The 203,026-nt window shown below is 44.8% G+C and overlaps 2 protein-coding genes across 8 annotated transcripts; one reads left to right on the top strand and one right to left on the bottom strand.

Moving 5' to 3' along the window:
* The first annotated feature begins 5,723 nt into the window (after positions 1–5,723).
* On the top strand, positions 5,724–118,166 carry DMXL2 (Dmx like 2). Of its 7 annotated transcripts, none has more exons than XM_033168079.1 (44): positions 5,724–5,831; positions 22,729–22,851; positions 23,699–23,770; positions 25,043–25,121; positions 26,653–26,809; positions 28,612–28,678; positions 40,844–41,022; positions 42,467–42,656; positions 45,021–45,195; positions 47,221–47,469; positions 49,252–49,529; positions 51,442–52,135; positions 54,502–54,623; positions 55,460–55,549; positions 58,165–58,282; positions 59,662–59,781; positions 61,497–61,724; positions 62,222–63,898; positions 64,332–64,442; positions 65,122–65,291; positions 67,836–67,933; positions 68,555–68,720; positions 70,853–71,117; positions 72,702–73,777; positions 76,726–76,917; positions 78,503–78,579; positions 80,033–80,160; positions 82,319–82,567; positions 88,266–88,447; positions 90,844–90,974; positions 92,729–92,814; positions 93,812–94,013; positions 94,851–94,968; positions 98,186–98,248; positions 98,675–98,761; positions 99,693–99,814; positions 101,367–101,520; positions 107,967–108,027; positions 108,601–108,728; positions 109,977–110,054; positions 111,518–111,609; positions 111,709–111,761; positions 115,274–115,491; positions 117,833–118,166. In XM_033168079.1, the coding sequence occupies exons 1-44, from the start codon at positions 5,745–5,747 to the stop codon at positions 118,040–118,042; spliced, it is 9,222 nt and encodes a 3,073-aa protein (XP_033023970.1). In that variant the 5' UTR covers positions 5,724–5,744; the 3' UTR covers positions 118,043–118,166. The 7 variants fall into 7 exon arrangements, with proteins under 7 accessions (XP_033023970.1, XP_033023969.1, XP_033023972.1 ...); XM_033168078.1 differs by having other exon boundaries at positions 80,030–80,160; positions 117,833–118,165; XM_033168081.1 differs by lacking the exon at positions 98,186–98,248.
* A 4,728-nt stretch (positions 118,167–122,894) lies between these two features.
* On the bottom strand, positions 122,895–159,916 carry GLDN (gliomedin). Its single transcript, XM_033167890.1, has 10 exons — positions 159,475–159,916; positions 149,392–149,443; positions 145,131–145,148; positions 142,736–142,834; positions 141,682–141,828; positions 140,607–140,735; positions 133,088–133,171; positions 132,577–132,702; positions 129,126–129,276; positions 122,895–124,357 (listed from the first exon to the last, which is right to left on the bottom strand). Exons 1-10 carry the CDS (start codon positions 159,820–159,822, stop codon positions 123,838–123,840), a joined length of 1,674 nt encoding a protein of 557 aa, XP_033023781.1. The 5' UTR covers positions 159,823–159,916; the 3' UTR covers positions 122,895–123,837.
* Between the last annotated feature and the right edge of the window lie 43,110 nt (positions 159,917–203,026).

Below are 203,026 nucleotides of genomic sequence, written 5' to 3'. Positions count from 1 at the left end.
GAGGACTCTAAAAACAAGCAAACCTCAAGCTCAGGTGGAAATGTGGAGAACTGAATTTCAGATTGGAAAAAATGAGAAATGAAGAGAAACAGAAACTGACAGATTTGCCCATCCCAAGCAGGTGCCCCCAGTTTTTGCATCGGTTACCAAGGTCAGCTCAAAATGGTGGAGCCCCTGCCAAAAGAACAGGTATCCCAGAGAGTCTTTCTTCTCAAAGAATTTGCCAAGAGTGTAAGTTGCGGCAATTATCTTATGACTGCCACAGAAATAAAAATTCCTGGCAAGCCTGAGCATCATTTAGTAACAGAAGACTGGGCTCCGCCCCAACATCCTTACTGTGCCCACACGGGCAGGAGACTGACTAAATCTATTGGGTGCCCTTGCTAATGGAAAGCTCATGAGCCAAAAGGTGGAGGGGAGAAAAAACAACCGCAAGAGCACTTTTTTGCTAACTAAGTAGAAAACAATGTTTAGGTGAGAGGTTTGCAAATCATTTTGCTCTGCTTCGAACATATTTATTGGTTCCAACTTCTAGGGCCGGACTGGGAAAACCTCAGACCCAATAGATGAATTTGGCCCTCAGTCTGGTCCTTGGGACCAACCCTGCTTTGCCCTCTCCTTGGGTGGTTTTGCCTTGCTAGCGTGTGTCTTTGAACTCCAGTGATGCTCCTTGCTTGCCTGGATGGATTAATAGAAAGGGATGGGTGACTACATATAGAAACAAACTTCCCATAGGAAGGCAAAGTCAACATTCGTTTTTCTGCCCACTTTTGCAGAAGGGAATGTGACCCTCCAGCTGAATAAAGTTCCCTACATCTGCTCCAGGGCATTATCTAAGGATGTGGTGACCCTGCCTTCCCCCCACAGTCCACTTCAGCATCCATCCCATGAGAGGGTGGTGAACTCTCCTTCTTTGGAGGCTTTAGGCAGAGGGTTGGACGCCATTATGTCATGCAAGATCTAGCTGACGGTTCGACTAGACAACCCCGGGGTGCCTTTCAACTCTTATGATTCTATGATCCAAGAAACGGCACCATGAATCACCACCAGAAATCACACACAGACCCATATCTAAAGGCTGTGAGCTATTTCCATTCAATAGTATTGTCTTTCTGAGCTAGCAACAGATGAATGGAAGTGACGGGTCCCTGGGATTCACAAATGTGAGTCATTGCTTAACGCTACACTCATTCTGTGACAAACCTGTGCGCTGAACTGCCCTTTATTTGCTACCATAGAAATTTGATTTTTTGGAAAGATCTGTTTCCAGGCACTAGAACCTCAGCTCTCTCTTTGATGGTTTAAAAGAGGATTAGACAAAACTGACGGAGGATAAGGCCACTAGCCATCATGGCTGGCTATCCCTTGCCTGCACTGTTGGTAGGCAGTAAAACTTCTGATTACCAGTTGCTGGAACTTTGCCAGAAAGGGAGAGCAATGCTGTGCCCTGGTCCTTCTTGCAGGCTTCCCACAGCATCTGGTTGGCCACTGAGAGAGGGAACAGGATGCTGGACTAAAAGGGACATTGGCCTGTTGCAACAGGCTCTTCTTATGTTCTTTGATCTGCAAATGAAGATCAAGCTTCAAGGCTTGGTCATGGACAATGTAATAAACGCTGGAAGTGTAAGCAAGTAGAAGGGACATTTTTTCATATGTGGTGGACGTGCCCGAAAGTAAAAGACTTCTGGGAGCAGATATATAATGAATTGAAAAAGGTGTTGAAAAACACATTTAGTAAAAAAAAAAACCCAGAAGCCTTTTTACTGGGTATTTTAAACCACGAAATCCCAAGAGAAGATAGAATATCTTTATGTATGCCACAACAGCAGCAGAATTTTGTTAGCAAAAAACTGGAAGACAGAAGAAATGCCAATGATAGAAGAATGGCAGTTGAGTTCAGTGGAGCTATAGAGCCATGTGCTTTGTGTGGGGACGCTCTCCAGCCCACTCCATTGGCTACAGGCAGGATAGCCAACTTTAAAAAAAGAAAAGGAAAAAATAATATTTAAGTGTTTAAATATTGGTCTGATTTAATTTAGCTCATTTCAGTGGGCAGCACAAGTTCCTATTTTTTCTCCTGTGTCTTGTTTAACGATGTCTTTATGTTATTTCTTTCTTTTCAATCACCTTGGGCATTTTTTTTTACTCCATGATATTATTAATATTGCACAACCTTCACCAGCAGGTTGCAGGGTTACAACAATTTCCACTCCATAATTAAAAACAGTTAAAAGAGATTGTGGCCACAGAAATCAGATAGTCCCTGAAAACATACGTCTCGGAGGGTCAAAGACCGGAGTAAAGAGGTCTGTTTTCAGAATTCCTGAGAGCTTTTTAATGAAGAAGCAAAACACAGCTTTGTAGAGAAGGAATTCCACAACTCAGCGGCTGCCACAGAGAATGCCCTCTCCCAGGTCTGTAGCGAAGGTTAACCACTTTCTGTATTTATTTTTTAAAACGTATTTATTAACTTTTTCAAAACATCAACAGAATACATAAAACAAACCAATACAATAATTACAAACACATTACAAAAATAAAAATAAAAACTATTACAAACAAACTGCAAAAATGAAAAACAAAAAAATTGTTTAAAAACTGCTTCTTCCCTTAACATTGTTATTTGACTTCCTCACGTCTGCCCTTCCTGCATTCATTGTCATTCATCTTTAGTAATTTCTTTACATTATACAAACCATATTTTTTTTAAAAAAAACTTATCCATTTCTTCAACTATTATCCCAATTCATTGTATCACATTTCCTTGACACTTAACATAATTCTAAATCTGCAGTCTAACTTTTCTTCCAAGTTCCTTCTAGATTTCAATCTTACTGTACTTTTTCAAATAAAATTTAAATTTCCTTCCATTCTTCTCCCACTGCGTCGTCCCTCTGGTCATGGAGTTTCCTGGTCATCTCAGCAAGTTCCATATAGTCCATCATTTTCATCTGCCATTCTTCAATCGTTGGTATTCCTCTGTCTCATTCTGTATTTAATACTGTATGTTTAAGGGTTGTAAATGTATCTGTCCACATGTGTCACTCTATTTAGAGGAGCAGCATTATGGTGCTTTGTTTTCTGAGCAGCAAAGCTGGGAGCAGATCTTGTAGGGCTCACAGCAGAGATGGTCTCTGGCCCCTGCTTGCCACTATCAAAAATCCAGACCAAAGTTCAGATGACAAAAACTTCCATCAGTATCAGTCACAAGATAGATGGAGCTGAACTATTGGTATGGAGAAGTTAACATTTAAATCAAAAGTACTCAAGAGGTCAGTATAGAACAGATAAGTTTGTTTTTGTTTGGTTTGATTTTGTGACCTAGGTCAACATCCAAGAACATGATTGATCTCCGCCGTTTGTGTTTAAATGGATCTGGTTAAAGTTATGTTACCAGACGTCCCCGTTTCCCTGGGACAGTCCCCAGATTTAAAAATCAGTCCCCATTCAAAATCCATTGAAGTTGAAAAGTGTCCCCGGATTCATTGAAAAAATCTGGTAACCTTAGAAAGCCTCTTGAGTTGTTCTTTTTCTTTCCTTATGTGCCATCTCCCTTTTTTTGAATTTGTAATATAAAACGGAGATTTGTCTGTTGTTGTTGTTGTTGTTATATGGCACCATGCCTGATTCAGGTAGGTAGCCGTGTTGGTCGAAAAAAATTAAAAAATTGTCCAGTAGCAGCTTAGAGACCAACTAAGTTTGTTCTAGGTATAAGCTTTCGTGTGCATGCACACTTCTTCACATATTTATTTTGACTATGCCTGATGATTACTGTATAAGTTTTCATCCGTGCCCAACGTTTGTTATTTGTTTGCATTTCTCCATCCGTCCCCCCAACAATACAGTAGTACCCCGGGTTACACACACCCCGTGTTGCGGACGTTCGAGTTGCAAATGCCTGCAACCCGGAAGTGTTTTCAGAGATGCACAGAAGCGTTCTGCGCAGAAGTGCTCAAATCACGCTACTTCTGGGTTTGTTTTTTGTTTTCTTTCCCATGCGTTCGTGATATGCGCGCCCGTGTTACGTACCATGACCCGGAATGGATCGCGTGCATAACCTGGGGTAACACGGTATACACTTTTTTTTGAAAAGTTGGTTACAGCTATTACATAACTGACTTGGCTGTTAAAAGAGTTACCCAACTCAACTGAACATCCTCCCACAATTCACAACAACGCAAAGCCAGCCTCTTGTCGCATTGCTCTTGCCACTATTTCCTATGAAAGCCGAACCACAGACAAGCTTTTCACCCATTCCTCCAAGCAAGAAAGAAAATGTGCGAGCAAATTTATTGACACCTGCACGAATTATGATAGCTAGGAAGTGGAAGGGGCAAGCAGAATATAAAATGGAAGAATGGTATAAAGGGTGTGGGATATAGCTATTAATGATAAATTAACGTGTGCCATTAAGGTAAGACAGGGAATACACAGGAGAAATGATTTTGAGGAGATACGGAAGGTGTTTGTAGAATATGTACTGTTAAAACGGAAAGGGATCAAACCATCGCAAGAGGTGTTGAAACTTTGGGAGCTTGGACGGCTACAATGGAATGGTCTTGGTGGTGGGGTGCACATTCTTATTCTTATTTATTACTTATTACTTTGTCAAAATAATAATAATAATAATAATTGGTGCTTTTCCTAAAAAAATGTTTAGGGGTACTCTCATTTTGACTCAAGAAAATCACATTTTATAGTTCAAATCGGGAAAAATAAATACAGAAGTACCTCGGGTTACGTTACCTTCGGTTAACGTAATTTTGGGTTTCGCCACATGCACATGCGCAGAAGCGCTCTATCGTGCCATACGTGTGTGCAGCGAAGCGGTGCCTCTGGATATGGACTTTTCAGAGTAAGTACAGACCCCTGGGACGAATTAAGTTCATATCTGGAGGGTCCACTGCACAGTAAATGGACAAAAGTACAAAGATTTACAAAATGTTGACAGGTATGAGTCCCCCCCCCCCAGAAAAAAGCACTGATGATGATGATGATGATAATACATTTTTTTAAAAAGAAAATGTGTGAGCGTGTGTCTCCTTAACAAACCCCAGCACCCTCAACGAACCACAACTCGCAGAACCCTTAAGGAAACTACAACTCCCAGAACCCTTTGGGCGGGGTGGGAGAGAGGAAAAAGAGCCGCGGCTGTTTTAAAGCGGCACCGTAGCGCTTCAAACGCTCGGCTGTGCGACCGCGGGGACAAACTCCCGCTTGCCGAAGAGGCGGCCATCCCTGTTGTTGTTGTTGTTGTTGTTGTTGTTGTTGTTGTTGTTGTTGCTGCTGCTCTAAATCCCACCCACTCGGCCCCCTTTCCCCCCCTTCGCGCATTGCGTTTCTCCCTACCTGGCGGGTCCCCCTCCCCCCCCGGACTCACCTGTCTGGAGCCCCTCCCTCCCTCCCACCCTCTGACGGAGGTGGTCCATCTTTTCCCCTCCCGAGCATGCGCACGCCGCTTCAGTCCCATCACTCTCTCTGACCTGCCCGCCTACCGCCGCTGCCGCTGAGCGCGCGCCCGCTCGCCCGCCACCCGCGCGCCCTGGTTGCGAGAGCGAAGCTTCTCCCTTCTTCTTTTTTTTAGCTCTGCGCGGGAAGGGAGGAGGAGGGGGGGGCCGCAGGCGGAGGAAAGGAGCGGAAGCCATCCGGGTCTCTCTGCGCATCTCCGCGCTCGCCCTCTCCCCGGCGGAGGGGAGGGGAGGGAATCCCTGCCGGTTGGGTGGCCGTCGGAGGCCGCAGCAGCGATGCATCTGCACCAGGTGCTCACCGGCGCCGTCAACCCGGGAGACAACTGCTACTCGGTGGGCAGCGTCGAGGACACCCCGTTCACGGTGAGGGCGGCGCGGCCGGGACGGATCCGTCCTGAGGCGGAGGGTCAAGGGAGGGAAGGCGAGGAGAGAGAGAGAGGGTGGCACCCAAAGGAGATGCAGAAGAAGGCACCCTCTTCGTCCTGCCAGGCTTTCTGCCCTCGGGGTCTGGGTGGGGCACTGAAAATTTCTATTCTCTCCCCCCACCCCTCCAAAAAAACTAAGCTATTTTTGGTCTGGTTTTCGTTCCCTGGTGTGTGCGTGTGTGCTTGTATATGCTATATAAAATTATTTTCACAGTGCGGTCTGCAAAATTAGGCTGGACCTTGCCCCAAAAGGTTTTGAATCTTTATACTACAATATACTGTACTGTACAATATAATGTACAGTAATGTAATGTTGTTATGCTGTCTGCGTACTTGTCCACAAAATTCAGCCGGACCTTGACCCAAAAGGTTTTGAATCTTTGTACTATAATATACTATAACATAATGTACTGTACTGTAATGTATAATATACCTGTGGGTGGTATTCGGTGCTAGTCCAGCCCGAAGTAGGCCAGCTGAAATTAATGCACACCTAACATATCCACTCTTAGTTAGATGCAACCCAACGTGGATATCCCTCTGACTCAGTGGTTCCCAACCTTCTTTTTTGGCCATGCCCCACCTAAGCATCTCTAAAATCCTGATTTTCCCCCTGCCCATGACATGTAATTCTTATTATTCAAAAAGTGAACTATTCATGTGGAGTAAGCCAAAAAGGCCATTCACTGTTAATAACTCATTCTCGAATTGCCCCCCTTAAAAATCAAATTGCCCCCCTGTGGGGCGTGTGCCCCAAATTGGGAACCATGGCTCTGACGTGTCTGAAGTACGAATCTCTACATATATACCATAATAATGGATGTATCTATATATTTATCTAAGGTGTGTATCTCATCAGGGAGGCATGCCTCTAGCCGGTAGAGTATGAGACTCTTAATTTCAGGGTAATAGGTTCGAGCCCCACATTTGGGCGGAAAGTTCCTGCATTGCAGGGGGTTGGGCTAGATGACCCATGTGGTCCCTTCCACCTCTATGGTTCTAGGATTCTGTGACCTGCCCTTGCTAACTAAAATAGTGTACCTGTGTATGTGTGTCCTATTTATTTCCTTTTAAAAACAGCATTATATGTTTGTGGCTTTAGTGACAAGGTGAATAGTGGAGCTGGCGGGTGCTTCCCAACAGGGTGAGGGAATGATAGGATGGTTGGGGTGTGTGTGTGTGTGTGTTGGGGGGGATGACAGCGTTGCCAAGTGGTCACTAAACCGCTCTGGCCTGCCTCCTTGCCTCTACATGAGCTTTGAGCCACAGAAATCAACAACTGAATCATGCATCTGCTTCATGACTGCTGCTAACAGGCCTGCTTGAAAACTTCACAGTCTTACGGTGGTGGTGGTGGGGGTTGGTAATATATTTTCTCCTTTCCCACTAGTGGTGTTGATGTTTTTGTCTTTAGGCATGGGAATGCAGGAGTTGTAACTTCTAAAGTAAAGTCCTGTGGAAATAAGTAGTGTTGTTGGCCAGTCCTTGCTGACCTTCTAGCATGAGCTGCCTAATCTCTTCACTCCTTTGTGTTTGTTTTTGATGTAATAATGTCCTTAGTCCTGCTAGTGGGTGAGTGGCAAAGATTTGGGGTGGATTTCTTTCCCCAGAGTATCTTGGGAGACAATGGTGGAGGCAACGCGCATAGTCTTACTTTCTTGATGCAATCGGTGGATGCACATTAAAACTCTTATCAGTCTTTTATGTGAGAAAATGGTGTAATGCTGAAAATACCTCGGTCCACCTTGTAATGGAAAGGTTTGTGGTTGCAACAGCCTGCTTAAATCAGGGATAGGAGACCTGTGGCCCTTCAGCTGTTGCTGGACTCCAACTCCCATCAGCCCCAGCCAGCATGGCTGACGATCAGCGATTATGGGAGCTGTAGTCAAGCAATACCTAGCTGGCCGAAGGCTCCTTACCTGTGACAAATATTTCGTGGGCTAGCTGTGGATGAGCTCTGAAGTTGAATGGAATATATAACTCCCTCAGCTAATAATAAATGAAAGTGGGAGGGATCTTGCACCTAACAGCTGGTGCAAAAAAGCGTTGCTTTTTAGGAGTTTTTGAGCAGTGAAAACAACAGCAATAATAATAATTAGCGTTTGGAGGAGAGGAGACTGGGCATGTTAATCTTTGTGACATACACAAGCCTGAAGTAATTTTTGTCAAAATTATTCTGAATATAGCATCTATTTCTCAGACACTTTGGGGGCCTGTTGAAAAACCTTTCTATGCAGAAATGGTTTCACACAGTTTTGCCCTTTTAATAACAATTCTGCCAAGAAAAGAAAGTATAGGTATTCACTCCAGAGTATTTTCTCTTTTCTGCTGCTATGCAGCTCTACTGACGTCTAAGGACACTGCACAGCCACTGCTTCCTGTGACATTCATAAAAACCGTAATCCGTAGTATTTCTTTCATCACAGTGGAACTCAAGTTCAGCTAATAATATGTGGGCTGCATATTGTGTAGCCATTTTTGTCTGAATGCTTTCTCCAAATTTTGATCATTATAAAAATGAACAGACTCTTTACTGCAGATCTGTGGGGTACTGTTTTAATGCCAGTTTGCTAACAGCACTGAAGCAGGCCAGAGACCGTGAGGCTGAAGGAGAGGAGAGATGGATTGTATTTCATAGATCATTCTTGGCATTGCTGGTTTTCTTATATGTATGTTCTGCTTAAGGAACTGGGGGGCCTGAAACCATGATTGGAAAGTGTAAAATAATTGTATTAGATGTGTCTGTTGTAATCTATGCCAGCCCAGGTTGTAAATGACAATGCCTCAAGGTCTTTCTTTGCGGTGATTCTCCTAAAAATGATATTTTTATAAAATAACCATTGTTTGTTGAGTGGCTTTATTGTTTGAATGCAGTAAGCTATCTCATGCCACAGAGACTTTGTTTTCTGGTGGTCTGAACTATCAGACTCTCAGTGTTTAAATTATATATTGTGTCTACAAGCAATTAGAAAGAAGGCAAGACATTGGCAGTCACCATATGAATGATTGCAGCAAATAGAGATCCTTATAATTAAGGAATTGCCCCCTTTTATCACAATCCCTGTCTCTCTTCCCTATTAAACCAGAAAAAACAAATGCACCCAACCCTCACCTTTTTGTAATATCCAGGTTTACCTGCCACAGTCTCCTCTATCCTACAAGATGCTATTGAAAGTAATTCTGCTGGCCCATCTATATACATTAGGGGTCCCCAAACTAAGGCCCGGGGGCTGGATGCGGCCCAATCGCCTTCTAAATGCGGCCCACGGGTGGTCCGGGAATCAGCATGTTTTTACATGAGTAGAATGTGTCCTTTTATTTAAAATGCATCTCTGGGTTATTTGTGGGGCATAGTAATTCGCTCATGTTTTTCCCCCCTTCAAAATATAGTCTGTCCCTCCCCCCCAAGGTCTGAGAGACAGTGGACCGGCCCCCTGCTGAAAAAGTTTGCTGACCCCTGATATACATGATGCTTTACAAAGAATCTGGAGTTTCAGTTAGGTAAATTAGCTAAAGGGACTCCTGGGAAAGTTCTCAATACCATACTGTTTTGAGGCAGCAAGAAGAAATCATTTCAGGTAGAGCTGTGTGGGCAAAGGTCATTGGAAGGGATGTGTTGGGAAATAAGTGGAGATAGATAAGGAAGGCCATACAAGGGGTGGTGGTTAAAGATGATGAAGATTGCACAGGATCAGGGAGTGGACAGGAAGCCCTGGAAGGGATTTTAGGAGGGGAGTTGCAAGGTCAGAGCAACAAGAGTGGAATCAGAGTGCTACATGGCTGCAGTTGGATGAAGGTGAAACAACTTAAGTAAATCTTCATCTCTACTGAGAGGTGCTTTGACATTTGCCCCATATTTTATTCTTCCACGCAGGACATTTCCTTTGTCAATATGGGCTTACTGATGTCGAGTTCTTTGTGTACGTCTTCCCCAGTAAGCCTGGGGATCTGCTTGCAAGGTACCGACTGGAACCACCACACAAATAAAAAGGTGGAGGAAAGGTAGCTGCAGGCAGTCGCAAGTTCTGTGCTGCGGACCTGGAATTTCCCCTTCTATCCCACTGAGGACAGTCGATCCTGCTGACTGCAACCGAGTGGGTGGGATTTTTGCAAAGGTAGCAAGCATCCCCTTCAGCAGAACAGTGTAGAATGCTGATCTCTGGTAGTTTAGGGATATTAATTCCTCCGTCAAACAGTAGCGTGAGCAGAATGATGATGCTACTTTGTGAGGGTATTAAAAACATCAAACAGTCATGCTGCAACTGATCCTAAGATGGCTAGACTTCCCAGGCCTATCATTCATCCGTTGTTTGGACATCATATTGGTGGTGCAAGCTGTGCCAGTTACTGTTTTTAAAACAAGTTAGCTTCCACCTTCTATCATTGTGCATGACTTGGGAGTCCTTAACTTTCAGCATCTCTGTCCTGTGCAACCTGACAGAAATGAGTGTTTTGGGAATAGTGTAGTCATCCCTGCGATTGTCTTCATTTCTGTTTAGATTTATAGTGAGGCACTAGTGAGCCTCCTGATGTTATTGAACTCCCAGTTTTCATAAACCCCAGCCAGCATGGCTAATGGTAAAGGATTGTGGGAGTTGTAGTCCAATAAATCTCTGGAGGTCCAGAAGTTCCCCACCTCTGCATTAGAACACCAGTGACCCTAATGCTAAGTGAAACCATAGGAATTTTCTCTCTTGCAGACATTGGGAATTACTCAAGGCAGTTTTCTTGAATGTGTTGTCAGTTTAGCCAAGGAACAAGAAAGCAAAGCTTTTTGCACTTTTCCCAGTGTCTCTGTGTGAATCTGTGTTTGGCTCTTGAGATATATTCTACTGCAAGAATATCGTTTCTGCCAGCCATTTGCAAAACAGTGTCCTGGTTTACATGTAACGATCCCAGTCTGATAAACTAAGTTTTATTAACCTGTGAATGAGTTGTCTGCCCTTGCACTGACACCTTGTCTCTCTGCTTCCCTCCTTCCTTGGTGCATTCAGCTTAAGCCTCAATTAAGCAAAGCTCTCTTAGTTTCTTAAACCACAGTTTCCTGTGCCATGTGAATTGGGAAACTGGTTTAAGAAACTAAGACAGTGTCACTGAAGCTGGGCAAGCTTGTTCTGAGGTCAGTGCAGCACAGCTTATCAGACCAGGATTATTACGATTGAACCTGTTGGAAATCAAGAGCTTTTAGTGATCGACAAAGGAAGCTGCCTTTTACCGAGTCAGACCATTGGACCATCATGCTCAGTATAGTTTACACTGACTGGCAGGGTTTCAAATGGATGTCTTTCCTAACTCTGCTTCGAAGTGCTTAGGGACCAAACTTGAGACCTGTTGCATGCACTCTATGAGCTATGGTTCTTCCCTGTTCTTCTGGAATTTGGGCAGAACAAATACTTGCATGGGAAATAGTGCAAATCAAATGACCGATAAAATATATAACATTGACCCTTGTAGAAGACAGGGACCCTGAGATTACCCTGAAAGTAGCGAAATACTGTGTAGCAGCCATAAAGCTCAGAGAACAAGCGGTGTTATCGCTATGAACAGAACCCTAAATTGCAATTTTTAGGCAATATTTTAAATGCCCCGATTCTAATCTATATATTTTAAATGCTGCTGTATATGTGTATATACGTGTATGGTATTTGCTGTGCAAATTTTAATGTATCACTTTTGTATTGTTGATTTAGTGAGTTGGTCTGTGACCGTAAAAATAAATTCATTCTTTATATAACATTGCTAATGTGTGGATTACAGAGCTCATAAGGTTATTAAATTACTGGATGTACATTAACTGCGCTTCTGGGTTTTCCACTGTCTATTATGGGCAGGTAGCGTAAACCTGCCTGCTGTTACATAGCAAGATATAGGAGTGGTTGTTCAGTGAGTACATCTGATGATTCACTCTCCTGCCAACTCAACTTCATCACCTATAAGCAACAGGTGCTTCTGTAGCTTTCATCCAAAGGCTCCAAAACCATTGACGCAGTCTTTGCCAACAAGGTGTCACTCAAAGACTGAAGTGTCCAGGTACTGCAGACAGTTTAATTTATTGGAAATCATTCTTTAGTACTCAGCTTCCAGGTCCAAGGCTTCCCATACCGTGCTAGGATATCAGGACAGCTAAATCAGGACAGCCACAACGTCTTTGTCTGAAGATGAGCCAGTCAAAAACTAATCAGGTGGATAAAGATTAAGGAGAAGGTTGGAAGCGTGGGCAGGGCAGAACAGGAGAGTATGGAATCGTGAAATGTAATGTGTCATAGCTAGTGCTACAATATATTTGGCTTTAAGGCACCCCAATATGGAATACTCCTACCAGGCAAATTTGGCTTGCAGCAACTTAAAAAAAAAAATCACTATCCAATGCTTTTAATAGTTTATGTAGCTACTTACTGTTGTTATGTTGCCTTCTCTTTCTGTTTTGTGAATTTTAGAGGGCCTTTTGCTGCCGTGGCCTTAAAAATGTATTATTTTGCTTTTTTATATGTTAATAGGTTTGGATATGTTTTATAAAGGAACAATATGATGATGTACCTGCAGGTAGTGAAAGCAAGCTGGCTCATTTCAGGCCCTCATTAGCCTTTGTGGTCCTGTTCAGACATACTGTTTTCCAAGCTTTTAATTGTGGTGAAGAAACCGGAAGTGTCTTACAGGCTTGTGTGGCCTATCCTCTTTTCTCTCTTGAACAAATCACCCTCTTTTTCGGTGTTGTACTGTAGATAGCATGGCATTATATCTGCTCTGAGATTAAAGCAAATTGTGGCTACTTTTAACATGGTTTTACAAAACCAGCTTCAAACCATGGCCAAACATAGTTAATGTTAGTGTAGACATAATGAAACTTTGGTTAACACTGAAGGATATTGTGTGAGTTAGAGAATATTCCTAGTCTCATAACAGTAGTTGAAAGGTATAGAATTTTTACATCACCAGACCCTTTTGCTAGATGTCACACGCTTAATGCTGTTTATTTAATGGAGAATATAGTTTGTTTGTTTTTTACTTAAGTTTGTATAGCACCTTTCAGCCATAGAGCTCAGGGCAGTTCACAACAATTTTATAAGTGTTGTTAAATGTTCTCCCTTTTTAATATATTTCCATCATGGAATTCCTGTTTTTAAATTAATATCCGGAATATAAGTGGGGACGGGGACGGGCGATAGATGAATCCTTTAAATTAGCATTACTTTTGGCAGACCTGTGCCAACAATCAGCTACCTCTGTAAAAACAGAGTCCTTTTTGGACAGCTCCGGTGCTGAAAACTGTCTGAAGAAAATGATTTCATAGCACGGAAAGACAATTGGAAAGTGCAATTGCGCATTGCATTAGAAATTAGTCAGGGTGTTCTTGAATAAAGAACCAACATAAATGATGCTGTTGCTGGAGTAATTTAATAACGCGGTGTTCTGTTATGCAGGATAAAAAAGAACATGCTGTTAAGTTGTCCCTATTTTGTATACTTGCATGTTCCAGAATTATATGGATTTTGCTTCATTCAAGGTATAGTTAGTTTGGTAAATTACTTTGTGTTCTTAAAAATTTCTAACTACTGCAGACTAGTTTAGCACTTTGCTACAGTCTCAGGTGGAAGTTCTGCTGGAAGTGTCCCAAATCCTCTTCATCAGTGCTTTGTAAAGTCCATTCACACCAAATACTCAGTTACAAGTATCTAAAAAACATCAGCTTTACAGTGTTGGGGTGTAACTCCACCGACATGAACCCTTTCTAGATTTGAGGTACTCTTAGAGGCTCTCTTGCAAGAGTGAACTTCTGTGAATACCAGATATAACACAACCTTTTCTACAGTTGCCCTGGACCTGTGGAACTCACTTCCTCATTGAGCTCCGATTTACATAGCGTTTTGTAAGCAGTCTGAAATCTTGCTACACAGTTCTGAATTAATGATTCTTTTCAGAAGTTTTAGTTGGTAACTTAGGCTAGGAATGTGCATTGTACGCTGCTGTGGAAATGATTGTTGAAAAGCACAGTAACATTGCTGGACTCAATGGATCTTAAACACTTAGGTATGTGTTTGTATTTATTTGATATCGATGGGATTGAAGCACCCTGTACCTGGATTGTTCCCGTAATGCGGAGGAGTCCAGGATGCACAGTTTATCCAAGTTTGGAGGACAGCTTCCATTTACATGCAGCTTCTCTCCTTACTCCTGCCCAGGAATATTAAAAAAGAACCTTGGGAGAGGCTTTAATATGACCCACATCCCTGAATGTCCTTTAACTACCCACCACCTAGAGAGGTATTCCACCTGTGGAAGAAGAAGCTCCATTAATTTGTGATGCACCATCTTAATATGTCATGAATGTTCACCCAAGTAGGACCCAAAAATGAACCTACATGGTTTTGAAAAGGTTACCTCCAAGTACCCCCTGGATGAGTCACTTAGTTAATGCCCAGTTTTTCCTGGCAGCATATTTGTTTTGCTTTTGGAAATGAGTTGAGGAGATCAAGGGTATTTTGAAGTCACCATATAGAATAGCAGTGGCAGAAGTGCCAGAGAGCTAGGAAGAGTTCCCTTTCCATTGGCACTGAGTGCCGCGTATTGAATTTTTGAACTACGGTATTTTATTGAGTATCATTTGATCAAAAGGTTGGCTATTAGTCTTTAAATCAGCCACCGTTAAATTTGTCCATAGAGCTGCCTCATATTTCAGCACTCACCTACTAGCCATAGTCAAAGCAGAAGCATATCAGCAAGTGAATCAGCTGGTGAAGGAAGAATGGTAGGATTCTGTCTCTCCTTTGTGCCCAGCATACAAAACAAGTGTGCTGGTAGAAGAGGTAAGCCCCCACCTCCATGTCCAACATAATATACTCAGAGGGCTGCTGAAAGAGGGATGTGAGCCCTCGGTCCCTCCTATGTGAGCCTTCACAGACTGGTAAGCATTTCTGTAGGCTAGCCACTCTTATGGGCATATTTACAAGGAGACTATGGATTCTCAGAGCACTGTGCTCCTTTGAGAGGAAGGGCGGGATAGAAATTTTATAAATGAAATAAACAAAAAATAAATTAAGAAACACTGGCTGGGCACTTTCAGTTTTTTTCCAAGATGGACGTGCAGCCATTGGTAGTGCTTGACGTGCATCACTTGGCTCCTAGAGCACGGACTGATTTGTCACTATGGAGCTTACCTGAAGGCAGTTCTTACCTGCTTCTGGCAAGTGGAAAATTACATGCCTGTGAGCCATTTAAGATGCAACACTTCTCAGCCCTTTTTATTTATTGAAAGATTCTCTGCCTGTGCTTATCTGGGTCTGGCTACCAAATGCAGCTAGATCTTTGTCACTGCCTTGGATCGGGCCAACAGGCTTCATCTTAATGCAAGCTTTGGCAAAAAAGAAGAAGTGCAGTTTTTCTTACATTTTGAGAATCCTGCAAGTCATTCCGGCTCCTCTGGCAGCTTGCAAACTCCCATCTAGTTTTCTCTTGCAGGTAGCAGAGTGACTAAAGCAGAGCAGACTCTGTGTGTGGGTGGTACTTAAGCTTGCTTCGTGTTCCTTGCCTTTGTCAGGGCTTTAAATCTGCAGAACTCATGCGCCGCTATCGTAATTGCTGCAGGAGACTCTGCCCAGCTTCTCCTCAGCATTTCTGTGTTTTGGGAACCATCTCGAGCTTCTTTCCTTCCTTCTACCCTTCCAAAACACTCCAAGATGTAATTGAATATTAACAGGGTACAGTGCTTTTTAGCATGATTTTAAAAGCAAAAGCCAATGTTCCTGAATGCTTATAATGTTTTTGCAGCCTTACAAATAATTCCAGGGAAAAATAGTAGTCCATGCATTTTTAATAGACTTTGTGCCTACGCATGCTTGTGCAATTTGCTTGCAATCTTAACTTCTTATGTAAAGCCTGGTTGCTTGAAGGTAATTTATGGTCATCATGGAGGACTAAGCAAGTGGTCCCCCCCCCCAAAGCCTGGTTTGCTGCACCGCAGTCCTCAAGACATTCAGGATACCGGGAAATGAACATTTGCCTTGTATTTGAAGAAAGCCTGATCACTGGTTTCTAATGCATGAGTCAACATGGACCAGGTCTCGAATGTGGTCACTCTAGATCAAGGGTAGCTAATACATTGCCCTTCAGAGGTTATTGGACTCCATCTTTACTCAGCACCAGCCAGCATAGCTGGTAGTCAGGGATTGTGGAAGTTGTAGTCCAACAATGTCTGCAGGGTGCTGCTGTATTGGCTGTCTCTGCTTATATAAAGGATATGTGATAGGGCACAAAAAGATCCTGTTGAGATACTAGAAAACTGTATGCAAACCTTGTTAGATATGCCTTCTCTCATTGACAGTGAAAACGCACTGTGTGCAATTCAGTTTGTTTAAAATATGGGGGGGGGTCAAAGGAAAAAACAAAGGATTTTAAGAGATTAAAAGGTTTGGAAGGTTAAAAGTCATTAAAAAAAGCTTTTTAAATGTGGAGATATAGCTGACAGGAAATCAGGGTGGTGGCTGCAAGGCTGTTAGCCTTTGTTAAAACAAATTTACGATGCTAGTTCACAAAATTCTATGGTGCAAATTCCTGGAGTCGCTGGAACACATAAAACAACTTTGCCTTCAATAAGAGGGATTTTTAAAAGAACAAAAAAGGAGGGGGGAGAAGCTAGCAAATCAAACCCCCATCATGTAATTGAAAGGGAATATGTGGAGCTCTGATAAGCACATCTTACCTCGGCGCCATCTTGCCCCTCCTTACCCTATGCATCAACTGTATGCATCAGTGGCTAAACCAGAGAGTCGCATATGCATTTCCCTTTTGCTTTCAAAGATAGCCACGGTGAGCATTGTGTGTTTTCACCAACCATGGTTAATACAAAATCACAGTTTACAAACCAGGTTTGCAAACTGGCCTTTTCCTGATTGTGCCAGTGCATATGTCAAGCCAACCATAGCTATTTCCAAAAACAGAAACACAAGAGTGGAGGAGTGAAAGGAAGTTGCACAGGAGCCATCAAGTGCATAGAGGGACAATAAGGCATGTAAAATAGCTTTATGCATGTGGAACAGATTCTGATCCTGTAGTTTGATTTTCTGTGCACAAGTGAGAAACATTTCTCTCTTTGTCCTGGCAAGGAGCTCACAAGGCAGGATGGGTTGATGCTGGAGGCTGCAGCACCATGGATAGCTCCCACTGAGCCGCTCGCTCAGAGGTACAGTACTCCGAAGCCTTATGAGCCTCTACAGGGATATGCAATTCACTCTCCCAGTCTCCACACCAACAATGGAAACTCCAGAGGCAGGCACTGTATAACAGTATAGGAAGAGCCTACTGGATCAGGTCAATGTCCCATCTAGTCTAGCATTTTGCCCTCACAGTGGCCAGCCAGATACTGGTGGGAAACCTGAAAGCAGGAGCTGTGTGCAACAGCACTCTCCACCACTTGTGACTCCCAGGAACTGGCTTTCAGAGACATACTGCTTCCAAAAGTGGAGGGGGAACATAGCCATTGTGGCTAGTAGGCTTTGATAGCCTTATCCTCCATGAATTTGTCTGATCTTCTTTTTAGAAAGCCTTCCAAGTGAAGATGCCCAGGTGCCAGGATGGCGCCTCACATCTCCACCATCTGGAGGTGCATCCCTGGGGATCCTTGAATCTTGCCTGTTTTCACACATTAACAGCACACCCTGTAGAATTCTATCCGTTATATTTCATCCGCACAACCAGAACAAATTTCAGAAACCAAAAAGTCACACTGGCAACTAGACATTCGTGTTTTGGCAACTGTAATCCTGGGTTAAGGAGCCATTTGACACCTAGCTTTTATAATCTGAGTTTCTAACACTGCTTCCAAATGCTTCAGTGCCTGATGTGGGTTTCTGTGGTGGGAGCCTGGCTGTTTGGCCTCAGAAACTGAGAGGTTTCTGCCTTTGGCTGAGTGCGCTTAGGCTCAGTGTCAGGAGCTCTTCACAGTAGCCTCAGTCTTGGCCTGCTTCCCCATCCCAACTCCAAACTTGAGGATGGCAGCTTGACAGGAAACGTGTTTCTGCAGGTAGAACAACTGGATCGTGGCCAAACTCCTGTTCTGTTCTTCTTTTCTTTTTCTGTTGTCGATCTTTTGATCCACTGAACTTAGCACAATATATGATTGAAGGAGAATGGCTGTGACTCAGTGGTAGAGCACATGAGTTGCATGCAGAAAGGTCACTGCTTCAATCCCTGCCATCTCTGGGTTGGACTGGGAGAGACCCCTGTCGGGAATCCTGGAGAGGCACATGGACCAGTGGTTTGACTTAGTGTAAGGCAGCTCCTATTTAAGCATTTAACACAGGATTATGGGTTTTGTTTTTCAAATATCTATATTGTCATCTCTTCATAACTACTATTGGAGAAAGCAGTGTGCGTTGGCTACTGGTGCTGATTCAGGTGTTGAGTTTGTTCTGTACCGTGCATGTTATGATTCTGTAGTTGGGAATGAGCAGATGGGAGGAATTTTATTACCCTCCAGGATGGGAGTCTGCTTTGGTATAGATCCGGGCCCCTCTCAGGTGAGAGATGTGAGAGGATAATTAGCTGGTCCTGTGGGGATGGGAGCATGAGGCCATTAGTGCTTCAGAGATTAGGAGAGTATTTTCCATCTGTATGTTTGGAAATGACACTTTGTATGGAAGTTCCAATATTGTTGAGTGTGAGTGGTTTATGCCTAAGTGGTTGGTAATGTTTCAGGTAGCGAATGATTGTGTGTGAAATGGTTGTTGAGTGAGATGGGATGAAGGATTATATGTACGTTGCGCTGTCAGAAAAGTTATATTACACTGCCTTCCAGTGATCTCTGATTTTACTTATTTTTATAATAGGTGTATGGATAATTTATATGCATTTTGCTATGTGAATTATTTGACATTCTTTTATTGTGCTTTGTGTGTGTGTGTGTCACACACACACACACACACACACACACACACACACATATATATTTATCTATTGCAAACCACTTTGAGATCTTTCACATGGTAAGTGGTCTATAAATTGAAACAACAACTCTGCACTGCTTTTAATCCATAGAGCGCTGCATCCCAAGGTGGAAATAGTGGTAATATTGCCCTTGTGCACATAGATGTTCTGGCAGGGTAGTTCTGCAATCTTTCCTCCTTTTGAGAGCTCTAAGCTGTTGGCTCCAAAGGCAGAACGGTTGTGTTACCTTAGTATACAGTTCTCCTGGATCAATACCAGGCATGGGCAAACTCGGCCCTCCAGATGATTAGGGACTACAACTCCCATCCTCCCTAGCTAACAGGCGGACCAGTGGTCAGGGATGATGGGAATTGTCACAAAACATCTGGAGGGCCAAGTTTGAGGAAGCCTGATCAATACGCTGGAAACAGCATTGCATTGTTACGGCTACTTTGTGCTGCTCTCCCGTCTCCTTAACTGTTGGGGGAGCAGCGGGGTGCTTTGCCCCTCAAACAGAGTGCCCCAGGCAAGAGCTTAATTTCAAGGTTGATTAATGATTATTAGGATGGGATGTGCTGGCTATCTAGCAACACCTTTGCTAGTGCCTTTGAGAGATAAAAATATGAAAGGGGTGTTAACCTGCTTGTTCATCTTGTTTTAATATCAGGCATCAGTGAAGCAGTGTGCTCAAAATCTATGACTTCTTTTAAAAAAATAAAAAAAGCAATTCATCATACAACAGTTCTTCTTCTTTTCTTTAGACCCAAAGATGTTTTGTCCTTTTTGTTTATCTTTTTACTCTCTGAACTTCCCAAAGAGAGGATATTACAACTGGGAAAGGCTATCATTATTTAGCTCTGATGGTCAGGAGCTTAGATGCTTGTAGCAAAGGGTATTTTTTTATTATCACCTTTTCTTTAGAAACATCTTTACTGTAATGAGATTTACCCAGAAATATGGTCGCTGCAGGTAAGTGGTATATTAAAGATAATACACGTAATAACTTGGAAAAGAACATGTAGTGGAAGAATGTCAGTGGAAGCAGACTTTTCTCATATACTGAAAATAACAATGCTGTAGTTTAATAAGACCCAAGTTATACAAAAGAAGAGTCCTGCTGGATTAGGCCAAAGGCCCATCTAGTCCATCATCCTGTTTTTGCAGCAGCAAACCTTTGGGAATCGTGGAAGCAGGGCTCCTCTCTACATAAAATATTTTATTTATTCACAGGTGATAAATTTCCTTCTCTCCTTCTCTCTCAGTACATTTTGAAACATCATGGAAAAGTCCATTGTTTTCATTCGGCTGCTTCCTCCAGGGAATTCTGGAGAAAATGGAGGCAGTAGGATGTGTACAAGCCAGACTTATACATAAGCATCAGTGTGCAGCATTGCTTTACAGTGCTACCTCGGGTTACAAACACCTCAGGATACAAACACTGCGGGTTGCAGACTCTGCTAACCTGGAAGTAGTACCTCAGGTTAATAATTTTACCTCAGGATGAGAACAGAAATTACGCACTGGCGGTGCAGTGGCAGCAGGAGGCCCCATTAGCTAAAGCGTTACCTCAGGTTAAGAACGGTTTCAGGTTAAGAACGGACCTCCGGAACGAATGAAGTTCGTAACCAGAGGTACCACTGTACATTCAAATGAGCAACTGCACATGAATGGGTGGGGAGCTTTTTTTTCTGAAATGTTCACCAGTGCCTTATTTATGGGGGTGGGGCTGCAAAGAGGAGCAAGTAAGTTGTAGCCAGATATCATTGGGCATAGTATCAGTGATGAGGGACCTCAAACCCAGAGACTGAATGCATCACCCGATCATTGGCCATGCTAGTTGAGGCTAATGGGAGTTGGAGTCCAACATAAGGTTACCAGATTTTTTTCAAAGAATCCGGGGACACTCCCCCCTTTTTTAAAAAAAGAGAGAGAAAAAGTTACTTTAAAAAAGTAAAATCTTCTCTTCTGTGGTCTCCTCTGTCATGTGGCCTTCCTCTGGGCCCTGGCCTGCTCTCTTGGAGTGCTAGCCGCCATGGAGTAGGCTTGGGTCGGGTCTGGCCTCGGCCACGTGTCCTTGCCCTCCCAGTGCTCTCCTACCTCTCCTCCTCAGCGGCAGCGGTGCAGCAAGGTCGGGGCTCCCCTCTTTTCTCTCCTTCCTCTTTCTCTCCCTTCCTTCTCCTTCTCTTCTCCTTCTCCCTGCATCAGTCCAGGGTGTTCCTGGCCCCGGAGCACCACTGGGCAGTCGGTCGGGTGGCCAGGCGCTCTCGCTCCTGGCTCAATTTGGGTTGTGTGTGTGTCAGCGGTTCCCCCAGCTGACGCGCCGGGCATCCCCGGTTCCCCCTTGGCAGTGGTGGCGGCAGCGGCAGTCTCAGCAGCCTGGAGCCAGCCTGGTAGCACAGTTGGCTCTGGCTGGCTTCAGGAGCTGCTTGCTGCCGTGGTGCCTGCCATTCTGCCTTGCCAGAAGTCCCCATATGATGTGTCTTACGCCTTTGAACCAATCACACAACATTCATTCCCTACTAATAAATCTACAACACTTAAAATATAAATCCGGGGACATTAAATGAAATCTGGGGACATTACCGTAAATGAAATCCGGGGACAGATTTGTAAATCTGGGGACTGTCCTTGGGAAACGGGGCATCTGGTAACCATAGTCCAACAACATCTGGAGGGCACCAGGTTAGGGAGAGCTGCTGTAAGTGATACTGTTGAGATTCTGCAGATCCTCAGATTATGGTATTGGGCACCACAAAACTAAAACTTGGCCGTGTTTAAATTTGGACCCCGGGTGTGAAAATTCCAAGCATTGTCTGCAGGCTATGCCCCTCAATGGCTCTGCACAAAGAAGGGTGATTAGTGAATGGCATAATTAATTTTTTTAAATACTGTTTTTATTTATTTTCATGGTGCAGAAGATAAATTTTGAGAAAACTATTGTTACAACCGTAAACAACAAGTAACTATAAAACAACAGACTTTTATCATGCCATGTGTTAAAGTTTCATTTGATTGCTCTAAGAGATCACACCACATTTTCCCATAAGTTCTGGGTGGATTCTTGCCATAGTCTGAACAATTTATGTATTCAATAAACATTTGCCCTATGTTATAAAAGGAATATGGATTGTGTTTGCCCTTTGCCGCTCTCACCTGGCATGTTAGTTTCTCAGCCAATGCTATTGACCGTACTCTGTTATACCAAGAATCAATGTTCAGCCCTTCACCGGTTTTCCAACATCTAGCTATCTCCATACAAACAGCCATCCATAGAAAGGCTAAGAGGTCATCTTTAGGATAATTGCGAGCAGACGGGATCCTAAGCTAGTGCAGGGGACATTTCAATTGTTTTGTTGTCTATCAAGCTTATTTCTTGTTGTATATCAAGCTTATTTCTTTGAAGACAGCATTCCAGAAGGGTTTGATAATGTCACAACACCACCACATATGGAAATTTGTTCCCTTGTGCATCCCCTCCAACATTTAGGGTTGACTTCCTTACATAATGGTGTAATTAATTTGTTAGCCTTTTAAGGCACCATCAGTCTGTGGTTTTTTGGGGGGGTTCAGCAGACTGACATACATGCACCAGCTTACAGTAAAAGGTAACAGTAAAGGTACCCCTGACTGTTAGGTCCGGTCGCGGACGACTCCGGGGTTGCGGCGCTCATCTCGCTTTACTGGCCGAGGGAGCCGGTGTACAGCTTCCGGTTCATGTGGCCAGCATGACTAAGCCGCAGTACTGAAACATAAATGAATGGTGGTGTTCAAACAGTAGTATTGTTGATATTTCTACTTCCTGTGATGATTTGGGGCGGGGAGATTGGAACCAGGTTAAAAAGAAAATACACATGTGTACAGTGCAGTACTTGAAAAATTAAAAATAATGAAATCCTTTTTGACGCATTTCTTTTTAGGCATACGGCTCCGGATGCGATATTGTTATCCTGGCAAATGACTTTGAATGTGTGCAAATTATTCCTGGTGCTAAGCATGGAAACATACAAGTCAGCTGCGTGGAGTGCTCCCAGCAAGGAAGGGTAAGGATTTCAGAGCACTGGTTGGTTCTCAAGCTTTCCGCCCATGGGTCACCTGAAAACTGCTGAGGATCTTGGCAGACCACTTTATCATTTTTCTCTGCCTCTTGTAGCAATTCTAATTCACTGTGCTGGATGCTGGATGCTTTTAACAGCAGCTTTGTTGCTTATTTTTTTTCTTGTATGTTATTTGATTGCATTGCAATTTGAATTCCAAAGAATTCTATGGAATTCAAATTGGAAATGTTCTTCACAGACATGCCACAGGCCACCTGAATGTAGCTCGCAGACTCTGGGTGGTCCATAGACCACAGTTTGGGAACCCCTGGTTTTTAGAACTTTTGAGCAGTGGGAGACAGGAAAGTGTTCTATTTTAAGAAAGAACAAAAGAAAGAAAGAAAGAGAAAGAAAGAAAGAAAGAAATCATATTAAATATAGGAATTAAAATTTTAAGGGTGCACCCTGCCTTAAGAAGTTTTAATTGGCAAATCATATCTGTTTTAATGAATTAATTAACAGTTAAATAAATTACTCTGCTTCATGAATTGAGCACAATTTGGTCTTTTATGATATGCTACTGGCAGTCATTCTGGAAATTACACATGTAAAGAATAGTCTTTCTTTCTTTCTTTCTTTTTGAAAGAACAGAATGTGGTTCATTGTAGCATATACCTTGAAATCCAGTGTCTGGTACAACAGCCAAGCGATGTTCGTATAAATTTACTTTTCCTCTGAATCTATCTGCCCTTGTACATAACACTCTGATGAATGCATTGCTATCTATAAATAGTAAATTATTCACAGTTAATTTTTTTTTAGAAGACTAACTTCTTCACTCAATCTGTTCTAGATTGCAGCCTCTTATGGAAATGCCGTGTGCATTTTTGAGCCCCTTGGGGTGAATTCTCATAAGAGAAATTGTGTAAGTATTTATGACTTGATATAAAATCCACATTTTTTGTTTATCTTGGAGCAGGTAACATCATTACTAGCAGTTAGCACAAGACAGGGAGGCCAACCGTATGTGGTGGAGTCAGAGCCAATGAATGCTAGTTTTGCTCCTATCCTATACCTCTGCTGAGTTCTGTAAGGACAACACTGAGAGTGACTCCAGGGGTCAGCAAACTTTTTCATCAGGGGGCCGTTCCACTGTCCCTCAGACCTTGTGGGGGGCCAGACTATTTTTTTTTGGGGGGGGGTGAACGAATTCCTGTGCCCCACAAATAACCCAGAGATGCATTTTAAATAAAAGGACACATTCTACTCATGTAAAAATACACTGATTCCTGGACCGTCCGCAGGCCAGATTTAGAAGGCGATTGGGCTGGATCCGGCCCCTGGGCCTTTGTTTGCCCACCCATGGCTGAGACTAAGGAGGAGGAAGCTGACAGGCAGGGGAACACCGTGGGCTGACTGCAAGGAAGGAAGAAGGCGGGCAAGTGAGGGCTGGTTGAGGGCAGACTGCACTTGGTGGGGCAGCCTCCACTGCCGTCTCCAGGCAAGCCTCCCCAGCCCTTCCTCTCTCTACCAACCATGTCATAGTCTCTGGCAGTTTCACCTAGAAATGTCAGTCGATGGGCGTGGTTGGAGGAAAATGGTGCCATGGGTCAGATTGGACCTCACCCCCCGGGGGCACGATTAACCCACAGACAGGAGGTTCCCCACTTGTGGCTGTAAAGGATGCATTAAGTTTTATTTCCTTTTTTGGTGGTCTTAACATGTCTCATCATTGAATAGATAGAATGTATTTATGATTATTTGTTTATTTTAAAAAGAAATATATTGTTTTGTACATGAGAAGAACTCTTCTCCCTGTTTCAGATCTTTAGTTTTGCTCTTTGTCATGAAGGCATGGGACACAAAATAACTTCCCTCCTCTTCTTTAATGAATCAACTATTCAGGCAGAACAGCAGGAGTGCAAGCAAATTTGTTGGCTGTGTTTATGCCACAGCCATGGCTGTGATCTGTTATTTGAAAAGTGCATAATCTGGGGCGTGTTATTGGTTTTAATTGTCACCCTTGAAGAATGCTGTTTGACAGCAAAAGTACCTGCTTAATCACATCAAATGAATATTTTAAAAAACAACAACCATGAAATGTCAGTTTATAGCTATGTGAAGAAATGATTGCTCCTGTCCTGTGTGGTGTGTATTTTGCCCCCTAAGAATTAACTCTGTAATGTTTGCGCTGCAGCAACTGAAGTGTCAATGGCTGAAGACAGGGCAGTTTTTCCTCAGTTCTATGACCTTCAACCTAGCATGGGATCCTCAAGGTAATACAAAGTCAACATTAAGTCAGTTCCCATTTCCTAATATGCTTTGTGGCTATGCAGCATGTTACTGTGAGGGATCTTCTTCAGGGGGGTTCTTTTGTGATTTCCTCTAATATTATCAAGGTACTTTTGCCTCCCTCCAGTGTGTTATTCCGTTCGTTAGGAAAGCAATTGAAAATTGTTGTTTGTTGTTGTTTAGTCATTTAGTTGTGTCTGACTCTTCTTGACCCTATGGACCAGAGCACGCTAGGCACTCCTGTCTTCCACTGCCTCCCGCAGTTTGGTCAGGCTCATGTTGGTAGCTTCGAGAACACTGTCCAACCATCTCGTCTTCTGTTGTCCCATTCTCCTTGTGCCCTCAATCTTTCCCAACATCAGGGTCTTTTCCAGGGAGTCTTCTCTTCCCATGAGGTGGCCAAAGTATTGGAGCCTCAGTTTCAGGATCTGTCCTTCCAGTGAGCACTCAGGGCTGATTTCCTTCAGAATGGATAGGTTTGATCTTCTTGCAGTCCATGGGACTCTCAAGAGTCTCCAGCACCATAATTCAAAAGCATCAATTCTTCAGCGATCAGCCTTCTTATGGTCCAGCTCTCACTTCCATACATCACTACTGGGAAAACCATAGCTATAACTATACGGACCTTTGTCAGCAAGGTGATGTCTCTGCTTGTTAAGATGCTGTCCAGCTTTGTCATTGCTTTTCTCCCAAGAAGCAGGCATCTTTTAATTTCGTGACTGCTGTCACCATCTGCAGTGATCATGGAGCCCAAGAAAGTAAAATTGAAAATAAAACTGCCAATATCATAATGCTGTCATACAAAACAACAGTAAGACTGCATTTAGAATACTGTGCACAGTTTTGGTCGCTCCATCTCGAAGCAGATATTGTAGAGCTGGAAAAGGTTTAGAAAGTAGCAGACAGATTGATCCAGAGAATGGGATTTTTCCCCTACAAAAAAAGGTTGCAGCATTTTCGACTTTTTAATTTAGAGGCATGCCAAATAAGAGGGGACCAGTGTTAGAAACCGAGATATGAAAACCAGGAGCTAAATGGCACATTAAACCTAGGTTATGGGCCAACAACAGAATGTCTATGCTCACTTTTTTATAACAATGCAAAGCTGAAAATGAATGAACTGCAGCTAAAAATCTTATGTTCATTTTTCACATGCTCTGCTTCTCATCTGAAGACTGCAAAAAACAAAGCCACGCTTCCCCTGCCCACCACCCTAATATTCTTAAGATTGTTTCTTCTCTATTCTTCAGGCTTGACTTATGTTCTTAAGTGTCTTTTTTCGGGGGGGAGGGGCCGCTCACCAACGGCCCTAGCACATGGAACTGTCTTGAATATAATTATACCGACAGTAACAAAAGCAGATGCTTATGTTAGTGCAATAGGAGGAGAAACCTGTCCTCCACGATTCCCCAGCCCCATATTTTCATTCACAAATGTTGGAAGAAGCAGTAGAATGTAAAATGCATGCAGGCCAAATATTGTTGTCTACTTTGCTTAAATATCCATTGCTTCCAGGTAACCGGCTGCTGACTGCAACAGATTATTTGCAGTTATGGGCCCCTCCATCTAGTGATATCCTAGAAGAGGAGGAGGAAGATGATCCTGACTTGGAGCTCAAAGATGAGAAAATCCATCCTGTTCTAAGCGACTGGAAATGTGTCTGGCACTGCAGGTAAGTTTGTGCGAGAGTATGATTATGGAGGACGCATGTGGCTTGCCGATCGGAAGGTTGGCGGTTCGAATCCCTGTGCCGGGGTGAGCTCCCGTTGCTTGGTCCCAGCTCCTGCCAACCTAGCAGTTCGAAAGTACGTCAGAGTGCAAGTAGATAAATAGGTACCATTCTGGCGGGAAGGTAAACAGCATTTCCGTGCGCTGCTCTGGTTCTCCAGAAGTGGCTTAGTCATGCTGGCCACATGACCCGGAAAAACTGTCTGCAGACAAACGCCAGCTCCCTCAGCCAGTAAAGCGAGATGAGAGCCGTCCGTGACTGGACTTAACTGTCAGGGGTCCTTTACCTTTATGATTATGGAGGAAAGGCAGGGACATCTTACAGTCCCGTCCCTAATTGCTCTTAGAACCTGAAATTATTTTTACATAAGCAGCTCATTAAAAAGCCGTATATGATTTTTAATGAGCTGTGTGTTCTTTATGCTCCAAGTATACTACTTGAAAGCCCAGTACAGAATAGCAACAAGTTTCTCTGCATACACATTTGTTAGCTGCAAAGTCTCCAGTGCATTCCAAACCATATTGACTTCGTCTTCCACGGAAGCATAATTGAGCACAACAAATCTCTAGTTGGTTCAGACAACTGGGGATTGGATTTGAGCTGTGGGCTTGCACGCTTCCTCTTCTCCCTAATGGAGCCAGATTCTCTTCCAGTTTTTTGCTTAGCGCAAACCATTGTTTACAGGGATGTCTGAATCAACAAACTATGCCCTCCAAACCAGAATTAGAAACCACAGATTGAAGAGGATTTCCATGTTCAAATTGGCTGATTGTCAAACTGTGTCTTATGCTAAACTGGAAGCGATGCTTCTCAAGAGAGGAGGGAAAGGGTGGGGGAGGCAAGGGGCTTAAAACCTACAATTTGTTTCTGGTCTATGGGATCATATAAAATGAGGTTCTTAGTAGTATACAACGCTAGTCCTCAAAGTTAGCTTAGCTTCATTGATTTCAGTGGGTCTACTCTGAGAAGAACTTGGTTCAAAACAATCCTCTGTCAGCTGATAACTTCTGTTCCAAAGCGTTTTGCCTAGCCACGGAGTTTTGTTATAGTCAATAGTTGTTTCCCCTCAAGATGCAGTCTTCTTTTCATTTCAAACAATGCTCACAATGTCGTGCCTAACAAAACTGGTATAGAGCCAGAAAACATGGTGCCTCTTGTGTATCTGGGAGTTGGCTTCATGTTGCTGCAAAGTCCAGGGTGCAAGTATATTTGGCTCAGGCAGCTCATACTGAATGCTGACATGAGATTCTTCTTTTTTACAGAGAATGCGACAACAGTCACAGATATGCACTACTTTATTCCAACACTAAAAATATGAGTTATGAGGCCTCTGGGTTGCTAAAGGGATAGAGCACCATTTCATCGCTTCACTGAGAGTGCCACAATACTTGATCCTGCTTCAGTAATACAATTGGCTTTTAAAGTTAGTAATGTTATGCAGCAGAGATGTGCGGCAGATGTAGCCTGTAGTTGCCTGTGGTCCTCCAGATGTTGGTGGGCTCCAGCTCCCATCATTCCCAGCCAGAATAGCCTGTGATCAGGTATGGTGGAAATTGTAGTTCAACAGCACCTGCAGGGCCACTCATCATTGCCATACGGCAATTGAAGTATTTTTAGCTAACTTCTCCTGTATGTGTAATGAGATGTCAATGGTCAGGTGGTTAGGCTGCCATAGCTGCGTCCATAAAAAAGTAAATTCCCCTTCAGTGGAGAACTGCATTCTTTTTTCTTGTTTTGCTCTTTAGAACGGCCGTGTCCGTACATCTGATGGAATGGTCCCCAGATGGAGAATATTTTGCCACAGCTGGAAAGGTAAGGATGAGAAGGAGAGTGAATTGTGCTTCTGGAGTGTGCCAGGAATTGTATTAACTCTGCTCAGTAAAATAGAATTGTTTCCTCGCGTATATCCATCCCATCCCAAACCCAGTGAGTCTTACTTGCTACTGAGGAAGATAATATTCCTTCAGGCCAATATTAGTACAGGCTTATCAGCAAGCATAAGGTCCAGAAGTTGGAATACCAAGGTGCATGAGCAAGGCAAGAGGTTCATAACCAAAAGGAAGAAAGGACGATGTCCTGACACTTGACACTACTCTTCTGCTCAGTTTTGAATGACGAGGCAGGGCAAGCTTAAACACGAGATTGTCTCCCCATAGTTCTGCACACCTACGCTTCTTCTGGACAGGTGCATCTGATCTCACCTATGAAGCCAGCACCCGGTTCTAAACAACAAGTCCTGCCCCATCCCCGGGGTTCCACCTTCTAGTTCCCCAATCTGTTCCTTCTCCTTCTTGTGTCCAGGGCTGCCATACCATGCCAAACCCTGATGGAGCCGAAGGGCCCTAACCTCAGGAAAGGAAGAGAAACATAGGAAGCTGTCATATGCTCAGTATTGGCTACTCTAATGGGTCTCCTTTGTCTCAGGCCTTTGCCTTTCCATTTATTTATCTGTTTATCACCATCAATATACATGGCTTATCTGGTCCTGATCATTTTGATTTAGATGCCAGGGAGATGAACTTAGGATCGTCTGGGTTCAAATTGTATTTTCCATTCTGACACTGACCTCGGGACCATGCTGAGAAAGGGAGTGGAATAGGAAAGGGAGGAGATGAAGTTTCATGTGTATCATTAAAATATTTTTTTAAAAACCCATACTTAAGCGGTTTCCATAGTCCAGGTTGTGACTACAGGTGGGCTTTGGGTCTGAAAAGCTTGGGGTGGGTACCAGTTTAAACCATTCTTCTGACCTGAGGTCACCTAGTGACCTTCACGACTAAGTAGGATTTGAACTGTGGTCTCCTGTGTCCCACACCTCACCATTCTCTCCATGTTGGGTGATTTAATCACGATTAAAAGAATTTTCAAATGTATAGTGGATTATTCATTCAAACCTTCGGATCCCTGGATTTTCATTTTATTTTTAGCTTCTTGTCTTTTGTTGTCATTCAGCTTGATTCTATTTTAGCAGTTTCCCCCAGGATTAAATAATTTGCTGCAGTTGGTTGTTTTAAATGCACAGGCTTCAGGTTTGTGGGACTGGCTTTTGATTTTTTATTAAAACAGTAAGGACTACCGACGAGAACCAAATAATGGCCAGTGACTTGTCAGATCTAGTTGCTTACAGCATCCACAAGCCATACACTAGCTGACCTGGATAAGCTGTGCCTTTATATTGGTTAAGTTACTACACAGATTCGGGATTCTAAATGCCCTTTGCATCCTGATCTACTGCAAATCCAGTTATCTGCCAGTAGATGCCACTGAGCTTTCTACCATCCCCTGTACTTAAGTACACCCTGGTACAATTAGGTAAAGGTAACTGTGACCCCTGACCATTAGGTTCAGTCGTGTCTGACTCTGGGGTTGCAGCGCTCATCTCGCTTTACTGACCGAGGGAGCCGGTATACAGCTTCCGGGTCATGTGGCCAGCATGACTAAGCCGCTTCTGGCGAACCAGAGCAGTGCACATAGAAACGCCGTTTACCTTCCCGCCAGAGCGGTCCCTATTTATCTACTTGCACTTTGACGTGCTTTCGAACTGCTAGGTGGGCAGGAACTGGGACTGAAAACAGGAGCCCACAGCGCCAGTAGATGCCACTGAGCTTTCTACCACCCCCTGTACACCCTGTACACCCTGGTACAATTAATGAGCATTAATTCATGAATTATTAAATAGTTGCAATTCTATTTGTATTCAGTTAAGTCCCCATCTGCACCATACCTTTGAAGCAGCATCGTGCATCTTTAAACAATCACAGTTTCCCCCAAAAGGTTCCTGGGAGCTGTAGTTTTTTAAAGGTGATGTTTGGACACCCCTCATGGAGTTACAGTTCCCAGAGTTTCCTGGAAAGAGGGGTTGATTGTTAATCCAGTCTGGAAATTGTAGCTCGTGGCGGGGGGGGGGGGGATAGGGGGTCTCCTTACAAGGCTTGTCTCCTGAGGCAAAATGAGAATTTGGCGTAGTTTGGCCTCTCGCAGTTCTCCTGCCTGAGGCGGGTGTTTTGTCCTGCGTCGTGGGCTCTGATGGAAGCCATGAGCATTTTGGTTGGTATGGCACTGCTTTATATGTGTAGTGCAGATGAGGCTTATACAGAGTCGACCCACTGAAGTTAATAGGCCTACATTAGACGTGTCCATTAAAACAAAACGGTTCTCATAGCAGGCTTCTCATAGGCATCTGTTGGCCATTGTGAGAACAGGATGCTGGACAAAGTGGACCGCTGGCCTGATCTGGTAGCCACCTCTTATGTTCTCAATATTGCATTGAATTAAGAATTTTGTTAGTAGTAAGTGATGTAGCAGGAGGTTGTCAAAGGCTCTTTCATTTCCATCGACCTCCATCTGTTGTGCCCCATTGTGTGCAGCGCCAGAGGTCTGTGACTAAATAACTGAAGCAGATGGGTTTGGAAGCCATTTTCTGCCTATGCCAGAGACGGTTGCCATTTTAGTTCTTGCATTGTGGCTCAATCAGTGATTGCAGCACTACGTCTGGCTAAAACATACTGTTTGTTTAATTGTGTCTCTGCAGAGATGATTGTATTGTCCTTCCTCTCTACCCCCGCCCCCCCCCAAATCCCCTTTCAGGATTTATTACTTTTAGATAGTACTTTGAGAGCTCTGCAATCTCTTCTAATAATTTATTATCCTAACTTCATTCCCAAGCCATGTTCCCAATATAAAAGTGCAATTGCTTCTCAGCATTTTGGCTAGGATCGGGGAATATCAAGTTATTAGAAGAGGGTAGCTAAACCTTGGGAACCAGGTATGCTGTAGCCAAATGACATCTTCCCTGGTGAGAATGTAATGAATGGAAAACCAAGAAAGAGGGACAGGCTCTGTATTCTCCAGTTGTCAGGGTGCTCAAAAAGGGGGTGCAGGAAAATGACCAGGAAGAAGCATTATAGGAAAACGTTTCAAGAGAGATGAAAAGGAAGGGTGGAAATGTTATTGCGTCTTGCTGCTCAGCAAGTTGCTGTTATCCAAGGGAAAACTTGCAAAGGTATAAGGAGTTGCCTTATGCCCAGTCAGATCATTTGTCCATCTGGCTCAGGGTTGACTATCCTTTGGCCTTCCAAATGTTGTTGACTCCAGCTTCCATCATCCCCAGCCAGAGTGGCAAGTGGTCAGAGATTATGGCAATTGCTGGCCAGCCAAATCTGGTGATTCACAGGTTGGCTACCCTTCTCTAGCCCATCTGCTCTGATTGGCAAGCATTCTTCAGGGTCTTAAGCTGCTACCACACAAGCAAATATTGTGGAATAGTCACATGCCGTTGACTCACTTCTGCATCATGTTTTGGACGAAACATTTTCACAGGTTTTCTTCCTTTTGCTTCTGTTTTGTTTGTTTTGGCCTGTATAGATTGCTCTAGACCAGAGTTTCCCAAGCTTGGGTCTCCAGCTCTTTTTGGACTACAACTCCCATCATCCCCAGCTAGCAGGACCAGTGGTCAAGACTCACTGTTTGGGAAGACCCAAGCTTGGGAAGTCCTGCTCTCGTCAGTTTCGTCTGTATTGTCTGTTTTTCTCCTCAAGCAGTCAACTCTCTCACTTTAACCATTCTTTAACCACACTGAGAGCCAGTGTGGTGTAGTGGTTAAGAGCGGTAGACATGTAATCTGGGGAACTGGGTTCATGTCTCCGCTCTTCCACATGCAGCTGCTGGATGACCTTGGGCTAGTCACACTTCTCTGAAGTCTCTCAGCCCCACTCACCTCACAGAGTGTTTGTTGTGGGGGAGGAAGGGAAAGGAGAATGTTAGCCGCTTTGAGACTCCTTCGGGTAGTGATAAAGCGGGATATCAAATCCAAACTCTTCTCTTCTTTAACCATTCCCTTTCCATGTAGCATTGCCTTATAGCTATGACTATTTTCTTCCCCCTCTAAACTATAGTGCGTATGTGTTCAGGGTGGGGGGGTGGGGGTGGACTTTCAACACATACACAACGGTCCCAGTGAAAACTACCTTCCTCCAACACTGCCTCCTTGGTCACAATGTGTTAGAAGTCTGGAAGCAGAGTTGCTATTTCACTTCCAACTTAAAATTGAATGACATTGGTTTGGGTACAGCTAAGTATGGAAGCTCCTCAGGACAGAGGTCTCTCCCAGTCTGCTGCCTGATCTCCTTTAACTGGAAATGCCAGGGATTGGGGCCCTTGTGCATGCAACACATCTGCTGTTCCACTGAGCTAAGAACTCCCTTAATTTTGAAGAAAAGGCAATAAAAATTGATATAATCAAAGGGAATGCCATACAAGGAAAATGCATGGGAAACGGTGGGCATGGGGCCTGAATATTGAATGCAGAAGATTGGGTAGGAAGATGAATTAAAAGGGGGGGACACTCTTTCTTCTTCTTTCTTCTTTGGCAATCACTCATAGCCAAGTAAGATTGTCTTCAATAAACACGGTTTTAACAATGAGTCTGTAAGTGACTGTGGAGGCCACACGTCCTTCCACAGTGGGGACATTCGTTTCTGGGTGGGAGTTGATCACAGTGTGGATTTGCCGAGCGTGCCTTCCTCCTAGCACGTTTCTCCCTTGTGTCCTGAGTTCTAGTGTCTTCCAAGCCCATGACACCTTTGGTAAAGGCTGTTCTCCAACTGGAGCGCTCGCAGGCCAGTGTTTCCCAGTTGTCAGTGTTTATACTACATTTATTTAAGATTTGCCTTGAGACAGTCTTTAAACCTCTTTAGTTGGCCACCAGCATTACGCTTTCCATTTTTAAGTTCGGAATAGAGTAGTTGCTTTGGAAGACGATCATCAGGCATCCACACAACATGACCAGTCCAACAAAGTTGATGTTGAAGAATCATTGCTTAAACACTGGTGATCTTTGCTTCTTCCAGTACACTGATATTAGTTCGCCTGTCTTCTAATAGGAATAGGAATAATTTATTATTGGCCAAGTACATTTTCCAACATACTTGGAATTTGTTTCGGCTACATTGCAATGTAAACATACAGACACTGTTCCTCTCACAATGTTGTTGTTGTTGTTCAGTCGTTCAGTCGTGTACGACTCTTCGTGACCCTCTCACAATACAAAGAAGCAAAGAAACCCACCCATAATTTACCTCCCCTTCAGCTATACAACTATGAATTTAACAATTTAATGGCACAAGGGAAAAAACCTATTCTTGTGCCTGGCCGATTTTGTATATGAAGTCCTGTAGCGACGTCCAGATGGAAGGAAATCAAGCAGATGATGACCGGGATGTAAAGGATCTGCTACAATTCTCTCTGCTCTCTTCCTAACTCGGGTAGCATAAATTGTGTCTATTGAAGGCAAGCTAACACCAATTACCCTTTCTGCAATTCTTACAGCTCGTTGGAGCCTTTTCTTGTCTCTCTTGGAGGCTGTACCGTACCAAGCTGTTATAGAATTACAGAGAACAGTTTCAATGATGCCTCTGTAGAATTGGATCAACACTTCCTGGGACAATTTAAATTTCCTAAGTTGACGCAGGAAATACAGCCTCTGGTGGACCTTTTTAATAATATTACTGATGTTGCTTGACCAATTTAAGTTATAAGAAATTATAGAGCCCAGGAACTTAAAGGACTCTACTACTACAACCATGTTACCAAGAATGGAAAGTGGTGGCAGAACGGAAGAGTGCCTTCTGAAATCAATTACCATTTCTACTGTCTTTTGGGCATTTAGTACCAAATTATTTTCGGTGCACCACGAAACAAGATGGTCTACTTCCCACCTATACAAAGATTCATCGTCCTCCTGGATAAGCCCAATAACTGTTGTGTCATCAGCAAATTTCAAGATCTTAACCGATGGATCAGTTGAGGTACATTCATTTGTGTATAGAGAGAAAAGCAGTGGGGAAAGGACACACCTGTATTGATGGTATTGTTGCTCAATATAATTTTCCCCAACCTCACCTGCTGCCTCCTGTCCGTTAAAAAGCTGTATATCCATCAACAAACAGGGGCAGGTACATTGAGATGAATTAATTTAGAAAACAATTCTTAAGTGATGTGTAACATTTTTCGGAGACACTGTTGATGGAATCTTTCGTGGAGTTGCAGATGGCGTTTATAAGTGGTCCATGCTTCAGGTTAAGAACAGTTGGAGGTTAAGAATGGACCTCCAAAATGAATTAAGTTCTTAACCCGAGGTACCACTGTAGTAAGGTTGGTAGTACAATAGCTTTGTAAACAAGCGTCCCATGGCAATCGGCAAATGGTAACAGGGGCAGGATTGTGAAATCTGGAAGCCCCTAGTTATGAACCGGCACATGGGCGGTGGATACAGATTCATTCGTTCTGACTCAAGGAACGAGGCAGTTGAGCAGCTCGGCAGCTGTATCCATGACTGAGCATCCCTTTTTAGGATCCACTCTGCTCACCCCGAAAAGGGGGAGGGGCTAGAAAAGTGGGACACTAGACCCCTGATCACCTGTCTTTCAGAAGAAAGTGACTTGATGTATCAAAGGGCACTAACTATCTCTTTGGCAAGTGCAATCTAATAATCATTTCATATGATCAACATAATGACCTTAACTCCCATCTTCTCGGCGATTTCTAATCTTAGCTGCAAAATTAATTTGTTTCTTGGGGGGTGGGCGGGCAGCTAAAGCGATCCCTAAGGTGCTATTTGTGCCAGATCAGTTGTGGATGTAAATCTATGATTTGTGGTTTATGACTTCAAAATTGCTTTTCTATTGCCAGACGTCGTATCAGTTCCATGTTTGTACTAAGCAGGCTGGCCGTTAACTAAAATATGGCTGAGAGACTTCCGGCGGCGACGCCATCGTCGGGTGGTCGAAGGCTGCTTCGGGTCCGAAGCGCCTTGTCCATCCCGGGGGTTAGGAGCCGCGCTACCGCAGCGCGCGGCTCCGGTTGGGGTGCGGGAAGAGCGTCCCGCACCCTGGGCTCCCCGGCTGCGCCCGCGGAGGCTCTGAACCCTTCCCTTGCCCCCCCTGTAAAGGGGGAGTGGGGGTGAAGGGCAAACGGAGCCGGGCTTCGGGGACATGCCCCAACCGGGATGCAAATGCGGCGACAGAGCCCGCGGTGAGCGTCCAAGTTCTACCTGTGAAGAATGGAGCTAAAAGAACCCGGTGGTCGTGAGTAAAGAAATTGATCAGAAATCGTGCTTTTGGAACGATCCGGGGGGAAGGAGAATGGCAGCCTGCCCTCCCTCCCTTCGAGCTCAAGAATCTAACCAATTTGACTGATTGCTGCTACAGAACTGGTTACAATGTACTTAAAATTGACACAGGAGACTGGCAAACTTTTCTTTTGGGAAGTTAACTAGAGGAAAATATCTCCTTTTAAAGTTGCGGTATTTGCGCTCCAGTTCAGGAAAATGGCGACGAACAAAGAGAGGAGTAGAAATATGACACCCGTTTCCTCCTCCTCTGCCAGTATGCTGGGTTTCGTCCTTGAACTGGCACTGAACTCTGGACTAACGGACAAACAGAGACTCACTGCCTTGAAGGTGGAACTGCTTTATAGAAAAGTCAAAGTCTTGTGTGGGGGTCTGAAATGGAACCAATTGCCCACAGAGGAGGCTTACAAAACTTTTGATACTTTGGAAGAAAGCCTTGCCAAAGAGCTGAGAGGATGGATGCAAAGATGGAGTGAAATGAATGAGCTACTTCGGAGAAGAAATTCGCTTTTTGGGGGTGGCAGCCCCAAGGCGACGTTAAGATTTCGTATATCCAGTCCCCGAGGTGTGAGCTCGGGGGCCAGGGACAGAGAATTAAGGTATTTACAAGAAGAAAAGGAATGTTACAAAGAACCGAAGAAGCTGAGAGATGATGAGATGGACACCTCTGAACTCGCGGCAAGGAGAGGTTTGGACTGTGCCTGGATCTGTGGACGCTTGGAGAGGGAAGAGATATGGAAGTTCAGTGCTGATGCCATTAGGAGAAGAATAATGGACAGAGGGGGTGTGGGGTGAAGCATTAAGTAAAACTTTAAGCAGCCTGAAATGGTAAATTGAAATCGGAGGGTGAATACTGTCAACAATTTTTTGTTATATTTCTTATTGGAACATGAAAGGAGATATTTCAAGTGTTTATGTTACTAGCAGCAACCTTAAGGATAGAAGAGATAGATTAGATGTGAATGATTTGAGAAGATTTATGAGGTGGAGTATAAGCAAAGTGAATTTAAGTGGATTAAGTTTATGGATCTAGAAGATTAAATGGTGAGGTATTATTATGATGATGCATTTTTAGCAATTGTTGAAGATATAATTGAAGGTAATTATACAATTGTAGTTAATGTTTTTTTTGTAGGAGAAATGGTTATAAAATAGACTAAGGATACAAACTCGAAGGTGAAAAGGCAGGGGAAGTCAAAAGTCAAGATATGGAATTAGAAATTTTTTTTTCCTAGAAAGATGCAATAAGAAAGCTTGACATTGTTTGTATTTGTTTTATTTGTTTTGCATTTGTTTATTGTAGGTGTGGGTGTGGGTATATGTTTGTTATAGAAAAATGCCAATAAATTCTTATAAAAAAAAAAAAATAAAATATGGCTGAGAGATATTTATGTTCTATTTCTAGAGAAGCTCTTCCCCATTTTCACTTGATGTATGTTTTGCTGGAGTATTTATTTGCTTGTACTGTAGGTGTATACAGATCATAAGTGAACATTATAACTGTTAACAATCAGCAACTTAGAGCGCTCTCTGTTCTGGCTACTTCAAGTCTAGGGAACCTGCAGCCCTCCAGATTGGTGAACTACAGCTCCCAGCACCCCTGACCATTGGCTCTGCTGGCTGAGGCTCATGGGAGTTGGAGTAGGCTGTACTTCTTCTCTTCTCCCCCAACCTCTACCCCAGAATAAGTGTGATTTCGCTTATGCAGCATAGTTGTGCCTTGCTTTTAATGCGGGTCAGAGTAACGGAGGTTGCCTGCGCTCCTCACTCTTGTTTTTCTAGCATTTAAGAGCCAGCAGCCTTTTAAATATTAGAAGAAATAAAACCTTCATAGCGAACTCATTCTTAGGGCCAAACTACGCACTACAAGGGTGGCATGTTATATTAAAAGTAGTTCATAAAGAACTCATTGTCACTGACTCGTGGTCATGGTTAAACTCCATACAGAGGTTAATAGTCTCTCTAGTGTAAATGTGTTTTATTTTAATAATAATAATAATAATAATATTATTATTATTTATACCCCACCCATCTGGCTGGGTTTCCAAACAGAATATTGAAAATGCGATAAAACATCAAACATTAAAAACTCCCTAAACAGGGCTGCCTTCAGATGTCTTCTAAAAGCCAGTTAGTTGTTTATTGCCTTGACATCTGATGGAAGGGCGTTCCACAGGGCGGGCGCCACCACCATGAGCCGTGGCTGTTTAGAGCTTTCAAGGTCAGCACCAACACTTTGAATTGTGCTTGGAAACATACTGGGAGCCAATGTAGGTCTTTCAGGACCGGTGTTATGTGGTCTCGGCAGCCAACCACCAGTCTAGCTGCCACATTCTGGATTAGTTGTAGTTTCCGGGTCACCTTCAAAGGTAGCCCCACATAGAGTGCATTACAGTAGTCTAAGTGAGAGATAACCAGAGCATGCACCATTTCATCAGGCATGTTTCATTTCTCATTTTGCAAAGAGTGCAGAGCTGATCCCCAGGGCTGCTCTCTTGAGGATGACTACCAAGTTCATTTGCTCCATCCTCCACATTGGACAGCAAGTAGCCAATTCTGGCTTCACCTGATCAGGGCCAAAATAAACTCCTGGCCAGTCACCCAGTGTTATGATGCTGAATTACCGTACCCTGATGTTTTCTACATCAAGCTTCCCCAAACCTGGTGCCCTCCAGATGTTGCTACAGGACTCCAACTCCCCTCCTCCCCCTCTCCCTGCCTCCCTCTCCCTGCTGTCTGGGGCTGATGGGACTTGGGAAACTAATTCAAGACCCTGGAAATCTAGTGAGGAAGAGAGCACCCAAGGGTGCAGGTGGGATCCCTACAGAGGTGGGGTGTGTATTTAGGGTTGAGTGAAGAATGATCTCCCAGAATTCCCCATCCTATTTGTGGGCGGTGAGATTGGGGACGGGAGAGCATTCTTCTGAATATTTGTGATTGGGGGGGGGGGTAATTCTACTGCAATTTGGATGGTGACAAAAATGGAAACTCAGAAAATTCATCAGAAAGCTCCGTGGGAAAATTGCTGGCTCACATAACACCCAGCATGGGATTTAGAATGGTCAAATAACCAAGGTCCAGGGAGCATCTTTAAAAACTGGGCATGTGGTGGGGGCATGAATCTTCAGGATGTCTCCACTCTTTCCCATGACTTTACCTTCTGCGCAAACAGCGGGACATTGTGCCATGGGGGTAGAAAACCACAGATGTCCAGAAAGTCAGTCAATCCATCTAACAGCTTTCAAGACAAGAACAGAAGAAGTGATCTGAATTCAGCTGCTAACTGCTCCAACTGACTGGGCTTTCAACTGACCCAGGGATCCTTTCAAAGAACTCACCTGGCCTCCTAGGAAACAAAACATTCCCAGGATTCCACAGCTGGTTGTGAGGTCAGAGCCTGGCCAAGGACTGGAGCCAATGGGCTCTGGGCTCCAGGAACGCTCTCTCTGCCAGGCCCATGGCACCTGGGCAACTTCAGGCAGCTGCCAAGTGACTGGCCTACCCCTGCATTTATCCCCAAGCAGAAGGCTCAGGCAACTGGATCTTAGAGCTCCCCCAAATCCTCCCAACTTTGCACCCCTCTGAAGAATTAAAGGAAATAAGGGAGGCCATGACTGTGGTCCAGTTTCTGGCACCTCCTTTAAACCCACCTGTTTGCCCATGAGTTGGTTGGCTAGTGAGCCATCATTTGGTCATACTGTATCATAAGTTCCACTGAGTTGAATGTTCTTTTAAAGTTGTTGTTTTTTTGAGGGGGCCTTCATTGTATTACAGAACCACCTTCTCTCTCCATCTGGGTCTGGCCTGTCAGTATTGACCAGGGCAGGCATAGGCAACCTTCGGCTCTCCAGATGTTTTGGCCTACAACTCCCATGATCCCTAGCTAACAGGACCAGTGGTCAGGGATGATGGGAATTGTAGTCCGAAACATCTGGAGAGCCGAAGGTTGCCTATGCCTGGACCAGGGGAACATTGCCCTTCCAAACATGGCTGAACTACAACTCCCACCAGTCTCAGCAAGCACCGCCCAGTAGCCTTATATATATTCATTTTGGTCAGCCTGGTGTAAATTGCTTTGGTCTGACTCAGTTTAAAGCAGTTTAAAGTAAAAGGTGTAGTGAGGCCCATTCTCATTGTCTCTCATTGATCCTTCAAGGTTTATTGGTTCTTCATGGCTAGAAAAAAAAGAGAGTTGAGAAAGACCACCAGTCCCTTGTGCCTCTTGTGTTGAACAATGTAATCTGTGGTTTCAATCTCGCCCAAACAAATAGTTAGTGATTAACGTTTCATTTAATGTGTTCATCACCTTATATTTGTTATCCAAACCCTTTTAAGTGCAACATTGGCAAACACACTACTGTGGCTAGTTCACTTGTTAAAGTATATTCCATAGGTAACGATAATAGACTTAAGTAACGCAAACAATGGTCTTCAGATGACCATTTTGTCTGCTGCAAAACCAAGGCAGAACTGGTTATATTATTTATATTTTGTTTCTTCTGTATGGCTAGTTGTCATTTTGGTGTTGGATCTCAATTGAGACAACAGTGTGGGGGAAAGTGTTGAGCTGTGCCCACCATGTAGGAAGCAATATCTACACTGACAGGAAGCAGCTCTTGAGGGTTTCAGGCAAGTTTCTCCTAGTCCTGTATGCAGATCCTAGCAATTGAACCTGGGATTCTACATGCAAGAACATCAGCTGAGCTAGGACCCTTCCTTCCTCCCACATCACTATAGCCCTAATCTAATTTCTGTTTTCCTGCAGCTGTTTGTTTGTTTTTTTAAAAAAAAAAACCACAACTGTAATTATGCACGTACCCTGTCAATTTGATATGTGTTGGTTTGTCTAGGATGATTGTCTCTTAAAAGTCTGGTATCCGATGACTGGTTGGAAATCCTCTCTTCTCCCCCAAGAGAGTGAGGAACCAAGAAGGACCTCCACGCCTGTTCATTTTGCCTTTGTGTATCTGGCACATCCTCGATCGGTGACGGGATTTTCGTGGAGAAACACAAGCAAGTTTATGCCCAGGTTTGAAATCGCTCCTCCTTCCCTGCTTCTAAAAGAAGGTTCAAACCTGAGTGCAAAAACATAGGCACCCGTCACACATTAATTTTACAGTTTGCATGCTATAAATTAGGGAGTCCATGCAAGGGAATTACAGTGGAACCTTGGTTTTCGAGCGTCTCGGAAGCCGAACAATTCGGAACCCGAATGCCAAAAACCCGGAAGTAATTGCTTCCGTTTTCAAACGCATCTCAGAAGTCGAACGGCTTCCGAGGTGAGTTTATCCTTTTTCCCCCTTTGACCTTGCAGCCAGCCCATTGATCCTTGGTTTTTGAACATTTCTGAAGTCGAACTGTCTTCCAGAACGGATTACGTTCAAAAACCGAGGTTCCACTATATCTTGCAAATGTTAGGCAGGTAATGCAGAGAGCCCCAGACCAAGGCCCAATGAGCTTCCTTGCAGATCCTATTCATGTTTACTCAGAAATAAGCCTCACTTGGCTCAGTGAGGTTTACTCATGAGAAAGAGTGCAAGGATTGTATCCTTAGCCACATGCAAGGGACTTGTGGAAGCCCAGTTGCATTTTTTAAAAGCAGTTTTACTTTTTAATATGTAAATTTATAAATGGCTTCACAAGTAAGAGTGACTGAAGCTGTGTATATTTGTTGACGGCTGGTCCTCATGTAGCACCAGAGACTGCTTTTGAAAACTTCCTTCAGTTTCAAAAGTAGCTTTCCCTGAGTTGGCTGCTGTTCTTGGGTTTTGTTTTTGGTGGTGGGGGGGCAGGTAGAGAGTGGTAGTTTGGACTGGAAGGGAGAAGAAAGGAGTGACATGAGCGCCACTGTTCTTTGCATATTTGCCATAATTTATTGGTGGTTAGATCTAAGCACGACTGAGACACTGGGAAGCTATTATGAAGCATCACTCCTAATAGCAAACACAGCTGATGAATGCTGACAGGATTGGAGCCTCTAAGGCAGTGGTGTCCAAACTTTTTTCAAAGAGGGCCAGATTTGATAAAGTGAAGGGCCGTGAGGGCCAACCAAAGGGCCAATCAAAGTTGTTGACTTTTTTTAGGGTTGAAGTTGTTGAGATTTTTTTGGGATTTTACCCCAGGAAATAAACTGCCATAGGGCCTGGATTAAACTGACCTGCGGGCCAGATTAAGCCCCCCAAACGGACTTTGGACATGCCTGCTCTAAGGAGTAAGAAAGGTGATAGCACGCTCAGGGGAACCTAGAAACCAGCCCCATGTCCAATAAGGATTGCGCATGCTCAGTAGCCAAGGAATGTAGATTTAACAGTATGGGTGAGGAGAGAAGCTTTTAGAAGGGGAGGGCTACGCTGCAACCTTTTGCTGCAGGCCCCATGTCTTGTTTCAAACAGCCGTCTTAAACTCAGCATTTCCCCCAGTTCTATGAACCTTTAAGCTACAAGTGCCAATATCCCTTTTTGCATTGCCTTTAGGGGGTCTGTTTGCAACGTGCTGCTTACTTCCTGCCTTGATGGTATTTGCCGGCTGTGGGCAGAGACCTTGTTACCCGAAGACAGCCTTCTGGGGGAGCAGATTTGCGAGACCAGCACTTCCAGCATTAGCAATAGCAGCAGCTTCTCCCGTTCCGGAAGGCACAAGGACAACATCCAGCATGCTTTAGAGGTATGGTGAGCTAAGCAGCCCGTTTCCCAAGTCTCGTTTTTATGTCTTGAGCTTTAGAATTCACATACGTATATTTTATATTTATGCTAACTTTTTCTTTTCTTCTTTTATTTCCTATTACCATGTGTTTGACTGTAACACGGTATATATCAGGCTTCCCCAAACTAATGCCAGCGGGCCGATTATCTGGCCCCTGATGACCCCCGCCGCCCGCTCTTACTGGTGCAGAGCAGCGTGGCTGCCCATCTCTGGGTCGGAGCGGCACCGGAAGTAGCTTGTGCGCATGCGCAAGCGTCATTTCCAGCACACTCCTGGTGCATCGCAGTGCCGGAAATAGCTTTTGAGCATGCGCAAAGCATCATTTTCAGCGCACTTCCGGGTCTGCAGAGGCCCGTGCGCACACGCACAAGGTATTTCCGGTGCCGCGCCACGCTGGAAAAAGCGAGTGCGTGTGCGTATGGGCGCACGCTCCCCCGCCCTCTGGCCCGCCACGCAATTGGCACCGGAGGAACCGGCCCGAGGCCAGGTAAGTTTGGGGACCCCTGGTATACATGGATGATACGATAAAACAGAAAAGCAAATAAACTTTTTTTTAAAAAAATAAATGAAATACATCAGGCAAAATATACATCTAAATTACAAAGTACATGGTTTAGATCAGGGGTGTCCAACCGGTCGACTGCGATCGACAGGTCGATCCCCAGATGATCGCGGGATCCTTATCAACAACTTTGACCTGCCCCACTAAAAACTCAGCAACTCTGACCTCCCCCCCCCCCCCAATGGGTAGATCACTGCCAGTCCCCCCGCCATCCCGGGAGTAGATCTCAGTTTCTTTGGAGTTGGACGTCCCTGGTTTAGATCAAAGATGGTGCCTGCGCTCAGGAACACACAGACCCTGCATTCAGTTCCTATAGCTGCATGATGAGAACCAGGTGGGAGGAAGTGATAACGATTATCTTCCTATTGTTACCCTTTCCACCAGGGTAAGCAGAGGCTATGACCTCACAAGAGTGCCTTCTAGGAATTTACAGGGAACTCCATGTGCCTTAACCCTTTGCTCACCTAGCAAGCGTGGAATTTTATACTTTGACTGGAGCATCCCTTCCCCACAAAATGCAGGCACTGCAGGGCTCACTGGCTCTCAGGCCAAGCCCCCTCCCCATCTGTGCTCTGTTCCCTCCTCAAGTGCTTTTGCTTGCCTGGGATTATGTCATTGAACTGTGATGGTATCTGCTGCTTGCCTGGATGCTTGGAATGTAGCCTACTGTGCAAAGGCCACATCTGTTGCTCCGCCCACTTTGGCCCTGGCCCCGCCCCCAGTGTAATGTGGCACCTGGAAGGTTGCCTATGACGAAGTATGATCCCTAGGGCTGAGAAAGTTTCCCCACTCCTCCCGTAAGAGCATTGGAGAGCTAGGTCTGTTAAAGTCAACAAATATGTGGCTGTGTTTCTGTATACCTGCATCCCACTCTCCAAAGAATAACAAAGCTACTCCTGCCTGCTCTTGTTGCCTGTAAAGTAGAAATCAGTACACAACTGGATGTGAATCTTAGGCCCCATTTGCACTATACATTTAAAGCACTATCAAGCCACTTTAAACAGTGATAGCTTCCCCCAAAGAATCCCGAGAAGTGTAGTTTGCTAAGGGTGCTGAGAGTTGTTAGGAAACCCCTGTTCTCCTCATAGAACTATGATACCCAGAATTCCCTGGGAAGAGGGATTGGATGGTAAACCACTTGGCGAATTGTAGCTCTGTGAGGGGAATGGGGAAGTCCTAGCCACTCGCAGCACCCTTAGCAAACTATACTTCCCAGAATTCTTTGGGGGATACCCTGAGGGGTATGGTACTGCTTTAAGTGCACAGTGCAGACAAGACCTTAAAGGGGAATGACCGCATTCTATTTTTAGCATAGGTTTAAGTTTGTTTACTTACCAAAACAAATAAATAAATAAATATGCTGCCTTTTGACCTCATTGTAGGTCATTTATAGCTAATATTACAATGAAATCACACTCTAAAGACATTAGGTATCTGCAAGTAGTTCCAAAGTAGGTGCCAGCAAACTAAAGGCCTAATTTCAATACTATATGAAACAGATCTCATGAAAGAGACAGATTTTAATATATATATTTATTTAAAATTAAATAAAAATGAGTCATGTTCCAAGCTTTTAAAGGTTTCTTCTACTAGAAGAGGAAATGAAGTATGAGGGATTAATTGTTAGTTCTGCCCAATTTTAGAAATAGAAACTATTTGTGTTTTGCATGGTTGAGTTCCCCTCATAATAGGCGAGCCTTATGTGTGTGCTCTCTCTCTTTCTCATTTTCTCCCTCTCCCCTGCCTTCTCTCTCCTGCTTCAGACAATTCATCACTTGAAAAACATGCGAAAGGGTCAGCGAAGGTCCTCTGTACTGATCACTCACACCGAAGATCTACCTGATCAGCTGGGAACACACGAGGTTCAGCGGCACATTTCCCACCACGCTAACGCGCTCTGCCATTTCCACATAACTGCAAGCATCAACCCGAACACAGGTAAGAAGAGAAGCAATTCATTCCCTGGGGATTTGGTCCACAGGTTGTCCTAGGGAGAGCTTGAGGAATGGAATCTTTCCAAATTCTAATGCAAACTCACCTGATCTGCACTTCCTAGGCCAGGCCTCACTAGGCGTCACCAATATGGAGCTACCCAGAGGTTATTGGTCTCTCTCTGGACACAGGTGGCGCTGTGGTCTAAACCACTGAGCCTCTTGGGCTTGCCGATCAGAAGGTTGGCGGTTCGAATCCCCACGACGGAGCGAGCTCCCGTTGCTCTGTCCCAGCTCCTGCCAACCTAGCAGTTCGAAAGCATGCCAGTGCAAGTAAATAAATAGGCACCGCTGCAGTGGGAAGGTAAATGGCGTTTCCATGCACTCTGGTTTCTGTCATGGTGTTCTGTTGCGCCAGAAGCGGTTTAGTCATGCTGGCCACATGACCCAGAAAGCTGCCTGTGAACAAACGCCAGATACCACAGCCTGAAAGCAAGATGAGCACTGCAACCCCATAGTCACCATTGACTGGACTTAACCCTCCAGGGGCCCTTTACCTTTTACCTATTAGACCAGGGGTCAGCAAACTTTTTCAGCAGGGGGCTGGTCCACTGTCCCTCAGACCTTGTGGGGGGCTGAACTATATTTTTTTTGGGGGGGAGGGGAATGAACGGATTCCTAAGCCCCACAAATGACCCAGAGATGTATTTTAAATAAAAGCACACATTCTACTCATTTGATTCCTGGACCGTCCGCAGTAGGATTTAGAAGGTGATTGGGCCAGATCCGGCCCCCGGGCCTTAGTTTGCCTACTCATGTTGGACTCTCAACTCCCCTCAGCGCCAGGCAGCATGACATGCTGAGTGGTGTAGGGATGGAATCCAGGAACCTGTGGCCTTGGAGATGCTCACCAGGTTGGAGAAGGCTGTCCTTCATTTAGCACACTTACCTGAAAGTTGAGGTGTGGCTCTCAGCTTCAATTAACAAGCTCACCCCCCCCCCCCAATATTCATTTTCTTTATGTGTTGTGTCTGCTAGATTGTAAGTTTGAGGGTTGGCTGAGGAGAGCTAAAAATAAGTTATATAAATTAAGTGTGGAAATGGAGCAAAGTGGGCTTAGACAGAATTAGAGTAATTATTTCATCCCTATTGTCCTGTGTGAAAATGCCAAGAAAGATGATATGTGTTTTCCTTGCTTTGGGCTCCTTGCCTGAAGCTTGTGCATGTTTAAAGAAAACAGTGTTTATGGTGACATTGTTAATTGTACTTCTCGGAAAGCACTTTCCAACCACATTAGCAAGTGTTATCTTGGCCTGCTCTAAATGTTTTGTCATATGTATATTTGGATTTCCTTTCTGTAGTGCACATTAGAAACATGGCTTTTTTAGGGACCCTTTGTGCAGTTTACATTTGTGCAGTTATTTCTGTGTTAACATTATTATTTATTTATTTATTTATTAATTATTATTATTATTATTATTATTATTATTATTATTATTATTATTATTATTATTATTATTGAAACATTATTACCATTCCTTTGCCAGCTGGTTCTGGGGTGGGTTGCAACAATTTAAAATTCAGAATTAAAAACAGCTGAAACAAATGACAATACAGGAATAGGAGGGGTCCTGGAATATTGGGCTCTTCGGTTGATTCTTCCAGATGGAGGCTTGCATGCTTCCTCGGCTCCCCATCACATAGTTTGCCGGGAAACTGGCTTGTATTTGCCTTCCAGACCAGAATAGGAATTAATACATTTGAAGAGGATTTCCAGATTCTGGTTTAGAGAGCAGATGCAAATAACACAATTATTTATTTACCAATTATTAGCTATATTTGCCTATTACATTGCAAACTGAAAATGAAGTCGAGAGAGAATGGCCATGCCCACAGTTCCTGTGGGTTTAGTTCCATCTTATATAGCACACATCTTCTATTCCTCAATTTTACAGTCTTTTATGCAAGACCGCTTTCTCTTAAATATCTTAGACTTCTTTCCTCTGGGGGGAAAATGGTTTTGTTTCCCCAGACATTCCGCCAGCTTTGCTCAAGACGGCTTTTCACTTGGATGAAGGAAACGAAGGCTTTGTGGTTCATTGGCTAAATAACAAGGAATTCCATTTTACGTCCTCGACTGAAATTTTTATGCAACACCTACGAGAGCTTACAGATCAACAGATGAAACAAGCAGAAGAAGATGCTGACGAGGAGGAAAGAGAGGAAGAGAAGGAGAGGGAGAGAGAGAGGGAGAGAGGTTTGCTGATGAAACTTGATCATGGTTAGTAGCATGGCCTCCTTTTCCCTGGTGTCTGCACTTGATGAGTATTTAGAATGGGGGTGGGTGAAAATTGGAGCTGGTTGTTTTTTTTAAAATCTATATACCAAGTCTCACAGTGGCCAGACAGATGCCTATTGTAAACCCCCAAGCTGGACCTCAGTGCAACATCACTCTGCCCACGTGATTCAGAGATGTATGACCTCCAACAATGGCGTTGGAAAATAGCCTTTGTGGCTAGTAGCCAGGGATAGCATAATCCTCTACAAATTTGTCCAATCCTCTTTTAAAACTGTCCAAACTGGTAGTCATCGCCACAACTTGTGGGATGTTTCTATTAGCATCCTATAGCAATTCCTGTAAATGACTTGAGAGATGTAACGAAGACTCTCTTCTTCCTTGGTTCTCGAACTTAATCCGTTCCGGAAGTCCGTTCGACTTCAGAAACGTTTGAAAACCAAGCCGCGGCTTCCGATTGGTGCAGGCGCCCCGGAAACAATAACTGACAGCCCATCGGACGTTCGGCTTCTGAAAAACGTTCGCAAACCAGAACACTTAAACTTCTGGGTTTTCGGCATTCGGGTGCCGCTACACAGAATATTTTCCTCCAAAAGAGAAATACTTCCTAATTTGTGGGTAGCAGCACATGAGCAGCTAGACCAGGTAGTTCTGCAACTGTTAACTATCCCCAGCTCGTAGTTGGTAAGGGAAGGAACTAGGGAACCACAAAATGTTGCCAAGGAGCACCAGAAGCTGTACTATACAGAGCCAGGCCATTGACCCATCTATCTCAGTATCATCGACTAGCAGTGACTCTCTAGGGTTTGGCTTACCACTCATGGTTTGGGTGAAACAAACCATCAACCCAGGTTCAAATGACACAACAAGCCAGGCTCTGGCTTGTTTTGCCTGTGGCAGCAGCAGGTTTGGAGTGCTGTGAGAACTTCTGAGCAGTGAGCACAAGCCCGCTACTTCTTCACACTAAAACATGGTTTGTTTTTAAACCAGGGATGAGAAACATTAGGAAGAACTTCCTGACAGTGAGAGCTGTTCGGCAGTGGAATTTGCTACCAAGGAGTGTGGTGGAGTCACCTTCTTTGGAGGTCCTTAAGCAGAGGCTTGACAGCCATCTGTCAGGAATGCTTTGATGGTGTTTCCTGCTTGGCAGGGGGGTTGGACTGGATGGCCCTTGTGGTCTCTTCCAACTCTATGATTCTATGAAACCTATGGCTCTCTGGTTGCTGTTGAACAACAGCTTTCATCATCCCTGTCTGTTGGCCGGGCTGACTGCAGTTGCTGCTTTCTATTAGACCTGCTAGTTGATCGTGACCTAGAGGTCTTCAAGTGGCATAGAAGACATATGGAGTCTAGCAGCATCTGGAGGGCCACAGGTTCCCTACCCCTGTTTTATTTGTTTGTATACAGTTGTTTTATTTGTATACTGCTTATTACAACAACAACAACAACAACAACAACAACCACATTTAAGTGGTTTACAGTAGGCAGACTAAAACAGGATTTCCCAAACTTGGGCCTCCAGCTAATTTTTGGGACTACAATTCCCACCATCTCTGACCACTGGTCCTGCTAGCTAGGGATGATGGGAGTTGTAGTCCAACAACAGCTGAAGACACAAGTTTGGGGAACCCTGGTCTAAAATACACAGTAGACAGTCTTAACATATAAATAAAACACAAGTTTTATTTACCTTGGAGGGTAAGAAAATACGTTGATGTGCAGACTGTTCCAATGCATCTGTTTCATGTATTTTACCTTTGATTCCAGAATTGTCTCTAGATAGAGAGTCTGAGACGGGGACTGGCACAGGATCCTCAGAACATGAAGATGGGGAAAGAGAAGGGAGCCCCAAAATCCTTTCACCAGCTGCCTCGCCCATGCCGCTTCCCACTGTCTTGTTAGATAGGAAAATCGAATTGCTCCTTAAGGAATGGAACAAGAACCCAGACATGCTCTTTACCATCCACCCCGTAGACGGCACCTTTCTAGTGTGGCACGTGAAATATTTGGATGAGTATAATCCAGGGATCTTTCGGCAAGTTCAGGTATAGTGCGTCTGAAGAAACAGAAAAGAAGCGTCCTGTTGTTTTATTTCAATGTGTATTCTGTCCCTTTGAGAGCTCAGTATATATATTTTTGTATGTAGACCAAATAAAGTGTTTGTAGTCCAACTGAACGTTAAGTGCAGGGAGTGTTCCTGTGCTCGCTGGAAAGGGTGACTTAAGGTCTCATATGTCGCTGCAGAGCTCCCTTTCTGCTTTCAGGGAAGGAGGTCCAGAGACCCTTTGCTGTGTGCCAAGACTGTTGCTTTGCTGTCGGTGGTGGGGCAGAAAGTGGGGTCGTGGAGAACATAAGAAGTGCCCCGCTGCATTGCACCAAATATCCAAATATCCCAGCCTTTTATTCTCACCGTGGCTAACTAGATTCCTGTGGGCAGGCTGCAGGGTGGCCCTGAGCACAGGATCACTCTCCCCACATGTGATTCCCAGCAACTGGAGATCAGGCAGGGGAGACAGTGTGGTGTAGCGGTCAGAGTGTTGGACTAGGATCTGGGAGACCAGAGTTCAAATCCCTACTTAGCCATGAAGCTCAGTCTGTGGCCTAGGGCCAGTCAGTGCCCTTCAGCCTAACCTGCCTCACATGCCTTTTGAGGGGTTTAACTGAGGAGAGAGAGGACTGTGTACACCGCCTTGAGCTACTCAGAGGAAAGGAGGAATATAAACTTTAAAAATAACAAAAATAAGAGAATTAAAAAGGATACATAGCCATCGTGGCTCGTATGCTGCAAAAATAAAGTGGTTTGTTTTTTTTTGGGGGGGGGCATGTTGGGGAAAGCAGTAAGCCTATAGCAGGCATAGGCAAACTCAGCCCTCCAGATGTTTTGGGACTACAACTCCCATGATCCCTAGCTAAGAGGACCAGTGGTCAGGGATGATGGGAATTGTAGTCCCAAAACATCTGGAGGGTTGAGTTTGCCTATGCCTGGCCTATAGGATCCTAAGTCACCTCATTCCCTGGCGTGCCCCCCAAACAGGTCCAAAGCTACGTCAACCATGGAGAGTTGCAGTAAAGTCTCTGTCTTCCTTACTATCCCTTTAGGATTGCTTGGTTAACAGCAAAGGGTCAAGCTTAAGATCCTGAAGAAAGCCCCTCCTCCAAAGTTAATATTGAATTTTTAAATTTGTATTGTAATCTGTTATTTTAAATTGATTGTGTTTATGTTTTTGCTGTGATTTTAATTAGTTTTAGCCGCCCTGAGCCCGGTTTTTGGCTGGGAAGGGCGGGGTAGAAATAAAAATTTATTATTATTATTATTATTATTATTATTATTATTATTATTATTATTATAGTTGCAACCAACACGGCACTGCCTTGCAATGCGATGCCAGCTTCCGAGAAGGGCTTTTTTTCAGGACTGCAGCAGGGGAGAAAAAGCATAAGTTTATCCTCCCCAGCTATTGCCATCCCAATAGTGATTGGCTTCCCTCCCCTGTGGATGCAATTTGCATTAGGGGAAGGGGGGGGAACGCCCCACATGCCCAAAATACACTTTTATCATCATGTCTTGTTTGCAGATAATACTTCCTAATCCACAGGCGTTTTTGAAAAAATATGCAAATACAGTGTTAGCTCGGTTTTCGAGCATCTCGGAAGCCGAACGTTTCGGTTTTCAAACTCTGAAATCTGGAAGTAATTGCTTCCGTTTTTGAACGTGCCTCGGAAGGCTTCTGTGGCGTGTTTCCCCAGTTTTCTCAATGGAAACTGCAGTTGGCCTTTTGTGCCTCGGTTGTCGAACGTTTTGGAAATCGAATGGTCTTCCGGAATGGATTACATTCGACAACCGAGGTACCACTGTATTTATGTATACTTGGGGGCAGGGGGAAATTGGGACTTTTTCTGTAAAGATATTACTATTTGCCTTAACACATTCGCCTTATTTCCTTCCCTTTCCTCTAGGTTTCATTTTCTTCTCAGATCCCTGTCGCGTTTCCGTCGGGCGACGCCAGCTCCCTTAGCAAAAACATCATGATGTATGCCTGCACTACGTCTGCGAAAGAAATCGGCGAGGCGCTGCTCCAGAAGAGAACTAGCATTTCCGACAGCCTGTCTGGATGGAGGCCGGGATGCTCCCAGGACAGCTTCAGCGCGAACATCACAGTGCCCACAGTCATGATGGTTTCTAAGCACATAGACGGCTCGCTCAACCAGTGGGCGGTTTCTTTTGCAGACAAGTCTGCTTTCACGACGGTGCACACAGTCACCCACAAGTTCAGGTACTGCGGGCACCGGTTTCATCTCAACGACCTCGCTTGCCACTCGGTGCTCCCGCTCCTGTTGACGTCTTCCCATCACAACACCCTGCGGACCCCGGAGGCCGATCAGCCGTGGGACGCTGATGGCCTGAACAAGATGATGGATCCCATCAAGCACCTGAAAGGTTCTTCCAGGCAGCAGTTTAGGAACGCAGCGACGCTTACATTCCACGACCCAAACGCCATCTACAGCGAGCTGATTCTGTGGCGTGTGGACCCCATTGGACCTTTGTCGTACACGGGTGGAGTGTCGGAATTGGCTCGTATCAATTCTCTCCATACCTCTGCCTTCTCCAATGTGGCCTGGCTCCCAACTCTTATTCCTAGCTATTGTCTCGGTGAGTGCTGTTGTTGTATATAATAAAACTTGACAGAAGTCAGGTTTTGTTTTGTTTTTTTAAAAAAGAAGAAGATAACCTTTATGAGCCATGACTTTGCCCCACTTCCAGAAATATTTCTTCTTGTTTTAGTCGTCCCCCCTTGGGGGTATGCTCTTCTGTATTTTAGTTCGGAAGTTATATGAAAAGGTAAACACTTCTAGTTGAAAGTTTTATTTCCCTGGGTGTTTGAGCGGCATAGCAAGCAGTTAGTGCAGAAAATGGGTCTGTGGCGTGGCGATTGTGCCTCTCACCTTCAAGGCAAGCTTTGAGTCATCATGTTGTATCCAGCTAAGTTTTACACAGGTTGATCAATGGAAATCAATGGACATGACTAACTTAGATGTGTTAATTGCAACGGATACGGTCTGAGTAAAACTTGGTTTGATAAAATCCTTTGGCATTGACATGCCCATCCTGTAGTTACTGGCTCTGTAAACTCATTGGCAAAACAGTAATCCTGCCAGAGGTGGAAAGGCCCTTTTCTCTACTCCCAGCATAGAAACGTAGCAGGCTAATGGAGGACGGACAGAGCTCTCCATCCCTTCTGTGCCACCTCCCAGCAGGCTAGTAACTTTTGTGGACTTATTTGCAAGGTTGTGCTATGCAGTTTATATCCTTTAGAATCCCATATAGTCTAACTCAGTGTTTTTCAACCACTGTTCCGCGGCACACTAGTGTGCCGCGAGATGTTGCCTGGTGTGCCGTGGGAAAAATTGAAAAATTACTTTATATATAGTCAATATAGGCACAGAGTTAATTTTTTTAACATTTTCTAATGGTGGTGTGCCTCGTGATTTTTTTCATGAAACAAGTGTGCCTTTGCCCAAAAAAGGTTGAAAAACACTGGTCTAACTGCTGATATGAAGAACCGTGTGTATTTTTTGTTTCCTGCCCCTTATGAATCAGTGTTACTGTTTTGTCACAGTTTTTGCCTTTTGGGGATGCTATACTAAAATGACTTGTTGGTAGTGTAATTCTTCAGGGGCCCGTAGAAGTTTCATCTCTCATGTGGTTGAGCAGTTGCATCTGCGCCAACCCTAAGACTGCAACCCTAAGTCCATTTATGGGGGAATAAGGCCTGTCAGATTCAGTAGGTGTAGTTGGACGTGGTTTAAAGGTAAAGGACCCCTGATCATTAGGTCCAGTCGTGTCCAACTCTGGGGTTGCGGCGCTCATCTCGTGTTACTGGCTGAGGGAGCCGGCATACAGCTTCTGGGTCATGTGACCGGCATGACTAAGCCGCTTCTGGTGAACCAGAGCAGCACACGGAAACGCCGTTTACCTTCCCGCCAGAGCGGTCCCTATTTATCTACTTGCACTTTGACGTGCTTTCAAACTGCTAGGTTGGCAGGAGCTGGGACCGAGCAACGGGATCTCACCCTGTCGTGGGGATTCGAACCGCCAACCTTCTGATCAGCAAACCCTGTAAACAAGCCTAGCGTCAGTCCTGGCTTTCACATGAAGCTGGTAGGGGGAGTTCAAAAGTTTTTGCTTTTGCGTTTGATTAACCACAGTTTAGTGTGCCATATGAACCTAGAACTGTGGTTAATATTGACTATGGCTAGTTCAATCAAGTTAGTTTTGTGAACCACCATTTGAAGCTGCCTTGTTTGAAACTGACCATAATAAGATTAACCACAGTTTTCTGGGTTTATGTTACACAGCAAACCATGGTGAATCAGAAACGCCTGAACTTCTCATGGCCAGCAGGTCAGAGGAGAGTGAAGGTGATACATGTGAACTCATGCGGGTTCACCAAGCCATAGTTTCACTAAGCCATAGTTTAGTGTGTCATGTGAAAAGAGCCAGTGGATTTTACTTATGAACAGACATGCACAGGCTGTAGAAGCACTCAGCCTGCCATTTCACACACTGCAAATGGCAAGGTATATTTTGAACTGTGGCAGGCTATTTTTAGACCATTACTGAAAGAACAAACACCAGCTTGGATTTCTAACCGATAGACAGTAGACTATTGCAGAAGAAATGAATGCAGCATGCAACAGGCATGGTGCTGCAGTACGTAACAGGGTTTCAGGGTAGGGATGTTTCACGCCCTAATTTTTGGTAAGAGATTGAGGTTTTACAGCGGTGTCCCCATTTTCATCTGTTAAATGTTGGAAGAATGTAGACAAGCACTTCCTGCAAAACAACCTTATTTCAAACTCAGCCAGGACTTGCGAGACTGTAGCAACATTCTTTGATTTGTCGCATTTCGCATTAGTGGAACATAATGAAACTGCTTAATGCCTCTCCAACCATAACTGCTAAAACATGTAGCTTACATTAAATGTAAAAAAACCTGACACTTGCCTTTAAATTAGGTACCTACTGCAATTCTGCGAGTGCTTGCTTTGTGGCATCGGATGGTAAAAACCTGAGGTTATACCAAGCCGTAGTGGATGCACGGAAACTTTTGGATGAACTGAGTGACCCAGGATCCTCTGTAAGAAGTTGTTGTTGTTATTTATTTTTATTATCATTTATTAAATTTATATACCGCCTTTCATTCTGAGATCACAGGGCAGTTTCCAGTATAGAAACACAAAATACGTAACATAATGAGCTAAAAAATTAAAACCTCTCCCCCTTTATCCTGTAAATATATGTACAGGATTTTTTAATGCCACCATCATCACAGAGGTGTCAGTGGAGCGAATATATTGATTGAAAATGTATTGTATTGTAACTGTATTGTAACTTTTGAATATATAGGCATTTTGGGCAACTATTTTGGCTGGTAACCTCCGTCCCTGCTCAGTGACTTTTCTGTCAAATTACAAGTACTGAATAGACAACAGCTATTCATAAACAAAATAAAATAAAAAATTCTTTCCAGTAGCACCTTAGAGACCAACTAATCTGAAGAAGTGTGCATGCACACGAAAGCTCATACCAAGAACAAACTTAGTTGGTCTCTAAGGTGCTACTGGAAGGAATTTTTTATTTTATTTTGTTTTGACTGTGGCAGACCAACACGGCTACCTACCTGTAACTGGAGCTATTCATAAGCTAAGGATAGAACTTAAAAGGGGGAGCGCAATCTGTACGATCAGGTTGCAAAGAGAGTGAGAATTCATACTAGGGGCTGTATTGTTTTCTAAACATCAGACCACACGCAAACTAAAACCATGATGATCTAGAACAAGGTCAGCATGCTGGCTTGGAGTCCAACAGCACAAAGTGGCTACCAATAGCCAGATGTTATTGGTACCAACGGAACTTCAGCTGCAGCTATTACCTCGAAATACAAATACTGTCCCAACTTCCCCTCTCTTTCAGAAACTCATCGGTGAAGTTTTTAACATTGTGAGTCAGCAGTCAACAGCTCGGCCGGGATGCATTATTGAACTAGATGCTATAACCGACCAGGTAAAAAATTAGTTAACCCTCTAATGGGTCAATTAACCATGCCTGGTGCTTGTTTGTTTGCTAATTAAAGACCAGTAGTGGGGAGACGGTGATTAAAACCAGAAATCTGTGCTGACAGTAGGGATGGGCAACCTTTCTCAGCTTGTGTGGGTAGAGAGTGGGGGCATGTGTTGGTGGTGGCCTGGGCCAGAGGGAAAATGGGCCAGAGAAATAGATGTAACAGACTTTTGCGCAGTATGCTACATACCAGCCACACAAAATTCAGAGGCTTCCTTACTTAGGACACATCCACACCTTACATCTAAAGCAACATTCATGTTACAATCATGGCTCCCTGCCAAAATTAAAAAATCCTGAGAACTGTAGTTTGTTAAGGGTGCTGGTGGCGCTGTGGTCTAAACCACTGAGCCACTTGAGCTTGCCTATCAGAAGGTTGGCGGTTCGAATCCCAGCGCCGGGGTGAGTTCCGTTGCTCTGTCCCAGCTTCTGCTAACCAAGCAGCTCAAAAGCACACCAGTGGAAGTAGATAAATTAAGTACCACTGTGGTGGGAAGGTAAACGGCGTTTCTGTGCACTCTGGTTTTCGTCACGATGTTCCATTGTGCCAGAAGTGGTTAGTCATGCTGGCCACATGACCCGAAAAGCTGTCTGTGGACAAACACCAGCTCCTTTGGCCTGAAAGTGAGATGAGCTCCGCAACCCCATAGTCACCTTTGACTGAACTTAACCGTCCAGGGATCCTTTACCTTTAGGTAAAGGTAAAGGGACCCCTGACCATTAGGTCCAGTCACGGATGACTCTGGGGTTGCAGTGCTCATCGCTCATCTCCCTTTACAGGCCGAGGGAGCTGGCGTACAGCTTCCGGGTCATGTGGCCAGCATGACTAAGTGGTTTAAGAACCAGAGCAGCACACAGAAATGCCGTTGACGTTCCCTCTGGAGAGGTACCTATTTATCTACTTTCACTTTGACATGCTTTCGAACTGCTAAGTTGGCAGGAGCAGGGACCGAGCAATGGGAGCTCACCCCGTCGCAGGGATTTGAACCACCGACCTTCTGATCGTCAAGCCCTAGGCTCTGTGGCTTAACCCACAGCACCACCTGCGCCCCTACCTTTACCTTTAGGAGGCTTCTATTCCCCTCCCAGAGCTACAATTTCCATAGTGCCCTGGGAAGAGAGATTGGTTATTAAACCACTCTGAGAATTGTAGCTCTGGGAGGGGAATAGAGGTCGCCTGAAAACTTTTCAGCACCCTTAGCAGACTACAGCTCCCAGGATCCTTTGAGAGAAGCCATGGCTGTTTGAAGCGGTATGAATCTGCTTTAAATATATAGTGTGTATGGGGTCTTACTCTCACACACGTACATTCACCTCCATCCACACTCAAATTACAAGATGATGGCCACTATCTGCTAGCTGCTACAGATGATTAAGTCCAATAGCAGTGCAGTCCTGCACACGTCTACTCTGAAATAAACACCATTGGACTAAATGGGACCTACTCCCAGATTACACACATAGTCGTGACAACTTTCTATTCTGCTGTTTTCCAGCAGAATATTTATTTATTTAGTTTGAATGAGCTGTTGGTCTCTCTGTATTTTGTGCCTGTTTACAAAATGGCAATGCCATGGGAATCTCTTTGTTACAAACGTTTAAATAATTGCTATCCTGCATTTTCCAGAAAAAAATATTACTGTTTTATTATGTGCCTTGTTTGGGACCTGCATGTTTAGAATAAATACGCATATGAGTTTTCAGGGAGAGGGTTTGGGATTCCCCTAGGATTTTATTATAGCCAGCTTATAAATTTTAGGCCTTGGCAGAATCGTGTGCTCCTTTATTAATCCTCAAACCAAACCCTCCAAAAGGAAATCCTTGGTGCATTAGGGTTTTTTTTTTTGTCTAGCTCCAATGGGATTTACTATTAATTTTGTTCCCTACTGTGTTAAATTAATCAATGGAACACGTCCTGCGTAATTAATCAAAGAAAGCTTTGAGCTTACTCTGCTTCTGTAGCAAGCCTGCCGCAGATTTTTGGGCAGCATTTTAGATTCCCTATGTCAGGCTGAAATGCATGACTCCCAAAGCTTTTGCTAATGGTAAAGGATATGATCCTGCCCTTTCCACTTTGGAGATCAAAAGGAGTCTGGGACATCCTGCCAGGGACCAGGCTGGGGCTGATAGGAGTCAGAGTGCAGCAGCACCTGGGAGGCACTTGCTTGAAGAAGACTGGCTTAAATACTGCTGTGCATTTAGAAAAACAAAGGGAAAATCCCAGGAATGAGGAGCTGGAACAGCACTGAAGGCACCAAGCACCATGTGGCGGCTGTTCTGGATGGAAGCCAGAGCTGCCTTCTATGCAGACCAAGGGATGGGAAACCTTTGGTCCACAAGATGTTGCTGAGCTACAACTCCCATCACTCCTGGCCTTCATCCATGAAGCTGGGGCTGATGGGAACTGTAATTCAGCAAGCACCGGGCGGGCCAAAGCTGCCCCACGCCTGAGATAGCTGATGATACAACGCGCATGGAATATGATTGGATACCTTGAACGTTATTGTGCATAACTGTTTGGGGGCACGCTGTTGATTTCTGTCTAACGCTGTTTCTAGTGTGGGTCAAACACGCAATTGCTTCACGTCTTTCAAGAGGACTTCATTTTGGGATACAAACCGCATAAAGAGGATGCGGAGCTGAAAGAAACCGAGATATTTTTCCAGCCATCCAAAGGTACAGTGAAGCACTTGTACTCTACTCTTATCCATAAGCAAGGAATCTTTAGGGAATGTTGTGGTGCACTTGGGAGGCAGCGGAAGATCTCCTGCTGGGTGGGATCGACTAATCCAGCATCCTTTTCCCACAGAGGTCAACCAGATCCCCCCAGGCCAAACATGACCGCCATCTCCCTCTTCTGTTCATGCGCCCCAGCAGCCAGGACCTAACCATTGGGGATAGTAGTCTTGGGTAGCCTTATCCTCCATGAATTTGTCTAATCCTCTTTTAAAGCTCTCCAAGTTGGTGGCTGTTATGAAACTACATATTGTGGTAGCAAATTCCATAGCTGAACTAAGTACTGTCTACTTTGCCTTGTTCATTGAGTGGTTCTGGATCCTAATATTATGGGGGGGGGAGATAAATGACTTTCTCCACCCCCAGCCTATGCATCATTTTATACATTTTTATCATGTTCCCACTTGCCTTTTTTTCCTAAGCATTATCATAACACTTCAAACAGCCATGGCTTCTCCCAGAGAATCCTGTGAGCTATTGTTTGTTAATGGCGCTGAGAGTTGTTAGGAGACCCCCCCCCCCCAAAAAAAATCATGGAGCTACAATTTGCAGAGTTCCCTGGGAAGAGGAATTGACTGTTAAACTGCTCCGAGAATTGTAGCCCGTTTGAAGAATGAATAGTACGTAGAGCCAAAATTCCCCTAAAGGTATCTGCAGTGAGGGCTTGGCAGCTGCTGGGGCTATTCAGAGGACATTCTCCATATATTTCCAATATGTTTCCTATTTGACATCCTTTGCTAGTTGGCAATGCAGTATTTGGTATGTGGCAGCTTTTGGTAGAAAACTTGTAACAGTATTTAACGTTGAGCGGTTTCTGACAATTCACGCATTACAACATTTCGTACTGATATGTGCTAAAATAATACACAAGTTGTTAACAAGCCTAAAACACTCAACTTTCAGATGAGACTTCACTTCCAAAATATAAAATGGAATTTGACAGTGTGCCCTCAAATTTGGAACAATGAAGTCAGAAGGTTTTCTGAGTTTTTGTGACTTAATTATTATTAGCCTATTATTAGCAGGTTTTGTGTTTTTGGTTTTTTTAAAAATCAGATTGGTTTAACTTTTTCTCTCTTGCATACACTTTTAAGTTTATGAACATATTACTTAGTGATTTACAGTATTTTAAATGCAGCAGAAAGTGTTATTTTTTTTAATGTGATCCTTACAGCGTGGTCCATTTTTCATAAAATGTTGTTGCCACCCTGGGCATCTTTGGGAAGAAGGCTGGGCTACAGGTTTGTTTGTTTGCTTAGAAATATCACTTACATTGAAATGCCAGCCTGACATTAATATTTGGTTTTGATTTTGAACAGGTTATCGGCCACCACCCTTCTCCGAAAAGTTTTATCTAGTTGTAATTGAAAAAGACACAAATGGGTGTTCCATACTTCATATGTGGCATCTGCATCTTAAATCAGTTCAAGCATGTGTAGGTGAGTGAAGAAATTTCCAGATGAACATGTATTTTTACTCTAATCATGCGCTGGTTGATTTAAGGCATTAAAAAAAAAAATCCTGCCTTGCAGCTAGGGGAAAGCACACAAGGGTGCTTAAGACAGCTAATAGGACAATTCAATAGCAGAATTTGCGAATACCACCCAAGCCTCCAGACAAGCAGAGCTACAGAATAACTCAGTGGTGGAGCATTTGCCTTTTATGCAAAAGGTCCCAGGTTCAGTCTGCAGGTGGAGCCAGGAACATTCTATGTCTGAAATCCCGGAGAGCCACTCTCATCCTGGAAATTCAGCATAGATAATAATGAACTCGTTGGGCCAATGGTTGTATTCAGTGTCACACTAAGAACAGTGTTCCATCATTGCAGGGATTTCTGCTTGTGCAACAGAACTTTCCCTTCCTTTCCTCCTCCTGTAAAGGCCCTTTAGATTAAGGTTACCAGATTTTTTTCAATGAATCCGGGGACACTTTTCAACTTCAGTGGATTTTGTATAGGAACTGATTTGTAAATCCAGGGACTGTCCCCGGGAAATGGGGACATCTGGTAACCTTAGTTTAAATATGTTCTGGCGGTGCCTCCACCTTGGGTTGTTTTGCATGCAAGTCCATGGCTCTGTGTGCAGACTGACCCCCCCACCCTCATTTCAGCGGCACAACCATTGTAGGCAAAAGGGCGGGGCGATGTATTGATACGTCATCCATGACTGGTTTGAGGGCGAGAGGGCGATGGCGCCTTCATCGCAGGTGGGGCTTGCCTGCGCCTTACCTTCCTTCTCTGTTGCCTCCTTTCCTCCCTGCACTGGGCAGCAGCGGGAGTGGCAGCGGTTTCACCCTGGTGCCTCGCAGGGCTGGGGCCGATGCTGCTCGTTCCTCCCCTTTTCAACATTGCAATGTCTCACTACACCGCAATGTTTGGCTGGTGATACATTGCAATGTTGGAAAGCCCTAGTAGGCAAGGGGTCTCTGTTTGCGCAACAGATGTATCACACTGATTTTTTTTTAATTGCTGCATAGTTTTCAGTGTGTTAGAATTATTCACCTGTGTAACATTTGTGTGAGCATTTAATCATGATAGTGACGTGTCAGGAAACCCATTTCATGCTTCTTCTTAAGCTTGTGCGTGGTCAGGCTGCATAAAACCGATCAGCTGAATTAAGTTACATGCTCCTAACTCTTCAGTGGGATGTAATGACCATGCTAAGGATTATAGGATGCCATCTCATGCACATTTACCTGGGTGTAAGCCCCATTGAGCACAGTGGGATTGCAACTCACTTCTGAGCAAACATGAATGGAATACTGATGCACTCGGATCCTGCATTCCCATCTGAGCAGGATGCTAGACTAGATGGGTCTTTGGACTGACTCGGCAGGGCTCTCCTTCTTTCAGTTTATGTGCTTGTTTGTGGACCTGCTTGATAGACATGTGCAAAGAGATCCTAGCAGGGAAATTCTGTCCACTTGAGACTGATAGCAGCTTCTGTTCAGAAACATACTATGCCTCCAACATTGGAGACAAAAACATATATCAGGGTTAGTAGCCATTGTTGTCTTCCATTAATTTGTCTAATCCTCTTTTAAAGATTTTCACCCTGCATGCTATATCTAAACAAATCTTTGCCTGTGTTTTAAATGGGAAGCATGTCCTTGTTACACACTGAACTTTTTTTTTTGTAATAATGCATCTTTAAAGCAAAGTCTGCTGAAGTTCAACCGTCAGGAAACCAGCTGGGCATACCTGGGCAACAGACCGTCGACTCATCTCCAGATACCTCACCAGGTGCAGCACCAATGCCCCGTTCTTCATCTGTTGCTAATCTTCAGACAGCTAGTAAACTTATTTTGAGTTCTAGCCTGGTCTACAGTTGCCCATTGGATATTCCAGTTGGTGTAGAAGTTGTACGAGCTACTCCTTCTGCAGGTAAAACAATGATTCAATACTTAGTTACACTGGTTCCTATAACTTTGGTTACCAATCTGAGACTTTTGGCAAATTCTGCATTCATTGGTCCGCTGTAACCCTATAGATGCGGGGGAGAAAAAGTTTGGATGTAGTTTTCACTCTTGTATATTGTGAATTAGAAACATGAATTAGAAGCAAAATGGAGACTGAAATGCTCAATACTGCTAAGAAAACAATACAGATCTATCTTCATGCAGGCTTGTAAATAGCCAATTGCCTGCAGACATTTCCTAGATGGGAAAAGCTTTTTAAATTTCAAGAGGGTGTAAGTTTCATTCTTTCAGACCACAGACCTGCCACAAATCAGCAGGCTAGTAACTTGTGGTGGGCTCTCTTAGGAGGCTGTGTTTGTGTCATGTAAATGCTGTTTCACCTTGTGAACCACCCTGGGATCTTGAAATGAAAGACGGTTTACTATTTTTAATAATGATAATAATAATATCTGATTCGTTTAGGACACCTGAGCTCTTCGTCAATTTACCCAGTCTGCCTCGCACCTTACTTGCTGGTTACTTCCTGTTCGGATGACAGAGTCCGGTTCTGGAGGTGCTCTGTAGAGACGGCGGTGAACAGCAGAAATGAAACGAAGGAAACCTATCACTGGAAGAAGTGGCCTTTAATGAACGATGCGAAAGATGACGACAGCAGCACAGTGGGCATTTCGGGAAGGCCTGTTGCTGTCAGCTGTTCCTATACGGGGCGCTTGGCTGTGGCATACAAACAACCCATGCAACACAACGGTTTTGTTTCCAAAGAATTTTCTATGCACGTATGTATATTTGAATGTGAATCCACCGGAGGGTCGGAATGGGTCTTGGAGCAGACGATTCACCTGGACGATCTAGTGGAAGTCGGGAGCGTCCTTGACTCGAGAGTGAGCGTGGACAGTAATTTATTTGTATATAGTAAAATGGACGTGTTTTTGAACAAGGACCGGCACCTGATGCCAAACACCAAGCATTTGGTCCACTTGGACTGGGTTTCGAAAGAAGACGGCTCACATATTCTGACGGTCAGCATGGGTGCAAATATATTCATGTACGGCCGACTTTCAGGAATTGTGACTGAGCAAACAAGCAGCAAAGAGGGTGTTGCTGTCATTACTTTACCACTAGGTGGTAGCATAAAGCAAGGCATAAGGTCCAAATGGGTGCTGCTGAGATCCATTGACTTGGTGTCCTCTGTAGATGGCACCCCTTCATTGCCAGTCTCTCTGTCTTGGGTAAGAGATGGGATACTGGTCGTGGGAATGGACTGTGAAATGCACGTCTATGCACAGTGGAAGCACGCCGTGAAATCGGGGGGAAGCGAGAGTGACTGTTTCCTTGGTGAAGACTCCCCCACGCAAGATCCATTGAAGACCAGTTGGCTGGCCAAAAAAACCAGCATCATCGACGGAGCGGGCATTGTGGACGATGTTTTCGGAACCCCCACTGTGATTCAAGATGGCGGGCTTTTTGAAGCCGCCCACGTCCTTTCTCCTACCCTCCCGCAGTACCACCCAACCCAGCTCTTGGAGCTGATGGACCTGGGTAAAGTCCGCAGAGCAAAAGCCATTCTTTCGCATTTGGTGAAATGCATTGCAGGGGAAGTTGCCATTGTGAAAGACCCCGAGTCAGCCGACGGCGGCTCTAAGCGGCACCTCTCTCGCACCATCAGCGTAAGTGGCAGCACGGCAAAGGACGCGGTCAGTACAGGGAAAGAGGGAACGCGGGACTATACAGAGATCGACTCTATCCCTCCGCTGCCGTTGTACGCGCTGCTTTCTGCAGACCAGGATTCCACGTACAAAACGGAGGAAGCGACCAAAAGGCCCCAAGGCTCAGAAGACCATGCCAAAAGGAAGCCAGAGGATCACTATTCAGATCTGTTCCAGGTTCAGCAGGTGACGACGGACGACTTCATTGATTTTGAGCCAGAAAGGAGAGAGCATAAATCCAAAGTCATCAACCTGTCTCAGTACGGGCCGACTTACTTTGGGCGAGAGCATGCCAGCGTCCTCTCAAGCCATCTAATGCACTCAAGTTTACCGGGACTTACTCGCCTAGAGCAGATGTTCTTGGTCGCCTTGGCAGACACTGTTGCTACCACAAGCACTGAGCTTGATGAAAACAGAGATAAGCATTACTCAGGTAAACAACTTGCCCACTTTCTCGTGGAATGCTTCTTGGGGCAATAGGGGAAGATGTGACATTTAGGAAGTGGCGCAAGAGGCTTTTAGTGTCCGAGTTCATATTGACCCCTGTGGTTTATTTTCAGTAAATATATTTCATAAATATATCCTGCTTGGGCCCACCCGCACATCCCACCTGCAATCAAAATCAAATACCTTTACTGGCATCACAGTATAAATACATTTCAAGTAACTGGAATAATTAAAATGACAAGGGTGAAGCTATCAAGGGTTATGAGGTCACACTATGGTCATGTGCATTTGGATATTCTGCTGCGTATGTAAATTGTTTTGAGAACTTTTTGTTTGAAAAGGCTTTGTATGAATATTGTAACTAAGCAACACGGACACCTGCATGTATTGTGTTTTAACTGTTTGGTGCGTTTTCACAGGGAGAGAAACTTTAGATGAATGCGGCCTGCGGTACCTGCTAGCTATGCGCTTGCATACATGCCTTCTGACATCACTCCCACCTTTATATCGTGTTCAGCTACTTCATCAAGGTAATTCTTTGGTGCGAACTGCCTGATGCGAATCACTCTAAGAAGCAGCAAGCAATGGGAAGAATAGGGTATCTAGTGACTGTGTGAGCCGTTGGGTGTTGACCCACATGGCAGGGTCTCCTTGGTGATGGCTCCCCCTTTGTGGTGAGGTGCCTCCTTTATTATTCAAGTTCGGGGGCAATTTAGAAACATTGCTGCTTAAAAGGTATTTAGTGGCTGAAAGATGCTAGGAACTTTGAAATTATTAGTAGTGAGGCTATGGGATTGGTATTTAGATGTTTATAATTGTTTTCAAATATTTTAAATACATTGTATTTTATTTTTAGTTGTGTTGCTTTAACCTTTTTATTTATTTATTGCCCTGGACTCCTTGGGTAGGGAAAAGGATGAGATACACTAGGGTTATGATGACAATTTTATTCACTAAATTGGTGGAATTGGAGGTGGCCACACTTGGTTTTTCTTAAATTAATGTTCTGAAACGACGTTTGTTCCAAAAATTGCATAAAATGAATTTTTTGCATCATTCTTAACAAATTATGAACGTATGCCCCCAGTGGCTTTAAATCCATGGCTTTAAGTCAGACATGCTCCCACCTCCCCCTAGATTGTTATTTTTGAACTAACTCTCCATGTTGTAATTGTCTTGTGCTTGTGATTTCCCTGTGCCCTGATTTAGGTGTTTCTACATGCCACTTTGCCTGGGCTTTTCATTCGGAGGCAGAGGAAGAGTTAATCAACATGATCCCTGCAATTCAAAGAGGAGACCCCCAGTGGTCCGAACTAAGAACTATGGGTATAGGCTGGTGGGTCAGAAACATTAACACACTCCGAAGGTGCATGGAGAAGGTAATTTGAGCCATTTTTGGTGATAACTGGAAGGTCACGAGCCTTTGAACCTTCCTTTTTCCAAGTTACAACGTGGTGAGGAATCTCATCCTGCCGTTATACAAATCTATGGCGTGACCTCACTTGGCGTACTGGGCATTGTTTTGGTTGCCTCACCTCAAAAAGGATACCGTAGAGCTGGAAAGGGGCAAACAAAATGGCAAAGCTTATGGCTTATATAGGAAAATTGCATCCCCGAGGCTCTTGTAGTTTGGCAGAAGTAGATTAAGCTACTGGGAGTGTGTGAGAATGGGAAGAGAACTGTTAAAGAATGTGTCAACATGGACTTCAACTGTCTGTTCTCAGCTTAAATGCAGGCATGCAAGACATGATCACAGGCTGCCATTTGAAGAGATTGGCTGTAGAACTGTGGTTAAGTTGGAAGGTGTCCTTTGACTATTCTGAGCCTGACTAGATTTGCTGTTGGGGTTACAATCAGAAAGCTCCAAAGCTCTTCCCCGAAGCAAGTTTGAGCTGGTACGGAATTGTTCAAAACACAAGACCCAATATATTATTGTGTGAACTGCCCCGGGACCTCAGGGTATAGGGTGGTATATAAATTCAATAAATAATAATAATAAAGCTGGAGCAGCTCCCCTTTGAGGAAACATTACAACATTTGGGACTATTCTTTGCCAAAAAAGGCAAGGGTGTTTGGGCAGTGGGGAACATGGCAGAGGTGTTTAAAACTATTCCTGATGCAGATGAAGTGGATAGAGAGTTTCCCCCCCTTCCTCACAATACTAGATCTCAGGGGCATCCAATAAAGCTACCGTATTTTTCACTCCATAAGACGCACTTTTTTCCTCCTAAAAAGTAAGGGGAACTGTTTGTGCGTCTTATGGGGCGAATGGTGGTCCCTGGAGCTGAATTGCCCAGGGGCCAAAAGAGGATCGTGCTTTTTATTTTACAAAGAGAAAAGGGAGTGTTGAAAAGAACCCCGCTCAGCAGCTGATCAGCAAGCGATCAGGAGAGAGATAAGAGTCCCGGCTCCCTTTCAGCCCCGCCCTCCATTATTGAATGTGCTGCAGAGGGAGGTTGTTTGTTTCCCCAGCAACATGTGACTGGCTGATTAGATTATCTGTCTGGAAACTGTAGAAAAGGCTCCCTTTCCTTTAGAAGCTGCAGAAATGTGAGTTGAACCCCATAAAAACGGGGCTTTTCCTCTTTGCTTTTTCCCCTTTGCAAAAGGAGCTTTGCTTTTCCCCCTTTGCAAAAAAAAGCTGCAAAACTTTTAGCTGATCCTCAAAAAAACCAGGGCTTTTAGAAGAGCTCACTCCATCGCGGGGATTCGAACCTCTGACCTTCTGATCGGCAAGCCCACCCGCGTCCCCTCACGAAGGATGAGAAATATGGCTATTAGCCATAATGTCTGTGTCTTTCCATCCCCTTGATCATATTGGTTGCCATTTTCTGAACCTTTTCCAGCACTATAATAGCTTTTGGGGGATGAGGCGACCAGAACTCAACACGGTATTCTGAATGTGGTCACACCATAGGTTTGTGTAATGGCATTATGATACTGGCAGTTTTATTTTCAATTGCTTTTCAAATGATCCCTTTCATGGCTGCCACACATTGGGTTGACATTTTCACGGAGCTTATCCAATATGCTTAGAAATGTTTCATATTACGGTATTATTTTGTCCAACACTGAGTTATATCAATTTCTATATTTAAATTACTATCTCTGTATTCAGAAAATCATGCATATGATCAACATTGCTGCTAATCAATAACCCAAAAGCCTTTCTGCAAAAGGAAAGAAGTGTATCAGGGTAGGTAGGTAAACAATAATAATTGATTTACCTACCTACCCTGATCCATTGTTAAAGAAATCAGCCCTGAGTGCTCACTGGAAGGACAGATCCTGAAGTTGAGGCTCCAGTACTTTGGCCACCTCATGAGAAGAGAAGACTCCCTAGAAAAGACCCTGATGTTGGGAAAGATGGAGGGCACAAGGAGAAGGGGACCACAGAGGATGAGATCGTTGGACAGTGTTCTCAAAAGCGACTAGGATGAGTTTGGCCAAACTGCGGGAGGCAGTGAAAGATAGGCATGCCTGGCGTGCTCTGGTCCATGGGGTCACGAAGAGTCGGACACGACTGAACGACTGAACAACCCTGATACACTTCTTTCCTTTTGCATAAAGGCTTTTGGGTGGGGAGCAGGAGAAAGCAGGATACTATCATTAGCAAAAATCAAAGCATTTTATTAGTTTGCTATTTCATTTAGGAGCTTGAGAAAAGCAGATACGATAGAGGTAATGGCACCAGCGATGGCACCATACCTTTTTGCTTCTAGGAAGGAAGACAAAACAAAGATGGGAATATATCCTTTTGCTGCTTAGGGATAGCAGTTGAAGGCAGGTTGGTTGGGTGAAAGGCCAGAGGCAGATCTGCAGATCACCTGCAATTTGTGTAGTTTAATCTGCTTGCAGCCCTTACTCTCTGCGATACTGTGGACTTTTCTTTTTCTTTTTCTTTTCTCTCCTAAATACGACAGGTTGCAAAAGCAGCATTTCAGAGGAACAATGATGCCTTGGATGCTGCACTATTTTACCTTGCGATGAAGAAAAAAGCAGTGGTGTGGGGTCTGTTTCGGTAAGTCCCATTAACTTGGCCTTTCCCTCTTCCCTCGCGGGTAGCGCTGTAGACTAAACCACTGAGCCTCTTGGGCTAGCCGATCAGAAGGTCGGCAGTTCGAATCCCCACAACGGAGTGAGCTCCCGTTGCTCTGTCCCAGCTCCTGCCAACCTAGCAATTTGAAAGCATGCCAGTGCAAGTAGATAAATAGGTACCACTGTGGCGGGAAAGCAAACGGCGTTTCCATGTGCTCTGGTTTCCGTCACGGTGTTCCATTGCGCCAGAAGCAGTTTAGTCCTGCTGGCCACATGACCCGGAAAGCTGCCTGTGGACAAACGGCGGCTCCCTTGGCCTGAAAGTGAGATGAGCCCCACAATCCCATAGTCACCTTTGACTGGACTTAACCGTCCAGGGGTCCTTTACCTTTATCTTACCTTCCTTCGAACAAAACCCAATTAGGATATAGGCGAAAGCTTGTGCAAAATTACGGGGACTCGTGCCCCTTTTCTAGTTGATACTCTGCTTCCTGTGCAGTCCTTCTTCATGTTGACTCAGCAGTGAGTCCCACTGAGTTTGAGGGGCCTTCTGGGCGAATGTGAATAGAAGGTGTAGCCTCTCTCCCTTTGTGTTCCAATGCAGGTCTCAGCATGATGAGAAAATGACACAGTTCTTCAGCCATAATTTCAGTGAAGATAGATGGCGCAAAGCAGCTTTGAAAAATGCTTTTGCTTTGCTGGGGAAACAGCGCTTTGAGCAGTCGGCTGCCTTTTTCTTGTTGGCTGGGTCACTAAAGGATGCTATTGAGGTATTGTTGCCGCGAATACACGGGTGCTTTTGTCGTGGTGGTTTCTATGTTCTTCTATTCATTCATGCATCTGTAGTACAGTCGTACCTTGGTTATCCAACAGCTTAGTACTCGAACGTTTTGGCTCCCAAACGCTGCAAACTCGGAAGCGGGTGTTCCAGTTTGCGAACTGTTTTTGGAAGCCAAACGTCCAACGTGGCTTCCGATTGGCTGCAGGAACTTCCTGCAGCCAATCAGAAGCTGTGCTTTGGTTTCTGAACCAAATGGATTCCGGAATGGATTCTGTTCGACTTCCAAGGTATGACTGTAATCTCTTCCCCTCCAAATGGATTCCGGAATGGATTCTGTTCGACTTCCAAGGTATGACTGTAATCTCTTCCCCTCCCCCAAATTTTATTTTATTTATTTTATTTATTTATACTTTTCAAGTATATACATTTCGCTAGTTTTATACATTTCACTAATATTACATTTATATTGACGTTTCAAAACTTGACTTTCACCCCCCTCTTTCTGTTGTTCCTGAAATCTGTTTTTAATACAATTCTCCATGTCCAAATTAACTTAATTTGCTCGTTTATTCATCTTCTTTAAATATATACTCTTATAAAACTGCAGGTTGTTACAGTTATCCTGCCAATGTTTTTATCTGTTTATAATTTATCTGTAAATATTCAATAAACCATTTCCATTCTTTTATATAAAAAGTTGTTATCTTGATTTCTTATTCTTCTGGTAAGTTTCGCCATTTCTACATATTCCGTAAGTTTTTGCATCCATTCTTCTTTTGCTGGGACTTCTGCTTCTTTCCATTTTTTTTTTGTAGTAGTAGTCTCTAACATTGGAAGGATACCAATCCAACGTGCCTTTTGATTTATTTAATTTTTGAAAAAGTATCTCTCTCTTTGTGTGTGCTTTGCTGTTGTGACAAAACCAATCACCCCAATGAGTAAGGATGAGGGAGAAATTTTGGAAGAAAGATTTAAAATTTACTGCATGCTATACATTGAAGGAAAACTATATGAAAGTGATACACAGATGGTTTTGCAGATGTATAAATCTGAATCAGATGTGTGTTGGACATGTAAAGAAGCAGAAGGAACCTTTTTTCATATGTGGTGGGCATGCAAAATAGTTAAAGGGTATTGGGAAATGATATATAATGAGATAAAAAAAAATGTTTAAGGAAACATTTCTCCCCAAAAAACCAGAGGCATTCCTGTTTGAAATAGGTCAGACAGAGGTACCCAGGTGTCAGAGAAATTTATTTATGTATGCAACAATAGCAGCTCGGATCTTGTTAGCCCCAAAATGGCGAGTGAGTGAGTTCCCTTAGAAGGAGGATTGGCAATTTAAGATGGTAGAATATGCTGAGTTAGGAGGGCTAAGAAGTAGATTAAGAGAGCAAGAAGATCAAGAATATAAAGAGGAACAGAATTTTTTTGTTGTGTATGCAGGAAATAATTGTACACATGTAAAACCGCTGGCAGGATTAAGGTAAATTCAACAGTATAACCAATATTAGAAGGGGGGGATAAGGGGGGGAGGTGAATTAAATGGGCATATAAAAATATGCAAGAATTGCAGGAAAATTAAAAGAACCATGGAAGGGAAGTCGTTGAATATATTGTTATAATGCAGGGTATTGTTCGTGGAAATGTATATCTGAGAACCTTAATAAAAATTATATAATGAGGGAGAAATTTGATTCCATTCACATTTTAAAGGCGAACCCACTCAATTTGCACTTTCTGAAATGACAAGAAAGGAAGCACATCCATCCTTTGAAAATCACACTTCTCCAGATTTTGTAGTGCGGTTGGTTCTTCAGCCAAGTTCAAATGGAGAATTTGCTTTTTGAACTCTTGTCCTCATTTTGTGTATCGTGTGATGCTGGTTTGTATATTGTGTAATACTGGTTTGGGTATTGTGTATGTGAAGACACAACCTGGCTTTCGAGACCTGAGATGTATATCTTTAGGGACCCATCTTTTGCGATTGTAAATTGTTTTAATCTGTTTATCACATGGTGTTATATTCGTTGCAACCTGCACTACGCGTAATAAATAAACGCAGAAATATTTGTCAATTAAAGTGTGCTTATGGAACCTTGATGTTCATTTTCTCCATAGGTGTGTCTTGAGAAGATGGAAGACATCCAGCTAGCTATGGTTATCGCTCGTCTGTATGAATCTGAATTTGAGATATCCTCCACCTATACAGCCATCCTTTATGAGAAGATATTGGGGTGTGAGAAAGATGGAAGTGGATTCAGCTGCGCAAAACTGCACCCGGACCCTTTCCTGCGAAGTCTTTCCTACTGGGTAATGAAAGAGTACACTAGAGCACTCGACACTTTACTGGAACAAACACCAAAGGAAGATGATGAAAACCCAGGTAAAGACTAAATAAAAAAAAATTCCTTCCAGTAGCACCTTAGAGACCCTTAAATATAGTGAGGGAGTGGGGAGGGGTATTACTCAGAAGGGTGGTGGGAATGGGTGATCAGCTGATAGGTGTGGAAAACCTGTTGACGACTCTTAACGGCTGCAATTTTTACAGGGTCTTACAGGGAAAGGCAAGGGGTGAGATGGCTAAAGATAGCTTTGTCGTGTATATTGAGATAAGAATCCAGTGTCTTTGTTCAGACCAGGTTTCTCCATGGTTTTAAGTTTCAGATCAGGGGTGCAGCATGCGGTGAGGGAGGGCAGCTGGGTTGAGTCCCAGGCGCATGATTCTGAAGGGGTGCGAACCAGGCGTTCCCCCACAGGGATCCCCTCCCTTCCCCACCCTGTCTGGGTCTTGCCTTGCCGCTGCATCCCCGGCACCCTCACTGAATGGCTGCCCGGCCAACGTTGAGAGGATGCACCCGCCAAGGGCCGTGTTGTCCAGTTTGGCTCCCCCATGCGCAGGCGCGCAAGTGGTACATCGTGACCCTGCAAACCCTCCGTGCCCCACACTTGCCCGGCAGTATTGGCAGCAAAGGCTGGGTTGATGCAGCAGGTTTTTTGTTCACCCTCTGCGCCACACCCTGGGCACCGGCAAAGGACGCAACGCCACTGTTTCAGATTGTTAGGAAAGCCTCGTTCTTGGAAGGAATGTTGCTTCATTTCATTTACTTATTTAAGGCACTTGGTTGGTTTGTTTTTTCATTGCCCTGTGCCGAAAAGACCCTCAAGGCAACTTGCAGCAAAAAACCCCCACAAATAAAATAGAAACTTGCAGAGAACAAATGGCAAGGAACAATAATTAAAACAACTAGGAGTTTAGTACAAAGCAATCAAACAAAAATTAAAGCCCCAGCAGCCCTACAACATTGGCAGTGATCACGGTTATATAAATATAATTACTAAATTATATATAATGTATTGCTAAGTAGTAATAATCACCGTTAGAAAGAGAAAAGCCAATAGATAGCTCCAAAGCTACAAAACAAAAAATTAAGAATCAAATAATGGGCCAGAATATTGTGGAGTGACCATAGATCTCTGCCTGTCGGACTATATTCTGAACCTCCCATTTCTGATGTTCTGGCCTTTTTGTCACATTTTGCATCCTAATGAGCCCTGATTTTGTGAAGCAGTTTCTCCATTTGTTTACAGCAGTGGAGTCACAAAACCTTTTTGCCGCCGGAAGAATCACAGCAGGGATCCATGTTTTTTAAAAAGGAATATTAAAATTGAAAACCATTTTAAAAGCCATAAGAATTTATTTATTTTTTGACAAGGGGAAAAAATCCATTCGGCATCCCGATAGTTCGGGGGGGGGGGTCATTGAACCAGTCATTAAAACTTGAAATTTTTCCAATGACAAATTTAGGACAAGGTCTTGGGGTTGGCAAAGAAATGGGGTGCCAGATAGTCACCCCTGATTTACATGTATGCATCCCCCCTTTAACCCCAAAGACTTTCCAGAGCTGCTTTCAGTTACCATAGCCATTATGACTATTTCTGATGTGTTATTAATCTCTGATTTCTCTAGTCATTGTCAAATCGTGCAATCCTGTGGTCTTCAGTTTCTACAACTACCTTCGCACTCACCCCTTGCTCATCCGAAGAAATTTTTGCCTGCCCGATGGGGCCTTTGCCACTTTAGGATTGCAAGCCGAGAAAAGCTTGATCGACCGAATCAATCTTATTGAGAGAAAGCTGTTTTTCACTACTGCAAATGCTCATTTTAAAGTGGGGTGCCCCGTGCTAGCTCTCGAAGTCCTTTCCAAACTCCCCCAAATAAGCAGCAAATCCAATATCTTCATCAAGACAGAAGAAGCCGGCGAGACTCCTACTATGCAGAACGGTGTGAAATTGGAACCAAAGGCGTCGGGCGAAGGCAGTGCTGCAGACTGGTCGCAGCCCGGAGAGAGCTCAGGAGATTTGACAAGTCAGATGGAGTCCTCAGCCCTTGTTGACTGGAGTAAGCCGGCAATAACGTTTGAGGATGAGCCTCTGAAATTGGACTGGGGGGAAGACAAAAGCAGTTCGCAGGAAGAGGAGGAGGGCGAGGATGGTTTGCAAATGAAGGGCTCGAAACAGGAACCAGAAAGTGCAAAGCAGGCCGGGAGTAGTCTGGGCGATGATGCGTATATAGACGACATCGAAGTTGACGTGATCGCCGAGCAGCTGAAGTTCAGAGCGTGCCTAAAAATCCTCATGACGGAACTCAGAACGTTGGCCACCGGCTACGAAGTCGACGGAGGGAAGCTCCGCTTCCAGCTTTACCACTGGCTGGAGAAGGAAATTGCCGCTCTGCACGACATCTGCAACCACGAAGCGCGCGGGAAAGGCGAGGTCGAAGCAGGCGGCCACATAAACGGAGACCCCCTTGACCGCGAAGAAGTGGGGGAAAAGGGGGACATCGGCTCGTACGAGCGGCACCAGATCGAGCGGCGTAGGCTGCAGGCCAAGCGAGAGCACGCAGAGCGGCGGAAGTGGTGGCTGCAGAAGAACCAAGCCCTCCTGAGGGTTTTCCTAAGCTACTGCAGCCTACACGGGGCACAGGGCGGCGGTCTCGCCTCTGTGAGAATGGAGCTCAAGTTTCTGCTGCAAGAATCGCAGCAGGTAAGGCCCACTTTCCTTTCTCTTTTTTATTGAGTATAAATTGAGCATATACATATACAGTGGTACCTCTGGTTGTGAACAGGATCCGCTCCAGAGGCCCATTCGCAACATGAAAAGCCCCCAACCTGAAGCGCCGTATCTGCGCAGGTGCGTTGCGCGATTTGGCGCTTGTACACATGCGTGAGTGGCGAAACCCGGAAGTAACCCTTTCTGGTACTTCCGGGTCGCCGCAGGAGGCAACCTGAAAAAAACGTAACATGAAGCAAACGTAACATGAGGTATGACTGTCTTCTTGATTTCTCTACAACATAAATTCTTAACTTAACGCAATATACATCTTCTCATACAAATCTTTTTCCACCCGTGACTTCCCACCACCTCACTGCAGCTTTCCTTTCACAGATCTTTTTCTTACTGTGTTCATTATTCTTTATTTCATTTAATCCCCCCAATTCTTTCTCTTTCCATTGTACTATTTACAAGATTTAGTCAAAACATAACCAGGATATAGTCTGAGGACAATGTTTTTTCATGTAATCTCTTACACATAGCTAATCTTTTTTGGCTTTTTGGTGTGGGTTGGCCTCTAATTACTTCTGTCATTTTTGCTAACTCTGAATATTAACAAAATTTGAGTTGCCACTCTTCCTTTGTTGGAACACTATCCCCTTTCCAATTCTTTGATATTACTATTCTCGCCGCCGTTGTGGCGTATAAAAATTACTTTCTTTTTCCCTCGGGGATGTTAATATCCATAATTCCCAGGAGGAAGGCTTCTGGGTTTTTTCAAATGTGATTTTAAGCTTTTTTTTTTTTCAATTCATCGTAGACAGAGTTCCAGAAATTTTAAATTTTGTTACACCCTCACCACATATGTAACATTGTTCCCTCCTCATGGTTACACCTCCAGCATTTGTTCGATCTCAATTTATAAATTTTTGCCAGTTTACTAGGGATCATATACCACCTATATAACATTTTAAAATAATTCTCTTTAATTGTGTAACATGCCGTGAACTTGATATTCGTTTGCCAGAGCCTTTCCCATTGTTCCATCTGTATTGGGTAACCAAAATCCATTGCCCATTTTACCATTGCCTCTTTTATCTCCTTTTATCTGCGATGAGGGCTGTTCCCTGACATCATCCAATAATACTTTATAAGTCTTTGATAACAATTTCTTATTATTTGTAGTAATTCTTTTTCTATTTCTGATATATTTCTTTTTGGAACCCGATTTTACTGTCTAGTTTAAACACCTCATTCAATTGATGGTACTGAAACCAATCTGCGTAGCTGTCTAATTTCCTCGAACTTTTTAAATTTAAGGTGACACTCTTCTTCTTTCAATAAATCTCTATAGGTTGCCCATTTCCCCTCCATATTCTTTTTCTTTACAGAGATGGCTTCTAATGGTGAGAGCCACCACAGTGTTTTAGGTTCTAAGAGATTTTTATATCTTTCCCAAACTTTTAATAGGGGTTGTCGTATTGTAAGAATCCTCTGTGGACTTTTCCCTTACTATAGCATAGATACGAGTGCCAACTGTAACGGTTGTCCCAACTTTCGAGATCCAGTATATCAGTATTCTTCAGTATCATCCATTCTTTAATCCAGCACAGACATGCAGCTTCAAAGTACAACTTCAAGTCCAGCGTGGCGAAACCACCCCTCTCCTTTACTTCTGTCCATAATTTATATTTTATTCGTGGGTTTTCCCCCTCCCAGATAAATTTAAACAGTTCTTTTTGCCAATCTTTAAAGTGAGCTTGTCCTACTATAATTGGTATTGTTTGAAAAAGAAATAGCATTTTGGGCAACACATTCATTTTTATGGCTGAAATTCTGCCCCATAATGACAATTTTAACCTACTCCAGGTCTGCATATATTTCTTTAATTTCTTTCCAAATTTTATTGTAGTTATCGTTATATAAATTAATATTTTTGAGGTTAGCCAAATACCCAGATACTTTACTCTTTTTGTTATCGTCAGACCCAACCTTTTTTGTAATTCTTTCCTTATTCATCCATATTTTTAACTGAGAGCTTTGTTTTTTTCTTATTTAATTTGAAACCTGAAACTTCACCAAATTCATATATTTTCTCTAATGTTTTAACAGTACATTCTATTGGGGTTTTTTTTGTTAGAATGACTAGGTCATCAGCAAAAGCCTTCACTTTGAAAGACTTATTAACTAACGTTATACCTTTTATTTCTGATTCATTTCTTAAGAGCTGTCAGTAAAGTTTCTAGTACAGTGGTACCTCGCAAGACGAATACCTTGCACAACGAGAAACTCGCTAGACGAAAGGGTTTTGCGATTTTTAGGTGACTCGCAAGACAAATTTTTCTATGGTCGTGCTTCGCAAGACGAAAATTTCAATGCATTCCTATGGGAATTAAATTCCTATGCATTCCTATGGTTGTGCTTTGCAAGACGAATTTTTCGCAATACGAAACTACTCGCAGAACGAATTAATTTCGTCTTGCGAGGCACCACTGTACCATAATAAATAGTAGCGGAGAAAGGGGACACCCTTCTCTCGTTCCCTTGTATTTGAGATTTCACTGTTTATAATAAGTTTTGCTTTTTGATTTTCATAAATTGCCTTTATCCCTCTTCTAAATACTTCCCCTATCTCCATTGTCTCCAATTGCATTGTCTCCAAGTTAAGGCCAGTTTCCTTTCCTTTTGCAAAGCCTTTCTCTTGGTGGTTCTACCTCGGTCGCAGTTTTAGCAGCAATGCCATTTCTCAATCGATTCCATTCATATTCTATAAGCTGGAGAGAAACTGTGGCCCTCTACATATTTGCTGGACTACAACTATCCATCATCCTTGAGCATTGGCTATGCTGGCTGGGACCGATGGGACATGTGTGATCTCAGATCGCTGCGATGCTCGTAGTCATGTGACACTTTTTGGGGCTGTGTTTTTGTTCCACTAGGAATCGACAGCCAAGCAACTCCAGTCGCCCCTCCCGTTGCCCACCACACTACCGTTACTGTCGGCAAGCATTGCTTCAACAAAGACGGTTATAGCCAACCCCGTGCTGTATTTAAACAACCACATCCACGATATCCTTTATACTATTGTGCAGATGAAAACGCCACCCCATCCTAATGTTGAAGACGTAAAGGTAACAAATGGGGAAATAAGCTTTTAGAATGTGAAGGGTGTGGTTTGATGCATGTTGTAGCAAAAACCCAGGTAGCTTGTCATGGTCATAGAGTGGTATTGTGGGCATAGGAGTCTTGGTTCAGATGCTAACCAGGACAGAATTGAGCTAATTTTTCAGAGCCAATGTGGTTGGAGTGCTGGACTAAGGGTTTGGATCCATGCTCGGCCATGAAATTTGCTGGGTGACTTTGGTCCAGTCCCAGTCTCTTAACCTAACCTCCCTCACAGGGTTGTTGTGAGGTTAAACATGGACGTGGGTGGGCTTGTTGATCAGAAGGTTGGTAGTTTGAATCCCTGTGACGGAGTGAGCTCCCATTACTCTGTCCCAGCTCCTGCCAACCTAGCAGTTCAAAAGCACACCAGCGCAAGTAGATAAATAGGTACCGCTGTGGCAGGAAATTAAACAGCATTTCTATGCGCTCTGACTTCCATCACGGTGTCCCATTGCGCCAGAAGCAATTTAGTCCTGCTGGTCATATGACCGGGAAAGCTGTCTATGGACACATGCTGGCTCCCTTGGCCTGAAAGCGAGATGAGCGCCATAACCCCATTGTCGCCTTTGACTGGACTTAACCATCCAGGAGTCCTTTAAAAAAGGAAAGGAAAAGGAAAACCATGGAGAGATGTGAACCATGTATGCCACCTTGAGCTCCTTGGTGGAAAGCAAGATATAAATGAAAAATAAATAAATGAAAAAAGAGTTGTATACACACAGGGGTTTTATGGTGTAAGCCCTCTGCTTGAATGGAGTAGGACTGTACCTGCCTGACATTTGCTTGTGTCCTAAGGCAAAGCAAAACCTTGCTTTGTGCAGGACTCAGACTGAATACTAAAGAGCAACAAATCGCTGAACCCCATATAAGAGCAGCAGTTCTGTTCTACTTGCAAGATCCGCTGAAAGGGGTGCATCTTTAGTTACTCCGAACCCACAAAAGGCTTAAAAGACTGTGGGTGGTTTTTTTATGGGTAAAGGACCCCTGGACAGTTAAGTCCAGTCAAAGGTGACTATGGGATGCGGTGCTCATCTCGCTTTTCAGGCCATGGGAGACGGCATTTGTCCGCAGACAGCTTTCTGGGGCATGTGGCCAGCAGGACTAAACGGAACACTGTGGTGAGTGCCAGAGCACATGGAAACGCTGTTTACCTTTTTTTCATGGACACCTTCTGCCTCTCATGCACAGCCACACCTCCAGTGTGGTGTAGTGGTTAAGAGTGGTAGACTCGTAATCTGGGGAACCGGGTTCGTGTCTCCGCTCCTCCACATGCAGCTGCTGGGTGACCTTGGGCTAGTCACACTTCTCTGAAGTCTCTCAGCCCCACTCACCTCACAGAGTGTTTGTTGTGGGGGAGGAAGGGAAAGGAGAATGTTAGCTGCTTTGAGATTCATTCAGGTAGTGAAAAGCGGGATATCAAATCCAAACCCTCCAAAACAGCAGCTTTTCATGGAAAATCAGTTTGCCCAAAAGTTCAGCGCCATGCTACTTTGCAAAAACATATATTATTCACACCCCTGTAAAATAAATGCTGTCTTTTTCCTCTTTTAGGTGCATACTCTCTATTCATTAGCCGCTTCCCTTTCTGCATCTATTTACCAAGCCTTGTGTGACAGCCACAGCTACAGGTAATCTCTTTTCTGTGCTTAGTAGGTTGTATGAGGACTCTCTGCTTCTCATCAGGGACAGTCTCATAATTCTAAAATTAAAAAGTGAGATTGTAAATTGTAGTCCAGAGTAGTTATAAACGGTGTATTCACTTGCTTCATATAATCACATCTTGCTTGTTTGTGACGATTGTTCTGAATGTTGACAGTGGTTTTAAGGCACTAAGCTCATTGTATGAGGATGCAATCAGCATTTTTATAAAGGCAGCTCCTCCCAGCTAGTGTGGTAGACTAAAGAGCTCTGGTGTCAATTTATTTTGTAATGAAGAGAATAATCACATAGACACCGATCAGAATAATAAAGAAGCTTTCTGCCTAATTATAAACAGGAATCTTTGGATGAAACCTGGTTGGTGCTCATGGAAAGGGTTTTGATCCAGAAGAGGTGTCCACTAATGGAAGAGGAAGGGAGGTTATTTTTGCCTGTTTCTCCTGCAGTCCCTCCACCAGCTTTTCTGAAGGGTTCCCTCACTGTCTGGAGCCAATCTGGGGGGTTGCAGGGAGAAAGGGTAATTGGCCAAAACCATCTCCCTTCTCCTTCCATTAGTAGACACTCCACTGAATCAAAAGCCTTTTTGTGACTTGGATTCTAAGGTAGGTTAGACAAGTTCATGGAAGGAAAGTTTGCCTCCCTCTTCTCTCTCTTCAGCCACCAGCTCTGGGGAGGGGGGGGGCCTTTCTGGACAATATAGACTGGGTGGGTGGTGGCTGCTGGAGGAGGAAAGGGATAGAAGCTTGCTTAAGTTTCCTTACCTTTAGATCCATGCCCAGTTTGGGGCTGACTCCTTCCTCTCCCAGCAACCCTCACTCTCTAAAGAGGCCAAAGAGCATGGGAAGTGTAGACAGAAAAAGACATGTGCATGCTATTTACAGTGCAGAGCTACAAGTTCATGTCTGTATCAGTCACTCACAGAATCCGGGAGTGGCCCCTTCTGGCTGTGACCCCAACATAAGAGTTCGGTATCCCAAATCTCCGCCTCCCCTCCTTGCGTTCTGCGCACTTGGGGCGCCGGAAGTGGCGTGTCTCCCTCCTCGCCCGCTGAGCGAGGGGAGTGCAGGGTCTCTCCAACCTCCCCAGAGCCTCTGCTCTCAAGACCCGGAGCTGCCTGCCCCTCCCCGCTGGAGACCTTGCTGTTTCCTCTGCTGGAAGAGGAGGTGCTGCTGGTCAGGTGGGGCCGGGGCTCTCTAACATCCCGAGAGCCCTTCCACCACCCTGCGCTGTGCCAGGGACAGTTCCCTGACACTATCCTTTGGTGAGCCGCCTTAAGTTTCTTACCTTAGGATCATATTCAGTGAGTCTAAATGCACCAATTGGAGCCCACCCTTTATGTGCAAAATCTTGAAATGGAAATTGAAACTCAGTTGCCATTTTTTGTCATATTGACAACAACAAAATCAAACTTGTTTTTAGCAGTCAGACAGAAACAAATCAGTTTACAGGAATGGTTTATCAAGGACTGCTATTGAGTGACCGGCGCAGACTGAGGACGGAGAGCATTGAAGAGCACGCTACACCAAACTCATTGCCTGCACAGTGGCCTGGTAAGACAACTCACCATCCCTAACAATACCATGCAAGTGCTTCAATAGGTGTGCATTCATACCTTGGTTGTCGAACAGAATCCGTTCCGGAAGTCCGTTCAACTTCCGAAAACATTTGACAGCCAAGGTGCGGCTTCTGATTGGCTGCAGGAGCTCCCTGCACGCAATGAGAAGCCGTGTCGAACGTTCGGCTTCCAAAGAACATTCACAAACCAGAACACTTACTTCTGGGTTTGTGGAATTTGGGAGCCAAAACATTCAAGTTGCAAGGCATTCGGGATCCAAGGTACAACTGTATAGGCTCGATTCAAAAACCAAGCCAAACCATGAAGCTGAGGAAGCTTAACTACTGTTTGGCACAATGCCTGCATCGACAAGCCATTGTTTATTTGCATATACTGTTGGCAGTGAGCGGCCATGTGGCTTGAATTCCTGCATGTAGTCAAGATTCTGTTTTCATTCTTCCACTGGATTTCTTCACTGGCCAGTTATGAATGACCACCTGTAGATCATCTGGGAACCATATAGATATACGGAAAAAGGAGTTAGATAAAATCACTATAAATTGTTGTGATGATTCAGAGATAAAATCACTGTAAATTGTGATGATTCTGAGGTTTAATTTGAAATCAAGCTGGATTTGAGTTTGTTGGTGTCTCTGGCAACCTCTCTTATATCATAGATGTTGGCTCATATTATGGATGTATGATCTATATTGTTTTATTGGTACTGTTACTGCAGGTTTGTCATGGCCTTTGGCTAGAACAATAAACTTAAATTGTATAATAATTAGGGGAGGGCTAAGATTTGATTCATATAAATTAGCACAGGTATGTAAGAAGTTACCTTATACTGAGTCAGATCCATGGTCTATCTAGCTCAATATTGCCTGCACTGACCGGCAGTGGCTCTCCAGGATTTTAGGCAGGAGTTTTTCCCAGCCCTACCTGGAGATGCCAGGAATTGAACTGGAAAACTACTGCTGAGCTACAACTCTTCCCCTGTATGCAAGTTGTGTGCAGATATATGTGGTGGGCAAGGGCCCCTTTTAGGTAGCAAGCAGTGCCTCTGCATATAGGCTCACTTCAGCTCGATGGAAACCCTGCAAATCATGCATACAGAGCCTACGTGCATGGAACTTGCCAAAAGTGGAGATGTCAGGCACAATCCTGATCTCTCACGCAGGCACAGCTTTGTTTACTGGCTGTCTGCACGGGGCTTATGTGATTAGTTAAATGCTGCTTGGATGAAACAAGCCAGTTGCACGATTTGCCCAGTTTACAAGGAGATCCTGTTGAATTTGCTAATGCCGTCAATGTCCGAGTAATGAGGGGCTTTGAAAAGCTTATTTGAGGTAGAACTTCCCTCCCGTCTCACCCTCAGCTGTTTTTCACTGTCCAAGTGAAGACACTTCCTTGGCAAAAAACTTGGAAGCATGATCTAGAAAGCATGTGCTTTCCTCTGGAGACAGATTTGATATCTGATTGCGGCTTGGTAATAGTTTTTAGCTCCAGTTTATTGTAATGCTGCTTTTATAAATGGGGTGGACGTCGTGGTTTTGTATTGTTTTAATGTAACTGTTTTCCTTTTATAGAAAACCCAGAGAACAGTAGTTATTGGGTATCTTAATAATTTGGCACATATATAAAATGGGTTTCCCAATTTTGTCTCTAAAATGCGATTTGAAAGGAGACCTGAGAAAGTTCTGTTCAATACTCATTCTGTCGTCTGGACACTTTGGATTCATGTTTGCATGATCATATCTCAGCGCATTAAGTGGAGACAGTTCTATTATTCTTATTGCTGTTATCAATTTTTTTTTCATTGTTTATATACCAATTAATTGCCAGAGTGACTTCCAAGCGGTTCATGAGTGTAGACCACTTACAATAAGCATGTATAATTAAAATGCACACTATAACAATTTAATCAAAACATTAAAATAAGCATCCACTATTCAAATGTATAATTAAGCAAACAGTTAAAACAGGAGATTCCAGTCAGGAGACCAGAAGGTTGCTTGTCTAAACAGGTGTGCCTTCAAGGGCTGGTGGTGTGCCCATACTGAGGGTGCCTCTCAAATTTCAGCGGGGGGAATGGACACACACACATCATAATCTAATGTGCCCATCATCTCTTCTCATCCTTGTTTTTGCAGGTGTGAGCTCACTCATAAACCTCTTAAATACAGCCCAGGATGAGGACCAGCCAAAGCTAAATGTCTTGCTTTGTGAAGCTGTTGTAGCGGTCTACCTGAGCCTGCTGATACATGCTCTGGCTACCAACGCTTGCAACGAATTGTTTCGACTAGCGGCCCACCCCTTGAATAACCGAATGTGGGCTGCTGTCTTTGGAGGAGGAGTGAAGCTTGTGATCAAACCAAGGCGGCAATCGGAAAATATTCCAGGTAGCGTATCTCTAGGAGAATGAGAATTCTGTGAGTTACAGTACAAACTTCAAAGCACAATCCTGGAATCCAAAACACTTTACTTATACTCCTTTTAAGCTTGAGGGTATTTTGCTCCTTCACAGCACCGTGGAAGCATTTGATGTCCTTGAAGCATCCTCCTGCATCAGGGATGGAGAACACGTAGCTCTCCGGATATTTGTAGGACTCCAACTCCCATCAACCCCTGCCAGCATGGCCATTGACTGGGGTTGGTGGGAGCTGTAGTCCAGGAACACCTGGAGGGCCACAGGTTCCTCATCCCTGTCCAGTACGATGGGAAAAGGTCTTCAGAGGCCCCTCGACTGCATGATTTTAAGGGTCGATGGTATACATTTCTCTATTTGTGAAAGGGGGGCTGCTCCACAAGCTCACTTGGACGTTACCTTCCTGGCTTGCTGAACTAAAACTTAACAAGGCAGGAATGAGCACTAAGCCTGCACATTCCACCTTTGCCCTGCCGATACCCCCTTTGCATGTTGGATTCAGTGTTCTGATCCTGATTAACTTAAGCTGCTGTTTCCTGTTGCGTCCCAAATGAGAAAGTGTGATCTAATACCATTTTACTAGCTGGCATCCTCTAGGGGGAAGAAACTTGACAGTACCTGCCAAGCTACCAGTAACTCATCAAATGTAAAACTCCTGTAAAATAAGCCATTTCGCAATGTATTTTTCACTTCATCGGGTTCAAACCACTTTGACAGCAGTTATTCTCAGCTCAGCCCTGTGTGCAGAAGGGTTCTGGTTTTTGGCTTTGGCAGTATTTGTGAGCTGATCTGCCAGCAGCCTTTTGATTATATTATGCACACAGCACTTTAAATACCGTAGATTGAATTTCCTGCATGCAAACACAGGGTTGCATCCAGTGTTTTTCCTACTCAAGAGTAGTCCCACTGAGATGCATGAATAGCCGTGCCCATTAACTTGAATGGGATCTGCTCCAAGTAGGGCTGGCATTGGATGCAACCCTGATAGATTACCATTTGTTAATCTTCCACTCAGAATTTTTGTTAGCTTCACTGCGTAGATGGGTTACTTCCAGTGGGATTTATTTTCAAGTGAACATGCATAGGACCTGGTTGTTTGGAACTATATTCTGAGTTGGAATTATACTCTGTTTAAAGTCCTAACTGCCTGGTGGGAAAAGGCTGCACAGATGAACACTTCATAAATGCAAAAATCAAAAAAATCCTTCCAATAGCACCTTAGAGACCAACTAGGTTTGTTCTTGGTATGAGCTTTCGTGTGCATGCACACTTCTTCAGATACCATGCACATGAAAGCTCATACCAAGAACAAACTTAGTTGGTCTCTAAGGTGCTACTGGAAGGATTTTTTTGTTTTTTGATTTTATATTTTGTTTTGACTATGGCAGACCAACACGGCTACCTACCTGTAACTTCATAAATGCGTTGGCTTGGAATCCAGAGTTTGCATTAGAAGAAACTGACACAATGGGTCTTTCTGCCCACTGCAGCCTGCTGTGCCCTTAGAAAGTGTGAGGGATATATGACAGGGAGGGATGCGTTGGAAAGGGAGAATAGGAGGAAATCAGGTGAACACAGCTTGCACGAGAACATTTTCGGCATAAATAGTTGCCTTATTTCCCGTACTTTCCGTGTATAACACGCCCCCTATTTTGGGGGACTCAGAATTAAGAAAAGGGGGGAATTCCCTGAAGTTGTTGAGCTTTTTGGGGGGAGGATTGCACAGAGTTGTTGCTTTTCTTAGGGAGAAATGCCATAAAACGCCAGACCGACAGTGCCCCTCGTGCGCGTCACCAAAGCAACCTATCCTCCATCCCATCGCCAAAAAGAGAAGCAAATCGACTGTCCAATTGCCGCAGCAACAGCCAATCAACAACAGCCATTGCAGAAGCCACTAATAACCATCTCCAACTCGCGGCAGCAGCCTATCCCACGGCCCCACAATGCGTTACCCATGTATAAGACGACTCCTAATTTTGAACATGATTTTGGAATAAAAAAGCATAGTCTTATACACGGAAAAGTGTGGTATATGCCACTTTTCCATTTAAAAAAAATCGTGCTCAAAGCAGCGTACAAGCAACCAGAACAATACCGTATATCAGAAAATCAACAATTGCAAGAATAATCTCATGATAAGAGCACCAATAAAGCAGTGGCATACAGTAAATGTAACAGCATATAAGAAAGAAAGAAAAACTCAATGTTTTAGTAGCGAAAGTAGCAAGGGAGTTTGGTCTCGGATGAATCTTAGAAAGACAGGCTTGCAGAATATAGATGTCGCCATACCAAGACCATTCAGATGCTAGTAAGAGTGCGGTGCAAGTACCCAATTTGGTCTTAAGCCAAGGACTTAACATCTATAGTCCTTATGACCACAAGGAAAGGCTTGACTATATTTGGGCAACGAGTGGTAAAATCTCAGGAGATGCTAAGTAAGGATTCCAGGGGGTGAGCTTTCGGTCTGTCTCCTTGCCCTTTCTTCTCCCTGACGAAAACGGGACAAATTGTATGCAAAAATATAGCATATATGTTCTTGCAGAGCTGGTTTAGTGATTGATATATACATCCATGTTTTATATGCTATCAGAATATACGCAGATGCTTTTCCAATTTGAGCCTCTAAGCTGCCGCAGACAATATAGTAATCAGTCTCCTAATCTGTTCAATTCAGATAAACCACAGTGCTTAACCGCCAACGTAGAAAATGTAGTGTCCTTAAAAAGTCTGCAGTCATTACACCAGGTTGCTTTATCAAATAGCAATGAAATGGCTTCTGGCTGTGACTCAGAGCGTCTATGCCAGAAGGACGGTGAGAGAAATCTGGGTGCTGATTGCTGTGCGTGTTTTGTTTTCCATTAGAAATATGTTCCGAACTGGATATTTTTGGCATGGATTTTTGTTTTTTGCTTTCCTGTTTTTGGAAGATGCTCTCCTCCTTTATCTTCTGCGTTCTCTTTTCTTCATAACTGGGGATTTATGATATGGGCTTATCATAATGGAGACCAATTTTTGAACTGCATTTTTTAGTTTTGGATAAGTTTTTTGGTGCAGTTTTTTATACTTAAATACTAAGGGCTATCTCCCCTGCTCTCTTTGGTTGCCAATAAAGTAATCAGTCTCATAATCTGCTAAATTCAGATAAACCACAGTGCTTAACTTCTGTGTCTGCACTGAGCAAGTTTGTGAAGTTTATATGCGTGATCTTATTTTTTATTTCTCATTTGTCCCATTGTGATCATGCTTCTGCAGCAGTTATGCTTGCAGTTGAAGACAACAAACCCCTTACTCTTGAAAGCTCTTACTTAATTTATTTACCAATATTTATATGCCACTTAATAAAATAATACATATCTGAGCAGTTCACAAAAATGATATGAAATATTCATTAAAGAGGGATGTATTCAAAATGAATATATACTTTTAGAAGAACATTTTTATTTAAAACGGGTCTCCCACTTTTATTATAGTCTGACTCCTACCCTGACAAAAATGAAAATATTTATTAAAAATATTAATAGGGAAGTAGCTATGGGTGCATATATTGGGTTGTTTGTGTGTGCTCATGTGTGTGTTGTATTTTTATTTTAGCAGATTTTCAGATCTTGGAAAATTTCAGCTCTAGCTACTTCTTTCGTTTTGGTTGACTTCTCTCTCCTTCTCCCTCTCTCCCTTTCCCTCTCTATATATTTAATTTTAAACAACTGGTTGTAGAGTTAATTTCCACAATGCCTCCTCCCTGTCTCATTCCACAATGCCCTTTTCCCTTCTAATGAAGACAAATTTCTTTAAATCTAGTAGCTGATCCAGTTTCTGATGATACAAAGGACATTAATGAAGGTCTGTAAAGATGTGCACTGTAGCCAGACGTTACTTGTGTGTAGGAATGGGTAGTCAGATTGGTTTGACCGGTCAAGTGATTGCCCGTTATTTCATCATAGTCAAATATTGTCAGATATTCAAGGAACAGAGTGGTGTAAATTTGGCAGAAGAGGTGAGTCGCAGAAGCATTGACTTGGCTGCCTACCTAACTGCATTCAGAAGGGATGCGGGTGGCGCTGTGGTCTAAATCACTGGGCCTCTTGTGCTTGCCGATCAGAAGGTCAGCGGTTTAAGGTCAGTTTAAGAAGGTGAGAAGAGACTGCCGGGTCAGGCCAGTGGCCAGTCTAGTCCAGCATCCTGTTCGGACAGTGGCCAAGCAGGTTCCTGTGGGGAAACCTGCAAGCTGGACCCAAATACAAGAGTCCTCTCCCTTCCCTGCATTCAACCTCCAATGGTGGAGGCAAAGCCTAGTCATCATGGATAGCAACAATGGATAGCAACCATTGTGGAACATTGCTGTGGCAAGACAGTACATAAGCAGGTAGGGACACAGGTGGTGCTGTGGTCTGAACCACTGAGCCTCTTGGGCTTGCTGATCGGAAGGTTGGCAGTTTGAATCCCCGCGACGGGGTGAGCTCCTGTTGCTCTGTCCCAGCTCCTGCCAATCTAGCAGTTCGAAAGCGTGCCAGTGCAAGTAGATAAATAGGTACCACTGTGGCGGGAAGGTAAACGGCGTTTCCGTGCGCTCTGGTTTCCGTCACAGTGTCCCGTTGCACCAGAAGCAGTTTAGTCCTGTTGGCCACATGACCCGGAAAGCTGTCTTTGGACAAATGCTGGCTGCCTTGGCCTAAAAAGCAAGATGAACGCTGCACCCCATAGTCACATTTGACTGGACTTAACTATCCAGGGGTCTTTTACCTTCACCTTTTTATTGACTTTTTTTCTTTTTCTTTTTCTTTTGCAATTGCTATGCTAATTTCAATGTAACTTCATATTTAACTATGTTATAACTGTTTGCCATAACACTGCAGGTTCCTGGATTTTAATAGCGCCATAGAAGAGAAACTTTTGTTAGCACACAAATATGAACCATTGATTTTTTTAAAAAAAAAAAGAAAAAGAAAATATCTATCCTTTTTGTTTTCACAGTAACATGCTTCCCCACCCCCTTTCATTTTATTTTTGTAATCGGGGTAGATGTCTAAACGGTTGAGGATGTAAACCTTTTTGGTACTTTTCCTGATAAGCTGATTTTAAAAAAAACCAAAAAAACCTGACTAATGTTTGACAATATTTGACCAGTGTTAGATGAGTCAGCCTGTTGACTATATTTCAGCTGTCTTTTAATTCCTTGCCCCACCTGTGTTAGAGAGAAGATCTGTACTTTTAAAGTTTGAGCACACTTTGTTTCGAAAGTAAGTGTAATCTTCAGTACAGCTTGGCCAGAGTTTTGGAGAGGGGAAAATAATCTGGTTTTTATCTGCATGACGTTGACATTGAACAAAAACCTAAGTAGCATTGTAAGGAAACGCAGTTCTAAAAGGCTTCTCTGATGGAATTAATTTACTCATTGCTCTGATCAATGCCACTCTTTTTTCCCATCGCATGTGAAGTAGTTTTCTACTTGCATAGGATCTGTCTGAAGATTACAGTTATATCTACCCTCCCCCCCTTTTAAAGGTATGGACTTGGTTCCGAATAGCATTATCACTATTTGTTTTATGCTTTCAGTCTAACAACTCTCGATTACTTGTGCACTTTTGGTTAGGATTGAAATGCACGCCCACATCATGATTAAAAGTGCCGGTTCGTGGCCACAGTTGTAGCTATTAAAAACCCTCTGCGTTCAGCCCCTCCAGTTCCTTCGGAAGACATGGACAAGCATCGCCGCAGATTCAACATGAGAATGTTAGTGCCAGGAAGGCCGGTCAAAGACAGTGTTGTCCCTCCGCCTGTGCCTGCAGAAAGACCGTCTTACAAAGAAAAATTCATCCCTCCGGAACTCAGCATGTTGGACTATTTTGTCGCAAAGGTAATTCTTTTTGTTTATCATAAGTATGCCTGCCTGATCCCCCTCCCTCCCTTTAAACGAAGGCAGCATTTCATATGCAGTGCCCATCATCACCTTTAAAAAGTTAAACCAAAGTGTAATTTATGCAACTTTGCTCCTTGCAAACAGCTGAAAGTCTGTACATTTTGATAATAAACCTGTTTTGCAATGGGGGGTTTGGATCATTTCTGATGGCAACCGTATCTGAAATATATTGTGTGTATATGTGCGTGTGTATTATATATTGCAAGGTCTTTGGTTAGTTGCTCATGAGTAAGCAGGCAAAACTCCAAGTTTCCTTTAATAGTTTTATTGTGCAAACTATGTGCAGTGCAGAGCTAATAAGTTCATGTCTGTATCAAGCGTTGTCACAATCCGGGAATGGCCCCTTCCGGTTCTGACCCCAAGAAAAGAGTTTTGGTATATGGAAACCCTGCCTCCCATCCTTTTCGTTTCACCCCTCAACGCCTTTGGGGCGCCGGAAGCTGCATGTCTCCTTCATTGCCCCTTGAGCGAGGGGAGTGCAGGGTCTCTCCAGCATCCTCAGAGCCACTTCCCTCCATACCCTGAAATGCCTGCCCCTCCCCGCTGGAAGCCTCGCTGCTTCCTCTGCTGCCAGAGTTGGTGCTGCTGGTCAAGTGGGGCCGGGGCTCTCTGTAGCATCCCGAGAGCCCTTCCACCACCTTGCGCTGTGCCGGGGACAGTTCCCTGACATCCATATATGTGTATTTGATTGACATCTATGCCCTTTTAAAATGTGAGTTATTGGGGGGGTATTGGGTTTTTGTTTTTATTTTGATTATATAGTTTGTGGTTTTGTATTTTTGATTTTGTTCTGTGAACCACCCTGAGACCTCCAGGTATAGGACAGAATAATAATAATAATAATAATAATAATAATAATAATAATAATAATAATAATAATAATTGGAAGGGTGGCAGGGGTTACAGAGCCCTAGAGCAGGAAGGTACCTCAGTGGTCATCTACCTGAACCCTCTACTGATATAGGAGATCCTGCATCCTTTGGCATCCCCTGCTAGGTAGCCATCCTCTGTTTGGAAATCTTTTAACAAAGGAGTGTTCATCACCTTCCCTGGCAGCCTGTTTCACTGTTGGTTAATGTAAACCATCAGGAACTTATTCCTTAACATTTCATTTGCTTCAGCCCCACCGGTTCGTGTCCTGCCCTCCAGAGCAACAGGAAAAACAGTTGGCAACATCATGTACCTCATGGTCCTTCAAATATATGAAGTTTGCTATCACACCGCTTCTCAGTTCCCTCTTCTCCAGGTTAAACATTCCCAACACATGTTTTTATTTGTTGAATTTATATACCGCCCTATACCTGGGGGTCTCAGGGCGGTTCACAGAATAAAATCAAGATATAAAACAACAAAATACATAATAGAAATAAAAACAACAATCCAATAGCCCCCCCCTCCTCCAAAACAGCCACATTTTAAAAGAGTGTAGGATCAGATCAAAAAAGGAACATTTTTACCTGGTACCTAAAAGTGTATAGTGAAGGCACCAGGTGAACTTCCCTGGGAAGAGCATTCCACAGATGGGAAGCCACAGCAGAAAAGGCCCCGTTCTCGTGTTGCCACTCTCCGGACCTTTCAAAGTTAAACACATGTAACCTTTCCCCATTGGTCTTGTTCTCCGAGGCCCTCACCGTCTTCCTTTGGTCACATTAGCTTGGATTCAAGATAAGTTAACGCAGGGAAGTTCACTGAGGCATGGTTTCATGTCTCCTCTTAACTCCACAGTAGATAACTGAGTGCCCAAAAGGTTTATCTGGAGAATGGAGAGGCTTTCTGGAACATTGAAAAATGGGAACGGGGGGCACTACTGGAGGAAGGAAGGGATAACTCTGTGTTTGAAGTGTGCAGGGATCCTTTTGGCCCTGGTGGTACAGTACCTTCCTTGATCCTCACTGTATATTCTATCCGTGCTTCTAACATTGTGGGTTTTGGGGGGGGGGGAATTTGCCCCTCTTAACATTCCCTTTCAACTTCCTTCTTACCAGTCTCCTCATTTGGGGGGAACCAGCCCAGGAAGCTTCATAGATCTGTGGACTGAACCACATATCTGTGTCCTGCTCCCTAAGACTGGTTTGGTAGGACAGATTTGTGGGGGGAGTAGGTTTGCCATAGAATCTAGCCTGGATCACAATCCTCTGCCACCCCTTAGTGGGGTATTCACAATGAAGGCCACTCTGTATGCTTCCTTCTGAGTTCAGCTTGGTGGCCAGTGATTCCTATAATGAAGATTGTGTCTTCTTCCTGCACCTATGAATCGAAGTAACATCTGTGAAAAAGAGTAATGACGTGGTGTAAAACATGTTTTGATATCTCACTCTGTCCTCTCTTTACAGCCATTCCTTCCTTTTTCAGACAGTGGTGTGATATATGATTCTGATGAGAGCATCCACAGTGAAGACGAGGATGAGGATGCTTTCCTCTCCGATATGCAGATCCTGGAGCACAAGGATGCCAACTCCTACAGGTAGCAGCAGGGGCTGAAATGGATGCATGCAGAACCTTCGGCTTCTCTTCTGATACAAACAGTGCTTTTTCTTTTAAAAAAATGCTTAGAAAATCACAATTTTACAGTTCAAATCAGGGAAAATACAGGTGAAACTCAAAAAATTAGAATATCGTGGAAAAGTCCATTTATGTAAGCAATTGTTTTCATTAGCTACTGGAGTTTAATATATGAGATAGACTCATGACATGCAAAGCGAGATATGTCAAACCTTTGTTTGTTATAATTGTGATGATTATAGCGTTCAGCTGATGAAAACCCCCAAGTTGAAATTGTTAATTTGGGGTTCTCATCAGCTGTATGCCATAATCACCACAATTATAACAAATAAAGGCTTGACATATCTCGCTTTGCATGTTATGAGTCTATCTCATATATTAGTTTCACCTTTTAAGTTGAATTACTGAAAGAAATGAACCTATCCACGATATTCTAATTTTTCGAGTTTCACCTGTAAATACAGTAAATAAACAAAAGCACAAAGAACATGCATTACCTCCTATTGCACAGCTTACAGCTCACAGTAACTTCCATATTGGCATGAGGTTTGTGTGCATTAACATCTTCCCGATTCCTCCCAGAAACACCAGGAAAGGAAAGGAAGCCATCATTGGAGTGGTAACAACAAAACTGACCAATCAACGTGCTAGATTCCAATTCCTACTTCACATATTAAACGCTCGCTTCCATCTGAGATTCAGGAAACACCATGACAGGAAATGAGGCCGCCATCGGGGATAGCAATGGAACTGACGATTCATCGTGCTAGAGAAGAATCTAAAAATGTTAAAAAATTTAGTTTCTTCTCCCGTTAGATTCACAAAATGTTTAGGGGTATGTGTACCCCTGCATCCACCCAGAAAAAAAAGCACTGGGTATAAACTAGATTTCCAGGTGGGGTCCCTTTTACTAATCTATATTTTAATAAAGGGACTAACATTTTAGAAGCGCTTTCTTACAAAACAGCATACGCTATTCTAGTCAACAATCCACTTCATCAGATGCTAAGGTGGAACTGCAGAAAGGGGTAGCACAAATACGACTGTATCTATCAGGGTGGCAACCTATTTATTGAAGGGATAGATGTCTGAAGGGTTATAGTTATATTTCATGTATCAATAATCTGCCTTCATTTCTAGGTGTGGAGCCAGAAGGGGGAAACTTGGTTTCTTTAAAAATCTGATTTTCTTTGGTTTTAGTTGCTGAGATGAAGCAACAGCAGATGTTGTTTTCATGCTTTTATAAAACATTTTTTTAAACTGTATTAAACAGTTTTCTAGCTTAGGGTGACGTCCAGTATTAATTGCACTTTAGAGCAGGCTCATTGAACTGAGTAGAATGTTCTGAGTATGATTAATGCTGCATATCACCTTTGATTTGCTTGTTAAAAGCGAACCTTAAAATATAATGGATTCTATCCAGTGCTAATCCTACAGAGAGCAGGCACGTTGACATTATGTCACATAAGAAGCTTAGGTTCCTTCATTTCAGTGGGTCCATTCCAAATTTGACTTTGTATGCTACAACTCCATGTTCTGGCAACTGAGCACTCAGTTCTTGAGCACCTTCAGATCCATTTTGTTTTGTGGAACATATTTTAAAATGCAGTTGAATTGGTGGTGCTAAACACCAGCTGTTGTAAAAAGTGTGTGTGTGTGTGTGTGTGTGTGTGTTGCACTTGATAACATTTCAATTGTTCCCTTTTCCCCCTGCAGCTGGGCTCTTATCCATTTGGCGATGGTGAAACTTGCTCTGAACAATATTAAGACCTTTTTCCCCATTGCTGGTTTAGAAATACCTGGTGAGTTGCTCCATGCTTTGTGAAAACAATTCTACGTAAAGAAGCAAATCCTAAGTCCAGGCTGAAGCATGTTTACTCAAAAATAAATACGACTGAATTCAGTGGTATTCATGTATTCACTTATTAAAACATTTATATACAGTCAAACCTCGGTTGTCAAACGTAATCCGTTCCAGAAGCCCGTTTGGCTTCCGAAACATTCGACAACCGAGGCACGGCTTCCAATTGGTTGCAAGAGCTTTCTACACTCCAGCAGAAGCCGCTTCGGACATTCGGCTTCCGAAAAATGTTCAAAAACTGGAGCAATTACTTCTGGGTTTTCGGTGTTCAGAAGCCAAAACGTTTGAAAACGGAGGTTTGACTATACCACCTTTCTTCTGTGAATGGTGTGCAGGGCACCTGAAGAGTCACTGTAAAGGAAGAACATCAAGCAAGATAACTTTAAAAAAAAAATCAACATTCCACGTGTCTGGGTAGGCTGGTCCACACAAGAATGTTTTTAGCAGGTGCCAAAGAGAGTGCAGTGAAGGAACCTGCCTGTCACTAGGCAGGGAGTTCCAAAGTATAAGATGAAAGTTCTTACAAATGCATAACAGGTTTTATGTGGAACTTCTGCCAATCAAAGCGCTCAGGTGGGCATATATGGGGTAAGGAGATTTTGTAGGTAAACTGTTCCCAAGATCTTAAGGGCTTTATATACTGCAGTAACGCCTTGACCTTGACCTGGTAGCAATTTGGCAGCCAGTACAGATAGCTGAGCACAGGTCTTAGACACAATGACAAAGTCTCGCTCCTGACAGCAATCATGCTACAACATTCTGCACTAACAGCAGCTTCCACATCAAGGACAAGGGAAGTTTTATGCAAAGTCTTATTCAGATCCGTTGCATGGGCCTTTGTCCCGAGTCCTTCTGTGTGTGTGTGTGGGGGGGTGTTGTTGTTGCCAATGCGTACAATTTTGTGTCAATAGTTGCCGAATTTTACATTGCCGTTTTAGATCTTCCAGTCACCTCGCCGCTGGGTATCGCTGTGATTAAAAATTTGGAAAACTGGGAACAAATCCTTCAAGAAAGAGTGGACCAGTTTGAAGGCCCGCCACCCAATTATATCAATACCTGTTTCGCTGAAGTGGGAATAGGACCAGGAGCAGCTGCCGCCCGAATAAAAGCAATGGTTGACCCTGAAAACACACCGTTCAAGTAGGTTCCCCCCCCCCAAAAAAATGGAAGTAGTACTGTGGGCTCTAGTAGAAAGTGAACCAATTTTATTAACAGGCACGATCATCTCAATTAGGGATAGGGAACTCATGGCCCTCCAGATGCTGTACTCAAAATTACATCAATCCCAGGCAGCACAGCTGGGTTTTAGTAATAACAGCATCCTTTTCCAAGTGCGCACAGACTGACTGTTTAATTATCTGTTCTAGGACCTTTCTTTTCTTTCTCCCCTTTTTGAAGGTAGGGATATTTGCCCACCTCTAGTCTGCAGGGACCTTACCTGTTCTCCAATATATACTTACCGTATTTATTGCTCCTTAGATGATAGCAATCCCCATAGCCATTACAGAATAAAGCTCGAAATGTCTGTGACCTCTGCTTTCAGCAGTTTCCTCTGTTTTGGTTTTGCGTGGGCTTTTAATGGGGTAAGAATCCATAAAATGCATTATTCACAGAGGCTCTTTGTGGACCCGCTTTGGGGAGATTCCTCTTGTATTCTGCAAAGCTTGAGAACAGACTGTATATACTTTGATCTTTTTGTGAATGAGCAGGCTTTCCATGTGACCTGTGTTCCTCCATGAACCTAATTTATAGGCCAAGATACTCCTGATCTTTCATTTTCCTGATCAAAAGCAGTTGATGGGTCCTTAGGATTAGAATGGCACACAAGCAATGTGTTTCTTTCAAACTCTGCCTGTATCCTCTAGTATTTTATTTGGCTCTTTTTATATTCTTCCAGTTTTATCCTTCCTTGCATTTTTTTTAAAAAAGAAAAAGAGAATTCTACAGTAACACCCTTTTCCTCCCCCCTCCCCCCAGATCAAAAGATTATTCAGCACAGCCGGCCAAAAGGCTGTGGCATTTTCTGGTGAAGCAAGAATTACTGCAAGATACATTCCTCCGATACACGTTCACCAAGAAAAGAAAGCAAAGTGAGGTAATGTGCAAAAGAAAAAAGACTCAAAATGATACTCGTTGAAGTTATAAGAGTTTTCTTCTGCCTTGAAATCATTTGCTGGTTTTAGTGTTTGTTATAATGACTGGGGGGTTTTGTCCTCAATTAGCTTTAGCGGTGTGTTAAAGTGAGCCTGACTGTGCACTGTGCTTTTCATTTTTCATTTATAAATACACACACACAGAGAGAGACAGAGAGAGAGAGAGAGAGAGACATATATATTTTTGTATTGCCCATTCATTTAAAGCATGTCAAGTCATTGTACATCAATAAGTACAAATGCAATAGAATGCAAAATACCATAAGAGCAATAAAAATTGTCTTACGTAAATGATGATGACACGCATTAGCTGACTTTTGCAGGATATTAGTGTCAGTGTAAAGCAGGTGTGGGGAACCTTTGGCCCTCGGGATGTTGCTGAACTGCAGCGCCCATTATCCCTGGCCATTGGGCATGCCTACTATGGCTACTATGGTGCTGGAGGAGACTCTTGAGAGTCCCATGGACTGCAAAAAGATCAAACCTACCCATCCTTAAAGAAATCAGCCCTGAGTGCTCACTGGAAGGGCAGATCCTGAAGTTGAGGCTCCAGTACTTTGGCCACCTCATGAGAAGAGAAGACTCCCTAGAAAAGACCCTGATGTTGGGAAAGATGGAGGGCACAAGGAGAAGGGGACGACAGAGGATGAGATGGTTGGACAGTGTTCTCGAAGCGACTGGCATGAGTTTGGCCAAACTGCGGGAGGCAGTGGAGGATAGGCATGCCTGGCTTTCGCTGGTCCATGGGGTCACGGAGTGTCGGACACGACTGAACGACTGAACAACAACAACTATGGCTGATGGGAGTTGTAGTTTAGCAGCATCCCGAGGGCCAAAGTTTCCCCACCCCTGTCACAGAGCAGATGCCTGTTCTTTATGCACTGAACATAGGAAGCTGCCTTATAATGAGTGAAGCCATTGCTTTGTCTAGCTCAGTGTTGTTGCACTAATTTGCAGCGGCTCCCCAGGGTTTCAGCCCTACTGCGAGCTACTGGTGGTTGCACCCGGGACTTTCCTGCATGCAAAGCATGCACTCTACCACCAAGCTGCAGTCCTTCCTCACTGGCTCCTTGTACACACAGGAGCTCTAAATCGCACAGCGCTTCCGCCCACACAAAAGGATTGCTCTGTTAACGTGAATGTATCGCCAGTTGCACCTATAAAGCTGACCCCAAAATTGAAATCGGTGGGGAGGCCCATTCACACGTGGCTCCTACTTACGTGACAGCACACAGAGCTTCGAAAAGGATCCTTCAGGCATGGTCCAGCTTCATCTGCCATCCCTGGAAGTTGGGGGGAAGTTGGGTGTGTGCACTCATTTTAGGAGGCCAGCAGCACAGGGAGAGGTTGGATAATTTTCATTTAATAAGCCGCAATGTGAACTCTGCCCCCTGCATGCCTCTCATCCCCCGAGATGGAAAACAGCCGAGAAGTCTCTATGAGCCAAGACTAGCTGCCAGGTCACAAGGCAAATGGGGGGGGGGGGGATTGAAGCAGGATTCCTGATTGCCTTTTATTGTCCCAGCAGTTAACAGGGGCGGGGAGTCCAGTCTTGTTCCATTCATCCTGTTGCAAATGCCATGTTATACATAAATGGAATTTGCATAATGAGAGATCCATGAACCTCAATGGGAGACTCCTTTAGAGGATTCAAGGTTCTGAACATCTGATCTGGTCTTGTAACTAGAATGCTTAAGAGCAGAGATTTCTGGTAAAGTTCACTAGGCAAGGAGCGGGATCAATTTTGGGGCAACTTGTGAAGGCAGTTGTTAGGGGCAGGCATAATGCTGCTGGATTCTCCAGCCCGTAGTTTGAAAATTAGGAGCTCATCGAGAGTGGTCACTTTTGCTAACTGAAAGCATTTTTGCAAGCTGCAGTTTGAGCCAAATATTATTATTGGTTGAGTTTATATACCACCCTATACCTGGGGGTCTCAGGGCAGTTCACAGAATAAAATCAAGATGTAAAACCACAAGATACCTAATAAAAATAAAAACAACAACCCAATAGCGCCCCCCCCCATATTTTTTTAAAAGGGTGTAGGATGTAAATCAGATCAACCGAAGGCCCGGTTAAGAAGGAACGTTTTTGCCTGGCACCTTCATTATACACCTTTAGGTGCCAGGCAAAAGCAAACTTCCCTGGGGAGAGCATTCCACAGATGGGGAGCCACTGCAGAGAAGGCCCCGTTCTCGTGTTGCCACCCTCCGGACCTCTCGAGTAGGAGGCACATGAAGGAGGGCCTCAGAAGATGATCTCAGGGTCTGGGTAGGTTCATATGGAAAGAGGCGGTTCTTGAGGTATTCTGGTCCTGAGCCATTTACGGCTTTATAGGTCAAAACCAGCACTTTGAATTGGGCCCTGAAACTAATTGGTAACCAGTGCAGTTGGACCAGAATTGGTGTAATGTGCTCAAACCATCTTGCTCCAGTGAATTCTGCACCAGCTGAAGTTTCCAAACCTTCTTCAGAGGCAGCCCTACATGTAACACTTTGCCGTAATCTAACCTTGAGGTTACCAGGGCATAGACAATAGTAGTTAGGCTATCCCTGTCCAGATAGGGTGTAGCTGGACCACCAGCCGAAGCTGATGCAAGGCATCTCCGGGCCACTGAGGCCACCTGATAACTGGAAACGTCAGTGCAGGTGTGATCATTTGCTCCAAAACCTGAAGGAGGAGAGGGAGAATGTCTCTCAGAGGTGTGGGGGGTGGAGGAATAGGATTGTGCAAGCCCACAGTATTCCCTGCTGCCAAGCCATGGTTTAATACATCAGTTACAGTACATTTCACCTGGACCAAGCCTACCCTGTTTCCTATTTCAGTTCTGTGTGTTAAATCTGCCTCCCTCCCTCTTTCCCAATACGGGCCACGAAACTTCTAACTAGTAAAAAAATATTGCTAGTAAGAAGCTTGTGCGTGTGTGCATTTATTTTATTTTATTTCATTATTATTTGCTTACTATGCCATATGTGTTTGCATTCATCATGGAGGTGTTGCTTTCCAAGTGAATTTGTTTCAGCCCCCTCCTACCCTTAAAAGCATTTGTGTAATGGTTAGCTGGCGTCGTTTTAAACACCAGCTTGGAACGTTTTCATCCTTCTCCTATTTGTATTTGTTTGTGCATGTGTTTTGTGTTTGTGACTGTGTGGTGCTGTATAGTCTGTAGAAGATCGCGAGAAGCAGGTCATTCACAACAGCGTAGCGGACGATTGCAAACACAAGGTAGTAGTATCCCACCTCCCGAACCTTTCGCTGCACTTTTGAAGCTTCTCTGGGGCTGCCTTTCCTCACTCCCACTTGCTAAAGTGACAATAACAACACAGATCTGTGCAATCTCTCTGCCGGGACCCAAACCTGTGTACTAATGCTGAGATATTGCTGCATAACACCTTGGGTCGCTCGCTTGCACCTCGGTTTTGTGTGTCAGGATTGGAAACATAACATCTTTTGGCTCCTGGAACGCTCTGGAGAGTACATAGAAGCCCAAAGACAAGTTTCTGCCAAAACCACACCGCTATTAAACTTCTTCTGCATGCTTCTTTTGTGTCTTGCTTTTTCAGTTGATTCATACCACTGCAAAACAGTTCAGTGAACTTGTTGTTGTTGTTTTAAATTAAAAAATAAAAATCCCACTTTAATGTTTCGTAGGTCGAAGCAGAGCTCGGCTACCCTGGAGGAAGAGCAAAAATTATACACAAGGAGTCGGATATGATCATGGCCTTTGCAGTCAATAAGGTAAAGCCGTTCCTCTCCTGACCTCCCTTTAAAGCCGTGGTTCCCAACGTGGGGCACACGCTCCAAAAGGGGCAATTTGATTTTTAAGGGGGGCAATTTGAGAATGAGTTATTATTAACAGTGATTTTTTTTTTGCATTTCTTATGGTTCTAGGGGCCTCATATACGGTATATAAATATATATTGTGACATACACATTTTTAAAATTAAAAGCAGAATGTACACAGTGGTCAGCTGGTGACAATAGAGAGGTTATCTAAACATAAAATACACGGGGCACATTCAGGGGGAGTAGCGCTCTGGGAGTGCTCAGTCAGCGGTTGTGAAATTTCTCCCTGAATGCGACTGCTGGGTAGCTGCTCAGTTGGGGTGGTCGCCATTTTTTGGAGCGGTGTTTTGGGCCACTACCTGCTCTGAGCACTGGTAAACCTGACGAATGCCAGTTTTTGCCAATGAAAACTTGTTCTTTGGAAGCTTGTTTAGAGCAAGTTAATGGCCTTTCAGGCTTCCTCCACGTGAATAGGAGTTCACTTTTTGAATAATAAGAGTTATATGTCACGGGGGGGGGGGGAGATCAGGATTTTAGAGATCAGGATTTTAGAGGTTCTTAGGTCAAAAAAAGGGTTGGGAACCACTGCTTTAAAGCCAGTGTGGTATAGTGGTTCAGTGTCAGACTAAGACCTGGGAGACTAGGGTTCAAATCCCCATTTGACCATGAAGCTCACGGGGGTCATCGCCTCTTAGCCTAACCTACCTCGCAGGGTTATTGTTGGGATTAATCGGGTGCCGATGTGGCTGAATAACCAAGTATGTGGGATGCAAGTGCAACAAATAAATGTAATTAAGTAAAGTTACCGCTTGTCAAATGTCTTTGTGCTTGCCGTAAGGCCTGGGACTTAAAGCGTCTGGCTTTTCTCTTTTGTGCTGTGCAGGCAAACATCAACGAGATAGTGTTAGCTTCTACGCATGATGTTCAGGAACTTGATGTCACAGCCCTCCTGGCTGCTCAGTCTTACGTATGGATTGGAGAGGAGTTTGACCGAGAATCTAAAAGGTTGGCTATTCATGCCTTGCAGTTCTATTTAACTGGAGAGTTGAATGCATAATAAATACCTCAAATATGCTGTTTTGTCTGATACTGAAGTGGTAGCTGGTGAAGAATGCATTGGCAAGACTGCATTATTCACAGAGGCTCTTTATGGACCTGCTTTGGCTCTGTGTGTGTGTGTGTGTGTGTGTGCCTCTTGTGTTCTGCATAACTTGAGACCGGACTGTATATACTTTGATCTTCTGTGAATGAGCAGGCTTTCCAAGTGACCTGCGTGCCTCCACGACCCTGATCTGTAGGCCCAGTTAATCCTGGTCTTTCATTTTCCTGATCAAAAGCAGTTGGTGGGGGTTAGGATTAGAAAGGCTCACAAGCAATGTGTTTCTTCTGTACGTTGCCTGTACCCTCCAGCATTTTATTTGGTTACAGGCAACTGCAGGTGTTCCTGGAAGAGACAGATTATCTAGATCCACTACAAATTGGGTTCACACACAATTTTGGATCCAAATTGGCCTTGGTTGCCCAGTTGGATGACCTTTATCATGAGAGGGACAGGAGGAGTACAACCCTGTTAGTTCTGCATGGTTTCTCAGCGGCTTTTGATACCATTGGACATGACGTTGGATGTGTATTAGTGTATTAGAGGCACTGTATGACAGTGGTTCTGTCCATATCTCCAGGGCTGTGTCCAAAGAGTAGCCTGGGTGAGTGTTCCTCGGACCCCTGGCACTTGTTCTGTGGGATTCCTCAGCATATTATCCTTTCCCTAGAGCAGGGGTCAGCAACCATTTTTCAGCCATGGGCTGGTCCACCGTCCCTCAGACCTTGTGGGGGGATGGACTATATTTAGGGGGAGGGGAATGAACGAATTCCTATGCCCCACAAATAACCCAGAGGTGCATTTTAAATAAAAGGACACATTCTACTCATGTAAAAACACGCTGATTCCCAGACTGTCCACGTGCCGGATTGGGAAGGCGGTTGGGCCGCATCCAGCCCACGGGCCTTAGGTTGCCAACCCTTACCCTAGAGCTATTTAACATTTATATGAAACCATTGAGAGCAGTCATAAGGAGTTTTGGAATAGTCACCAAGTATACTGATGACATGCAACTCCACTTCGTCATAAGATCTGAATCAGGGGAGTTTGCAGATTGGTGTCTGCATGCTCAGGTCTCAGGTTCAATACCCAGCATCTCCCGTTAGCTGTGGAAATGTCCCTTGTTTGAAACCCTGGAAAACTGTCAGTTAGTGTGGGTAATACAGAGCTATTGTACAAGTAAGCTTCCTAGATTACTTCATACTGATAATGGGTGGAAGAAGTTTTCCAACACTATCTAATGTCTTGCCTGTAGCAAATGATCAGGGCAGTGACTATGACAATTGTTCTGCCAGTGCATCTCCCCGCTCCCAACCCCAACTGTGAATAAATGGTAGGATTGCCCTGCAGATATACTGCATTATCCGTTGTGAAAAGTGCAGGTGCGGCCAATGTTGCACCAACTTTCTCTTAAGACAAAGTAACTAGATCTTAATGCTCTGTTTTCCACCTTTTCAGTTCGGACGACCTTGACTTCCGTGGCTCCACCACGACGCTCACACAGTCGAGCACGGCGTCCTTTGCGGTGGCTCAGATGCAGCCTGTCTCTTCTTCAGTGACTTCGTCTATGCCATGGTTGGGCAGCGGGCAAACAAGTACTGGAGCTGGCGTGGTAAGTGACTGTGTCTCCGCGTGGCTGTTCTAATCTGCCACACCACAGGTTTTCAAACAAGCCTGGGTTGCACTCATTGCAGCTCTAAGTTAAAGCCAGTTTAAGAAGGTGAGAAGAGACTGCCGGGTCAGGCCAGTGGCCAGTCTAGTCCAGCATCCTGTTCGGACAGTGGCCAAGCAGGTTCCTGTGGGGAAACCTGCAAGCAGGACCCAAATACAAGAGTCCTCTCCCCTCCCTGCATTCAACCTCCAATGGTGGAGGCAAAGCCTAGTCATCATGGATAGCAACCATTGTGGAACATTGTTGTGGCAAGACAGTACATAAGCAGGTAGGGACACAGGTGGTGCTGTGGTCTGAACCACTGAGCCTCTTGGGCTTGCTGATCGGAAGGTTGGCAGTTTGAATTCCGGCAACGGGGTGAGCTCCCGTTGCTCTGTCCCGGCTCCTGCCAACCTAGCAGTTTGAAAGCACACAAGTACAAGTAGATAAATAGGTACCACTGTGGCGGGAAGGTAAACGGCATTTCCGTGCACTCTGTTTTCCGTCACGGTGTTCTGTTGTGCCAGAAGCAGTTTAGTCCTGCTGGCCACATGACCCGGAAAGCTGTCTGTGGACAAATGCTGGCTCCCTCAGCCTGAAAGCGAGATGAGCGCTGCACCCCCATTGTCGCCTTTGACTGGGCTCAACCATTGAGGGGACATTTAATTTTTTACCTACATAAGCAGGTAGCTGATAACTTGTTTGCACAATAGTAGTGCAACCTGTTGCCTGAGTTTCTGCACTGGATTTCTCTGTTGCTCAACAATTAAAACTCACTTGTCATGGCCATCTGTCGTGGATGCACTAGTTGAGATTCCTGCATTCCAGGGGGTTGGACTAGATGACCCTCGGTGTCCCTTCCAGCTCTACAATTCTATTATTCTATCTTTCTCCTAGTGTGCTAGCAGTCAGGGAGCTTTGGATACAGCCCTTTGTCGTCATCGTCGTCCTCTCTTATTTCCGTAAAAGTGCAATGGCCACTAGATGGCAACAAATGCCAAATTAATTGCAAGTTTTACCCCATCGTAAAGGATGTCCTGATCATAGAATAACCATGTGCTGTTTGACCACCAGGATGCATAATACAGTTTGCATTTTCTTTGACATAGCAGGATGTGCCAGGAATGTTTGGAGGTGGGAGAGAACTGCACCATTTTATGCAGGATAAAATGACCTACATGTTCATTTTTTAATTATTATTTAAAGATCTTTGCTGCTGAGAAGTTAGGGCCGACAAACCATGCTTTGTACAACCGGGGCACGAAGGCTGCGTTGAAATTGCTCCCTTTGTCAAAATAACCATGTGCAGCAACTCAGCTTATGGTCAGCTTTCTTCACAACACTGCAAATGCCCCCCAACACACACACAGACATCTCCCCCTCCCCCCCCCCCCCAAAAAAATCAAAAAGATCTGAGGTGGCACAAATATTTTTTTTATTTTAAAAAAGTTTTTCTTTATACTTTTCAGGTTTATACATTTCATTAATTTTACAATCATTTTAACACTTCAAAGTTTGACTTCCTTCCCCCTCTTTCTGCGGTTCCTTAAATTTGTTTTCTCATATCTTCTGCATGTCCAAATTCATTTAATTTGCTCATTTAATTATGTACTTTAAATATATACTCTTATGAAACTGCAGGTTATTACAGTAATCATGCTAATGTTTTTATCTGTTTGCAGTTTATCTGTAAATATTCTATATACCATTTCCATTCTTTCATAAAAAGTTTGTTATCTTGATTTCTTATTCTTCCAGTAAGTTTTGCCATTTCTGCATATTCCGTAAGTTTTTGTATCCATTCTTCCTCTTCTGGGACTTCTGCTTCTTTCCATTTTGGGGCGAGTAGCATTCTTGCTGCTGTAGTAGCATACATAAATAAATTTATATACAGTTTAGGTAGTTCTGTCCCTATAATTCCCAAAAGAAAAGCTTCTGGGTTTGTTTGTTTTTTTAACAAAGGTTATTTTGAACATCCTTTTCAATTCATTATATATCATTTCCCAGTAAGCTTTAAGCTTACTACAAGACCACCATGTGAGGGATCCCACTCCCTCACCCTTTCGATTCTTCCCCAACCGTGACTCTCCCTAAGTTTCACTGTCCACTAGGATGAATCCTTCCGTGGTTATATGGGAGTGTCTCTGGGGTACCTCAGTGCTTTACGTTCGAAACAACTCTTGCCACCTTTGGGATCTCCCGCCCTGGGTTCCCAAAATACTGCAGCTTGCCTTCCCTTTTTGGCAACTGCGTGGCACCTTTGGCTTCCCTGCCCAGTCCTCTGTATGCCAGGAAAATAAGCCACCCGTTCCCTCTATCACAGGAAACCCTTAGTGCTTTTCCCCTCAGCCACACCTCTTGAGTCACTGACGCACTGCCACAGTCAGCAAACGTTTAAACACTTTTAACTTTATTAAGGTAACGTGAAAACATGGATGTCTTGAGTTGTTACTGGTACAAATCTTCTCATATAATCCAGCTCAGTTATAATCTTTCCTGCATCCCGTTAGCATTGGTAATGACCTTTCCTCCCATTCCCCAAAGCCTAACCTCGCAGTTTCTCTTTCTAAACCTCCACACCCAACTGCCAAACCCCCAACTGCCTTTCCAGGTTGTTCCCCCTCCTTTTAGAATGCCAAGTAGCTCCGCCTCCCAGGGAACACCTACCTAACATGGGAGTGATAGGTTAACCCATGATGAACCAGGCCTTATTCCGCCACATTCGTCCCACCCCCAAAGTCATTGCATAGGCATAGTTATACACTTTAAACAATGCCGAAGCAATGTATTGGAGCTTAATCAAAACCCACAACATAGTACTTCCCTTTTGTACACAACTTCTATGTTGCAACATAACTTAACAAATAATTTACTTTTTCCTGTATCTTATTTCCACCATAACAACTACTTTGGCACTTATACACATTTCTAATTTGGAATACCATTTGCTATCTTTCTATTTTTTTTTTTCACTCTAGCATTCAGTCCTTAAAACATCTTGATAATGCATCAGCTATGACATTATCCTTCCCTTTTACATGTTTAATGTCAAAGTTGTAATCTTGCAAAGGCATACTCCATCGAATTAATTTATTATTGGTGCCTTTTACTTGGTTTAACCACCTCAAAGGAGAGTGATCGGTACACAGGGTGAATTTTCTTCCCCACAAGTAAGGCTTTCGTTTTCCAATCGACCACACTATTGCTAAACACTCCCGCTCTAACCTGTGTTGTTGTTTTTTGTGTGTGACAGGTCTAGGCCATTCATTAATTGCTTTGACCTTGCTGTGGTCAGGCCTGATGACCCCACTTCCTAAAATGTGTCCCAAATACCATACTTGCCTCATGCCAATTTGACCATTAACCTTCAATATTACCTGGTTTCTGTCAAAATATGGTTTCAACATATTGACATGAAAAACTTTACATCGTCTCTCTTCAACATTTAACTCAACTAGATAGTTCACCGCTGATAGTTTTTCTATCACTCTAAAGGGTCCATCCCAGGAAACCTCGAGCTTCCGCTGTCGTCTGGGCCTCAACACCAGGACTTGGTCACCAGTTTGTAAATTCCGATCTCTGGCGTGTGCATCGTACCATCTTTTCTGTTGTGCTCTTTTTAAATTACAGGATGATAGTTCCTTAAGTTCCTGTAAATCACTTTGTAGATCCTGAAGATAGGTTAAGACGTCCGCATTCCCAATGGGTTCCTTTCCATTCCCATTCCGGGCCAATAAAACCACGCTTTTATTCTGTCTCTGGTTTTATTAATGCCTAGATAAGCAGCCATGGGTGACTCCAGTGCCAGCTGTAAAACTTGTAGTCGGTATTTCCGGGGCCAAAACCAACTTTTTTTTCATTTTCCATTTGGCTGCACCTTTTCTCCTTTTGGCTATTTTCATTTTCCACTTGGCTGCACCTTTTCTCCTTTTGGCTATTTTCATTTTCCACTTGGCTGCACCTTTTCTCCTTTTGGCTATTCTATGACGTCTCCCTTCTATTGCAGTAAATAGGCAGGGATTCTCTAAAGTCACTTCAGAGTCAGGACCCTGCACCTCATCCCACAAGTCTCTCAGAGATTCATCTTCCCTCTGTTCCACTAAAACCTGGGTGCTAGATTCCTGTGCATTTGGTAGCGTAATCAGTACTTCCTCTCCCACAGGCTCTGTGGTTGGTGCATTAATGGCAGGATTTGAACCCACAAGGGCTTCTGGTTTCGCTCTTGTGATAGCATGTATTTGAGGTCTCCGTTTGGCTAGGTCGTTGCCTATCAGGACAGGAACCTCCAGATCATCCCAAATACCCACTGTCCACTTGCCATTAAAATCTTGATACTGAATATTCACTTCTGCTACCTGCACCTCAAACTCCGGTCCCCATATACCTTTTATGCTGTAAGATTGGTTTGGGAGATATTGTTCCTTAGGAATACAACTAGATCTCATCAGAGTAACTTCCGATTCAGAGTCCTGTAGTCCCACTAACTCTTGTCCATTTACTCTGACAGTCTCCAAAAATTCCTTATTAACCTCTTCCTCAGCTCTCCAGACCTGCATAACTTTTGCAGAAGCCTCTGTTTGACTATACGTTGGCTCCTGGACTGGTGTCTGCGGAAGGTTTTTAGTATCCGTTTGAAGTAACAGTTTAACTGGCTTCGCAACAGCAGCTGCAGTTTGTGCTTTGACCACTAGAGGGCATTTATTTTGTATGTGACTCTCACTTTCACAAAAGAAGCACGTAATTTTCTTTTGAGGAGACTTATCAGACTCGGATTGTCTGACAGGATTGGGTTCTTGTTTTTCCTTTCTTTCCCCAACTTGCCACAGTTTATTTTTCTGTGAAGGCTTAAAGAATGTGACTTCTTTACTATCTTGGCTCTGAGATAATTTTGCTCTTAGCCGTATCTCCTCCAGCCTCAGTCTTCCCAACTGCACTTCTCTCTCCATAGCAAATCTCTCCCGTTCTGCCTCAACCTTGGCTAATTGTATTCTTTCAGATTGCATTCTCTCCTCAGCAGCTATCTTAGCCTTTTCTGCCTCAACCTTGGCCAATTGCATTCTTTCCTCAGCAGCTATCTTAGACTGCTCCTTTTCTGCCTCAACCTTGGCTATTTGTAATTTGAGTTTCATTAACTCCAGTGCGGAACTCGGATCTTCCCTTGCCTCAGATCCTTCTGTTCTCTCATCTCCCCTTGCCTCTTTAGCTTTCCTCAAATGTGCCATTTTCCTGACTGGAAAATCTTATCAAAATCACACAAAACTTGGCGTGTGGGCTTTGTATTCGAATCGCGACGCTGCCACCAATAAATGTGAGGGATCCCACTCCCTCACCCTTTAGATTCTTCCCCAACCGTGACTCTCCCTAAGTTTCACTGTCCACTAGGATGAATCCTTCCGTGGTTATATGGGAGTGTCTCTGGGGTACCTCAGTGCTTTACGTTCGAAACAACTCTTGCCACCTTTGGGATCTCCCGCCCTGGGTTCCCAAAATACTGCAGCTTGCCTTCCCTTTTTGGCAACTGCGTGGCACCTTTGGCTTCCCTGCCCAGTCCTCTGTATGCCAGGAAAATAAGCCACCCGTTCCCTCTATCACAGGAAACCCTTAGTGCTTTTCCCCTCAGCCACACCTCTTGAGTCACTGACGCACTGCCACAGTCAGCAAACGTTTAAACACTTTTAACTTTATTAAGGTAACGTGAAAACATGGATGTCTTGAGTTGTTACTGGTACAAATCTTCTCATATAATCCAGCTCAGTTATAATCTTTCCTGCATCCCGTTAGCATTGGTAATGACCTTTCCTCCCATTCCCCAAAGCCTAACCTCGCAGTTTCTCTTTCTAAACCTCCACACCCAACTGCCAAACCCCCAACTGCCTTTCCAGGTTGTTCCCCCTCCTTTTAGAATGCCAAGTAGCTCCGCCTCCCAGGGAACACCTACCTAACATGGGAGTGATAGGTTAACCCATGATGAACCAGGCCTTATTCCGCCACATATGATTTTAAAAAAAAAAAGCTTCTTTCTCTTTACGTTTCTGAGGTGGCACAAATAAAACAGCTTTATCCACATGAAAAGCTCTCATGCATAAAGGGATGGCTACATGCCGATAGCTGACACGTATGGTAGTTTTGAACTTGCAGCCATAGACATGCAGAGGCATACAGCCTATGAGCTCAAATGTGAGATTTTGCTCCGCTGCACTGGTTCACAGAGCCCAATCTTATCCACTCAGATATAAATCGCACCAAGTTCCCTGAGACATGTTTCCAAATAAGTGCAGGGAGGGTTAGGACACCTGAATAGGAAAAGATGCCAGAACCCACATAATCTCTTACTCTTGCATATGTTTTATTGTCCAGACTTGTAGAAAAGGTGGGTTGATTATGATTTCATTTTCTTTTGCATGAAGCTCATCAAGCGGAATTTGAATAACGTTAAGAGAATGACTTCCCATCCAGTCCATCAGTATTGTGAGTAATTTCTGTGCAGCAGTTCTGACTGCGGGAGAAATAGCAGGGGTGGAGAAGAAATGTAATCTGTTTGCATTTCCGTGGGAGCCTGACTAATCTGCAATTCCTGGACCAGCACACAAACTGAGATGCAGCCATCTTTTGATTTCCTTCTCCCAATCTTGCTGCGCAGTTCTCCGACCGAAAAAGGAATACAAAAGTTGTGCGTGGGGCAGGGGCAAAGTACACACAAAAATGTGTATATCGTTGAAAGTAAGATACAACATTTTTGTATTTTAGGGGAAATTGCTTTCAAAACCATGCATATTGGGCAGATTTGTTCACCAAAAAAAACTGCATTTATTTGGAGAAATACGTGCAGAAATGCATATGAATTTTCCTGCTGTCTTTTTTTTTTTTTTTTTTTTTTTTTAGCCAATTGAAGATTGGGGATAAAAGTATGAAACTGGGAGAAAGTAGTTGGAGCTGATTTTATAGGAGCAGGAATTTTGGGTATGGTAATTGTGATCTATCGCATTTTCTTCTTTCGTTTGGTGAAGTGTTGACTTGGTCTCTTGTGGGTGTGTTTCTCAGACCTTACAGGAGCCCAGGATGGTAGCGTCCGGATGTTTGAATGGACAAGGCCGCAACAGTTGGTGTGCTTCCGACAAGCAGGCAATGCACGGGTTACTAGATTGTATTTTAATTCTCAGGGCAATAAGGTGAGTGGTCCCATCTGTACTTCTGAATCAGCACACAGGCTTCTTCTGGCCTTTGGCTGCTTACCTGGGATTAAGGCCCATTGAACTCCATGGGGCTTAGTGCTTAGTAGGACTGGACTGTTTATTGTTCTGCAGATCCTTTCATTAAAGGACAGCGTTCTGCAGTCATTAGAATAGGACCAGTCCACCAGTAGAGGAAAGAAGCATGTGTTAAGAGTTTATACGAGCATTCCTGAAACGTGCATTGCAAAACGTTGGTCACAAGCATTTTCTAAAAAAGAGAACAAGCGCAAAATTGTGCTGGCCACAGAGCTGTGATCAAAGGGAAATAGGGAGCTGCCTTCTGCAAGCTCAGACTGTGTGTCCATCTAGGGATGAGGCATCTGCGGCCTTCCAAATGTCATTGGATGCTGGGAGTTGTAGACTCAACAACACCTGAAAGGCCACAGGTGTCCCCATCTCTGGCTTAGAGTGATGGTTCCTGGTTTCTAATAAACTATCCCATATAAAAGCGGCAAAAAGTCGCCACTGAAATTTAACAGAACGTTAAGTGCATAGCTGTCCGAAGCGAGCCGGCAGTGAATCACACTGTGCATAACTCTTTATTAGCAAAAATATGATCTGCACAGGTGGGCGGAGTGTCAGGCCTAATGAGCACAGCAGCTCAGCCTCAGTAGGTCTTCCCCCATGGATCAGTTGCTGAGACTGAAGGCCCCTGCCTCCCCACATCTGCCTAAGTCCCCTCCTTTCCAGGGTTCCCTCCCAAACAATCAGAGACTGCATCTGTGTGAAGCCAACCTCTCCTCCGCCCTTTTTATGCCTCTTCTGGTTCTGGGAGACAAGTGGGGAGGGGAGCTTGTCGCAATAGGACAGGGAGGCAGCTGTGACACTTCACAAATCTGAATCATCTCTGCCTGTTGGCCTCCCTCCTCTCCTGCTTCAGCTTCTGCCTCTAGACTTCTCTCTGCCACAGACTCCCTCTGCTCACTAAGCCCCGTTACCCTTCAGCTTCCAACACCTCCTCTTCCCTGTCTTCTCCCTCTGACCATTCACTGCTGTCCTACCACCACTCCCCGGTCTCTGAGCTGTTTCCTCCCACCATTCCTCTGTGCCCAACCACTCCATGACAGTAGCCTGGAAGAACAGTAGCAATATTAAGCCCTGATAGCTGAAAAATAGCTGCTCTTGACACGTTTTCATAAAAGTCATGAAGACCATTACGAAATGAGTGGCGTCTGTCTCTTGCAGTGTGGTGTGGCTGATGGAGAGGGATTCTTAAGTATCTGGCAAGTAAACCAAACTGCAACTAATCCTAAACCTTATCTGGTAAGTAAATCAAGTCAAGTCTTTATTTTGAGTGACCTCATTTCTGGTCCCACTCCCCAAGTTTTAGGAATACTCAAACTAGGAAACCCAAGCAGTCAATTTGGTTGCAAGTTTCGAATCGGCTCTTCGGTGTACCGTCAGCAGCCTTCCCCAACTTAGTGGCCTCCAAATGTCTTGGATTATGTCTCTCCTCATTCCTAACCGTCATCAGGGGCTGATCGAAGTTGCAGGTCCTGTAGCACCTGGAGAGCAGCCTCTGTAAAGGGCAGTGTTAAATGCATGCAGATTTAAACTTGATTTTTGAGCTCTGGTTCCCAGGAGGTGACATGGACCTTCCTAAGGGAATAGATTCTGGTAGGTAGCCATGTTGATCTGATGCAGTCGATAGATAGATAGATAGATAGATAGATAGATAGATAGATAGATAGATAGATATAGCAGAGGGAGATTTATCGTTCTTTGTTTAAAGATTGTTCTCAGTTGTGGGTGTGGGGAGGCAACTAATAGCTTGGGATGCAGAGTGTAAATAATCTACTATCCCTTTGTAATCAGCACATATAGCCAGAGTGGTGTAATGGTTGGATTATCGGAATAACGCCCCAAGGACCAGGGTTCAAATCCCCACCCAATCACTGGGTGACCTTGGGCCAGCCACTCGCTCACTCTCAGCCTAACCTGCCTGACAGGGTTGTTGTTGTGAGGATAAATGGGGAACTCTGTACACCTTGAGCTCCTTAAAGAAATTTTAAAATAAAAATAAATATAGAACAACTGTGTGGTTATGCAAATAGAAAGGGGAAAGCCTTGGGGGGGGGGGTGCTCTTTGGAACACCCTCCCAAAGAAACAACATTTGCAGTATCAGATCAAGACATTCGTATTTGCCCAGGCGTTTATATTTGTCTTACAGTGCCTCCTCACTTCATAGGTTTTATAGTTTTAAGTGTTTTGTTGCCCCTCCATTTTACTCTCTTAAGAAAGTATGCCAGTTGTGATGTTTTATTCTGTTGTATTTATATTGCTGTACATCGCTCTGGAATCCATCACAATGAACGGTGGTTTTCAAAGTGTTTCAAACAAACCCATGTTTCTTGGGGCGTGGCCCTGCCTGCACTAGATGGTTAACCATGGTTTGGTTTTTGAACTTAGCAAGCCACAGGAAACCCTTAGTTTATGAGTGCAATGTCCTTTAATACTTTCACATTTTCATTATTGTTTAATCATCTTCTCAGCAATTGCAGAAAGAGAAATGGCCGTTGTAAATGAGAGGGTTAATTGCTTGCTTAGTTCCATTTCCTGTTCGTTTCCAAGCTGCCATTACGCTGTTAATCTGTAGCTATAACGTTTGTGTTCCCGACTGTTTTGCTTGTGATGATGATGTCGTAGAACCCTCTGAAGTTGGCGCCAGCCCTTTTGTACCTCACGGCTGATAGCGTTTCTGTGTCTCTTCTGTTTTCTTTTCCAGAGCTGGCAGTGCCACAGCAAAACCACAAGTGACTTTGCATTCATTACCTCTTCGAGTCTAGTAGCCACCTCTGGGCAGTCCAATGACAACAGGTCTGTCCAAAGGGCCAAAAATGGGAGGAAGGAGTGATCAGTACACTTGGAGAATAAGAAATACTAATTTTATTTTTGTGTTTCTTTCCTTCTTTCCAGAAATGTGTGTTTGTGGGACACCTTAGTGTCACCATCCAACAGCCTCATACATGGTAGGTTCATTGCAATACATCTTTGTATTAACTCTGTGATGTGCAAGTGATTTGAGATGTGTTCCTGTGTTCCTGGAAGTTGTGGTGAGGAGTCTTGCTTAGTCCTGTGGATGGTGGTGTGCACTGCCCTTTTGCTAGTGATCATGTGCTCCACAAGCTCATATTTTTGTTGGAGGTGCCCAGATGTTTGCTGTTGGCAGTCATGCCAGGTACAGCAGTGGAGGCTGGTCCATTAAGGCAAATGGGGCACTGCCCCACCAATCGCAGCCTACCCTCTACCAGCCACCGTTTGCCAGCTGTCATACCTACAGCCAATCACAGGGCGGCTGTGCTTGTCATTGATTCTGGCTCCACCTACTGTTTGGGATCACTGCCTTCTGCCCCACTAACCTCACAGGTACCTACCACCACTGAGGTACAGTCAACTCAGATACAAATTGCTGGTTTTAGACACTGATGCCCATGGGTGCCAGCCAACATGGCCAATGGATGGGAAGGATGGACCTCTTATACTACTACTACTACTGTTGTTGTTTAGTTGTTTAGTCGTGTCCGACTCTTCGTAACCCCAGGGACCAGAGCACACCAGGCAACCCCTGTCTTCCACTGCCTCCCGCAGTTTGGTCAAACTCATCTTGTCCTCTGTTGTCCCCTTCTCCTTGTGCCCTCAATCTTTCCCAACATCAGGGTCTTTTCCAGGGAGTCTTCTCTTCTCATGAGGTGGAGCCTCAGCTTCAGGATCTGTCCTTCCAGTGAGCACTCTCGGCTGATTTCCTTAAGAATGGATAGGTTTGATCTTCCTGCAGTGCATGGGACTCTCAAGAGTCTCCTCCAGCACCATAATTCAAAAGCATCAATTCTTCGGCGATCAGCCTTCTTTATGGTCCAGCTCTCACTTGCATACCATACATACATACATACATACTACTCCTAATAATAATAATTTATTATTTATACCCCACCCATCTGGCTGGGTTTCCCCAGCCACTCTGGGCGGCTCCTAACAGAATATTAAAAATACGATAAAACATCAAACATTAAAATCTTCCCTAAACAGGGTTGCCTTCAGATGTCTTCTAAAAGTCAGATAGTTGCTTATTTCCTTGACATCTGATGGGAGGGTGTTCCACAGGGCGGGTGCCACCACCGAGAAGGCCCTCTGCCTGGTTCCCTGTAACCTCACTTCTCGCAGAGAGGGAACTGCCAGAAGGCCCTCGGTACTGGACCTCAGTGTCTGGGCTGAACAATGGGGGTGGAAACGCTCCTTCAGGTATGCTGGACCGAGGCTGTTTAGGGCTTTAAAAGGTCAGCACCAACACTTTGAATTGTGCTCGGAAACATACTGGGAGCCAATGTAGGTCTTTCAGTAGCGGTGTTATGTGGTCTCGGTGGCCACTCCCAGTCACCAGTCTAGCTGCCACATTCTGGATTAATTGTAGTCTCCAGTTGGTGGTATGTTGTTGTTGTTGTTTTTTAAGAATTTGCAGGTGAAGGATAGAACGAATCCATGCAAAAGTGGCCACAGATCAGAATGAATGTGATTTTATGCCATTTTATTTATTGCAAGCATTTATAAACTGCTTCGTATTTTTTTTTCAAAAAAAGCGACGTGCAACTATAAGCAATGTTGTTAAATGAAAGGCACAGCATAAAACCAGTAGGACAGTAGTAGAAAAGCATATTATGACAAGAGTTTGGACTCGTGAAGGAAGGGACCGATCTTACTGGTCAGAGAAAGCCTGGACAACAAGATAGATGCCTGAAGTGACTGGGGGTTGCTGCTTCCCATATCTAGCTTTCTCTTTCCCATGTACACAGATATAGACACACAGCCCTCCTCCCTTAGTGTGTTGAGATTCGTAGCAAGCTTCAAACAGTGTAAATAATTTTGATGGATATAATAATGGAATACTGAATGGTTTAGTTTATGTAAAATATGCAGGGATTTATGTTATGCAAAGTGAACCATGGAAAGAGAAGAAGGGAAGTCATTGATATTTTAAGGTTGTTTAAATGAATATTCTAAATAGAATAGAAAAACATAATATATGAGATTCATAACAAGCCGCACCACCTGCCCTCACACCAAAACCTGGAAATTAGAAAAGCATCTCTAGTTTTTCTAGACTTTGGCCAAGTCCAAGACAAAACATCAGTAATCAGCGTGATAACAACAACAACCTAAGGCCCGGGGGCTGGATGCGGCCCAATTGTCTTCTAAATCTGGCATGCGGGCGATCCTGGAATCAGCATGCTTTTACATGAATAGAATGTGTCATTTTATTTAAAATGCATCTCTGGGTTATTTGTGGGGCATAGGAATCCGTTCATTTTTTCCCCAAAAATATATTCTGGCCCCCCCAGAAGGTCTGAGGGACAGTGGACCGGCCCCCTGCTGAAAAAGGTTGCTGACCTCTGGTCTAGGCTGTGGTGAGATGGAGGAAGGGGACTGGAAGGGTTTTTTTGGCAAGCAGCCTTCTGCTCAGATGGCCTTTGGGTCCAATCCAGCAATCAAAATGCAGTCTTTTGCGAACAGCCCCACACAATTTATTTGCACATAAACAAGTTGTATTGCTTGTTCTCTCATGTGTGTGTGTGTGTGTGTGTGTGTATAATTTTCTAAATTACATTTCAAAATATTCATTTAAACAACCTTAAATCAATGACTTCCCTTCTTCTCTTTCCGTGGTTCATTTTGCATACCATACATCCCTGCATATTTTACATGAACTAAACCCTTCAGTAATCTATTGTTATATCCATCAAAACTTATTTACACTGTTGAGTATGTCCTAATGCTACCAGTGTTTTTAAATGAACACGATTTTCACCCATATATTCAGTAAACATCTTCCAGTCTTCTTTAAACGTGCATTCTTCTTGTTCTCTTATTCTATATATTAAATCTGCAAGATGCGCGTCTTCCATCAGTTTAAGTTGCGACTCTTCTTTGGTTGGGACCTCGCTCGTTTTCCATTTTGGGGCTAACAAAACACAGGCTGTAGTAGTGGCATACATACCGGTAAATAACCTTTTTTTTGACACCTGGGAATTTCAGTCTGAATTATCCCCAACAGAAAGGACTCTGGTGTTTTGGGGGAAAGTACTTTAAAACATATTTTTCAATTCATTATGGATCATTTCCCAATACTCTTTTGCATATGATAAAACGTACCCTCAACCTCGTTACTTCTCCAGCACTTATCGGAATCAAGCTTATACATTTTAGCAAGTTAAATACCATCTGTAAATCATTTTCAGGTAGTGGTGTATTGCTTGTTCTCAAGCAAAGCTAGCAGCGAGGATGCCTACAGGAAGAGCGTCCCCCAGCCTGCAGGTGTCAGGAGTTCCCCCAGGCAAACCAGTCCCCCTCCCTCTTGTCTCTTAGTGGTTCCTTTTTGTCTCGGCTCTGTTTTTCTTTGGCACTCACCGCGGAAGGACCAGCTTGAAGTGCATGAGGCTATAATAACCATTTACTTAAAGCTTGCTTGGTCGTTTGTTTCCTCTCTCAGCCTTCACTTGTCACGATCACGGTGCCACAGTGCTACAGTACGCACCCAAGCACCAGCTGCTGATTTCGGGAGGCAGGAAAGGGCGTATCTCCATCTTCGACATCCGGCAGAGGCAGGCCCTGCACACCTTCCAAGCTCACGACTCTTCGATCAAGGCGCTCACCCTTGACTCTTCCGAAGAGTGCTTTTGCACGGGCTCCGCAGAAGGCAATGTGAAGGTAAGCGGAGGTTCAGGTGAACTTGTGCTCTGTAACCACTGATACAGGCTGTGCACTGCATAGAAAAATGGCCCAGGTGTTGTTCCGCTCTGCAAGGCTGACCGCTCTGCTCCTCAAAATTGAGGTGCATGCAGTACTTCCTTTATATATATATATATATATATAATTTTTATTATTTTTATACTAAACTACTACAGTATTATTTAAACAAACATTTTCATACACTTTCCATTTGGCTAACAAGCCGTGACTTCCCATCAATCCCTTCACATGGCTTTCTAAATTTTAACTTAGCATTATACTTCTTTAATCAACCATTGCTTACATTATCAAAAAAAGATTTTTCCTTACTTTTACTATCCTACTTACAATAATAATTCTACACATTCACTACAAAACTTCTTGAAATCCTATTAACGTATTCAAATGTAAATTGTCTTTCAAATAATTCGTAAATTTTAACCAGTCTTTGATGAATTTCTGGTCCCGCTGCTCTCGGATTCTTCCCGTTAATTTGTCCATTTCTGCATATTCAGTCAGTTTCACTGTCCATTCTTCTTTCGTCGGTAATTCTTCTTGTTTCCATTTTTGTGCTAGAAGAATTCTAGCTGCAGCCACTGCATATTGGAAAAGTCTAATATCTTTCTTTTCAATGTCTGTACCTACAATACCTAACAAGAAAGCTTCAGGTTTCTTGACAAAATTATATTTCAACATTTTTCTTAGCTCATGATATATCATATCCCAATACATTCTCACCTTTTTACATTCCCACCACACATGATAAAAAGTACCGACATTTTCTTTACATTTCCAACACTTATTGTCCAACTTATACATCTTAGCTAGTTTAACTGGGGTAATATGCCAGCATGCAGTGACTTCCATCCACCACCTTCGTTCATCCGGATAGCTCCGTTGGTAGAGCATGAGACCCATAATCTCAGGGTCGTGTGTTTGAGCCCCACACTAGGCAAAAAGATTCCTGCATTGCGGGGGGTTGGACTAGATGACCCTTGGATTCCCTTTCCAACTCTACGATTCAATGAATACTCTGGGCAGACAAAAGAAAGTACTTCTTCACGCAGTGCATAGTTAAAACTATGGAACTCACTGCCACAGGAAGCAGGGTCAGCCACCAACTTGGAGGTTTTGAAAGAGGATTAGGCAGGTAACTTACCGGAAGAATAAAAAAATCAAGATAAACTTTTTATAAAATAATGGAAATGGTTTATTGAATAGTTACATATAAATTGTAGACAGATAAAAACAATTGCAGGATTATTGTAATAACGTGCAGTTTTATAAGAGTATATATTTAAAGTAGATTAATAAATGAGCAAATTCAGTTAATTTGGATATGCAGAATATATTAAAAATAAATTTAAGGAACCGCAGAAAGTGGTGGAAGGAAGTCAAGTTTTAAAAGGTTAAAATGATTGTAAAATTAGTGAAATGTATAAACCTGAAAAGTATAAATAAAATTTAAAAAGGAAGTGGATTAGGCAAATTCACGGAAGCTAACCCTGTCCATGCCAACCAGCCATGATGGCTCTGCTCTGCTTATGTGCTGTCTAAGACCCAGCATTTATGTGTGCTTGAGCATGCCCCTCTCCCGTGGGTCTTGCCCCACATTATAAGGATTCAGTCCCAGGATAGGGACCTTCTGAGTATCTGGTCCTAGCATTGGAGCCTAGGAAACTGGCTTAAACCAGGTCTAGACCATTTGTACACCCAGGCCCAATATTGTCTCTCTTACCTAGCAGCTGTGGTCTAAACCACTGAGCCTCTTGGGCTTGCCGATCAGAAGGTCAGTGATTCGAATCCGCACAACGGGGTGAGCTCCTGTTGCTCTGTCCCAGCTCCTGCCAACCTAGCAGTTCGAAAGCACACCAGTGCAAGTAGATAAATAGGTATCGCTGTGGCGGGAAGGTAAACAATGTTTCCATGCGCTCTGGTTTCCGTCACAGTGTCCCATTGCGCCAGAAGCGGTTTAGTCATGCTGGCCACATGACCTAAAAGCTGTCTGTGGACAAACGCCGGCTCCCTTGGCCTGAAAGCGAGATGGGTGCCACAACCCCATAGTCACCTTTGAGTGGACTTAACCATCCAGGGGTCCTTTATCTTTCCAAGGTCTCTGGAAGGGACACATTTACCATCATCTGTTACCTGGTGTTTACTAACTGGAAATGGCAGGAATTGAACCTAGGAACACCTGCATACGAAACACGAGCTCTACCACCGAGCTGTTGTCCCTTCCTTCCGCTAGAGGAGTAAATTGAGATCACCCGGGTCCCCAAAATCGACTGACCAGGTCCTTGTCCGCCCTCTCTTCCTGCAGGTGTGGAGGCTGGCAGACTATGGTTTGGTCCACTCGTTTAAGCACGAACACGCCAAGCAGTCCATCTTCCGAAACCTCAGCACTGGAGTCATGCAGATTGAAATGGCACCAGGCAACCGCATCTTCTCCTGTGGAGCAGATGGTACCCTGAAGATGCGAGTTCTACCCAACGCTTTCAGCATCCCGTCGGGCCTCTGCGACATTCTGTAGACTTTGCCGCCACCTCCGTTCCCTTTCCGAGAAACGTGGCCGGGACCGGTATTGTGGCGAAGCGAGCATTTTAAGAAGGGGTGACGCCACACTTCATAATCGAGAGTTAATTATTGCAGCCTTTAATTGCTATATAGTTGAGAGGAAGAGCAATGTTTCAACCCCCCACCTTTATTCCCCCCCCCCCGGCCTCGTTTAAAGCACTGCGTTTCTGAATTGATGGGGTGGAAATGCATGCACTGTACGGGCGCCGACATCCCTTGCACAGTGACCGATGGGCTTGTGCTCTGTTGACCCATGAGCCTTGTTTACTTAAAGTAAGCAAAAAGATGCTTATTCTCCTGCAGTTGCAGCAAAATTGCTAAAAGCAAGCTATTTTTATGTACTTTTCAGGATATTCTCTTCCAAATCGTTGCCGCTAAGTTGAAGCATGTCTGCAACCCTCCCCCCTCCAATTTTGAAAATGATTTGCTATAATGAAGGGTATTCGAAGTGAGCGTGATTTTACATTGTTGGTGTTGTTATTAATTATTATTATTATTATTTTGGGTCATGCCACTATGAAAATGTGACTACCACACAATCCGTGAAGCTGTGTGCAATGGGGAATGTACTGTGGGCTGATGTGTATATATTATTTAATGCCGAGACTCCCCTATTATCTTTCCCCCTCCCCAAATGAGCATCAATGCACCGTTGGAGCACTGTAAATTGCACAGAGTAAGATTCCTCGGAACCTGTGGGGTTTTCCTTGGAACCGTATGCCGCTTTTGATTTTCTGCCTGTTTGCGCTGAAGGCGTTTTGAAACAAACCAGGCCGCTCACCAAAACGGAGGCCCTGTGGCATTCTCCCCTCTCCCTTTCCTAACGTTTGGTACAGCTGACCACTGTCCCGATATTATTTGGTGCATTTCTCCACATTCAAATCCATACCACGGGCTGGACAGGGCAGAAAACCAAGCCACGTTATGACATCAGTTCAAGTCACTACTTGTGAGGGTGGGAGAGAATGCAACCCAGGTCTCTGTTTTCATCCGAGGCTCTGTGATTTTCCTAATATCAGATTCCACCTTTGGGCTCCTTACTTCTCCCCCCCCCCCCCGCCATTATTTCGAGTCCTGCCTTTTGCGTTAGGAATGTAATTTGTGAGCACTAAGTGTTTGTTGTGAACAGGAAACCTCTTTCTAGTCATCCTTTTGAGTTCTGATTTTTATTTATACGTAGGGCAAAGAGAGAGAGAAAGAAGGAAGGAAGGAAAAACCAAACAGATTGATCTTTCTTAAAGTGAAGCTGTAGAAGAAACTACTGATATAGACCCATGCCACATTTCAGATGAATGTCAGGCTTACATGTGGCCAGCTAGTAAATAGTTGACAAAATTGGTAATCTTGAACAGTTTCTGCGGCATATTGTATAAACTATGCAGAGGTCAATATTGTTTGCTTGTAATATACCAGCTATTGTTTGTCATACTTAGATGTATTTTTCTCTGTTGTAAAACAGGAAGACACGTCCTTTACCAAGATATAACGGAGCTGATGTCTGTGTATTTAAATGTTTAACAAATTGTATTTTTTCCCCTCCAGTGAGAATTTATGTGTCTGTGCTATATGAATGAGATGGAGTAAAATGCACCTTTGTCTAAAGGCAATTTTAAGTGCAAGCTGCAAAGTATATATATATATGAAAAGAAAGCAAATGTCCTTTGTTAGTTTTACCTTTGTAAGTTAAATAAATTCCTTTTATTTCACGGAATGCCCCACAGTCCTTGTCGTTGTGGTAGCATGAGACTTTGCAAGGCTTAATAGCAACAGTTGCCCCCAGGTGTTTAAGGAGACAGCAGCTGGAATATATGAAGTCTCAGGGCGGTTCGCATAAAAAAATCAGAGTATATAAAATTAAAATAAAATCAAAAAACCAGTAATACCCCCCCAAACACAAAAAGAGCCACATTTTAAAAGGGTATGGGATGTTCATCAGGTCTGCCAAAAGACTGGTTAAAAAGGAACATTTTTACCTGGCGCATAAAGGTGTATAATGAAGGCGCCAGGCAAATTTCCCTGGAGAGAGCATTCCACAGATGGGGAGCCACTGCAGAGAAGGCCTTGTTCTCGTGTTGCCACCCTCTGAAGCTCTCTAGGCACACGAAGGAGGGCCTCAGAAGATGATCTCAGGGTCTGGGGTAGGTTCATATGGAAAGAGGCGGTCCTTGAGGTATTGTGGTCCTGAGCCGTTTAAGGCGCTTTATAGGTCAAAACCAGCCCTTTTAATTGTAGAATTGGAAGGGACCCCAAGGGTCATCTAGTCCAACCCCCTGCAACACAGGACTCTTGCCCAAAGTGGGGCTCCAACCCACGACCCTGAGATTAAGAGTCTCATGCTCTACCAGAGGTCTGCTTTCTCTTCGGGGCAACTTTCCAGGGGCCACATGCCAGTGGGTGGGGCCAGAGGCAAAAGTGGGTGTCACAATACAGCAGGTTAGTTACTTCATGCACCCCTCTCTCTACTTTCTATCCAGGCAAGGATGAGTTCAAGGGCCCCTTACGGCCAGGCAAATATACTCAAGGATGGTACAAAGTGGGGCCACAGAAAGAGGCCCCTGGGGCAGCATTTCCCCATCTCTGTTCTAAAGCTTGGTGTTCTTATAAAAAGAAGGTAAAGGACCCCTGGATGGTTAAGTCCAGTTAAAGGCGGCTATGGGGTTGCGGCGCTCATCTTGCTTTCAGGCCGAGGGAGCCAGCGTTTGTCCACAGACAGCTTTCCGGGTCATGTGGGCAGCTAGACTAAACTGCTTCTGGCGCAACGGAACACAGTGATGAAAACCAGAGCACATGAAAACACTGTTTACCTTCCCGCTGCACCGGTACCTATTTATCTACTTGCACTGGTGTGCTTTCAAACTGCTAGGTTGGCAGAAGCTGGGACGGAGCAGCAGGAACTCACCCCGTCACGGGGTTCCAAACAGCCGACCTTCTGATCGGCAAGCCCAAGAGGCTTAGTGGTTTAGACCACAGGGGCCACCCACATCCCATGGTGTTCTTATAAGCTTCATAGAGAAAAGATAGAGTGCTATTTTAGATTTTATAATGTATGAACTTTCAAATGCATCCTAGAACATGGAGAGGACACACCTTGCTCTCTCTTCATGCCCCTCCAATATAATAATAATAATAATAATAATAATAATAATAATAATAATATTGCCCCACTCCCCAGATCCCGTGTCTTCCCCACAGTCGTCTTGCCCACAGTCATCTGGCACCAATGCTGGGCTCCTTTTCCCTGCACACAATTCTCTGTATGGAAAAAAGTGGGGGCTACATCTTCCATTTGGTTTTTTCCCATTAATTTGAAGAGGGATTTTCCTCAGGAGCAGTGTCAAAAATGAAAGGGAAGGCTTACATTCCTCCGCAGAGTACAATTCTCTTTCACACACTTACCTGCTAATGCTATTTTAATTTCTTTTTTAAAAAAAAAAAAGCTGTGCACATTAAATGCAAGGATGCATATAAAGTTAGTTTTGGCTTCACAGCGGTAGGTGTTCCTCTGTTTCTGGCATCTGTTTTACACCAGATCATTTCCTGAGGTTGCCCTCTGACAGATTACTTTTGCAGACTTCCCACTCTGAGAAACATTCCTCTGCCATGAACAAGCACCGCAATACCCATAGCCGTTTGACGCATCTTTCCCAAACAGCCGTGTTTGGCTGCAACAGGAGTCAGGAAGTTCATGCCAGTTGGACCAATGTCCCCTTTATTTGCCAAGATCGTCATACATGCACCCTTATGCCCCAGTTGAGAAATATACGCACAGAGAGAGAGAGAGAGAGAGAGACAAAGAGACATTCAGCCAAGATAACAGCTGAAAGGTGCTGGGGAGGGGTGTGTGGAATGACACTGCAACGGAGAATTGAAATGATATCTCGGATTCAAGGACACATTTCAGTGGACAGAGTGGGGCTGGAGACTATCATGTTAAAGAGAGCTGAAGGGGGTGTTTTAAGAAGCTCCCCCCCCCCCAGTATGTTCCGCATATATCTCCCGCTTCTGCTCCAGAGCATAAAACAACAGCCAGTTGAAATTGCAAAACGTCATTCTGGCAAAACGTCACGCAAATAGCTGTTTTGACAGGAGAAGAGGCTGCTTCAGGGCAATCGTGGCCTATTTGTCACTGGAGATACTCAAGCAGAAGCTGTAAGGCAGGTGTGAGGGACCTGTGGCCCTCCATATGTCCCTGGACAACAGCTCCTATCAGCCTCGGGAAGCTAGGAATGACGGGAGTTGTCGTCTGGCAACTTCTGGAGGGCCAAAGCTGCCACAGTGCCACACGCCTGCTGTGAGGGTTGAAAGATTCCTAGAATGAGATCAGGGCCCATAAGACCATTTAGAGCAGGGGTAGGCAAACTAAGGCCCAGGGGCCGGATCCAGCCCAATTGCCTTCTAAGTCCAGCCCGCGGATGGTCCGGGAATCACCCTGTTTTTACATGAGTAGAATGTGTCCTTTTATTTAAAATGCACCTCTGGGTTTTTGTGGGGCCTGCCTGGTGTTTTTACATGAGTAGAATGTGTGCTTTTATTTAAAATGCATCTCTGGGTTATTTGTGGGGCCTGCCTGGTGTTTTTACATGAGTAGAATGTGTGCTTTTATTTAAAATGCATCTCTGAGTTATTTGTGGGGCCTGCCTGGTGTTTTTACATGAGTAGAATGTGTGCTTTTATTTAAAATGCATCTCTGAGTTATTTGTGGGGCATAGGAATTCGTTATTTCCCCCCAAAAAAATATAGTCCGCCCCCCTCCAAGGTCTGAGGGGCAGTGGATCGGCCCCCTGCTGAAAAGGTTCGCTGACCCCTGATTTAGAGCAATACGCATGACCACCTAAGCAGCCACACGCAACCAACAGACCAATCAACTGAAGGTGGCATCCCGACGTTTGACACTTAGTGGTATACTTCTTCTGCTGGCAAGATGCTTCGCAGCAGGAGGACATCATTGCCTGAGATAATGCACGGGCAGGTGGGTCGCTGCGGTGCAACAAGTTTCTGTTGCCTTGGATGCCACCGTTCCACAACACTAAAATCTCCCACCTGCTAGTGCAAAAAGCCTTGTGCTAGTGGGCAGAGAACACCAGGCACAGCCCTCACAAGTTTTAAAATGGCTGGTGTGGACCCCAGCCATACATTTAAAAGGACGCTTGCACCACTTTTGCAGCTCTGGCTTCCCCCAAAATGAATCCGGCAACTGCAGTTGGTTAAAGGGTTTCAGGGGTTGCTAGAAGACAACCCAAGACCTCCGATCCACAGGACCCTTAACAAAAACTACCGTTCCAACGCGAAAGTGGTCCAAGCATGCCTTAAATGTATGGTACCATTGTGACCCAGGTCGTGAGAAGGAGCACCGCATGGGAGCTGCAGGCTTTTAGATGCATTCATGGGTGCTTTGATGAGAGATGCCACATGCCTCCGTTGGTGCTCGAAGCACATGGCATTCGAAAGGGCCTTCCTTTCGCAGCCTCTCTGCAAAACAAAAGCCTCATTGGGCTTCTGCCGGCATGCACCAGTCGCTAGGACACTGAGTGGCCTTTATTCTGCAAAGCCATAGAAGCCTACGTAATCTAAACATCTACGCTGGGGACACAAAGCAGGGCGAGAAGAAGCCGCCCTGTCTGTACGCACATTGCTTTGCGACTCTCCTCAAATGGGAGATGTGCAATTGTTTTCTCCGAAAGTTTTGGAGAGCCGGATCTCCAATACGGACGACAGGCAAAGCTGGCCATCATGGACCGGTACCAAGTGCATTCAGCCGACAAAATGGACAGGGTATTGCATCAGGAAGCCATGCTCCCATGTGTAGAGACGCTTGTCCCCTTGATTATAGGAAAGCATGGCCAGGACGGGCACAAACGACGAATCGTCCTGCTTAGTTGGGGACACTTTGTAAGCAAAGCCTGCGTCGGATAGCGACAGTTTCAACTCAAAGCTGGTGTCCAACTGCCTTTCCCTCAAGAGATCATAAGCAAAGGCAACATGTGTGTGGTTCTTGTCGGTGATGTACAGCACCCCGCAGGCGACAAACGCATTGCCGGCTTTGGACTGCGGGTACGTGGTGTTGATGTACCGCAGCACCGAGAAGGTGTCCTCGTCTATATGCGCAGCCATGATGTGCTCGTCCGGCCTCGAGAGGTAGAGCACCCAAAGCCCCTTCTCGTCCACGGCGACGCTGAAGTAGGATTTGGAAGCGCCGAAGAGGTACTTGCGCTCAAAGTACCAGGCGTTTTTGACGGAGAGCGTCTGCGAGGACCGTGTCTCAAAGTCGTACCTGCGAAGAGGGTTTAAAGCAAAATACTTCAGAGCAGCTCAAGCGGCAGGAGGGCAGGGGTTTATAAAACAAAATTGACACAACCTATTTGCTTCCGTGTGTTTTATATTGAAAGGAATGAAAGAAGATGAATCCAGATTGGGAACCTCTATTTAGTCCACGTTCCCTTCTGGGTATCCTACCAGGGGCTAGAGCTGGGTGATATACCAATATATCATCCAAAACCGAAGTCCATATTGGTTTCATAAGATATATATTTTTTTTAAATTTTATTTATTTGGTTTTTCAACTTAAAATTTTACAGAGCTATATCAAACATAAATCATAAAAAGAAGATTCCAAGGAATCTCTTGGACTTCCATCCTCCCCTTTGTGGGTCCTATTATTAATCAATTCCACCCGCATCTTTTACACTAATACAAACCCTTTACCTCTTCCATTATGTCCAGAATCAACCTTAAACTACAAGTGCTATTCCTTTTTTTAATGATTTTTTATTATTTTATACTAAAATACTACAAACAATAAAGTATACATTCACATTCATTTTTCAATTTTGGCTATCATAGCTGTGACTTCCCTCAGACCTTCCACATGGCATTCAGAATTATATCTTAATATTATACTTCTTTAATCTACCATTGCTTACATTATCATAAATCTCTTACTCACTCTATCTACCATAATTACAATGATATTTCTACCTATTAACTACAAAGCTTCTTGAAGTCCTATTAGCGTATTCAACCGCGAATTGTTTGTCAAATAAGTGCTATTCCAATCCTACTAACGATTTTAGTTGTTTACAATGGTCTTTAAGAAAAGTTATGAATTTTCCCCATTTCATATTAAATTTTTGGACCTGGCAATAGATTGAGAATCATGATGTGTGTGTGTGTGTGTGTGTGTGTGGTATGCAAAAACCATGATGCAGGAAAAAACCGTGAAGCCAGCCAATGCTTCTCTCGATTCCTGCAGCCCCTTTTAACTCGGCCGGCTCAGTTCTCAAATCACAAGAGCAGGCACGGCAAAAATCACGATGCAGGAAAATCCATGAAGCTGGCCACTGCCTCTACATAGCTCCATCCTTATTTCAGACATCGTGATATATTGGTATACTGTGGTTCAGCTGGTGATGTATCACAATGTTGAAAACCAGATATCGCTGAACCCTACCCCTGGCCCCATCCCAGTGGTGGACTGGGCCATGGGGGAAACAGGAGGAAGCAATGAATATAATTTTTACCAAAGTAGACTAGTTTCTACACCTCCACGCATACCCTACATCCCCTCGTAGTACAACAATTGCCAGAGTTCCCTGGGAAGAGGGATTGTAGTTCTGTGATGGGAATAGGAGTGTCCGAACCACACACCGCACCCTTAACAAACTACCCTTCCCAGAAAAGTGTCGTTTAAAGTGGGATGATACTGCTTTAAATGCATAGCGCGGACGGGGCCTCTGTAGAGATCACCCCCCCCCCCCAAAAAAAAAAGTTTTATGGGGAGAAGAGGAGGAGAGAGCATTGAAACGGGCAGATGGGAAAGCTCATACAAGTTTGGATCCATGTGTGTCTCATTTCAGTTACCAATAAAAATGGAGTCCTTTGTTCAATCTGTCAAAATTCCAGTAGGTTTTATGTCCTGAGGGATTAGAAGAATGCCTGCAAATTAGATGCCATGTGGATGGCAAATGTCCAGTTTACAGGCAGCAGAAGACTGGAGACTGATTTCCATGGAAATCAATGGCTAAACTGGAACTTGCCTCTGAATGTGCTTTCTGGAAATCACAAGAGGAGATTTCCACTCGTGTCTTGCTACTGGGCTTCCCACAAGCATCTGGTTGGTTGCTGTGAGAATAATAATAATTATTATCATTATTATTATTATTATTATTATTATTATTATTATTATTATTAATTCATACATACCCCGCCCATCTGGCTTGGTTTCCCCAGCCACTCTGGGCAGCTCCCAACAGAATATTAAAAACACAACAAAACACCAAACATTAAAAACTTCCCAAAACAGGATGACAGCCTAGATGGGCCATTGGGAATCTTCTTACATTCTAATGACTTGGGTGGCAAATTCTGAAAGCCAATCAAATAAACTGGGACCAGGAATTAAAAAAAAAAATGTTTCCAAGAAAGGAGATTGAGCAAGCATTCTGGCCTTGTTCTTGCCTTTCCAGAGGCGGGAGGAGCATCTCTCTGAAGTACAAAAGCATTGGTTTTTTTAAAAAATAAATGCTGGAAATTTTTTGATAACTGAGCCATAGAGATCAGGAAACCCTGAAACGTAATTCAAAAAGTGTCCAATGGGCATTTTTCCACTGGCTGATACAGTTTGTTGAGAATCTTCCAAAAGTTGAGTTGACTGCAAGACACATCCCAAAGGAAATGTAAAAGGTAAAGGGACCCCTGACCATTAGGTCCAGTCGCGGACGACTCTGGGGTTGTGGCACTCATCTCGCTTTATTGGCCGAGGGAGCCAGCATACAGCTTCCGGGCCATGTGGCCAGCATGACTAAGCCGCTTCTGGTGAACCAGAGCAGCGCACGGAAACACCGTTTACCTTCCCGCCGGAGCGGTACCTATTTATCTACTTGCACTTTGACGTGCTTTCAAACTGCTAGGTTGGCAGGAGCAGGGACCGAGCAATGGGAGCTCACCCCATCGTGGGGATTTGAACCGCCAACCTTCTGATCAGCAAGCCCTAGACCCTTAATTAGGCTACCCACAGGCTGCATATGCTATACCTTTGAAGCACATTCGTGGCAAGCTTTCCCCTCAAATAATTCTGGGAACTGTAGTTTATTAAGGATTGCTGAGAATTGAAAACTCTGCGGGGAGTCAACCACCGTGCCCAGATTTATTTGAGGGAAAAGAAGCTTTGAATGTGGTTTAAGGGTCCAAAATGATGAGCACGCACCCTGAGATTGGGACCACACGGCTGAGACGCAAGTCTGCCACAAAGTTTGCTGAAGCAAAAGGTCATTCTGAGGACAGTTCAGCATTCAAAGCAAGCAAGGCAAAGAAGCTCTTAAAAATGATGTTCCCTTTTGTTCCTCAAAGTACAGAACATGCCACTTAAGAGTTAAGAGGGAATAGCAGAATGCACCTGTCTCTCTTATCATTGCCCCCAAGAGAGCCAATGGTTGTGTTCGTATGTAACACTAAACTACAGTTTGGAACCGCAGAAGGAGCATGGGAGTGCAGTCTGCTCAATTTCTGGTTCTCCTCTGGTATACAGCCACAACAAGGCTGCAAGGTTTCACTTCTGTTTTCAATTAACCACGACTGAACCAAACCTGGGTTTACTGTTAACCATGGTTTAGGGAAACAAGTTAAAAAGGTAAAGGTAAAGGAGCCCTGGATGGTTAAGTCCAGTCAAAGGCGACTATGGGGTTGTGGCACTCATCTCGCTTTTCAGGCCAAGGGAACAGGCATTTGTCCACAGACAGCTTTCCAGGTCATGTGGGCAGCAGGACTAAACCGCTTCTGCCGCAACGGGACACCGTGATGGAAACCAGAGCGCACGGAAACACCATTTACCTTCCCGCCGCAGTGGTACCTATTTATCTACTTGCACTGGCATGCTTTCAAACTGCTACCTTGGCAGGAGGTGGGACAGAGCAACGGGAGCTCACCCCATCACAGGGATTCGAACCACCAACCTTCCAATCAGCAAGCCCAAGAGGCTCAGTGGTTTAGACCACAGCACCACCCGCGTCCCATAGGGACAGCAAGACAGGACCATAAACGACCGTTTGAAGAAGTCTTGTTTCTCCACAAGCCATTGCCAAAGCAGGAAGGCAAAACAGATCAAAGGCACAGCAGACGAAAAAAATATATGCCTCACTCCTAAAACTCGAGAGAGATGGGGCCAACCAAACCACTTTTTTTGGAGGGGGGAGTTCTGCAATCTGGGTGCCACTACCAAGCATGAAAGCTTCGTGCACATGTCCTGGAACATGAGATACTGCCTGGTGCTATCAGGTCTGCAATTTGTCTCCTGCCTGGTTTACAAGTCTTTTGTTAGAGGAACCAAACTCCCCAAAGCCTTCAAACGGCTGCTAACAACATCAATCTCCCTCTAAGTGCTAATCATGGGCAGTTAAGATATTATATTCCACTGCTGAGATGAAAGGTCATTGTTGGAAGAGGTCTGGTGTCTCTAAACCCCCTTGCCAAGAAACCGGGAGTGTCTCGAACAGAGCAAATTACGATCCCGGGAACCTCTCTCATTTCTCTGCCTGCTTCCCTAGGGGGAAAAGGCCAAGGAGACGGTCACACCTGCGAATGTTGGCACCGGCATCAAGGGCGATGCAGGAAAGGGCAAAAAGAGCAGAGGGAACCTTTCGCTCGCTCTCGAAATAGCATCCAGCCACCCAAATAACGCCAAGGCTGCAAACCCAGCTCCCACACAACGGAGCCTCAAGATACACACTCGTCCCATAAGCTAAGCCCTGGGAGAAGCAGGCCGTTCAAAGCGAGTCTTCGTTGAATGGCAGCGACGAGAAACAAAGGAAACTGCCTTACACAGACTCGCCCCGTCGGTCCGTGGAGCCCAGTGTGGTATGCAATGCCTGGCTGTGGCTCCAGGCTTGGGAGATGCCAGGGATCGAACGAGGGGCCGTCGCCACTCAAGGCGGATCCTCTACCACTGAGCTACCTTACTGCCATTCAGCAGAGGGTGCCAGGTTCCCTCTCCCTAACATGGCACAGCGCAGTAGCAGAAGCCCCTACGCTGCCACCCAGCTACTTACTTCACAATAATGTTGCGCCCGACACGCTGATAGTACAAGGTGTTGTTATAGATGGCATGTCCACAGCCATAATATTGCCAAGGCAGCTCGATGGTGCTGTAGCTGTTGTTCCACAGTGCAGAGATGTCCTCATATTCTTTAATCATGTGGCCTGTTGAGGGGAGGAAGGCATGGGAGAAGTTGGATTGCTTATTACATTTATAGGTTAGATTATTGTAATGCGTTATACGTAGGGCTGCCTCTGAAGACGGTTCGGAAACTTCAGCCGGTGCAGAATTCAGCGGCCAGGTTGCTCACCGGAGCAAGACGGTTTGAGCATATGACACCAATCCTGGTCCAACTGCACTGGCTACCAATTAGTTTCTGGGCCCCATTCAAAGTGCTGGTTTTGACCTATAAAGCCTTAAACGGCTCAGGACCGCAATACCTCAAGGACCGTCTCTTTCCATATGAACCTACCCAGACCCTGAGATAATATTCTGAGGCCCTACTTTATGTGCCCCTTCCTCGAGAGGTCCGGAGGGTGACAACACGAGAACGGGGCCTTCTCTGCAGTGGCTCCCTGCCTGTGAAATGCTCTCCCTGGGGAAGTTCGCCTGGCACCTTCATTATACACCTTTAAGCACAAGGCAAAAATGTTCCTTTTTAACCAGGCCTTTGATTGATCCGATTTACATCCTATGCCCTTTTAAAATGTGGCTCTTGGGGGCGGGGTGTTACTGATTTATTGTTCTTATTTTTATTTTATATATTGTGGTTTTTATGTTGATCTTTTCTGTGAACCGCCCTGAGACCTCCGGGTATAGGGTGGCATATCAATTCAATAAATAATAAGAATATACACCACCTTTCTTTCAAGTTGCTCAAGGGGGTGTGCACAGACCTGGAAATGTACACAGACCTGCATGTGCAGCCAGAAATCCTTGGCAACAAACGGCACCACACACTTGACTTCCTCTTCACCTGCCCTGTTACCTTGCAGCTTTCACAGACTCACGGAATAGTAGAGTTGGAAGGGACCATGAGGGTCAACGAGTCCAACCTCCTGCGACTCTTTGCCCAACGTGGGGCTCGAACCCACAACCCTGAGGTTAAGTGTCTCGTGCTCTGCCAACTGAGCTAGCCCAGGCTTGACTACAAGACAATGCAGAGTAACAGCCAGTGGTGAGCTTAGAAGTGCCACTATGGAGGCAATGGGCAAGAGCATTGCGTGGACAGGCGGAGGCCCCCCAAACCCCAGGCGGCCCCCGAGCGGAATAAGACAACGTGCTATGGGATTAAAATTAAGATTCAGATGTAGGGAGACCTTGGCTCAGGCATTGGACGTTTATCCTTCCCAGCCCCCAGCCGGGGATCTGGGAAACTTCAGAGTTATCCAGAATATCTGGGGATTGGGCTGGCTCTGGAGAACACATGTTCGAGCAGAGAGCCCGCCCAGCGTTCGCCGCCACTGGTGGGGGAGAGCAATGACAACCTCTTGGCGTATGGTCAATGGCTCCCCTCAATACCCCTTTAACGGGAACCCTGATATCGCCGCCGCTCTGGGGGCGTGGGGTCACCGCCCCACACCCCACACACCCCAATTTAGGAAGATGACTAAAGGATTCTGCCGAAGGCCTGAAACCGCCAAAGTTGTGAAGTTTTGCTACGGGAAAGGCAAAACTTGCCAATGCAGGAAAATTCCTTTCCGGCCCTTCAATGGCGGCCTTGACATAGCAACACCTGCGTACCTGTGGAGAAGAGGTTAACCTGCAAAATAAGCGTTAATTGAGGGAGTGGAAGGTGGGAGAAGCTCGGGAGCCCCGACTGGACTGCCGTTTCCCAGGTTAGGTAAACCTATTGTGTGGGCTGGGTAGTCTCTCCCCTTACTTGGCCAATCCCCTGGCAATGCCTCCCCCAGGCAGGAGTGGGCGCTGGCTGAGGTAGGTGGAGACCACAGGTATCCAGCCTGGGGAAGGCGAAACCAGCCCCGAACTAACAGGAGCCGCTCTGGGATCCAAGGGGCTGCGCGCGACCACGCAAATGTCACCCCCCCCATTTGATGTGGGGAACAGTCACTGCAGTCTCATTGGTGGGGATCAACCAGAGTCAGCAGAGGTAGGGGCAGCTCAGCTCTTCCAAGTCTAAAATTCTTTGATTCTATGTATGCAACTCAATTGCACCCGAAGCCAGGATGCTTTCTCCCAGTTCCTGTTCTGCCACAGCAGGCGTTTGCTAGTTTCTACCCCATCCCAAGTGCCTTTCATCTTCTTTTCGCAAGTTCGTTCCTGAAACCATGAGGGACAGCTACTTAGGATAAGCCAAACTGATTTGGATTTGCTCTGCCACTGCCATCGGATGCTCCCAGGGCCGGTGCATCCATTTAGGCAAACTAGGCAATTGCCTAGGGCGCCAAAATGGAGGGGGCGCTGACCAGGCTTGGGCAGGGGGGCGGGACGGGCTAGCAGCAGCTTCTCCGCTGTAGCAGAGAGGTGCTGCTTGCCCCCTACACCACCCCCCGGTTCCCACTAAAGCAGGCTTTGGTGGGGGGCGGGGGGCAGGACGGGCGAACAGCAGCTTCTCCGTTCAGCGGAGAAACTGCTGCTTGCCTCTCCACCACCCCCACCTCCCACTAAAGCAGGCTTTGGCGGGGGGCGGGGGGCACCAGAAGGTGGTCTGCCTAGGGCGCCAGAAACCCTAGCACCGGTCCTGGATGCTCCCACCTGCCGGCTCATTCACTCGGGTCATTCTCTGGTTACTCTCGATTCTTATCGATCTTGCCTGGGCCGTGCACGTTCTGCAAGCCCTCCAACCAAATACCATCTCCTTCCTGTGCTCTGGATAATAAACCAGCAACAGCAGGTGCCGAATAAGCTTGCAGGAGGAGGGATCTAGCAACACGCTGTGGGGGCGCTTTGTAACACTTTGGGACGCTTGCTCAAAGGTCTTCCAAGCAGCTACAAGTAGAGAACTGTTACAGCCCCTACTGCATTTTAATCCTACCCCTCCCTCCAAGGAGCTCACAGTGGTGTACATGGTTCTTCCTCCCTCCCCACACATTTTGTCCCCCCCAAACCCTGCATAATTCACACCCTGCCCATCTGGCTGGGTTTCCCCAGCCACTCTGGGTGGCTCCCAACAGAATATTAAAAACACGATAAAACACCAAACATTAAATCTCCCCTAAACAGGGCTGCCTTCAGATGCCTTCGAAAAGTCAGATAGTTTATTTCCTTCACATCTGGGTGCCACTACCGAGAAGGCCCTCTGCCTGGTTCCCTGTAACTTCACTTCTCGCAGGGAGGGAACCACCAGAAGGCACTCGGAGCTGGACCTCAGTGTCTGGGCAGAATGATGGGGGTGGAGATGCTCCTTCAGGTATAGATGGGTTAGATTGAGAGAGAGTGTGTAAGCAGCCCACAGTCACCCACCCTGCTGCATTGCTGAGTGAGGATATGGACACTCCCCTCACCTGTGAAATGTTCAGCGATCCAAATTTTTTCATCACTTCTGTTGGCGAGATCCATCATCCACGCTCCGTAGCTCTGTCTTAATTGTATAATCTCAGCTGGGTTCCCGATTGATTTAATTATGCATTCTGATGGGGAGGGGGAGAGAAGCAAAGTTAGCAGCACTAGTGGCCAGCCTTTAGTAAGCAAACAGAGCCTAGGGCTTGCTGATCAGAAGGTCGGCAGTTCGAATCCCCGCGACGGGGTGAGCTCCCATTGCTCGGTTCCAGCTCCTGCCCACCTAGCAGTTCGAAAGCACGTCAAAGTGCAAGTAGATAAATAGGTACCGCTCTGGCGGGAAGGTAAACGGCGTTTCCGTGCGCTGCTCTGGTTCACCAGAAGTGGCTTAGTCATGCTGACCACATGACCCAGAAGCTGTACGCCGCCTCTCTCGGCCATTAACGCAAGATGAGCGCCGCAACCCCAGAGTTGGACACGACTGGACCTAATGGTCAGGGTTCCCTTCACCTTTACCTGGTTTTCTGTGCTGACGCAGGTGTCCTTTCTCTTTTCCTTTCTCTACCAGGGTATCGTCATTTGGGATAGCACAGGTCTCCCCTAAACGGTGCAGAGAACGAGATTAAAACACAGAGAGATCCGTTATTATTTTGACACGCAATCTAATGTAGCATGAACTATTCTTGGGTTGCATCCAATACCAGTCTTACTCAAGAGTAGACCATCTGAAGTGAATGGACACGACTATTTTACAGTGGGCCTACACAACAACAAAAACAAGAGTTAAATGGAAGAATAGATAAGGGAAAGCCATTATTTCCAATGGGTTTTCAAAACATTGTTTTGCTTCTGCTGGGGTTTTGTTATGACTTCCATATTTTCAGGGCTGCCAAAGATGGGGAGATAAATTCATCATCTCTCCAAGATGTTTGTGAAATCAAGACATGTATTAGTACACAAAAAGCCCCTTGGTTCATGTGTGTCTCTCATTGATCTAACCATGTGTCCTCTTTCCAGCCACAGCAATTTCCCAAACTAACCCCCCTCCAAAGTCACCTGAGGCGCCATTCCATCCTGTGCCAGAAAATGCCATAAATAAATTTACACGTCCTAAGAGCACAAGAAAGGCCCTTCTGGATCAAGCCAAAGGGAGCCAACTAGCTGAGCATCAGAGAATCAGAATAATCTTTATTTGCATCAGCCACTAGCCATAGCAATGAAGTAAAATGTACTAAGGATAGAGGTAAAAACTTAACTATAGAAAATACATCTTGGGGGTTTACATCAATAGATAATAGATATTTTCTAATTGCCCCTGCTAAAAACCTTGCACTTTTTGCTGTCACCTGATCATCTTGATCTGCTAAAAGAAAGGACACAGTAGCAATGGTTGAGCGACCTGGCATGGACAATAATAGAGGGGTAACAACCTCACTCCTCAAATCTTTATAAAGACTGCAAGCCAGAAGCACATGAGCCACTGACTCAATACTGCCATCTCCACAGGGATATAACCGTTTTCCCAGAGGGATTTTTTGAAATTGACCCTTAAGAACAGCCGAAGGCAGTAGTATATTCAGTCTTGCGAAAGTGAAAGCGTGTCTGTATTTTGGAATGGTTAAATTTTGCAAATTGCGTGTGACAAAGTGTCAAAATGACTTGGTGGGAAATAATCATACTGAGGACAAAATTTCCTTACTGTGGCCAGATTATTCTGTTGTTCGATATCATATAGGCGCTGTCTAATTAATTTTTTTGCTCTACTGAAGCCCAGTGTTAATAGCTGTTGTGGTGATAAACCAGAAAAGTAAAGCTTTTGGTTGACAATTTTATTCCAAGAGCTCTCATGACAATCTTGTGACACTAAGGGTAGTAGACCAGTGGGGTTTAAACTCAGCCAAAGCCAATAATTAAATGTCCTATGACAAATCTGTAATTCAACTGAGGGGTGGTTAGCCTCTAAGTGCAATGAACCATTTGGATCACAGGATGGAAAAGGGAAAAAATTGCCTTAGGCCTGTCCAAATCTGAGCCCCATTTAATAACTGTGCTAGGGGTTTAGCTTTGAACACTTCAAGTGCTGATGGTATGTGATTGCCACCTTTTGTATGGAAAAGTGTGTCAGAATTTTGGCACTTTGGTCCAACATCCTGTTCTCACAGTGGCTAGCCAGATGCCCCAATGGGAAACCCCATTTGCTGGAGTAACAACATAGCCATTGTGGCTAGGAGCCAGTGATGGTCTTATCCAGGGGTTGCCAAACTAAGGCCCGGGGGCTGGATGCGGCCCAATCGCCTTCTAAATCCGGCCCACGGACAGTTCAGGAATCAGCATGTTTTTACATGAGTAGAATGTGTCCTTTTACAGTGGTACCTCAGGTTAAGTACTTAATTCATTCCGGAGGTCCGTTCTTAACCTGAAACTGTTCTTAACCTGAAGCACCACTTTAGCTAATGGGGTCTCCCGCTGCCACTGCGCCACCAGAGCACAATTTCTGTTCTTATCCTGAAGCAAAGTTCTTCACCTGAAGCGTTATTTCTGGGTTAGCAGAGTATGTAACCTGAAGCGTATGTAACCCGAGGTACCACTGTATTTAAAATGCATCTCTGGGTTGTGGGGCATAGGAATTCATTCATATATATATATTTTTCAAAATATAGTCTGGCCCCCCACAAGGTCTGAGGGACAGTGGACTGGCCCCCTGCTGAAAAAGTTTGCTGACCCCTGGTCTTATCCTCTGTGTCATGGTACAGTGGTACCTCAGGTTACATACACTTCAGGTTACAGACTCCGCTAACCCAGAAATAACGCTTCAGGTTAAGAACTTTGCTTCAGGATAAGAACAGAAATCGTGCTCTGGCAGCGCAGCGGCAGCGGGAGGTCCCATTAGCTAAAGTGGTGCTTCAGGTTAAGAACAGTTTCAGGTTAAGAACAGACCTCCAGAATGAATTAAGTACTTAACCCGAGGTACCACTGTAGTTCTTTTTGCCTATCCTGAAAAACAGACTGCCGACTGGATATGGCTGGGTGCCAATCTCTCAATGGTGCCGTAGTTGTGGTCCTGCCTTCCACAGCGTGCAACAACTAGGAAGGGTGGACTAGATGTTCCTTGGAAATCTACGCTTCTGTAACACTGAAGTTCATAAATGTCCAGGGTTATGGAGGAGAGGAGAGAATGCCCTCTTCCTCTGTCCATTTCCCCCAGTTCACATTCTCAACAAGGCCCCATAACATCCTGAAACAGCATTTTATCTCTTTGGGTAGAACAGTCAAGGCCCAGGCTGGCATTCCCAATGAGCCAAGAGCAGGATTTGCGTTTGGGAACAACCTGTGACGAAAGGAAACAAGAAAGTCTAAGGACGGCTGTGTTTCCAGTTCATCCAAGGCCTGGAGACATATAGATAGATGGCAACTGTCTGAAAATCAGAAGTATATATGCCCGAGAGCTGATTGCAGAGGAACAATCTGACTGAGGAAGAGGTGAGTTTTGCTTCACTGGGGGTATTTACATAGCTGTCAACCTTCCCGTTTTTTTGCAGGAAATTCCCCTATCAGTAGTATACTATAGACTACAGTACTGATAGGGGAATTTCCCGTAAAAAAGAAAGGTTGACAGCTGTGGGTATTTAAGCCGAGGCTTCTGGGCCATTAGCTCCATCCCTCGCCAATTCTAGCCTTGCCAGCAGAATCACAGCAAGGAGAGAAATGGAGAAATGGACGGATTTAGGCATCAGCATGGGTTCGCTGGAGGCCCCCCCACCCACATGCCAAGGCTTACCTTGCAAACAGCTGCTCATGTCCCTAGCACTAATTATCTCCCTTTCTCCCCTCCTCCTTCTCGTTCCAGATAAGACAGAAGCTAGACACAGCATGGGATGGAATCTGTGGGGTGCTGGTTCCTAGCGGGAGCTAATCAAGCAGCCCCCAGAATAGTACAGAGAGGAGAGGGCAAGAGCAATGTTCTCCTCTGCCATCCTTGAAGCGGCACATCCTGTTCCGAGGACTGGAGGAGGGCCACGTTCCCACTTCACAGGCTCATTACGAGGGTCTGTTCTAAAAGGAAAGGTGAGACACTCCAGAAATAGCACAATAGGAAACAGGTTCTTTATGGTGCCGGCTTTGCAGGCACTGCTTGAGAAGAATGTAGGAACAAAAGAAGAGCTTGTTGGATCAGGCCAATGACCCGTCTAGTCCAGGATCCAACCAGCTGCCTATAGCAAACTGGCAAGCAGAACCCAAGCATAAGAGCCTTCTCCCTTCCTGTGGTTCCCAGCAGCTGCTTTTTAGAAGTATCTGGCTATGGTGGCATTTGGCCATAGTGCATTGCATGACATAGTGCCATATTTTTCTGTGTATAAGACACCCCCCATATATAAGACGCCCCCTATCTTTGTTGTTGTTCAGCCGTTCCATCATGTCCGACTCTTCGTGACCCCATGGACCAGAGAACGCCAGGCACCCCTATCCTCCACTGCCTCCCGCAGTTTGGCCAAACTCATGCCAGTCGCTTCGAGAACACTGTCCAACCATCTCATCCTCTGTCGTCTCCTTCTCCTTGTGCCCTCCATCTTTCCCAACATCAGGGTCTTTTCCAGGGAGTCTTCCCTTCTCATGAGGTGGCCAAAGTACTGGAGCCTCAACTTCAGGATCTGCCCTTCCAGTGAGCACCCATGGCTGATTTCTTTAAGGATGGATAGGTTTGATCTTCTTGCAGTCCATGGGACTCTCAAGAGTCTCCTCCAGCACCATAATTCAAAAGCATCAATTCTTCGGCGATCAGTCTTCTTTATGGTCCAGCTCTCACTTCCATACATTACTACTGGGAAAACCATAGCTTTAACTATACGGACCTTTGTCGGCAAGGTGATGTCTCTGCTTTTTAAGATGCTGTCTAGGTTTGTCATTGCTTTCCTCCCAAGAAGCAGGCGTCTTTTAATTTCGTGACTGCTGTCACCATCTGCAGTGATCATGGAGCCCCCTATCGTGGGGGACTCCAATTTAAGAAAACACCCCTCAGCACTACCTAAGACGAGTCCCAATTTCAAACCTAATTTTTTGGTTTAAAAAAAACCACCTAGTCTTATGCACGGAAAAATACGGCATTTTCTTTACCCTGACCTGAATCTTCCAGCACTCAGCTTCATTGGGTGCCCACAAATTCTAGAGTTATGAGAGAAGGAGGGAAATTTTTTCTCTATCTGGTTTGGCTGACTGACATCCAACGCCCTTTTTAAATGTGTCAGGGAATGGGGGGTTATCGGGTTGCTTTTTTAAAACAATGTGTTTTGTGTTTTTATATTGTGATTTTATGTTGCTACCACCCTGAGACCTGAGGGTATAGAATGGTATATTAATACTAATTCTAATTTCTCCATGCCATGCATAATCTTATAAACTTCTCTTTAAAAATAATTGTTTGTTTGTTTGTTTTCAGGTTAAAGTTTTGCAATCACAAATCCAACATGCAACATAAAAACAAATTCCCAAAGAATCTTCTAGACTCCCATCCTTCCCTTTGTGGGTCCTGTCATTTGTCGTTTCCTCCTGCATCTTTTATAGTAATTCAAATCTTTTACATCTCCATCCATAGCTGCCAAGTTTCGGATTTGAAAATAAGGGATCAGCAGTCTCACCTATCCTGGGGACAGTCACATGTCAGTGGTGGGCGGAGCCAGAAGCAGAAGTGGGCGGAGCAGCAATGTAAACTCCAAGCGGGCTTGGAGCGGAGCAAAGAGGAGGGCAGCCAGCAAAGAGGAGGGCAGCCATGTGCTCCGCGCGATGGAGCCCCATCGTCTTCTTGTCTGATCCCATCAAAACAGGACAGGAAGCAGCAGCTGCTCAAAGGCAGCCAGGCTCCGCCCGCCAGCTAACCCTTTTGGCCGGCTGAGGGGCTCGGCAGCAACGGATAGGGGCTGATGCAGGGGGAGGAATACACCCCCCTGTAAGCATGGGAAACGGCTCCCACTTGCTTTGAGGGCTGAGGCTTTTCTCTCCAAGTGGGCGAGGTCTTCCCACCCAGTCCCTGGCCAGCAGGGGAGGAGCTGCTTCCATTAAAAACGGGAAATTTAAGGGAAATAAAAAATAAGGGAGAGCAGCGGGAAACTGCTTGAAATAAGGGAGAATCCTGGGGAAAACGGGATACTTGACAGCACTGTCTCCATCATGTCCAAAATTCACCATTATAAACTGCTCTCATGTCACCTCTTACTCACCAAACCTGGATGGCTCCAATCCAGAAACAGAGGAGGGAGAAGCAACACAGCGAATTAATGTACTGGGGAGAACTCATGGGGGGGGGACATCAAAAATGATGACTAGAGCAAATGTTTGGGTTGCTCAAAATGGCTTGTGGTCCAAGAGAATGAGCTGAAAGTCCATGAAGCTGGCAAAGCGCAAGGGCAGGACTTTGGGCCAGAGGTCAAGGACCCCTCTCAGCAAAATGAGCAGGAGTCCATCACCGCCGCCTAAATGCAGCAACAGGTCTCTGTTTCCATCAGAAGGCAAGATAAAAGCGTCACATCAGTGAGGCCAAGCTTTCCTGGGACCACCGGCGGAGTTTTTAATTTAAATGCAACCTTGGCGGTTCCAGGTCTCTCGTTGCAATAACGAAAGCAAAATTTCACTTTCAAAGGCTTCTTTTTTTCTGGACAAGGCAGCATTATCTGCCCTTCCTCCCTTATCTCTCCAAGTATGTCCACAGGATTGGCCCCTTGCCTCCGACAAGCTCACTTCAGCCACACTAATGGGATTCCAGCTTGAAGGAGTGAAGGAGGGGGGAAATGAAAGACAGTCAATAATCCTTTGCGAGATCTTTTCGTCTTCAGAGAAGCCATCGTCTCCATCGGCACTGAACACTTAAAGCAGCATCATGCCACATTGAACAGTCCTAGAATCATAGGATTGTAGAACTGGGTGGGATTCCCCCCAAGGGTCATCTAGTCCAGCCCCTGCAATGCAGGAATCTCAGCCAAAGTATCCTGCAAAGAATTCTGGGAAATATAGCTTGTTAAAGGTGCAGGGAGGACCTCTGTTCCCCTTACTGACCTACAATTTGCAGAGCTCTTAAACCATCAACCTCTCTTCCTAGTGAGCTTTGGGAATTGTAGCTCAGTGAGGGGGGTGGGGGGGTCTCCTAGCAATCCTCAGCACCCTTAAAAATCCACAGCTCTCAGCATTCTTTGGGGGAAGTCATCATGGTTCAAAGTGGCATGATCCTGCTTCAAATGTACAGCCATACCTCATGTTGCGTCCGCTTCAGGTTGCGTGTTTTCGTCTTGCGCCCCACGGCAACCCGGAAGTACCGGAACGGGTTACTTCCGTGTTTTGCCACTCGCGCATGCGCAGAAGTGCTAAATTGCACTTTGCGCAGAAGCACTAAATGGTGCCGCATGCGTGCGCAGGTGCGGCGCTTCTGGATGCGAACGCTTCAAGTTGCGGATGTGCCTCCGGGACGGATTACGTCCACAACTCGAGGTTCCACCGTATAGTACAGCTGGGGGCCATGATTATCATTGCTTAACATGTCGGCATGTATGTCATGAGTTCCAGAACATATGAAGGGCACCTGGTGGGGCAAGGCTGTGCCACGATTGGACACAACCCCAAATGCTAAGATTTGAGATGCGGCAAGATTGTTTGGAGGCTTCCTAAGCTTCTCCACCACCGTTTGGCCCCTGCTCAGATCGATGGACGTCAGGGTTCTAGCAGAAAGTAGACCCTTTAAACCCAAAGCCTTCCCCTGGTAAAGATGGAAATAGCATATTGTTAATAAAAATAACAAACATTTCTATTGCAGTTTTGGGTGTTTGGAACGATTCTCGCACATTATCTAGTATGTTACCTTTAGCACAACCCTGTAAGGTAAGCTACTATTATTGTCCCCTCTAATGCAGATGGGGGCACCGAGGCTGAGAGGAAGGGGCATGCTTAAGGCCACCTTGTGAGTTCATGGCAAAGGCAGGATTAGAACTGGGGACTCCCCAATCCGCAGCTCGACATTTTAGCTCAATATGCTACAGCATCAAGAAGCACTCACCTGTACACTCTGAACTGAACATTTTCTCCTGAACCTGGGCCTTAGCTTTGCGCTTCCCAGGTGGCCCTGGAGGTCCTGGAGGCCCTGGGGGACCAGAGGGCCCTGGAGGCCCTGGCTCACCTTTTGCACCTAAGACAACATCAAAGCAGAGGAGTTACCTATTGCCAGTACATTTACAAGTTTGGCACATATCCCTTTGAGAGATGCTATCAAGTAGATTCACGGGAGGACGGGAGGTTATATCTTTCCAGACCCAAGGTCCAAATTTAAACACCGCCATGTCCAATTTTGGGATGCCCAACACCATAATCTGAGGATCTGCAGAGTCTGAACAGTATTGCTTGCTGCAGCTCTCCCTAACCTGGTGCCCTCCAGATGTTGTTGGACTCCAACTCCCATCAGCCTCAGCTAGCATGGCCAATGATCGGGTGATGGGAGTCCAACATCTACAGGGAGGTGGCACCAGGCTGCAGGGTGGCTAGTTTTCAGAATGATTGATCTTAACCAGCTAATTGAGGATCCTCAATTCCGCAGCTCCACTTCTCACCTATTTTCACCTTCACCCCTGTGTCCATGCCTCCCCCGTCTCCTTTTGTGCAACCCCCCCAATTGCACACAAACCACCCCCATGGTAACCTCTTGCATCTTCCTCCTCCTATAATGTTGCCGTGGCTAAGCACCCCTTTCACCCAACTAGAAAGCCACCAGTGACATGGCACAATGAATCATCCAGTGGGAGCTGCGTGACGACAGTCTTACATTTTTATGTATATAGGAGGAAAACCCTGCCAGTGAGAGCACTTGATTACACCACTTTAAAGCACATTTTTAAACACATGGTTTCCCCCTCAGGAATCCTTGGAACTCCTCACAGAGCAACAATTCCCAGGACCCTTAAAAAAACTAGAGTTCCCAAGATTCTTTTTGTGAAAAACTGTACAATTTCAGTGTGCTTTAAATGTATATGGTGTGTTTGTGGCCATTGCTTCAAGTAACACAAAGAGCACTCTATGGGAGTTCGTTGATATGATGTTTTTCTATGAGTTATACATTCTTAGAGTGCCTGTTAGCTCACCTTCTGCCATGAGTTCATTGTTCGCATCACCTTTGTCCCCCTTGGGACCCCTGGATCCCTTTTCTCCTCGCTCTCCCTCTTTCCCAGGCAAGCCAATTTCGCCAGGATCCCCTTTTTCGCCTCTCTCTCCAGGTTCTCCTTTCAATCCTGATAGACAAGAGGGAACATGCAATACCATTCTTGAGACGTGATTAACTACACCCAGAAGGGAATATCGTAGAATCCAGTGCCCTCTGTGGACATTCCAGAGCAATACTTCCCCCCCCCCCCGAGTCCAACCCATCATGTTTTCTCAGATGCGTTTGAGCTTATTTGAATTGATTTTCTCAAAAGAAATATCGTGGGGCTCAGCTCTGCCTCAAGCTTTACGTCCAGTGAAGAAGGAAATGCACGATGGGCATGTTCAGAAAGCATGAGGTAACCACGGTTTACCTAAGACGTTCTAGATCTGACTCCTGACAGGGGCAACAAATCCCTAAACTCACTTCAGGCTGGACCACATACATGCACACACACCTCATTTTTGGAGACCCTTTCACCTCTTTCAAAAGTAAATAAATAAATAAATAATAAACCAATAAAGTGGGAGGGATATTGGTAAATCCTTTCCCTTCCTCCCCCACAACAAACACTCTGTGAGGAGAGTGGGGCCGAGAGACTTCAGAGAAGTGTGACTAGCCCAAGGTCACCCAGCAGCTGCATGTGGAGGAGCGGAGACGCGAACCCGGTTCACCAGATTATGAGACTACTGCTCTTTACCACTTCCTTTTTGAACAACATCAAACAGCAACAAAACTTTGCCATTCTTGCAGCCCTTGTGCTACAGACCTAGCTATCTTCCACATGCAGGGGGATTTTGAATTGAGGCAGTGTTCAGACATGCAGTTTCCCACCTCCAGTCTGAAGTGGTACAGTCACCACGAGAGGACAGCGCCACATGATTTGTCTGAACTTCAGACTTCAGAACTGCCTCCAAGGATTGAGGTGTGGAGAGAAGATACAATAAAAGGGGGGAAGTCAGCTGCATATATCATTCTCAAGTCCAAAAATATACCTGGTTTCCCTCTTTTTCCAATTTCTCCCTTCTGTCCAGGGATGCCAGGATCGCCATCTGATCCATTAAAACCAGGCAGTCCATCAAGCCCGGGAGGACCTGAAAAAGTCAAAGAAATACATTTCAGGGAGTCCCATCCCCTGCATAGGATATTACATACCATCAAAAAGTATTTATTCAATTACTTTTTAAATGGCATTTACCTCTCACCCTTCTTCCCAGACCTGCTGAGCTGCAGAATTTCTGGATTTATAGATTTATAAAGGGAATTAATTGCATTCCCCCCTCCAATTTTTTCAAAATAACATTCAAGGAAAGGTTCCTCAGTGGTAAATAAACAAAGGACATCTCATGCCAAATGAACATCAGAAGTACATCTAAAGCTAAATTAGCATCATATGTGCCCCCTCATTCTTTCCTCTCCCTTTTTAATTTGCAAAGCTTCGTTCTGAAGTTAAAACAACCGCCTCGTAAGAAACACAGAAGAAAATGCTACTCTCTTCTACAGCATAATGACAACTGTGTCATCAGTTTCATAACATCCAGAAATTTAACTGATAACATATGGAACATATGGAAGGGGGGGAATGACACTATGGACTAAAAATTAAAAGCAGCCCTAAGTCTTTGTGTTTGCCTTCCAATGGCTTGGAAAAAGGAAAGTTAGCAGTTTTTGATGGTGCAATAATGCAGCTGGCGGAAGAGAATATTGAGATGCTGACAACAACATTCCAGAAATATGCTGAATCGATACCAACTTGGGGGGGGGGGGGGTTCCTGTGGAAAACTTAAAGGTTTCTGTAATCCACAAGGGAGTAAGACCCACGGAACACAGTGGGGTTTCAGCACTGAGCAAACCTGCATAGACATGTGCTATTTGTTCACAAAGACGGCCGTGGTCCTTTAGCAAGAGGGAAGGCCGAACCTCTCAACTGCAACTGAGACAAAAAAAGTTGTGCTGATCAGCACAACGCCTGTTTATTTGGAAGAAGCCCCCACTAATTTAAATGGAAATTGGAGCCTGTTGACTCTCATTGCACGAGACTGGGGGGAACACAATTCCACTGCTGCCTCTCACGTAGTCGTCCGTCCGGGTTTTCTGGAGGTTGTCAGCACCTGCTTCAGCACATAGACTCCTGGAGGAGACCTCAGAAGCCTGCCGAGACTTATTCCTACATTGTGGAACTCCCTCCCCACCGAAATGGCCTTTGACCCTTGAGATGTGTCCTTTTACAACCCAGTGGGTGGCGCTGTGGTCTTAACCTTTGAGCCTCATGGGCTTGCCAAATTGGAAAGTCAGCGGTTGAAATCCGCACAACGGGGTGAGCTCCCATAGCTCTGTCCCAGCTCCTGCCAACCTAGCAGTTCGGAAGCACACCAGCGCAAGTAGATAAATAGGTACCACTGCGGCGGGAAGGTAAACGCCATTTCCGTCATGGTGTCCCGTTGTGCCAGATGCGGCTTAGTCATGCTGCCCACATGACCCGGAAAGCTGTCTGTGGACAAACACCGGCTCCCTCAGCCTGAAAGCGAGATGAGCGCCACAACCCCAGAGTCGCCTTTGACTGGGCTTAATTGTCCAGAGGTCCTTTACCTTTACCTTTTTTTTACAACCCAGCCCATTTCTGTGATGGCGATTTGTTTCGACTGTTTTTAATGCTGGATTTTATGTTGCTTTAGCCAGCCCTGCGACCTGCTAGAGAAGGAGAAGATACAGCTGCCGCCGCTATCATTACGGATGATCCAGAAGCTGCAGCTAGGTCAAAATGTGGCAGCCAGGCTGCCTCCCAAAAGCATGTTACAACATGGATGAAAGTGCTGCGCTGACTGATGTTCTCCTACAGGGCTATGTTTAAGATTCATGTGCTAGTATACAATTTTTAGTCAACAGTAGTATACAAACTATGCTACTATACTACTGTGGGTTAAACCACAGAGCCTAGGGCTTGCTGATCAGAAGGACGGCGGTTCAAATCCCCGCAACGGGGTGAGCTCCCATTGCTCGTCCCAGCTCCTGTCCACCTAGCAGTTCAAAAGCACGTCAAAGTGCAAGTAGATAAATAGGTACCGCTCCAGCGGGAAGGTAAATGGCGTTTCCGTGCGCTGCTCTGGTTCGCCAGAAGTGGCTTAGTCATGCTGGCCACATGACCCGGAAGCTGTACGCTGGCTCCCTTGGCCATTAATGCGAGATGAGCACCGCAACCCCAGAGTTGGACACGACTGGACCTTATGGTCAGGGGTCGCTTTACCTTTACCTTAGTATACAAACAGGGGAAGGGGAGTCAGGAGATAAACAGGGGAGGACAGTGAAAGCAGATATTTCAGCTAGTGCTTAAGCTTAGAGACAGGCTCCGTTGCATCGCGCTGTGAGAACGTACAGGAGAAGGGACATTACCTGGTAATCCTGGTGGTCCTAGACACACAGAAAGAAAGAGAGAGAGAGAGACAGAGAAAATAGTCAGTGCATTCCAAACTCAGTTCCAAAACTGGAAATAACACTCCAATGAATATGCCAGTACAGTGGTACCTCGGTTTACGAACTTAATCCATTCCAGAAGTCCATTCTTAAACCGAAATCGTTCTTAAACTGAGGCGCACTTTCCCTAATGAGGCCTCCCGCCGCCGGTGCCCTTCCACCATTCAGTTTCCGTTCTTAGACCAAGGTAAAGTTCACAAACCGGGACACTACTTCCGGTTTGGCGGAGTCTGTAAACCGAATGGTTCTTAAACAGGGTTGTTCTTAAACCGAGGTACCACTCTATCACACTGAAAATTTCATTGAAACAAATAAAAGGATATGTGTAACCATTTAGGTAGGGATGGAGAAAATATTTCAGCCTAAGTGACACGTTCCCTTCTGGGCAGGTGTCACACATGAAGCAAAAGTGGATGGCTAAATGAATGTAAAATTGGAATATATTAATTAACTCTCCCAGCACACCAGGTATGAAACAACAATGTACATGAAAGACTACACATGTAAAATGGATTTCATATTTATAAGATGTAACAGAGGCACTGTTTGTAAGTAGGAAATAATAATAATAATAATAATAATAATAATAATAATAATAATAATAATAATAATACAGTTGTAGCTTAGTTCTCGAATTTAATCCATATTCTGGGAGTCCGTTCGACTCTCGAAACGGTTTGAGAACCAAGGCGCGGCTTCTGAAAAACGTTAGAAAACCGAAACAATCACTTTCGGTTTTCAATCGTTTGGGAGCCAGAAGGTTTGAATTTAAAGGCGTTTGTCTTCCAAGGTTCCACTGTAATAATAATAATATGGTCAGCTGCAGGAATGGACTAACGACAAGTGAAGGATCAACTGGACATTAAATAAGAGAAGATGCAGCTACGGGAGCAAATGATGGACGTATGTTTGCAACGGGAGCGGGAAACCTGATTTTAAGAAATTCTATTAAATTTAAGTAATTTGGTTTGATTTGTAATAATTTGGAAAATTAATAAAAATAATTTTAAAAAGAAGATAAATGAATGTAAATTTACCTCTGTACAGCAGGCTACTTGCTGCTCACACTGGCACTGTCACACACACACACACACACACCCCGTCCTCCATCCAGGCAAGCAAGGGTCTCAAGGACACCTTCGAGCCAGGTGAGAACACTCAAGGAAGGTGGGAAATGAAACCTAATGGGGATATGGCCTGGGGAGAGAGGATGTGCCTTGGGAGAGTCCCAGGGGAGAGACAAAGAGCTGCATTTGGCCCCCCAAGCCTGAGGTTCCCCATCCCTGCTTTGGAACAAAGATGGGTAAACTATGCCAGTTTGACTACAACTCCCATCAGCCCTGACCATTGGCCATGCTGACAGGGGCTGATGGGACTTGGAGTCCAACTTGTGGAGAGCCACAGGTTTCCTGTCTCTTTGGGGTTTAGCCAGTCCACACATATCTCCGCAATTTTGCTACATGTGCCCCAGTCTCTGAGTTTACACATGTACATCGGCTGAACATAAGATGGGAGGTTGGCAGTCTGAAGAGCAGGGTGCTCAAAGGTGAAATGAAAATGGCGGATTAGCCTTGCGGAAAATGTTTGCCCCACCTACTCGAGAAGGAAGCATTGGTTGCTGCTGGATTTATGTGGGGAAGACCACTTCCGCGCATGCGCAGGAGGTGGTGTTGTGGGCGTCACGACCCGATCACGCGTACAGGGGTTGAGAGTTCAGCCCCTGTGCGATTGGCTGCATTCCCGCCACATCGCCCGAAGGCTGACCAATCAGGTCAGCTAGGGGGCGTGTCCTGCTTCCCTTTAAGCAGGAGGCGGTGGGAATCCTTCCCTCTTTTTGACCGGGCCCCCAGCAGCATCGGTTTTCCCGCCCACCCGCCCTTTAGGTTAGCTCTTGACCTTGCTATGGACTTCGGTTGGTCGCCTTGGTTGGCCGAGGGGCCTGGTAGGACTTTTCCCCACTTGGGCTAGCCAAGGGGGGGTTATTCACCTACCTCGTAGCAATTTGACACAACTCTTGGTTTGGTGGTTACGCATTGGAAAACATCAATAGAAGTGAGGAGGGGAGGTAGCGCCATCACCTGCCCCTCATTTGAAGGGTATTCTGTTAAAGGTTTCCGGGGGCGTGGCCCTGTCCGAAGCCTAGGGAGGTTAGCCTCTAACGGTGATCACAGGGGGAGTTCCACTGGATACACATCACTGGGGATTCCCCTGGTGGTTAACCCTTCCCGGACTTCCAACACACGGGTTGGGGTCGGATATAGTGGTTAGGATCCAATGCCTAAGCCAATACCGCTCAACATCCGTAACCAATAAAGTTGTGGCCTTTACACCCATTAATCCTATATCACATCTCAAGTGTCATTATTTCCTTTGGGGAGGGAGGGACATTGCCACACAACTGCTCACAATACGCACAACATAATACTTTGAAAAATACAGAAACATAATCCTTCCTTCTATCACCACCCAATTCAGTTCACTGATGGCTAATCTTTCAAAACAAGCAAACAAACTTCCTTCTCTGTTCCAAGCCCAGCACCTGCTTAAGTTTCAGCCAATTGCTCTTTTGACAAAACATGCATTCCTCGGGGTAGTCTCATTGCAGTGGGTTGTGGTGCACTCGCTTTTTCACTCTTGCCAGCCAACGTAATCCAGTCCTTTACACCTTCATATTTTTTGGTGACACCCAAGAAGCTCTCAGCATCTCGGTTTGCAGCGCACATGAAAATGGCACATGGGATCTGAAGGCCGTGCCAAAACAAAACAATGGAGCTGGATTAAATGGTGGGGAAGATCCTGCTTCTGGTGGTTCTTGGAGGACCAGGACACAATTTGTATCCAGAGCTCCTCCCCAAGCGCCGGGGTGTGTGTGTGTGTGTGTGTGTGACTTCTGGGGCTTTTCGGAGACCTAGGGCCCAGAGGTGATTTAAAATGCCTAATAAAGGTTTGATAAGTAGATTCTGCTTTAAGGCTTTCTCATCCCTGCTTTGCAATGCTTTGCAATGGGCAAACGGATCAATTTCTGTTTCTAACCGTTTCTCATTTTCTCCAATCTTAAATTCAATTCCTCACATCTCCAAATCAGTTTGTGGGTTGTTGCTTTTTAAAGTCCTTGTGCAAATTCAGCAGCCTTTGCATGCAAGGTGGTGTAGAATTATGTAGCAGCGACTTGTCCCCATTGCATCTAGATCAGGTATGAGAAACTGGATCTTCCAGATGCTGCTGAACTACAACTCCCATCACCCCTCGCTATTCACCATGCTGGTTCAGCAACATCTGGAAGGACAACGGTTCCCCACACCTGATCTAGAAAAATGGACGCCAAGTCATTGTTTATCCCTGAGGCCAAAAATGCACTTGATGGACTGTGCTGGACCTTAATAGCCATCAAGTTTCATTTACGGCAGGGATGGGGAACCTGTGGCTCTCAACACTGGATTGAAGCTCCCATTACCCCTGACTATTGGGAGACCAAGAATAAATGAGGAACATGGAAGATAAAGCTAATGGAAGCCATTAGGAAAACAATCCCAAATTACCAGTAGTGCCATTTCTTTATCAGGACCAACCTTAAATATTGCAAACTCGGTTAAGTTAGCAGCTCCTTCCCCCAACTTGCTGGCCAGGGGCATCGCTAGGGGGGGCGGCAGGGGTGGGTGGGGGTGACAAGCAGCGGGTGGGGGTGACAAGCAACGGCCACTCCCAGGCGGCGGCGCTCCCTCCATCACCCCGGGAGCAACTGCGCACGGACGAGCTAGCACCCCGTCCCTGCAGCGCTGCTGCTCCCGGGGTGACCGGTGGTGTGAGGAGAGTGGCAGGAGGGGCCACCGCTTGTTACCCCCACGCACCGCTGCTCGCTCCGTCGCCCTGGGATCAGCAGCGCACAATCTTTTGAGCCGCAGAGGGAAAAGGCGGCTTGTGGGGCTGCCGTGCGCGATCTCCCTCTGACCATATAAAAGCCATCATATATATATATATATATATATATATATATATATATATATATATATATATATCAGCTGTATTTCCACACTTAGTCATGATGTTCCTAGAAGATCCTGGTTTAGAGCAGCTTTGGGCGATACTGGTGGCAAATTTCACCCACTGGTGTAGCAGCAATAAAATAGGCACAGACAGAAAAAAGTCCCCCGTTTGCCCGATCACAAATTCTCCAGCATACCTGTCAAGCACACTCCCTTTGTGCTGTTGCAGATCTCGATCATCACCCGGACCTGAAATCACAAAACACGGTATCTTTATGGCAGGGTGCAGAATGTGAGATTTGGACAGCTTCCTACCATTCTAGCACATCAGAATAATGCTTTAAAATAGAGTGTGCCGCGACTCGAGATAAATTAATCAATTAAATGCAGAAAGGCTGCCCTCAACTCCAAAGCACAAATCCATGGAGCCCAGCTCTATCAGTTGCTGGTCAGAATGGATTTATGACATTTCCAGGGTGAGAGGCAATCTGAATGTCTACATGCTTAGCTTGCTCCGGTAGGAATCCAGAGGTTAGACAGGCCTTTGGTGTGATCCAGCAAAACTCGTCTTATGTCCCTAAGAGGTTGCCCGCTGCATCTCTGCATGCTTAAATACCCCAAGTTCTTCCGATCATTATTTCTAGGGGTAGGGAGTTGGAGAATTCAGTATCCTTCTGCATCAGGAATGAATGGTCACTCAACCACTCCCAAGGCTTAGACCAGGGGTCAGCAAACTTTTTCAGCAGGGGGCCGGTCCACTGTCCCTCAGAGCTTGTGGGGGGCCAGACTATATTTTGGGGGGAAAACATGAACGAATTCCTATGCCCCACAAATAACCCAGAGATGCATTTTAAATAAAAGGACACATTCTACTCATGTAAAAACACCAGGCAGGCCCCACAAATAACCCAGAGATGCATTTTAAATAAAAGGACACATTCTATTCATCTAAAAACACGCTGATTCCTGGACTGTCCGCGGGCCGAATTTAGAAGGTGATTGGGCCGCATCCAGCCCCCGGCCCTTAGTTTGGGGACCCCTGGCTTAGATGATCTTCAGAGGTGGCTGCCCATTGTGTCTCTGCATGTCAAAAAGCCCAACTTTGCCACCACCCAACCAGCCTCTGCTACTGCAGGAGGAGAGGATTCTGCTGCATCTCTGTGTCTTAAGTGTTACAATAATCCAATCACACCTAATGAAGAGATACAGAGTAATTCTACATCCTTGCTGGAAGATCCCTGTTGTGTCTCTGCTCGAGTTACTGTTCAAGGTAAACCTGCCAATCAGGAGACAAGTCTAGATCAGCAACTCATGCTGAAACCCAACAAGTGTGAGGGGGCCACCAAAGGCAAGTTGTCCTTTATAACTTGAGACCCAAACGCAGTCTTAAAGATTTGCTTTCCAAGTGTGTCGTACACTTTTTAGAGTGTACGAGTACCCAGTTGAGCTGCCCCTCTGCTTGCAACTATATAGTAAGCATAGAGTTAGAAGGGATCTCAAAGGCTCTCTAGCCCAACCCCTGCCCGTGATCCGCTGATACAGCATCCCTGTTAGGTGGCAAATCAGCCTCTGCTTGAAAACCTAACAGGAACAAAATGAAGTGGATCTGTGATCTTTTATTAACTATTAATTCATGGCTTCTTTTCTACAGCGGTGGTGATAAACCTCAGGACTGCAGGCAAATCGTGGCCCTCCAATCCTTTCTATGTGGCCCTTGGAACCCCGTCCCAGGCTGTACTCCCAATGTATTTGAACTCTGATAAGCTGGATGGAGGACAGAAGAGAGCTTTGGGGGGGGGTGTAGTGGCCCACTGCACCAAGGAAATAATTTAAAGGGAGGAATGCTAGTTACTTTTTGTACAGACATCACTGCTGACAAATCAGGGAATGCAGTGTTCCAAAGGAGGGCAAAGTTAGGACAAGCGTCAAAATGCAACCTAAGCTCATTTTTGAAAGAACACATTGGCCTTAATTGCTAAGGCCATTGGGGGGGGAGGTCTAAGTTTTTTGATCAGGCATCAGAAGAATTGGGTACCGTGCTCCCTCTCATATATAAGCACCAGAGTGAACTCCCAGCAACTCTCCAGTGTTATGACTTGTGATGTTGTGGCTGGGAGCAGGGTGCTCTGTGCCCTCCATCCTAACCCCCCCTCCTTTGCTGCTGCAAATCTCAGACCCTCCAAGTGCCCCTGTTTTCCAGGGACAGTCCCGGATTTACAGAAGCTGTCCCCTTTTCCGATTTGATCCCGGAATGTCCCGCTTCTCCTTAGGACGTCCCTATTTTCTTCGGAGAAATGTTGGAGAGCATGGAGTTATGCAACCTCCGAGCCAAGGAGCTAAGTATCTATACAATCTTTAGAAGACATCTGAAGGCAGCCCTGTATAGGGAAGTTTTTTAAAAAAATGTTTTATGTTTTATAATATTTTATATACTTTAGAGTGGCTGGGGCAACCTAGTCAGATGGGTGGGGTATAATTAATTAAATAATAATAATAATAATAATAATAATAATAATAATAATATTCATGATGATGATGATGGAATAGGACGTCCCTAATTTCATCAGAGAAATGTTGGAGGGTATGAAATCTTCAGCTGGGGAAGCCAACACAATGTCCTCTAGGTGCTGTCGGACTCCAACTCCCATCAGTCCCAGTCAACATGGTCAATGTTGGGTACCTGGGAGTTTGAAGTAGGGAGCCCTGGGAAGCTGCAGTTAGGGCGCCAACAAGTTGGCGTGCTGAAGTGCAGCAGTCAGAGTCAGATAAGCCAAGGTCGAACAGTCCAGGCCAGGAACACAGGAACAGAACGAGCAAGAGCAACCACACACTCAGCACAGCAGTTGCAGGTGCTAGCGAAGGGAGCAGCCGGCCTTTCTTAAGTAGCTGGCCTGTAACCACATCTCTTACGAGTTGCAGCTGCCTCCAATTGTTCCTTGCGGCTCTCAGCTCTACGCTCTACAGCTGAGAAGGGAGGAGGGGAGGGGCCCTGCCGGTTTCTCTCCTCACAAGGGCCTGATTCTGGCTCGACTTTTTCCTCCTCCTGTTCTGGTCTTCCCCCCTCTCCATCTGATTCTTCCTCTTCCGAGGAGTGCCGCCACCAGTCTTCTCCAGGTACGAACTCCTCCATTTCCCCAGGTTCTTCCATGGGTGCAGCCTCGCCGGGGGGGGGGGGGGCTTGCCACCACTCCTCCTCATCTGGCTCAACCCTGACATCTGCCTTCTACCAAACCAGACCATGAGTCCATCAGGTTCAGTATTGTCCACACTGGTGGGAATTGTCTCTCCAGGATTTCAGGGGGGCAGCATTCCCAGTCTTACCTGGAGATGCCAGGGATTGAACTAGGGATCTTCTGCATGCAAAGCAGCTGATCTCCCACTGAGCCACGTGCATAGAAGCAGGATTTATAACACTATCATTTTCACACCCCTCTTCCCCCCACCCTGCTACCATTGATGCCATCCTAGTTTTGTGGTTGTTCTCCTGCCCCAAGTACATCCATTAAAATGAATGAACAGGTTTATTCTGAGAAAGCTTTAGCTGGGTACAGGTCATACATTATTATTATTATTATTATTCAACTTACAAATTAAAATATATGGCAAATATACATGTCTGTAAAAGGTAAAGGACCTCTGGATAGTTAAGTCCAGTCAAAGGCAACTATGCGTTGTGGCATTCATCTCACTTTTAGGCCAAGGGAACCGGTGTTTGTCCACAGACAGCTTTCCGGGTCATGTGGTCAGCATGACTAAATTGCGACTGGCGGACCATGAACAAGTGCCAGAGTGCATGGAAATGCCGTTTACCTCCCCACCACAATTTATCTACTTGCACTAGCGTGCTTTCGAACTGCTAGGTTGGCAGGAGCTGGGACAGAGCAATGGGACCTCACCCTGCCGCAGGGATTCAAACCACCGACCTTCTGATTGGCAAGCCCAAGAGGCTCAGTGGTTTAGACCACAACGCCACCTGCGTCCCGTACATGTCTATGTAGGCTTGTTTAAACAAGGACGGTTTTAGCAGGTGCCTAAAACAGACCAGAGAAGGAGTTTGCCCAAGATCAATAGGCAGGCAGTTCCAAAGTGTTCATATCGCCCAGGAGTTTACCCTGCATAACAATAACAAGTTGAAATCCCATATTCTGTACAACCACTGAAAACAGGGGTGGGGCACCTGTGGCCCTCCAGATGATTGATAGAATTGTAGAGTTGGAATGGTCACCCTGAGGATTCTCTAGTCCAGCCCCCTGTAATGCAGGAATATGCAGCTGTCCCATAGGGGGATCAAGCTTGCAACCTTGGTGTTATCAGCACCGCACTCTAACCAATGGAGCTATCCAGGATGATGTTGGACTTCAACTCCCATCAGCCCCAGCCAGCATGGCCAATGGCCACAGATGATGGGAAGCGTAGTCTGGCAACCTGTCGGGAGCCACAGGCTTACCGCACGCCCAGTTTAAAAGGTACTGAAGTATCGGGTTCTCTTTTGCATCTAGACACACGACACATGTTTGCCTTTGGGAAACATTTTGAGCCTTTGCCTTTGAGAATAGAATGTGAGATTATTAGCAAGCCCTATCTGGAACACGAGCAAAGTCTGCTCGACGACATAATACAAATGGGGTTGATGAGCAAGGGATTTTGGACGCGCATCAAAGTGCGCCTCTCACTTTCCACGCAGCGCTTTTCACCGAACTGAGAATGAGTCATTTACTACAGATTTGGGCTTCTTTGTTTTGCGCCGTCGTCAAATCTATAGCCATGCCAGAGACTACCGCGACTGCGTTCCAGATTCCTTGCCCTCTCCTTTTTGCTTATTTTGCTGTCATTTCCACACTTTTGTTCACAAAGTCGGGAGACTGATTGCCCACTCTTTGCAGAGCTTCTCCACCGAAAACATTTCGTCAACTGGCATAATCATAGCGAGAGTCTATTAAGAGAGAGCGAGAGCGCGGGGGTGGGGTGGGGTGGGGGGCGGAGGAGGGCGGATTTGCCCTGCAATTTGTTTTGACACAAAAGAATGAATCGAGGGATGGGAAAATGGCCACTGATTTTTCGTTGTTGCAATACTTGTCTCTAGATCAGGAGCTACAGAAGACATAGGAATGCATCCAACCAAAAGGGTGAAAGCCTCTTTCTTATACCCATAGAATTTCCACACCACTGTTGCCAAGCAAAAGACAGTGGGATGTAGCAATAAGGAGGAAGATTTATATGATCTGAAGAAAAACCAGAGTATGAGATGGGGGGGGGGGGTTATAGGACAGGATAGAGGCCTGCAATGGACCCCCCCATACACACACACACACACTCAGCCCACACCTACAGCATAGATGTAAAGCACTATAATGGCACTTTTAAACAGCCATAGGTAAAGGTAAAGGGACCCCTAACCATTAGGTCCAGTTGTGTCCGACTCTGGGGTTGCGGCGCTTATCTCTTGTTACTGGCCGAGGGAGCCGGCGTACAGCTTCTGGGTCATGTGGCCAGCATGACAAAGCTGCTTCTGGCAAACCAGAGCAGCGCACGGAAACGCCATTTACCTTCCCGCCAGAGTGGTACCTATTTATCTACTTGCACTTTGACGTGCTTTTGAACTGCTAGGTGGGCAGGAGCTGGGACCAAGCAACGGGAGCTCACCCCATCGTGGGGATTCGAACCACCGACCTTCTGATCAACAAGCCCTAGGCTCTGTGGTTTAACCCACAGCGCCACACGCATCCCATGGCTTCCCACAAAGAATTATGGGAGCTGTAGTTTGTTCAGGCGGCCAAGGGTTGTCAACACACACACACACACACACACACACTCCTACAATTCCCAGAGTTCCTTGGGAAGATGGTTTGATTGTGAAGCCACTCCAACAACTTAATACGTGTGGACACAAACTAACTGAGATTTCCCACCCACTCCCAGGGTCTACACCAAGTAGAACAACATTGGGAAACAGCTTCAGGGGAACATTGTCGGCTGGCTGGGGAGCAACTAAAACCAAATTGTCTTCTGTTTGTCGTCGTCCGTCCCCCCCCCCCCAAAAAAAATCCTTTCCATTTTTTACCTTTCGCAAGAACATCTGCAGAACAGATGACGTTAGCTTTGCAATTTTGAGAGCTTGATCTGTTCTCTCGCTTTTGGGGAAGGAAAGATGAAGCAAAAGCAGCGAAACACTGGCTCATTTGACAGCCTTCACAAGTGACCCAAGAAATGTGCATGGGGAAACTGCCTTACACGGAACCACACTAGCTCATTCTTGTCTTCACTGACTGTCTTCCAGACTCCCTGGACCTGCCAGCGATAGAACCTAGGACTTTCTGCATGCAAAGGAGATGCTCTAACCACTGAGCTGCAGCCCTTTAGCAGCCCTTTAAAATGCAAATGATAGTCGCTAGCTTTCTGGCTATGGGTAATTTACGCACGCTCTTCTGGCTTCTCTGACTCTCACAGGGTAAGGAGGCAAGAGAAAGCAGCAAGCATGGAAAGTAAGCATGCCTTGTAGAGGTTGGAGAGATGGAGGAACAAAAAAAAAATTCAAAATACATATCGTGTGAAGACTTATATCTCAGAACACATATTACAAGCACCTGGCTCCACCAAGCAAGACATGTGCAATAGAAGTTCTTCCATCCTATTTATGCCCACCTTTAAAATTAAAATAATGAATGGATAAAATTGCCTCTCAATTGTATTTCTCCCCGCCCCCTTTCCTTTCTTGCATTTTTAAAAGATCTGCTGGTACAGATGTCATTCTTCGCTGCCAATTTTATTCTGGGTTCAGATTTCATTTTGCATTTCACTTTAAACCACCCTGAAAACTTTTTTCATCGAATATTGGCAATTAAATACAGAAAGAGTTTCCAGCTTTACACCCAGATCTCGCACCTGCACCTTTAACCATCACTTAGTCTGCAGTAATTGGAATGCGATGATGCTCCTCGGACATTGGCAAGACTATCAATGGCCACTAGCCCTGATGGCTGTTTTCTACCTCCATAGTCAGAGACATTATGCCTCTGAATACCAGCTGCTGGAAATTATGATTGAAAGAGGCGAACTTCCCTGGGGAGAGCATTCCACAGAGGGGGGAGCCATTGCAGAGAAGGCCCCGTTCTTATGTTGCCACCCTCTGGACCTCTTGTGGAGGAGGCACATGAAGAAGGGCCTCAGAAGATGATATCAGGGTCCGAGGTAGGTTCATATGGAAGAGGCAGTCCTTGAGGTACTGCAGTTCTGAGCCATTTAAGGCTTTATAGGTCAAAACCAGCACTTTGAATTGGGCCTTGAAATTAATTGGTAGCCAGTGCAGTTGGACCAGGATTGGTGTCATATTCTCAAACTGTCTTGCTCTAGTGGGCAGCCTGGCCGCTGAATTCTGCACTAGCTGAGGTTTCCAAACTGTCTTCCTATGTTCTTATGGCAAACTTCCAAGTGTTGCAGATCATTAAAAGCACAGAAGCATGGGCCAGTTGACAACTCTCTAAACCGAGTGTCAGCTGTAGACACGTTATGACTATATAATCGCTCACACAACTGTTGTATATCTTGGAAGAAAGTTCTGTTTTTGTTTTTACTGCGATGCAGTTTAGGATTAGATAGCATTTGCATACCTTGTGGTTCTATTTTAGGATACAAAATACCACACAGTAACTGTTAATGCTACAGATGTCCTGGAGTCATAAAGTATTTTATGGGGGAAACTTCCAACAGCTCATAAACTCTATCACTGTCAAGCCATCTCCTTGAGTGTACACATAAGTTATCATAGAATCACAAAACCGTTCCAAGTCCCTGCAATACAGGAGGGGCTTTTCTTGTGGTTCTGCAGCTGCGCCTCATGAAAATCCGATCTAACCCACCAAATCGAAGCTTGGTAAAGCAAAATCTCTCTTTGGGTTTTCTGCACAACTGATAAGATCACATTCAGCAGATAAGATTGGAGCTTTGCAAGACACAGCAGCAGAAAAACCAGAAAAGTTCTTGGACCCCGTGGAATCAATCGGCACACAATACAATCAAAATACAGGTCAAAGCAGAAGTATGGATGAGAGTGGGATTATAAAGGCAGAGTGCGGGTTTTCGGATAGTTTGTTAAGGCTGTTGGTTCCTCCAACAAATCAGGGGGTTCGGAGATGCTTAAAGCTACAGGGCTATAAAGAAAAATTAAGAGCTGTTGCCATTTAAAGTAAAAAGCTAAAGGTAAAGGACCTCTGAACTGTTAAGTCCAGTCAAAGGCGACTATAGAGTTGCACAGCTCATCTCGCTTTCAGATCGAGGGAGCCAGTGTTTGTTCACAGGCAGCTTTCCGGGTCAGGTGACCAGCATGACTATACCACATCTGGCACAACGGAACACTGTGATGGAAGCCAGAGTACATGGAAACACCATTTACCTTCCCACTGCAGCGGTACCTATTTATCTACTTGCACTGGTGTGCTTTTCAACTGCTAGGTTGGCAGAAGCTGGGACAGAGCAACGGGAGCTCACCCCGTCACGGGGATTCAAACCGCTGACCTTCAGATTGGCAAGCACAAGAGGCTCAATGGTTCAGACCACAGCGCCACCCGCGTCCCTTACAGAGAAATTAAGAGGTGTTGCTGTTTCAAGTACTGCTGTTCAGCTGGTGTTTTGGCTCACCTTGGCAGTGTAGAACAAGCTGTCCAAAATACCAAAGTGCCACCAAGATGACAACATGGAGATTGACTCACCACATTTAAAGCTAGGGAGATGGAGTTGCAGCATCTGCAACCTGCCCCCTTCCCTAGCCCTGTCCCCCAGCCCCTGCTGTGTAGCACACTTGGAGGTCTTGCACAGCACAACAGAAAGAGGAACATGGGAAGCTGCATTGTACTGAGTCGGACCATCTAAGTATTGTGTCTACATTGACTGGCAGTGACTCTTTGCAGTTTCCGAATAGAAATCTTTCTCCGTCCTGTATTGCAGGGGTTGGGCTAGATGACGCTTGGGTCCCTCCCAACTCAACAATTCTATGAGTACATTATCCCACCTGGAGATGCCAGGGATTGAACCTGGGAGCTTCTGGCTATTTAAATCAATAGGTTTGGGTTTTTGGTTTTTTTTTTTAATGATACCCTGCTGATGGCTGCACACAATTCAACAGTTATTATTAAGGCACTTAAATATACACTCTTTGGCTGGTATCCTACACATACCCAGGTTGTTTAGATCCAACCTGAGCACAGGTTTTGGCATGTGAATGGGAGAAATCCTCTAACAGGCTCCGATCCGCAACATTCAACAGTTGGTGCCTTTCTGAAGCATGGCCATGCAGAGACAGGAGAAACTGTATCTGTCAAGCACAGAGGAGCCTTTGACACAGGGGGTGATGCTAACGCTGGATATTTCAGCCCCCCCCCCCCCCAGCTTCACCAAATCTGGGGCCTTCATTCCCCCTCGCCATCTTTATCTGCTGGCCTCCCTCGCTCCTGTGCCTTGAAGAGCGGCCGAAATCCAACAGGGGGAACTTTCTTTCTTTCTTCTTCTTTTATGTGTTTTCTGTTTTACAATTTTAAATACTCATTTTACATCCTTCAGATATCAGTAACTTCCCTTCTTCTCTTTCCATGCTTCATTTTACATATCATAAATCCCTGCATATTTTACAAAAACTATACCATTCAGTATTCCATTATTGCATCCATCAAAACTTGGTTTACACTGTTGAATTTATCTTAATGCTGCCAGCGTTTTCAGCTGTACACAATTATTTCCCCATAAATTCAATAGATGTTTTCCAATCTTCTCTAAACATATGTTCTTCTTGTTCTCTTATTCTATATGTTAAGTCTGCGAGTTGTGCATATTCTGTCAACATATGTTGCCATTCTTCTTTAGTTGGGACCTCGCTCATTTTCCATTTTGGGGGTAACAAAACACAGGCCGCAATACTAGGATACATAAATAACCTTTTCTGACACCTGGGAATTTCAGTCTGAATTATCCCCAACAGAAAGGACTCTGTGTCCCCCCCCCCCAGTTCATTGTGGATCATTTCCCAATACTCTTTTACCCTAAAAGGGTACAACATGGGGAACTTTCTGCCCCTCTCCATAGCGCGAGCTGCACCTGTTGGATTTCCGCTAGAGCTCTGCCAGTGGGGAGTGGTGGGTAGCAAGCCTGACCTTGGGGGCAGGTAAACTGGAGCTTTCCAAGCAGTCCTTGGATCTGCTAGGGAAAGTGCAGATTTCTCCCTGGATCTCTAGGGAGGAACCCAGCCTTGACCCGACCCCTCGTCCCCCTCGACATGTCAGAGCGCCCCCTACCGGCACCATGGAGTAGGTCATCATCATGAGCATATCCTCGTCCTCTGCGCGGATGTGGCTCTTGGCGAGGGCGCGCCTCCGTTGGCTCCTCTTGTCGCGGCCGCCCGGCGCTTGGGCGAGGCCGCCGTCCGACGGGGCGCCGCTGTCGCGGAGGTGCCGCAACGCGCTCGGAGGAACCTGGGGCTGTCGCAGCTGCGCCACCTCGTCCTGGATCGCCTGCAGCGCGGCGCTCAGCTCCCGCCACTGTCCCAGCAAGAAGACGGTGCCCGCGGCGCTGAGCGCCGACAGCAACCCGACGGCAGCCAGCGCGCAGCACAGCGCCCGGCTGCCCGCTGCCTGGCCCTGCATCGCGACGCCCGACGGACGAGGCGCTCCTCGCTGGGACAACTCAGCCGGGGGGTGGCAGGGGGCTCGGCCGCGACGGGGAGGCGCTTATGCCCCGTGGGCGGCTCGCTCGCCCCGTCGGGGGCGGAAGGGTTGCGAGTGGCGGGCGCCCCGGCGCCGCTGGGAGGGACGGAGAGAGGCTGGCCGGGACACGGGCCAACCCAACAGTCGAGCCCAGGGCGAGCCCGCGAGGGCGAAGGCTCCGCGCAAAACACGTGTCCTGCGGGCAGATGGATGCAGCCCTGCCCCTGGCTGCTGCAGACAGGGCTCTTTAGGAAACCCTATAGAGTTTGGAAGGGTCGTCTAGTCCAAACCCCTGCAATGCAAGAACCTCAACTTGATTCTACATGACAGACAGCCATTCAAGCTCTGCTTACAAACCTCCAGGGAAGGAGAATCCACAACCTCCCAAGGAAGTCTGTTCTACTGTCAAGCAGCTCTTAACCATCACAAAGTTCTTCCTGAGATTTAGTTGGAATCTTCTTTCTTGTAACTTGAATCCATTGGTAAAGGTAAAAGTAAAGGACCCCTGGGCGGTTAAGTCCAGTCAAAGGTGTCTTTGGGGTTGCGGCGCTCATTTCGCTTTCAGACCAAGGGAGCCGGCATTTGTCCTCAGACAGCTTTCTGGGTCATGTGTCCAGCAAGACTAAACCGCTTCTGGTGCAAAGGGACACTGTGACGGAAGCCAGGGTGCATGGAAATGCCGTTTACCTTCCCGCCGCAGCGGTACCTATTTATCTACTTGCACTGGTGTGCTTTCGAACTGCTAGGTTGGCAAGAGCTGGGACAGAGCAACGGGAGCTCACCCCATCCTGGGGATTCAAACCACTGACCTTCTGATCAGCAAGCACAATTCATTGGTACAGGTCCTACCCTCCAAAGCAGGGGGAAGCAAGCTTCCTCCATTGATGATCGAAGATGGCTGTCAAATCTCCTCTCAGTCCCCTCTTTCCCAAGCTAAATATACCCAATTCCCTCAGCCATTCCCCATAAAACTTGTTTTCCTGATCCTTGATCATCCTGGTAGCCCTCCTTTGCACATGTTCCAGCTTATCAATACCTTTCTTAAATTGTGGTGCCCAGAACTGGACATAGGGCTCCAGGTATGGTCTGACCAAGGTGGAGAGCCTATGATAGACAGCACATGCAGTGCTGCACTGGACGGACAAGTCATCCAACCAGACCAAAGGCAGCTTCTGTGGTTCCGAAGGCTGTGCCGTCCATCTGAAGTTATTTATTGAGTTTCCATGCTGCACTTCACCCAAGGGTCACAGGGTGGTTCACAATAGAAAAGCACAAAAATATATAATGTAGTAACAAGACCACAAAATACCCTGGCCCCCAATGCACAGTTGAAAAGACCATAGACTGATTAATTAACCAAAGGCCTGGGTGAAGATGAAGGTACAGTGGTACCTCAGGTTACATACACTTCAGGTTACAGACTCCACTAACCCAGAAATAACGCTTCAGGTTAAGAACTTTGCTTCAGGATAAGAACAGAAATTGTGTTCTGGCGGCGCAGCGGCAGCAGGAGGTCTCATTAGCTACAGTGGTGCTTCAGGTTAAGAACAGTTTCAGGTTAAGAACGAACCTCCAGAATGAATTAAGTTCTTAACCGGAGTTACCACTGTATTTGCTTGGCACCTGAAGATATGTAACAAAGGCACCAGACGAGCCCCCAAATTCTCCCCACAGAAATAGAGTTATGCATTTGAATAAAAAAGTGTGGTTGATCATTATCCCCACCCCACCCCCGTCTTTTATTATCCACTACAAAACTAATTGATAGATTAAAGGAATCATCATCACTCTGAACCACCATTTGGAGCATAGCAGGGGGAAAATATTAGCGCTCAGTTCCCCATCTGTGCAACCTTGTGGGAGATCTGCGCTCCTCTCAAATGTGTTGCTCTTGTTTCATTATTTACTAGAAGTATAATAAGAATAGAGTATTGCTACAGAACCCTTTAGGCACAGACATTCTAAGACGCCAGCCATGGTTTTATATAACTTTGCTTTTCTTCAGGATGCTTTCTTCATCCATTTCCAGAGTCTGGAATTCAGGGGTGGCCATGGCTTGACCTCTTCTTGCTCCATTATCTTCAAACTACATTTTGTTAAAACTGGTGAGGAACCTCAGGCTCAGGGGCCAAATATGTTCCTCTGGACCTCCTTGTCTGGCCCTCAGGACCCTCCCAGGGCCATTCCCATTTCCCAAACTGTGCTCCTCTGTGACCTTGCTCAACGCCCTCCTTGAGCGCATTTGATTGCCTGGAAGGTATCCCTCAACTGTGGCCATGCTTCTTGCTGGCCAGGATGAAGGTGGCGTTGGGTATACAGAACCCTCTTGTTTTTGCAAGGCTGGGATATAGCCTACTGTGCATCATCATTGGCACACAGCTCCCAGAGGTTCCACATGAGGGAATAACCCATGAGTGCTGGACACAGCAAAAGCACTTTAATTATTATTACATTTATTGAAATAACGTTGCTTTCACAAGGCAGGGAGGAAGCAGGTTCTGCCTCTGTATCTCCTGGCACTTTGAGAACAGCGTCAACAGGTATCAAGAAATACCCTAGTGGTTCCTCTAAGCCAGTGATGGCCAAATGTGGCCCTCCAGCTGTTTTGGGACTACAACTCCCATCATCCCTAGCTAACAGGACCAGTGGTCAAGGATGATGGAATTGTAGTCCCAAAACAGCTGGAGGGCCAAGTTTGGCCATCACTGCTCTGAGCCTTAGGAGGCAACTCCTAGTGGCCACAATCCCTTTGCCCCTCCAACACCACCTTCATCCTGGCCAGCAAGAGGCATGGCCACAGTTGAGGGACACCTTCCAGGCAAGCCAATGTGCTCAAGGAGGGTGTTGAGCAAGGTCACAGAGGGGCACAGTTTGGGGAATGGGAATGGTTCTGAGGGCCAGACAAGGAGGTCTGGAGGAACATATTTGGCCCCTGAGCCTGAGGTTCCTCACCAGTTTTAACAAAATGTAGTTTGAAGATAATGGAGCAAGAAGAGTGGCTGCTGGGCCACCCCAAATGGTCTCTGTGTGGCACATCTTGTTGGGGATTACCTGTTCCTCCATATTTTATTTAGGTTGGCACCCCTGCTCTAAGCCAGCAGTGAGGCACAGGATGTCATTTCCCTGAATCCATGCCCACCAGCCCAACATCTGATGCCGTATGAGTTGTTGGGTGAGGGGTAGGTTGCCCCAGGAGGTCCCTAGTGAGAACAATGAAGCTGCTCTCGTCACTGATGGGTGCTGAGACCAAGCGCCTTTGAAGTCATCACCCGATATCATAATGACACCAGGTGATTGACAGGTGGGTGCTCCCCACCCACCAGTCAAAGCTGGCTTGTGGGGAGCCTGCCAGCCAGATCCAAGTCCACACCCCTGCTGTAAGCTCTCTTAAGCTCCTTTTCCTCTCTGTGTTGCCCCAGCTGTTTCTTTTGCTAAGTATCAGGTTATGCAAGTATTCATTCGTGTGCCATGCATTTCACGTACCATACTTCCGGGTAACCTTTGTTAAAATCGTAGCAGTGCTTTAAAAATGCTCCCCATCTGTGGAATGTTCTCCCCAGGGAAGTTCACCTGGCGCCTGTATTATACACCTTGAGGCGTCAGGCAATAACGTTCCTTTTTAACCAGGCCTTTGTTTGATCTGATTTACATCCTATGCCATTAGAAAATGTGTTTTTTTTGGGGGGGGCATATTGGGTTGCTGTTTTTATTTTTATTAGGCATTTTGTGGTTTTATATCCTTATTTTATTCTGTGACGCACCCTGAGACCCACGGATATAGGGCGGTATATAAATTCTAATGGTGATGATGATTGATACAGTATTCTATTGTGCTTTTATATATGTTGGAAGTCGCCCAGAGTGGCTGGGGCAGCCCAGCCAGATGGGTGGGGTATAAATAGTACAATTATTATTATAAAGTTCCACATCCCAGATTAGCCAAATCCAGCTGGACTGAGGCCAGGGTGAGTCCCGAAAAGGAGGCATTCTGGGGCTGTGGCAGGGGTAGGAAGTGCAGGGCAGACGTAACCTATTGCAAACCCCTTTCAGTTTGGTCGCATGACCTAGCATGTCAGTGGAACTTGCCCTGGCGAAATGGGCAGAGGAAGACAATAATACAGAGTTTAATATAAATGTTTGCTTTGCCTCTGCCTGGCTTGGGCCAGCTCAACTGAAAGTACTGCAGTCCCATTTCTGAATGAAGCTGGAGATAGTGGTCACTTACGGTGGCTTCACTGAAGGTGTTGAAAGATCTGTTGGCTTCCTATAGTTAGGACTCCTCTGTTAATTACCGGTAGGTTAGATCATGCTTGGGACGCGGGTGGCCTAGGGCTTGCCGATCAGAAGGTCGGCGGTTCGAATCTCCGTGACAGGGTGAGCTCCCGTTGCTTGGTCCCTGCTCCTGTCAACCTAGCAGTTTGAAAGCACGTCAAAGTGCAAGTAGATAAATAGGTACCACTCTGGCGGGAAGGTAAACGGCGTTTCCGTGCACTGCTCTGGTTCGCCAGAAAGTGGCTTTGTCATGCTGGCCACATGACCCGGAAGCTGTACACCGGCTCCCTTGGCCAGTAACGTGAGATGAATGCCGCAACCCCAGAGTTGTTCACGACTGGACCTAGTGGTCAGGGGTCCCTTTACCTTTACCTTTTTAGATCATGCTTGGTACAAAACAGATTTCAGGTCATATCAACACCTGCCAATGCAAAACAAAGAAACAACAGCGGCTGTTCCCCAATCCTTTTTTTATTATTTTGGAAAAATAAAAGCCAGCAATTCTTTGGATCCGTCTCCAGCACTAAGTAGAATAGTTATTCAGCAACACAAATGCCGGGGAAACACCAAGAATGTGGACATGATGAGGAGTTGGTTAAAAAACAAGATCAACTCACTGGCAGCGAAGAGACACTTTTCCCAGAAACTTCCCCGGAATTCCTTCGTACAATCAAACATTTGTTTGCAAAGGGAAAGATGAATCAGACAGGAAAAGCGGTCCAGAGGGAGCAATCAAACCAAACCAAACCAAACCAAACCAAAGAACACGATTTAAATGAATGAATCAAATGGAACCAAAAGAGGGTGGTTGTAACAGCCCATTCATGACCGAAACCAACAGATCAAAGAGATTGGTAAAAAAGAAAAAGAAAAACTGAATGAAGGCAATTGATCCGAGGTTGCTACATCCACTAGTATCTCATTACGTCATCCTGGCTGTGACCTGCTAACTATTTGCATACTTGCATGACTCGTAGGTTGTAGCCTGACCTGCAGCCCTTCTGAACACATCATAAAATCAGTACGTCGGAATTTAGGGATGGGTGTATCAATGGGGATAGCAGCCTTGGGATGAAATATATAACATTATAAAATGGTGTTATGAGGTATGTTGCTGCAAATGCTTTTTTAAAAAATTATTTATGCTTTTCAGGTTTATACATTTCACCAATTTTACAATCATTTTAACATTTCGAAACTTGACTTCCTTCCCCCTCTTTCTGCGGTTCCTTAAATTTATTTTTACTATCTTCTGCATATCCAAATTAACTTAATTTGCTCATTCATTCATCTACTTTAAAGAGATACTCTTATAAAACTGCAGGTGATTGCAATAATCCTGCCAGTGTTCTTATCTGTTTACAATTTATCTGTAGATATTCAATAAGCCATTTCCATTCTTTTATAAAAAGTTTGCTGTCTTGGATTTCTTATTCTTCCTGTAAGTTTCGCAATTTCTGCATATTCCATAAGTTTTTGTATCCGTTCTTCCAGCTAGTGTGGTGTAGTGGTTAAGAGCGGTAGACTTGTAATCTGGGGAACCGGGTTCGTGTCTCCGCTCCTCCACATGCAGCTGCTGGGTGACCTTGGGCTAGTCACACTTCTCTGAAGTCTCTCAGCCCCACTCACCTCACAGAGTGTTTGTTGTCGGGGAGGAAGGGAAAGGAGAATGTGAGCCGCTTTGAGACTCCTTCGGGTAGTGAAAAGCGGGATATCAAATCCAAACTCTTCTTCTTCTTTGCTGGGACTAATGTTGCTGCAAATGCATAAGAACAATGCAACCACTTGGATCTGTTGTTGTTGTTCAGTCGTTCAGTCGTGTCCGACTCTTCGTGACCCCATGGACCAGAGCACGCCAGGCACGCCTATCCTTCACTGCCTCTCGCAGTTTGGCCAAACTCATGTTAGTAGCTTCGAGAACACTGTCCAACCATCTCATCTTCTGTCGTCCCCTTCTCCTTGTGCCCTCCATCTTTCCCAGCATCAGGGTCTTTTCCAGGGAGTCTTCTCTTCTCATGAGGTGGCCAAAGTACTGGAGCCTCAACTTCAGGATCTGTCCTTCTAGTGAGTACTCAGGGCTGATTTCTTTGAGAATGGATAGGTTTGATCTTCTTGCAGTCCATGGGACTCTCAAGAGTCTCCTCCAGCACCATAATTCAAAAGCATCAATTCTGGATCTAGTCAGTAACAATTATTGTACTTTAAATAAATCAACCAACCAGTAGTCCATCACTGTCTCCAGATAATTGTCTAATAAAAATCAAATTTGGGGTGTGGGAATTTCAGCAGCAGCAACTGGGGATGCCTGAGCCTTGGACGCTCACCCAGCACTGCCACCAATTCCCCCAAGATGGTTACAGACAGCAACAGGCAAGGATTGGCAGATTGGCTTTCTCCCACCCAGAGGCGTAGGAAGGTCAGGTGGTACCCGGTGTGGAAAATTTCTTGTCACCCCCCCATTGATTCCCCCCTGCAAAAATGGTTTTACGTTATTTCATATTTTCTTACAAAGGAATAATAACAAGTAATAATAAAAAACCCTTTTATTTATATCCCGCCCTCTCCGGCTGAAGTCGGGCTCAGGGTGGTTAACATCAGATACATAACATTGGTATAAAATCAAACAATAATTAAATTACTTCCTAAAAACATCTCAAAATCAAATTAAAGTCTAATTAGATGGCTTTCCACAGGGTTAGGGTTGGGAACAGTAAGTGCTCTATTCAACTGAAATTTCAGCCTTCACGACATAGGAAAACAGCCAAGTGAACAGCTATTTTGGTGGAGGAGGGTCAAGATATTAACCGATATGCATGAAATTTCATATATAGCTATATAATCCCTAGTATAGTAAGATAAGACTTTGGAGCAGGCATTTAAAAAAAGTTATTTTATGAACCACCCTATTAGGGCAGTAATTGTTCCTTCATAATTTGTCACCCCCTCCATTATGGAACCTGGGTCGGTCCACCGCCTACGCCCCCCTTGCTACGCCCCTGCTCCCACCTGTCGCAATCTTTTGTCTGGGTCCAGTGGCTCAGTGTGTCTCATGGTAGGGCTGGATTTGGGGAAAGCTTAGACTGACGCACTGGCCTTCATGGAGAAACTATTGAGTCATAGTCTTTCGCATTTCAAAAAGAGTTTCTCCTTTGCAGTCAGGAATTTCTGCTCGTAATAACTTTATTTTGGAAAAATCCTCTATATTCACACACGTCCACATGCTTTTAAATGATAGTCATGTGATGTGGAGGTTAGCAGACAGTCAACAAATGTGGATCCTGCAATTCCTTGTGGTTGTACTTCCAGGTAGGGAGGATAAAAGATCATCCATCCATCCATCCATCCATCCATCCATCCCTCAGATCTTACCGCCCCTTCTCCATCCGAAGGTATATGTCATAACCGTCCATTTCACTTGGACATCTGCTTGGCTAGATGGACTGCCTATATTAATATATCTGTTTATATTCGAAATCAGTTTCTAAGAAGGTTACTGAAATTACCCAACTGTGTAAGTAATACTGCGCTACGCATGGAACCATATCCCTAGAAAATGCCCTGTGGAAGTTTATTCTTTGCCACTGGTTATCACTATGGCACAATCTCCCAAACCTGTATTTGACACAATGTATGTGGAGGGATGATTTCCAGAGCCCATGGGTAAAAACATTACAACTGAAATTCATGGCAATGGGAATCTCCCCATCTAAATTACTGGAGCAGGATATAGTTCCAGCTAAAAGAACAGTAACCTGTAAATTAGAGGAGATGGACCTGCAGCAGAACATGGAGTTGGGTAATGGTTCCTGTTCACCTCTAAACCTTGGTTTATTACCCCTCCCAAAACTCCCAAATTATTTGAATTCCTTAACTTCCACATCTCATAGATACGCCTTTATAAAGGCAAGATTCAATACCTTCCCATCAAATGTGTTGGGAAATAGATTCTCCAATGGACAAATATCGCTCTTATGTGATTGTAATTGCGGAGCACTAGAATCGTTGCATCATATAATTTTTGAGTGTGCTCTTCACTCATCGTCTAGGAGTAAGTTTCTTGCCCCATTTCTAAAGGGTATTGCCGATGATTCGAATGAAGCCAAACTGAGATACCTACTGAATGATGAAGACCCTTCAAGATCACTTACGATTGCCAGATTTTTGATCAGCGTCCTATCCCTAAAGAAGAAAAACGGACTTCTGGGCGGCTTGGACTACCCTTTGAAATCATGATTTAGGTTGTAATTATGAGATAACATAATTGATGTCTTTTTATAAATTTATGAACAGAGGGTGATGTTTTTGTTGTAAATTTACTGTTTAGTCTGTTAACTTAAAGTTTTATGGAAGTCTTATAGTTGAAAGTTTAAGTACATATATGTTGTTTTGGGAAATTGTTGCGCGATGGGCCAATGGCCATAATAATATCTATCTATCTATCTATCTATCTATCTATCTATCTATCTATCATCTATCTATCTATCTATCTATCTATCTATCATCTATCTATCTGTTTAAAATAGGATTGATGGATTATTCGGATGTTAATGTGAGCTGGCATTTCTTTTATTTCTGCTATATTTGCAATAAAAAGATGTTAAAATATCAACAATATTTCCTGGTGAATATTCTTTGACGTATCTGAATATACAGATGAATACAGGAGGAGATGGTGAGTGGGAGGTTAGCTGACACAAAGTTTTGGGGCTGAATCACACACACTCATTGCTTTTCTTTTTCAGGCTGTTCCAGCAAGAGTGATCTGTCCCTCCTTTGACTTCCTGGTAGAGTTTTCTGTGCTTTTAATATATGGAAGTATTCACTTCTGGGCATGCTTGAAAATGGCAAGTAGGAGTCAGCTGCCACATACTTCAGGGGAGAAGGAGGGTGGTGGGGGAGAGCTCTTGGCAGAATCTGCAACTCGTCTCAGACACTAGCTAGCCACAGCTGTGGTGCATCATTAGGTGTATTCAGAGTGTGTTCCTAGGCATGTTTTCTCAGACAAACATCCCAAAGCATTCATCAGGATTTATTCCCTCTTCATTGTGTTTACAATTCCCGCTTTAGGGTTGTATCCAATTGTCAGGATGCTGTCAGTGGCTCCTGGCTGGTTGCCCAGGAAATTATAAGGACAAGGAAAAGTTTCTTACCATCCTTCTTTATTTTAATATTTACAGAGAGAGGCTCTAGAACCCAGCCTCTTGGATAATGGCATTGTCCCGAGTGAATTTCCACCTCTGTCTCTCCCACTTCCTCATTCTTCATTATCATCTCTTTGGGTGCTGCTATGTGCCCTCTGTCTTTGAGCTCTTTGCTCTCCTACTTTTAAGGCTTGCCTGGTTCTGGGAGATGGAGGGTCTGGAATGCTTTCTAAAGACAATGTGTCAGCTGGGTGTTGTTCCAGTTCTCCCATGATTTCCCAGCTTTCCTCCCTCATCTTCCTCTGAGCTGTGTCCTCCCTCAAACCCCTGTTATAAATCTGTACTGTCTTCCTCTTCCTCCTCCCTGGAAGGGTCAGGATGGGGAGGTAGTCTCCACCATTCCTCCTCTGCCCAGTCCTTGACACCAATGCTAGTTCTATGCAGAGTACACCCACTGAAGTTATTGGAAAGGACTACCGTACTTTTCCATCTATTAGACGCCCCCATATATAAGACTCCCCCCTATTTTGGGGGACTAAATTTTAAGAAAATGAGGGGAGGTGGCCCAAAGTTATTGAGCTTCTCCCCCCATGCAGCTGCGGGCAGGAAACACTCCCTAGATCGTTTCCTGCGCGCAACGGCATCGGGAGAAGTTGCGCTCCAGCCAGCCAGCCAGCCAGCCGGTTGGCCAGATGCCAGGTTGGCACCGTCCCTTAATGCCGCTGTGCGTGGGAAACAATCTAGGGAGTGTTTCTCTCCCGCAGCAGCATAGAGGGAAGTTGCACTCCAGCCAGCCAGCCGGTTGGCTGGAGGGCACCTTTCCCCATGCCACTGCTCACAGGAAATGATCCAGGGAGTGCTTTCCACATGCAGCATCTGGAGAAGGTGCACGCCACCAGCCAGTACCCCAGATCACTCCCCACGTGCATCTCCCCCCTCCCATGTCACTATCGATGTATTGGACGACCCCAGTTTTTTTGACATGATTTTTGTGTCAAAAAACCTCATCTAATACATGGAAAAGTACTGTAACTTAAATGCATCCATTTTAGTGAGTCTACTCTGTGTAGGAAGCAGTGGCATAGCGTGGGTTACCAGCAGCAGGGGCTGTACGGAGGGACGGGTGAGAAGGAGGGAAATGGATGGTGTACTCATGCACACTCAACTGCCTAACAGCGTCCACATCACCCAGGAGATTGTAACCACAGAGATAAGAAGAACCATCCCGTTGCCTGGAGAAGTCACTTCCTGGTTTTCATGGAGAGCCATTTTCAATGGTGCTCATTGAACTCCTATAATCTCTGACCATTGGCCATGCTGGCTGGGGCTGATGGAACTTGGAGTCCAAAAATATCTGAAGGGCACCTCGTTGGCCACCCTTGCCTTAGAACCATAGCCTTTGTCGCTTGGAGCTTGAGCCTGAATTCTACCCAAGGCACCATCTTATTGTTGATTGTTGGGTTATCTCCTTATCCTCATTTCTAAAAAGGGACAATTTTTGCCTTTTAACAGCACATTTCCAAGTCTGTTGATTTGGATCCCCAACAGAAATACCCACTGTTTAAAAAGCTGTCTCAAGGAGTTTGGCACTGAGATGGTACCTAAAGATGGCAAGAGGAAAGAAGAACTCCCACTGTTCAACATGGCTTGCCAAACGGCTGGAAGAAACTTTTCTTAAAATGCCACATTTCTGGGAGGTTTGTCCCTGTTGGTTTTTCTTGGAGATTACTTTTTGCACAAGTTAACTTTTGCTTTATAAGGATGAAAATTAAGTTATCGCCCTGCCCTGCCCTGCTAAAACATTTCTGGCATGCTTGGTGAAAAAGTCACTACAAGCAGCTTGGCAGACACTAAAAGTTCTAAAAATGCCCAAGGTGTTGAAATGTGGAGACTCTGAATTTAAGGGGTTGGATGAGTTTGAAGTCTCATCCTTAGCAGAAAAATGGAGAGCATATAGGAATAGGAATAGCCTGTGAAGCCTTATTTTAATTAAGTCCAGCTGCAAAACAAACTGATGCCCCCTTTTCTTACTCTGCATTAGAAAGAATCAGACAACAGACTGAGAAGTAAGTTTAAAATATGGTTTACTTACTCATAGTTTTGTGTTAGTTCTCAGCAACATAGCAGTAAAAACTATGCAGGTAAAATACTTATATTTAAAATATAAGGAAAGGTAAAAGGTAAAAGACCCCTGGATGGTTAAGTCCAGTCAAACACGACTATGGGGTTGTGGCACTCATCTTGCTTTCAGGCCGAAGGAGCTGGCATTTGTCCACAGACAGCTTTCCGGGTCATGTGGCCAGCAGGTCTAAACCGGATGAGAGTGGGATTATAAAGGCAGAGTGCAGGTTTTCGGATAGTTTGTTAAGGCTGTTGGTTCCTCCAACAAATCAGGGGGTTCGGAGATGCTTAAAGCTACAGGGCTATAAAGAAAAGTTAAGAGCTGTTGCCGTTTAAAGTAAAAAGGTAAAGGACCCCTGGACAGTTAAGTCCAGTCAAAGGCGACTATAGAGTTACGCAACTCATCTCGCTTTCAGGATGAGGGAGCTGGTGTTTGTTCACAGACAGCTTTCCGGGTCATGTGGCCAGCATGACTATACCACTTCTGGCGCAACGGGACACCGTGATGGAAACCAGAGTGCACGGAAACGCCGTTTACCTTCCTGCCACACTGGTACTTATTTATCTACTTGTGCTGGTTTGCTTTCGAACTGCTAGGTTGGCAGGAGCTGGGACAGAGCAACGGAAGCTCACCCCATCGCACATGTCCTGAGACTGAGCAGTTGGATAGATGTCTGCTCCCATCGCTGGTCAAAGAGAATGAGAAATAGAGGAAAAGGAAAATACTACATGATCCTTCTCCCTCAGGAGAGGGGGAGCTCTCTCTACCAATTACATGTCTATATTCTGAGTTTCTGCCTATCAGAAATGCAGCTCTGTGGTCTTAATCCCTGAAGGTAATTAGCAAGAATATGCATTGTTAGATTTGGCTGCTGATTTTCCACAATTTTTCATCTCATGGGGAGTGGGGACTTTTAGGAGTCAATACTGCTGGAGGAGGAGAAGGCTCCACTGCCTTCCTCCTTGCCACAGGGAGTTGAGCTGAGCAGATCTTTGGATCTAGTGGTTCCTTCACCTTAGATTCTCTTTTCTGCACCCCAGAGGTTCATCTGCAAATTGGCTCTCAAGAAGGCATGTGCGTGCAATGATAGGGCTTGTAATTTGGGGGCCCCCGCTGTGGGCTCAGTGAAAATTCAGAGTGAGTAGAAATTGAGCCTTCCTTTCCTCTCAGCTTCCATTCCTCCCCCCCCCCAATTTTTTAAATTAAAGTTTGAAGAGAAGCATACAGAGGTTAATATCAAATACCCAGTATCCTTTTAGAATACCAAAGATAAATTAAAGGTAAAGGTAAAGGGACCCCTGACCATTAGGTCCAGTCGTGTCTGACTTTGGGGTTGCGGCGCTTATCTCACATTACTGGCCGAGGGAGCCGGCGTACAGCTTCCGGGTCATGTGGTCAGCATGACAAAGCCGCTTCTGGTGAACCAGAGCAGTGCACGGAAATGCCGTTTGCCTTCCTGCTGGAGCGGTACCTATTTACGCTGGCCCCCTCGCCCAGTAAAGTGAGATGAGCACCACAACGCCAGAGTTGTCCGCAACTGGACCTAATGGTCAGGGGTCCTCCACCTTTACTTTTTAAGTGAAAGAATAACAGTTTAGCACCCTCCCCTGTCCCCCTACTCTCTTTCTCCACCTCTATTCTCCCCCCCCAATCTTATACAACATTAATGTCTCACATCAAACGATAGGGCTGCCATACATCCAGAAGTCCCCAAACATAGCTGGAATACGGCAGATGGAAGCAGTGTCTGAGCAAAAATCGCTGAATTGTTTGGGAAAATCCAGGCGTACTGGCAACCCATGTTGGCGAACCTCCTTAAAAATAGCTGCAATCTCAGCAACTTTGCCAAGGTACCAAGTCGTATGGGGACTTTTCTATCCGGATTTTTATATGACAACGACCTGAAAATGCATGTACTTTTGTAACCCAAGAAAATCTTTAATAAAAATTATTTTTTAAAAAAAAGAAAAGAAAAAGAAAAACCACTCACTCCAAGGTAGCACCCAACTATCCCATTTTCTATAATCCAAAATTTGCTCCATTCCTCAAATCCAGTTACACAAACTGACATTCCTATGAGCAAAGGCCATCCTTTCCCTCTTGCAGCCACCGAGATATTGCTGGATTCCAACTGCCATCGTCCCAGGTGATTGGCCATGCTGGTTGAGGCCTGAGGCAGGGGGATAAATTTGATTCCGTTTGCATTTCAACAAGATACAACTGAATTCGTACTTATTGGACCAATGTGTCCTCCAAAAGCTGCGCTTCTCCGAATTTTGTGGTGCAATTCTGTGGTAAAACAACGTGCATTAAAGAGGAAAGTGCGCATACAAATGCACGTACTAGTGTGTGTGTGTGTGTGTGTGTGTGTGCGCGCGCGTGTATGCATTGTATTAGGGGGAAATGCTTGCATTAGTCTGCATACACAAATGTGTTCATTTGGAGAAATTTGTGATAAAACGCTGACCATTTTTCATGGGGTTTTTAATATTGTTATTATTTTAAAAAATGGCAAATTGCAGTGGAGATGGGGAGAACTGAGCTGAAGATTAGAACATGAGAAACAGAGAGAAACCAAAACTGACAGCTTTGTAGCTGGGGCTGTTGGAAAGTGGAGCCCAAGAATGTTCCCCAGGTCTGCCTTAGGCTCTGGGCGAGTTTTTAGACCAACATTTGGAGAGGCTCGCAGAAAGGCACAGTGAGGCATGTGAATCTAAACATTCATCTCGTGATCTTGGGAGTTCTCATATGAGCTCATTTGCAGTGTATGCATCCCATGTGGGCGGGGTGCCGTGCTTTCGGCTTCCCACCTCAGGAATCCATCTCAGGAATCCCACGATAGTTTGGCATGCTGACCTTCTTTTGTGATAAGCTGGGAAAGCGGGAAGAGAGCTGTTGTGCTCAGGTTCTGTTTCTGAGCATCTGGTCGACTGCTCTGAGAACAGGATGCTGAGCTAGAGAGGCATTTTGGCCTGATCCTGCAGCCAGGCTCTTCTTGTCTTCTTTTTGTTTTGTTTTCAGTTTTTCAAATTTTATCTATCCTTTTCAAGTTTATACATTTCACTGGTTTTATACATTTCACTAATTTTACAATCATTTTAACATTTCTTTTTTATATAAGAATTTATTAAATTTTCACAAAAATAACAAAATATACAAAACACTACAACAAAACTACAATACTACAAAAATACAAAAAAAACATAACAAACAAACACTTAATCACCTATTCTTATCTTATTCATAACATTATTTTGGGACCTCCTCACGTCCTCTCTTCTGCGTCCATTTCTAATTAACTATAGTAACTTTTTAACATTGTAAATTCTTCCTTTTCAACTAATCTTAATCTTTATATATCATAATCATAATCATCATATACCTATAATCTTATTCCTAATAAAAATAAACCTAACACAATTCTAACTTCTTATATGCTATCTTAACCTAACTTCTTATTACTGTCGCCTTGATTGTCCTCTGATTTCAATTTCAAATGTCTATCTTTTCACGTCGTTTCAAATAGTCTCTAATTTCTTCCAATCCTCTTACACCATTTCTTCCCTCTGGTCTCAGAGTTTTGTGGTCAGTTCTGCTAGTTCCTTCTTATTTTCCTTTAAATAATCCTTCTTCACCTCATACCTTTCCCGACCATTCTAACCCTTCCCTTTCTTCTTCCCATTTTAACATTTCAAAACTTGACTTCTTTCCCCCTCTTTCTGTGGTTCCTTAAATTTATTTTGAATATCCTCTGCAAATCCAAATTAACTTATCATATTTTTCTGAGTATAACACGCCCCAGTGTATAAGACACCCCCTATTTTGGGGGGACTCAAAATTAAGAAAATGGGGGGAGATTGTACCCATGCATGAGACTACCCCCCCTTTAACATTATTTTTTAGTAAAAATCAAAACAAAAACCTAGTCTTATACACAAAAAAGTACGGTAATTTGCTCATTTGTTCATCTACTTTAAATATATACTCTTATAAAACTGTAGTTTATTATAATAATGCTGCCAATGATCTTCTCTGTTTACAGTTTATCTGTAAATATTCAATAAACCATTTCCATTCACTTATAAAAAGTTTGTTATCTTGATTTCTTATTCTTCTGGTAAATTTCGCCATTTCTGCATATTCCATAAGCTTCTGTATCCATTCTTCCTTTGCTGGGATTTCTGCTTCTTTCCATTTTGAGGCAAGTAATATTCTTGTTGCTGTAGAACACAAATGCGTTTCTATATAGTTAAAGTAGTTCTGACCCTATAATTCCCAAAATTTCTTCTTGCATTCTTATGCCTAATTTTTATATAAAGTTCACTTGGGACATGTCTTTGGGAAGAGGTTATTTGTCTGCCGGAACAGTCTGTGCAGCGGCCACGATAATTGATTTTGCAGAGGCAATCTAGTCCTCTTTCCCTCCATATAGTTGCCTCTCCAAAGTACTGACTCAAAAGAAGGGAATCATTAGCCTGCCCAAGAATAATGTCCGTATTAGTTAAGGACAGACACTATGGGCTCTACCAGATCATCTGTTTATTGAGCATTCTTCCTGATTCACTTGCACAAAGCTTACACAGAGGTTAGGCTACCTCCAATCTTGACTGTGCATTCGTTCAGATTTGTTTGCAGGCAGGTGATACAGTAAGGTAAAGGACCCCTGGGCAGTCAACTCCAGTCAAAGGTGACTATGGGTTGCGGTGCTCATCTTGCTTTCAGGCTGAGGGAGCCGGCATTTGTCCGCAGACATCTTTTCAGGTCATGTGCCAGCATGACTAAACCACTTATGGCACAACGGAACACCGTGACGGAAACCAGAGTGCATGGAAACGCCTTTTACCTTCCCGCCACAGTAGTACCTATTTATCTACTTGCACTGGCGTGCTTTTGAACTGCTAGGTTGGCAGGAGCTGGGACAGAGCAGTGGGAGCCCATCCCATTGCGGGGATTTGAACCACTGACCTTCCGATCGGCAATCCTAAAGGGCTCAGTGGTTTAGACCACAGCACCACCCACGTCCCCCAGGTGATACAGTAATGAGCACTGGGGCTGCATTGATCTTCATTTGCTTGTGGGGTGTTTATACACCTTCCCATTGATAATTTGCTTATTCACACCATACTTTTCAATGCTTTCCCACATCACAAAAGTCTCTCTCTCTCTCTCTCTTTTTAGTGGATTTGTTGCACAATATTGCAAGTGTCTGCTCCATCGGGGTGGTTGGGTCTGCTCCCATCTGCTAAGGTGGCATATTTTCCCATCCGCTAAGGTGGCATATTTCTAATGCATATTTTTCCTATGACTGCTGGGATAGCTCAGTCGGTAGGGCATAAGACTCAAGGTCATGGGTTCGAGCCACACATTGAGCAAAAGATTCCTGCATTGCCAGGGACTGAACTAGGTGACTCTTGTGGTCCCTTCCAGCTCTAGAATTCTATGGTTCTGTGATCATATTTCAATGCATCCATGTCTGTGTTCATTGTACTTGTTTGTTACAGTATTTTCAAACTTTTTTCACTATAAGGAAGGAAACATTTACAAAAAGAGGAAAGGGAAGGGAAGGGAAGGGAAGGGAAGGGAAGGGAAGGGAAGGGAAGGGAAGGGAAGGGAAGGGAAGAACATATTGTTATAGATTGAGGGGACTCCTAAACCCTAGAAATTAATAAATGCTAGGATTTTAATTATTTGGGATATGAAGAGAGAATAGAAGCTGCAGAGAGGAATTCCTCGGCCAGTTGATGCAGGCACCCAACTTTTGTAACAATACATAAGATGAGCCCTGCCAAAGATCCATATATTCTAGCATTCTGTTCCCAGTGGCCAACCAGATGCCTATGGGAAACCTACAAGCAGGACCCAAGTGCTCTCTCCCGACATGCAATTTCCAGCAACTGGCGTTCAGAGGCATAGATGGACTGACTCATTGGTTTTAATGGAATATGTCTGGGTTACACCAGAAAGACAACTTCAGTTGAATTGCCCTAATGTGACTGCATGTTTTTGACTAAATGTTGACAAACAAGACAACCGGAAACTTGTGTGTGGGTTTTTGTTTCCAAAGGAAGATCGGCAAACGGGTGTCACCAAATCTGATCCTACCAGCGACTACCAGATTCTCTTCGAACTCCAGCAGTCAGCCGCCTGGTTCTGCTTACATTGGAACGGCACCTTATTCCATTGGATTGCAGTGAGATTCCTTGCAGATGAAGTTGCTAAATGGGTAAGGCTAGCTGAACCCAATCCAATCCAAATTCATTCACGGACAAGCGACCTACTATGCAAGGATTGGTAAACTTGACAAGCAGCCGGCAAAGTGGTTTCTCCAAGTTGTGAATTCTGGATCTGGAGCCAAGATGCCACAGTGCTGTGCAGAGATGACCGTTATTTCTCAGCCGCTTCCTCCAACTTGCAATGGACTAATATTTGTAATATATAAACCGTGGCTGGGGAATATTGGTCTCTAAGTGACATTAATCCCCTGGCTGCCAAGTAGGAAGATTTAACGCAAAGGGGGGAAGGCAGGAAGACAACAACACGGTTTGACTAATCCATCAGAAATTTTCTGGATGGATAATAGTTCTTCACTTGATCACTGGCTGAAATAAGTCTCTCTTTTTCACACTGGAACATAGCAGGTAAGAAGGTTATTTCTATTTGAATTATGCCGACAGCTAAGCCCCACTTGCATAATGTTTTGCTGGGCTGACTTCATGAATAGTTTTTGCCCATGCTGCTTAACAGGAAGGATTCCACCACCACCATTGCAACTCAGATATTAATCTCGTCAGGAAGGAAGGGTGAGTGATAAAATGAGGCAGAACGTGCAGTGAAATGGTCGCCTCATCCGGTCAACGTCTAAGGAGACTTTTATCACATGTTAGGGGAAGTTGTGTGGTAAAATGCAAGGTGGACTGGTCAACGCATCCTGCCACCTGCAAATGTTATCGCACCTTCAGGAGAGAATGTCTTGCCACGCAGAATGTGGAGAGCCAGTGTGGTGTAGTGGTTAAGAGCGGTAGACTCATTATCTGGGGAACCGGGTTCGCGTCTCCACTCCTCCACATGCAGCTGCTGGGTGACCTTGGGCTAGTCACACTTCTCTGAAGTCTCTCAGCCCCACTCACCCCACAGAGCGTTTGTTGGGAAAGGAGAATATTAGCCGCTTTGAGACTCCTTCGGGTAGTGAAAAGCGGGATATCAAATCCAAACTCTTCTTCTTCTTCTTCTTCAAAATAGTAATATCATCTGGCCAAATATGGACAATTTTACCACACGCCAGAGTTTTTACCAAGCGTCTCATGCTGTCATTTGGTGAACATGGATGCTGTTCAGGAGGAGGACCTCATCAGCTGTGCCCCCCCCCCACATATGTCTCCTCTGGCAGCTGCCCTGATGTCTTTCCAATACTAGATGAAAATATATATTTTTGTTTCCCATGCTTTTTCTTTAAAATATCTGTTGCGCTTCATTTTCTCCTCCTCCTCCTGTGATGGAGACAATGCTTTAACCTCTGCTGTTTTTAATCGATATGGCTGTTTTTATTATGTGAGGTTGTTTTAGTGTTTTCACCTTGCTGTTACTGCTCTAAGAGCTTTTTTTTCCTGAATGGTGAGGGTAGGGCACAATTTTAAAACAAATAAATTAGAAAAAATAGGAAATGTGCGCTAGGTTGTGTGAGAAAACAGTTCTATGCACCCTTTTTAATGTGGTGCCTTCCTGTATCAGTAAATATTATTTCAGCCTGCAAAAATAAAAGCATAAGAACACACCCTCCAACATTTCTCCCATGAAAATAGGGGTGCCCTATTCAATAATAATAATGCTAATAATACTACTAATAATACCCCGCCCATCTGATTGGGTTGCCCCAGCCACTCTGGGCAGCTTCCAACATATATAAAAACACAATAAAACATTAAACGTTAAACAATTTCCTTATACAGGGCTGCCTTCAAATGTCTTCTAAAAGTTGTGTAGTTACTTATCTGCTTGGCTCAGGGGTCACATAACTCCATACCCTCCAACATTTCACCAATGAAAATAGAGACATCCTAAGGAACAGTGGGACATTCTGGAATCAAATCAGAAACCGGGACAGTTTTTAATGTTTGATAATAATAATAATATAATATAATAATATTTATTATTTGTACTCCGCCCATCTGGCTGGATTTCCCCAGCCACTCTGGGCGGCTTCCAACAGAAATCAAATACAAAAATATCACACATTAAAAACTTCCCTAAAAAGGGCTGCCTTTAGGTATTTTCTGAATGTCAAGTAGTTGTTTATTTCCTTGACCTCTGATGGGAGGGCGTTCCACAGGGTGGGTGCCACTACCGAGAAGGCTCTCTGCCTGGTTCCCTGTAGCTTTGCTTCTTGCAGTGAGGGAACCACCAGAAGGCCCTCAGTGCTGGATCTCAGTGTCCGGGCTGAATGATGGGGGTGGAGACGCTCCTTCAGGTATACAGGACCGAGGCCGTTTAGGGCTTTAAAGGTCAGCACCAACACTTTGAATTGTGCTCGGAAACAAACTGGGAGCCAATGTAGATCTCTCAGGACCGGTGTTATGTGGTCCCGGCGGCCACTCCCAGTCACCAGTCTAGCTGCCGCATTCTGGATTAATTGCAGTTTCCGGGTCACCTTCAAAGGTAACCCCACATAGAGCGCATTGCAGTAGTCCAAGCGGGAGATAACCAGAGCATGCACCACTCTAGTGAGACAGTCCGCGGGCAGGTAGGGTCTCAGCCTGCGTACCAAATGGAGCTGGTGGACAGCTGCCCTGGACACAGAATTAACCTGCGCCTCCATGGACAGCTGTGAGTCCAAAATGACTCCCAGGCTGCGCACCTGGTCCTTCAGGGGCACAGTTACCCCATTCAGGACCAGGGAATCCTCCACACCTGCCCTCCTCCTGTTTTATTGTGTTTTTAATATTCTGTTGGGAGCTTCCCAGAATGGTTGGGGAAACTCAGCCAGATGGGTGGGGTATAAATAAATAAATGAGGAGGAGGAGGAGGAGGAGGAGGAGGCCCTCAGACCAGAGGAGGTTCCCCAACAACATCCCTATGAGACGCTAGGATCCCTCCTCCAAATGTGCAATCCAATGTTGCGGGCTAATGTGCGGATGGAGTGCCTTAGACTCTTGGCATCTGTATTGAGGGCAGATGGTACAAATATTGGAATCCGATTTAAGCCCCTAATACAGACTCAGGAACAGCCACCAAGACCACTGTGAGACTGATTCCCCTGTGGTATAGTCATGCAGTGGTATAGTCATGGCATGTAATGGCCTTTATCATGGGTAGTGAGTTCCATCCAGAGTTCAGGAGCTGTTCAATATCTCGGAGGCTTCGCTTTTAGGTACTCCATCCACCCTTTCTCGCCGTTCACTGAAGCTGGGCTACATTTCACAACGCTCACACTCAACTTTCTAATTCTCAAGGAGACAAAAAAAAAAGCCTCCCTAATCTAAAGTTCTCCGAGTAGCAATTCTGCAAAGTCATTCCAGAGAGAGAGAGAGAGATAATGTCTGCAATCATTTTGGATGGGCTTTGAATTAAGTCCAATGGCTTCTAATTGTGCCCTGGGTTCTCATGTATATAAGTCCATCATGCCCCATTTATGTTTCCTGAGAAGACACTAATGTGCTCAAGTAGCAAATGCTGACAGCTCTAAGAGACGAAATTGCTGTTGAAATGAAGAGCAATGGAAGCCAACAGCTCTTCCAATACTCGCTGAAAATAAGCCTAAGAAGCTGAACTGTACATTGCTGAATGATTACTAGCACTGCAATTCTGAAATCTCTTACCCCAGAGTAGCACCATTAAATCCACTGGTCAGTCACTGGACTGATGATTGCATACAAAGTTCTCAGTTGCTGGCTGGATAAGGTGTGGGCCACCTTTGACCCTCCAGATGTTCTTTAACTACAACTCCCATCAGCTCTAGTAAGCATGGCCAATGGCCAGGAATTATGGGAAATGTAGTTCAGCAGCATCCAGAGGGGGGAAGGTTTTCCCTGCTAGATTTGCACAGATGACCAGCTATCAAAGAGTGACTCACTGTAGTGTGCATGCAGCCACTTGATAAACTTGTTGTAAACACCAGTGTGGTGTAGTGGTTAAGAGCGGTAGACTCCCCTAGTCACACTTCTCTGAAGTCTCTCAGCCCCACTCACCTCACAGAGTGTTTGTTGTGTGGGAGGAAGGGAAAGGAGAATGTTAGCCGCTTTGAGACTCCTTCGGGTAGTGAAAAGCGGGATATCAAATCCAAACTCTTCTTCTTCTTCTTGAGTCCATAAAGATAATCAAATTAGCCTGGGATGAATTATCTCATCTCACTGAGGGTAACTTGGCCATTCTGAGAAATTGCAGGGCAGTGGTGGGGCATGTCCAGTCTGCTAGGCCTCTGAATTTAGCCTATTTTGGCCAAACAACACCCACCTGTCAGTCACCTGGTGTTATATGATGGCAGGTATGAAGAACAGTTATCACCATCCAGGATCAAAGATAAGGTATCTCTCCTCTCCAACTGTAATACTAATCACCACAGGGCTAAGATTGGAGCCAGGCATATCTCTAGCCTTAGAGCTGTGGGGGCACATCGCTAAAATCAGAGACTAGACTCTGCCTTCTCCCACAGATGATACAATTTGGTAGCTATATAAAGTGCTGAAATCAAATTATTAGCCTGTCGTGTTGCTTTTAGGTTGCCAGATTCTCCCACAGCTTGACATTTGAATCACCTGCCAAAATGCCCCGCAGAGGGTGGGCCAGTTCTGCATCTGGTTCTTTGACCAGATCCAGTTCTGTTGTAGGGAGAAGTTGACGACATCTGTGGTAAAAATTGTGGTGAAACCTCCATAACATACGTATGGTAGGATGGGAGGCAGAATACATAGCAAAATGGTTGTATCCCTTCAGGTGATGAGGGTTGTAATCTACATGAGGAAACAGAGGTGTGAGGTGGAATGGTTCACTCGATCTGTCAAGTAGGGAAGGAATCTAAGAAGAGAGCCACTTGCCAGCCAATGACAGGTAGAAATCTGAGTGTTATATTATTGGAGTTATTTAAGATCTTAGACAGCATCTTAAAAAGCAGAGACATCACCTTGCCAACAAAGGTCCATAGAGTTAGAGCTATGGTTTTCCCAGTAGTGATGTATGGAAGTAAGAGCTGGACCACAAAGAAGGCTGATCGCCGAAGAATTGATGCTTTTGAATTTTGGTGCTGGAGGAGACTCTTGAGAGTCCCATGGACTGCAAGAAGATCAAACCTATCCATTCTGAAGGAAATCAGCCCTGAATGCTCACTGGGACAGATCCTGAAGTTGCTTTGCAGATGAAATGGGGTGGCCTCTTGGTATGTGTGAAGAAGAAGAAAATAAACATGGGAATGCGAATGCCATGAAAAACTTGGAGTCACAGCTAAGCATTAGAGGAAGAGGCTTCCCTGACTTTGGGCAAGAGCCTGCTTGCTCAATGAGAGGCCAGGAGGAAGTGGGAAATCCATGGGCAGGAGAAGCGGACACGGAGCAATGGATTCAAACTACAAGAAAGAAGATTCCACCTAAACATTAGGAAGAACTTCCTGACAGTAAGAGCTGTTCAACAGTGGAATTTGCTGCCAAGGAGTGTGGTGGAGTCTCCTTCTTTGGAGGTCTTTAAGCAGAGGCTTGACAGCCATCTGTCAGGAATGCTTTGATGGTGTTTCCTGCTTGACAGGGGGTTGGACTGGATGACCCTTGTGGTCTCTTCCAACTCTATGATTCTATGATTCTATGAGAAGTGCTGAAGCCACTTCTCACCAGAGGACTTCTTGTCGACTCGTGTTGTTTCCCCTCACCATCTCTTCAAGGAATGTCGTCTTTCTCCATCTTTGCCAACAGGATATTGTGAAGTTAGTTGAGGGTTCGTATGGGGGAACACACTGATTCCTGTTAAGATACACATTTCTCTTTGCAGTTTTGCCCAATAGTTCCATTCTTCAATGCAATCTCCCCTATTAAAATGAATTTTGGTATGTCATTTTCACTTGTGCGTGCATCTTTATGCACACATTACACAAATGCATATCCTAGTGCGTGCATTTTACTTGGCTGGAGAACTGCTTTGCAAAATTTGAAGGAGACTGGGTTTTTGAAGGGCAGTAGTGCTTTGGAATTCCTGCCAACCTAGCAGTTCGAAAGCACGTCAAAGTGCAAGTAGATAAATAGGTACCACTCTGGCGGGAAGGTAAACCATGTTTCTGTGCGCTGCTCTGGTTCACCAGAAGCGGCTTAGTCATGCTGGCCACATGAACCGGAAAGCTGTCTGCAGACAAATGCCGGCTCCCTTGGACAGTAAAGCGAGATGAGCGCCGCAACCCCAGAGTTGTCCGCGACTGGACCTAATGGTCAGGGGCCCTTTAGTGCTTTGGAAAGTGCAAATCGGATCAGTTTGTCTTTACATGTGAACAGCATCAAATTGCATGGGGCAAGGAAGAAATAATCGTGTCCTTCAGTTTGCTTTTTAGGGGTAAAAGGGGAGAAATTGACTTATTTCACTTGCGACCTTGGACAACTGATCTAGAAGCCCCAGCCAATCAGAGAATCAGAGAGGGGAGGGCAAGGGGAAATATACACCAGGAGGGAGGAGAATCAATGTAGAACCACCAGAACCTAAACACAAGCAGTTAAATAGACTTAAATAATAATAATAATAATTTTATACTCTTTGAAAATAAGAGTCAAGTGCTTGTAGATTATTCTCAGTGCCTTAGCACTAGAAGGCAGAAGCAACCTGTTGGGTAGAAATTGCTTCCTTCCTTCCCCTTATATTTGTGGTTGATGTGCCAACCAACAATTTTTTGAGCAAGAGACGGCATCGAGTGAAGTTTTCCCATCTGCGCAGCAATGCCCTGGCTAGCTGGCTTGAAGAGTCATCGGGAAACAAAAGCAAGCAAAGCCAAGTGTTTTTCTGTCTCCCTTGAGAAATGACAGAAAAGTTCTGAAGTGCTGCTAGAAAACTCTCCCCATGGACCACCTTCGCAGATGTAGCCATGTTGATCCTGAAAAGGCACTGCCTGTCCCTTCCCCCACCTGCTCCTTGTCCACCCATTTGGGGTTGGAAATGTAGACATTCAAAGAAACTTTCTAAGAGATCTTTCTGTAAGTGGTTCAAACATCTTCCTCTGGATGACACAAACTGAAGTCTTGTTTGCATCTCAAGCTTAATGATTCAGGGAAGATGGAGACAGGTCATGTTTGTTGTTTGCCAAGGAGATAAGCCTGATAAGAACTGACACTCGTCTTTCCTCTTCCACGCCACTGGAACATGTTTTGAAGAAATGTTCAGCGAGGGAGTACCGAAGAGAGGAAGCTTGTGAAAGGACCGCTTATTTGTTCTGCAGATGGTTCTGCAGCTGTTTGGCTCAAACCAGGATATTCTTTGCAGCTGCAAAGTTAACAGCAGCAGCCCCTTCTCTGCAGGCCAAGGGCGATAAAGGCAGCTTGTAAGTTGCATTTTCCTCTTGTGTGCCAGTTCAGCAAGGAAGAGGCAGGAGTAGGAGACGGAAATCAAAATGTCAACATTCCTGCATGCGAAGACCAGTGGTGGGGAATGTCCAAAGGGATGACAATGAGATACAGAGCCTTTCAACCCTGGGTCACCAACAAAAAATGCTGCGGACCGGTCTGGGCTCGAACCAAGATAGCCTTGCTGGTGTGCATCTGTTTGGCCAGTTGTGGGAAAGGAGCCAGGCATTTTAGCAGAGCTTCAAATGGGCAGGTGCCTCAGCCGGCACAAAATCAAAGGCACAGGGTTTCTATTGGTCACGATCCAGTTAAGCAAGATGCAGCGCAACCCCAGGGACAGGATTCTCCAAGAATCAGAATTTTGTTTGAGGTGGATGCCACAACAGTTTTTACTGTGAGGGCCTTCCCCTGCCCCTTGTCCTCTTTAATGTGCATTCATGACGTGGGAACTGCCTTTGAGGTTGGTCTGAAAGCTGCAGCTCAAATGCTCGGCTCAACTGCTCACTGGGGCAAGATTCTGCATACCCTCCAACATTTCTCAGATGAAAATAGGGACGTCCTATTCCATAATAATAGTAACAACAACAACAACAACAACAACAACAACAACAACAACAACACAAAGCCACAGAGCCTAGGGCTTGCTGATCAGAAGGTCGGCAGTTCGAATCCCTGCAACGCGGTGAGCTCCCGTTGCTCGGTCCCTGCTCCTGCCAACCTAGCAGTTCGAAAGCACGTCAAAGTGCAAGTAGATAAATAGGTACCACTCCGGCGGGAAGATAAATGGCTTTTCCGTGTGCTGCTCTGGTTCGCCAGAAGTGGCTTAATCATGCTGGCCACATGACCCAGAAGCTGTCTGCAGACAAACAGCGGCTCCCTCGGCCTATAGAGCAAGATGAGCATGCAACCCCTGAGTCGTCTGCGACTGGACGTAACGGTCAGGGGTACCTTTACCTTTACCCCGTCCATCTAACGGGGTTGCCCCAGCCACTCTGTGTGGCTTCCAACATATATAAAAACATAATAAAACATTTAACATTTTAAAAAAAAACTTCCCTATACAGGACTGCCATCAGATGGCTCGGGGGTTGGATAACTCCATACCTTCCAACATTTCTTCAATGAAAATAGGGATGTTGTAAGGAAGAGTGGGGCATTCCGGGATCAAATCAGAAACCAGAATGGCTTCTGTAAATCCGGGACTGTCCCTGGAAAATAGGGACACTTGGAGGGTCTGGTATTGCTGAAAGAATTGCACTAGCTGCCAATTAGCTGCTGGGCCAAGTGGAATAGGAATAGGAATAATTTTATTGGCCAAGTATCAATCATACTTGGAATTTTGCTTCGATTACATTGCAATGTAAAGAAAACATACCTCATACAGACACTATTCCCCTCATGATACAACAGCCCAAGAAAGGAACCCCATACCACCAACTGACCTCCCTTCCGCACACAACTACAAATTCAACAATTTGATGGCACAAGGAAAAAAAATATTCCTGTGCCTAGACTTTTTTGTGTATAGAGTCCTGTAACGACTTGCAGATGGAAGTAAACTGAACAGATAATGACCAGGATGCGAAGGGTCTGCGACAATTCCCTCTGCTCTCTTCTTGGCTCGAGCAGCATAAAGTGTCTCTATTGGAGGCAAACTAACACCAATTACCCTCTCTGCAATTCTTACTGCTCATTGGAGCCTCTTCTTATCCAGCTTAGAGGCTGTGCCATACCAGACAGTAATAGAATTACAGAGAACAGTTTGAATGGTACCTCTTGCTGGTTCTGGTGCATAAGCCCCACACTCCTTGGGACCAGGACTCCTGAAACATGGTCTCACCTCTTATATGCCCAGCTGATAACCCACCTGTCTAAAGGGCCCCTATCTCTTTGCTGTGAATTTTGTGATTTCATGTTGTGAACCGCCCTGAGACTTGCAGGTATAGGGCGGTATTCAAATTTAATAAATAATAATAAAATTAAGACTCAGCAGCACATATAGCTCTTTCCTACATGTGCATGCTTCTTCTTTGAATGGTAGCTGCTGCCTCATAAAATGTATCACTAGAAGGGAAATGACATTTCTGCTTCCGATTCTATGAGCATATGGGATAGGCTTGCCATTCTTGACACGTCATGGTTTTTGGGTGTAAAAATGGCATCTGGGGGAATTTTGCCAAATCCACAAAAATATCAGGGGAAACCTGGATGCATGGCAATGCAATGGAAAAAAAGCAACAGAAACAGATCAAAAAGCTTAAATTCAGTATTTCTGGGTTAGGCTCTACATTTTGTCGGGAATTTTGCTTTTTGAAATATGGCAACCCTAATGGGAGGCCTCATGCATTTGTTTTGTGAGGGAACAGACAACAGGTGGTCCCAACCCATTAAAATTGCTCAGAGTCTTCCTGTGCCAGAGAGTCTGAGATTGAGAATGGAAGGGACGTAAAATCAAGGATCCTTGTGCATTTTCATCTATGTTGACCAATAAAACCTCATCTCCTAGGCTGCCACTGAACACACTCTCTCTCTCTCTCTCTCTCTCTCTCTATATATATATATATATATATATATATATATATATGGCAAATCTTGCACGTCTATCCTTTCAGAATCCATATTTTACCATTCTGATGACCGCTACAAGGTTGGCATACATCCCTCTTCAAGAGTTCATTGTATACGTGATCAGTTAAGGTTGATCCATTGGGGCATCTGCCATTATCACTGCCATATCGTAGGTGCAGAAATGATCTCTTACCTGCATTTGGCCAAACGATTTTCACCGCTTGTGACCTTCCTGCAGACCTTTCTGAATGCTCCACAGCATCAACGAGGACCCTCTGGAATCGTGGGACTTCTAGGGGCACCAACATGATTGCACCCCAAGGTCTCCTCCTCTACAAGTCCCACTGGATGCCAACCTCCATGGAACACTCGAAGTCTGTTCATCGGTGGACTAGATCAGTGTTCCCCAACCTTGGGCCTCCAGCTGTTTTTGGACTACAGCTCCCATCATCCTTAGCTAGCAAGGCCAGTGGTCAGGGATGATGGGAGTTGTAGGCCGAAAACAGCTGGAGGCCCAAGGTTGGGGAACACTGGTATAGATCACGGGTGGCTAATATTGTTGGCTCTCCCAATATTGGTAATGGGGCATTGGCCATGCTGGCTGAGACTGATGGTAGCTGGAGTCCAGCTACACCTGGAGGGCCAAAGGTTCCTCATCCCTGGTCTAGATAATTCATTTCATCCCACTGAGTGCCTAATAATGATCCTGGTATGAGTTAATTTCAGGAGAAATTATGTACAATTAGTCCAGAGGGAGGAGATCCAATCTTGAGTTAACCTATTGGCCATAGTAGTAAATCAGAGCTTGAAATGGATTAAAAAGAAGAAGCCATGCATATAATAAAGAGAGGAATAGACTGGATAAGATGCACCTGATGCTTCAGTATGAAGTTTTGGCACGGGTCATTTTGACCTCCATTGTGCCAACGAAGCTTGAAAGTAATTTGCAACAAGAAGGGGGCAAAGTGAGAAAGCAACAATTGCTGAACAATGGAAACTTCAAAAGCACATTGTGCAGGAGAAGTAATGATGGTTTTGTTTTGTTTTCTGTTGTTGTTGTTGTTTTTTTACAACAAGAAGAACAAAATCACTTCAGGCCCAAATATTCAGGAGTGTGAACTCCTGGATTTTGGTACCGTAAAAGTCACATGAAGTATTTCTGAATCTTACAACTGTTGATTGGAGAGGGGGCAGATTGGTACAAGTGGAGTCTTTGCAAGTGCATTAGATCTAACTGCATTTGGCTGAGATCTCAAAGAGGTCCTTCTTGTTCTCCAAGTGGTGTTCGCACAATACTAGGAAGAAAATTGCTTCTGCCTGAGAAATATTTGACCTCTTTAATAAATAATCCCAAGAAGTATCCAATCTAGTTCTTGGCTTCTTATTAGGGAACAAGCCTAATGCAGATTTTTTTTTAAGTGCACAAAATATTCAAGTGTACAGGAATTAATAGTATTCTAGAAATATTTTGTGGCTGAACCAACTCAAAGAGATAATATGTGGCTGTTGTCAAAAGCTACAGCCCTGAGTCCCCTCTCTCAGTAATGACTAGGAATGATTATTATTGCTTGTCACCAGTGCTTCTTTTCTTGGGGGGAAAAGGTGGGGGATCTCAACACGAAGTTTGTTTGTTATTATTGGTAATGGTAAAGAACCCCTTGGATGGTTATGTCCAATCAAAGGTGACTATGGGGTTGTGGCGCTCATCTCGCTTTTCAGGCCAAGGAAGCTGGCGTTTGTCCACAGACAACTTTCCGGGACATGTGGCCAGCAGGATTAAGCCGCTTCTGGCGCAACGGAACACCGTGACGGAAGCCAGAGCACACAGAAACTCCATTTACTTTCCCGCTGCAGCAGTACCTATTTATCTACTTGTACTGGTGTGCTTTTGAACTGCTAGGTTGGCAGGAGCTGGGACAAAGCAACGGGGCTCACCCCATAGTGCAGATTTGAACTGTGAACCTTCTGATCGGCAAGCCCAAGAGACCCAGTGCCACCACAGCGCCACCCGCATCCCTTGTTATTATTATTACTATTTCTAAACCAGGGTTTGCCAACGTGGTGCCCTCCCAAGGTTATCGGACTGCAACTCCCATCAGCCCTAGCCAGCATGGGCAATGGTCAGGAATGATGGGAATTGTAGTCTGATAACCTCAGGAGGGCACCCTGTTGGCTACCACAGAGAGAAGCTGCTGCAGGGCTGCTGCTTTTATGTCAATTACCTGTCCTTCAGACCATCTGCTTCTCTCCTTTGACAAGGGCTGAGTTCTCATTGATGGGGTACATCGTGTCTAAGCTTTGACCAAAGGATGTGTGATGTGTTTTTCAAAGCTTAATAGCAGCAGTGGGGAGGAAACTGGTTCAGGGCAGCGGTATTTTCTGCATGAAAATCACACACCAAAAGACATGCTCACCAAAGCTGCTATTAGCCCAACTGAGAGGAAAGGAGAGATATTGCATTGTCTGTAAATCTTAACAAGGCTTGGTGGCTGTTTGAAGTTGACACGGGAAAGAGGCAGTTGCTTATTGCTAAGCACATGCTTAAGGTTCCAGGCTCAATCCCTGGACTCTCTGATCTGGTCTGGAAAACACCCCTGCTTGAAATTTCAAGGCTGGGACGGGGAGCTTGAGGACTAAGACTGATGGGAACTGATTTGTCTAAGAACAAATCATGGAGGAAGGGCCATCACTTTATCCGCCCTGTCTCTAATGAAAGGGGATGTCCAGGAGCATAATGGTTTGGTCTGCAGGTATCTTGAAGTGTGGCTGCTTCTCATCTGAAACCCTAGAGAGCTGTGGCCAGTCTCAGCTTGATGGACATGAAGCTTGGTGGTCTAAAGCAATTTCTATTAGCAGTTTCATGGGGGACAGATAACAGGCTCCCCCAGAAAATCTATTTATTGAGCATTTGTCCTGATTTATTTGCACAAACCTTATGCGGAGCCTAGACTACGTCCAGTTTTCATAGAGCATTCACCTTGATTTGCTTACTCAAGGTTTGCAGGAAGATTAGGTGGTACCCTGGTTGTTGTTTTTTATCGAGCGTTTGTTCTGATTTGTTTGCAGGAAAGTTAGGTGACAAATGAGGATTTGCTTGTGGGGCGTTTATACAGCCAAACATTCGATTCATCCCACACTCGTATTTCAGTGCTGTCAGAATCTCCCCAGAGGGTTGCTCATGAGTAACGACAGAGCCTTCTTTTGCTAAGACTATTTATTGTGCATAGCTATTTACAGTGTGGAGCTAGCTCAAAACATAACTGCTCAGTCACTCGCAGAATCTGGAAGTGCCCCTCTCCTAGTTCCCGCCCAACACCACAGTCTCGGCACCCTAAAACGACAGCAGTTCTTCCTCAGATCCTCTCTGGCTGGTGGTGTTGGTTCTGTGTGCAAAGTCTCCAAGCCCCTGCTCCTCCCCCTCCTTTGGAGACAGCTCAGGGGAAAGGGTAGAGGAAGAGGAGGAGTCCGTTGACAGAAGCGGCTGGGGTTCCCTGTAACATAGAGAGCCCTCCTCTCATGAAGAGCTGCTCTCCCACTCCTCCTCCCGAGGAGGACTTCTTTCCCTGCCCTCCTCCTGAGCAGGACTCCCAACCAGCCCTTCCTCAAGACCAGTCCACCTGTCCCCCTCCTCCTCGAGAGAAGGTTCTCTCTCCCCTCGCTCCTCACAAGGAATACCTTTGCCCCGGCTCTCCTCCTGAGTAGGACCTCCCCTCGCCCTCTCCTCGCGAGGAGCCGGGTAACCCCTGACAAGTGCATTCACCTGTCACTTTCCTAACTGCAAACAGCCTGTATCTTTTTCTAAAGTGGCTTAACTCAGAGCACCTTTTCCCACTTTAATTGCCCAGAGCAAAACATCCCGGAATGTGCCTGAATCCCTCCTGCAAAATACTGACAACCTGGAGGCACCTGCTGCCTATCAGGAAGATGAAAGAGAAGAGGGTTAAAAGAGGAAAAAAACAAACCTCCACCCACCCCACAACATCCCACCCCACCCCTGTGCTGCTGCACTGAGCCCAATCCGAGTGCATGTAAAGATGGCAGCTTTTAAGCTTACAGAAAGATGCCAGAAGATCCGATCGTGGATCCAGTCAGAGATATTTTCTTTGTCACATTTAATTTGACATTTAATCTGCAAGTGTGTGGGGATGTCACATGTCTGGGTGTGCCTTCCTGATACCCTACTTTTCTATGTGCAGGGAAAAATTGTATGGAGCATTTGATCCTGCAGTCTGATAGCACAGACTTGTTAACTCAGTATGAGGTTGGCCTGGGGGCCCATCAAAGAGTCCAGGGAGTATATAATAATACAATATGTCATAATGATGTGATATATTAACTTCTCTGCTGAAAGGAAGCATTTAACTGTGATACAGGGAAGAAAGCCATAAAAGAGGCCAATTTAACCCAATTCACTTTTCCTAGCACTGATGGGGTCCTATTATGCTTTGAATTAGGCATTGGAGAACTCCTCTTGAACTGAACAACGTGTTTCTTCTCTCTCTCTCTCTCTTTTTAAGAGAAAGCAATGATGCCAATTTTAATTCCATCCCTTACACAGTGAAACTACTGGGTTTAAGGAAAGGGTTACCAGCTGGTTTCTCAGCTCATCCTTTTGGCATGATCTTCAGCCAAGAGCAGGAACTGCAGTTATAAAACCTCAACCAAGAAATCAAAATATATTCTCAGGGCATATCTGTTCTTCAGATTAGGATAGGTATGGGGGAGGAATTCGATTCAGTTGGCATTTAAATATGAACTTACCTAATTCACACTTACTGAAAGAATACGTGAACTGAAACACAGCTGTCTCTTCAAAATTAATTGCTTCTCTGAATTTTGCAATATGGTTCTCCGGGCATTTACTAGAGTAGAACATGCATCAAAATGCATATGTTAGTGAAAATGACATACAAGAATGCATTTCGTTAGGATAAATTTCTTTGCAAATATGTGTACATTAGGCAAAACCATGCACAAAATAATATTAGGAGAAGTTTTGGAGAAATTCGCACTAAAATGTGGAAATGTGGAGAACTGAATTTATGAGTGGGAAACTAAGGAAGAGCCCAGACTGACAGATCCTGCCATCCCTAGACTAGGATTAATTACGCTTTCCTTTCCCCATCAAATCTAGGAACTGTAGCTCTGAAAAATGGGAAGCAGGGAAACTCATCTCAAATAGAAATCTCAGCACCTTCATCAAGTTGCATTTTCCAATATTCTTTGGAAGACATTGTAGGGCAGGTATGCCCTGAGACATTCCTGGTTGATGATTTCTCCTGATTGGTCCCTGGCTTTATGAAACCACATCTGTTTCCTTCTGCACATCCTTGTCCTAAGCTGCTATTTTGCAGGCTTCCAAACCAGATGTCTCGGCTGCATTACCTTTGAACTCTCACTCCATCTGTTCCACCTTCAGCTTTCCTGCCGCAAACCCTTGCACTTGGCTTCACCTACTAGGAAATATGAAAAATGTGACAGTGAGTGAGCTCCTTGGCTTCAGCCTAGCTCTGGTTGCATGAGAATTATAGCTGTGTGGGAAGGGCATGCAGCAGGATTGCAAATGCATGCTTGAGAACTCAAATCAACCCACTGGACTTTTGTATGGCTTACCTTGGTGGAGTCGGGGGGGGGGGGGGTTCCAAACAAATTACTGGTAATCCTCTCTCCAGCTTTGCCAGACCACTTTGACGGGTGCCGATTTCACCCCACTGAAGTTGCTGCGGTTGTGATTGATTCAGTTCCTTACTCACTATTTACCCTGAGGTGGGCTACAACAACTTAAAGATATTAAAAATCAGTTTAAAACTCAATTACGCTCAAGAGCACAGAGCAGGTCTTAAAAGCATCTATCTCTGGGATAAAGAGGTGGATATTCAGTGTGCAATGGAAGCTCCATAATGAAAGTAGGAAGGGAATGTCACAGGACAGGGGCTGTCACAGAAAATGCCCTCTTCCAGGACACCACAATCTGAACTTCTAAGTACAGTGGAACTGCCAACATGAGATTAACACCCTCAGGAAACACACTGGCAAAGCAGGACCCAGCAGGGTTGAATATCACCACCCTGCCCATTGGCTGATGGATGGCACCTAGTGATGTCATCTGATGGGCAGGTGGGCATGGACCTCCCGGTGGGCCAAGACTGGCCCACTGGCTGGAGATTCCATGCTTTATTTGTATATTTGTAGATAAACAAGCAGAATACGCCATGTTCCCAGCCTGCTCTGCTTCTGTTAGCAGCACCGAAGTGACCTCCCTGGGATGCAGACATGAGCAGTGTGTATGGAGGTCCTGGGGTGCCCAAATGACAAGACCCCTCTCTCGGCCTCACTGATATGGTCCAAATGAAAGCAGAGCAATATGTTTGGTAGAAGTTTAGCTAGAGCAGTTGCTGGAATTAGGCATGGAAGGCACCATCCAACCATTTTAGGGACTCCGCTCTGGATTTGTGTAGGGTTTCGTCTCCTGAAGATAACCCTCAAGTCAGTGGAGGTTCAGGATAAGAGTTTTCCATCTGCCCCTCACTTCCCTCTACAGCATGTGCAGAAACCGTCTTATTGACTGTTGGAGACACTATTGGTCTTGTCCACTCAATTCACCAGAGCCTGTCTTCACATGCAAGCGAATTCCCTAACTGAAAGGTTTTGAGATATGTCGGCTACCCTCACCTGGTTTAGCCAGCCAGCCAAAGCCATTACAGCTTCTAGGAGTCACAGGTGAGAGCTGAGTGCAGGGTGGGGGACCAAAGGTGGATAAACTACCCCCAAAGGAGTATGGCGTCTCCCGCACCAGAGGTACTGCCTCTCCCCTAACACCCCACACACCCCGCAGTGGCCATGCAGAAAAAGAGGCTTCTTTTTAGGTGGTGTTATAAAGAACTGTGGGGTGTCATGGAAAAGGAAAATACTCCGCTTGCTGTTCTAGAAATCATTTTGCTTCCTCCCTCCACAAAGGTCCATTGTCAATTTCGACAAGACTTACCTCATTTTAAATGGCATAAAAAAGAACTTTGTTAATTCACTCGAAAGCCTACACAGGGCGAAGAATGTTTAGCGCCCAACCTAGAGATCATTGTCGCAAACAACAGTGCCAGTTATTCCGATTTCATTATACAAAGTTCCAGGAATTCTTTTGGCATGAAAGGAGTCTTCACTGAATCAAGTTTCATTATTAAAATAAAGAAATAAAATCTATCGCATTATTTAACCGCTTTGATGCTGACCTTACGAGACACGTTCGCATTCTCATTTTGGCACAGCAGTTCGAATGCAAAAGAGTTTGTATTGATAAGTAAATGCAGAACTTCTACAAAGGGAATGCTAGACCAACAATTGCCCTGGGCCACCAAACAATTTTTCCACAGCTGCCGTGCTGCCTATTTTTAGAAAAGTTTGTCTCGGCTGCTACCGCTGTGTGGATCCTGGGAATGATTGCGGCACTGCAGCAGCGGCGAAGGTGTTTCTACAAATATTTGCGCAAGAGCAGTGAAATAATAGTAGGCTGTACACGGAGATCATCTGAAGCCTGAATCCCAAACCAGTTTGGGCTGAACCAGGCTTCACCCAAATCAGATTGAGATAGAAGGCCCACCCAGAGTGATTCGGGGCAGACAAAAGTGGGGTGGTCAGGGAGGGAGGGAGGGGGTGGAGAAGGAGAGGCAGGCAGCGCCTGCAAGTTCTGCTTCCCCAGATCATTCCCAGCAGAGAACTCGCTGGCAGAGCGGCACTCAGCAGGAATGAATTCTTCGTTCACCAGCTGGTGAGCAGAAGATTCAATCCTGTTCCCTGCAGTGCAGCCATGGAGGGGGGGGGAGAGGATACACAGCATCTCCCTCTTCCTCCTACTGTCTCCTGGCTGCATGTTTAGTTAAATCCTAATTTAGCATTAGGGTCAGACTCCAAATCTATTCAGGGCCCTGGTGCAGGTCAGGTCGGTCCCCGATTGGCCTGGGTTGAGGTCGATCCAATGTGCAGGATCATGTCCTGGATCATATCAGGTGTGTATATACTGCACATGCAGAGTGCTAATGTATAAGGTAAAGGTAAAGGACCCCTGGATGGTTATGTCCAGTCAAAGGCGACTATGGGGTTGTGACGCTCATCTCACTTTCAGGCCGAGGGAGCCGGCGTTTGTCCACAGACAGCTTTGCGGGTCATAGGGCCCGCCGCAGTGGTACCTATTTATCTACTTGCACTGGCCTGCTTTCGAACTGCTAGGTTGGCAGGAGCTGGGACAGAGAAACGGGAGCTCACCCTGTCTTGGGGATTCAAACAGCCGACCTCCCGACCAGCAAGCCCAAGAAGCTCAGTGATTTAGACCAGTGTTTTTCAACCTTTTTTGGGCAAAGGCACACTTGTTTCATGAAAAAAATCACGAGGCACACCACCATTAGAAAATGTTAAAAAAATTAACTCTGTGCCTATATTGACTATATATAAAGTAATTTTTCAATTTTTCCCACGGCACACCAGGCAACATCTCGCGGCACACTAGTGTGCCGCGGAACAGTGGTTGAAAAACACTGATTTAGACCACAGCACCACCTGTGTCCCACCAATGTATAAACAACAACAACAACAACAACAACAACAACAATCAAGAGTCTACTGCAGGCCCTTTGTGACCCCTCCCCAGGCCACACAAACAGCAGCCCTACTTCATGTCTTCCTTGAGTGTTTTCCCTAGTTAAGCATTATGCACATTAGGGCCGGCAGTTATGTTTTGTCTGCCTGACACATGCAAAGATAGGGGTGCTCTTCTAGACAGAATATGAGCTAGCTTAAAGAGTTTTAAGATTCCGTTGCTCTGTGGTTTGTTGTCAAACTCTCGTTGAACACTGGAATCAACCCTACAATCATTTCAGTGCCAGATTTGGACAATCGAAAGCTGGGTTATTGTTCTCCCTTCTCGTTTTATCTGCCTCTATATGTTTATGATGACTAGGGAAGTGAGAAGGAATCATTTTCCCTTCCACTGTTAGGCTTCAGACAAAACCTACACAATTAGGCTGACTCCCCACTGTGACAAAATTACATAACTTACTTAATTATATTCTCATCATATTATTCCAACCCATTTATAAAGAGAAATCTAAATTGGGGCAGGGGCAGTGCTTTTTCGGGGGGGGGGACACACAGGGGTACGAATACCCCTAAACATTTTGGAATCTTTGTATTTTTCTCCATTTACTGTATTTATTTTTCCCAATTTCAACTATAAAATGGTGGTTTTCTTGAGTCAAAATGAGAGTACCCATAAATGTTTTGTTTAGGGGGGAAAGCACTGGACGGGGGGCATAATCAGCTACAGGTATGTATCTTTTGCATCCTGAAAGCAACAATGAACATGGGACAAATGCGCAAATACTGACAATGTCCACTCCCATTTCCATCTGAATTCTCTGACATCCATAATGATTATATTTTTGCTGTTGCATTGTCCTTTTTGCATAGAATCATAGAAATCTCAGCTAAAGCACCCATGACAGGTGGCCATCCAACCTCTGCTTAAAACCTCCAAGGAAGGAGAGCCCACAACCTCCCGAGGTTACTGTCAGAAAGTTCTTCCTGATGTTTAGTCGGAATTTCTTTCTTGTAATTTGGAGCCATTGGTTTGAGTCCTGCCCTCCAGTGCAGGAGAAAACAAGCTTGCTCCATCTTCCATGTGACAGCCCTTTAGGAATTCAAAGATGGCTACCAAATCTCCTCCCGGTCTTCTCTTTTCAAGGTTAAACATGCCTAGCTCCCTCAACCGTTCCTCATAAGGCACAGTTTCCAGACCCTTGATCGCCTTGGTTGCCCTCCTCTGCACATGTTGCGGATTGTCAACATCCTTCTTAAATGGCTTCATTCACGCCATTCCATACTGCCCTATTATCCATGGAGATGAAGGGTGAAAATGCTTTTCAGAAAATGGGCAAACCAAAAGAAGAGGAGAAGAAGAAGAAGCGTGTGGATTTGATATCCCGCTTTATCACTACCCTAAGGAGTCTCAAAGCTGCTAACACTCTCCTTTCCCTTCCTCCCCCACAGCAAACACTCTGTGCGGTGAGTGGGGCTGAGAGACTTCAGAGAAGTGTGACTAGCCCAAGGTCACCCAGCAGCTGCATGTGGAGGAGCGGGGAAGCGAACCCGGTTCCCCAGATTACGAGTCTACCGCTCTTAACCACTACACCACTGGTAAATAAAACTAGATATTACAGCTGCAACCAAAATCCCCAAAATATTTAGCTGTGTCCTCTTTTTCCTCTGTCCCTGGGCAATGTCTAGGTAAATGGAACACACAACAAAAGCATCATTGTCTTGGGATGCTACTCTCCATTCCATTTCCCCTTCACGGGGCAAGGAAATGCCCCATCGTGTAATCACAGCACAACTTCCAGGCTCTATAACCAGACAGGGAGCGGTGGCCAGGACTGCTGCATTCAAGTTTGCAATTGCTACGTGCATCATAGCGTCTCATTTCACCTTCATCTTCACAGTAGCATCAAAGTTTTTGCCTAACTAACAGCGTATCGTTGCTCTTCGTCAAACTATCTCTTGTAGCACCCTCACCCATTCGTCAAGCCACTGAGCATTCAAACAGGTTAATTTCTTTTCAATTGGGTTCCTTTTTTTTAATCCACTGTCAGTGGATTTTGGGGCGGGGGGCTTAAGTACATTCTGCTAAAGAGGTTAATTGACAAAATTCTCTTTGGGGATGCAAAGCCCCCTGACCCGCCACCTCCTCATACACAAAAATCTCTTAGCAACCAATCTCTTAGCAACAAGGAGTACCTTTAGTTTAAAAAAAAAGGAAAAAGACAGGAAAAGATGCTACATAAAGAGTGATCACCAGGAAATCTTTTCTGATCTTTAGAAAGACCACACACATCATTTAACTATTGCAGCTGACTTCCAGAGCAGAGCCTAGAAAACGGAAGTGAGAAAACAGCCAGGTAACTTTATTAAACTTTTCTATTTGAACATGTGTTATAGTGGGATGAAAAACTGGTATGTAAAAGTATTGGAGTTTTGATTGTGGGTTATTTATTGAGTTGAATTCATCTCAATGTATCCTGGGGTGAGGTTTTTTTGGGGGGGGGTATCTTCCCCCCCTGCCCGAACAACTGTAGTTATTGTATAACTCAGTGAAGATCAGAATTTTCCTCCAAACTTGCTTTGGGCTTAAATCTTCTTGAGCTGAAAGAAGCAGTAAAAGAAGGCTATTTCTGAAACTTTTATTGGTGTGGCATGCTAGAGCAACAGGAGGACTGCTCCTAAGGCAAACTTGCTTCTCTACTTCATTACTTTTTGCATTATTTCCATCACCCAAAAGGAACAAGCTTTTCTTTGTTGACTGTGTTGAAATTTGGATTGGGTTTTTTTTTGGGGGGGGGGTCCAGCTTCTGCAAGGAGAACTCAATTGACCAAACTGATCAATTTAAAAGAACTTCATGCAAAATAATTACCTGTAGCTGAACTGGAGGAATGGATGATCTGGTGACTCTGCACTGATGACATTGGCAAGACCTACAAGCCTATTTTTATCTGATATTATTTTTTGAAAAATTTGAGTCAACTTACTGGAAAAGAGAAATTCCCCAGTCAGCCCCCTGAATTAAATTTGCTCTTCTCTTTCGGTTGTTTTAAAAATAAGTCTGTTTTGTTGTTCCGAAATGTATGTTCTCTCTCCTTGTTTTCATAAGTTTCCATGGGTTTCACACCCTAGATATTCATTTAAATATCAAGGGGCACACCCAAATGTTATTCTTTTAAAAGAAGTAATTCTGTCAAAGGCTACAATGCCTAATAGCTCTATAGAATGTTGCCCCCCCCCAAAAAAAAATTGTATTCAATCCCTGAGTTGCTTCGCATTCTATTGATACTGTTCTATGTTTATTGGGGGAAGGAAGGAGAGATGGTTATGATCATCTGTTTTGAATGAAGAAAAAGAAGTTTTCGGATATAGTGGCAGAACCCAGATTCAGATGGATATGAGAGAGAGAGAGAGAGAGAGAGAGCACTTTGTGGATTATTAAATGCCTTGGCAATATTTTTTGCTATTTGGAAAACCAGTCATGTACATGAGATATAAACTCTGTCGTATTGTTAATGTGTTCTTCTCCAACTCCCAAGAGACTGCGATCTACTCACAGAGTTAAAGACTGGCAGTGATCTACCCCCCCTTTTTGGGGTTCAGGTCAAAGTTGTTGAGCTTTTACAGGGAGGAGGTAAAATATTGAGCTTTTTTGGGGGGCACAGTTATTCAGCTTCTCTTGGGGGAGCCAATTATCTACCAGTGAACTACCGCAGACGTCCGGTGATCTACCTGTTGGACATGCCTGGTGTAGAGGTAGCACTTCCTAGGGCTTCTTCTAAGGTGGACTTAAGGTATCTCTGTAATCTGTGAGTTTTATTTACAAGGATAAAGGTGAGCCTGAGTGGAGGGTGACACTTCCTACGAAGCAGCAAATCAGCAGAGCCACGATAACTCCCCAGAGCGCAGATAGGGATGGTGTGTGTGTGTGGGGGGGGGGGTTAATTCAATTCAGATGGCATTTAACGGCAAACCTACTGTACATCATTCACATTTTCGAAAACAATACACGAATCAAAATGCAGCCACACTTCAGAATTCACACTTCTTCCAGATTTTGCAATGCAGTTCTCCAGCCAAGGAATGTATACAAGAATGCGTATACTGGGGGTTGTGTGCACAAAAATGCATATAATTGTGAAAATAACATTTAAAAATGCATTTTATTAGGAAACCTTGGTTTGCCAAAAGAAGAAGAAGAAGAACTACCCAAAGTTGCCCCATTTCCCACTTCCGCCCAAGTTCCTCCCCTCCTTATTTTTCCTGCCTTTCAAAAGTGTTTATCTTCTTATGTACTTTCAAAGAGTAATTTTTTTTCATAAACATAATTTAAACAAAACCTTCTTTTCTGGTTGCATGGCTTGATGGAATAGACTGCTCAGCTGCCTGAGGACAAACTGGTAGGCTTCTATACCAAGTGTGTCTGTATAGCACACTAAAGTCAGAAAGGAATTACTTTCCCTCAGTTTCCCAGGACAGCAGCTGCATGGGTCTGCTGTAGTTTAAAAAAAAGAAAGAAAGAAAAGTCAATTGAATTTTTATTTCGAGATTAATCCCAGCAATCCCAGCGAGGCTCATTTCTGCATAGGATTTTGAATTCTGATTTCAGATAGCCACGGAGAACAGGGACTAGCAGTTGGCCATTATAACAGACTACCGGTAGTTCATCCAGGACACTGTTGTTTCTGACCATCTTTAGCTCTTGCCCTGCACACCAGCAGCATGCAGACCTCAACAGGTAAGCTCTGAAGGTTGCCCACCCCAGAGAGAGAGAGAGAGAGAGAGAGAGAGAGAGAGAGAGAGAGAGAGAGAGAGAGATTATCAATCCCAGCATCATCTCACTCTCTCAAACTTCCTTCCGTTTGCAAGAAAGGAGATTCCAACCAAACAGGAAGAACTTTCTGATGGTTAGAGCTGTTCAAGAGTCTACCTGGGAAGCAGACTATCAATGAAGTGGACCCTCCTTCTTTGAAGGTCTTTTAATGGTTGGAGTCCCTGTCAGGGATTATTATTATTTTTTAGCTGTGATTCCTGCATTGCAGGGGGTTGGACTAGATGGCCCTTGCAGCCCCTTCCAACTCTACAATTCTGTGATCCTGTAGTTGCTTCCAGTTGAACTGATTGTTGTTCATCCCTCTGGATCTGTTTGCTGGGAGAGTAGATGGCATTGGTTAGTGACTGAGCATTCATTCCGATTTCTTTGTAGGGAGGCGAGACATTGCAACAAGCAACAGTTATCCTACACACTTCAGTGCATTTGTCCATCCTTAATGCAAAAACTCTGATTTTTTTGGTGCGGGGGGGGGGGGGAGAGGAGTGAGTTTGTTGCACAAAGTTACAGGTAGGTAGCAGTGTTGGTCAGCCATAGTCAAAACAAAACAAAACAAAAAATAAATAAATTCCTTCCAGTAGCACCTTAGAGACCAACTAAATTTGTTCATGGTATGAGCTTTCGTGTGCATGCACACTTCTTCAGATACCATGCACACGAAAGCTCATACCAAGAACAAACTTAGTTGGTCTCTAAGGTGCTACTGGAAGGAATTTATTTATTTATTTATTTTGTTTTGTTGCACGAAACATCCCAATCAGCTATAACAGCCTGGATTTGCAGTATGGGATGAACCCCCCCCCCACTGAAAATTGCAATGGTCTGCAAGCACCTGTACTCTCAAAACTAGTTTCTCCATCTCACTGTCTCAAAACCTGCTTTTTCTTTAGTTCAGTCTCTCTCTCTCTCTCTCTCTCTCTCTCTCTCTCTCTCTCTCTCTCTCTCACACACACACACACACACACACACACACCTGGCTTGCCCCCTCCCTCAAGCTTGAGGGACTTCACTTTCTCCATATGGCTCTCATTTTCCATCAGCCATAATGTGCCAGGAAACCCTTCTGGGGCAATTATTTCCCATAGTAAGGCACCTAGCCATTAATGGTTTCTTTGGCACCCTTTCCAACTCTGTATTTTTATAATTCCACGTACATTTCCTCCATGCACCGAAGGTTAGACTAGAAGACCTCTGAGGTTCCTCCCAGCTCTCTGATTCCATGATTAACCAGTCATTCGGAACCGTGAGATAGAGCATATTTGGGAGGGTGGCTTAGAGCAGAGAAAGCAGAGAGTTAGCCAGCCTTTTTCTCCATGCAGCATTCCAACACAGGAAAGGATCATTCAATTCTATGGAAGGTGTAACTTGAGCCTCAGCGAAATTTAATAAAATATTTCATTCTCTCCTCCACCCCCACCAAGCACCTTTGAAAACTTAAGTGTATTTTTATTTTGCTTTTCTAACTTTTAAGGCAGCCCTTAGAAGCAACAGAGATGAATGGGATTTTGCAAAATAATGATACGGTGCACAAAGGGAGGACAGATTTTCTCCCTCTCAAAAAAACAAAACAAAACACAATAAACAGAGATGCAGGGTACCAATTGCTCCTCTGATTCTCCTTTTGATGGCTATTATGAGCTGATGTCCCCACTGTTCTCCTTCAAAAAGCTGTTGAATGGAGGGCGAAAGGTGCAATGTGAAATTACCATCTATTCTGGAAGCTACTTTTGATGATTGCTGTTTTTGGTCTCCCCCCCCCCCCCGAAAAGTAACAAAGCTGGCATTATAGGATGTGCTTTGGAGAGGAGAGGGGGAAATATATCACAGTGGAATTAATGACTCAAGACAGAACATCCTGCAAATCCTCATTTTGTCCCATTCTCCTTTAAAAGGGAAGCAATTACTCCTTTATTATCCTAGGTATCTGAGTGGCATGTTGTGTCCCTCACTTAAAAGCTCTGTGTTCTGTAAATAATAGCCCCTTAAGCTATCGTGATTCTTGGGTGCTACTTGAAAATTTATACTCCACCCCTTTCCCTTCCCATCTGTAGCCCAGCTACATGTCCTTAGGACGCAGTCCTTTTATTTTATTTTTAAAATGTTTCTCAACTA

Source organism: Lacerta agilis, chromosome 13 (assembly GCF_009819535.1).
Source record: "Lacerta agilis isolate rLacAgi1 chromosome 13, rLacAgi1.pri, whole genome shotgun sequence".
Taxonomy (NCBI): Eukaryota; Metazoa; Chordata; class Lepidosauria; order Squamata; family Lacertidae; genus Lacerta; species Lacerta agilis.
This window is presented reverse-complemented; position numbering and strand designations above follow the sequence as displayed.

Excerpts from the sequence above, each read along its gene's own strand:
- GLDN (XM_033167890.1), bottom strand. The coding sequence starts at position 159,822 with ATGCAGGGCCAGGCAGCGGGCAGCCGGGCGCTGTGCTGCGCGCTGGCT. Across the intron at positions 133,172-140,606 it reads GTTCAGTTCAGAGTGTACAG|GGGAGACCTGTGCTATCCCA; the intron begins GTGAGTGCTTCT and ends TGCACCGTTTAG. Across the intron at positions 124,358-129,125 it reads GGGCGCAACATTATTGTGAA|GTACGACTTTGAGACACGGT; the intron begins GTAAGTAGCTGG and ends CCCTCTTCGCAG.
- DMXL2 (XM_033168078.1), top strand. The coding sequence starts at position 5,745 with ATGCATCTGCACCAGGTGCTCACCGGCGCCGTCAACCCGGGAGACAAC. Across the intron at positions 28,679-40,843 it reads ATTTTGCCACAGCTGGAAAG|GATGATTGTCTCTTAAAAGT; the intron begins GTAAGGATGAGA and ends TGGTTTGTCTAG. Across the intron at positions 64,443-65,121 it reads TGTTCAGCTACTTCATCAAG|GTGTTTCTACATGCCACTTT; the intron begins GTAATTCTTTGG and ends GCCCTGATTTAG.